General features: G+C 45.1%; 2 protein-coding genes and 2 long non-coding RNA genes across 12 annotated transcripts; all 4 read left to right on the plus strand.

Moving 5' to 3' along the window:
- The first annotated feature begins 25,682 nt into the window (after window positions 1-25,682).
- On the plus strand, window positions 25,683-30,213 carry LOC148387489 (uncharacterized). 2 transcript variants are annotated; one of them, XR_015862413.1, is made up of 5 exons: window positions 25,683-25,842; window positions 26,010-26,183; window positions 26,340-26,409; window positions 26,581-26,703; window positions 29,625-30,213. It is a non-coding gene; the product is annotated as an uncharacterized LOC148387489 (long non-coding RNA). The 2 variants fall into 2 exon arrangements; XR_015862412.1 differs by lacking the exon at window positions 29,625-30,213 and adding an exon at window positions 29,474-29,558.
- A 73,769-nt stretch (window positions 30,214-103,982) lies between these two features.
- On the plus strand, window positions 103,983-218,208 carry LOC148387490 (receptor-type tyrosine-protein phosphatase F-like). 8 transcript variants are annotated; one of them, XM_088395465.1, is made up of 34 exons: window positions 134,008-134,304; window positions 147,979-148,154; window positions 156,074-156,219; window positions 156,870-157,011; window positions 171,372-171,560; window positions 172,547-172,564; window positions 175,209-175,319; window positions 181,091-181,360; window positions 181,451-182,032; window positions 182,100-182,233; window positions 182,402-182,546; window positions 184,941-185,246; window positions 185,898-186,091; window positions 190,033-190,059; window positions 192,047-192,164; window positions 192,277-192,849; window positions 193,500-193,600; window positions 193,769-194,022; window positions 194,574-194,667; window positions 195,627-195,851; window positions 201,504-201,661; window positions 205,033-205,145; window positions 206,700-206,732; window positions 208,267-208,364; window positions 210,035-210,158; window positions 210,227-210,402; window positions 212,502-212,621; window positions 212,933-213,087; window positions 213,162-213,447; window positions 214,269-214,447; window positions 215,909-216,035; window positions 216,224-216,504; window positions 216,580-216,715; window positions 216,977-218,208. In XM_088395465.1, exons 2-34 carry the CDS (start codon window positions 148,073-148,075, stop codon window positions 217,043-217,045), a joined length of 5,766 nt encoding a protein of 1,921 aa, XP_088251591.1. In that variant the 5' UTR covers window positions 134,008-134,304; window positions 147,979-148,072; the 3' UTR covers window positions 217,046-218,208. The 8 variants fall into 8 exon arrangements, with proteins under 8 accessions (XP_088251593.1, XP_088251592.1, XP_088251594.1 ...); XM_088395467.1 differs by lacking the exons at window positions 134,008-134,304; window positions 190,033-190,059 and adding an exon at window positions 103,983-104,217; XM_088395466.1 differs by lacking the exons at window positions 134,008-134,304; window positions 172,547-172,564 and adding an exon at window positions 103,983-104,217.
- A 140-nt stretch (window positions 218,209-218,348) lies between these two features.
- On the plus strand, window positions 218,349-230,149 carry LOC148387491 (uncharacterized). The gene is made up of 7 exons (XM_088395473.1): window positions 218,349-220,280; window positions 220,361-220,455; window positions 220,545-220,640; window positions 220,761-220,870; window positions 220,940-221,486; window positions 225,995-226,286; window positions 226,836-230,149. Exons 6-7 carry the CDS (start codon window positions 226,022-226,024, stop codon window positions 227,264-227,266), a joined length of 696 nt encoding a protein of 231 aa, XP_088251599.1. The 5' UTR covers window positions 218,349-220,280; window positions 220,361-220,455; window positions 220,545-220,640; window positions 220,761-220,870; window positions 220,940-221,486; window positions 225,995-226,021; the 3' UTR covers window positions 227,267-230,149.
- A 7,714-nt stretch (window positions 230,150-237,863) lies between these two features.
- LOC148387492 (uncharacterized) lies at window positions 237,864-243,439 on the plus strand. Its single transcript, XR_015862746.1, has 8 exons — window positions 237,864-238,150; window positions 238,264-238,321; window positions 238,386-238,856; window positions 239,149-239,260; window positions 239,361-240,589; window positions 240,655-241,889; window positions 241,964-242,362; window positions 242,616-243,439. It is a non-coding gene; the product is annotated as an uncharacterized LOC148387492 (long non-coding RNA).
- Window positions 243,440-244,713: the final 1,274 nt, after the last annotated feature.

The following is a 244,713-nucleotide window of genomic DNA, read 5'->3' on the forward strand; positions in this document are numbered from 1 at the left end:
AAGGCAAGGCAAGGCAAGACAAGGCAAGGCAAGGCAAGGCAAGGCAAGGCAAGGCAAGGCAAGGCAAGTACAACCCAAGGCAAGGCAAGTCAAGGCAAGGCAAGGCAAGGCAAAGCAAGGCAAAGCAAGGCAAGGCGAGGTGAGACAAGTGCGAGGCGAGGCGAGGCGAGGCGGGGCGAGGCGAGGCGAGGCGAGGCGAGGCAAGGCAAGTACAAGGCGAGGCGAGGCGAGGCAAGGCGAGTAGAAGGCAAGGCAAGGCAAGGCAAGGCAAGGCAAGGCAAGGCAAGGCACGGCACGGCAAGGCAAGGCAAGGCAAGGCAAGGCAAGTGCAAGGCGAGGCGAGGCGAGGCGAGGCGAGGCAAGGCGAGGCGAGGCAAGGCAAGGCAAGGCAAGGCAAGGCGAGGCGAGGCGAGGCGAGGCAAGTACAAGGCAAGGCAAGGCAAGGCAAGTGCGAGGCGAGGCGAGGCAAGTACAAGGCGAGGCGAGGCAAGGCAAGTACAAGGCAAGGCAAGGCAAGGCAAGGCAAGGCAAGGCAAGTACAAGGCAAGTACAAGGCAAGGCAAGGCAAGGCAAGGCAAGGCAAGGCTAGTACAAGGCAAGGCAAGGCAAGGCAAGTACAAGGCAAGTACAAGGCAAGTATAAGGCACGCCAAGTTCAAGGCAAGTACAAGACAAGTACAAGGCAAGTACAAGGCAAGGCAAGTACACGTACGAGGCGAGGCGAGGCGAGACAAGGCGAGGCGAGGCAAGTACAAGGCAAGGCGAGGCAAGTACAAGGCAAGGCAAGGCAAGGCAAGGCAAGGCAAGGCAAGGCAAGGCAAGGCAAGGCAAGGCAAGGCGAGGCAAGGCAAGGCAAGGCAAGGCGAGGCGAGGCGAGGCGAGGCGAGGCGAGGCGAGGCGAGGCAAGTACAAGGCAGGGCAAGGCAAGGCAAGGCAAGGTAAGGCAAGTACAAGTCAAGGCAAGGCAAGGCAAGTACAAGGCAAGGCAAGGCAAGGCAAGGCAAGGCAAGGCAAGGCAAGGCAAGGCAAGTGCAAGGCGAGGCGAGGCGAGGCGAGGCGAGGCGAGGCGAGGCGAGGCGAGGCGAGGTGAAGCGAGGCGAGGCGAGGCGGGGCGAGGCGAGGCGAGGCGAGGCGAGGCAAGGCAAGTACAAGGCGAGGCGAGGCGAGGCGAGGCAAGGCGAGTACAAAGCAAGGCAAGGCAAGGCAAGGCAAGGCGAGGCGAGGCAAGGCGAGGCGAGGCGAGGCGAGGCGAGGCGAGGCGAGGCGAGGCAAGGCAAGGCAAGGCAAGGCAAGGCAAGGCAAGGCAAGGCAAGTGCGAGGCGAGGCGAGGCAAGGCAAGGCAAGGCAAGGCAAGGCAAGGCGAGGCGAGGCGAGGCGAGGCAAGGCAAGGCAAGGCAAGGCAAGGAGAGGAGAGGCAAGGCAAGTACAAGACAAGTACAAGGCAAGGCAAGGCAAGGCAAGTACAAGGCAAGTACAAGAAGAGGCAACGCAAGGCAAAGCAAGGCAAGGCAAGGCAAGGCAAGGCAAGGCAAGGCAAGGATATGGCAAGGCAAGTACAAGTCGAGGCGAGGCCAGTACAAGGCGAGGCGAGGCAAGTACAAGGCAAGTACAAGGCAAGTACAAGGCCAAGGCCAAGGCCAAGTGCGAGGCAAGGCGAGGCAAGGCAAGGCAAGTACAAGGCGAGGCGAGGCGAGGCAAGGCAAGGCAAGGCAAGGCAAGGCAAGGCAAGGCAAGGCGAGGCGAGGCAAGGCAAGGCAAGGCGAGGCGAGGCGAGGCGAGGCGAGGCGAAGCAAGGCAAGTACAAGGCAAGGCAAGGCAAGGTAAGCCAAGTACAAGACCAGGCAAGGCAAGGCAAGGCAAGGCAAGTACAAGGCAAGGCAAGGCAAGGCAAGGCAAGGCAAGTACAAGGCAAGGCAAGGCAAGGCAAGTACAAGGCAAGGCGAGGCAAGGCAAGGCAAGGCAAGGCAAGGCAAGGCAAAGCAAGGCAAAGCAAGGCAAAGCAAGGCAAGTACAACCCAAGGCAAGGCAAGGCAAGGCAAGGCAAGGCGAGGTGAGACAAGTGCGAGGCGAGGCGAGGCGAGGCGAGGCGGGGCGAGGCGAGGCGAGGCGAGGCAAGGCAAGTACAAGGCGAGGCGAGGCAAGGCGAGTACAAGGCAAGGCAAGGCAAGGCAAGGCAAGGCAAGGCACGGCAAGGCAAGGCAAGGCAAGGCAAGGCAAGGCAATTGCAAGGCGAGGCGAGGCGAGGCAAAGCGAGGCGAGGCGAGGCGAGGCAAGGCAAGGCAAGGCAAGGCAAGGAGAGGAGAGGCAAGGCAAGTACAAGACAAGTACAAGGCAAGGCAAGGCAAGACAAGTACAAGGCAAGTACAAGGCAAGTACAAGAAGAGGCAAAGCAAGGCAAAGCAAGGCAAGGCAAGGCAAGGCAAGGCAAGGCAAGGATATGGCAAGGCAAGTACAAGTCGAGGCGAGGCCAGTACAAGGCGAGGCGAGGCAAGTACAAGGCAAGTACAAGGCAAGTACAAGGCCAAGGACAAGGCCAAGGCCAAGTGCGAGGCAAGGCGAGGCAAGGCAAGGCAAGTACAAGGCGAGGCGAGGCGAGGCAAGGCAAGGCAAGGCAAGGCAAGGCGAGGCGAGGCAAGGCAAGGCAAGGCGAGGCGAGGCGAGGCGAGGCGAGGCGAGGCAAGTACAAGGCAAGGCAAGGCAAGGCAAGGCAAGGCAAGGCAAGGCAAGTACAAGGCAAGGCAAGGCAAGGCAAGGCAAGGCAAGGCAAGGCAAGGCAAGGCAAGGCAAGTACAACCCAAGGCAAGGCAAGGCAAGGCAAGGCAAGGCAAGGCACGGCAAGGCAAGGCAAGGCAATTGCAAGGCGAGGCGAGGCGAGGCGAGGCAAAGCGAGGCGAGGCGAGGCGAGGCGAGGCGAGGCAAGGCAAGGCAAGGCAAGGCAAGGCAAGGCAAGGCAAGGCAAGGCAAGGCAAGGCAAGGCAAGGCAAGTACAAGGCAAGTACAAGGCAAGTACAAGAAGAGGCAAGGCAAGGCAAGGCAAGGCAAGGCAAGGCAAGGCAAGGCAAGGCAAGGCAAGGCAAGGCAAGGCAAGGCAAGGCAAGGCAAGGCAAGGCAAGGCAAGGATATGCCAAGGCAAGTACAAGTCGAGGCGAGGCCAGTACAAGGCGAGGCGAGGCAAGTACAAGGCAAGTACAAGGCCAAGGCCAAGTGCGAGGCGAGGCGAGGCGCGGCAAGGCAAGTACAAGGCGAGGCGAGACAAGGCAAGGCAAGGCGAGGCGAGGCAAGGCAAGGCAAGGCAAGGCGAGGCGAGGCGAGGCGAGGCGAGGCGAGGTAAGTACAAGGCAAGGCAAGGCAAGGCAAGGCAAGTACAAGGCAAGGCAAGTACAAGGCGAGGCGAGGCGAGGCAAGGCGAGTACAAGAAAAGGCAAGGCAAGGCAAGGCAAGGCAAGGCAAGGCAAGGCAAGGCAAGGCAAGGCAAGGCAAGGCACGGCACGGCAAGGCAAGGCAAGGCAAGGCAATTGCAAGGCGAGGCGAGGCGAGGCGAGGCGAGGCAAAGCGAGGCGAGGCGAGGCGAGGCGAGGCAAGGCAAGGCAAGGCAAGGCAAGGCAAGGCAAGGCAAGGCAAGGCAAGGCAAGGCAAGTACAAGGCAAGTACAAGGCAAGTACAAGAAGAGGCAAGGCAAGGCAAGGCAAGGCAAGGCAAGGCAAGGCAAGGCAAGGCAAGGCAAGGCAAGGCAAGGCAAGGCAAGGCAAGGCAAGGCAAGGCAAGGCAAGGCAAGGCAAGGCAAGGCAAGGCAAGGCAAGGATATGCCAAGGCAAGTACAAGTCGAGGCGAGGCCAGTACAAGGCGAGGCGAGGCAAGTACAAGGCAAGTACAAGGCCAAGGCCAAGGCCAAGTGCGAGGCGAGGCGAGGCGCGGCAAGGCAAGTACAAGGCGAGGCGAGGCAAGGCAAGGCAAGGCGAGGCGAGGCAAGGCAAGGCAAGGCGAGGCGAGGCGAGGCGAGGCGAGGCGAGGTAAGGCAAGGCAAGGCAAGGCAAGGCAAGGCAAGGCAAGGCAAGGCAAGGCAAGGCAAGTACAACCCAAGGCAAGGCAAGGCAAGGCAAGGCAAGGCAAGGCAAGGCAAGGCAAGGCAAGGCAAGGCAAGGCAAGGCAAGGCAAGGCAAGGCAAGGCAAGGCAAGGCAAGGCAAGGCAAGGCAAGGCAAGGCAAGGCAAGGCAAGGCAAGGCAAGGCAAGGCAAGGCAAGGCAAGGCAGTACAAGGCGAGGCGAGGTGAGACAAGTGCGAGGCGAGGCGAGGCGAGGCGAGGCGGGGCAAGGCGAGGCGAGGCAAGGCAAGTACAAGGCGAGGCGAGGCGAGGCGAGGCAGGGCGAGTAGAAGGCAAGGCAAGGCAAGGCAAGGCAAGGCAAGGCACGGCACGGCACGGCAAGGCAAGGCAAGGCAAGGCAAGGCAAGGCAAGGCAAGGCAAGGCAAGGCAAGTGCAAGGCGAGGCGAGGCGAGGCGAGGCGAGGCGAGGCGAGGCAAGTACAAGGCGAGGCAAGGCGAGGCGAGGCGAGGCGAGGCGAGGCGAGGCGAGAAGAGGCGAGGCGAGGCAAGTACAAGGCAAGGCGAGGCGAGGCGAGGCAAGGCAAGTACAAGGCGAGGCGAGGCGAGGCGAGGCAAGGCGAGTAGAAGGCAAGGCAAGGCAAGGCAAGGCAAGGCACGGCACGGCACGGCACGGCACGGCACGGCAAGGCAAGGCAAGGCAAGGCAAGGCAAGGCAAGGCAAGGCAAGGCAAGGCAAGGCAAGGCAAGGCCAAGTACAAGTACAAGTACAAGTGCAACTGCAAGGGCAAGTGCAAATGCAAGGGCGAGGGCAAGGGCAAGGCAAGGCAAGGCAGTGCAAGGCAGTGCAAGGCAGTGCAAGGCAAGTACAAGGCAAGGCAAGTACAAGGCAAGGCAAGGCAAGGCAAGGCAAGGCATGGCATGGCAAGGCAAGGCAAGGCAAGGCAAGGCAAGGCAGTACAAGGCGAGGTGAGGCGAGGCGAGGCGAGGCAAGGCAAGTGCAAGGCGAGGCGAGGCAAGGCGGGCGAGGCGAGGCAAGGCAAGTACAAGACAAGTAAAAGGCAAGGCAAGGCAAGTACAAGGCAAGTACAAGGCAAGTACAAGAAGAGGCAAGGCAAGGCAAGGCAAGGCAAGGCAAGGCAAGGCAAGGCAAGGCAAGGCAAGGCAAGGCAAGGCAAGGCAAGGCAAGGCAAGGCAAGGCAAGGCAAGGCAAGGCAAGGCAAGGCAACTTAAGGCAAGGAAATGGCAAGGCAAGTACAAGTCGAGGCGAGGCAAGTACAAGGCGAGGCGAGGCAAGTACAAGGCGAGGTGAGGCAAGGCAAGGCAAGGCAAGGCAAGGAGAGGCAAGTTAAGTACAAGACAAGTACAAGGCAAGGCAAGGCAAGGCAAGTACAAGGTAAGTACAAGGCAAGTACAAGAAGAGGCAACGCAAGGCAAGGCAAGGCAAGGCAAGGCAAGGCAAGGAAATTGCAAGGCAGGTACAAGTCGAGGCAAGGCAAGTACAAGGCGAGGCGAGGCAAGTACAAGGCAAGTACAAGGCCAAGGCAAAGCAAGGCAAGTACAACCCAAGGCAAGGCAAGGCAAGGCAAAGCAAGGCAAGGCGAGTCGAGGTGAGACAAGTGCGAGGCGAGGCGAGGCGATGCGAGGCGGGGCGAGGCGAGGCGAGGTAAGGCAAGTACAAGGCGAGGCGAGGCGAGGCAACGCGAGTACAAGGCAAGGCAAGGCAAGGCAAGGCAAGGCAAGGCACGGCAAGGCACGGCAAGGCAAGGCAAGGCAAGGCAAGGCAAGGCAAGGCAATTGCAAGGCGAGGCGAGGCGAGGCGAGGCGAGGCGAGGCGAGGCGAGGCAAAGCGAGGCGAGGCGAGGCGAGGCGAGGCGAGGCAAGGCAAGGCAAGGCAAGGCAAGGCAAGGCAAGGCAAGTACAAGGCAAGTACAAGGCAAGTACAAGAAGAGGCAACGCAAGGCAAGGCAAGGCAAGGCAAGGCAAGGCAAGGCAAGGCAAGGCAAGGCAAGGCAAGGCAAGGATATGGCAAGGCAAGTACAAGTCGAGGCGAGGCCAGTACAAGGCGAGGCGAGGCAAGTACAAGGCAAGTACAAGGCAAGTACTAGGCCAAGGCCAAGGCCAAGTGCGAGGCGAGGCGAGGCGCGGCAAGGCAAGTACAAGGCGAGGCAAGGCAAGGCAAGGCGAGGCGAGGCAAGGCAAGGCGAGGCGAGGCGAGGCGAGGCGAGGCGAGGTGAGGTAAGTACAAGGCAAGGCAAGGCAAGGCAAGGCAAGTACAAGGCAAGGCAAGGCAAGGCAAGGCAAGGCAAGGCAAGGCAAGGCAAGGCAAGACAAGGCAAGACAAGGCAAGGCAAGGCAAGGCAAGGCAAGTACAACCCAAGGCAAGGCAAGTCAAGGCAAGGCAAGGCAAGGCAAAGCAAGGCAAAGCAAGGCAAGGCGAGGTGAGACAAGTGCGAGGCGAGGCGAGGCGAGGCGGGGCGAGGCGAGGCGAGGCGAGGCGAGGCAAGGCAAGTACAAGGCGAGGCGAGGCGAGGCAAGGCGAGTAGAAGGCAAGGCAAGGCAAGGCAAGGCACGGCACGGCAAGGCAAGGCAAGGCAAGGCAAGGCAAGTGCAAGGCGAGGCGAGGCGAGGCGAGGCAAGGCGAGGCGAGGCGAGGCAAGGCAAGGCAAGGCAAGGCGAGGCGAGGCGAGGCGAGGCGAGGCAAGTACAAGGCAAGGCAAGGCAAGGCAAGTGCGAGGCGAGGCGAGGCAAGTACAAGGCGAGGCGAGGCAAGGCAAGTACAAGGCAAGGCAAGGCAAGGCAAGGCAAGGCAAGGCAAGTACAAGGCAAGTACAAGGCAAGGCAAGGCAAGGCAAGGCAAGGCAAGGCAAGTACAAGGCAAGGCAAGGCAAGGCAAGTACAAGGCAAGTACAAGGCAAGTATAAGGCACGGCAAGTTCAAGGCAAGTACAAGACAAGTACAAGGCAAGTACAAGGCAAGGCAAGTACACGTACGAGGCGAGGCGAGGCGAGACAAGGCGAGGCGAGGCAAGTACAAGGCAAGGCGAGGCAAGTACAAGGCAAGGCAAGGCAAGGCAAGGCAAGGCAAGGCAAGGCAAGGCAAGGCAAGGCAAGGCGAGGCAAGGCAAGGCAAGGCAAGGCGAGGCGAGGCGAGGCGAGGCGAGGCGAGGCGAGGCGAGGCGAGGCAAGTACAAGGCAGGGCAAGGCAAGGCAAGGCAAGGTAAGGCAAGTACAAGTCAAGGCAAGGCAAGGCAAGTACAAGGCAAGGCAAGGCAAGGCAAGGCAAGGCAAGGCAAGGCAAGGCAAGTGCAAGGCGAGGCGAGGCGAGGCGAGGCGAGGCGAGGCGAGGCGAGGCGAGGCGAGGCGAGGCGAGGCGGGGCGAGGCGAGGCGAGGCGAGGCGAGGCAAGGCAAGTACAAGGCGAGGCGAGGCGAGGCGAGGCAAGGCGAGTACAAAGCAAGGCAAGGCAAGGCAAGGCAAGGCAAGGCGAGGCGAGGCAAGGCGAGGCGAGGCGAGGCGAGGCGAGGCGAGGCGAGGCGAGGCAAGGCAAGGCAAGGCAAGGCAAGGCAAGGCAAGGCAAGGCAAGGCAAGGCAAGGCAAGGCAAGTGCGAGGCGAGGCGAGGCAAGGCAAGGCAAGGCAAGGCAAGGCGAGGCGAGGCGAGGCGAGGCAAGGCAAGGCAAGGCAAGGCAAGGCAAGGAGAGGAGAGGCAAGGCAAGTACAAGACAAGTACAAGGCAAGGCAAGGCAAGGCAAGTACAAGGCAAGTACAAGAAGAGGCAACGCAAGGCAAAGCAAGGCAAGGCAAGGCAAGGCAAGGCAAGGCAAGGCAAGGCAAGGATATGGCAAGGCAAGTACAAGTCGAGGCGAGGCCAGTACAAGGCGAGGCGAGGCAAGTACAAGGCAAGTACAAGGCAAGTACAAGGCCAAGGCCAAGGCCAAGTGCGAGGCAAGGCGAGGCAAGGCAAGGCAAGTACAAGGCGAGGCGAGGCGAGGCAAGGCAAGGCAAGGCAAGGCAAGGCAAGGCGAGGCGAGGCAAGGCAAGGCAAGGCGAGGCGAGGCGAGGCGAGGCGAGGCGAAGCAAGGCAAGTACAAGGCAAGGCAAGGCAAGGTAAGCCAAGTACAAGACCAGGCAAGGCAAGGCAAGGCAAGGCAAGGCAAGTACAAGGCAAGGCAAGGCAAGGCAAGGCAAGTACAAGGCAAGGCAAGGCAAGGCAAGGCAAGTACAAGGCAAGGCGAGGCAAGGCAAGGCAAGGCAAGGCAAGGCAAGGCAAAGCAAGGCAAAGCAAGGCAAAGCAAGGCAAGTACAACCCAAGGCAAGGCAAGGCAAGGCAAGGCAAGGCGAGGTGAGACAAGTGCGAGGCGAGGCGAGGCGAGGCGAGGCGAGGCGGGGCGAGGCGAGGCGAGGCAAGGCAAGTACAAGGCGAGGCGAGGCAAGGCGAGTACAAGGCAAGGCAAGGCAAGGCAAGGCAAGGCAAGGCACGGCAAGGCAAGGCAAGGCAAGGCAAGGCAAGGCAATTGCAAGGCGAGGCGAGGCGAGGCAAAGCGAGGCGAGGCGAGGCGAGGCAAGGCAAGGCAAGGCAAGGCAAGGAGAGGAGAGGCAAGGCAAGTACAAGACAAGTACAAGGCAAGGCAAGGCAAGACAAGTACAAGGCAAGTACAAGGCAAGTACAAGAAGAGGCAAAGCAAGGCAAAGCAAGGCAAGGCAAGGCAAGGCAAGGCAAGGCAAGGCAAGGATATGGCAAGGCAAGTACAAGTCGAGGCGAGGCCAGTACAAGGCGAGGCGAGGCAAGTACAAGGCAAGTACAAGGCAAGTACAAGGCCAAGGACAAGGCCAAGGCCAAGTGCGAGGCAAGGCGAGGCAAGGCAAGGCAAGTACAAGGCGAGGCGAGGCGAGGCAAGGCAAGGCAAGGCAAGGCAAGGCAAGGCGAGGCGAGGCAAGGCAAGGCAAGGCGAGGCGAGGCGAGGCGAGGCGAGGCGAGGCAAGTACAAGGCAAGGCAAGGCAAGGCAAGGCAAGGCAAGTACAAGGCAAGGCAAGGCAAGGCAAGGCAAGGCAAGGCAAGGCAAGGCAAGGCAAGGCAAGTACAACCCAAGGCAAGGCAAGGCAAGGCAAGTACAAGGCAAGGCAAGGCAAGGCAAGGCAAGGCAAGGCAAGGCAAGGCAAGGCAAGGCAAGGCGAGGCGAGGCGAGGCGAGGCGAGGCGAGGCAAGGCAAGGCAAGGCAAGGCAAGGCAAGGTTAGTACAAGGCAAGGCAAGGCAAGGCAAGTACAAGGCAAGGCAAGGCAAGGCAAGGCAAGGCAAGGCAAAGCAAGGCAAGGCAAGGCAAGAAAGTACAAGGCGAGGCGAGGCAAGTGTGAGGTAAGTGCGAGGCAAGTGCGAGGCGAGGCGAGGCGCGGCAAGGCAAGTACAAGGCGAGGCGAGGCAAGGCAAGGCAAGGCAAGGCAAGGCAAGGCAAGGCAAGGCAAGGCAAGTCAAGTACAAGGCAAGTACAAGGCAAGGCAAGGCAAGGCAAGGCAAGGCAAGGCAAGGCAAGGCAAGGCAAGGCAAGGCAAGGCAAGGCAAGGCAAGGCAAGGCAAGGCAAGGCAAGGCAAGTACAAGGCAAGTACAAGGCAAGTACAAGAAGAGGCAAGGCAAGGCAAGGCAAGGCAAGGCAAGTGCAAGGCGAGGCGAGGCGAGGCGAGGCGAGGCAAGGCGAGGCGAGGCGAGTCGAGGCAAGTACAAGGCAAGGCAAGGCAAGGCAAGTACAAGGCAAGTGCGAGGCGAGGCGAGGCGAGGCAAGTACAAGGCGAGGCGAGGCAAGGCAAGTACAAGGCAAGGCAAGGCAAGTACAAGGCAAGTACTAGGCAAGGCCAAGGCCAAGGCCAAGGCAAGGCAAGGCAAGGCAAGGCAAGGCAAGGCAAGGCAAGGCAAGGCAAGGCAAGGCAAGGCAAGGCCAAGTACAAGTACAAGTACAAGTGCAACTGCAAGGGCAAGTGCAAATGCAAGGGCGAGGGCAAGGGCAAGGCAAGGCAAGGCAAGGCAAGGCAGTGCAAGGCAGTGCAAGGCAGTGCAAGGCAAGTACAAGGCAAGGCAAGTACAAGGCAAGGCAAGGCAAGGCAAGGCAAGGCATGGCATGGCAAGGCAAGGCAAGGCAAGGCAAGGCAAGGCAGTACAAGGCGAGGTGAGGCGAGGCAAGGCAAGTGCAAGGCGAGGCGAGGCAAGGCAAGGTGGGCGAGGCGAGGCAAGGCAAGTACAAGACAAGTAAAAGGCAAGGCAAGTACAAGGTGCGGCAAGGCAAGTACAAGGTGAGGCGAGGCAAGGCAAGGCAAGGCAAGGCAAGGCGAGGCGAGGCGAGGCGAGGCGAGGCGAGGTGAGGCAAGTACAAGGCAAGGCAACGCAAGGCAAGGCAAGGCAAGGTAAGCCAAGTACAAGGCAAGGCAAGGCAAGGCAAGGCAAGGCAAGGCAAGGCAAGTACAAGGCAAGGCAAGGCAAGGCAAGTACAAGGCAAGGCAAGGCAAGGCAAGGCAAGGCAAGGCAAGGCAAGGCAAGGCAAGTACAAGGCAAGGCAAGGCGAGGCAAGGCAAGGCAAGGCAAGGCAACGCAAGGCAAAGCAAGGCAAAGCAAGGCAAGTACAACCCAAGGCAAGGCAAGGCAAGGCAAGGCAAGGCGAGGTGAGACAAGTGCGAGGCGAGGCGAGGCGAGGCGGGGCGAGGCGAGGCGAGGCAAGGCAAGTACAAGGCGAGGCGAGGCAAGGCGAGTACAAGGCAAGGCAAGGCAAGGCAAGGCACGGCAAGGCAAGGCAAGGCAAGGCAAGGCAAGGCAAGGCAAGGCAAGGCAAGGCAAGGCAGTTGCAAGGCGATGCGAGGCGAGGCGAGGCGAGGCAAAGCGAGGCGAGCCGAGGCGAGGCGAGGCGAGGCAAGGCAAGGCAAGGCGAGGCAAGGCAAGGCAAGGCAAGGCAAGGCAAGGCAAGGAGAGGAGAGGCAAGGCAAGTACAAGACAAGTACAAGGCAAGGCAAGTACAAGGCATGTACAAGGCAAGTACAAGAAGAGGCAACGCAAGGCAAAGCAAGGCAAGGCAAGGCAAGGCAAGGCAAGGATATGGCAAGGCAAGTACAAGTCGAGGCGAGGCCAGTAAAGGCGAGGCGAGGCAAGTACAAGGCAAGTACAAGGCAAGTACAAGGCCAAGGCCAAGGCCAAGTGCGAGGCAAGGCGAGGCGTGGCAAGGCAAGTACAAGGCGAGGCGAGGCAAGGCAAGGCAAGGCAAGGCAAGGCGAGGCAAGGCAAGGCAAGGCAAGGCAAGGCAAGGCGAGGCGAGGCAAGTACAAGGCAAGGCAAGGCAAGGCAAGGCAAGGCAAGTACAAGGCAAGGCAAGGCAAGGCAAGGCAAGGCAAGGCAAGGCAAGGCAAGGCAAGGCAAGGCAAGGCAAGTACAACCCAAGGCAAGGCAAGGCAAGGCAAGGTAAGGCAAGGCAAGGCAAGGCAAGGCAAGTACAAGGCGAGGCGAGGCGAGGCGAGGCGAGGCGAGGCAAGGCGAGTAGAAGGCAAGGCAAGGCAAGGCACGGCACGGCAAGGCAAGGCAAGGCAAGGCAAGGCAAGGCAAGGCAAGGCAAGGCAAGGCAAGGCAAGTGAAAGGCGAGGCGAGGCGAGGCAAGGCGAGGCGAGGCGAGGCGAGGCGAGGCGAGGCAAGGCAAGGCAAGGCGAGGCGAGGCGAGGCGAGGCGAGGCGAGGCGAGGCAAGTACAAGGCAAGGCAAGGCAAGGCAAGGCAAGTAAAAGGCAAATGCGAGGCGAGGCGAGGCAAGTACAAGGCGAGGCGAGGCAAGGCAAGTACAAGGCAAGGCAAGTATAAGGCAAGTACAAGGCAAGTACAAGACAAAGCCAAGGCCAAGGCCAAGGCAAGGCAAGGCAAGGCAAGGCAAGGCAAGGCAAGGCAAGGCAAGGCAAGGCAAGGCAAGGCAAGGCAAGGCAAGGCAAGGCCAAGTACAACTGCAAGTGCAAGTGCAAGGGCAAGGGCAAGGGCGAGGGCAAGGTTAAGGCAAGGCAAGGCAGTGCAAGGCAGTGCAAGGCAGTGCAAGGCAAGTACAAGGCAAGGCAAGTACAAGGCAAGGCAAGGCAAGGCAAGGCAAGGCAAGGCAAGGCAAGGCAAGGCATGGCATGGCAAGGCAAGGCAAGGCAGTACAAGGCGAGGTGAGGCGAGGCGAGGCAAGGCAAGGCAAGGCAGTACAAGGCGAGGCAAGGTGAGACAAGTGCGAGGCGAGGCGAGGCGAGGCGAGGCGAGGCGAGGCGAGGCGGGGCGGGGCGAGGCGAGGCGAGGCGAGGCAAGTACAAGGCGAGGCGAGGCGAGGCAAGGCGAGTACAAGGCAAGGCAAGGCAAGGCAAGGCAAGGCAAGGCGAGGCAAGGCAAGGCAAGGCACGGCAAGGCAAGGCAAGGCAAGGCAAGGCAAGGCAAGGCACGGCAAGGCAAGGCAAGGCAAGGCAAGGCAAGGCAGGTGCAAGGCGAGGCGAGGCGAGGCGAGGCAAGGCAAGGCGAGGCGAGGCGAGGCAAGGCAAGGCAAGGCAAGGCAAGGCAAGGAGAGGCAAGGCACGTACAAGAACAAGGCAAGGCAAGGCAAGGCAAGGCAAGGCAAGGCAAGTACAAGGCAAGGCAAGGCAAGGCAAGGCAAGGCAAGTACAAGGCAAGGCGAGGCAAGGCAAGGCAAGGCAAGGCAAGGCAAGGCAAGGCAAGGCAAAGCAAGGCAAGTACAACCCAAGGCAAGGCAAGGCAGGGCAAGGCAAGGCGAGGTGAGACAAGTGCGAGGCGGGGCGAGGCGAGGCAAGGCAAGTACAAGGCGAGGCAAGGCGAGGCAAGGCGAGGCAAGGCGAGTACAAGGCAAGGCAAGGCAAGGCAAGGCAAGGCAAGGCAAGGCAAGGCAAGGCACGGCAAGGCAAGGCAAGGCAAGGCAAGGCAATTGCAAGGCGAGGCGAGGCGAGGCAAGGCGAGGCGAGGCGAGGCGAGGCAAGGCAAGGCAAGGCAAGGAGAGGAGAGGCGAGGCAAGTACAAGACAAGTACAAGGCAAGGCAAGGCAAGGCAAGTACAAGGCAAGTACAAGGCAAGTACAAGAAGAGGCAACGCAAGGCAAGGCAAGGCAAGGCAAGGCAAGGCAAGGCAAGGCAAGGCAAGGAAATTGCAAGGCAGGTACAAGTCGAGGCAAGGCAAGTACAAGGTGAGGCGAGGCAAGTACAAGGCAAGTACAAGGCCAAGGCAAAGCAAGGCAAGTACAACCCAAGGCAAGGCAAGGCAAGGCAAGGCAAGGCGAGTCGAGGTGAGACAAGTGCGAGGCGAGGCGAGGCGAGGCGGGGCGAGGCGAGGCGAGGTAAGGCAAGTACAAGGCGAGGCGAGGTGAGGCAACGCGAGTACAAGGCAAGGCAAGGCAAGGCAAGGCAAGGCAAGGCACGGCAAGGCAAGGCAAGGCAAGGCAAGGCAATTGCAAGGCGAGGCGAGGCGAGGCGAGGCGAGGCGAGGCAAAGCGAGGCGAGGCGAGGCGAGGCAAGGCAAGGCAAGGCAAGGCAAGGCAAGGCAAGTATAAGGCAAGTACAAGGCAAGTACAAGAAGAGGCAACGCAAGGCAAGGCAAGGCAAGGCAAGGCAAGGCAAGGCAAGGCAAGGCAAGGATATGGCAAGGCAAGTACAAGTCGAGGCGAGGCCAGTACAAGGCGAGGCGAGGCAAGTACAAGGCAAGTACAAGGCAAGTACTAGGCCAAGGCCAAGGCCAAGTGCGAGGCGAGGCGAGGCGCGGCAAGGCAAGTACAAGGCGAGGCAAGGCAAGGCAAGGCGAGGCGAGGCAAGGCAAGGCGAGGCGAGGCGAGGCGAGGCGAGGCGAGGCGAGGCGAGGCGAGGCGAGGCGAGGCGAGGCGAGGTAAGTACAAGGCAAGGCAAGGCAAGGCAAGGCAAGGCAAGTACAAGGCAAGGCAAGGCAAGGCAAGGCAAGGCAAGGCAAGACAAGGCAAGGCAAGGCAAGGCAAGGCAAGGCAAGGCAAGTACAACCCAAGGCAAGGCAAGGCAAGGCAAGGCAAGGCAAGGCAAGGCAAAGCAAGGCAAAGCAAGGCAAGGCAAGGCGAGGTGAGACAAGTGCGAGGCGAGGCGAGGCGAGGCGAGGCGGGGCGAGGCGAGGCGAGGCGAGGCAAGGCAAGTACAAGGCGAGGCGAGGCGAGGCGAGGCAAGGCGAGTAGAAGGCAAGGCAAGGCAAGGCAAGGCAAGGCAAGGCAAGTACAACCCAAGGCAAGGCAAGGCAAGGCAAGGCAAGGCAAGGCAAGGCAAAGCAAGGCAAAGCAAGGCAAGGCAAGGCGAGGTGAGACAAGTGCGAGGCGAGGCGAGGCGAGGCGAGGCGAGGCGAGGCGAGGCGAGGCGAGGCGAGGCAAGGCGAGGCGAGGCGAGGCGAGGCGAGGCAAGGCAAGGCAAGGCAAGGCAAGGCAAGGCAAGGCAAGGCGAGGCGAGGCGAGGCGAGGCGAGGCGAGGCAAGTACAAGGCAAGGCAAGGCAAGGCAAGTGCGAGGCGAGGCGAGGCAAGTACAAGGCGAGGCAAGGCAAGTACAAGGCAAGGCAAGGCAAGTACAAGGCAAGTACAAGGCAAGGCAAGGCAAGGCAAGGCAAGGCAAGGCAAGTACAAGGCAAGGCAAGGCAAGGCAAGTACAAGGCAAGTACAAGGCAAGTATAAGGCACGGCAAGTTCAAGGCAAGTACAAGACAAGTACAAGGCAAGTACAAGGCAAGGCAAGTACACGTACAAGTCAAGTCAAGTCAAGTCAAGTCAAGGCAAAGCAAGGCAAAGCAAGGCAAAGCAAGGCAAGTACGAGGCGAGGCGAGGCGAGACAAGGCGAGGCGAGGCAAGTACAAGGCAAGGCGAGGCAAGTACAAGGCAAGGCAAGGCAAGGCAAGGCAAGGCAAGGCAAGGCAAGGCAAGGCAAGGCAAGGGCAAGGCAAGCGCAAGCGCAAGCGCAAGGCAAGCGCAAGCGCAAGCGCAAGGCAAGCGCAAGGCAAGCGCAAGGCAAGCGCAAGGCAAGGCAAGCGCAAGTCAAGCGCAAGGCAAGGCAAGCGCAAGACAAGCGCAAGGCAAGCGCAAGACAAGCGCAAGGCAAGCGCAAGGCAAGCGCAAGGCAAAGCAAAGCAAGGCAAGGCAAGGCAAGGCAAGGCAAGGGCAAGGCAAGCGCAAGGCAAGCGCAAGGCAAGCGCAAGGCAAGCGCAAGGCAAGCGCAAGGCAAGGCAAGCGCAAGGCAAGCGCAAGGCAAGGCAAGCGCAAGGCAAGCGCAAGGCAAGCAAGGCAAGGCAAAGCAAAGCAAGGCAAGTACATCAAAAGAACATTCCAGTCCAGAACGGATGTGTTATTCGTCTTAGTTATACTGCATCCATTGCAGCCTGGTCATCCTAGAAGAGGGACCCTCCCATCTGTGGTCTCTTAAGGTTTCTCATTTCCCCTAGCTGGAGTTTTGAGTTTTACCCTTGCCCTCTTGGGAGTTTAAGACCAGGGGATGTTTGAGAATATTTACCATTTTTCACATGTCATGAGTGTTGTTGTTAGTCACCTCAATGTTGAACAGAGGCTGTGATTTACCGAAGTCGAATTCCTTGTTTGGCAGCCTCAGACATGGCAAATAAAAACCCTTGAATCTTGAACATTGTTACATAATGGAAACTGCTAGCACCGTTAGCAAAGCGTGGAGTAGCACACTAGTTCTCATTTGTGTCTGCATGTTTGAATTTGTTTTAGGATTGCCCCAGCGAGCTAACACATCATGGAATCCGCCACTGAGGGGCTAACGCCGTTAGCAAAGCGTGGAGTAGCACACCAGTTCTCATTTGTGTCTGCATGTTTGAATTTGTTTTAGGATTGCCCCAGCGAGCTAACACATCATGGAATCCGCCACTGAGGGGCTAACACCGTTAGCAAAGCGTGGAGTAACACGTCGACAGACGATCTAAATAAGTCACAGTTGTTGTTCAACTATTCCTCTTTTTTTTTCATGACTGTAATGTAGCGTTGGCCATCGCCTGAACGCCGACGGCAGCTGCGCCTCCGTGCGTCAACTGATAAGGCACATTGAACGGGATGACGCCGTCGCCGCGCGGCGTATCCCCCAATAAATAGAATAAAGCCTTTGCCGCGTTCAGGCTTCAGATGCATTTGCTGTCCACCGTCCGTAGAGACGGCAGGCGGGCGGAGAATCGATTAAATCCCCGCGATCATTATAATCCAAGGTAAACGCTGACATTTCAGGCAGCCTGTTATTTTGACTGAGGGGTGTAACGCGGGCCGAGCAAATATATACTATATGGGCAGGGGAGCGCGGGAAGATCAGTGGCCGAAATGCATTAACGTCACATGACCGGGCGGCTATTATTATTTGGCGCCAAAAAGCCTCGTCCGCTGGCTGCCACTAGACTCGTGAGGATGGGGGCCTGGGTGGGTGGGTGTCGTGAGGCCGAAATGCATTAACGTCACATGTCCGGGCGGCCATTATTATTTGGCGCCAAAAAGCCTCGTCCGCTGGCTGCCACTAGACTCGTGAGGATGGCGGCCTGTCGTGAGTGATTATTTCGTCCAGTTGGACCAAGAAAGCCGCAAGACATACATCGAAAAGTTGAAAAAATATTAAAAAATCAAAATATAATCCGCTGTGGAAATCAAGTAAGAACGCCACCAGCTCAAGCATAGCAGGAGCGTTTGCTCCTCTAATAAGGCGACTTTTCCGCCAGTCACATATCCAGACATTTACTGTCAGGAAGGAGTTGAGCCAGGGCGACCAAATGCAGCTTGAACCAGGATTTATTGCAGGGAAAAGGAGTTGGAAGGGAGGCAGGTGGGGAACCGACGACACAGACGGGAGGAAGACTCACGGCCAGCAAAACAGACAGACTGACCGACATGAAGTCCCCTTGGACAAGGTTAAAATTCTGACCGTGAGCCTTCAGACAGACCGAGGGAAAACCAGATGACACAAACAGGAACACTGGGCACGGACAGGAATGGACACAACAGTAGACACCGACAGGGAGAAACACACGGGCAGGGCTTAAATACACAGGGTAACAAGAGGAAGCAGGTGACAGACATTACGATAACGAAAGGGGTGTGGCCGAGTGAAGTGCAGGCCGAGCGCGCTGTGGCACGGGCGTGACAATTTACAACTATTTGATAGATTGTTCAAATCCATATACCAAGGAAGACCTCAGAGGCTACAAGAGTTTGCAACGATATCGCTACCTGACTGCTGGTTATGTCCATTCCGTTGAGTCACAGCCAGTGGAGCAAAATGGAGAAGATGCCAGCCATGGTAGCGCATAATATAATCATATTATAATTGTAGATATGTGAACAATCTAATTATTAGAAACGAGCAATTGGACAAACATACTGTCATGAAGCTGTGTAATGATGCATTACACAGCTTAGGTCACGGCAGAGTCGCAGGAAGAAAAAGGGAATATCGAGTCCGAGTCCACAGCCCTGATTGTAATAGACAATGATTGTAATACTCATGTTTAAAATTTATCTTCTCTTCTTCAGGCCCTTTCCAGCTGTCGGATGACATGATACTGATGTTTTATAGTTACTACAAGCAAGCCACCATGGGGTCTTGCAGCTTTACCAGACCAACAGGTTTCTGAGAGTCACATGAAAAAAACAAATGGTAAGCAGTTCTTAAAAGTGCCGTTTCTATTTGCATGGCAAATATGTACTGTGTATGATTGTGCTAATTTTGCATCAATTTGCTTTTAATTTGAACTCGAAATTCTGAAAAATTGTCATTCCTTCGGCCACTATATGGCCTGTAAGAAAGATATTATATGTACTACTCTCACCTCTAGTGTCCGCCCTGAGATTGAAAGGTTGTGGGTTCAAACCCCGGCCGGCCGGCCAAAGACTATGACAATGGGGCCCATTGCCATCCTGCTTGGCACTTAGCATCAAGGGTTGGAATTGGGGGGTTTGATCACCAAATGATTCCTGATTCGCTGCCCACTGCTCCCCTCTCCCCCAGGGGATGGATCAAAACTTGGACAAATTTCATCACACCCAGATGTGTGTGTGACGATGATCATTGGGACTTTAACTTTAACTTTAACACCAATACACGATAAATACAGTAAAATAATCACAGTAAGAAATATGACTATTTTCCTACTTATGAAGCTCCGCTGCAGCAGTTTATTTTGAAGAAAGACAAACAACTATAACTTGAATGTTAATTGATTGCTCACGCGACGACAACGACGCTACAGTCAAGCGTGCTCCACTAAAACATGGAACACGGGAAGAGAGTCCTCCAGCGCGGTTTTGAGTGGCACCCGCCGGCGTGACTCACGATGCGGCATCATGATGTGTCACAAGATGATCTCTGCATGAATATTCACACGCGTATGTTCAAGTAATTGGACGCTTACATTTTTTTTTTTGGGTGGGCTTTGCAGTAATAAGGAATGCTTATTTGCATATTGGCAAGAGTATGCTAACTTGCTAATACAGTGATCCCTCGCTACTTCGCGTTTCGTTTATCGCGGCTTCACTACATCGCAGATCTTTTTTTCAAATTAAAAAGAACATTTAGATTAGACTTAGATTAGACTCAATTTTATTAATCCCTTGGGATTACTCCTTCAGGGAAATTCTGTCTCTGCATTTAACCCATCCCCATGTGATTTTAATCCATCCCCTGGGGGAGAGGGGAGCAGTGAGCAGCAGCGGTGCCGCGCTCGGGAATCATTTGGTGATCTAACCCCCCAATTCCAACCCTTTATTTAAAAGTCAAAATAAAACTTCTAAATGGAGGAAACATGTCTAACCTTTAGGACAATGTAGTATTGCTCCAAATATTCGTTTACATTCCTTCAGAAATCAGTTTTCGCGTGTTAGCACGATCACAAATTAGCATCTTTCCGCTAACTCGTTAGCCTGCCAGTACTTCTTGTTGGTGACCATACTTCGGGGATTTCACTTATCACGGGTGGTTTTTGGAACCAATTAGCCACGATAAACGAGGGATTACTGTACTTTCATTTTCTCCTGTACAACGGTATCCATTAAAATAAAATCTTAAATTGTATGTGAATGTGTATTGTGTATCCATTTTACTTTACTTGACAGTCCTTACTTTATTTTAAATTGAACCATAACTCCTTTTTACATGACGTTTGAGTCTGCACAGTTCATAAAGTTTTCACTAATATATTCACTTCCCATGATTTCCCGTGGGCGTCAATATGCTTGGCACTTCCCAATAGATGGGAAGCCACCATGCTGCATATATACACTGTCCACATACATCACCAATTATTGCACTTCCATACTGTGTATATAAATATATATAAATATGTGTGTACGTCTGTATAAATACATAAGAAATCACCACCAGAGGCGAATATGCATGATTCGTGCTGGTGCTTCTCTGGTAATCTGACCAAAACGTACTGCACCCAAATACGAGACAAGCCGTATTATTGAGTGACATTTCCTGGCTCATTAGACTAGGCTTTGCAGCAGTAATCCAGCAGATATTTTCCTGTGAAAACAAAACACGTGTTTGTACATTGAGACTGTACAAAAGCAAAACTAATCCACCTGCCTGCCTGCATGCTGCGTGAAGAAACAGCTGGGAGATCATCAAACCCTATGGGAAATATTAGCAGGCGTTATGTAAGGTAAACAATGCGACGGAACCACTTCTTAATTATGAATCTAAAAGCAATTTCAATTTTTTTTGGGGGGGGGGTGAATTTGTGGCTATGGCAAAATCACAAAAAATGTATCTAAACACCTTTGGTCAAGGATTACCCCCAAAGTGTCAAAGAAAAAGACACCAAAAGCGGTAAGCGCGCATGTGTGTGGGAAGCTAGGATTCAAACGGCTGTCACTTTAAATCTCACTCAACCTCGATCTCCACCGTCCAAAATCCCACACGTTAGAAAAAAAAATCCTCAAGACAAGAAGAAAAAAAGACTCAAACCTTTGCAAGCATATCTATTTATTTAATTATAAAAACAAAATGGACAGTTTGGAAAAGTGTTTCCAAGATGGAAAGTTTGTTATTATTTGATCTCTTCCTATTCATTTAATGACCCTTGTCCCATTTCTTCTTCAGAGCCGATGGTCCGTAACCGGGCCTCGGGAGATGACCTCATTTATTTTTTTGGTCAGCATCCACATATCCACTATGTGTTGCATTCTAGGTCCGATATCAAGCTGGGGTGTACATTTGCCCGGAAAAAGTAGATCGTCTCCATAGGATGCCCAGTGAAGCAGGAAATTGGAAAAAAAAAAAAAACTTACATCACCTTCCTTATTAAGTCTTGTTGGCATGGACACGAACATTGCGGATGTTCATTTCACGCTTAAAAGTGAAACATGTCAGCTCAGTTGTCGACACCTCCTCGGCTTTTTGTCATCAGTCTTTTAACCCGAGTGTCGGATCACGGAGAATAAGCCGTGCACACCTGGCTGGAACCGGAATTCACGCTCATGGAAACTACCTTGTGACTTTGATGAATTGTGCACAGATGTGGAAATGAGTAGAAAATGGTTAGTAGCAATTAGATGGTTGATTTTGAGTAATGTACATCCATCAGTGAAAAACGATGACAGGTGTTATATATATTATATATACCATATACAAGGTCTCTTGAATCTCGTGACCCCACAAGCTTCAATAATAATAAGCCGGTGCTCTGCTAAGAATGAGCTGTTTAGGATTCATGTATGGTGATGATGAAGAGAAGCTACTTGAGTTCGGAAAAGAAGAAAAATGTAGGTCATGTGGGAACGTCTTGAGGGAAAGTCATTTACTGGGAAATGAATTTCTAATGGCGCTAAATGAAATTGAAACCGCCAACGCCACGTTCTGACGGAGGATACAGCGCTCTAGGACATGTGAAATTCCATATATTATTGCAATTTAAGACTATTATTAAGAACTCCGTGACCGGTTAATAAATAACGTCACCCTTAGGATGGAAGTACCTTCATGTGGTCTTTTGGGTGAGGAAGTAAAAGTTTGGTGCTAGGTGGTCCCAAATGCTAATTAACTAGCTAAAAAGGCCGCCGGCATGGTTGCCAACGCCAACAGATTGGAATGTTCAACAGGCCAGCTGCTTTGTGGTGGGTGGCTGCAGTTCCATTAATGCCGGGCACATAGCAGATTTTTTTTTTTTACAGGCTAAGAGCTTTATACGCATCCTGGCACATATTTTTTAAGCATATACTAAGTCACTAGTTTTCCCTCTCTCTTCCATTTCTAACAATAAATAAGACAGACACATTAATTAATACGAGAGCCTCTTCATCTTTGGTTTCTGTAAAGGTGCCTTGGAGATGGAAAACGAAGTCGATCAATCGTCTTTGCGCTCTAATGTTGATTAATGTGCAGTGTCCGTGACACGTAAATAAAATGAAGAGACGCCTTTTACGTCCACCGGAATGAAACATTTTGCAGCTCATCTCCTGGTTGATAAAGGTCCAAAAAAGATAAATGTGTTGCATTAGCACGTTTTCAAGCGTGTCTCATTTGACATTTCCTTTAGCGAGTCTAACTCGAATGTTGTTTTATTGGGTGAACAAACAAATTACATGAAGCCTTCCATTTTTGAGTCACTCTGAAACAAAATAATGCAATACAAAGAAATATATTCTGTGTTTTCAGTTGCAAGTTGATGTTTCACTTTGTAGCTGAAAAAGAAGGGAAGTAAAGTCAAATGTAAATTTGCTGAAAATCCTTCTTTGACATGTCCCCTAAAGAAACGTTGGGGAAAATGTTTTGCCCTTGAACGTGTCGCGCCCTCGACTGAGCATGTGCAAACGCGCTAAGATAAACAGGATCTTTAGTACAGCAAATGTCCCGCAGGAATACTAATTAAGTCGGGTATTTATTTACTCCCGACGCTTGCTCCGAGCTGCGTCTTATCTATACTGCTTACGTGACACAAACAGAAATAAAAAGTCACCAGGCGATGTGGAAGATGAATAATTAACCTTCTTTCCCGAGCACTTTCAAATGTTTACACGTCAGGGAGGTGTGAGGTATGGCATTTAGCACCTGCGAGCGCGATGGGATGTGACAGAACGTTCAAGTCGGCCAAAGTCATCAGCACCCACGCACGCGCCTTGAATAGACGCATCTTTCTGCTTGTCAGCTGAGTTTTTGTCTGGATATTTTAGTGTTGTTGGTGCCAAAAGGCAAAAAGAAGGGAATGTGGGACCGCTGGAGGGATGCCTGTTGTTTCAAAAGCAATACTGAAAAAATAGGATTTTTTTTTCTCCCATAAATTGGCCCAATCTATTACAGGCGAGGTAAGGGAGCGGTTTATTTATTTATTTATCTATTTATTTATCTATGTATTTATTTATTTATTTATTTATTTATTTATTTATTTATCCAGCCAACATATTTATTTATTTATTTATTTATCTATCTATCTATCTATCTATCTATCTATCTATCTATCTATCTATCTATCTATCTATCTATCTATCTATCTATCTATCTATCTATCTATCTATCTATCTATCTATCTATCTATCTATCTATCTATCTATCTGTCCAGCTTATTTATTTATATATTTATTTATTTATTTATCTATCTATCCAGCTTATTTATGTATTTATGTATTTATTTATCTATTTATTTATTTATCTATCCATCTTATTTATTTATTTATTTATTTATTTATTTATTTATTTATTTATTTATTTATTTATTTATTTATTTACATTATTAGAGTGTGGCGTTTCTGTTTTTCTGGATGTATCAATGACTTTTTTTTTGCAGCAAGACTCGGTCTCCGTCCCGATTACTTCTCTGCGACGACAACAAATTGAACATGCTTCAGAGAGTGGGTATCATTACACGCTGCTTGGAGTGTGACTGTTCACATGTGACGCCATCACCACCCGCGGCCCACCTTGGGTTTTATCGCACCGTTGCCGATATTCATCTTTTAATCAGCCCGGCCGCCTGTGGATTAGCATACGCGTGTGGCTGCCATGTCAGGCGGTAGCGCTCTGCTTCCTGTTCACCGGCGGTGGGCGAGATAAGGTCAGCTGTTAAATATTATCACCAGCGAGAGAGAGGCCGGGTCGGCCTTGGATTGGATAGCGGCCGGTGGGCAAGGTGGTGCCTGCCATGTGTAAATGCATTCATAAAGAGGCTTATCAATGAGGAGGCGCCTCGGGAAAACACTTCTTCAAGCTTTAATGTGATCCAGCAGTGGCCAAGTGTGACATTGAACCCCGTTCAGTTCATCATCAAACACAACAAGGTTCTTATTTGAACAGTTATGGATGTATTTCATAGCTTCATCAGTTCATGCAACAAGACTTGGTTAAGACTTCATTTAAACCAGAGGTGCTAATGTGGATATAATATGGCATAAAATTGCTGAATATATTCTGGATTCTTCTTGCAAAAGAAATTGTGCAGCCCCATCCATTGTTGCTTGTAGCTTGAATTGTTTGCTTTTTTTTTATGTGTGTGTCATTTTCATTCACCAAAGCAATTTCCTCCCAGCTCCTCAACCATGAATACTGAACACAAAGTGGAGCAACACAATATCAGCTCAAAACATTGGGGACTATTTTGGCACGTTTCCTTTGCTTGCGCTGCAGGTAAAACTTTATCATGGGAGCATTCTGCCACGTGAGGCTCATCTCCTTCCAGCCCGCAAGGTCCCACGTTTCGTTGTGACTCGAGGGGCCTTTATGGCATCTCCGTGAAACGTCTGCCTGCGTTGCCTCGGGTTCAAGTGAAGGCTTCAAAGGCGCTTGTGAGCTCATTTGAAATTTCCTTGAAAGGTGTTCATGGGATATTCATGAAAACGATTCCTATTTTAATATTTGAGGGGGATATCATTGGAAAATGGTACGTGGCTCAGTTATTAAAACGATTTGGCTTAAGTGACATTTCTCTCTCTCTCTCTCTGTAACTCTCTCTCTCGTTTGCAACAACATGAATGTGATTCATGGCTCCTAATTGAACTTAAATACTAGCAGTCAAGTGTGTTTATGAAAGTGGAGTGCTCGGAGTGCACTGAAGAGATTAAATTGGCTATTAAACAGGTAAGTCCCCTGCCAGAATATCTTGTGAGGACTGAAGATAACTGCACACAAAGTGGAAAAGAAATAATACAAGGCAGGAAGTTGAAATTTCTGAGAGTGCAGGGAAAAATTAGACCTGAAGGCTCTTAGTGCCAAAAATTAATCAGACTCGACCAATTATTCCTGACGTATTATACACATAATTATATCTGGTGATATAGTAATTAATTTGAAAAAATGGAGTGGATTTGAAGACACGACACATTTGGGACACATCCTTCTACTAGTGTGCACTAAATTGTGCCTAGCAACACATAATAACAAAAATGTCTGACATGTCCAAGAATAATGAAAAAAAAATGCCTTTAAAGTTCTACAACCGCCCACCACCCCTCTGTTCAAATACATAGAGGAGACATTTTAATACAGTTCCAATCATTTCTGTCCGGGTCGTCCTCAAAGGGAAATGACAAACATAAAACGTGGGAGTGAAGACGCTGATTTGCGACTTTGCCTTCGGCTGGCCGCGAAAGCGCCTTTTAGGAGGCCGCTATTAATCATAGTGGCTGGGAGTCAGTCTAATAGCGGGGAAGAAGACATCAGTCACACTTTGTTCAAATCTGTGAGATGGCTAGCTGCCTTTGCTCCACTACACTCTGCAGCTTCTTTCATGTGCAAAACACAAATAAAAGGACTATGAACTCACACAGGAAATAAATAGCATTCAACCCTAATTAGCAAGAAGTGACCACCAAAGTTAGGGAGCTCATTAACATAAAAAGAGAGTTTCTCAACAAAAGACTGGGCGAAGATCCAGAGCGAAAGAATGTACTGCCAAGTCAAAACCAAAGGGGTAAGCAGAGCTGCATCGTTTGCACAAATTTGTGTTAGCAGACACTCTTACCAATATTTGTTAGTATTGTTTGGCAGAAACAGATCTGCCACGAAAATGAGCCAATTTCACCTAAGCAAGAAATATGCTGTGCATCATTATTGTCCTTCTTTTTTGTTCTTTTTATAAAAATGCTGTGTTATTTCCTATGGGGACAGTTGGTGAGAACACAAGCCTTAAATTTTAATATGGTGAGCACATTTGAGTAAGGAAGACATAACATGGTGCTAATCTGAAAAGGGCCCAATTAGCATAGAAAGCACCTTTGCATAACTCTGCATGGTGATGTAATGTCTTTTCACTCACTCATTAGACACATACAATGAGAGGTAATAAGAATTCCATAATACATCCAACCCCAAGGGAGACAATTTGCATAGTGAGCAGCCGCCTATTTTACATGAAGTATAGTTTGCGTGTGCACTCACAGCCGTGTCATAATTTCACCCCGCTGACACTGAATCGTGATGCATTGTGGGAACACATTGTGAAGCATCTGTTGAGTTATATTATGCAAATATTATGGCTGGCCTTTAAAGGCATGGCAAAAAGGACAAAGTGGTCCTCAACCAATGCGGACCCCTACAAAATAAATAAACTTCCGGTTCATTTTGTACTTCCGGTTACAGCGGCAAAAAAATATTTTATTTTGAAACGTGACCGGATTCTTTCTATTGCATCCAGGTTTATAACTATTTATCCGTCACGTCGCTGTCAGGTGAGTCCACTATTGAATCCCAAAGCTTTTAAAATTAAAATAAACAGATACACGGTATTTGGAAATGTTTTTTTTGGTAATGGAGAAAGCCACAGTGAACATTTAACACAAGAAACTATGACCAAGAAGAAAAAGCCAGGTGCATTTCACAGGTTCGTCTAATTAGGTAAGTGCATTCAGAACGAACTGCTAACTACTAATCTTAAAACGTTATTTAATATTAGTGTACAACAAAAAATGGTAGATAAGTTGGCCACAAACACACACATCGCCCGTGGACACAGATGAACTCAGACGTTTCAACGTGAAAGTTCTGAAACTTTCCCTACAAAGTGCAAAAGTTGGAGTGGCGGGATAATGGCAGCGGTTGGAGAGACAAGATGGACGAATAATGGACTTCTTCTCAGGTCAACGCTGAGCTGCTGACCTCCCGCCGTGGCCTACCCGTCCTCAGCTCATCTGCCGCCGTGTCCATCAAACCCCCGTCGGGCTTTGAGAGAGAAAATGGTGAAGAATACGTTTTCTTCTTCCCTTTTGAAGCATCAATCAATGTTGTATTTTGTAAGTGCTGTTCATGACAAACAGTAATCTGGATTAAAGGTCCAAAAATGAAAAACAAAATGCTTTACACACATTCTTCTTCCTCTGTTTCTTCCCCCAAAGGTGGAAAGATAACCCAGTTAACTTTCTCTCCATCCTTTTGAGCTATTGTGAAAGGATTTTACACATACAAGTAAGTTATGATAATTACTACCCCTAAAAGTGCAATATACCCTGATTGACTTTTTACCCCCAGTTGTTTCCGTTCACCCCACGCAAGAACCTGTAAAAAGTTGTACAATTGCTGTAAATTATTTTTAAAGCCAACGTAAAACAACAGGAGTGGTTCTGGCTGTTTTGGCAGTGTTATGACCTCCAAAGGTGGGAAATTGCCCGGTCGACTCTACTTTATACCCGTATTGGTGCCATTTAACAACACGGAAAATGATGGCTTTGCAGACAGCGTGAAAGGGGTTCTCATCTTCTGGTGAGTGTCTCTCTGTTGTATCTCTCAAGACATCCTCCATGTGATCAACACAACAAACCATTTGTGTCGTTAGAAAAATGGCTCTCTCGCTTTCACACATGCACACACATAAACACGCCCGCAAAAGGTTAATTGGCTCCACTGTCGCTGTTTTGAGTCAAAAGCGTCCCTTTTGGAGGCACAAATGCCGGATTGTTGAGCAGATGAAAGTGTAGCGGTACTGCGGGGGTGGAGAGTGGGGAGGGTGTTGTTGTGGCTGTACTGACGGAGCGAGAGTGTTGTCCTTCAAAGATGCTTAGAAGTGCGCCTGCCATTACACAAAAATGACGCCACGGGAGCCAAAGCAGCACTTGTGGCAGTGCTGTTGTTTTTTTTGACGGCGGCGTGCTCTCCAATTAAGACCGCCGTCAAGATGGAGGCCGCAGAGGTGGCCGCCGTTAACGAGTCGTCAGCGCGAGAGACTGCCAGGCAATTATGAGACATGAGGCTCGCCGGTCGCCGGGCGCAGTCCCAATTACCGGTTGATCGTCAAAGGGAGATATGAAGGAGAAGGGGTCGCCGGTAATTTGCCCGCGGCCGTTGTGATGAGGGGCGTAACCTAGTAACCAAAAATGATGGGGCGATGCAAAATGTTGCTGATGAGGTTGTCTGTGGTGGGACAAACGAGTTAGAACGCAGCTTTGTATCGCAGTCCGAAATGATCGCTAAATTGTAACCTAAAAAGATTAATGTATTATGATACCTAGTTGTATGTCTTGTTTAAAAAAAAAAGAAGACAACAATTAATGTCACATTTTTACGACTTGCATTTTCAAAATGTCAATACTCGCATAATTGTCATACACTTTACGCAAATCATGAAGTGGCATTTCAAATCATTTGCATCCAAGACTGCCCTTTTTTTGAGCTCTAAATGCTGCAAATGAATAAAAGTGGCGACATGAATATTAATAATAGACGTTTCATTAGGTACACCACTGAATCCTTGACACTGTCAAACCAAAGTTATAATTTATAATTTTTACCGTGTGCTTTTCCAGTAAATTTGAAGCAAGATCTGTTTATGTCTATTATTCATGAAAAGTCCTTTTCCACACTCTTAAACATCAGTGAAAGGATGATTTGGTCCTTTACATAACGCTCTGTGGCCTCAGGGCAATAATCACAGATTACGTACTAAGCATGTGCCTATAGGGAGCGTTCGGGGACGTGCATGTGGCTCAAAATTCATGAGGCCTAATTTGGCTAAACACAGAAGCTTCTTGTTACATATTAAATGAAGATGCTGGCTCCTCGAATCGGGGCTCATTGAAGAGGCCACCAGGGGGCAGTGGCTTACTTGCAGTGCCGAGAATACTGGAGTCTATTTTGAGGATGGGGGAGTGGAAGACCAGTCTGAGGTCGGTCTGCATTGCCCAGTTCAGCCCCCCCACCACCGCATACTCACAGAGTACACACGGCCTACTTTAAATGACTCCTTTCGGATACAACCTTATCTTGGGGCTACAGTGAGAAAATTAAGTTTAAAAGAAAGAAAGAAATAAGAAAAAACAATGACAGGCGTGCAATTATTATTCTCCGAGCTAAGCAGGTATTGTGCATCAGTGGGTTCTTTCCTAAATCACAATGTGGTTTATCTTCTTTTCTCACACAGTTGTTTATTTTGGTAAATCTGCCAATAAATGTGGAGAGCTCACAAATTGCTGGATTAATCTAAAGCTTTTCCAAGAGACTTTTTAGTTTACTTGTTTTATTTTAACTGGTAACAGTTATGATTAAGGGTTAGGAAAAGGGGTTAAGCAGAGGGTAAGGTTTTGGGGTTTTAAGATTTGAAGTTTAGGGCTTAATGGTTTGTATTCAGAGCACAATGTTGTGACCTACATGTCATCCGCTCTTGACGACATCAACTATGGCTAACTGTTGCTAACAAAAACAGTAGTCCTACTTTAAACACCTTAAACTGTATCTCAGTTGATTCAGTATTGATTCTTCCTGTGCTGTATCGAATTTTATATTACAAAAAGACTGGATTTGTGCACCAGTTGCTACTTGAAACTAAATATAATAATAGAACAGAACTGCAAAGACAAAAGGGGCGAGACATCTTAAAAAAAAAAAAAAAGCTTCATCGCGTTCATGTTTAATGCGCAGTTGCCCTTGTAAAAGAATCTATACGAGACTCTTTAACATTAATTCTTCATTCGGCTGCCAATCAATGATGTCAGCTGAGGTTAGCCGGGGGAAGATTAGCCTGCCAGGGTTCTCGATTACAGTTTTCCCCATAATCTCTGCAGCTGGCGGGGTGTTGCTAGCGCTCAGCGTTGGCCAGAGCTGCCTGATCAATAGCTCGTCTAGGAGCATATAAATGAAAATAAAAACTTTCTTCCCTATCGTATCTAGATAGATAGCTATCTAAATTTTCCAATTTCCACTTCCAATTTCTGCTTTGGAAAAGTTGGAACTGATGAGCTGGAAGTCGGACAAAATTGACCAAACGGCCACCTCCAACGTTGACGTGTCCATGTGACGCCAAAAAACAAAATGATGGAGAGGCTTGTGAAGCTGTCTGCTTGCACCTTGAGGGGATTAGCAGCATTTTTGTTGGGAGGCGGTAGTGAGTACTTACCTCCTGCTGAGAAACAAGCTTCCTGCGCAAGTCTGATAATGTCACCACGACTGACGGCGCGCTGACACCTCTCCATATCACTCCCACTTTTTTATTCCCTTTAAAAGTAAAATACTACCTCTCTGTGACTTTTCCACTTATTAGAAAGTGGGTAGACAAAGTGTGAGAGGGACAACGAGGGGAAACTATTGTCATGTTCCCTTGGCTTTGACAAGCTGCCGGCTGCAGGGGACATTTTCCAGCATCCCGGACGAGCAGATTCGTGTACCACGGGACGGATTTCTTTGTATTCCAGGACGTGTCAAACATGATGGGAGACAGGATCCCTTCGGAAGTACGCTGCTGCCAGTAAGCGGGCCTTGTTATTGTCAAGCTTGCTGCCAAGCGGTTGTGAGTGGAGCCTTTCAGATTAAATTTGACAAAACGGACATGTTTCAAAACAGATCAGCTTCCTTGACAAAAAAAAATCTCAGCGGGAACCCAAAAATGACATCAACACAAGTTGGATACATTTGAAATCACTTTTTTAGTTGCAGCTATCATGTTTTCAGACCCAGAAGACAGTTTGACTTGGCAAAAGGAATTTGTCCTGTGTGAACAGATTCACAAAAATGTCTCAAGAAGCTATTGTAGAAAAAGTGACAGGAAGTATTTTGGTTTGAAGCTGCAGTTGAAGTTTTGAATTCAAACTTGTGTTTGGTAGCATCCCCCTCAATGTTTAGAAAAAGAATCACCCCTCCGGTTAGACTTGACGAAATTTAGTAGGCATTTTTATCACCCACAAAAAAGTCTGAAGAAGGCATGCTTGAAAAGACATAAAAGATCATCCTTGTGGTTTGAAATGACCATTTTAAGGAATCTCAATAAAATAAATAAATCAACAACTTTGAAACCAGTTACACTTAGCACTTAAGATTTTGTAGGATGAGCCATCAGGAGTAAACCCACAAAAAGTGCCAAGCACCTATCCAAGAAGTCTGTCTTTTTGCTTTGAAGCCTTTGAAACCATTTGGGTCCAAAATAACCCAAGTTGGATCAAACAAAGACCAACCCAACTTTTTAGGCTCCTTTTTTAACCCAAGAACTCAGGTCATTTCTCCTTACGGCATCTAATGTGGGTGTCACTGTTAAAACAGGATTCCGAGGGCCCATTCATCGCCACTCGTACATCCCCGAATTAAGAATATTCAGTGTCTTGGTCTACTCAAATCCCCTCGAAAGATGCCCGCGGGTTGGTGGCAGTGTGGATTAGTCTGCTGCTGAACACTGCAGCTTTCTCGCAGTAAAGCTGACAGAGAACAAGCTGTAAGTTTGGGCTGCTGCAGCGTGTGATTCATTGGAATGCTGACCTTCCTTTAAAGGGGGGGGTGATGATGAACAACCCACTACTAGACCTCAGGCCTGGGGGCCAAACTCCGCTCTCAGCTGTCTGCAGCCTCACCTTCAGCTCACATTCAATCACCATGGCAGCCGAGCCGCTTGATAAATACTGACCATATGGCTACCTTCGTCAATCGGCGTGGAAAACGGGAGAAAATGTCATGGTGCCATCTTGTCCGCTTACAAGTGCAATATCCACTCCACTTTGTGCGCCCCCCCCCCCTCCCACGACGATAATAGCTTGCATTAGTGCAGCAACTAATGGACAAGATGACAGGCAAATTGATGTTTGCGTTAGTGGGGAAAAAAAATCTTTTATAGTACATATAATATGTACAAAGTAAGCAGGATTCCAAGTATCTGCAAAATATTATGAGATAAATATCAAATATAGCCAAAAGAATTGAACCCACCACTTATAATTTGGTGCGTCGGTTCGGAAGTCGAAAAATGGTTCGTAAGTCGATGCGGAAAATCGTGACGCTGCGGTTCGTATCTCGAGAAGGTTCCTAAGTTTGTAAGTAGAGGTACCACTGTACCTGCAACAAGCGCGAGAAATTAGAGTAGCAAGACGTGACGAATCAATAAATAAAGTCACGAATGAGTCATTAATCGCCCGGCTTCTTATTTATCGCATTCTCACGAATCCAACTTAAGTGTCGCCGCTTGTGGTCAAGCAGCCGCTGCGGCCATAATGAGACCACCCACCAGCAATTAGACTTCCCCCTCTTGAAAACAGCCATTAATTAGCCAGCTGTGGCGTGATCGAGCGGGCTATTTGCTAATACCGTGTCACGCCTTAATGCCGCAATTTATATGCAAATGTTGACTTCAAGACCCCCCCCCTCCCCATTGCGTTTGCTATGACTTGTTGCCGCTTCTGTTTTGTGACTTTGGAATGATGGAAATCCAAAAGAAGTGTTACGAAAGCACTTCATTTTGTCAATCACATGATAGATCCGTACAGTGACTATTTATGATAAAGAAAAAGTTAAAGAAAAAGCATTCAGGACGCTATGAACGTAGCGCCTCCGTTTTATTCCACGTCCCTTTGTCGGAGTTCGAGGAGGGCCGTAATTTGGCTAAATCAATCACTTGCTGCAAATGAATCTTTGAGGAAGTGATGTCAAAGACAAAAGAGAGCGGGCCCAAGCGCCTCCCCATTCCATAAAGTCGCCATCCCACACACTAATAGAGATGCATAACTAGGGTAATTAATGCCACTGTCAACATGGGCAACACATATATGCAGTATAGCTCCCTAAGTGCCATCTTGAAATAATCACATTATAATGACGCCACATGCTGTCTTTTATACGAAAGGAGTATGAGCCACGCTGAGAAGAAATAACTAGAGTTAGCATTTTAGTAGATGACGCTTTTTTTTCTAAACTGCAAACCCAGTGGAAAAAAAATAATGTTTGAGAATTAGAATACTCAAATGGAAAATAATTTCTAGAAATATTTTTTTTTTTCATAATCTTTACATTCAGGCTCCGCCTCCCCTGCCTGCCCTCTCCGCAAACTAGGGAAAATATAAGGGAAAATAGAACTGGTTATTATTGACACAGTCAGTTTCTGGATACAATTTTTGTATTTCCCCTCATAATTGTGTGTTTGAACCTAATTTATATTGTAGCTTATAAAAATGAACCTAAAGTATGTGAAGCATGTTGTTTACGTTCCCTCCCGAGTTCTGTTCCTCCACCAATTAATATGAGGCATATCACCGAGTATTTCTTTAGAGCCGCCAAACACTTTATTTTTCTTTGAGAACCCGTGCTGGGAGCAGAGATGAAGGTTTCAAACAACACACAAGCTTTGCGCTATGGATCTCACGGAACAAAAGGAAAGAAATACAACTCGGCTTCTGGCACCGCTACGCTTCGATAGAAGGAATCAGGGGAACGCGCACAGACCAGCAAGTGTTCTCTGCATGATGCAATTATAATTCATACAGAGTAAAAACAAATTGTGGGTCAGATCTTTGGCAGCTCGCTGTAAGATTGTTACGCTCAGACTGGGCCTGTCAGAAACAGCCGCAAACGAATCTACTAACACGAGCCGATCACCAATTTATGCCCAGATGCCAGTCACGTGTGAAACAAATAAACATGCTGTCTGATTCCAAATCATACTTAACGCCGTGTGCCAACTTATCTATTGTAATGAATAAAATAAAGGAAAACTAATCACAGTCATGGAGAAAGAAGAAGGTGATTGTTGACCTTCCTGTGGTGGAATCGGTCACCCAAACAAAACAACGAAAAACCAAAATTAGGCCAAAGTTGTATTTGAGACGTTGTGCCGTGCCTTGGCCCTCAGGGGGTAGTATAACACATGTTAACAAAAATAACGTAAATGAAGAAGATGGTCACAATTGCTCAGTAATATGACTTGTTCTTCGCAGAGGATAAAGAATATACGCCTGAGTATCGTCGTATACTTTGTGTCCTGAGCATGTGCTGTGCCATTAAATGTGCTCAAATAGCCGTTGTTTAAAGGGTTATAAGACCGCAACACCAATCGTATTTGTACGCCTGTCTATGGCAAAGGTCCCTTTTGACATCGGGGACCCGGGCAACTGTCATAGACGGACGAAGAACCAATTAAAAATAACGAGCCGCTCTCCTTGTCTAGAAACTTCTTTGCCGTGACAAGGTGATGACTAACCTGTAGGTTTTTGAGGGGGGAATGTTTGTTGGCTTGGCGACTTGTGTGACTTTTTTGTTTTGTTTTTCATGTTGATTATTTATGGCGGCGGCGCAAAGTAGTTGGCGAAAATGATGTACCTTTTTCAGAGGTGACGCCTGTAGGTCAGCTTGGCGCAATTAAGATTCAGCGAATTCTTCACTCGTCGCTTGTTTAATGAGGTCCCTCACTTTTTATATTACAGATTTAAATATGGATTCAAACTCGCATGTTTGGTTCATGACTATCCTGGGATGAAGAATTGAATCGCGACCATTTTAAAATATCAAGTGAAATAAAATTAACAAATAATTAAGCAAATTTACTTCATATCATTAGAATCATAATCTCATTATTTTTGTTCTAAATGTTAGTCTTATTTTTGATATTCGTATTAAAAATAGACAGTAAAAACTTTAATTATATTCTTAATAAATGTAAAAAAGTGAGAATCCGCTTTACAACTGAACTGCATAAGAGAGTGATACTTTCTTTTACCACTAGAGGGAGCGTGTAAACTATTCCTGCGATATATTAGCGGTGTTTCGGGACAATTTACACATTTCTGATGTGCTTAACTTTTTTTGCACTTTTGTATAACAGCTCGAAATGTTTGAATGCAAAATTAAGAGCTACTAATTAAGATTTTTAAGGGCAACTAACAACTCAAATTATTTCCGATGGGAAAGATTGATATGATACCTCTCTCGGTCTCTCATAGAAGATTCTCATCATGTGTAAAACGGCGGGGTCGTAATGAGCTAAAGCTAATTGGTGGAGTATCACGTCCCTGAAAATCATGCGCTCCGTGCTTGTTAGTATTCGACGGCAGGGTATGGAGCGACGTAGCCGTTCTAATGAGATGCGCGACGCTGTCGGATTTATGATCAGCTGCACTTGTAATACGTGCAGAATTTCGCCCTAATGCGGCGCCATGGGGGCTCTTCGTACAAACAAACAAACAAACGGCGGCTTCGGATGCATTGATCACTTTGCGTTGTGTTTGCAGTGTTGACGCAAGGTTGATTGACAGCCGTTCCTCTGAGAGGCTCCTGATTGCTTGGCTCCAGGCTTGCTCTGTATGAATTATAAGGCGCTCACGGCTTCATTGTTGTGTGCGGGTTTAAACTGAGTTTGTCGTGTGTAAGTGAGGTGGGAGTATTTTATTACTAATAGTGATAAATGCCTGGGACATTTAACGATATCAATAAAAAAAACGACATACAAAATACATTATATATATATATATATATATATATATATATATATATATATATATATATATATATATATACGAATGCTCGAGTAGGAGGAAGCATAGCTTTTTAGATTCCTACCCCTTTCTCACTTTTTCCATTAAACCAATATATATATATACTTATGTATTATTATTATTATTTATTTATTTTTTCTGTTTGTTGGTTTGTTTTTTTCTTGGTTGTATGGACTTATATGTGGCACTTTAGAGTGTTATTTGTTTTGTTTTTTTTCTTTTTTGTTTTGGATGTTCGAAATAAAGATATCAATCAATCAATCAATAAATATATGTGTATATATATATATATATATATATATATATATATATATATATACACATATACACACACACACATATATATACATAAAAGGCATAAAAGGCATATATACATATGCATATATTATTACAGTACGGTTTGATTAATTTTGTTATTTTATGGGGAAATGACAACTTGGAAGTCAATTTTGGCTGCGCAGTGCAGATCAATAGACTCACATTGCCATCTTGATCTTCAAAATGAATAATGATGTGGCTTTCATATAAAGCGGAGTTTTCCCAAACAAACATCTCATTCTCACTTCCATTTCAGATATGTTTTGCATTGTGGCATCTGAAAAATGTTCCCCGCTTCCATACCTCCACACTGTTGATATGACAAGAATCAAATTATGCACAGATGCGCCCCGCTCAATCTGCTTCACCCACTTTATTTTTTGCGCGGATACTCCAAAACAATTCCACCCCCACCACACACACAAAAAAAACAAAACAAAAAACAGACTTGTGAATTTTAATCAGCTGGGCAAAAGGAAAATGTCCGTTTTAATTTTGTCGTTCTGGTGCACTCGCAATCATCACGAAGACGGGAAATGGGGAGCCATCCACTTAACATGGAAATGCTCCTTTCATCCTCCCGAACGAGTGACAAGGCGACCAGTCATCAGGGAACAATCTGTGAAACCAAAGACAGGCATTAGACATCTTCTATTTGGACCCTTGTTGGAGTTTGAATGTTTTGCCCTGTCTCATGCAAATGACCCGGTCGGTGCTCACCCCAAATATGATATTCGGAGACTCTCACGGAATTAAGAAAAATGACACCAAATTGAGTAGCTATGTCATTCATGAATAAACCCACAAAAAATCCGATCTCTGGACGTCCTTGGGTTTTTGAAAATACCAACCATTCAATCGGCGATAAGATGGTAGTGCAGCGTAAAATATACTGTAGACGCCGGCACTCCCAACCCGCGTTTCGCCCCAGCGACTGCTCAATTGACCTTAAAGGCCACTTAAGGAACCAAGTGCGAACAATTTCACTTAATGGAATTTGCATGAAACACCTTCATTTATTCATATCAGCAGTAGAAAAGGGAGCAAATCCTGAATAATAACACGGATTCGAACCTGATTCGTCCTAATTCTCGGTCAGTCCCGAGACTTTTTTTTCCCTTTTCCCCAGCCGTCCACACGCTCTGATCATGTCATACGTGTGGAAAAAGACAGTATTAACATTAATCTGTATTAAGACGTCTTTAAGGAGACGGGGGGGGGGGGGAGGTAATTGGGTGTTAGTGCAGATCTAAGAGCACTGTCAGAAAGTGGATCACCAGGGCCACTTGAAAGGCAAACGGTGAGCCGAGACCTTCTCCATAGGACTGGTCACTTAAAAATCAACATTTAAAAAAAAACATTTTCTTTCACTGAAGATTCTAACTATTTTCCTTTTATGCCTAAATGTTCAGGACTTATTTTTTTTCTTGTAATATTACAATTTAATGGTGTTTGAATTTTTTTCTGTGAATGAGGATATTTTTGGAAATTCCGGGAAAATCATCACTTTTTTTTGGACATATATTCCAAAATTACCGACATTTGGAGAGAACATTACTGAATCACTCAAAACACAAAGTTTTTTTAAATAATACATTTAGGATATATTTTTGCAAGATTTATTGTCTTTGTTTTATGCCTTTTTTTCTTATAATATACTCCCAATTTTTTTGTAACATAACATCTATATTATGGTGATATTATGCCCCACCCCCGAACGATGACATCATTTTCTTGAACGAACAGATGTCGCCCGGCTGACTCTGCGTTAGCACTTAGGAGTCGGAATAAAACGAAATATAGCATCGTTGAGTCTCTTAATGCGGGACATCCGAGAGCCCGGCGGCCGGGCGGAATCTAATTAGGCTCCGAGGAAAACCGCATTTTTGCCTCATTACCGTTAATTGACCTCTCCGAGACCTGTTACTGGAATGCCAGAAAGGATGCCTGTATACAGACATAAACATTAAGGTTTGGAAATGGACAGAAAAGCTTGTTAGCCATTAGCGAGTGCATTGTTTTGCAAGTATTTGATCAAATAGTCTCTGCGAGGAAGACTTGAATTGGGTGTTAAAGAGGAGCAGGAGGAGCTCATTTTCCTTTGATCGGATTCATTTTGCTTCAGGCGTTCTGAGATGAGTCGCGGTATCCGGCGGAATGATGCTAACGCATTCTATTAACGGACAAAGACATTGTACTGGTAGATTACTTTTGACTTTAAAACACACACAGAGTGAGTGCAAAGGTTTATTATGAGAGGGAGGATTGAAATTTTCAGACTTCACCCCACCTTGCTAAGTTTCTCTTGAATCAGATGGAGTTCCAAGGTGCAATGCTAACACGTCGCTTTTACCAGACAAAGGCAACGTATTGGTAGATCATCGTTAACTACGACATGAAACGGTTCGCGTCAGGGTCAGATCCGTGCCAAGCCATCATGAATTATGATTCACAACACAAAAAACACGCATTCCGACAGCACAATGCCATAAAAAGGAATCATAAAAGGCGCCGAGCGGGAGGGATTCCCCCCCCCCACGACTCCCTCCTAGCTTCAGGCTGGCTCCCATCTTGCCTCATTAAATTCTCACGCAGCCGTCATCAAAACACATCTTTCATGGAGCCGATGGACGCTCACTGCCAGCGCAGTGGGGAGAAGACGTTTTGTGTTTTTTCTCTTTCTTTTTTTTTTTTTTTTATAAAGACGAGCGCCTCGAAAGCGGGTGATGTTCCCCAACAGCTGGCGTCAGCGCAGAAACGTCAGCCGTGGGATAATATCGTAGTCATCATAAAACAAACTGGAAAGTAACTTTTTAGCCAGCTCTTCTGCAAAGAACATCATCATTTGTTGCTGAACACATGAAACAACGCTTTTCAAACTAAATAAGCTTCCCGGTTGATTCGTTCATCAAAAGCTTCACGCTGTGTGAATTTCACTTGAGAAATTTTCGCTGTGTTCAATTAGACATCACACGGAGAGAAATGGAACTCACTTTCAAGATACAATAATGAAAATGGTAAAAAAAAAAAAAAGGGTCACACTAAAAACTTATGCTCAGATTGTTAGTATGTCAAAATTGATACTTTTAAAACTGCACCGATACTACACACACCGACACCATGTCACCAGCTACTTTTATGGCTTACTTTTCTAATAACAGACTTTTCTAATAACAGACTTCCCGTCAGTTGAATTGCACTGGATACCACCCGAGTGCGCACACACATTAGCCACACGCGTGCACTCGCACACTAAAGTAACATCCAGTCGGTACAGTGACTACTTGATTCGCTTGCTTATAATTGGCTCTCTCCAGTGCGTCCCAGAGGTCTATTACTCGGAGCTTTTCATGTCGCGGGGCACAAAAGTGCAAGAGACTTTAACAAGAGGAAAACGCAGAGATGAAGTCTGGCTTAGTAACCGTATCTCATCTGAGGCAATTTTTATCCACAAAATCTGGGGGAAAAAAAAAATTTGAGAAGGAATTGACTCACGCTCACAAACTAAATCGGGATTAAAAGACTCCAATTGTATTTATGTGTCATTTAATAGAATATCTGACATCAAAATGATTTGGGCACCCCATGGTGAAAATGACCTTTATAGCAGAACATTTATGGCACTAGCACAAACAGTGCAAAATATTTTATTTTAGCGGGGGGTGGTGGTAGCGGTGTGTGTTAAACAGGTGTTTGTTTGGAAGCAGAGCTGGGGGCTGAAGCGATTTGAAAAGCTGGAGCGCCCAGGGGGGACACGTACTGTATGAAAACAACATTTTATCAGTGTCAGCCAACAATAATAAGTCAACGCTGGCCAGTGTGCACAGCAGAGCGACACGGTGGCTGCAGGCCACAAAGTGCTCTACTCGCCCCCCTCCCTCCCCTCCTGCCGTTCCAGCCAGGCACAAGGTCGTTATGGAGTGCGCAGATGACGGTAAATCTCCTAAAGCACAAAAGCACGTGGCTATTAGAGTTAATTAGCAGATCATTACTTTGTTGTTATTGTAAATTAGTCATAATATGCCTCATCTTTTCTCAGAATTGAGCAAAAACAAGATAGCTGTGTTAACCGGGGGACACTTCATTAGGTACACCTGAACAATCAAACGGAATTACTTTTTTTCTGCTTTTCTGATATTTGAAACATTCAGATTTTTTTTATTTTTATTAATATTATTCTCCTTACTGTGCGTCTTTTTTGGAATATTCAGACTTTTGCTTGGAACACATCAATTCACTTGTAATACTTGGTAAGGTTTTTTTTTAGCAACCGCACCCACGTGCATCATACAAGAAGCAAGCTTCACACCTGCTCTGCAGTGTCTACAAGGTCATGTTTTTTTCAGCACTTGGCACTTTCAGCCACATGCCCGGTCGATAATATTTTTTCAAAAAACATCATGGCCACATATCCCCCCCCCCAGTCCCTCGAGACGGCCGGCTGCACGCGGAAGAAAATAGAAGCGGGGCAATGACGTTATCGCATCTCAAGGCAGATAAAGCAAAGAGTTTTCTTGTTCTTTTGCGTGTCGATATGCCAGATACAAACAAAGCGCTGATGAAGTCCTCGTCATGGCCGTGTATTGTCTAGTTTAAGGAGCTTCTTGCGAGGAAGTAATCAAACACTACTCGACGGGCATTCCGGTCCCGGAGACAATGGCGGCAGATGGGTGATTAACTGGAGTGGTCGGGCAGGCCGCGTTCACTCGCGAGGACATCTGCAATCAGCGACCCTTCACAAAGAAGATGAGACGAGGCTAACAAATGGCATCTTGTGAGTCGTCATTCTTAATTAACAAATGCTTCCGATTGAAATCGAATACGCCAAGGTTGCTCCGACGTGATATGAAGTGTCTTATTCGAGACTCAAAGACCTGTAGAACTTTATCTTACTTCATAAAGATTATCGCCAAAATATAGTAAAAAAAAAACATTGAACTCAAATGTAAACGTTTGCATCGCAATTAATTCATTGCGACTCCTTCTGGTATCTGTTACTTGGCCACCGGGGGCAATTATTTTAGAATCTGTTAAAATGTTGCTTTTGTTAAGTTCACTGCCATCAGTCTCAAATGATCGCTCACAAGTCAAAGCAAAAAAAATAAAATAATCGTATGCCGAGAAACACCCAAGTCGGGTTACTTGAATTTCAAGGCTCCATTGTATGTGTCGCTGAAAACAATTTTCAGGAAAAGCCAGATAACACAAGATTTATTTGCTTGTGTAATTTCACACTTGATGGGTGGGCAGACCCTGGAGAGTACAGCCTATTTGTATACAAGCAATTAAAAAGTCTTTTTTCCCCCATAATAAGTCCCCTTTAATGAGCCCCTCATCTCCTTTCTGTGCTAATGAATATAGAGTACAAAGACAAGCTGGATCAGGTACCATAAAAAAAGGAAAAGAACATGCTTCAAGCGGGTTCATATTTGTGAGCAGTATTAATGGCTTTGAGAAGGGCCAGATGACAGGCCTCGCCGGGTTGCAAAGCAAGCATTAATCATACATTTCCATTCCGTGTGTCGGACGAAAAAAAAAGCCAAAACACTCGCGGAGAAGCCTGCAGAGGTCACTAATTGAAATGAGATGGTGGTCGGCGGACACCCTTGGATGCAGGAATGACTCGTCCCGTTGACGTGTTTAAAAAGTCAACAGTCACGTAAGATCTTCTTCATGCGCGGCGCGGTGCGTTCGAGCGTCTCGTAAAAAGGATTGCCCGGTGGCTGTAAATCCAAAGGAATTAACATTCCTCGGCGAGTAGAAGCAGAAAGCCAGCTTGTTTTTAGTTGAGGGTTAAAGCTATCATATTGTCAGTTTTGAAACCACTCCCACTGCAATTATTTCACGGTCAATTTAGCAAGTTTCTTCAATAAGTCGTTTTTTTTTTCAACCCTAGTAAAAAAACGGAAATCTAGAAATTGAACAAAATGAAAGAAGGAGGGCGTCTATCCGTCGACCATGAAAGCAGACAATTAGCAGCCTGCCGTCCCCATTGAGCACTTTCTCGTTGCTAGGACTTTTACATCGAGGCGCAAAAGCACCTTGCGCCATCACGGCTCATCGTCCCATGGAGACAATAGCTAATCACGCTGACATTCTGTCATTATCTGGGCTTTGCTGCCATTTAAATGAAAGCCGTCTGACACAACACGGGGGAGATAGCTGTCCATTGTCACCCCGTCTACCACACACAAAATCTTTTTCAACCTTCACAAATGTCAAAGCAGGAGCACCATTGATTGCTGAGCAGAAATCGGAAAATTGTTCAAAATATTGTCGTAGGCTTTGAATGGCGTAAACTGCAGTGGTTCTCAACTGTTGTCACCCTCGTGACCCCCATTTTTAAAATTTTTTTTTAGTATCGCAATGTCATGACCCGCATGTGTCAAAGCAGAATTTTCCGTTGGGGTGGCCAAGGATATTTCACGTGGTCCACAAAACAACCACCCCCGCAATTCTTTAAAAAACACAAGAAACATTCACTATGTTTGGTCATGTGACAATCACAATTTGAGCTGTGATTGGGTTTTAGCTGAGCCCTCAGCACGTGATGCAAGTGGCAAAATGTCATTTTAAATATATTAAAGGTACCGGCTTTTCCGGACTATGAGGCGCACCTAAATTTTCTCAAAAGCCGACAGTGCGCCTTATAGTCCGGTACGCCTTATATATGGACCAAATTCCTAAATTTAAACTGGCCCGAAGCATTGTGTCATGAAATCAATCATAAGTGGCCCGCTGAAGACATTGAATCATGAATCAAAAAGACGATGGATCATTATTTTGTGACTATAAAGTCATTTGTTGCGTCTGAAGTTGAAATAAAAAAGATAAAATGGAGAATGATTTGATTTGGATTTAAAATCTGACATGATGCATTAATGGTGCGCCTTATAGCCCGGTGCGCCTTATAGTCCGGAAAATATGGTATATGAAAAATAATTACGTGACCAATTTCTTTTTTAACTTTTACCGCTGAAATCGGCTAAATATGTTGAAATCGGTGCAATATCACTTCAAGAGATTTTTTTTACAATTATCCTCAGACGATCTAATGGAAAAACTTGCAGTGGCCAAATTTTTTAAAGCTTGTTTTTTAACATAGGCCAGCGTTCTCTTTCGCATTGAGCATAAACAGCCAATCGGCTTAACGAGGGGGATTTTCTTCGGGAAAGCGGCGTTAAGACGATGAAAGCGAGTCCGAGGCATGCTTTCAGAGCATCCCTGGAGGCACATGGTGACCTTGAACAACCTTTCCAAAGTTTCCTCCCAGTTAATATAGATTAATTCTCTCCTCTCTTGTCAGGACATGCCAATTAAATTAGGCATTAACTTTATTTATTTTCCGTCGGCCAGAATTTATTGCCAACCGGGTCTTGATCCTTGGATTGGTCCCATAACAAAAGAACAAAAAAAACCCAAAACAATGAGCGAGTATTTTCTAATTTGCGGAAGAATAATTATGGATTATCCAGCGAGACTGAGATAATTATGTCACTAAGTCATGATGACGATGGACAATGGCAAATGGCCAGTCAAATTTTATACGTTCACCAGGAGGCAGTTTAAAGTTTGAATAATATTTTTCCCTGTAATAATTTTCTTTAGTGCTTGTCTTTAATAGGCTAGCAAACGAGTTGGAGCTTTTGCCAGATGAATTTGGCCAAGACTTGGGATACACCCGATTGCTGAAGGCAACCACTTGCCTTACCCATGGACAATATTTCCGCTGAAATTTTCGGCGGAACTTTTTTTTTTTTTTACAATTACACAGCTGTATGAAGCGGATGGGGATGCCTTTTTTAACTTCCCGTGCGAACAACCTGCTCGAATCTCACGACGTTGGCTGAACTTTTCCTCATATTTCCGAGTTAAAAAAAAAAAAAAAAGCTTTTCTAGCTTTGTAATCGCACCGGAGAAAAAAGCGACTGGGAGAGAGCCAAATGAATATTTGATAGCGTGAGATGGATAGGTTCTCCTCGGCGGGAAGCCGGCCCAATTTTGTGCTGTATTAGCCGGAATGTGATGTCCTGGGAGCACGAGTGCAAGCTAGTCTTTTCTGCTGCTTTTTAATCCAGGTCGTGTCCTATTTCTTCTGACACTGTGATTGTGATACTACACGGGTTCGCACTAACCTGACTATTGTTTCATTCAGTGCCCTTTACAACCTTGTACAATCTACTTTAGCATTCGTTGTCGAATTAGCCCAACCACCGCTAGTGGTGTGTTGCAATTTTTTTTTACTTTTGTCAGACTGTTTAAACATTTAGTTAGTTTTAGCTTCCGATTTTTAGCACCAGTCCACTCACCCGTAGAATGAAAATATGGAATAGGCCGTTTTATGTAATCGTCTGTGAACCAGGAAGTAGCTTGTTGGCTAGCATACAGAGACAAACACAAATATGCCGATCATTGAGTTTTTTTCACTTTTGTTAGAGGAGTTTGTTACTCTTGTCATTTGAGTTACCTAGACACAGAAGTAAAAATAGTACAATCTTGTTATTTCGCGTTATTATCCGTTATTTTGACTTTGGTAAACGCGGTTGAGTCGGTACCTCAAATTTTTTGGGGAATCTGTATTTCTTTAGTACTGGGTGAGAATACCTCTGCCACCACTAATTGTTTGTCAGCACATCTGGTTCTGACTGATGGCAGGTTTTCATGTTTTTCCGCCCCTAATGAAGTGGTGCAATCCAAACCGAGATGTAATTTTGGCAGAAGTTGCGACACGGAGGGGTGTAGTGTTTTGTTCCATCGCAAAACTTGACATTGAACGTGGGTGAGAACGCTTAAGTGAAATGCCACATTGCGGCGTTCCTCCAGATGAGACCGATTGAACCCGAGGTCAGAGCGAGGTGACGGAACAAGCGTAAGAGCGTGAAAACGAGGTATTGGAAAACGTTATTTTACGCTTTTTTCCCCTAGCTCGTATGTGAATAATGCATGAAAAGCCAAAGAAAATGTCCGTCACTCTGCAAACTTTGGTTCACCGACTGAAGACGAGAGGAGAATAGTTAAAATATTTTTCTCCTGCACTGAGCAAAGCCTTTGGGTCAGCAAAAAATACGTATTTGCCATTTTTCTCCCTGAATCATGTCAGTTCTCGCTCTTTATTGCAGCGGTCTTGGCTTCTCGCTTCTGTCGTAGAAGTGCTGAAGTCAGTAAACTCTCTCGGATTTGTTTCTTTGGAGTGTAAGCACTTGTGTGAAATCTTACCACCCTGTTAGATTAACTAGCCAATGACAGAGGATTTTCATGGCCCCAGCTTCCATCACCGAGGAGTGATGCGCTCCACCTGGAATTCTTTTATTTCACTGCAGGGAATTATCGTAGGAAGAGAGAGCCTGTTGATCATGCTCTCTGCCACTTATCCAATCACAAGCAAACCAAGCGAGGATTCCTGCAGAAATTGGAGATAGTTATCAGTCATTTAAACCCGACACGGAGCGATAGTCGCCCATGAGAGGAATGTCAAGGAGGGATTTACGCTACGAGGACTTGTGAAATAGGTGGCCGTTTATGCATTTAGTGGAGCGGGAATGGGATTGCAACCAACAGGTTTGCAGATCAAGACGATTAGTCACCGGAAAATGTTAGCTGGCCTGCTTGTTGATATAACACTGTAATCGCGGACGATGCTTCCCGTTCCAAAACCAGCCCTAAAAGACTTTAAAAATTCATTTGAGGATTTTAAACTTCTGCAGACACTCTAATAAAAATCATCATTTTGAATAAACTCACCCTGCTGAGAGCCTGAGGATGATGGACCTGACTGGGAAGCAAGCCTTTTGTCTCGAAGGCTCTTATCTGCACCAAAACCAGCAGTGGCACATTTGCAATCACATTCAGATAATGAGACTGAGGGGTGTTTGCGGGCGGCGGGGTTGGGCTCTCCCCACTGCTTCCAAAAAAGCCACTGGCAAACTTTCAGGATCGGGGAATCGGGACGTGACCTTACTGGACTGCTGCAAGCAGGGAAATTGGAAATTTGATGTGCACGGGAAACGTCTTTAATTGCAAAAGCGGAAAGCAGTAAAAGGCTATCGGCAACATCAGCACAAAAAAAAAAAAAAAAAAAAGGGAGGAGGCGGGGAGAAAAGTCCATCAAACAGCCCAGCTTTCAGGAAGTTCTGTAAGTGAGGCAAGATAAAAGGAATATTCCCAAAAGAGAACAAGATGAGTATCAGAAACCATTTTGGAAGCATACATATTTTGTACCTTAAGTCATTTTTGGTATTGAAGTATTAAGAATATAACATTTAAAATCTAAATCCTGTTTTCTGGATGAATCCTATTTTATCCTTTGTGCATGCAGCTAATTTAAAATGCTGTGGTGTCGTCAGATCCAATCTAATAAAGTCTAATTGCCTTGAGTCGCGACACGCAAAGCTACATTTAACATTCATGCTAGCGGTGCCAAAACAGCCCAACCGCCCGAATAAAAAAAATCACATAACACGTCATGGCAGCAAAGCCAGTTGATGCGCGACTTGGTAAGAGCTTCGCCACCATGCTTCAAGGTTTCATCGGTCCTTATTAAGAGCAACAGCTTCGGCACCGGTTGTATCCCCATCCCACCCCTGCCGCCGCTCAACCTCCCGCTCCCCTTGATCCCGACGATCCTTTGATCCTTCCGACCCGCCTCGGCACTCGACTGTCTTGTTTGCTCCTTGTCAGGCATTTTGCCAGGGAACAAGTGCAGCCTGCTTTGAATGCGGGATGATTCCTCCGGCTGGTGGGCCGGCGCGGCGGGGTAATTATCGGTCAAAGTCATCAATGGCGTCATCTTTTCAGGGCTCGTCTGCTAATGTCCCACTGGGGAGCTCTGTCAGACTAATCAGGATGTTACCCATGAGTAGAGAAAACAAAAAAACAACAACAATGGCTGTTTATGCGTTTGAAACCTGACATGGACTTGAAGGGCTTATTCACGCTGACAGGATATGACAAAGTAAATAAAGTCGCTCGATGGCCCCTGCAGGTATTTTTAATTCCCTGTGATTTTTTATTTTGTTTTTTTTTAAAAAAGGAAACCAAACAAAATCCTTAAGTAGGTTTCATTTTAGAACAATGAAGCGATTCTGAGGGAATGACTCGACAACATTTAGGAAACATTACATACTTTGGTACTTTACATATCAGGAGAATGTCTCCTTTTTTTTTTGGTACCTGTGGAAAATCACCATATTGCCAGCATGACCGATTCAAGACGCTCGAGGGCATCGCAGGGACCAACCGCTTTTGTACGATACAGTTCCGTCGTCAGCTCTCTTGTATTAGCACATCTAAACCCGTCGAATCCGAATTTTTCTTTTAAGGTGATAATGGTTACGTAGCAGACAGCTGGCACGTTGTTTTTCTAAAGGCTTTTCAAACTTGATGCTTTAATGGCATCGAACTGTGAGCCCTTGCCACAATTAACATCAGTCTTCGCCCGGTTTCTCTAAGAATGTGACAAGAAAATGAGTCGGGCGCAAAACGTTCAGTCCCGCCATCCCATCAAACAGCTGTAGCCTTTTGCTACAAAACAAAACAGATGTCGGACTAATGACCCGCTCACCGACTTAAATGACAGTCCAAATAGGTTTAGAAGCAATGCGGGATCAGATAAATGGACCTAATCTCGTTGCGCCGGGGTCCCCGGCCGGGAAATGGCCACTGACACCTGAGTCCCTGCAATGCGTCAAGGCTGCATCGCAGAAGCACATACATCTCCATTTTACATGACAAGTCCCGCGTGTGAATTCTTTACTGAGAAGCAAGTGTGAAAGGCAGGAGAGGCTCAGCGTGAGATTAGAGGAAGGAGACCAACACAGACGTAATGAGTTTGTTTTAGACGATAAAACAAAAAAAAGCTGCTGCGGAGATTGTTTAGGCCTCATTAAATCAAGGTGCACTTTAAATCTCAAAGACAACACCAAGTGAAGCAATTAGAGAAATGTGGTGCTGGACATTTTTAATTGTAGCTCTTAAAATAGAGAAGCTTTCAGCATGCTCTCAGGCTATTGCCTTATGTTCTTAGCTACAGGCCTGCAGGAATTGTCCATTCTTCAGGTGGATTCGTCCATCTCATTCGTCAGTGACACAAATGTGATGATAGAGGCATGTCAGGATGTGATGTTCCCGCCGCCGCCCGCAACCGATCATCTCCGTGCCGCGAAAAGCCGCATAGCAACCATCAAGGGTCGAAAATAAATGTTAGAGCACATTTCGGGGTGGCAAGAAGGACACAAGATGAATAGACCTGTATCTTGGAAAGATCATACCCGTTCCGTATTTATTAAGGAAATAAGGAATGCGACTATATTTGATAACCTTTTGATATTTAAATAAAATATCAGAAAAGGAATCTCAATACATCACCCAACAAATAGAAGTTTGCCGAGCTCGGACATTCATGAAGCCATTCGACAAAAGTTAACCTTGACAATAAGAAATACGTCAAATACCAACCTTTGAATTCTCCTTGCAATGTCCGACTTCTTCAAAAAAGGCAGCGGCTTTCGACACTATTTACACAGCTGCGGCGAGTTTACCGAGACCTGATTAAATTTGTCTTGTTCAACGGGCAGGATGTAGATTTGGTGAACTTTCATTTGCCTTGTTGGTTAATGAAAGGCAAATTCCGGTGGTGACATGCGGATATTATGATTTATTCCCTTAATTAAGTTGCACAATGTGACAGATTAGTCACAGCAATTACATGCTGATCAAAAGCGCACATTACTCATAGACATCCGTGTTTTCCGACGGGCCCACACGTGTGGACATTACTCAAAACATGCCTAATTGTAAACAAAACATTTTATTGAGCTCGTGATCTTTGCGTCATTTATAATGCTAACCCTTCAGAATCTCCCAAGGATGTCATTTGTGTTCAACCTGGTTGGTTTATCAAGAACAACATTTGGTACCATATCTTTGTACCATTAGCATTAGCATCATTAGCACTCCCGTTGTACTCTTGTGCCATGTTTTTATCATGTGTGAGTTCTCAGCTTCCAAGTGAGTATCACGTCGCAAAAAACAATCACATCTGTTCCAGTCAGTCATTAGACTCCAACAACAGCGCCACGAGCTAATCGCAGTGGAACAGCGAGAGAGAAAATGTCCGCCTTTTGACTGGCATCGTTCGTCCCCCGTGTTACGTTCCGCCAATTTCACGGCCGTGACTTTTGCATAAAGTTTGAGGCGACAGTGTATACACACACATCGCCATCAATGTCACCCCCCCCCCCCTTCCACTGTAATTAATCGTATATCTCCAGGGCGTGGAGATAGCAAGGCGGTGGAGTAAAAGCTGGGCGGGATAGTGTAATCTGACATTGATGTTCCAGCAAGCAAAGAAAAAAAAAAAATTGGACGTCCTGCTTCACCTTCTCTTTGTTCCCAGGGATGGGAAGTGGTGTGTGAAAGGGGTGTAATTAATGGCCCTACAAATCGCTTCGGTTAGGTTTAATGACAATCTACGTGTTGCGGGGCAGCAGCCTTTGTTACTCTGGCAACGGTGAGCCCCCCTGACAGGTGATGCTGTAGTTTCTGAAATGCTAATGAAGCGCAGCGCTTCACCAGAGGGCCTAAAGTGTCGGGCATCTTTCGGGAGTTAGGGACGGTGGTGCAGGGGAGGGGGTTAGGGAGAGTGACGCTCTTAATCATTGACGAGGCTGTAGGCAGGTGTGAAGGTCAAGAAAATGCATCGGCTTGACTTCCCTGAGAGCCTCACCGCCCATGCTGCCAATTTCTAATTGATGCTTTAAATGAGCCAAATGAAGCGAGCGTGACGAACGGCGTCAAAACAAAGTCGGCAAATGGTCGGGAGGTGCTCGGTGCTGGGAAGAACTCTGAAGCGTGATCAGGTTACCAGGTAGGTTGGTTCGCAGCCAGCAAGACCAAACCAGCGGGGTTTGACAACTAGGCCACAGGTTTTGTGCCAATTCAAAATTGGAATTTGAATCAACCAACCCCAAATTAACATGAGCATGTACACACACAATACTTTTTCTTGTAATATTACAGCTTCATTTTCGCTTTTTTAAAAAATTCTTAATATTATGACTTTTCCCACTGCGACTGAAAAACGTCGATAAGGGATCGCATTAACATCTTAAATGACATGATTGATTCTTCAGAGGCATCGTACTTCATTTTTCTATTCATACCATTTCGAAGAGCATATCTGCGTCTCTCATCAATCAGTCAGTCAGTCAGTCAGTCAGTCCGAGTGAGGCGCCATCTATTTTCACCATATGCTTATCTCGGTCCCTCAAAGATTGTCAAGGCTGCTGCTAATCCTCGAAATCTGCAGCCGGAGTCAAAACGCAACTCCAAACTCTCTGGTGTGTCAGAGAGTCCCAGTCTGTATTGTGTTCTAAAATGCCACACCTGTGAGTTTTAATCATTTTGGTGAGTCAAAGGAGCCATGAGGCGCTTGAACGGTCCGCTCGCGTATTAATGAGGCGCTCTTGTTTTGCCTTCATTTTTTTTCTCACCAATCTGATACCGAAGCATACCGCTTTGTCTGCTTATTATCTCCCTCTTTGCTGGCACAATAATGGCGAGTGAATGCATGTGAGGATTGCTGAATTCCTGAGGACCAAGAAAAAAAAAATAGAGGAAATGGAGTTGATTAAAGTGCTTTGTTGACAGTGTCTATGCATGTTATTGAAAGCGGGACATTAGCACTCTTTATGCCAATTGAGATCGCCGCAGTGGACAACATTGTATGCCGTAATGCACAATTTCCATTTCGGACCAAATGATCATTTTTGCGATAGCTCCTCTTGGCAGTTACTCATGATAACAAGAGAAATAGAGAAAATGAAATAACTAGGAAAATAGATTAGAAATGAAAGAACAAGAATTTGAAGGCATGCTTAGAGGCTCACAAATGCCTCTGCTGTGGTGACCAGACATTGCATACTGTCTCGTACTCTACTGCCTGCCCTTTAATTACCGTCTCAAAAATCGTTGATTAAAGGTTCCACATTCCTCTGGGAGCCTTATGTATGTCTTCTGCACGCCTGGGTGGCCATTTGTATGACGGGCCAGAACTTGGGTTCGCAACCCCTGACCGACCTTGAACCATCTCCCAAAGCTCCATGGCACCACCTCGGGGAGCAACCATCAGCACCTCGAGGCAATCTCGTGGCGTCAGGCTGCTCTTACAAGTTCATGCGAGGGGGAGGGCGATTGATTTGATTCACTGTTGAATTTGTCGACTGCCAAAAGAATTCTATTCTTTCAATTTCTGAACACACAGCAGTGTGTGATTCTCGGAAATGGGTCTTGCTGTATAGATTACAAGGGTAAGAAATGGATTCCTAGCACAGATGTGTTTTATACGCCCAAGATGAGATCAGGACTATTGGAAATTGGTTAATTGTGTGTGTGGTCTATTTGCCACATGGGCCCTGTCTGTGAGCCAAAATTCTGGCACAGTTATTTAAGATCAAATCCTTATTTCACTCGATGAAATTCAACAAACTCAATTGGTAGATAGAAACACCCAAGAAGGTGAAAGTCGTCTGTCCTCAGGGGGCTCAAGTTCTAGGACGTTCTCAAACCGAGATTAGGCAGCTGCGAGGGACTCTTATCTAAAAGTTGAATAATGTTTGCGCTGAGGTAAAGCCTTGCAATCTTTTACCAGGAAAAAGTGCCCAAAGTACTTCTACTTTTTCTAACTGTGGGGTGAAAACACACAGTAGTATTTCTTCATCTTCTACAGTTTTGTTTTTTATGTGGTCAAACAAGCCATAGTTTGTGATCATTTTCCTAAGAGCTAAAATAATCAGTGGAAAATATCCAAGTAATGCACAAAAACAGCCATTTTCATGGAAATGGATCTTGACATGTAATTTTTCTATAAAGGGCTACTATTTAAACCTAACAACCATCTTATGTAAGCGTCAGTAAACATATATCATACTTAGAATGTTTAGCTCAACGTCACACCCAAGGTCTTCTAAGTGAAGCTATCGCGAGCCAAAATGGACGATTGATGCGGCAATGACAATTAACCAAATTTAACAGCCATTAATATGCTTAATTAATATCAGCCTAATGATATTATTTTTTACATTTCAAAACCTCCCACATCTTACTAACATAGACAAGAAATTGTTTAAATGGAAGTCATACGACAACAATGCTCGATTTGAGCCCAAACCTCCTTGCCGCCAGGCAGCCGTGCTCACCCCCCACCCCACCAAACATGATTACATAAATCAGCTTATAGCCTCTCGTGTCACTGGAACGCAATCCTTTCAGACAGGCTAATAAATTACGGCCAACTAACTTAGCCGTCCACTTGCGGTAATTGGGTTTGCTGTCTGTTGCCGCACATTCCTATCTGCGGGACTTTGTTATGCCTAATCATAAAATTCAACGGGCGGACATAATGTTGTTTTGGCGATAAGGCGGGCGAGATGAGGGCGGGCACGCCGGCCTATTTGAATACGCTTTAGCCGGGATTTAGCGTCTCCGCCTGCAGCATTGTGACCGCCCGTCATTTTTCATTCAGCGTTTATTAAACGCGCAGAGTCACCGGCGCAACACGCGGCCACAGGGAGACATATTGTTGAATACCGACGTGGCGAGCCGAGCGCTTATCACAGATGCCGTCTCGCACCATTGAGCAGGAGACGGGATACTGATGACTAAAGGAGAAGGAGGAAGCAGAAGCATAAAATGCAAATGCTTACAATAACAGACGGCGATGCAGCAGGCAAGCCAAGCTGATGATAAAGAAAAAACACAACGGGAGGGGCTTCGGATGGTTTCATTACAAGAGGCAGCACATCAAGACATGTTATCGCGGCACAGTATGCAGATATATACCACCGCTGAATTATTTAACACCAGCTCGAGGGAAAACGCTCACTATTGATTAGGCCTGTTACACGTGTCGGATGACCCACGTGTTATCACATGATCCGCACAGATTGAAGCCCCCCTCCTTTTCCCTTTCCACCAACTGGATATCGAGGACTAATCTGTGCACCGAAAACCTCTTTTGACCTTCAAGTGTTTTTGTCAGCACGCAGTGATTCGGTCACGCTTCGGCAAGCATTAACTTGCATGGAGCCATTTTGTTTTCTTTCTCAGAATGGACATGTATCATTTAAATGGGCGTTTTAATGTGCTGTCAAAGATTGCTAATTGGTGACCATGCGCAGGTAGCCCTTTATCATCATTTATCCATATATGGGAACTTAAAGATTGATTTTACGCAGGATGTACGTAGTCGCACTGTGGGCAGGATTTTTCCGCTGCTAATTGTTGATGTCCAGATGGAGTAAACTGTTTTTTTTCCATTTTTGTGAACATCATTAAGCGTCGGTGCTTCAAAAGCACCCTCACCAAGTAAGAACCAATGTGGAAAATCATTCGAAACAATCTCTGACCATGTCATGAAAGCCTTCTGGCTCTAACGCCATTACTAAGCGTTTGCGATGCGACAGTTGTGTGGCTTTTTTATTCAGAATGATGCTGGAAGGCAAATGCGGTTAGAGCGCCAGCTGTTGCTGATGCATCATGATATGTCACATGACGCGTCATGGCGCCGCACGCAGCTGGTGACAATAACCGAATCGCGATATGCCAAACAGCCATCGATTAAATGCGGGTGCTTAATCAAGACAGCGGGAAACGAGAAATTATTCGTGGGAATTAGCCTGCAAACAGAAGCAGAGGCGGCGCTACATTATAAACAAGGGCACGCGAGGAACCCCTTTGTCTCAGCGAGTTTGAATTATCCGTCGTGACTCGTTGGCTCATTTCGACATGTGGCGACTCCTCTTCCATCTGTTAACGTCGAGTAAAAAGATATCATCAGCCCTGTGCTTTCATTACCGCTTCCATTACTTCCACCGTGCTGAGAAAGCTTCTGTAGTGTATACTGTAGCAGAGACCTCCTGGCATTTATTACCCAATCAATACCCAACTTAATCTAATTTAGTGGGAAGTGGTGAACTCTTTTACTTTAACCCCCCCCCCTCTACCTTTTCCGCCTCCGCCCCTCCCACGGGTAAAAGGGCCTCTCTCATCGCTCCATTCTTTTCACGCGGCAGACAGATACAATGTTCTTCGAGCAGCCGCCGTGACTGTTCTCACGCTTTCCCGTCTTTCAGCGCCGTGACAGGAGGAAGCGGCGAGGCTCCTGGCCAGCGCTTCTTCTCCCCCTCTGCCAAATTGAAAAAGCTTTTCCCAAACTTTTTAAACAACCCGTGCTCCTAAACACTCTCGGAAGCATTGGACTAAAGTAATATCACTGGGATCGAGGGTGAGTTGGAGCCTAGCCTGGTGGACTCCAGTCAGGAGGCGGGGTACACCCTGAACTGGTCGCTAGCCAATTACAGGAAAACATTTCGACAAACAACCATTCACACTGACGTCCACACTTAGACAAGTGTGACAAAATGTTATCTTTTACTGTCAGCGTGAAAAGGAACTCGAGACAAATTCCCGTACAGAAACATAACTACGTGGTTGTTTTTGTAAAAAGTACAAGATATCTGTGGCTAGGTGTGAAATGTGAACTGTGGGGCGTCGTCTTTAACCAAAACACCGAACGCAGGTGGTCGCAACTTCAACATTCTGTCGGCGAAACAGTTCCACCCGTCATTATTTGGAAAAATAGGCAATTGAGATGCTTCTTTTTTTTTTTTTTTTTTTTTTTTACAGCGGGGGGCAGAGAGTCTGAAGACCATCTATTGGCCCACGGTGGCTTATTTTGCTTATTTTTAGACTCCGACTGTGGCTGATTTTGATCCCAAGCGCGTTTAGTGGCAGTTGATTGCGGCTGAAATGAATTCTACATTTGTGGAGAAATACATCACACTGTAGGGCAAATTGCGTCTTGTGTTGGCACGCAATCAGAGGCCGAGCCTGATTGCGTGAGAGCTGGCCGGTCAGGTTGTAGCCGCCCAGCGGGCAAATTAACGCACTGACGTCTGACGTGGTTTGTTGCATTTCATTTCAACACAAAAACATGTTCACGTCTTTTCAATGTATATTTCAACATTGATTTGTATGGACATAATTCATTAATTCATCTTCTAAACCGCTTATCCTCATGGGTTTTTGGATACGTAAAATTATTTAGCACGAGATATGTTTAACAGGAGTTTGAATGTATCACAACTTTCAGAGGGTGCCTACACTTTTTCAACCACATTATATCAGTTTACTTCCATTTTCCGTCTTGAAAAGATTTATTTCAAAACATTCAACTGAGGTCACAAGCTTAATGATGGGAAAAGTTTATTTTTTAGTGTTTTTTTTTTCTTACCTTGTTCTCATTTGGATCTATCACCAAAAGATAGCATTTGAACTGGGGTGTTTAGACTTTGCTATAAGCAACAACACAGACACACACACACACAAACACACACACCCTGCGGCATGCTGACTCACGCAGACTATCAAAGTCGCGCTGACGTCGAGCCCGACAAAGAGACCCAAATAAAACTTGTATGTAGAGGAACTCTAGTAAAACAGCTTTGTATTGAAAGCATTGCACGGGGGTGGCGTGTTAAAGCATCCATATCAAAACACAGCGGAGATAAAGAGCGTCCGCATTAATATGCAAACATCTGCTTGCTTCTCATCCCTGCCTGCACTTTTTTAGCATCTGCGAGGCAGCGGCGACGACGCTTAGGTGGAACTCGTGGCTTGCTAAACGCTCGCCAGCTGGTGAACCCCGCCACCCTCCCTCCTCCCGTAAGGAGACATCATGTTGCACTGCACCTTCAGACAACAGTTAGCACTCTGCGCTCCCAAGTCGCTCATGCTGCGCAGAGGATTACCAGCATGCTCGCGTTTCATAAAGCAAAGTGATGGCTCGGTCCTGCCAGGTCCGATAGACTGCCTTGGCCACCGCGTGGCAATGTTGTTTGCCGTATTAGTAGATGATGTAACATCCTAATGCTTTTTTTAAAAAAAAAAAAAAAGAAGAAAGAAAGAATTGGAACAAGGGAAGAATGATGGAAGGTAGGAATTAGAAATACGAAGGAAGGAAGGAAGGCAGCTAAGTTGGAAGAAATAAAAGAAAGGGAAAGCAATGTTGGATGTGTGGAAATACTAAGGAAGGAAGGAAGGAAGGAAGGAAGGAAGGAAGGAAGGAAGGAAGGAAGGAAGGAAGGAAGGAAGGAAGGAAGGAAGGAAGGAAGGCAGCTAAGTTGTAAGAAATAAAAGAAAGGGAAGGCAATGTTGGATGTGTGGAAATACTAAGGAAGGAATGAAGAAAGAAAGAAAGAAAGAAAGAAAGAAAGAAAGAAAGAAAGAAAGAAAGAAAGAAAGAAAGAAAGAAAGAAAGAGATGGTATCCCTTTCAAACTGTCTGACAAAGTTGCTCGAATGCCATAAGAAGTGGAATTTCTTCATTGTTATGTTTCGTCAGCATGTAAGCAAAGCGAGGTGGATTAATAATGAGAACAATCACCAAAAGGAACGCCAGCGTCTGATGTAGAAAGGTAAATAAAACAAACACAAAAAGGTTTCATCTCTGCAGGGATATTTTTCCAACCTGCTGGCAGACGCAAATAATAACAACAGTCTGCTGTTTTTCGCACATGTCGTTTTTTTGTCCATACTCGCTCCGGGCGATATTGGAATGATCCTGAAGATTTGGGCTTTGTGTCTCTATTAATCATTCGGAAGCCCGCCAGAACAAAAACACAATGTGTCCTTTTAAAGATTGGGCCCAGGTTGCAGGAAAAAGTCCCGTTGTATCGCTATCGTTCCGAGGCTCACCTTTTGACCTTGTTGACGGCGTTATTGATGAAATGGCAGCGATTGAGAAAGAAAGAAAGTCATGGCAAGAAAAAGCGCTTTGTGGCGTCGTCTTTGTCCGCATGTAGAAAGGAGCACAAAGGGCCTTCTACTGGCTGGCCAAAGCGACAAGCTCGTGTTTTCCAGGGGGAAAAAAAAAAAAAAATCGATACAATGTGTCACTTCTAGCTTGCCTTGGAGAGCTTTGTTTGCGCTGCGAATACAGCACTAGCTACACCCAATCACACTCCTGGAGAAAAGGATTGGGCTCCTATCTCTTGATCAAGCCATCAATCAATAAATCTACCTCAAGGGAAACGAGCGCGGCCAACGATGCTGATTGGGAGGTCCTCCGGCGTTGTGGATAGTCCAAGTCCTGAATGGACAACCAAGTCCAATGAGGGATTTTCTTGCTGGTGGATCAACGTCAGCATCTCATTGATTGACGCTCTGTTGAACATCTCAGTTCGTAGAAGTTTTCGACTTCAAGGTTATCAAAGTGAATTAATTCATAAAATGATAAAAAAAAAAATCAATACATTTGTTGGAATGCATAATTCCAGTTGGAAGCATTTTTGATAACGTGAAAAAAAATCAAGTCGATAAGCAGAATTAATAAAAAATGATCACGTGTTTGAAAAATTTCTGTTTAATTTGTCACAATACTCTCACGATAAGTTGCATGCATAAAATACAATTGTAATGGTTATAGATGAACGACTATATACAAAACTGCATTTCGATGAAAAAATGGTGTCACACAAGTTTAATAGCAGTATTTAATCACAATAAAATAAAATACATGCAACAAATCGAATTTCAAATTTATAACTCCTACTACTCCTCGAGGTGTCAAATCCACATGTTCAAGGTTATCAAAGTGAATGAATCCATAAAATAAAAAAATAAAAAATCAATCATAATTCCAGTTGGAAGCATTTTTGATAACATTAAAAAAAATCAAGTCGATAAGCAGAATTAATAAAAAATGATTACATGTTTGAAAAATTTATATTTTTATTTAATTTGTCACAATACTCTCACGATAACTTGCATGCATAAAATACAATTGTAATGGTTATAGATGAACGACTATATACAAAACTGCATTTCGATGAAAAAATGGTGTCACGCAAGTTTAATAGCAGTATTAATCACAATAAAATAAAATACATGCAACAAATCGAATTTCAAATTTATAACTCCTACTACTCCTCGAGGTGTAAAATCCACATGTGCTTCTAATCGACAAAGCAGGCAGATAATTTTCGTTGCGGTGTCCATATAGTAATATGTAGGCAGTGTGTTATAGATTACATGCCATCATACATGCAGCGCCATATTGGCAACAAGATAAATGCCTGTAATTGATCTCCCATCATCCCCTGCATTGATTGACTTCATCGAAGCCCTCGTTGGCCGCTTATGGCGGATCTTCGACCGTGTTCCTAAGCGCGCTTGAATATCGCCCAGAGACACACTGCTTGGTCGTCGTTGCGATTTGCCTCAGCCTTTATACGAGCGGGTGATTAATATTCGGGAGATGACAGGAACTCATGTCCTCTCGCTGACCCGCCACTTTTGCTGCCTTGTAATTGCAACGTTCCCCAAAGGAGGCCCAAGAGCCACACCGGGAGTTTCCCACCCGCCGTTGATCAAAAACAAGAAATTCTTAACCCTAATTACACTCTGGTGAGCTCTGGTTAGCGTTGATTGTGGGTTTGAATTCACCCAAAACGCTGTTTTTAGGCGGAATGGAACAGATGGTCCAAATAAGAGGTTGATGGGTTTACATTTTTGCGACACAGTTGGTTTTGCTATTTTTTTCTCGCCACTTGACCGCTTATTGTGAGACTGAATTCATATCATGACTGCAATATGAGGCAGAAAAAAATACAGATTACGATTAATCGGTTTATGAATAAAAAAAAAAATCATTCCAAGGATAGGTCTACATAATTGCTACATTTAAAAAGTGTCTTAGAAAAATGGTACACGGAGGAATTGAAAATATTTTCACAAGGCAGTCAACAGTAAAAACTCGAACCTAGGCAGAAACACGCTAATTAACATGAGCTCTTGATTATTCAGCCATGTTTTCTGACCCGGAATATTTACATCTGTGTTAATTAAAAAATTTGTACTACTCCAGAGGCTCGCTCATGGTTCCAGTTGTTGCATAAGACAAATCACAGCTACTCTCACTATTAAGCAGATAAAGACTATGTAAACAAGCTGCCCATCGCTACATTAAAAATGCAGATGACTATTTTACAGCAATTCTTAGGATTGCACAGATGACAAAAAAAGGAACCAGTCACTCCATCATTTGTTGTTTGGCAGACTTAGAAATGCCCCATAAGAGAGTAGAAAAGATGCCAGTCACGCTCGCTAGCTTACGACGCTAGCTTGAGCAGCAACAGGAACACAAGCTCAGGCACAGTAAGGACAAGCGCTTAGTACGGAGAAGACAAATCCTAATCGATCACGATTCAAAGTCGACGGCTTGGAATGCCTTAGTATCCGTCTGTTTCCATCTAAAGGGTGGTATTATTGCTCTTTTGGTGCTCACATTTAAACATTTAAATACTTTGCGGGGAGCCATAACATGTAAAGACTCTCCGAAGGACAATGATGTTGATTAGTGCGTCCGTTTCCTATTTGGAGCCTTAGATGAAACAAACGAGCTCCCATTCAAATTCTCTACTTGCGCATTAGCGTTTTACTTGATTGTCACTCCCTTGAATACACTATTTCTGAGCAAGAAACTGATCGGTCAGCGTTAGCGCTTAATGAGCTTCCCGCGGGCTTTGTCTGTGAAGCACTTTCGTACACTTGAAAACAATCCAGCGCTTCAATTTCAAATCAAGAAAACTAACCACCAAGCCATTTTTGTGGACTGTATAAAGATTAGCGGGGATGCTAGCATGATGTAGATGCTAACAGAAACCATAATTTTTTGGATGGATGGATGGATGGATGGATCCACTTGTTGCTCGACAGACTTCATGAGGTGCATAACTACTGTATTTTCTGGACTATAAGGCGCACCGGACTATAAAGCGCACCTTCAATCAATGGCCCATTTTAAAACGTTGTCCTTATATAAGGTGCACCGGACTATAAGGCGCACCATTCATGCATCATGTCAGATTTTGAATCCAAATCTAATCATTCTCCATTTTATCTTTTTTATTTCAACTTCAGACGCAACAAATGACTTTATAATCACAAAATAATGATCCATAGTCTTTTTGATTCATGATTCATAGTCTTCGCAGGGCCACTTATGATTGATTATGATTGACACAATGCTTCGGGCCAGTTTGAATTTAGGAATTTGGTCCATATATAAGGCGCACCGGACTATAAGGCGCACTCTCGGCTTTTGAGAAAATTTTAGGTTTTTAGGTGTGCCTCATAGTCCGGAAAATACAATACTTCATGTGGAATAAGAAAAAAACTGTCACATGCCATTCTGCAGGAACGGAAATCCCGGCTAAACATCTTAATAAACTCCACGAGGCAAGCTTATTTATATAATTTGATTTCTTACTTGAATTACGCGTCTTTGTTAAGTGACCCGGCATGGCATTTTGAGTGTAAAGCATTACCAGAGGAGGAGAGAAAACGGAGTTGTCATCAGGGACAAAAGCATTTGAATGACACAAGTGATTTCTTTTTGTCTCCCCGAGATTGAGGGTAAGATGCTTCTCATTTCCACGGATTGACTCTCACAGCATTGATTCATCGACGTGACGACCTGGAAGGTCCAGAGTGAATGTTTGGTGCACCTGTGATTAATCAGCTTCCCGAAGCTTGAGAGATACACACACACACACACACACACACACACACACACACACACACGTAAATAGACACAGACGGGCCCTCAGGGCTCTTTTTTTTTCATAGACATCACACATGCGCTCGGTGTAAAAACCAGCGTATCTTGATTTTTGATCCAGGGCAAGTCTTTAAACTGCAAAGATGCTGTTTAAATCAATAGTGCAGAGTAAACGTGTTTTTCGGATCGTCGTTGAGGAAGTTAAGCATTCCGTCCTGTCGGCGGTGTTAGCTCCAGATAGGAAAATGGTCCTTGCTATTCCTTCTTGTCTTTATTATTGGCATATAAAGACACCCAGAAGCTTAGCTCTCCAAACTCTTTGTTTGCAGGCCGACCGCCACCGTGCTCGGGTCTGATACGGCTTGTGCGCTTTTATTTTCTCCATTGTGATTTCCACAGTCATTATCAATGACAAACACATGTCGGCCTGCCTCTCAACGTCCCACTAGCACACTGACCGAAACGCGCTAATCCACCGCCTCCTCTGAATGGTTCCCGAACAATTGCTTGGCATTCGCAACACTCGATTGTCTTCTTCCGCGGTAGGACATCCAATCCTGAACGGTTTAATCAGATGATCCTGTCGACATTTCGGCGAGAACACACGATTGTTTAACGTAATCAAGGGTCATGGATTTCATTGAGCGCTTATGAATTGTGCATCTGATGCCCCAAGTATGGCATCTGTCCTTCACAATTCAATTGTTTCCCGTTCTCCGTTTACGCATTCGAGGAGCGTGTCGAAATCGAGCCGATTATTACACGAGGAAATCAAGCAGTCCAACACGCCGATCAATGGTTGCTTTGACTGATCGGTCTCCTATCTGGACCAACGACGCCCCAGAGGGATGCCGACTCTGACTCACCGCCGCCGTCTTTGGATGCCAAGGTTGCCCGGCGGCTCCCGAGATGACTCAATGACTCAGACAAACACGAAGGACGCTCGTACCGCAGGTCACGACCACAGAATTAAAGGGGGGGATAAAACACTCGCTCTCCTTTTTTACAGATGACGAAGAGGCCCGCGGAGTCATCCGAGGTCTCGGTTTCTCGACAACAGATTCGAAAACCCTCAAGGACGTGATCCTGCTCGTCGAGTCGCCCTTCAGAGCCGGCCAGATGTCCCTCGAGTGGGCATGAGTCGGCTTTGACATTGAAAGTGGCCTCAAGATGTTGGCCCCGGCATACCGATGATGCTCATGCTGGTCATCAGTTGAACCACGGCAAGGAGGTCACAGTAAGCCACTTTTACTTTTTATCTTGGGGATGGTGGGGAACTTTTACTCTTTGCAACCTTAACACGGATGACGATATTTGGGTGCTGCCGACATGTTACTCTTGACATCTGTCGAGACCACCGATTCCTTTTTCAGTCAGTCAGTCTACTGAAGTGCACTCTTCTTAGTAACCTCAAATACGGCACTTGGAATCCTTTTCGAAATGCTCGCGGAAACCTTCCTTGCGTTCTCTCTCCAGCAGCCCCCTAACAAACACCAGATCAAAGGCGTGCGTCTGAAACCTAATCAAATCATTTCCCAGTCCTACTCGGGCGCCGCCCGGCGCGCTTTGAGCTACTGTCTGAATACCTGCAACAGTAAATAGATGGGCGGGGAGGATGATTTGCATATAAAAAGGCGGAGTGATAAAAGAAAGTACTTAACCTGGACTTTCTCTCCCGTCGACACTGCGGCGCCTTCACCATGACAGAAAGCTGCATTTTATCAAAGGAGGGGGGATCCCATTATAAGATAATTGTATTTATGCTCGGCGCAGAATAAAAGCCGCAACAAATAACGCGGTCGGATGCAAACCAGAGACGCTCAAGTGTCGGCTCGCGTTTGTAACAACGCCTCGCTTTCGCCGAGATTTCCCAGCTTTGAACTCATCGCCAGGTATAATTCATGTCTCGTCAATTACTAAGCAGCAGATGTGAATGAGCAGAGGTGCTGGTATGGAGAAGGGAGGGCTCACAAAGCATAACTCTTCAAAAAGTTTGCCCTGGTAACAGCGCTACCATCAAGAATGCACTCGGATTTTTTTTTTTTTTTCCCGGTCCCGATACAGAAGATTTGTTTGTGCCTCCTCGAGAGGAAGGTGAAGTTCATGGCATCTGCCGGGAAGCCCATTTTTCTTGTTCGCTGAGGAAACAAACCCGAGCCTAATTAGGGTTGGGACCACTTACACATTTTGTTTCTCCAAACCTTGGCCTGTACGAACTTGAGAGTATCACTCACTTTTCATTGGTCTGTCGACGTGTGGGCAAAACCCGCAGCTGCTTGAAGAGCCAACTACTGATATGGACCTGCATGTAGATTGGACCAATTAAAAAGGAAAACCGTCCTTGTCGAGATTTTAAATAATTTTAAAAGTATAATCTGCATTGCCTCACTAAGAGAATTTGTATCCCTGCATTGGCTCACCCTCAGGATTGATTGGAAGGATCTATTACTGTTTTTTAAACAAAAAGGGCGACCTAAATGATTGCTTGAAGAGTTAATACTATAATATTACCGTAATTGCCGGACTATAAGCCGCACCGGATTATAAGCCGCACTAGCTAAAATTCAGGGATATTTCTTTTTTTTTCTTACATAAGCCGCACCGGACTATAAGCCGCACTTGCACACGAGTTTTTTACAAAGAAAGACAGTACATAGAAAGCCTTTTTAACGTTTTAATAACATACTTGAACATGTCTTTCTAAACATTGCCTGTGACGCAGCAGTAGTACCGCAGCAACGCGGAAGTGTGCACGCGAGTTATTAGCAAAGAAAGACTGGACACAGAAAGTTTTTTTTAAAGCTTTAATAACATACCTTAACATTTCTTTCCAAACACTGCCTGCGACGCGGCAGTAATACCACAACAACACGGAATTAACACAGCAAAATCACTGAGACGCGGCGGTAATGGCGGCGGTTACACAGCAGCAACACGGTAGCACAGCACGAACAGGGCTGGTTAAAAAAAACATACCAGTAAAAGTACAAAAAGAGCCGTCTTCATCTTCCTCCTGTGCACTGAAACCAAGTCTTCCTCCTTAGTGTCCGATTGGAATGGCGTTAGATATCCTTCGCCTCACACTTTCTCAGTCTCTTTCGTCGTCGGTTTTATGCATTTTTTCGAGTGTGAAGAGGTTCTGTTCATGCTAATCTTATTCATGCACGAAGTACTACATTATATTAAACTAGCGAGCGACACGTATAGCTTAAAAGCGGCATCATATTCATTTATTTTATCCCCCATAATGACGGTTTATGTATAAAAGCTTCCTGTCTTTGTGTTAACGTGGGTGTGTGCGTGATGCGCGAGACGATCGCGTCTTCTTCGGCGCATTATCTCTTCTTCGTCTGTCTCACTCTTGCTTCCTGCTAGAGCGCCCCCTGGAGAGCGGAGGCCGTAAAAATCCATAAGTACGCTCCAGAGTAGACACAAGATAATGTCATCAACATCGACTGCCTTTGGCTTAAAAGCTGCATCATATGCATTTATTTTGTCCCCCATGATGACGGTTTGTGTATAAAGGCTTCCTTTCAGTAATGTCCGTCTTGATCGCGTGATGCGCGAAATGTAAACAAAAACTAGCGCGTCTTCTTCGGCGCATTATCTCTTCTTCGCCTGTCTCGTTCTTGCTTCTTGCTAGAGCGCCTCCTGGAGGCCGGAGGCCGTAAAAATCCATAAGTACGCCGCGCCGCCGTTTAAGGTTCAAAGTAACCTTCTGAATAAAATGCATTAAAAGTTCACATTCATTACAACCTGTTTTTGGTGAGCAAAATGTCAGAAGAATTGAATTTAAATGCTGATTGATTGGGTTTTAATACAATGCAGATTACTTCACTGGTTTCTTTTATATCAAACAAGTTATTATCAAACAACTTGTTTGATTTAAAAGAAACCAGTGAAGTGATTAAAAAAAGGAAAAACAAGATGAACTTAGTACAATTACAATGCAGATTGTCCAAACAGCGCCACTGCTTTGTGTAATCTCTGAGTGATATGGCAGAGTAAGAGAAAGGGTTTAGAGCACAGGTGTCAAACTCAAGGCCCGGGGGCCAGATACGGCCCACCACATCATTCTATGTGGCCCGCGAAGACAAATTGTGCATCAAATTTGTGTGTCATTACTAGAATTGCAAATTGTCTTCACTTTTAATAATAGCTTTTTTTAGAAATATTTGACCAGTTTTTACTCGTCTGATTTGAAAACGAGTTATTTGTCAGTTTGTTTTGTAGCTTTTACTGTATATAATAGTGTTAAGAGTAAAAGTGATCAAGTCATCACAAAAATCACGAAAAAAATCTTATATAAGCCGCACCTGACTATAAGCCGCAGGGTCCAAAATTTTGGAAAAAAGTCGCGGCTTATAGTCCGGCAATTACGGTAATATAATAATGGACTCTTATCATTTGAAGAAAAACAACAACAAAAAATCCTGTAGATCAGGATCACCCGGATGATGACAAAGCAAACACGATACGTGTAATCCGACAACGCTGACACATCTTTACCTCAAAGATGTTTGCTTTTTATCTTTAATTAAACCACAGCTATCGGCGGGGGGAAAAAAAGACGACATCAGTGACACACAACACTGAGATAAGTCCTCATTTGACTTCCTTTTGCACAGCCGGAGGGCGTGGACAAAAGGTGGCTGCTGTTGTATGTGCCGGAGTCTATTAAAAGACTCAAAAGTCTATGTCGGGCGAGCACGCCGAGATTAGTAGCAGATGGCTGATTTATAATTAAAATGTTGTGCCGTCTTACCCTCTCCGTCACTGCCAAACAAGAGAAGCGTCTCTCTTGTTGAAGAGTAATTGACATCAGTGAGCGAGCAGGAGTCGAATGATTTCCCTCGGATTACAAAATTAAGGCGTGAATATATTTTTAACCCCTGCACAAAAATTGATGATATGGCAACTGTTGACTTATAAAATTTACGCAAGATTATAAATGACATCAAAACTTGACAATAGTCACCGTTCCACCAGATTATATCTGACAACTGTCAATGTGTGAAATTCGGAGGAAATTGACAAGAGCAGGTTACAGTTAGTAATCAAAATCCAGATTACAGTTATTTTTCATTGGATTACAGGTTGAAGGCTGAAATCATTCCTTTTCTCCCTCACTGGATTTTTAGCGGCCCAATGGGTACAGAGCACCCGCAGGCGAAGGTCCGTGGAGGGCTGCCAAAATGGAATGTGCCCGCACCACGTCTAAAGGTTAACCGTCCTACCCCGAGGGGACTTGAAACCGCTTGGCCTCGACCACACGGGTCAGAGGATGGCGGTCATAAATCACACACTCTTGTGATCAACCAGCATAAAACGGGCCAAGAAAAGCACCTTTCGTGTAGGTTTGAATGTTTTTTTTTCTGCACACGGTCACAGACAGGAAATACGTTTATACACGTGTGTACAATTTTTATTTTTTTTACTTCTAGTCTATAACGCAAAATAACAACAATCGAAGAGAATGCTGAGTTAGCTCATCCGAGTCAAGGTCACGAGACAAAGATGAGGTGACTGATATGCTAATGACACCAATGAGCCCGCCGTCGTGTCTGACAGGTTGCATTTTTCCCCTCCATAAAACATTCATGCGGCAAATCGGCGGGAAAATCGATATACGCGGCGAACAACATGCACGGTCACCTAAGTGCTTGTGCAAGTGGGATGAATTCTAATTACAATCACGTCGGGAGAGTTATTAGCATCTCACTTGACTGTATAACAAAAAAGTCGCCATCCAAAGGCCAACCGGTGATAACCTGTAATTGTGCCTTTTTTTTTTGAGGGCCAGAATGCATTCAAAGCATTTGACTTAATGTGCAAAATTGATTTGCTATACAAGTAAATTGAGTTACCAGCTTGGGGGAACAAATTCAACTAGTAAGTCAAGGTATCATTTTAATGAGCTAATAAGCGCTTCAGATGATAAATGAATTTCCAAAGAGAAGTTGTGAGGGATGATGCAGACTGTGCTCATTCCCACATTTGTCAAGGACACTTTTCTGCATCACCCTTCACTGTGAGCAAATCATTTGAAGGTTATGTTGCCTTTTTTTTTTTTGGCTGCGTCCCTAATTTAGCCTCGAGCAAAGGCTCCTAAAGACGGCACGGATGCTCGTACTGACAGCTCCATCTGGACTCGCAACGTGGGCCTCGGATCATGGAGCGCGCTATGCGGGAATCCCTCTAGTGGCATAAAAAAAAAAATGGACTCGCTGCCCACTTGGCTCCGCCTTTTATCCGCCATTTTCCCGCCTTTGATACGAAAGCTTTATCGGTCGAGACCATGAGGGAGATTAATGTTTAACCCGGAGAACACTCCCAAGGAGATTTACAGTTTGATTCGCTTCCCTGTGAAACGCACACAATATGGGATTCGTTTTGATTGAGATATGTGACGCTGCCACAGTTTTACGGCGGAACAGCTATTGCCGTGTCCTTGGGGGAGGTTGCGCCGGCGTCATCGCTCCGGTTCACACCTACCTAGCTAGCAGTGACTCCATCAATCAGACGTGGGCCGGTGCGCAAATCACTCAGTGAAAGAGGCAACAGCAGCCGTCCGCTGACAAAACGGCGAGTCGTCGTCATAAATTCTCAAGTCAAACCTTGAGAAACGCTTCGTAGAACTATCGTTTCAAATTGTAATTAGTTTATACTACATTTAGCATGCAGCGAACGTATGATCTGGAAATCTCACAATTTGGACCTTTGCACGCAAAATCTAGTTTTTCCTCAGTATGAGAGTCACAAAGAGGGAGGGAAACGAAATCGAGGGTGTTTATTCCGAGCGTGACACAGACGTGCGTTTCAGCTCCACTGCCTTCCGTCCTGTGCGTGACCGCCACCGAGGAAAGACTGGGGGGGGGGGCAGCAACGGCAAATGTTCTTGGTCCGACTAAATTTAGAAGCGACGTGCCGTACCATCAATCCTGATTAAACCTCAAACCGTGGCGCCGGTGAGAAGAATATAGTGGTAGGAATGGGTGCAGGAATCGGTCTTATAAGTGTCTTATCCGTATGGTCACGGCGTACCTGTCAGCGTGAAACTCCCTGTGGGACACTGTATAGCTATTTCCAGCCTGTTGGCTACAAGGTGGACAGTCGCCATAGAAACCAGAATTATGGATTCACTTTGAGTGCAAATCCATCATCTATTCACCGGCTGCACTGACAATATCCCACCAACGTGACTCAGCAAATGTGACAATCTAAATTTGAATGTATTTATTGTATTGTGTCTTATTTCATAAAGTCCTTCCCATTTGAATGTCTGCTAGCATAGCGGTAGCACGAATGTTTGTAACATCCCGTGACGTAGCAGATGCTAATATACTATAGCGTAGCCGTAGCAATGCTGAACCTAAATTCTGTTTCGTTAATTGGGATGCAGCCTCTATTTCATGAGAAGAATCAGCCACATATAGTATATTTTTTAAACAAAAGTCATCCATTTGAGGTAGTTTTCTTAAGTGGACAATTCAAGCCTGTTTTGCTACACTGACACTTTAAAACAAGGCTTATGGCAGTACAGGAAAAAGGCAGTGGCGGTGAACATTTTAATGAGCGTTTGCCGTTTTTTTTTCTCGTTTCCCAAAAGTGCGTCTTGTCAAGGTGTGTGTGCGTTTGTGTGTGTGGATGTCGCCAAGGTCCCTCCACTTAGACGTGATAGCTGCTCTTTGCTTGTCCACTTGTGTCGTACCCTGTAATGGTCGCCAATAGCTTGAAATGACACAAAGCCAAAACATATAGTACGTTCAAAAAAATAATAGCCAAGCTCTAATGTCGTCAGCATTTCTGTATGGCAACATTTTTTTGTCAAGTTTAGTCCACAATGTTTACTGCAAATGGCGTATTATAATGTCTCATAGCACAGCAAATTCTTTATTTGGTAGTAAAAAAATGTTTTTAATATGCATTAGCAAAGCTGGTTGTAATTTCCGCTACCTGAGATAATTCTGATATCCAGTAGAATAACTCATTCTCAGACTAGCATCACTTTGTCATGTAAATAAAAGAATGTTTTGAAACACTCAGCACATGCGCCAGCAGACAAACACCTAGTGCTCCCCTTGAAAAAATAAAAAACCTTTTTGTTTTCACGGTGGGCCTGACATTTTAACGGTCATCACCTTATGCATTATGGATGAAGTCGTAAACATAAATAAGCCGATGTATGACAGGCGTTTAAATTTTTTTTCCTCTTTTGACCGTGAATCAAAGTGACTCCAAGTCCCCGTGAAGACTCTGGTGAGATTATTTACTCAAATGTGTCTCGTGCCTGCGGACGTTTGCAGTAAAGTGGAAGCTCAGCTCCTAGGAAGATGTCGAACATGTGATTGCGCGTTCATTCCACCATTTTATTGCACCATCGAGACATGAATTTAATATGGATCGCTTTCATCTCGAATCTTCGGAGTAATTTTAGCACAAATGATTATAGTCGTTCACACCTTAAAGTCTACCTCAACGTGTCTAGGAATTTAAGAAGAAAAGAAATGTATCATAACTGTTTTGAATCTTTTATACACTGTCATTACTGTCAAGTACAATATGAAAGTTAAACGTCTTTTTAAAAAAAGTGCTTGAACGCATTACTGGCGTTTCCATTCATTTTAACAGGGAACTATTATTTGAGATGAATATTTTGAGTTATAAGTGTACTCACAGAATGATTTAAAGTCATACCTCATTGTGCTACATATCATGGTAGTTGAAGAGTATTCATTTTATTTTAAAAATCTTACTAAATTGTTTTGTCAGTGGCCTGGCCCACCATCCAAGGGCCTGTCACATGATGGAACATATGATGTGACATGGAGAGTAAATATCTGCTGGTACGCCTCCCTCATTAACCCAAAAGTTGTGATGGATTCCCCCTGTCAAACATGCGTGTAATGCCATTACATTAAATCAAATATTTATTTAAATGCAACACCTCATGTGTCACTTAGGGGGGGGGCAAATACGGCATTTGCATGCAGCAAAGTGCATCTCGGCTGTGATTCATCATGTAAATCGATGCAGCAGGCTTGTTTTCACGCTGGATATTCATAAAGAACGACTCACGGTGTCACTTTTGGTGTCAAATTAGCTCCGGGTTGTCCACGCATCGTCTAATTACCAGCCCGGCGGCGAGGGGGAGGCAAACCGCATCTTCGCCCCACGCCCCCGATGGCGAGACTTTCCTTCGTCTAATGTTGTGATTGATGGATGCGCAGGTTGTCTGTTTTGTAGCAATTAAAATAATATTGTGGAATCGTTTAGTTGAGTAAAAAGTTTTTGTCGTTTTTCTAGAAATAAAGGACTTTCTTTGACAGTTGTACTATAATGTGCTGGCTCATAATGACTATCGAGCCGGCCATGTTTTTCTTGAACGAGAAGAAAAGGTCGACTTTGGTGATCTCCATCCAAATCAATAACACGTTGTCATGTATGCAGTTGGATTGCTTTATTTTTTTCCAGGCACCTCACATGGAAAGTTCCCTCCATTACACCACACCGCCGGTTATTGATCAGCCCTCACCGTCGTAATTGCATCGCCGCCTATTTAATTTGCCGTTAAGCTTCCTAGTTAATTACTGGGCTTTCCGCACGGGCAGGGCTATCCATCTGGGATCGGTCTAATAAGCCTCACATCCGATTCACTGTCATAAACGTGGGAAGCAGAGTTGTCTTTCTCGACAGAATGAAGCTAGTCGCCTTTACTTTATTGAGTTTTTCAATGACATGATGGAACCTGCCGCCATGACTTTGTTGTGATGGACCGAGTCTTTGGACTCGTTTGGGTCTTAACGTTATCGTTGTCAATAGCAAAATATTGCAATAGAATTTCCCTCCATCCTTACATTTCAGGAGTCGGCCATTTCCATCCGAATTCTTTCGCTTGTGCTTTGCCGGGAACTAACGTGTCATAAATAAAAGCACACAAGCATAAAATTCATTGGAAACTGAGATGTTTCACACTCGAAGGAGGACGACACAAGCACGAGTTCCAAAAATGAGCTTGGTCACCATCCAAGCCTTGCAGAGCGTCAAAACACCTGAAAATAATTCCCTCCTGCCAAGTCCCCAACCCCCACCATCCCGAAAAAGCCAATCTTCATCTACGGGGAGGACTTCCTCTCAAACTCAATTTTGTTGACAATCAATCTTCACCTGGCACCTTGAGTCTGTCCAATGTGAAACCTCCAAAGGAGCATTTCAATTTCACTCTTCAGGTCCTTAGTGGCAGCCAGCATATGTTAGCTTTAACACTGGCCTGAACCATTTTGAAAGCCAGATGGGCTAGCGGGGGTGGTTTAAACATACTGCCGCTCGCGTATCATTTGTTTTCTTCCAACGAATGACTCACTTTTTGGACACTTCAACGATCCCAAAAATGTCATTTTCACAAACGTGTTAGGGGTCCCCAACATGACAACACAAGACACACTTACTGTATGTTGCCGGACGCCGACAAGGCAATTAACCCAATTAAGGCATTTCAAGGTCAAACGATGTTGTTGTTCAAAGACATGTGAGCAGTCCTTCTGTGATGGCTGCCTTTCTCTGATTGTCCCTTGCGTCTCAAATGAGATCAGTGGTCGGAGATGCTTATCAGACTCCTTGTTAATAATTCATTTGCGACCGATGGCAGGTGTATAATTGATCAGGCTCTCTTAGAAGTTATGCTGATAAATATTTCAGGGGTCACCGAGAATGAAAGCAGGAGCTTGCCCACCACCACCGACCGACCATAAGCACCCACCCCGTGTACCCGCTCTTGCTAGCTCATGCTTGGATTGCGCAGTAATCTTTTTTCACAGAATGACTCATTAAGACATAGAAGGCTCTTTTATCGATCGATTGGGCGGGAGGAAGGTTGCTTGGAATTGCTTGTGCTAGAAGAATGCAGGGTGTGACATTGTTCCTCATAGTCGGTTTAGCCATTAGCTAATGTTAGCATGATTAGCATTAGCTGATCTAACATTACATTTCCAATGACATCTTATCAACCAAAGATTTCCTCCTCCAAATTCATTGTTGAGTTTGAAAGACACCATGCAGTATTTAATGTACTGTAAGATAACTGAAAACGAGATAGCATCATCTTTTATTAGTTCCACAGCAGCGTTTTAAATTAGCATATCTCACAGGGGCGGGGGGTGAGGGGCGTTTTGACAGTGCGCTTACTTGAGGGATTATTGTGACATTTTCAAAACTGTACCGATGGCCCATTGTAATCATTGACAGATGAAATATTGAATTTTGTCAGCACTCCGAGTGATAAATGGCATTGTCATCCGGGTTGGAAAAAGGAGCGCACAAAAGAAAAAAAAAAGAGATATTTTACACCTTCAGTAGGAGTTTTCAGTTTAGAAGTCACACAATAGAAAACCATTGTGGTAAATTGTTGCTGCAAAACATGATCGTGATATCTAAATTCATGAAGCTACCCCCCTCGTCAACTTAATGACTCATCCCTCATGAATGAAGTAAACATAAAACAAGCGCTGCTAATTAGCCACCTGAATAACCACGGATTGAAGCTGAACGTCGACTCGATTTGTTTCTGCTTTGTTTTTTTTCCCCCCCGATTTCATTAGCATATACAGTATTAGCCATTTGTTTAGTATGATTTTTTTCAGAAGCAGGGGTGGGGGTAGTGAAGTAGCACTGAGGGGATTCGTTTTCATTTCAGCAAGGAAGACATTACACTTGCAGTTTTGCTAATATTAGAAAGAAAATAATATTTAGTCAGAGAACGAGTCGTTGCCAGTTTGGAGTCAAAGGAGGTAAGTTGCCACAAGATCCCCTTCCATCAGACCTCTTCTTTGACACTCTGCAGTGTTTTGGCTTTAAATCAAAATGTGATAGCGGCCGATTTGAAAAAAGATAAAGTTGCCAGGCCAAATTGATAAATCACCACTGCACATTCACTGCTTTCAAAGTCCTTGGCGGTAGAAGAGAAATTCAGCACCGCTGTCGGATTAATTTCATCTTCTAATCTGTGGAGGCGAAGACTACGAACGGACGACCCCACTGCCGACACCCTGCCGCAAGGGGCGGGCGGCGGGATTAAACTGCCAATTTAAATCCTTTTATTCTCTTTTTTTACTCAGTACGATTCAATGGAGCAGCCTACCTGGCTAAAACTTTTATGTGCTCTTATAATTGAGAGATCATATTTTCAAGATGACCTTACTGTAAGTGAAGCCCGTTGGCACACAGTGCTCCACGCGACACTCAATTAGTTTCTCGGTCCTGACATCCCATTCCATGAAGCCGTACGGTGGTAATGGAGGTCTAATGGTAGCCGCAATAGCTATGTACATAGATTTCCTGTTTTATGGTTATTAGCACTCCTTTGCCCTCTCTGGTGCCCTGCTGTGGTGACATCACCAAAGCAAATTATGCTCATGAAGATTTTTGGACTCGTTTTTTTCCCCCCCCCAGAATTTTTTTATTTGAATTCCAAATTGTTCAACTTTAGCTGTAATCAGCCAGAAGCAGAGTCCTTGCTTTGGAGATGATACCTTAACCCAGGGAGTATCCATGCGGGAATGCGGATCAATATCCATCCAATGAGGACGCGTAACACAATCATACAGGCAAATTATCAGCGCGGGGCTATGATGGCTATCATCACCACTCACCTCTAAGATTTCACCCCGAGAAAAGTCGAATATCTCGTTGAACAATGCAAGAGAAGGCCCCAGAAACGCTGACTGTTGCCAATTGTGGAAAATAGTATTGACGTGACCTGAGAAAAGGGTGAATCCCGTTTTTCTGTCCAATCACTGTCATGAGCCAACTTTGAAACTTGAAGGACAGTATATTTATTTATTTTTGCTGGATTGCTTGAACGAATGTGACTAAAATATAGTACATAAAACAAATGCAAGCCACCACAAGCCCAAATTGTTCACCCCCAATGAAAGCCCCCCCAATAAACGTCCTCATCGCCGGGGTTATTACATATTTATTGAGTGTTACGTTGACAGCGAGGCTAAAGTGTGGGTGAGGCGCTACTGTAAATCTTGAAATTGGAGCTGGCCAACATGGCTGAGAGCCTGCCACGTGCTCGCATTAGTTTCTATCAACATATACAATAAAATATAATGGCTTTGCAGTCTGTTATGTCGGCTTGTAAATTTCAACTAAGGCCGAAGCAATGCGGACTTTAATGTTGAGGCTTTGTGTAATGGGACAGTGACTTTAGTTTTTAAATATATTTATGGCTTCTCTCGCTACGGGACAATTTTGGCTGTCCGATGAAAATCGTTGTATCTCGGTACAGGACGTCCAAAATAACTTTGGGCTAATCGATCGCTGTTTTTGAGAATTTTTGACTTTGTCCGGGTTGATTTTCTTCAGTTTTTGAGACGGTAAAGTGTCACCGCTGTTTGCGCCCCTTTCAGGAAGCTCGCCTGCCCTTGTAATAAGGACGTTGGTCCCAATTGGAAGGTTAATGGCTACCTACATAGAGGAACCCCGACGGATCACGAGAACCACATGACTCCTCGGGCAATTTCACATAGAATCTCCACTTTTGGTGGCCATTCTCTGTGTGAATGAGTTAGAGAAAAATCCAATTCCAAAAAGGCAATGGGATTTGAGATGGGGCGGGGTTGTGTGTCGCGGGGCAAATTGCACCAAGGTGATGGCGGACCGGTCAAGAGAACCTCGAGGAAGAAAGAGGAAGAAAAAAAACATTCCAACACAATAGAGGACATTGCTGTTATCTTTGCTGTTGGTCGTGTTTTTATAATTGATTTGGCCCTGCGGCACAATGGCTGGAAAATCCTGTCACTCCTGTTCTTTTGTGCTCTACACTGATGAGGTCATGAGCTCAAGGTGGCCCGAGTTACTCGTCGCTCGGGCCACACAGGAGACGTCCAAAAAGAAATGTCGGATCGAATCTAACCGTTTTGCTTCTTCGGTTACATGGCGAGAGTGATTTATTTTGCTTGGAAAAAAAACCACCAAATCTTATATTCTGATTTCAAGTGGCCATTTTAGGGTCACCTGTCCAATTTTGTTCAACGCCAAATTTGAAGCGCAGACGTTTGGCGTCCAATTGCAAAGTTTTCATCGTTGTGTGTAGGCAAAGCTAGGTGGCAAAGTTTCTTGACTCCTATCAGTCGAACCCTGTATCTAAAATGTATGAATTCAACAACTCCATTGCTTGGAATTCCTTCAAATGAGTCAAAAAAAAGGATATCGAAAAACACACCAGTGTGAGCGAGACGCAGTTGTACGATGTTGTAACTTCGAGAGCAGCAACTTAGTCGGTAAAAAGCATCCGTGAGAGTCCTTGCAGGCTTCATTAGCAGCAGCTGGAGAACAAGGTCCTCACCTGTTACGGCGGACCTCCTCTCACAGCTCCAGCATCCATCTTAACGCGTCTAGTGCGTGTAATTAGCGCAAATGAAAAGTGGGGCGGTGAAGAGATTGAACAAGGTTCCGCCATGCATAAAAAGACTCCCCAATGAATCGTGGCGCATTTACATACACAAACATTCAATTAGCGTCAAAATTGACGCAATTTTGTCTCGGTGCGGTCGACTCGGAGCATAACCAAACCGGGAGAGGAGAAAAAAAAAAAAATCCCGTTGATGAAGATTGCATTTCTCATTAGTTTACATTAGAAATAACAAAGCATACAAGAAGGCAAACAAGCTCAGGTGCGCAACAAGTCCCTCCTCCAATCAGCTCCTGATCTCGTACGCATGATTGACCGGTGAACTAAACAATACAGAGCAGAGAGAACAGCGGGGGAACCACACAATGACACCAACTTTGTTTGCGCTGGACGGACAGGAACGATTTCCCAGATGACGGACGGCTCAATCGTGTGCGTTTGTTTGTGTGTTTGTGTGTGTTAATAAGCAAACCTGCCCGAAGGCACAGCTGGCTTCTCGGCTTACCTTGTTAGCCTGTCAATGGGGAATCAAAAGGAAGAGCCGCAACACAATCAAGTGCGTCTCTATGCACTCCTCGTAACACAAACTCCGGGACCATAATGTAGTTACACTTCATTATGTACAAAAATAAAGACATCTGGTTAAAAAACTGTTCGAGCAGACCAAACCAAGCACGTTTCTTTGAATTTTGGCATCGGCGTGATCATATGATGCGAATCCCGTTAGTGTTTATGGTGCACCATTTTCACTGAAGGTTTTGTCAGACTTCGAAAATGGAGTGTAACTTTGCTTGTACAGTTAATAAAGGTGTTAAGGACGATGATTTCACAGCTTAGATGGCGCGTTGAGAGGCCGCGCTAAGTAGCGGCGTTGAGCTAAATGCTTGGTGACAAGCCGCTAACACGCTAAGACGTACCCAAGCTGTAAAAGCTTCGGTGGCCGCATGCTTTTATTTTACAGCTGTAATTACTGGCCCCAGAAAGTCACAGTGATGCTCTTAAAGGATTGCCGTATGGTTAATGAAGGTTGGATGGAGGAGACACTCTGACACTTGAATGCCTTATTATTTCTACATTATCCTCAATGGCGACTGTAGTTCCATAATGCTTTAGCGCCATGCGATGTACGCAATTTCCACAAAAGTTCATGCCACTGAATAAAACTGCCTTTGGGAGCTGATTATTTTTTTATCATAAATTTCAGTGGGACAGGTTTTGCACATTCCCAGAATTTTAAAAAAGAGGGCTTTCAAAATATTTATCTCTTTATCTGTGTTTTCAGTTTGGACTGTGGTCATATCTCAAAACACTCGCATCTAAAATCAAATTTCTGCTTTAAAATGAAATCCAGAAGAGTTTCACATCTATCGTAAGGGGCTTACTCAACTACAGTAGTCTTAACCGTTCTTCTCAGAGGATAAAGAAAATATCAGTGTGACGATTGTTTTTGTCAACGTGTGTTCCTGTTTGTTTTTAGATAAACGTAATCCGTTCTATCGCTGCCACTGCCACTTTATTAAAATATCCTAGCTATCAGAAAAAAATAATCACCTCATTTCTTTCTCCCGCCATTACTCCTTCTCAAGTGGTTGCTAGGCAACGCCAAAAGTAATCAGCTGGGAAATATCTTGCCGACCATATTTCCACCTCTTGTGATGAGACTGCGTGGAATATATTTTGTCAATGTGCCCTGACAAAAATATGAATAACCCACCTTTGGACGCTCTGAAAAGTGTTTGACTTTTAGAATGAATAGCTTTTAAAAATATATATATTTGTGCAGCTGAAATTCTAATGTTTTGAAATGTGAAATATTTATTTTTACACATTCAGCGGAGAAGTAGTTTTACTTATTTCAAATTTTATTACTCAGTGGCTATCTTTCCGTCTCCAAAAGGTATTTCTCAAGTTTGGATTTATGTATACAGTCATTTGCAAATTTCTCTAATCGTACATTTTTGAGGGCGAAGCTAGTCACCGTTATTTTTTTGTGATGCGACTCTCTTCTGGACAGTCAGCAATAGATATAAATAGTTAAATTGCACAGCTTGAAAAGTGTGCGACAGGGGTGGCGGGATGCTCGCACATGCTGCCCATCCAGCTGAGCCTGTTATAGTGCCACTGTCATCAGCGCGTTCTTTCTGTTATCGATGATGGTGCACTGCTGGGCCATCACTGTTGAAAAAAACAAAACAACAAAAACAATGCGACAAGGGAATTGTACTTGCTGCTGCCATGAAGTTTAGACTCAGGTGGTCATTAATTTTGACACGGGCCTGGAGAAATATGCCCCCCCAAAAAACTAAGCGCAGTCATTCTTAGATTGTCAGCACTTTTGACGGGCAATGACGAAATATATCGCTATTTGGCGTCAGAGTCTGCGGTTCGAATTTAGATGCAAAATCTCTAGAAGGAACGCTGGAAATGGCTAAAATGGCCGCCTCAAAGCAAAATGGCAGGCTTCCTGTTTCTTTTCAGGTATGAGACTTTTTTGTGATAGACAAGTGTATTCAATGTAATCTTGGCAAACAGATGGCTAGATTAGATAGAAGTGTTTTTTGAGTCGGAGAAAATGTCAATTCATTAATCTTCAGATAAGTGACAAAGAAATAACGAGAAAGAAAGCAAATCAATTTCAAGAGGGGCCTTCGTGCAGCATGCTCAGACCCTAATTAAATCGAGTCCTTTTGCAAATGCCGTAAAGCATCTCGAGAAGGAATGCGCTATGCAGACACAAGCAGCGCTAATTGCTTTTTGGATTTTAATCCGTTAAGGGGCTCGTGTACGAGACGACGCGAATTGCGCTCGCTGATTTTGCCGACGGGAATTCGACTATGAGAATGTCACCGACGGATATGAGAAGCTCAGCAAATGCGAATGAACGAACCAGGAGAAGTGTAACCCGCCCCCTTTTATGCCAGCTCTTTTTTTTTTTAACGGTCTGCGGACAAATTGCGCAGACTTTTGGTTGGCTGAGGATGTTAGAGCGCCGAATCCGTTTCCATGTCCTGACGTCAGTGGCAATAACATTTGCCATTACTCCCCCCCCCTTTGTGAGATTGAATCAGCAACACACAAAGCCATGCCTCACACCAACACACACAATGAGCAGCTTTTTATTTTTTTGCCATTCACAGCAGAGTGACTCGCATATGGAGTGAATGTGAGATAGCATTGTTTCAGGAGGGAAAAAAAAAAAAAAAGCAAATCTAATCTTCATAATCTTCCTCGCTCGGAGGTGGCGGCGATGGGAAAGATTTCGTCAAACCGCAAGGCCCCCACTCGCCTGCTTGGCAAGTGTGCGGATGTAGGAAATTGCCGGCGGCACAGGATATTAAACTTCAATTTGAGAACACTCACAGGCACGGAATCGGTGATTTATTTAGGCGCGTTTGTCAACTAAATCACTGCTAAGCATTGGTCGCCACTATATTTAGAAAAACATAAAGCTCCTGTGTGCGTTGCAGCTGTGTACTCGCGTTATGATTTTTTTTTTTTTGCCTTTTCTGATTCTAGACTTACTCTGGCTTCAATGAGCGCTTATCATGAAATAAACACCATCAAATGCAGAGACGCCCGCGGCTGCCGTGCGTCTGGTACCTGGGCCAAATCACAACATAAAAAAACCCATCAATAATATACACAATAGCCACCTGAGATTCTGATTATTAAATGGCAGCCTCAATGGCAAGTACGAATGTCATTACGACGGCTCGAGATTCAACAAAGCAATTTATGCTTCCAGTTGTGTGGAAAGAATGCAGCGCAATAAAAGCATTTTCATCCAGCGGCCATATTGTCAAGCGCTATGCTAACTATGCTAAATACAACGGGAAATGCCACTGACATCAGAGCGCATGACGCTAAAACGCTTAATAATTGCACAAATTTTATTTCAAAACAAAATGCTCCACTTCCAATTCAGTTTTGGCTCTTTCAGGCTTTTTCATGTGTTCTGTTACGGTCCAAACAAATTTTGAGATCGCTAAAAACGGGTGTCAGGGGCTATTTTTCTTCTCTGTTGGAATGACTCCCCCAAAAGGTGATTTATTCTTTGGAAGAATAATCAAGAAGGATTCCAAGAGGCCATCAAAAAGTGCAGTTCCAAGCTGTTCACTGGACATCTGTTCAACTTCAGCGACTTGAGTTAGTGAGAACAAGTTCACCAACAGAGCGTTACAGCGCCAGCTCGTAAAAGTCATTGTCTTGAGCCCGCAAGCTTGCGATTATTATTCCCTAAATCCGGAGAGTTCATTACTTCAAAGCGGAAAACCTCATTAGCTAAGTTGCCTTTCGACTTTGCTCTCGCTCTCATGGAGCCCAGACTTTAAAAAGCATTAATTACTCTTTCAATTAATTACAAGGAATGTTACCTCAGAGGCAGGTGCTGATACGCCGTCAAAACGATCAGCCTGTTTCTGTCATCCGGAGTAGCGCCGCCTCCTTGGAAGGAGAAAATAAGGGCCATCCAATATTCTCTTAGCATTCCCGCTGTTTGATGTAAAGCTTGATTAAACATCACAGTTATTAATTTTCAAGCCAGACTTCAATTAAGCGCGCTCTGGCAGTTAATCACAGAGCGGGACGTTTAACAACAATTCCAAATTCTTGACCGACGTTGAGGCGGGATTTAATTAGTTGGGAATGGCCAAGAGGCTACATTAAAGCAAGAGCTCCCGGCAAATGTGCATTCAGACATTTTCTATAGGGTCGCGGGTGAGTTAGAGTCCAACTTTGGACAAAAATTTGTTGCCTGAGAATAAAAAACTAAACAAAAAACACTCATATACGCCTTGGGGTCAGTTACAGTCGTTTTTATGAGTTTCCGGCAATCTCCCGCGAGAAGATTTGCAGATTCCGACAGATGGGAGGTGAACACAAGTTCAGCTTCAGTATTTTTATTTTAGTCTTTAAAAATGTGTGTCCTCACCCGCGCCGTGTCACACTTGATGCGTCAGGTTTGATCAAACGTCGACGGGGTGTGATTAAATCGGAAGCCGAGAGAAGTTCGAACAGCTCTTACTTCCACACACTTCAATTTGTCAAGACATCTTACGAGGAAAAATCTCAAATTTGATTTCCAAGTGCCTCTTTTGTAACATTGTAAAGTTAATTTTTTTTACCTTCAGACCTTGTTGCTGGAGGCAGTCAGACATTAAAATATGTGGCAAGTATTTTCAGTCATCAAGCAAATATGTAAACAACAATTCTTCACACAACATCGGAGTTTGGCGGGCTTATTTTTTAAACAAATATCAAGTCGAAACCGAGCGAGAAAACTGACAGGAACGCTCTTTGTTCACTTGTCATTATCTCTTCCCTCCCGTTGCACGGATTGGGAAAAAATAATAATTTTCTCAAACGATTCCACTCAGCCGACACCTTTCAGACAAATCCCCCATTAGTCTCATTTGCGCAGACACATTAAAACAACGCGTCTTATTTAAATGTGTTTTTTTCCGACTGCACTCCTATGGCAGGCTTTCATCTGATTGATTCGCATTCAACGCGCAATTACGCTCTCCAGAACAAAACGACTAAAAGTTACAAAACCTTTTAACGGCGATGACGAAGGCAGGGCCACTTTTCAGTGTGGGGCTCGATTATTATATCCCCATCAGCCGTATTACTTGTGAATTCCTTTTGAGGTCAGGCTTTTAACGCTGCCATTTAAGGATATGACAAATTAAATTCACATTATATTAGCTTGAATCAACTGAATGTGAGCTACTTCTTTTCATGTAAAAAAAAAAGTAAGATGTCATTCCTCAAATGATGATTCAATGATTTACGGCCTCTTGTGTCTGTCTCTGCGCACACACTCACAAGTATAGCTCAGTGGAATTGCTCCTTTTTTACTTGCAAGACAAAATTTCAGATTTCAAGCCCGACCCAACTCCACATAAATCAAAGAGAATTACGCATTGTATTTTTAAATATAACGTTATCTTATAGTCGGCTTACTGAACGCTAACACGTCGCGAGAAAGACGGGCTAACGAATGACAGCATCAATCCAAACTCTGGATTATCTCTGTAACGGCAAGTCAAACCCCCCCCGGTCCCCCTCGCGGTCCTAATGACCACTGGAGATGCGACAGTGTGGAAAGGCGGTCATGTGACTCCGCTTCTCCTTCTTAAAGGGATCCGTCTCGGTTTCCCTCGGCGTGCCGGGGGCGCTCGGCGGTCTGCCCCGGTTTGAATACAAAGTGTCAAGAAGCACGGCAGCGCTGAGCGGTGACCATCAACTCGGAGTGACAGCGTGTCATCTTTCCTCTTTCAGCTTCAGCAAACAAACGCAACGCTGCCCGCCGCCCTCTCCATGCTGCCCCCTTTTACCAAGCCTCTTCGTAATGATCATAACGCGGCACATCCTCATCTGCACAAACCAAAGCGGAGATACCCATGCTGGTTGACCTGCCAGGCATTTTTGCCGAGTAACTTGTAGATTCCGATATAAAAAGGAATCTCGCTCCCACACGCTAGCATGTTAGCCTTATTAATCTTGCAATCTTCCCAAGAGAATCCTTTTTTTTCTCGCTCAATAAAAGCATCCGATTCTCAGGGGACTCACATCTGTATGGAGACGACAAATGCCAACCCCCCCCATCAACCCAAGAGGTTTAATAGAGGTTTATTTTAGACTGCTGCATAAAATAAAACATACTTAGAAGGCCTTTGTTCTGAACATGCGGTCTTCAGGGAGGTCAACGCGACCAACAAGAAAATTGTAGCGGAAAGTCAGAATAAAAATTGTTTTGGCCGTAGTGAAATCAGTTCTACTTCTTTCTAGACACATAACCTCCAGGTCCGCATGACTGACAACATTTGTAAAAATATAAATATGTTGATGGCATAGTCATCTGGGCAGTATTTTTTTTCTTTTTCTCCATCTGGACTTTTTTTTTTCCTCCACCTCCGTGTTGCATATTTCACTCATGCTAACAAGCAAGAATGCACAGATGATTCCGCATTTCCAAGCTTGTTTTTTTTCCCATTTTTAACCTCAGGGGCTTTTATTGTGCTGGGGAGGATGCATAAACTTTGCAGTTTGAATCTGGTAGAAACTTCCACTGTTATCGTGGGCTGCAAGGGAGAAGACACAACAGTCGAGTGAGGAATTAAAAGCAATGGTTTATTTTCCAGGTATGTCATTTCCCCCCTGCGGAGAACAAAGTCGTGTGCTACTAATGAACTCATCCAGGCAATTCCTTCCAGAGTATTATCGTCAATAGGAATTCGTGTTGTTTTCGTTTAGACCCTTCCATTTTTTTTTTTTTTTTGCTAAAAACACTCCTGCCACCAAGACATTAAAAACGCTTGTCTTTTATTCTCCCAACAATACAGCAATTTGTGGTTTTGTACCGTGATTGAACACTTGAAGACAGCTATTGTCAGAAATTGGATACAAAGAAATTCTCAATGCCCTCTCACCAAAGCCATATTTTCTTATTGACACACAAGTAGCCCCAGAATTGACATCAATTCTACATTCAGCCAGCACACGACGGACAATCAATACCTTTATCGTTTCGTCCACATCTTTTGGCCTGCGCCAATCTCTCTCCTTGTTTCATTTTTGCTACCCACGGTCGAGTGCTCCAATTTGAATTTTTTAATAACGCCGACCAAGACGGACGAGCGCTCCCTTTTGAAAAGGGCCTATTGGAGGATTTATAAGGCATTTACATTCCCGGGGAGAATGGACGCGGCCGTGCTCTCCTTTGAGAGGGAAGGACGACGGCTGGTTGAAATTGCGCGTAAATGAATGGCGGGGGTCACACGCCTCGGCGTAATGTTAATGAGGAGCAGTTGTGGAGAATCCGAGAGGATTGGAGGGGATTCTAAATGAGGCGCGATCCGCCAGCCGAGAGAATTCCTGTTGACTTGCTCCAGTACAATGCGCTGCTGACTTTTCTCACTGCTTTTTGTTCCTATTCATTCACTTTGATGATTTTTTTTTTCTCAACCCGAGCACATATAGTATCCGTTTATTCATGGATTGTTTTACATTCACAGCAGCATGTGTAAAATATTTATTATTAATGTCCTGATTCCACATACATTGCCGCTGACTCGTCTCACTGCCGAATAGCCGACCTTTCGATTTAAGACTCAGGTGTGTGTGTTTGTGCGTGTGTTTGTGTCAAAGCTTCGCACTTTATCTGTCATTGTTAGCGTCAAAATGGAGCGAGCATCCCAGATAATGGTGGCCCTATTTCAGATGTTAATCTCCAAAAGCGCACCCACCGTGCGAGCTGACACGACGTACACGGGGCCTCGGAGGCAGGTTGTTTACTCTGAAGGACAACCTGGTCCAAAATGTCACGTCGCATCTCACTCACGAGCGGCGGGAGGTAGCCACATGTCACGGCGAGTCGTTTGATCAGAGCTTGACGAACGCGCGGTAGGACCGCCGTGACCTTCTCTTCAGCTTCTTGTGGCTATCAGCACTCGGTGCCTGCCCCCTTATACCCTGGTATGTCACTTTGCAAATATTGAATGTATATGAGGATCCAAAAAGTCTTTTCTGACTCCACTCAGGTGAAGCCGTGGTCGATGAATACACAATACACTTAATAATGAATTTGCCCTTAGAGTCAGTCACTCTTCTGCATTCGTTGTTTGTTAGCAAAGTGAGCCATAGAGCTGGCAAATATCGTCAAACATCATCTGCTGACCCGTTTTATTAAATCCATCCAAGTAATAAGGACGAAGGAAATCGGAGAATCAAGTGTGGTGGGTCAATGAATCTCACCTTTCTATAAGTTTATCTTTGAAGGACCCCTGGTAATATCTCACGTTGCCCTGTTCTCACCAAAGTACAAACAAAATGATTTCATTTGAGTCTCAACTCGTGGCAGATATGCCTACCAAGTTTCTTGTTGTTCAGTGAAATTAGCGACCTGGTTTTCAAAGAACTGCTGGGGCAGACAATATTTTCATCAGTGGTCACTATCTATGGCGTTAATCGAGGAAAAGCGTGAGCTAATTAAATGCCGTTCATGAACAGAAGGAAGCGTAGCTCAAAGACAATTATGGCTCACAGTGCCGCCCACTCCTTCCTCTTCTTGAGAAAATGCAGATTAGGATGAGTAACTGGCGTGCTTGTAGGTTGACCCATGAGTCAAACTCGCACATACGCTCGACGACTAAACAGGCCGGCAGCTGTGAAGAGAATCTCGAGGAAGAAAAGTCAGGCAAAAAAAACCCCAACTCCAAACGCAGCGGCGGAAACAGCAGCCATTGGCTCGTTGCCTTGGTTACAAACGTCTGGACACCTCCGGGGAGTTCACCTCAGACACAGGAAGATGTGTAGCAAAAGCAAACCGCTCCGTGATACGAAACTCCATCGTTCAAATGCCGAGAGAAAAAAAACTGCGAGAAAACCGATCATTTTGCCCAAAATGAGTTAGTCGCATGTCTAATATCTTTCTATCATCATTAACGACCACACAAGCACAGTGGAGATCGACTGTCACGTCGACACTGATGATGTTGCAATGTAGCATAAGAAATGAACACAATGCCGAGAAATAATCCCCCGCCACGGATATTTATTTTAACCCCGCTGACGTTAAATGGAATCCACGCACGTCAAACGTCTTTCTACTCTTGCCCGGCATATCTTTCTAACAAACGAACTACAATCGTCTCGCTTGGCCTAGAGACGAATGCGTCTGAAGTCGACGACGTACGCCAAACAGTCTCGCAGGCGAGCGAGCCTTTATCCGCCTTTCGATTGTCGGCTGAAGATTTCACAGGAGCAGATGGCGGAACGAGGGAAGAACGTAGAAGAGAAAGAAAATGAGCCAGGGAAGATGCCTCGCACTGCACTGATTGTCTTAACCAACTTTGTTTTGATATTTGCAGATCAGTGTGCTAATAATGTGCCCCAAATATTTTTTCTCCATCATGCTCACTAAAGATGCAGATTTTTTTAATGTCGATGTCAAGCACTTGCTTCACAAATTATCTTTCCTCATTGAAATGAATGGAAATACTTTTAACCCGTTCCGGAGGAAACTTTGTTGTAAATAATGTAGAAAAATGGATGAAATCGTGAACATGACCATGCCAACAAGCTCTTACAGCTTTACCCTGAATTTATCCCAAAAAAAAGGAACGAAAGAAGAAAAAAGAACCTTTTTCTGAGCACAAAAGTTTGAGCGACTGTGCTTTCCCCTCAAGGGAATACATGTAACACAGGTCCATTCAGGTGTGTGTTCCTGCACACAGACACAGACACATGCTCATGCAGAGTGCTGGAGGCTCGATCATACTTTCGCTGACCTTTCATCTGCACTAGCAACACACACACACACGCATGCGCAAAGTTTTAATTGCTCAGTCACACGTAAGTCTGCATTGTGTGCGTGTTCACAGCCTTCATATTGTCACTCGCTATAACTCAGCAGCGTGTGCGTCGGTGCTGTCATGAGTAATATCGGCGAGGCCACGGGCACGCGAGGCCAAATGACGCGGGGCATTCAAACGACGGCTTGTGAAACGGAGCTAATTACTGTTGTCTAAAGTGGCGGGTCGGCCTGGTGGCGAGGGAGGAAAAGGTCAGCAGACCTCGAAGATGACAGCATCGTTGCATGAAGCGTGCAAGCAATAAGGACTCGAAGAGTTCGGAAGAATCTCTATGGTCTGCAATTCCCTACCGGAAACGTTAATAGATTCCAACTGTGGCCATTATAAAATCACTTATTACACTTTGCACAAAATAAATAAATGCAAATAAGGCCCATAGGACAAAAAAATAATCCACGACATGCTTGGTCACACACACAAGCATATTACCGTATTTTCCGGACTATAAGGCGCACTTAAAAACCTAAAATTTTCTCAAAAGCCGACAGTGCGCCTTATAGTCCGGTGCGCCATATATATGGACCAAATTCCTAAATTTAAACTGGCCCGAAGCATTGTGTCATGAAATCAATCATAAGTGGCCCGCTGAAGACTATGAATCATGAATCAAAAAGACTATGGATCATTATTTTGTGATTATAAAGTAATTTGTTGCGTCTGAAGTTGAAATAAAAAAGATAAAATGGAGAATGATTTGATTTGGATTAAAAATCTGACATGATGCATTAACGATGCGCCTTATAGTCCGGTGCGCCTTATATAAGGACAAAGTTTTAAAATGGGCCCTTATAGTCGGGTGCGCCTTATAGTCCGGAAAATACGATACGCTATAATTTGCAAGACTAGCGATGGCATGACAACCTTGTACGATAGCAACAAAGGAAAAACTAATAATAAGCCTCACAGTCAGATAGACAGATATAAAATAGTCTATCGGCAGGGTTGGCTTCTATGTTGTTACCTGTCCATCAATACCTCACGTCTGATTATCAGCTTTGTTCTTCACTCTCGGCGCAGTGAAGCTATCAAGGCTATAATGGCAAACTCAACACGGAGCCACCGGGAGAAATAGCCACAGCAACCGGCTAGAGAATTGGAAGTCTATAGTGGAGCAAATTACCCCTGCGGCGATGGCAAGTAATTGATGTTGCTGGGCAGCTGCCAGAAGAGGTTGCAGCCATGTAGACCAGACCCCCCCCTCGCCTCCTAATAGACCCTGCCAGGGGGTCACAGCCCACACTCAGACCTGATCGGCACTTCATTGTCTCCCGCCGCACACTTTGGAAGTGGACATTAACCTCTGGACTCACCTGTAGAGCAGGATTGGTCGTCCTCTTTCAGGGCTTTGTGGTGGGCAGGATGTTGGTTGAAGATGATTTTCTTTGTAACGCATGTCAAAGGGGAAGAAAAATTGTTACCGTGCTGAACTGTACTGGTCGGTTAAGAGAGGCATTTCGTCACTCGCTCGAGGCCATTTGAACGGTGCCGGACTTGAGCATTATTTGGATTTTATTCTTTCTCTGTGGATAATTTCCAGTAATTATGATCTGCTGGCACTTGTACTTTTCCCAGAATTTGCTGTCTACAAAAATGGCACTCATGTGTTTATTTTTCGGTTGTTACCCTGAATAACTGGCAGAAGGAGCGATAGAATAATTATTTGATTGTAAAGCGTGCACGCGTTGAGCTTTTGGCTAAATCCGAGCCAGCCAATAACGAAATAGTATTTGGACGTCTGACTGGGAACGTGTAGGCGACTTCACAGTGGCCAAGACACGAGCAAGGTTTTTCTTGTTAGAAACTGTTTAGCGATTCCTTTGGATTCATTTGGGTGTGAGAAAGTCAGGCTACGAGCCAACAAAGTCCAGACTGCAAATGGTGTACGAGTGTTGGTCAGATTTTTTGAGTCGCAGAGGGCCTGGATTGATTATATTTCAGCTCATTGGCTATTTGTGCACAATTAAGTAGCTAGTGTGTGGCGTCCGTTCGGACATGCTAATGCTAGCACGAACAAGGCAGCGAGGCTTGTTCCAGGGGCATGACAACTGAATGAAATAGAGATTGACCTGGAAGTTTCTGTTATCATCGACAGGTTACTGAGCGATCGCCCCCAGGTTCCGGGTGACGAATGGGAGCAAACGAGACTTGTTCGGCCTCCTTGTGGCGGGTTCCGTTTTAAATAATCACTGTCACCGGGTCAATGGTAATTTGCTTATTTTCACACGGAGGGGTGTGGGTCGCAGCGGAATGACTCCATCAAGCGATTTCTGGCAGGCTCCCAGGTAGACTTGAGACAGGCCACCATCCCCACCTCGCCTCCATGAAAATAACAATCTTCTCGGAGGGGGACACGTTTGGGAAAAGGAGAGAATGAGGCGGCCGTGCCAAGATGCAAAAACCTGGAGCGTGGCAGTGCCAAAGCAAACCGGGAAGGATCTCGGTCGAGAGTCCCGCCGAGGACAGAGAGACTGTGTCCAGATGGTCAGCTCAGTGGCTCTCCATAAATTATGGATTGACTTAGTCCATTTTTATGGCACCCGAGGCGTAAAACTTTTATTCATGAGAACAACATGTGAGGGAGGGAAGTATTCTTCAGGAACACTTTGTTTTGGACAAAATTGTCATCCCATTATTGTAAATTACACACGAGGATGCCATGAGTCCCTCCAGCTCGTGAAGAGCCTTGAAGGGTGAGATTGACAGGGGGAGGGGGGGGGGGGGGGGCTGCTAATAATAATGCAGAACATTAAAGTGGGGCAATAGAGGACATTTTTTTTGATGGAGAAAATTTTACAAACAAGTGCTGATAAGAAAAAGACCTTGAAGATCCACGCTATTGCTAAAAGGTTTTTTTTTTTTAAGTAAATAAAAACAGATTGCTCTTTTACTTTCTTTTGATTCAAGATTCAAGAATTTTTATTCTGTCGTACAACCATGTACTAAAAACTGATTGAAAAACAGCAATTCCTTCAGGTGTAACAAACGCTGGGATTGTGTGATGGAGTGTGAAAGACCCAAATTTAGGGAAGCAAGAATTTCTTCTTTAAAAAAAGAAAAAGTGTAATCATCCAGTATTTTAATGAAATAAGTCCCATAGCCAAGATTTAAAGTAACAATAAAAAATTGGCAATAACCTCACCACAGTAGGAAGCAAGACATAACTCTGGGAAAACATGAGTGATGACAACAACACAGCAATGATCCAACACAGAGCCAAAAAAGCTCCGCCACTAAACAGAAGCAAATTGATGAGAGCACACCTGGACAAGAGACAAATGGCAAGCGGGAGCTGATTAGTTGACACAAGAGACCTGGCTGACAAAAACAGTTGGAAACAAAAACCAAATGAGCAAGGCAAGATGAAAAAGGGGAGAAAATATCACAAAACATGAAAGAAAACCAAATGTAATCAAAACAAACTGGACTTAAAAAAATGTAAACAAACTGGACTCTTGGAATCAGAAGACCCTCAGGAAAGCCCTTGAAGGACACACAAGCAGTCGTCTGTTTTTCCAATCACGCTAATGACTTCACCTCACCAACAAAGTCCTAATTACAAACGAAACAAACTCACCAGGCGAGGGAGCACAAGTTGAAGAAAAGTAATAACCATATCCAAACTTTCCCAAGCCTAATTGAAAGCGTTGCAAATTGTTTGCCCTTTCAGTGCTCTACTCCAACTTATTTCCCCTCCACGTAATTCAACTTTTACCGCCGACTTTAAGGGTTTCTTAATATTCTACCAGTGCCAACCAGTTCCTGGATCAGCATTTAAGAGCTGCAAAGTGACGACGGCTCGCTCCTCTGATAAAGTCGGCGCTCGCGTCCAAGTCGGAAGCCTTTGCCAAAAAGCTCAGCAAGCGCCTCCTCGCCATTTCGCTGTCCGATGCCAGCGTTTAACATCCCTCTAATTACTGCTCTTCCTCTTATTGCAAGCCAAACGTTTCTCCAGTTTTTCTTCCTCCCGCATTCTTTTTGTTTGAACTGGTTGGAATTTTATGACAGGATTATGTCATCCAGCCATTTTCTATGCCACTCATCCCAATCGGGGTCACGGGGAAGGCGGAGCTTGTCAGGCCTTGACAGATGAGCCGTCAGTCTCGAGATCGCCCTGTAAAGACGACCAGGTCTCGGCATTTCAATTGTTTCAAACACCAAAATACTCTCTTAGCATTCTGCACGAACAAGACATCCTCTTTAACCCAAGTGAAATGACCGAGGATGCCAAGCTTTTGCTTCTCTCCTCAAATCATCATTATCGTGGATGATTCCCCCCTCATGGTGTAGCAAACCACATTGGTGATAACCCCCCCCCCCCCCCCCCCCCCCCCCTCCGGACACCCCCCGTCGCTTTTGGCCGCCTTCCGTAGAGGCGAGCGATGGGTTTCCATGGAAACAGACCTGTCGGGGCCCAGTCGTCGGAACCAGAACCAGGCTGGCCGGAGAGGAAACAGCTGGTGACCCAGCTGATCTTGCATCAGTTTGACACGGTGTGTGATCACTCTCCGAAGAGAAAGAAAAATTTGCTTTCATGAGGAAAAAGTAAACTCTTTAATTGTTAATTCCCTCCTCAAATGGCAATTTAGAGGCTCTGAAGGAAAATAGCATTGCCTCAAGAAGGAAGGATGTACAAATGTAAACACAAACCACAGTGCGGTAATGATACTTTTATTTGCGAAGCTCCCAACTGAGGTTTCCATTTGATTATTTAATGAAAGCGCTCACCTACATTGTTGCAGACACAACATAAGCACAAAGTCTGCGGCCGCCTCGCTTTCCAAAGACTGCACGCAGTGTTTGAGTAGCGCAACATTGTACGGCGCACGCAAGCCCGCGCCGATCGATGCCGATTGTTTGCAGACGTTCGCGGCTTCATCGGTGTTCCCGCGAGCTTTGTCTTCATCACAAATAGCAGGCAAGAAATAGCCAGCTTGATGCCGACATCACATCCGTTGCCTCAGAAACGGAGTCAAGACAGACGTCTGTGTAGAGTATGTACAGTCAAACACAATCTGCTCCAGGATGTTGGTCAAAACTCAAAATTGAAAAGCATTTTTGCCCACAAGACTTGCCATACATTAAAATGATGAGAACTTTGTAGAAAAAAAAATCATCAATAGTTGGAACCACACCAACGGCCTTAGCAAGTTTTCTGGAGGAAACCCACAATAGATCAAAATCATAGATGTTACGTGAATTTAAAATTTTAAATTGTCTTTTGGTTCATTAGGCTTGTCAATGACTTACTTTGAAGTATACAACATGTTAGCATTATTGTTATTGTTAGCTAAATTTGCATTATTGTTATTGTTAGCTAAATTCATCTTTTTTTTAGAAAACACAAGTAATCTGTAGACTAAACTGTCTGTTATTTACAAAAACATTTGGTAGGTTCGATGAAGACTTCTCAGAACTTGTGTGATATGTTAATGTGGTAAGAATTGTCAAAATGATCAAAAACAAAATTGAACATTTACATAAAAAAAATTTATTCATCAAAACTTAAAATTTTCTTTGTTGTTTCCAGATGTATTCATAGCAGCTATCAAAAACATGTATAGCTCCACTTTTCGAAATCAGTTTTAACTTTAGTGACAGCTAAACAGCGTGTTTACAAAACATGTTACATTAGCAGACAGCTAAGTTGTCTTTGATGTTGACAAACACCTATGCTAGCTCCACCAAACTCATACCAACAGTATCTGACAAATGTTGTGCACTTTCAAATTAACGCGCCCGTCAACTACACACAATCGCATCCGAAACAAAACCGCCAATGTTCTGAACGCGAGCGACGAAAGTTCAAGCGTCAGGCGTATTCAATAATGCATGGGCTGTAAGCGCCTTGCATCCGTGCGGCTCCTGCCTCATAATGAACTGATTAGCAATAGTCAAACTGAATTATTAATGTGACACGCACGTCCGACAAGTCAGAATATTTGAGAGGCCGTAAAACAAGAGCTCAGACGTACAAACGAGTGTAAATAAGCCTTCTCGGAAAGAGAACATTGACTTAATCAGTATTCGTTTTCATACATTCATGCATATATGTTTGGTCTTTGTGTTTACTAAAGACCTTTGTGAAAATTTTATAGGATCTTTGAAGTGTCCAAACACGTTTAATTTGTCTGTGCGGCGAACAAAAAGAGTATGTTAGCATCATTGAAGATTTTGTTTACAGAAACAAAATTGTCCCTGAACGTTCCTGGAGAAGAATGTGTTCAATTGTCAAGGGTGACCCGTTTGCCAAGGACTTCAAGATATGTGATATATTTTAGTTTGGGTTCTGCATCCCCTGCGAGCGGATGGCATCTGGCGCCAGGCGACACTTAGCGACATACAAAAACAACAGAGCCAAATGATGGAGGATCCGCAACGGAGAAACACGTCACTTTGCTTAACGACCGGTGACGATGGCAGAGATTTGTGATCTTTGAGGGTTGCGCCTGAGCCTTCCGACCAAAGGAGCAATGGGGACGACCCCATCTGAAAGCGGCGACCGCAGAATTGTCGCCATTCATCTATGTCTCGCCGACCACGCTAAGGCTGCCGGGCAGTGTGACACATTCCTCGCTGGCCACTTGTCAGCCGCAGACACCAGCCATGTGCTGCAATGTGGACGTGCGTGTGTGGTCCATGTGGAGACACGCAGGCCTTCGGATGGTGCCGTCTAAATTTAAAATGCATGGCTAGTCACAATTTGAACCCTCGACATTCATTTCCTTTTCAACAACAAAGCATTTTCGTCTTTTTTTTTCCAGCTCTTTCTTTCGAAGCAAAATATCAGCAGATGTGTTCTGTAGCAGGCCAATCAAAAATCCAGAAGGGAAACATAGCGCGGATTCGGGGTCGCTGTTGGGAGATAACCATGTCAACCACTCATAACGCTCGTGCGTCATGATTCATGGTCATGTTTGGCGGAATGAACCATTTAAAAGCAGCGTCTCTTGTGTGCTTTGTCTTCATTAACCCAAAGCTCAATATGTCATTGGCTCAATTACATTAGACACTGATGACATTGAGCCCCCGCGTCCTATTTGTTCTGCGTCGCTTCATCTTGGAGCCTCAAAAGCCTGGCTGGCCCTCAACTCCCCCAGTTGGCGTGTACAAACTCACATAGCGACCCCACTGGCCGTTTTCATCAGCGTGCTCGCAGAGTAAACAGCCTCCAGTGATGATGTGTGCAAAAGCCATGCCCTCTGGGAAGTAAAGGCTAATACAAAATATTAGAACTGCTCAAGGAATTATCCAATGGAGAAGCTATACTGGAGAGGTTGTTATAGATAGAGGTTGCTGGGTAAAATAACTGTTAACTGGCTTATGCCGGGTTAAGCTGAGCTTTTACCCCTTCGAGGCACTTTCATGATGCAGTGTAAAGTTATTTAATGTATTTATTTAACTGATGTCATCCAGTTTTTTTTAAATATTTTTTTTTATTAAACAATGTATGGTTAGATACTTCTCATATACTTCCAATTTGTTAATTTCAAATAAAAAAATATATAAATAATAGTTCCTAGAAGAATAAATAGCCTTTAAATTGTCCTCATTGTTTCCAATAACATGCGTTAGCATCACTGAAGACTTTACCTAGCTTAGCTGTTTAAAAAAAACCTGCGTTAGTTTTATAAACTGTAAATCATCTTTGTTTTAGATTTATTAAAGACTTGAAATGTTCTTACAAAATATATGTCTAGTTCACTAAAAAGATTTTCACAAAAGCATGTTGTTAGCCGAACAAATATTTTGTTTACATTAGATTACACACAGTCAATTCTAAAAAAGTGCTTTAGCTTCGATTATGCCTCAAATGTGTTGGAAGCTGCTCTTCCTCTGCAATATGAAGTGAAATCGTTGGAAAATTGTGTGACAAAGATGCAGGTCAGCAAGAGCCAAGAGGAGCAGGTGTCACCAAGGCGCATTTAATAGGATCTCCTCAAGCCTCTTACACTCATTGCATGACTCGTGAAGCGGTGGCCCACTTTTCCAGCCGCCTTGATTCTTCTATCTTTGCAGCGTATGGCTTCCTCTAACAAGCAAATAGTAATCATAAAGAATTCTATTTTGTTCCCTACAGAGGAAGCTCCTAATTGGCAGGCTGAGAAATGAAAGAAGTATATTTGGAACGGAGAGGTCATTTGTCTCCAGCAGTTAAATGTTTCACACTCATTCTGATGCTATCATCAAGAGTGTTTATTGTGTTTACAAAAATATGTATGGGAAGGTTATGCAAGATGGCATATTGTCTTTGAGCCTTACATAAACAATTCCGATGAATTAAACATTTAAAATATCTTGAATGTATGACAAAATGTGTATGTCAGAAACCTTAAAGACTTTAAATGATCTTGGAAAAAAAATGCCCATCCGAGGTCTACTGAAGACTAAAAATGGTCTGGGACGTTTACAAAAACGCGTACTAATAAGCCGGCTTTATTTGGAACCGAGAGGTCATGTGTCGGCAGCAATTAACAACCTTTTCCACCAGCTCCGATTATGCAGTCATGTTGCGCGTTGCATATTTTTTAATTAAAGGTCAAGCACATCGCCTGCTACCGCTTTGCGTGGCGGCGTCATTTCGGGAGCCCACCGTCAACGCGGATGAGTCTAGCCGCCTCGTGACCCTTCGCGGCGGGCCGTCTGCCCGCTGTATGCTCAGCTGCTCATCGCAAAGCCTCTTGACAGCTTTTGTCTTTATTTAGTTCCGTCACTTAGCAGGCCCGCGCTCAGCCTGGGTTTGCAAGCGGGCTTTATTTCCGTACAGCCAACGTTCCCCCCCGGAGAGACAAAAGGCTGTCAGTGGACTTTGTGTCTTCATCAACTCGGCGTGGCGCCTGCTGCTGCTGCTGCGGTTTTGGTTGCTTTAAATTGTCCTTGATGTAGCAAAACATTTGTTTTACATAGGGACTAAATTTGCTTTGATTCTTATCAAACTAAAGGGTTACTTAAAAAATACATTTTACTTGGCTGTCACAAGAATTTTGTAACTGCAAATGACATCACAGTTGCATCTCAGGTCACAACCAATCATGGCTCACCAGTTTTCTGAAGCTGAGCTGTCATTGGTTGTGACCCGAGACTCTTTTCTTTTTAAATAAAATAAAAATATTATTTTTTTTAATCTGTTGAGATCTTGCGGAAAAAGGGCATTATATATAAAAAGTATTTTTGTTTTTATTTCACTATACATGGCGGATCTTAGACCATAACCCCAAAAATACTAAAAGTTCACAATATATTGAAAAGAAAATCCGCCACGAATATATTAAAATGCTACACTTTTCATCTGATTTCCAACTAAATTCCAGTGACAAAACAATCAACATCCTTGCCGTCTTCCACCTGCAAAAGTGCACTTTTACCGTCTTTCCCCCGAACGTACAATTAGCAGTGCAGTCTCGTCACGCTTGACTACAGACACCGCGTTACTGTTTGACTCTAATAAAACCGACGGGCCAGACCTTGCTTCTCAATACCTGAGACAGATTGGAAACTTTTGTTGTTCTACTTCGCTCATCACCTTCGCCGTGTCGGGAGTGTCAGATGAGAAGATTGATTGCCCCGCGCATTCATTATGACAGCAGCGGTGTGAGGCGAATATGAATGACGCACATAGACGTGAGATGGTCCCGCAGGCGGTAGATTGATAGAAAGAAAATAAAGCCTTTATTGCTGTCTTCTATTGATTTTCATCAACATGAAAGGATTTTTGTTTGTTTAACTCTCCGACATCTTTAAAGAGAGACAGCGGACGTGGCTCACTCCAAACTTTTGCTATTACCAAGCATGGGTGACATCAGTACAAACAAGTTTCTGGAACCTTAGATGGAAATACAACAAGATGGGGTCAGGGGTCACCAACCTTTTGAAAATTTGAGAGCTCCATCTTGGGCAATGATCACTACCAGTTTGATACATACAGATCCGTGTTTCATTTTCTCGGACTAGGAAAACTAAATGTGGTGCGCAGCAATGAAGTGGACATATAGACTATACACAATAATCACATAACCTAATAGTTGCAGAAAGCCCCGGCGGCTCCACAGTGCACTCACTGTAGAGGCGGCCTGACCTCTACATTAACCCCCCCCCCTCCCCTCCCTGCTCTGCTGCCACTGGCAAACACAATTAAACCTGTGGGTTGAAACGCACTAGAGATGATGCACGCAATCTGGAGCCTGATTTCTGTCTCCTCTCACATAATGCTACACATTTATCAGCCACCACTCCCGCCCAAGTCACCCACACCCACCAGCACATGTTGCCGCCGACGCGAGGGGGTCTTTTACAGAGGTCAGGTGATGCGGGGCGGATGCGCTCGCTTGCAAACACATTTATTATTCAATAAATATTCCAGTCAGTTATTAGTGTGAAATTGTGACCAGCAATTTTGGTAACTTACCTCAAAGGTGTTGCCCTTTGATAAGTACGTCTCCTAAGAAATCATTACCATGATCAGTGACTTGACTTAAATGAATATCATGAGTTATAAACAATCAGAATATGATGCTAATAACTTTATTAAAGATAATATGCACAAATTTCAGAAGTCGTGAATAATATAATGGTTATGCCAAAAAAAAAAACACTTTTGTAATGTCACTGAGTGGGAAGGGAATTCATATATTTTAGTTTATATATAATTATATATATTAATATTAATTATATTAATAATTATATATAATATATTTATATATTTCATATATATATATAGTAATATATTATATATAAATATATATATTAATATATATTATTTATAATTTTCTTAAACTTCTATCGCTAAGTAGCAACAACATTGTCCATTTGTGTGTTTTTGTGTTTTGGAGTCTCGTGTCATGCATTGAGTAGATAATGCTGTTTTTGGTGCCAGTCTTGCCAAAAACACTATACAGATAATCTGATTTGTTAGTCACCTTCCGAATATCGGGGACACGGATGACAAATATGTTCCTGGGAGGCCATGGCCACATACTACTAAAAGAGTCACCTTCAAAACAGCTTTCAGTCGCTTCTCACTGCGGACAAGTCCATACTTCATCCTGCCAGACTGTATTTCTTAGCCTCTCGCAATAGAAATAGTAGAAAAAGTGACAAGCTCGAATCGTGTTTCGACATGCTGATAAATCGTTGTTGTGCAGAAAAATAGAAACACGCATGTGGGTAAATGCAAGGAGCCAGTCATACAAACAGACATGCAAAGATTTAGTAGCGATGCGTCACAGAAACATAGCCCGTGGTCGAAAACAAGCATCTGGCATCCATTACGGTAAACACAAAAGACACTTTGCCTCAAATGAGGAGAACACGCCTGCCGGTCACAAGTGTATTTTGCAGCAACTTTAGAGTAAAAACGTGCAATACAAGGGATTAGAGTTGCCGGTTGATAGATTCTGGTAACCTAGCAACAAGTGTCTCCTAGTGCGAAACTCCAAAGTGTAGGGGCTGTGTTCACTGGGCAATGTTGTGTGTTTAAGCCACAATGGCAATCAAACCTCCACCAAGGCTTAAGAGTCAGGATTTGGATCTGAAACATGCTGTACACCCACTGCCTGAATTAATTTTTAGGCATCAGAAGAAAAAAATGGAGAATATTGCTCTGTGTGGCAGAGAATAGTGACAAATGAAATCGTGCAATCCATAGCTACACCAGAATTTAACTCGGATATTTCACGTCTATAGCCGTCAATGGCAGTGAATGAGCTCACCAGATTTATAGTGGAGCATTTTTCTGATGGGAAATAAAATGTTGCTCTTTCCCATCCTCGAACCACGCCGCGTCGTGTTTAGCTCCTGCCCGGAAGACATGTATAAAAATTGGCCGTAAATAGCCACTAGCTTGTCCAACTAGCCTGTAGCCTGAGATGAATGTTGTTGAGTATGTGTCTAATGAGGAGATAAGTTGCCTAATGACTTCAACATTGATCAGCTCTCACCGGAATATGTGCATCCAGTCAGAGCTGTTTATGGGAGTGCGGCATGTTAGTGGACTTGAATTCCAATAGGATGCTTACTCATTATACTTTCGAAGGGGAATAGCTACGTGAGGATTAGAGACGCCACCCTTCGTCTCCAGGAATGGAGTGATAGTCGATACAAGGATGGAAATACTCAAAGTTTAGAAAGTGATAGGTGTTCTTATTTTGTGCAGTGTTGTCACCCTGACACCGATCAATTCCCCTCCCGCTGGAGAAGCCATGACTTGTGTTTTTCGTACCACTGTCCACTGCGCCTCCCTCCTTTTTAGAATTTCATTAGCATTCAGTTGGTCAAAAACGTCTCGGACTCGGGATGTCATCGTCACTACCACCTGTGTGTGGCGGCACGGTCGCCTGTGGTGGCCGATGGAGAAATATTGTCACGGCACGGTGATTAGAGGTCCTGTTTATAATCTCCCCCCGCTCCGTCATTTTTCCACACATCATTACAATAATACGACAGGCTCTATTACCCCCTCAGCAGCCTTTCAGTCGCCGCGCTTCCTGCGGCGGACTGATGAGGATGCTTGGCTTGAGTCGGGGCCGAGGGCCTTCTTGCTGCAGCGCGGCGGCTTTAATTTCACGCTTTGTTAATGCCCCCCCTCCTTGCAAGCGCTTGCCCTGTCCAAAGCCCTCCAACGCCACCCATAGGTCACGCCCCTCCCGGTCTTCCTTCTTCCCTCCGCCATCTGTTTCTATCTCCGCCCCCTCCTGCATGTATCCTACGTACTTTGTCAATGCCTATTTCACTCTCCCTCGGCTTTCTCGCGATCCCCCATCACCCTTACGATTATCTGCTTTCTCTATTCTTCATCGCTTCCCTCTCGCCAGTAAACGGTTCTTTCCCCCATCGCGCTCCCTGGCTACCACCTTGATTACTGCTGTCCATCTCTTTCCAGCCCGTCCTCCCTTTTAATTCCGATGTTTCATTGCATCTACCCACCCCCGACTCCTCCGTTTACACACTGCGCCGTCTGTGTTTGCTAAGCAGCAATAGAGGCTGGAAATCATCATTCTGTCAGCCGGCTTTTCCTGCATGAGTCGGCACGCGGTCTGAAAAATGGCACAGTCGGCAGAAAGTTTTTAAAATGCACTTTTCTTTTTAAGACGCAGTAAGAGTGTATTTGTACCCAAGGACAAATGTACTGACCGATGTGCCTTACCTGTTCCTGCCATCTGTCTGTCTGTCCGTCCATCCTTCTATCTGTACTTATTGTCACAGCAATGTAGGTGTTGGCTGAATAGCATCCATCTACATTTTCTCCAGTGTAGCCGTGGCTTTAACATCTGTCAACCTATTGACGTCCTCTGTAGACACAGAAGGATGAATGCTCTGTGCTTATACAAACATCTGTCTGTCCACCTTATTTACTGCCCCTCCATCTGTGTCCATCCCTGTATCAGGATTTTTATTCCTGCTGTGATATTCTGGAGGAACCCCAAAATGATGTTTACAGTTTGAAGCATCGCCCTGTTGCTTTGACTTGGATTTGACAGCCAGTGATTTTTATGGATTTCCTCTGGTAAGCCTGCTGATTTTTCCCCACTTCGTTATGGGTGGCCTTAACTGCTGACAAAGCATGTATTCCCCTTATATTTGTTGTACTTGAATTTGTTAAGAGTAGCTTTTAGGAGAAAAAAAAAAAAAGCTCAAACTCACACGATTGGATTGCGTTGATGTCTTTCTCATGTCTGCCGTCGCTGTCAGTAAAGGAAACTCAAAACGGTGCCGCCTCCCCTTCAATTCCTCAGATCTCATTTAATTTCCTCTCTCGCCTACTCTCGGCGAGACGGAGTGAAGAGATGGAGGATGGCGTTATATTCGCTCGGCGCATGTGTCACTGTCACGGGGAAACGGCGGCGGCGGCGTCCGGGTAGCCAGTTAATAACGCTGCGTGAGGTCTGGTGATGGGGCATCATCAGGCGGCTCCGTGCTGCTGTCACGAGCCATTTACGAGCAAGGAGTTGCTCACCTTAATGGAATATTGGAGTCAATAACAAACAATCATGGCTGCCAATCTCACTGAGAGCACGGGAAGGTTTTTTTCTCCGTACGTTCGTTTTGAAAGGGGTCAGCATTCATGAGGGACGCACCTAAAATACAAATTCTTGGCTCAAACCGAAATATAAAACCGAGGGGGTTGAAAACCCAACCCACCCCAAAAAACAATTACGATACATTTGGCCGTGTTGTTGTGGTGACACGATTCTTTCAAAAATGCGGAAAATATTTCACGGTCTAAATCTGCACGGATCTAGGCGGATCTCAAAGCGTCGATGATTCTTTTTTTAGGTGGGAATGCACGTCTGCCTCGGCTGCACGGGATACGGAGCCTTATCGTGTGTTTTCTCTCAGCACGACTGTTCTCGGTATCCACTCAATATCTTTTCAGCCCAGACCTTCCATTGTGCCTCCAAAAAGGGTCAATAGTTGGACAGTGCGACTTTGAGAGGCTTTCTGCCTCACTCCAGGACTCGACGGCGTTCAATAGAGAAAGCGGCACAAAACAATCCCCGGGGGCCGTTCCCAGATATCCGCCCATGATACCTAATCCGAGGGCCCATTAGCGCTCCTCCCAACCATGAAAGAGCGTGGGCTCCTTCGCATTTCAGGAATTAAAAATTAACCAGCTAATATCCATTTGTCTGATGGGAGGCGGCGCGGTTGAAACGGCAGATTCCCCCGTGAGGAATGACTGCTGGAACCCAATCTGCTGGAGAGGGCCAGAGAGAGAGAGAGAAATGCTGACAGGGAGAAACAAGAAGGATCATGCCTGTCCGTCACATCCATCACTTTCGCCGCCAACGACTCGTGCCTTTACTGAGAGATGACCTCCTTGATAAAGCCGGTCTATTCCCGAGGCGTCACCTAGCGGCGTCAACACCTCACGGGTCTTACGCTCGCCGCATTCGCAAGCAGACAGACGTGACACGCACTCCACGCGGTGAAGTACCGGTCGGCAAGTCAATGGCAGGATCTTCACACCAGTGGGAATGTTTTGAGCAGATGATTGACAATAAATGGACAGGATATTTTGACAATATTATTCGCTGATGTGGAGGGTGGAGATAGCCGGTCCATGTCTGCCTCCTCCTGATCACGTCTCGGATTCTGGTACTGAAGGTCTAACCAGCCTGCTGTTTCTGCAAGGCCAGTGCTGGTAGTAGAGAAGAGAAATACTCAGAAGAGAGGGACAGCCTTCTATCCTTGCCCTTCATCCGGGCAGGAATTTTCCTGCCTTTGATTTCTTGCTTTTTTTTAATTTTCATTCAATAACTGAGGGTTCTTTTCACTGCTGCCAACTCAATAGCCGCTGCTTATATGTCCTTCATCCAAATCCCATCCCACTTCTGCTCCTTTCTGTCTTTGTTTTCCTCAATCGGCCCCTTTTTAAAAATAGATCCTGCATTTATGGTTTGGAGTGATTGTTCCGTTTCACCGCTTGGTGTCTGTTTGAGCTTAAGCGCTTGCGTCACATCACGTCGTATTTATTAAAAGTATTATGTGAGATGTGAATGGCTCATTAAGCTGAAGAAGATGAGCTGAATTGTTGCCAAGAGACAAATCAGTACCTGAGCAGACCTTTCTAATGGATCTTGAGTTTTATTACTCGTGTCAATTGCAAAAATGCGAGGATCAGAGAAAGCCTTGAACCCTGATTGCCGAGAAACGTTGATGAAGTCATTCTGCATTGTCAGTTCAATCGTCTTTTGTTGGAGGCACCATTGTTGTTAGGATTTATCATTTTTTTCCTCATTTTCCATCATGGTGTTCCTATTGCCCACCTAATTTTGTATTTTTTTTCTTACTCTTGATTTCTCTCGCCTTTATAACGTGGTCGCAATCTCAACCACTTTTTGCATAACTTTGCGCTGCATCTCGAGCTTAGCGTCACTGAGGAATTTATCTAATGCTAACAGAAATGTCTTTTTGTTGCGCAAGCTATTTAAAATCCAGCAAACTGAGATTGATGCCGCTGACCTAATTCTATTCTTTCATCTGTGTGACAACAATTTAACAGAAATGTACGCTTGCTAGCATTTTCCTGCCTTTGATACACACTGATACATTAGCATAATCTGTTCAACGTGTCCAAGCACTGGCGGAAGGCATAATCGCAATCATTAACATATTTGGCCGCGTCTTGGTTAATGATACAGAGCACTCCTTCATGTGTTCTGGTCATTAACTTCCATTAACTGCCTTTTCCTGCCTCATTGAATCATCCGTTCATTTTTTCTTAAAAGTCTTGATTAAAGCTCTGCTCAAGACTTTTTGGTTATATATGTGTTATCCAAGTGCACAGAGGCTTTAAAGTTACAATCGCAGATCTTAATCTGAAATACATTTGAGTGCAAAATTTGTTCAGCGTCCAAGAACAGATTGTAATTGAAATTTTAAGCTGTGACGGACGAGCCTTTTTTTATAGCATCTGAACTCTGGGCCGTAGGGGTCGTCGGGAATTTCCTGGGCCGGTCGAGCTGTCATAAATACAAAACAATTGATTATGGCAGTAAATGAGTGTGACCAAACTCTAACATACCCAAACTGTCAATCAATTAATGAGGTAGGGAAAACTAAACTGTACAGTGAACATGATCATGATGAGGATTTAATTACAGTGCCAATTAATCTCATTACTAAAACCAAATCTATCTACATAAGTGTTTGTAATTACCAGATCAAAAAAAAAAAGAGTTGAGAGACGAGAACGTACCCCTTATCTCCAAAAGAGGCAATGGGGAATTGGAAGTGACAGATTCTTCCAGATGGAGACTTTAATGGGCTTTTTTGTTTTCTCTGTGGAGTGCGAAGGGAAAAACTAATTTGCAAGTGTTCCATGAGATAACAGTCTTGTGTTTTAAACGCCAAGCGATGATGAATTCAGAGGAACGTGATTCCACTTTTCCAGAGGTGATCAAAAGCAATTACGCCGCCTGACAGAAAATGGATTCGAGTTGCGGCTCGACAACGCAGCGGGCCACCAGTCTCATATCGCCAAAATTATCACTCATCATTACACGTTGTATGGAAACCAGCCTGAAACCAGTAATTGTGCACTGGCATGTATTCCAGGCAAGTCAATAATTTAGTTTTCACTGTCAAAGTTAGCATGTGATTATATCTGAGACCATGTGGTTTCTGTGTTAACTTGCAGTCATTTCCTCCACTTGGATTTTCCGTAATTTTGTCAGCCAAATCCAAAATACGGGTTGATGACTGTTGTCGTCTGGCTAATATGCTAACATGAGCAAATTCAGCGGAGAAATTCAGGAGTTACAGGAGCAAAATCATAATTCTACTTTTTTTCCCTGCTCTGAAAAAGTAGATTTTCCTTTTTAAATAAATCATCATTTGTTGTTTTAGGATCAGGGCGAGAAAACCACAACAAGTTAACGGCTGGTAGATGACTGAATGATAACAATATTGCTGTTTGATATTTTTTGGACGCTTCTAGCGACTAATTATGATAAAATGTGATATTGTTACCCTCAAATTTTATATATATATTTTTTGACATCTTGTGGCACGGCAAAGTAACTGCAAAGTAACCCTGATAAATTAGCTTTCCAGCCGTCACTTATCAAGTGAGAAGGCTCCGGGACCAAAATGAATCTATTTACATTAATTTCCCCCTTTCTCTTATTTCCCCACAGAGATCAATAAAATATTAATAAAGCACGTGCAGCCAATAAAAGGGATCCCAAGTTTCTTTCCCAAGATGTTACGCTCGCAAGCCAGTTTGCTAGGTCCGACGTCAATGCAGGAAATGAGAACCCAGTGAATGGACGACCGACGATGTCGTGGACGAAAGGAAGAGAGATCAACTTAGGTTGAAGGTCTACGTAAGAGTGATATGATAGCGCTGGTGTTGTCAATCAGAAAGGCTAAACATCTTCTGCAAGGAATGTTTTTTTTTCTTTTTGGCAAATACACTGCATAATGGCTTGGCCTTATCAATAATGCTCTTAATTGTCTGAGAGGAACACTGTGTGCTGGCCAAGGTTATCATTTGTGCACTTAAGAGGAGATAAAGTCCCTCTTAGCAGCTAACTGCAGGGTTCACCGTAACCGCCATATAGATGAGACTCATTTGGGATTGTTCATGGACAATTAGGTCTAAACGTATTTGGACAATCAGAGTATTTTCTCTTCTTCCAGATTTCAATTAAGCGGCACCACAACACAATACTGTTTATTATTTAGCAATTGGAGCCATTCGATGGAGTCTTTCAATTTTCCAGGAGCTCAACTATGTTTGGATGCTTGTATTTATGATTAATTGTAGTTATATTGTGAGATTTTCCTTGTGATACTCTGATACACAAACCTATTTAGTGTATGTAGAACAGATTTGGTAGAAATTGGATGAGTATTTTTTTTTTGAGGGGGCGGATTAAAGGGACAATGCACATTAAGTCAATATTATATTTCGTAAACGTGCTCAAGTTCGCTAAATTAAGCTGATTTTCAGAGGCAGATGGAAAAGGCTGCGGTTCAGTGAAAGGTCCACTGAGTTAATGATTGATCATGCTGAGGTGAAGAAAGGTGGGTGTAGGTGAGGTGTTAGAATTCTTAAGACATTCAAGTTCCTCATTAGGGGAGGCGTCACCTGCATGGTGAAACGCTTGAGTGGGTACGCACTTACAAGGCAAGTCTGTGTCGCTGTTGACCGCGTCCATGCTTTCTTGCCAGATGGTTTGATGGCATTATGGATTTTGCAATGCTGATATCGCCCCGGTACTTTAAAGATGAAAGATTTTTTAACGACACAAATGCTTTGCTTTTTGATTTTTTTTTTGTGAAGTAAAATGTAAAGTAAAAAGCAGATGTCTCCGCCTCCGCCATCTTTTAAAAAAACTATTTTCAGCAAAAGAGGGAGGAAAAAGTTGGCCTGCTTGTGCGTATAAATTATAAATTACAGCGTTGCCCTGAGCCTTCACAAGGTGAGAGCAAGGATGACAAATGGGATTTTAGTGGGGAAAGATGGGTTGGGGAAGGGCATTCTATTTGCGGGAAGTAATGTAATGGGCATTTTATGCTCTGAAGGAATCTTCTATTTAATTTGCTCCGGAACCCCTCATTGTTCTGTGTTGTATTGTTATTTCAATGCTCTTGTTTAAGTGGCTTCTTATGTTTATGGGACAGTTTGACACACTTATACTTTATTCCAATTTGAAATAAAAATTGATGTCTGTTTTTAATGTTAACACTTAATCAATAAATGAATCATTTGTCTATGAAGCATAACATGAGAAACAGTGCCTTTGGAAACAGCGAGCTGTTATTTTTCCCAGGATTTCGCGAATAGTGCCGAAGATTGCCGAAGATTGCCGAGTGGAGCCGAAGCCCCTGCCGGTCGACCGACCGAAGCAAGTCGTCTCTCCTCCGAGGCGGCGGGAAGGGTGACTGAGTAGAGGCTGGGAGACGTATCCGACTCTCTCCCTCTTCTCGACTTAACTATTGAGGGAAGCGGGTGCGTATGTTTTAAATGTCCACCTGAGCAATAACAGAATACTTTTGTGTTTTTCGGGAGGTTTTTTCTTTTGGGGGGGGTGGGGGGGGATTTTCGTGCCCATGCGCATGTGCGGGCACCTAATAGATCTGCTCACTTGTCTCCACGACCGGGTTGGGGTAGGACCTTGTCTTTCTTTTCTCCTTCTTACATGCTCTCAATTCATCGCAAACCCTTTGGACTGTTTTTACTCTTTCAATTTTGGTCCCCGTGACGTGGATTTCCCCTCGCTGGCTCCGAAGTGGAAGACGCGGAACGCCAAAGGTGGTGGTGGTGGTGGAGGGGGGGAAGACATGCCAACGTCGGCGGCGTCAACGAGGAGACTCCGTAAGTGCTCCGCAACCAATTTGTTTCTTTAACTTAACTTGTGCTGGCGGTTGTTGCTGTGTGGGTCTCGGGTTTGGTTTGGGGGTGTCACGGAACAGTTTGGAGCGAGAGAGGGGGCTCGGAGGGGTGTAACATTTAGCGAAGGTCAGCCCCGGTGTTACTGACCTCCCGAAGCCGCAACAGCTAATGGCGTTCCTGTCGTCGAGTTAATTTTCTCGAACTTTCCGCACACTTGTCATCATTATTGCGATTAAATTTTTCCCTCTTGGTGAGTTTCGACAACTACACCGCGATACTAGTGCGGAAAAAAATAAAACGGATTATTCGCCTAATGAGTTTAATAAGCAAGCCGTCAATGACGTAGCCTGCTCAGGATTTAAAATAGATAAATAGATAAATATATAAGGAGCCACAATGGTTTAGCCAACGTTGTGAAACGTGTCGTCGTCTTGTTCATTAAAAGTGTGTGATTGTGGATGTGAGTGCGCGTGCATGCCCGCAGTCGTGACGTCACATGCATCAAGAAGAAGCTGTGAATGTTGCTGACACCTGTCAATCACCACCACAATGCCTTCACTTGCTTTTTGTCTATAATTGTGCTGATGCATAGATAGAAGCTCAGTAGTGATAGCCCACAGCGATCCTCAAGGCTGGATCCAATCTGGGAAAAGAAGAGGATGGAGGAGGAGGAGGAGGAGAAGGGGGAGGATGAAGAGGAAGGGGGGTGTTTTTCGATGCACACGGGAAGGTTTTAGAGCGATGCCCGCGGTGTGCTGCATGGCAATCTTGCAGGTTGCATGCGGAATCATCCCCATAGTCGAAAGCCGGATGGTCTCGCCAACATCATGCAGACATCAATAGAGGAGAGTGCAGCTTTATAGTTTCTTGAAATTGCGTCAGATGCATCTAAAAAGAAGAAGAAGAAAAAACAAAGCAAGGCCTCGGCTGCTTGTGTGGGATTCTGAAAGCTGGGCTTAGCCCGTTTCAAATGGGTGACCAAACGTCTGCTGTCCGCAAAAGGCATGGCGTGTTGATTCCACTTGGGGCATGATTCACACTCTTTGGATCATGTGATGCAATTTGGATGTGCATCATGATAGCCTCAAGGGAAAAAGAAAACCTAATAAATTGGATCTCTTCAGAGCTCTGTGGTGAAATTAAAAAGAAGTACATTTCTACTTCTGTTAGCACTGTTTTTAGCATTAGCATTCAAAGCCCACAGACGACCAATACGCTGTCTGCTCGAATCATTTTGAAACCAGTTTGAAACACTTCAGAATGTCGGATTTAAAGACCAAGCGCACTTCGCGTGCCCCGCTTAACCTTGAGTTCCTGCGAGACAAAATGGTGCATTGTCATTTAGATTCATGGTGGCACTTTGTTATCAAGCTGTCCTACCGCTGTGTTCTGCTGACTATATTACAAGCGCCATACGAGGCCTCCGTCTACTGTAAAACATTGCGCAGGCAGCTGGTGCTATTTGGATATTGTCATACGGTGGCCAAATATTCCACCATGTAATCCTCCAGTGCGCTATGCCGCAGAAATTTAATTTTTTTTCCCCCCTCGTGATCGTTTTGCTTTTTATTACGGCACGCTGTGTTGATGCAGACGTTTTGTGGGATGTTGGTAGTTGCTAATGGCTCAAAGTAGGCGTTGTGGCTCAAGCTTTCGAGTTGCTGTCGAGGAATCGGGAGGTTATTATTTGTTTGCTTGGCAGCCTGCTGAGGACTTGCTGAATGCACGAATGATTGTTGTTGGCTGACACTTAAAAGGAAACAGTTGAATTTTCAGCTAATGCATGCTTACAGTACATTGCAGTACTCATTTGGCCACTTTATTTACTTGAGAATGCATTTATATTTAGAGGTGTCAAAATGAATCGACGAATCGACAACTAATCGAGGTTCATCAAGTTCGAGCTGTTGTTTATCTTAAAATTACCCTCTGATTTTAGCCTCTTAACATGAATCACTCTGTAGTCCTTCATGAAAGCAGAGTGATTATCTTCAGCCTTAACCTTTTGTCTCCATCCCAGTCAGACTTTGAACCCGTTGCTTCCCAAATGCATCTGTTGCTCGTTGACCTGAATACGCGCACGCCACTTGTGAGCCGCTTGCGAAGGGTTATTTCCTAGAAGGCTCGGCCCGGGCCGCCCGCCAGAGCATCTGCCTCGGCCTCCTCATCCGGGCTTGGCGATATCAGGCCGGGGTGTGGGGGAGTAGGTCAATCTACTCAGCGGGCCACACGGTGAGAAACTGTCGGGCATGACCAACATCCATTTGTTCCCTACTGTTAAATTCTTGGTCATTTCAAGGCCCCCGGCTCTCTCTAATGAGAGGTTTTGTTGGTTTGTGGTGGGTGGGATCAGCGAGTCTTTGGGTGGGGCGTTGGCACGGACAACCCAAGGCCTCTTTTTAACCAGAACTGGAGCTATGAAGGGATTCACGCTTGGTAGCAAGCCACAAGCTCTAGTTGAGTCCACTTGTGATTCCGACCCACATAATAGATTACCGCATGAAATATTCCGATTTAGACATCTGATAAGACATCTGTTTAGGATCCCTGTATAGGGAGAGGGTTCTGGTTGGTGGGGCTCGCTCGCTCCTTGACGTCAGTGGCATGGAGGCAGTGATTTACTGCTTTTGTCGAGTGTAATGCGGGAGCAATTTGACTGCTGATTGAAACCAGCTCTCATTCAAGACTCCACTGGTGGCATTATCAACCAGTGGTTTTTATAGGGCACCCCTGCAATGAGGCATAAAGTGGAAACAGACCTAAAACGTATCTTGTTTTCCTCCGAGCTTGACTCGTGTTGTTTCTGCTGAGTGAGGAGGCGAGCGTGGACGACGACATTGCGAGGTTAAGTGTTAATCAATTCTGTCTGTTTCTCATTAAAGAAGAGTTGTCCGTCGGCAAGGTGGCGATTAGGCATACGGAGGAAACGGCTTGAGGAAAAACACGATATTATCGAGGGCCAGTCGAAGGCCTCGGTTCTCCTCCAACGCCAACTTTTCACCAACACAATTTCTCCTTGATGATGAATCCGTGAACGGTGGACGTTTGTTCCACCTGTAATCAAGTTTGTAAGCGACTCTAACAAATCGCCTGCAAAATCCAATCATTTATGAATTAATGTGCTGATGATCCATATGTCATAGTGGATTAGGAAAAGGGTGATTCATTTCAGCGGTATTAGGAGAGGAATTAACCTCGTGCCGAGCAAGGCTTCCCTGAACTCGCTGACTCGTTTTTATTTTATTTTATTTTTTTACTGCTTGAATCATAAATATATGATGTAGGCAACAGCATGCATGCAAGCAAGCTTTGATGGAGTAAGTATGAGCAGCATGTTTTATGGCAAAACAGTTGTTCGGTGAAAATGCTAATGTTTAAAAACGGGAGGCAACGATAGCATAAACTCAAAACTTGACGTTTCGCAAAAATGTCTGTCAAAATGCTAGTCATGTTAGAACGGCCACTTCAAAAATTTCCAGAGAACTTGATTTTTAAAAAAAAATAAGAGTACCGTTCATTATCTTTTAACAAAGTTTGAGTAAAAAAATCTTTAGCGATGGCGTTGTAGCTTAACGTGTTTAGCTGTCAAACTAGAAATGTTTTTTTTTTAACTGCCATCTTAAATCCTGGCATTGCCCCAAAATGCTAAAGTTTGACAAAAGAAAAGTGACAGCGTTGTACGGCTAACAATGTCTAAGGCATCCTTCTGCTCCGCTTGCTTGAGCTAATAACGCAAACGTTCTGTGCGTCTATTTACCCGAATGGCATTTGGAGAATACGTCGGTGTGCTTGTTTAGCTCAAGTGATCCCTCTCGTTTTTGACACTGTGGCATAATTGCTTGTTTTCGCCGCATTGTGGAAATTCGAGGGTGCTTTTGTTTGGCGCTATCCCACAAAGAAACCGCTTCAGATGAGACGTGACGTGCTATGTTCTCCTTTTTTGTTTTTTGTTTTAGAAAGTTGAGGGTTTGAGTAAAATTGATCATGATACTGGCTCTCCGCCAGCCGTGTAAAATAATGATTACGGAATGAAATAATGATGATGCACAGTAATGCATAAGTGAGGTTTTTATGACTCATTAAAGGCCAAACATTCTCGTGTCTACCGTAATTGCCAAGTCAGCAATTGTGCGCGCTCATTTTTCATACACACTCGCTGGCCTCTTTGGTTTTGTTTTGGTCCTCGCCCAGCGGCTCCTTTCAAGTTAGCGCCTGATTAAATTTGCACGCAAATAAACAGACTCTACCTGGACGGATGCTGAATATCACATAAGGTCAAACAGTCCGCTGTCTTTATGAGGCCCAACTTAAATGTCACGCGTACAGCCTTCATCAAATATGCAAGTGCGAATGTGACACACACAAACACGCACGGACAGACACAAGCGATGCAGATTAACCGTTGTCGGCGATGAGCAATGAGCCGATTGTCACAGCGAGCTCAGCCACCGATTCTCCATTTTCATTAGCAGCACGCTACATTAGCCGCAGCGCATAGCAAATCGATGCGTGCAGACACTTCTTTCCGGCGTCTCCCTTCATCACTCACAGCTTCGTGACATTTAAAATGACCCCCAAACTCCCATAATCACCGTGGCTACATTTGTGGCGGCACAGACGTCCAATTTCCCCTCTCAGAGATTGGTAGGGCTTTTGCAGATAAATGGGATTTCATGTTTTGACGCCGCCAGGAACGGCCACGGTAATCGATTAATTGGTTGTTAAGGATTTGCTCAATTGTGTGGAATTAATTGTTGATGAATGTGACTTGAGGCATACGCTACTCGGCTGCCACCAGCAAGGCGTCGGTTCTGCGGGTTGGCCGGCTACGGAATGTTAAGATAACAGCAATTTCTCACGGCAGAATTAATTGCAGAGGTGGCTGACCTTTTTGAAATTGAGGCCTCCTTGGGTATTGATTATTGCAAAGGGCCACGAGTTTGATATGCACTTCTGAATTAACAAAGTTATTTATGATTAGGGATGGGCGCGAATACCGATACTACGTATTGGTACCGATACCAGCCTTATTTCAATGTATTGGCTGCCTTTGGTTCAAGATGGCGGCGCGTGCACACGCAGCGGCCACTCTCTGTCCCGTTCGGTGTTTTGTGAGTGTTTACTGAGTGTTTGTCCGGCAGTTTTGTGTGTGTTCGTTTCGTGTGATACGTCGTGCTACTAGTGCGGCGGGCATGTTCTGCTCAACATCGGCGGAAGTGGGTTTTATGGCGTTCTGGACTTTGGTGCGGAGAGATTAAGGGCGCTCGGACTGCTTCGTCATGGAGCGGCGCCGGACTGGCCTGCTCTTCCTCCCCCGGTTGGACTGCGTCGTGAGCTCGGACTGCTCCGTCCTGGAGCATTGTTGGGATGTGTCGGCAGCGGGTCTGCGAGGCAGCGGAAGAGGGGCCAGCGCGAAGACGTCGGGCCAGGCTTACGGCCAACCCAGCTCGCCCAGCCGTGCCTTCCATTCTCCTGGCGTACGTTCGTTCGCGGGACGACAAGATGGGTTGCGTTCGCCTGATAGGATCCACGAACCGGACAGTGCGTGCCTGCTGTGTGCTCGTGTTCGCAGTGGCCTGGTTGACTGTCATCTTTCCGGACTCTGCTGTGCATCGGGAGCGGCTAGCGTGCTATCACTCTTATATGTTCATCTTCTTGTTTTATTTTTCCTGTGTTGTTTACTTGTATGTGCGTTGTGAACTCTGTCTTGTCACTCTGGGATAGTGAGAAACGTAATTTCGATCTCTTTGTGTGTCTTGACATGCGGAGGAATTGACAATAAAGGAGACTTTGACTTTGACTTTGGTGGTCATTTTACAATCATGAATTAAAAATGAAAAGAATAGAAAATTGTCATTAATTTTATACACTTTGAAGGAAAATGTGGAATATATTGGTGTTTGGTTTTAAAAAACCTGTCATTGTTTTTGGGGGTGGAATTTAACTGACAAAAATGACACTTTTTCTCAAAACAGATCACCATAAATATGCAACATGACCTATTTAGCATTAATGACTTGTTTGAACCGAGGACGCCTTGGTAATTGATTGCATGTTTCATTTTATTATTTAAATGAAAGGAAGCCAGCTTTCTTTTTTCCCCGTACACTACCGTCTGTGATTAGTGGTTTTTTTTTTGCACACCCGTAATAAGCACAAAATTCCACACATACAGAGAAAAAAATCTCCCATTTTGTGTCTTCACTATTTCTAGTTCTGGCTCGAATATTAAGTCGATAAATAATGGGAGACTAATATTGTAGTGCTCCGTCAAGTGTGCAAATCACGCTGACAGTGAAGAATTGGAGTGAAGTATCGAGGAACTTTGTCAGGACGTATACTGACTGACAGCCCAAGCGAACGTCGCCTCGCTACACTTGGCAACGGACCGCCTTCTCATCACCTCATTTGGCGTACGAGCAAAAACATTTCACGTCGGTGATCAGCCAATAGCGGCGTAGCTGACGACGAGAAAGTGCGCGCCTTGCAGTCTGCGCTGATGCGGCGGATAAAAAGGAGTTTAAAGGAGTGGGAGCGTTTGGCGGCGAGGAAGCGAGATGACAGGTCCCTCACAACCGGGGGCCTTGGCTTTGAGTGCCGACTGTGTCCTCCTGACAGCGCCGTAATGCCGTCAGAGATCATTAGCGCTGACAGCGTCGCATCATGTCACACGACAGCTCATGGTCAGGCAATGCATCACGCCGATAAAGACAGGCTTGTTTATTTCGATCCCGCCCTGTTTACATGCGCCTCTTCCATATCCTCGCTGTACGATGACAATCTTATTTTCACCGTTGACTGGCAGAAATGTTCTTTTAGCACCAATCACCCATATTTTGTCTCGGTAAAGCAGTAAGCGTTCATTTTGAACAATATTAAAATAGTTCACCCAACTAAAGTCTCAATGTTTAAACGCGGGTCACAACGAAGCGGATAAATTAGCCGTTAGTCTTTGAATGACGCCGACGTGTGACAACAAGCGGACCATAAAAGGGTGATTGCGTCTCTAAAGTATCCATTTGTCATTGGAAGCCATAATTACTTTCATGCGTCCTCGCACTGATGCTATGATTATCCATTTAAATACTATACATTAACCCGATGTAGCTCAAGCTAACAAAAGCCAAAGAAGAAACCGTTTGGAAATTTGCCTGTCAACGACTCGTATCGGATGGGAGGATAGTTCACAAAATTTGTGTTTTTCATTCCAGTGTCTTATTGATCAGGTGTTGTTTGACCTTGGCGAAGATCTGTACACGCTAGTACTCTCGCAACTATGAAAATATCTTTGACAAGACAGAGTTGTATGCTGTAAGTCGGCCTTGTTTTCTGGTAGAGGAATTAATCACAGCTATTGCGATAAGACTAAATCCGCAATACTTTACACGTCAATGACCTGGCTTTATACCGTTCCATTCTTATCGCCGCGTAACATAAATAGCAAAACATCAAATGAACTGGCTTTGAATGCGGTGTCGGCATGTTGACTTGTTCTGGCGGCGGCTAAATACCGCCTTTCATATTATAAATGACCGTCCCGCACGCCTTTGCACATTATCAGCATATCCTTTGTGATGAATACATTTCAAGGTGACAAAAGAAGTGTGGAGCTGAAATATGGTGGAAACGTCCCTGACTGCACGTGGAAAGTTAATGGAATATCGTAGCGTGAGGTCACAGGGCTGTTTGGGCAAATACTTTGGACTTTTTCAAAGTTAAATTGAATTTATAGGATATTTATTGTCGTCGAGCACGGGCGGGATTTGAGATATTTCGTGCATTTGTTTTAAACTCTACTTGGAAAGGCCATTTGCAGCTAAAGCTGATGTTGTTGTGGTTACTGAATAAGCCAAATATTTGACAGTGAGATTCAATTTGTCCACCAGCAGTAACATTTCACTTTTTTATTTTTTCCCCCCCTCTTATCTGCAAACGTGCCTCGCTACTGAATTGATAAAATAAGCTGCTATTCATCTTGGTATGTGTGTATTTTCGATTTGAACCCTTTCAAGTCCAGCTTTCAAATTGCTGCCACACTTTTGGATGTGAACTTAATTCATCAATACTTAAACTCACCGACATATATTTCTATGGTAATTTATTCGGCCTGAAACATAAACTAAGTCCAAAGTTTGCGCCTTCATTACATGTACGAAACTATTTTTTCTCATTAAATTCCAGACGGCCTTTGGTCAGTGTCACGCTCACAGACGACATTCCCTCGCGCTGGAATGTCATCGTACTCATAAATATGGTGATTGGTGTCAAACATCTCTGCCTGCCGTGCTAATGTGCACTTTCATGCTTTGAACATAGACTCTTGATTTTCAAGGCTGGGGTTTAAAAAGCATGAAATTTGATTTGAGAACGCGCGTAGGTACCTCGCTTCATTTTTATTGAGAGACATTTATTCATGACGTTCCTATTATCGGAACGGGAAGGGAGCATTACGGCGGAATGACATTTTTGCCAACGTCTCGACTCGATGTTGTTTGCATCATTCCGACGAGCGATGGGATTAATTCATTTACAATTTACAGGCGCACTTTACTCCGTGGAGTATTTAATTAAGTACGAACCCACTCGAAGTGTATCGAGCGTGAACTTTGAAGTAAAACGCCCAATTTTACTAGCACTGCGGTCGGACCTGTTATGCCTTTAAAGGACGCTCGTTTTCAACTCGAGTGGGGAAGCTTATTACTTTGCAGTCTCTTTAAGTGGTAGTTGGGTAACAATGTGCATCTCACATCAAGGTAAGGACATTACAAGACTGAGTGTTCCAAGAGTCTTAGTCTCGCTTGGGTCCCGGTATTCACAAGGCCTAGCTAATGTCTCTTTTTGCATTGTCTTGACTACAACGCGAGTAAAAAAAAAAATTGTCGCTTCAGACGTATTGTACTAAGCACCGAGACAGAAATGAATGCAGCTCCATTTTATTCAACAATGTTATAAGACACAAAAAAAAACCCTAGTACAGCTACCGTATTTTCCGGACTATAAGGCGCACCTAAAAACATAAGATTTTCTCAAAAGCCGACAGTGCTCCTTATAGTCCGGTACGCCTTATATATGGACCTAATTCCTAAATTTAAACTGGCCCGAAGCATTGTGTCATGAAATTAATCATAAGTGGCCCGCTGAAGACTATGGATCATGAATCAAAAAAACTATGGCTCATTATTTTGTGATTATAAAGTCATTTGTTGCGTCTGAAGTTGAAATAAAAAGATGAAATGGAGAATGATTTGATTTGGATTAAAAATCTGACATGATCATTAATGGTGTGCCTTATAGTCCGGTGCGCCTTATATAAGAATAAAGTTTTAAAATGGGCCATTCATTGAAGGTGCGCCTTATAGTCTGGTGCGCCTTATAGTCCGGAAAATATGGTACTCACCTTTTCTAAATCTGTCAAGAACATAATAGATGTTAGTAAGTTTTAGTGTAGAATTTGGAGCACATTTCTCTAAAAATATTTGTTTTCCAGTTTGTCTAACATTGTTAATATTTATAAATATATTTTTAAAAAAAACAACTCAAGAAGTCACCGATTGACACTAATTGACTAATTCCTCTACCCTTTTCTGTGTGCAAATAGATAAAAAAGGTGGGGGGGAATCTATTGAGCGCGCCAGTGTCTCTTGGCTTGCTCTTTTTCTTTCTTGGCTGCTTAATGTGTAAATGTACAGCCTTGCTCTACTTTTCGCTTTGTTTGCCGAAGCAGGACAGTATTTTGCTCTTTCATGTCGATGTGGCCCTCACTTGGTATGCTTTTTTCCTTCTGGGAAGAATCAGAAGGGACCTTATGGACAGCTAAGGTGAGATCTATGCCGCGGCGCTTCTAAAAGGCTAATGATTCATGAGACTGGCTCCCTCCCTACACAGCCCCCCCCACCCCACATCGTCCCTGAGGCTGAAAGGAATAGCTGGCATTATCGTCTGCAAATGGGTTTGAAAATGCTCTCGGCCACGTTGACCAAGGCATTGATTTATGGCCGAGATGGGCTGATCACTTTGCTTTTCTTCACATATTGGGTCGAGTCGTCCCTGTTGCCCACCCCCCCGTACGTACACAAACTCACATCAGGTGTGTACTTAGAAACCCCCCGCCATGGCGCAACATAGCTGGCAATCTATGTATCTTCAATTTAAGCTTCCTTCTGTGAGGTATTTGGAAAAGCCAGAGATAAAAAGAACCTGATTTATGATGCCCAAGTCGTTGGGTGATAGAAGTAGCCTGTTTTTCTTAACATATGAAGCCGAGGACCAAGCGCCCCCCTCCCTTGTGCTTTTGTAGACACTGTCTATATATAGATGTGTGAGCCTTTATCCTTTGTTGCTTTCCGTTTTATCTCAAGTCAAAAGAGAGTACAATTTGCTCGAAATAGTGAAATAGTCAGGATGTTTCGACAAGAACACAGAGTTCTTGTTCCTCTGCAGTTTTAAAAGGGTTGGTGAAGATAACATAGCTCGTCTCATTTTTATCATAACCGCAATGGGCGTGCTCTTCAATATTATTGCGTTCGAGCTAAAAGTAAAAAAAAACAACAACCGTAATACAGAATCTTAGTTTTCAAGTTCTGCCTACACTCTTTGTGACCGCATACCTACTTTTGGCAGAAGATCTAATGAATTATTAATGAAAGTTTTGATCACTCACCAAAACTCTGCTAATTGCATTCCTTATGAGCTAGCCGCTTTGTAACTTAACATGCAGCCAATGTGTTCTGACGGCAATATTTGATTATTAATTGATGGTGTAAAACTGACACGTTTGAACAAGGCTGACTTTTCCTGAAGTGCGTTTAATGTCTTTTGTCACACACACGGGGCAAACTAATCCACTGAGCTTCCATCAAGAGTGTTTTTTTTCTTCTTCTTCTCATCTTTCCAGTCAGACTTAGTGAGCATTGTCTATGGAAATAGCAAAACAAGGAACAATCAATACACAGAAACTACTGTAAACAACAAAAAACAGCTCGTGTTGTATTTAATGTTTATTTGGCATCCATCGATGTGTTTTTGCAGCATCAGGTTAAATCGAGTAAATCCTGGGTAGATTCAAGAAAAATAAAAAGAAATGTTTTTTTTTTGGGGGGGGGGGACTTCAGAGCCCTGCTGCACCCTGACATGTTCTAATGATTTTAATATTGGCCAAGGCTCACACGATTTCCTCGACCTGCCCTGTGAGACATTTTTATTGCTTTACCCGCCGAACCCTTTGCAGACATAAAGCAAAAACTAGCCCAAGGCCACTGGCCGGTTAACTCGCATGTTTGCGTTGTTTCACACGGGCCCCTCTGGGTCGCGTCCACGTGCGGAAGCAACTTACGGTTTTGCGTCCCGTCACGGTTCCGCCCTTTCCCCACCAAGACCGCAGAGGTCCTTGCACAGCCGGCGGGGCGGCAAAGTCCAACAAACGGAATTTGACTGAATTCGTCAAGCGTTTAAAATGCGAGGCGACAGTGTTTCAGACAACATCACCTGTTTCTAGTGCCAAAGTCCCCCAAACAGCCCCCCCCCCCCCCGCCCTTTATTTTTGCTTTCAAACATTCCGATTGTCTTGTCTAACAATTGTTGCATGAGCTCACTCTTCCATCGAGCCGCCGGAAACCTCTGGAGGTTCCGTCAGCGGTTGCTTTGGGTTTTAATAAGCGAGTGAGTGAGTGAATGATCTAAAGTATGCATGCCTCTGACGTTTCTGCGTGCTACCTTCGAACGGCTACCATCTGTTGTCCAATATTGCCTCCCTGCCCATCGCCATCTGAAAATCTCCCTTTCATAGATGGATGTTAATTTGTCGTTAAACTATTTACAAGCGGATTATTGCAACGCTTACACAACAGACAGATCTTTATCTGACAGCTCGACTCGACTCGGTGGGCTTCCCGTTTGAGAAATTAATGACTTGTTCAGACACTAAATTTTTTTTTTTTTTTTAGTCAGTAGGTCTAATTTGCGATAAAAGATGTTTAAAGCAATTCAGGCTGTAGCTGAGCGTGTTTTACCTCGAGTCAAATATTGTCAGAACTGTATCTGATGGTGGAAATAAAAGTATCGTCTCAAGAAGATGCAATCAGCACTGTGAAGAAACCATTCATCGCAAACTTCTGAAGTAGTTGTCAAAACAAAAAAGACAAAAAATGTGGCTGACAAAAAAAGATGAGTTTAGCATTCTACCATTCAACCAGTGTAGTGCTGCTACGGCAAAGTATTGTTGGCAACACTGTGCTTAAAACGCTGTCACTCGGGCAAAACACGTTTTGGCATCCCGGAGAGAAGATTTTCCGAGCAATTGGAATTCCGCATCAGTGGAGTTCATTTATCTTTTCATACTGTATGCTGAGTATTGAATTCAAATGTTTGATGGAAAAGAAAGAAGTCAGTACTTGCCCATCCATAAAAAATAAAAAAACGCAAGAGATTGCTTTTGAAGTGAAGCAAAGCAAAAGGACCTGCTGTGAATCTGACCCAAAGGCATTTAATAAAAACGAAACGTGTTTTTGCCACTGCTTGCAGGTTGAAAAAGATCACCCGTTTTCTCAAAGTCCCAAGTTGCAAGTGTTGTATATCAACACACACAATTTTTATTCAATTCATTCATTCAAGAGCTCGTACGATTCTTTATTTGGACTGTTTTGGCTGTTTCAATTCATAAAAAAAGAAGAAAAAATCTTCACATTTACACAGGAAAAGGGATGAATTGTGCCAAAAATGTAGACTCAACACAAAGGACATAACTCGTGGCTCACAGAATGAAGATCTCCGGTCTCTAAATCAATAATCCAGTCCCTCAGTCAGTAATCCCGAGTACTCCAAAATTCCTGAGAGCGCACCATTAATTATTAGATAAGCAAAGTTAATTTGTCCGGGTATGCATATTCATGGAAGCCTTATCCCGGAACACTGAGGCTCATTTACATTTGAAGCGGCGCGTCGCGGTCAAGGACTGTGTGTACCACGAGGCTTTGGAGCATTCCAATGAGTTCTCGTTGTGAGTGGAGGAATACAATTTGGACCCGCACTCCGAGCATAGACAAAAAAAAAAGTGCTGCAATGCGTTAAACCTGTTGTTACTCTTGTTAAAACCCAACACAGATTTGAATTTAATGATGCGTGGCAAACATCTGGAATGCGCTTGCTACGACTGCTTCCTCCCAAACCACCTGTTGCGTTGCCCATTTATTTGTTAAATATACACGTATGCTTTTTTCCACAATTAAATAATCGCCAGGTGTCTTTTTGATGTTGATAGTTGGCCTAACTTTTGAATTTGCGCTGCGTATCACAAGTTAATGCTGTTAGCTAATGCTACACTGTGCTTGTAGATTAGCTGAGTGGTGACATCGCCATTCATCGTTTGTATAAAAGCAACAAAAAGTGAAATCCCCTCAAGATGTCACCTTTAATCGCAAACATCGGCCTGAATCTGGAAGTCATCCACAATAACGGCAAATATTGCCTCTTGCGGCGACACGTTTATCAGGAACAGCTTGCCAGTTGTCTTGCACCACAAACATTCTTGTCACAAATGTTTGCCTCTAGTAAATATTTGTCAAATATATGTCAGCGTTAAACATCCAGCTTGTGATTTGTTGTTGGACGCGAGTCAAGCTAAATGTTTGTTACTGCCAAAGCAACACGTGTTTGATGACTGCAGCCTTCCCTTGGTAGTCATTTTAATATCACTCAAATATTCTCCGAAACACCACAGGGGCATCCTTCTGCTTTGACCTCAGCTACAGGTTATTACATTATTATTATTATTTCTCCCTAACCTGACCCGTTAATGACATTTCAGTGCTGATATAATTAGATTTTCGATTAATGGAAGATTTGAATACATTTTAGGGTCCTGCCGACATTGCGCGCAAGCATCCTCGGATGTCTGGCCGTTGTCATCGCCGGTGTTTCCAAACACCCTGGGCTACAGAATGTTCAATTCTTGCGTTACTTCCGTGCGGCTCCTGCATCTTTCATAAGCGCGGTGGCCACACTGCTACGTGCGCTGTGTACTGCAGTGGTTAACGTCATTGGCCGGCGTGACTGCGTGCCGACACTTGGTGCAGCGTGCCGTGCCCTTGTGGACACTCGGAAAACCCCTACGTGTTTTACTGTACTGTCGCTTGGCAGGAGAGGTTAAAGGTGAGAGCGTGGTTGAAAGATTGAAGACCTTTAGGTGCATCCCCTTTTCTTCAACTGCTTCAAGATGTGATTGAGCAACAATTTTCATTCTTCTGTCACCGTGTAAAGAGGACAGTTGGAATGGAGACATCACAGTTCTTTCCTAATGTGATGAATTATTAATTCCACACAATGAAAACTTTAATCCATTACTTCCCATAGTTGAGCCATATCAGCCCAAATTGTAGTGGATCTGTTCGAACCGCCACTGACCCTAATTTAATACCTACCTGACAAAATGTGTATTTTTATATGTAAGCCTACCTGGGGATGTTGGATTAATTTTTCTTCAGACAGAAAAGTCGTTGAAACTGAATCGACGGCACTAATGCGGTTTGCAGCCAAGTATTTTTTCATGACATGATTAACTGGATTTCGTGCAATCAACACAATTCTGAACAGTTAAGGGATTATTACTTCCCATAGCTGACATGCTGTTCATGGAAAACAAACTAGCTGAGTGAACCAACCGCACCGCCGGATGCATCCAATTTGGCCTCAATTGCTCCAAGACAGAATGAATGAATAATTCTGCACAATCGAAGGAATTCGTGACACTGAGTTGATTATTACTTTGTCTCGCTGACATCGTGTTGGTACTCTTTAGACAACAAGCTAGTTGAGGCTAAATGAATGTTGTGGTTGCAGCCAAGTAAAATCAATGGCACACAAAAGTCAGGATTCTGAAACCCAAGTGTCGGGGTTCTGTATTGGCATTTTTCTGAAGAGAAAGGAATAAAACGCAGTAGGGTTCTGTTTTCAGGTGCTTCTCCCTCCTTTTCGGCGCACTGCTACAATGCACTCATGCGCCTCTTGGCATCAACAACAAGCAGCAGCCAGTCCGACGTGCAATGCAGGTGGCGGCTGCTGTTTTGTGTAACACGCCGAGAGGCGGGAGCGAGCCGCTGCACCGGACTTGAGCCCCCCCCCCTTCTGTGCGTGTCAATAAAACTGACAGCAAGGATGAGGATTATTCGTGTTCTTGGCAGTTTGGCCTGTAAACGACTTCCTCGAGTGTACTTTACATTATAGATTAGCGCCACCAGTCGTGGCTCACTGTCAGCTGACATTTAACCTACTGAAATGATGTGCGGTAGATACACTTTTTTATCGTAATAAGATTTCAGCCATACATTCCTTCCTGTGGCTGGCTCATCTCGTTCAGGGTCACGGTGGAGGTGGGATGGAAGCCGTGTTGATTCATTTATCTCAGCTTTTTTATGTCGTATCAGGGCTTGCAATATGATTTTAGCCCTGTTTGTTAAAATTGTTGTAGCCAGCTCGCTTGATCCATCTGATCGCTCCCAAAGAGAATCTCAGAATATTTTAATCCACATCTTATGGTTCAAGCAAACATATTCACCGATTGACTTTGCAAAAATCGCCTCAGTCATGACATTCCGCTATCGAGCACTTTTCCCGATAAATAAATAATCATGGTATTTGTGTTGAGCCAAAAATCTAATGAAAGGTTCTAAACCAGGTTTGCTTGAGCTGTGTCCGGCAAGAATGTGACTAACACAGATGGTAAATTGTTTCATCAAAACTTGGCCCAGCAGTACAAAGAAAACAAAAAAGAAGGAGCCCCCCCCTCCTCGAACCGCATCCCTTCCTAAATCATGTCCCGGCAAAGCGGAGGTAGAGCCTAACAAAGCTCATGAATAGCCTTCCTCTGTCAGTTTTGATGTTGCCGTTGATTACATTTGCCGAGAGATGTTACAGGATTTACTCATGAATACAAATTGAGCTGCAAGGCCATTTTAATATTAGTTGAAAATATTTTTTTCCCCCCAATTTTTAGCTGAATTATTCATCCCGTTAAAGGGCCACGGAGGGATTTCCCAGGGAGTTTCCCTGAAAGGCTTTCTTCACTGTTTCCCCTTGTATAAAAATAAATATATGAGCTCAAAACAGCAAAATAACTAAGGAACCCAGTTTTTGTTCGTTCCGTTTGAAAACAGATGTAAGGCTGGCGGTGTTACTTTTGATGCTATTATATGGAAAAAATAAAACTAGCTCTTTTTAAATAACCTTTCAAATGGGATTAGCATGGCGGACTAGTGGTCAGAACGTCTGGTTCTTCTTCTAGGTTCAGTTCCCTCTGTGTAAAACAAAGCATGACCAACAGGCGCATGAGATTTCGTTTTGCTTTATGCTCCACTCATCTCGATACGCGATACCTAGTGAAGCGCTCTCGGATTCATGCCATCAATCTCCGAAACAAGCGCACGGGCCGGTTGCTTCACAGCCTGTCGGCCATCCTTTCATTCTGGCCCTGTTGGGGAACGCTGATTGGATCCCAGTCAACCTGCAAAAGATGGATAGGCCCTCACGCCGCCCGTGATTGAGTGACTGCGCCCAGCCGGCCGGGCCCTGGCCACGCACATGCGGTGTACGGCATTGTCGCGGGCGGCGTTACCTTCTGCACAGTGACACGTCAGTTTTACCCCATCTCCCCTCATTTGAATATGGAATTCTCTCCGGTCATCCGTCTGTTGTCGGATGGTCATTCCCGTGAAGAAGTCTGCTCAACTTGCCAACGGAACGGAACGGAACATTCCACCGACACCGATGTGGAAAGAGTGTGAAACAAAGATTGATTACACAAATCGGCTCGGTTTTTTCCCCCCCCATTCACAATGCTCGTCACTCTCGCTTGCGTGTGTTGTTTGATTGTGTTGTTATTCTTTACTTTTATTTTTTTTCCCCAGTGATTAGTAATTGCTGGGCGTCACGTTATTGAGATGACTGCCATGCGCTATTACGCGAGTTTAATGACGCGAAACAATTGCTCTTAACAGAGCCATCAATTATGGCCGTTGCTGTGGTAACTGTTGGCCATGATGCGGTCAAAATTATGCCAAACTATTTTGAGGTCATGCATTTGTCATGTATATACGTATATCGTCAGAAAGTGAGTTCACGTACCATATTTGTGGTTTTTGCAAGGAAACCTAGCCTCGGTTATTTGCTGAAAAACTTGCCTATTCGCTGTTAATGTGCTCCTCCTAAAACGCAGTGAGAGACCACTAGATGGCGCCAAGGCTTTTTCGAAATAGGAATTCGAAGGTCTCAGTATCTTACTTGTTTGCCGAAGTCGTTTCAATACCAGACATTGTAAGTTTGTTTTTTATGAAGTGGGATTTTGAGGTATGGCTTTATTTATTTGCCGTGTGAGGTCTTCATTCTTTTGGGGTTGTATTTGTTGTTAAATTTGAATGCGGGGCGACACGCTTTTTTGTCTGGAGCTATACAAAGAATCATGTATAGCCGACAGCACACAATTCAGCCGTCATTCATTGAAAATTCAATCGTTTGTTTTTGTGTTGCAAGGTCACATTGTTATGATCAGAGCCGCATCGACCCCGCCGCTTCTCATTTCCTGCTACAGCCGTTTTAAACAATTTCACACTCAAATTCTGTTCGGCAGCAAAGCCTGCGTAGCTTATTTTGCCCTCCGAGCTCAGAGAATAGGATCCGTTTGTGAAGTGTCGTTGTCAATCCCTCCAAAATATTCGTCATCAAGTGTTGAACTAAATCCAACATACAACTGGGAAAAAAACTGAAATATGTTTCAGATTCTCTACTGTTGGCAGGTGGCCAATCACGATTCAGTCAGTCAGCTTTAAGGTATTTACTCAACGGCGACATGAAAAAAATCTAACGTGGTTTCTACTTCCATAAAGACGCCGTGGCTTAAAGAATTTTCAACCGGCACTTCATATACAGAATCCTCTGACCTTTAACAGATAGGTTGAAAAGTGGCTACATTCATCAAAATTCCAGTAAATCCAACTTTTGATTGTCGAGTTGCCGAAATGTCACAGAGTGACAACCTTGCTTTGAGTTTTGTGATGTGCTGTCTGCGCACTTGTACAAGGACGCGCCATCCATCAGCAGGCAAATCACAGTGTTTGTCACATAAGCAGAGTGACTGCCACATGCATTCCTGCTTTAAATGGACGCTTGCCACGACTGGACTCTGGAATTTCTCCTCCCCGGGTCTTCATTCGAGACTTGTCACATTTTTGTATATTGGGGCTGGGGGGGGGTTCAGCCCCGGTTCAGCCCCCGGAGCCAGTTTCACTTAGCAACACGGTCTTAGGTAGGAATGTCAATCACAAAGGAATCTCAAGAAGCCACAACTGAACAAACACTGCAAGTCATTTCGATTTGAAGTGGCCATTTTGTTCACTTTCAAATGCGACTCTCGTGAGATGTGTGGTTTTAGTTTAAGACACATATTAAGGGACGTATTTGACTAACTATATCTTTGTCCTTTTTTTGTACTCCTGTTCATGGCCGATCGTAATTACTGTATTACCGCCCACTCGTGTTTATCGAAAGTCCTTCACACATTTCTGTTTATTCTATCGCTGTCTTATTAGAACGAGACACTTCCACCGTTGCACAGTTGAAACGAGAGTTTTCATTGAATTTTGTTTGTTAGAGGTCTTCCCTTTTTTTCCTCCCTCAGTTTCTATAAAATCCCGGATTGCTTCACCCCCCCCTTCCCTCCAATCAGGTGTCGTAACTTTAGTGGCACGTTACCAAATGAGGCTTATGCTTATTGTTAGATGAGAAGGGTTCTCTGATAGAGTGTTGGCAACCCCCCACCCCCACCCCTTCCTCTCCATGCAGCTCATTTTGTACACGGCAAGCTGACAGTTGTGAAGGAACAAGCCTAAGGGAATGCAGCGCACGCGTCTGATGTTGTATCTTCTCGGTCCAGCACTTGTTCCTTTGGAGCTGAGCTCCAACCAATCCCGCTCCCCCGTTGCTCAGAGGACCCTCAGGGCCCACTTTGATCTCCCTGAGCAGGACAGCAGTTCAAGCATCTTGTAATATTTCACTGTTTAATCCATCAGTTGTGTTTGTCTCAGCAATAGGTTAATGAATAAGTCTATCCGGGCCCTCGCTTCGCTTTTGATGGGAAGGAAAAATAGATTGGGTTGGATTGTCAAGTCATTCCTGCTGGCAATAAACTTGAAAGTTTTACAGGATGTTGTACCAGGTTTAAACTGGTTGGCGTAATGCAACTTTTATTGGATGTACAGGCAATGTAAAGGATTAAAGTTATTGGGTTATTTTCTGGCAGTGGATTGGCTAGCTTTACCGTCCACACAAATCTGTTGGGTTAGGGTTGTTAATGCTAACATCTTGTTTGACACAGCAGGTGGACAGAAGAGGTTCTCCCAATATTTGGGCTTTTATTGTACTGTATTGTACATTTTTTCTTGTTTGGGCAAAAAGGATGTAGCTTCTTGATTCAGCAGATTTGAGGTTGTATCCTTTGGCAGGCCACGTCCTGCCTAATCCACTGCAGCCCCTTCAAATCCCCCTGTGGCTAAAATGCTAAGCCATCTAAGCAAAATGTCGGGACTAATTAGGGGCTTTGGAGCAAAGCTGTAGAAACGGATCATATGACTCGCTTTTTTGTCTTTCTGCCTTTTGTCTTAGCTTGAAATGAATTCAGCATCTTATTACTAAAAAAACAAGGGTGCGAAAAATGGACTCAATTGATACCCTTTTCAATGACGTGTTTGTGGTTGCGCCCTTTGCTGTCTGTTTTAGCTGCAAAACAAAGCCGTGCAAATCCGTAGGGGCCTACAAGGACGGATCTCAGACTATCCTGAGGATTGTCAGCTCTCATCTGTTTGTTTCACGGCGAGCACACTGGCCGACACGAACCGACTGTTTCTCCTTGAAAGTATCTTGTGAACGTCAGTCCGTATTATTGATGCAGGCAAGCATGTTCGAAGGGCCTCGAGGATGTCTGTCCATCTTGAAGCGCAAGGGGGAAATAATACTGAACAAAAGAGAGACAAACGGGTCTGCTGCTCCAACGTTTGACTTTTTCTTGGTGGCCGCCACTTCATCAGACATGTCGAGCCACCAATGGAGATCCCATTTTGCTTCATCTGATTCTGATGTCCTCTATGATACAGCGGGCCGTGCAAATGCCAAACGCTGATCAATGGAAAGCCTAAACCAAGTATTTGCCCTTATTTTTAACGCTTGACATAATGACATCCCATATTGTGCTTAAAGGTTTCACCTTCCTTCCCAACATTAAAAGGAAGAGTTATTAAACATTATTTTCCTCTGATTTAAATCGGTTTTATTAGTAGCTATTAATTCCCAAGTGTTTTCGGTGACATTATTTGGTCAGAATAAAACATGGAGGCCCTGTAGTGCATAATTGCAAGTTATATCAAGCTAATGCTAATTTGGGCATGTAATAATGCTCCAGCTCTGTTTGGCTTTGACATTTCAGTGCGTCTGTCTGTATCCTCCTCAAATGAAAATGATGGTGGCCACTTAGAAAGTGTGTGATGGGCTTGTTATTTAAAATAGCTCAGCTGTTACATCACTATTTGAGCAGCCTGCTTAAAACACAATTTCTGATATAGGTAGGCTTAAGAAAAATTGCACATTGCGATGTAATTTCACACTGAACGACGCCAAGGTACTTTTGTGTGATGTGCGTGCATGCAACCTTGCCTCTGAGTCCTATTTTGTGCCAGAATCATATCACAATCCAATATTTCACCGAAAATGAAACGCGATTGCTTTTTTATCCAAGTCCATGAGCTCGGGTGTCCTGACTTCTGCAAACCCTCAAATGAAGTCATGGCGATATTTGCTGGATCATTCCCCTCCTTTGCTTGATCAACATGACGCCGGCGGATGGATTTCTCCGCCGACTCTTTTGTTTGCAAGTAATGGGAATCCAGAGCATAACAAAATGGCGGCATCCGTGTAGAACTGGATCTGTGGGGGATGAGGGGCTGGAGGTGGTCTTAAGCCCCGTTTGAAACGTGCGCAGTGTTGTTTTTGTGTCTGTGCCGGAGGTCAGATGATGGCAGCAGGTCTTCAACCATGCAGTACTCGTTGGAGGTCACACTTTTTTTTTTTTTTTCCAACAACTGTCCCCGCACGTTTTGTAACAGTATCTGCCCCCCTTTTACATTTAAAAGGTCAATGCGTGTCTTAGCTGTTTACTCGTCCGCTCTGATGATTGTCAACACAAGTGGAAAGCTGAAGTCATTTAACGCTACTATCACTTGGAAATTAAAGCACCATCACAAATTAAGATGATTGAACCAGGTAAGCATTAATGAATAAAAAGGTTAGGATTGAATTTTCAAGATAAATGTGAGTTCACATAACCACAGAAGGGGAAATGCGTTTTAGCAAGATGATGCTAACGTTGATTTTTAGGCTAACAACTAGAGCATAAAAAACGGCCTCCTTTTTTCTTTCCATTTCATAACTTTTTCGGAATTTTATAATGTGAGCAGTTTTACTTGTGTTTAGTTCTATTGTTCAACCGTAAATATAAATCTTCAAATAATTATTTTTATTACGGTAAAGATTTTGTACATATGTACAAATGCTGATTACATACATGATAATAATTAGTAATGTTGTGTCCTGGCAATGGGCTGACAGAGAGGCTGGAAATTAGTTTACTTAAGGATTAAATTAATATGACAACTTAGTCACTTTTAATAACCGCAGTCTCGGCCAACTCGCACTTTTTTTTTTTTTGTCATGTTTTGCCCCAAGAGAGTTTTTCCGTCATTCCTCCACTTGTATTATTTAGTTTGCGCTTTTTAAATTTTTTTTACTACATTTAAATTGCCAATTAAGCTGGGAGTGTGTGACATGTAGGCTAATTTGCATAGTCACTCAAAGGGGGGACGGGGTGGGTTTTATTTCAGTGTTGGACATATTTCATGCCTTAAATCGCCCATGTGGCGTCACAATTTCAAAATGTATTTGCAAATGTGCCGCTACACCGGTGGAATTAATCATTAGACTACCTAACTGGCGTGGAAAACCTACTTTAAATAATGAGTTTTTACGTCGTGCTTTTTCATTCTGATTGTGTACACAGTACAACATTTATAGCACAATAAGAGCGCAGTTTTGCTAAGACCTCCGGCGATAAACGTGGCCTAGATACAGCCCCTTATTTCCTATCATAAATCAACAGTGTCAAAACAAATGCGACAAAGTAGCAAGTTTTTATTTAATGCTTTCCTCATAGCTCATTCAACCTTGGATGCCAGTTCCCCTGTGGGTTGTAAATCTTTTGCAATGTAGGTCTAAAATATGGGAAAACAACTGGGACGAAAATTAGTGGTTAGGGTTTTGATTCGAGGCGCTGCTGTTTTGCTTAGCGTATTTGATCAAGAGCCAGTGTAAGATACAAAACGTCGTCTACGATATACAGTGGAAAGATGAAACGTGCTTGCTTGGTTCCCACTCTGCAGTTCATATGCCAACCCCCCCCCCCCCCCCCCTCGGCTTTTATCCACATCTCAAAGAGCTCTCTCCTTCAAGATACATTGTAAGGTTCACCTGTGATGAGCCACAGCGGGCTTTCAATGTTCCTCTCGGCTCTCGTAAGCCGAGATCTGTGCACTACCTTGTTCATTTACCCCCCTGGTGGATCTTCCTTTTCTCAAGATCCAAAGCTTCCAATGTGGATTTAATGCATCAGAAACTCTACAGATAAGAATTGAACGCTACGCCTCGAAAATTAAGCAACAAAGCCAGAAGTGTCTTTTTGCCGACCATTAGCGAGCTCGTGAAGCCACTCGTCCTTCGTCTATGAACGTATGAGGCAGCAGTGCTATAATAAGAATCTTTGTGTTCAATTTTTCATTCCCGTAATTATTTTGGGCTTCACTTGAAGTCCATTTGTCACCCCCCCTGCCCTGCCCCCCCTCCCACTGCGCCTGGTTAATGGAGAGAAGAGTAGTCGATAGTTCTTGCGAGGCTCCTGCCAGTATATGTAGAAAACATTATGAATATCTGTCATTATTATTTTGAAACGGCCGTGCTTCTGAGTAGCATTTGCTGCCTAGGCCTCGTTCCTTTCTTCTTCCTCCGTCGCCACCATTTTCTTTGGCCAACACCGGGCTATTATCTGGCAGTTTGTCAAAGCGTCGTCAAAGAAAAGCACCCCATGTTGAAGCGAAATGGCATGAGTGATGGATTACCCCCTTCACTAGGCAGGCTTTTCATCTCTCACGTGAATGTCCACCACCGTGTGAGGATTACTTGGGCATTAGAAATGTGTTTTTACTTGTTTATTGCTTCTTACAGAGTTCAATAGTTCAGGCTGAAGAAAGATGGGAAAAAAAAAAAAGCCCTAATATTGCTCGCTTTGACATGCCCCAACAGGATTGAGCTTGCTTTATTTTTTTCAGGCATATAATAATTTCTGTTTGGGGGTTTAAGGTCATGGTAGGATTCACCCTGGCACATTACGGCAGTCTTTCCTAACTTTTATTGGGTCGAAGCACATATTTACATTTGGAAAAGAAATCACACACCAAACCGCCAAACAAAAAGATTTAGTCTCAGTTTACTCACAAATGCCCTCGGTCCTTGTGACCTCTGGCTTTGTTTGGTAAGGCAGAAAGACACACATGAGCTTAACTTCTTTTTACTGTCCTATAACCGTTAAGAATGTTGAAATGTGACTTAAAACATTGCCTCAGTGAGTAATACAAGTTTTGTTATAGACTGTAAGCTTTACATTATTTCCTATGGGAAAATTTGTTTTGACGTGAATGCAGCCGTTTAGGGAATCATTTTAAGCTCGAGACGTGTTGTAATGCAAGACTTGCTAACGTGTCTCCGGTGCTGCCTGTAAGTTTTCCTACGTGCTAATGAAACAAAATTGGAAAAATGCAAGGCGTCATCAGAAGGCAGCCTACATCGGAAAAGTCCCTTGTGAGAGTTTTTTGGGGATGTGCTGGATTTGTGCTAGGCGGAATTTGTAAGTGACAGGGAGAAGGCGTGATGTTAAAGCAGCAGTTGACACTTTCCACTGTAGCCAGTCGAGCAACTTGTCGTTTTGAGTGCCGGCGTCTTATCGTCAGCGCGAGGCAGAAATATATCGAGGGGGAAGCATCCGGAAGGCATGCTTGTCAGAGATCGTGAAAGCGTCGACGTTTGACTGTGCCGGCACCGTTCCCTGGGGCTCGAACCTACCGCTAAAAGCCTTTCTCGTTTCTCAACTCTGTTTGCTTTTGATCAGAATGCCTTGCTGCTGCTTTTGTTTTCACGGTGCCGTCAAAAGCTTAATTTGTCAACTCGGTGGTGTGCTTGCGTTTGAGGTAACATAGAAGACACCATCAAACTGTTCAGCCTGCTTTGACTACACCAGTGTTTCCCAACATTTATTCAGCCAAGCCAGCCATTTTAGATTAGAACAAACTCACAGCATACACAGTCATATAAATATGGCGCCGAAAGTATGACTTGACGAAGCCAAGAGAACTGTATCATCGGCAAAAAACAGAGATGTAATTCTGAAGCCACCAAATGGAACCTTTGGAGTGGCAGTGTATGGCAAGCCTTGTCAATTTTGTGAGAAATGCGGTGAACTGGTTGATGAAGGCTAACGTGTAGCAGCAGCTAATGCTAGTGGCTATCAGTGGTATTTTGTGCTCTAACCGTATATATTCCGTTTTTTTGGGGGGGGTAGAAGTAGTTATAGAAATAGAAATAGTTTCAACACTGAATATATTGGCATAAAGACGGCAATTGTAAATACGTTGCGCTCTCGCCAAACATCTCACTCAATAAAGAAACGTAGTGCAACTTGGCTTCTGGCTCATGGACATCATCACTAGCAATATTTGCTTTTGGCAGTACATCCAACTTGTTTGAAACTGTTTCAAAGTTGCACAAGGCAAGTGCAAACTTCCAGTGGAATTTAAACTGCCTCTCTTGGGCTTTGCAGATGGAGCCAAAGCAATAACAAATGCCATTGGTGTTTTTTATAGCCTAATAATTCAACACATTTAAACAGTTACTGTTGCACTTATCTGCACCTTTCATTTCCTATACACTAGACAAACTTGATGTTTCACTTCTCGAATAAGATTTTACATGTTGTATGCATATATAGTATTTTTTTTATTTTATAGTCTAATTGTTGTTTTGTATTTTTCATTTATTTGAGAATTTAACAATGTTTTGTGGTTACGAATATCAAGCAATATAGTACTGTATTTTCCGGACTATAAGGCGCACATAAAAACCTAAAATTTTCTCAAAAGCCGACAGTGCTCCTTATAGTCCGGTACGCCTTGTATATGGACCAAATTCCTAAATTTAAACTAGCCCGAAGCATTGTGTCATGAAATCAATCAAAAGTGGCCCGCTGAAGACTATGAATCATGAATCAAAAAGACTATGGATCCTTATTTTGCGATTATAAAGTAATTTGTTGCGTCTGAATTTGAAATAAAAAAGATAAAATGGAGAATGATTTGATTTGGATTAAAAATCTGACAAGATGCATTAATGGTGCGCCTTATAGTCCAGTGCGCCTTATATAAGGACAAAGTTTTAAAATGGGCCATTCATTAAATGTGCGCCTTATAGTCCGGTGCGCCTTATAATCCAGAAAATATGCTAATAATAATAGTAACAATAATAAGTGATAAGTGTTGTCACACAGCACAAGATTCAGCAAACCGGTGTGAAAGCAAAAAGGTGATTGAGCCCCTGCTTGGTTTTGGGAGTCGGTGTATGCCGAGGAAGGTCACCCGCTGAGATGCGTTTGGATAAATGGGAACCAACATCCATATCATCGATCGCTAACTTAGCCTTTGAAGTTGTATAGAGTGGCCCCTTTGTCTCGCATGCTGGCCGTATGCCTCGGCGCCCGTTGGGAGTATCCTCAAAGCGGTAGCAGCCATTATCTCAGGAATACAGCTGTGCAAACAAGAGGTGCGTGGTGCAAAATGATGTTACGCCACTCTTGTCACCATCTGTAAGACGTTGTTCGCCTCCAAAAGTGCGGATCGCCTTGAACAGCGTGCGTCGGATGCGGGCCATCCAGTCCCCGCGGGGAGCAGAGGGGTGACAGAGGGCGAAGGAGGGAGGCCGGTGCCTCGGTGCCTCGGCGGTGCTTCATTTCCTCGTTTTAATTGGGCTATCTAAATGCATCCCCAGTTTGTCAATACCCGCTGGGGTGCCTGATAAAAATGATTTGTCGCGTGCACTCGACGGCATACTCTCCGCCGGTCCCCCGGAGAGCGCTCGCCCCGATGGCTGTCGGTGGCAGAGTGTAATTTGGAGTGCTTGTTGCTCTTGATTTTCCATGAGTCGGAGTAGGAGATCCGCACGGCTCCGTCCCATCCCCGTTATTCTCGCTTTCTCGTCTTGTTTCCCTTCCCCGTAACTCTTTAACCTGGAACCAGCGAGTCAATATAGGCAAACGAGGCACGCTCACCTGGATATCTTCTGGCTCATGGATAAAAAAAAAAAAAGTTTCATCAATAGCAATTTATTTCATTGAAGAGCTTGAAATAAGCATTTTGGCAGGCAGAATTCGTCTATTGGCCCAAGCGCCTGTTCTCGTGTCGGAACCCCTGTGGTTAGTGATCTATCTTAATATGTACATCCGTCCGGGTAGTTAATCTCATTGTCAATCGTGGCCTGACTCTGACCCCTTATCTGTAGGAGCTTCATGCTTTTTTTTGGTGGCAGCCTTGAGGGAAATTAGCTAACAAGTTGACAAGAGCAGTAGCCAAGTGTCGGTAAATAGCAAAGGGGGGGAAGAAGGGGGGGTAACAGGTGTTGCCCAGCTGTGTCTTTGGCCGTGACGACATCGCATTCATGTTCGGAGGCCATCAGCAGGAGCAAGCAGCAGCACACCAACTTTCACAACTTGCCGTTTATGACACAGGTCAGCATTTTTCTCCCTGGCACGCAGCCACAATTGCAGAGGAAGAAACGAAACCAAAAAGCTCTTTGGAATCGTGTTCACGTCGGGAGTTTTAATGTTACGCCTCGAACGCAGAGGTGATGAATGAAGCGCAGATTGTTTTGTTATTTTTAAGTGGAATAATTGAACGACATGAAGTTTTTTTCCTCCTGTCAGCCGCTCGCCAACGTCCAATCCGAGCCTGACTATCTGGAAGGCTTTATTCCCTGAACCGTGAGAGAGTGTTTTGGCAGACTGGACTTGTTAGGCTTGCGCAGACAGCGATATTGATAAAGATTCACCCCTGTCCTGCCGCCTCCGGCGCACTCTCTTCCCATCAGACGTTGACCGGGGCCCTCCACTGCCGGGCAGAGCTGTCTGGCTCGATCCAGGTGTTCATCAGCCTCGGCGAGCTCTCGAGCATTGTTTCCCCACCGGCTTGAATCGTACCGCTGAGGCCGCCAGGCTCCCTTCAGATTGAAAAGGTTGTCACCCCTTTTTCAGTGTTGTGGAATGAGCGGGGGGATGGGTGCTTGTCACTATGTTATAAATTCATTCTTTGTAGAGGGGGTTGGCGGCGGTGTCGGTGGTGGTCTATGCAAGCCCATTCAAATGTGGGGGTGGGGAAAGTAGTAAAAGAGTCTCACCCCAGGCAACGGTTCTCGTCTAGCGTTCTCGCAATGATTACGGGGGTCCCCTCTGTGTTGTGTGTTCAAATTCCCACAGGCGTCATCTTGTTCGGGGCGAGTGGAACAACCTCCACACAACAAACCATTTTTTCCCCAAAATCGACTTTAAAATAATGCCCAGAACTGAATAAAGCTAACGCAACGCTATCTGACAACACGATGTCCATAAATCATTTGACGTCATTTTGAAATCTACGGATTGTATGTGAACACCAGTCGACATAATCTTCCCCTTTATCGTGGCGGTGAGATTTGTTCGTCACTTTGATTGTAAGCGAACGTGCTGTTTTATTTCACCGGAGACACCTACGCTGTTTACATCTGCGGCAAATGTGTTCCTTTTCTTCTCCTTCTCTCAAGGGGTGCGTGGGTGCTAATTGTTCTCCAGAAGTTCCCCCAGCACAGTCGCATCTTTGATAATGCAATGACAGGGTTCCCAAAATTCTGCACCGGTTGTCTTTTTCTCCTTCCCGTTTTTAGCAGATATTTGTGTTGTACAATTTGAGGACTTTTAATGAGCGTGATTATATTGTCGTGCTGGGATTATAGTTTAATCAGATGACCCATATCCGCTTTTGTTCAAAGCCAGAATAAAAAGTTGGAGATAAAACAATCGCCGCTCTTGCTGCATGCGCACATCTGCAGCCTCCAGTGAAATTAAGCTGTCGCTCATTGTTAGCGACGCGGAGAAATGTAGAACACATTGCGCTTCGCCATTTTCCGCCGTGGAGTTTGAGCCTAGGAGACAGTCAACATTACCGCTTTGCGGAAGCCCATCATAAGCCGTTTGAATCTTTGAGTTGACTTCTTAAAAAATGCCGCTGTACTTTTGCTATGAGTGAATGGCTGTTACGATGAACAAAACGAAAAATAGCTAGCTTTTGACCATTGGTAGTGGTGAGAATCTGGTACTGGAATCTGGTGATGATTTGAGTCTTTAATGCGTTATTAAATCTCTAATACTACATGAGATTACAAATGGCATCCTCTGCAAGCATTTGTCTTCACTGTGACTTGCAGTGTCAGCAATGTCACTGATTAAAAAAAAAAATCATTACATGGACGGGGGAACATGGCCCAAGCATTGCCGGATGAGCCAAGTTACAGTCCACACAGTATTACCGGGATAAATGAGCAAACTTTCCTCAAGGTCCCGAGGCCGGGTGATCTATTAAAGCGCCGTCGTCGTCTCGGATGGCGAATCTCACAGAGCGAGGGAATTTTGGGAGGGGAGAATGGTTGTGCTGACAACCTCCTCTTGGTGCCATCCCTCGTCCTTGTAGGACAGAGGAGAGAGGGGAATAAAGAGCGCCCGGAGGCTGACTTGGCTGTTCCTTTGAGCTCTGTCATAAATCCCGCTGAACATTTTTGAACATCTGTTGTGGATGATTAGCTCTGTGGCTAGCGGAGTTTGACCACGGGGAGTTGGTGCGAGTGTGTTTGGGGACTGAATGTGCTTGTACGCAGACTCCAAACCCTGATGAATTTACATTTTGCATAATTTGTCTCTTTCAAACACTGTTAATGCAAATCTGATGGTCGGGTAGCTAAATTATTGCATCTGTACGTTTCTGCCAGTAGGGGGCACCGAATAATCTTTTCAAATGGGATCTTCAATGGGGCTTAGCATTTTGGTTTTCTAATCACCTTGCAGGCTGAGCATGACGATGAAGAAATTCCTTGGTAGCCCTTTCTGGTTGAAATGGAAGTGTTCAATCGAGATACTCTGAAGTCTTGTGAGATTTGATAGACTGTTTTTATTGCAAGATGTCAGATTGGCACATTCCCCCGGGAATGTGTCAAGGTCGCACTTTGTGAGTTTCTGCAGAAATGACGCAGGGCGCCGAAGGTATTTTTATGGTTCGCTTTATCATGTCAAGCTTGCGTACCGGCTAGATTTCATCAACTCACTTCACATAGAAGTAAGGTAACAGATAACAAAAGGCAAACAAGTTACTTCAAGTTAAAAAACAAAACAAAAACATCACGTGCGGTCATACCTTAGCTTGGAATTTAGTTTTACATGAAGGTGCTCCGCAGATTGGTCTCCCATTGGCCACGACGCAGCAAGGTAAGGCCCCGGCTCTCCTCCCCTTGCTGCTCACTGAAATCCGACACCGGTGACATCACTCGGTGGGTTTGGCTTCTCCCGTGCCATTGCCGAGCACCCGCCGCTCAGTGTGCGAACCAGCTCTGCTCTCTTAAGGATCGTTCCCAAACAAGACGCGGCTATCGAGCTGGAGTTGTAACACGGCAAAGAAGACTTTAATTTTCCCCTGTTTTATGGAATAATACAAGAAGAGCACCTTGAAGAATGTTCTGAGGGATAATCGGGGTTTTTTTTGGGATACCATTGGATTGCCTTTCCGCGGATTAGAGCACACTTCCCTCTGGAATAAGTGGCTGAAAGTGAGAGGGAGTAAAACAAGATTTATTTGGAGTTGACATGAATGGGTAAGTGGAACGTTAACAGTGACTTTCTGTCCGAGTGAAATCTTGGTGTGAAGGAGATCTGGCGCAGGTGCATTATTGGAGAACTATTGCCGAGTGGCTCAATCGGACAATGGCAAAAGTTGCTTCTTTTAATCTACGTGGTGAAAGTAACAAACTAAGTTGATGTGTCACACTCGAGCAGTCAGGTATTTTCTTCCTTCACTCTTTTTGTGGGCTTCCCTTTTGTCCTTGCTCACTCTTGCTTGTTGAGCCAAAACAATAGTTTAACCCTCGTCTTGTCTTTGCTCTATTGGCTGGCTCTCTGGCAAATTGCCCCGTCTGTCGCGAGCCCTCCCCGGACTTATTCAAGAAGACTTTGAATAGACCAGGGCCATAGAATGTCCCCCTAGCTACTGCTGCTAAGGTGAGGGCACCCTGCCAGCTCCGCCGCATTAGGGCCCACGCCAGGGCCAAACAACCTGCTTTTCCAGTTGCCTTTATCTCCCCAGGCAATCCGCAGGCTAGAATTTCAACGACACAAATTCCAGTCTGAGGGGGACACGGAGAGACTTTGAAATCCCAGATAATTGCAGGAGGGGGCAACATTCAAAAGCCACACAGTTTTGCTTTGGTGAGCTTTAGGGGCCTCCGCGTAAAGGCTTCACGCAAAGCCTTACGCCTCTTATTGTTATATTTTAAGCAAATGTAAACACGTGAGTGTTTTGCACACTTGTGGCTTTTTTTATTTGCAGGGGCGGGGGTGCTCGAAAGCCACAAATTTTGCTTTCACGAGCTGTCCAACCTCCAAAGTTGAACTATCACTCAAGACTTTAACACTGTTCGCCTTTTCTATTTGCAAACAAGGGGATTTCTCGAAAGCCACAAATGTTGCTTAATGTTGCATAACCTTATTATGCCTCATATTGTTTCATTTAAAGTAACAGGCTTTATTTCATAACCACAAGTCAATATGACGGACGTATGGACAGTGTTAGCCTTTTTTATGTGATGATGAGGGGATTGCTCCGAAGCCACAAATTTAGCTTTTGGGAAGTAAAACCTTCACTTAATACCCTATTTAAGTTGTAAACATTGTTAGCTCTGTTGCAAGTAACTTTCTACGATTCTCAAGACCACTTTGCACAAGACATAATCGCTGGATTTGTCAGCTGCAGGACCAAAAAGAGAATAAAACGCGTCTTGTGTTGACACATGGTTAAACTATGACCTTGAGGCAAAAAGAAAAACCCAACCATGGCCGTTAGAAGGTCTGTTGAGCTGCTTAAACAAAGAAGACAAAAAGCCTCGGTCATTTATTTAAACAAAGCCAATTCCTGTCCACCCCGGGGTGACCCACGGGTCACCTCCCCATCCCCTTTCACCTCCGCCATGCCGGTCAGTGACACTTCACACCGCTTTTTCCAACTAAACCTCAAGTCAGTCAGTAATGTTGCGGGGAACCACCAGAGACATCCAGGACAGGATCCGGGGAAGTGGCTCCTTATCTTTATTAGATCTTGTGCAAACAAATATCACTTTTCTGAATTGGAGGCCTTCCTTTGGAATGAATCACACTCTGTCTCACAGGCAATCTGTCGACTTTCCTCCCAGTAGGATTCCTCAAAAGTAATTATGGATGGGAGCCCATGGATTTTTCTATTCAACTTGATTTCTCATCACATGTGACGGGTAGATATTTAATGGCCTATTAATGTGTGATGGATTTACCTAATTGCTCTCCTCCCAGTTGGGACACGAGGGGGTTGCTTTTGAATCACAGATCGAAGTCTAGGAAGGCCAAAGAAAATGTCAATTTAGCATTGTTTTGATACACGGGCATATGATATTGATATTGTTGCTGGAAACTCAAACACAGAAAATATCTATTCAAAATGTTTAACTGGCTTTGCTTAGTGGCAAAAAATACACTTCTGAGGAAATATTTGTATAAACAAAGCCACGATAATACAACCAAAATATTTAAATAATACATTTGGTGATCAAATATTTGAATATTTAAAAATGTACTTGCCAGAACCACACACATTGAGGAAAGCATTAGAACCAAAATGTTTTAAATAAATATTGAACAAAAATATTTAAGTTACATGTAGTGACACACTTGAAATTGTTTTTTTTTCCTTGACTGTTGAGTGCCTTACCGAATAGAATTTTGAAAAATGTTATTAATATGTTTCGATTGGATTAACATGCAATTATAATGTCAGAGGTTGTAATTCATTTGACATTTTCTTTTTAATCAAATCCCGCCACTGTGCGTTCTTCTACCATCCCCAAGCCTAATTTGCAGTGTTAAAATAAGTCCGACACTTTGATGCAGAACAGCTATGTTTGTGATCCGCCTCAAAGAAGTCAAAGTTGTTTGGTTTTTGCGCCAAGAATTAAACCGCCTGCCGGCGACAAGGTCAAAGTATCTGCTTTGTGATGACGAGGCCTAATTACCAGTCCCGCGCGATGCAGTGGAGAGGGGGCTGAACGCGCCAGATAGTCACGCATCATGCCCAACTTCAATCAGCCGCCACCAACCGCGCCGATGTCTTAGTTGTGCTGATAGTCACTTTCCGGGCATGGTTGTGACATTTTGCTCCTAGCGCGAAGCCTCATTTGTTCTGACGGCTGCTGGGATGAGATGTATAAAAGGGGGAGGGTGCAAATTCTGCTTTACCACTAAGATCCCTCGAAGGAATAGCAGGGAGAGCTCATAGAGGGCAAGAGCACAGTCCAAAAGACGTCTCTGCTCTATAGGTTGACATTTCGACAGAGTTGCTGAAGAGGACAGAAATGCTTTTGGACAAGAGAATAATGAGACAGGCAGGCAGTGGTATAGATGAATATTTTTCACAGTAGGACTGCAGTATAAACATTTGAACAAATAAAGGGTGAGAGACTGTAACACGTAGAGTACATGTGACATTCTTATGGGGATCATCACTTCACTGTGTACATTATTTTGTGTATCTTAAGCTAACATTACATTTCAAATGCATTTTTTGTTCATATTTTGTCTGTCTGCATTGCATATATTATCTCCAATTGAATATATTGCTTTGGTTTTACATTTGATTTGGCTTCACTCGCACATCTTGAAACTGATTCATCATGAAAATCGAGGGTCCACTGTACTCAATAGTAACACAAATCTACTTAATCAGTAGACAAAATAAAAGCAGTGTGCCATTTTTGGAATTCCTGCAATATCCTGACATGTTAAAACAGCTGGGGGGGGGGGGGTCTCTCCCTTTAGGCTGCTGTGTTGCTAAACCAAATAAAAATGGAAAAAGCGTCTTGATTTATGCGCCGCTTGGTTCTGGCAGCATAGTCTCTTTTGGCAGATTTATGCGGCCGCTTCCCGACACCCCTCGTTTGTGCCCGGGCCCTCCCAATTTCTCCAAATGTCGGGTGTCGACTCCGCGTTCTGCTTGATTACTTTATCAGCTCCCGCTGTCGCCGCTTCAACGAGTTATGACCTCATTTTCGGCGGCCCGGCATAGCGTGACAAAACATGACAGAGTCTGACTATCATTAAAATGTTACTGTGTATAATAGCAAGCCATTTCTAGCCTTGCATTTTGAGACATTTTGCTTTTCCCTATTCCATTTCTGCTTGACTTCCAAGTCCTTGGCTCGTTTTAGGAAGATGGATGGACGTTGGTTTCATTAGTACGCCTGACTTATTTATAGACTGCGCACTGCTTTTTTGGGCCGTTCTGGGCCCTGTAAAGGATGCTGGAGGCTGATGAGACATTCCTGCGTCTGGGAGGTATTGTCCACGGAGGCAAGGGCGACAAAGAGAGTGACTACTAGTGAATACAAAAGTCTTCACACCCCTCGTCAAAGGGTAGGTTATTGTGTCTGAAAGATGTGAGACCAATACAAATCAGTTAAAGAACAAGTCCATGATCTTTAAGCTCTACAAGTCAAAACTTTTGACCAGTTTTAATCACTGACGTACACATTTTTGATATTTTTAAGAATAGAAATAGATAGCACTGTGTTTTCTATCAAATATTCCTCTGTCATCCAGTCGTCATTGTTCTTAGCAAAAATATTTTATAAGAAAAGCACCATGTGCTCAAGTAGCAACACTTGTGAAGTTTTTCAAGCCTCCCCCCATCTCCCCTTTTTAGCAGTCCAGACCTAGCACCAAATCTTTATCGGGATCTCCCCCTTCTAGCTCTAGAGATTATCGCTTTGCAACCCTGCAGCGGGGATGCTGTCTGCCTGGCAATTTGACGGCTAATCCCCTGCCTCTTCCCCTACAAATCTCTCGCCTGATAAAGGCATTGCTCCAACATTAGTAAACACGACAGACTCTGCTTGCCCTACTCGTCCTAACAAGCGCTGCTAGGAAATGGAGGGATCACCAGCATTTGGGTCGTGGCTGTGTTCATGCAAATGGCGCACCAGGGAACTCATCTGAAGGGTCAAGACGACAGACATGAACATGGGAGCGTGACATTTGACCTGAATGTGTTATCCTAATGATCATGGCACCACTGCTGGCTGCTGCAGGATGTGGATGACTCGCACAAAAGGAATTCCTCGCCTCAGCTCTTACTTCACAAGCTGCCTATATGACCCACGGACGGAAGGTGTCCTCACAGGGCTTTAACTGGAAGTGTTACCCTCTGGCCTGTTACCTGATGTCTGTCTCCTGTATTGTTTTTCGGCCTCGGGGATCAAAAGCGACGCCTTCGGTCTAAACAACGCTTGACTGGGAGGACGTTTAACCAGTCGACAGAATGACTTGGGCTTGATCACCGTGATGGCTTATCGTTTGCTGACCCGACAGCAGGCACTTTGGGTGTCAGGGTGGATCTTGGCAAGAGGGTGAGTGACGTGTCCTTTTCCCATGCGGCGGCCGCAGTGTTCGGCCCAATAATTGTCAAGAGAACGAGATGACCTGTCAGGAAGAATTTGGAGAGATATCTGGGTCCGGCATATCTGCGTAGCACATCTGCCTCACAGTTCTCAGGTTCTGGGTTCAAATTCTCTGCAACATTTTTGAGATAATTATTTTGGGCCTGTGAGTGAGTGAGCTCCATTGAGAGTGAGCTCCGGTCAGTAAAAAATTTACTGAGAAGCCACAACAAATCCGAGGATGGAAATATCCGGGAGTTGCCCGCCCATCTTGACCATGTAGGTTTCTTGTTCGGCACGCAGGAGAACAGTGATTCTACAACTGGTAACGGCGGTAATTGATAGTCTGGAGGTTGTTAGGACGGCAGGTAAATCCTATCTGCAGCTGCACTGCTGAGCGAGCGAGCTGGTGCGGGTAGGGCGAGGGTATAAATAAGTCTTCCAAGGTCTGAGGATTTGAAAATAACTAGTTGAACAGTGGGTGTGAGGGTAAGTGGAGCAGATAGCGTATCTGTTGATAGACAGGTTGAGGGGTGGCCAATATTTCACTTCGCGGCTGTTTCCTTATCGCAGCCGATACCGCGCCCATCTAAATCTGAAACGTTTTGCCACGTCAACTCGAATATTGTGCGGTTCTGCCGCTTTTAAGTGACTTCCATTAACTCAGAGCGTCAAGTCCAGTCCAACGATTTGTAAAGGGAGATGATATTGAGAGGGAGAAAAAAAACGGCAAGAGAAACAGAACGGGAGGGCGAACAAGAGAGATTGGTCCCAGTGAGACATCCGTAGCTAGTAATGAGGCCATCGGTGGAGTGCGGGTCATTGCGCCAAGGCTCCGGCTTGTCGTTATAATGGACCTCGCTAGTCGGCTGGCGATCGATCGGAGCGCTCGCATGTTGTTCCTCACTCTTTCCACCTGTCAGGGCTGCCACCTCGAGAGAGGCAGGATGAAGCATGATCTTTTCCCCGATGACAGATTCCATGTCCAGATACGACCTCATTACCTGCAAGGTGCTCTAAGGTGAAAGTCTGACGTCTGACTTCCCGGTACGGGATCCGCAATCGGCTCTAAGCTAGTAGCTTCATTCAACATGAAGATGAGGTCATGAAGTTAGCACAAGACCCTCCTTCATATTTCTGACTCAGTAATGCGGCCACATTGCAAGTTATCTGAAATTAAATAAAGTCCTTTGGTTGGTTGGTTGTTTGCCCCTGCAATTGACCAGAAGTCCTCTGGCATCCAATCCAGTTTGGAGACTGTACATACAGTGTCAAACTACATCAATTAGGATCAGGTATAAGGACATCCTCCTCGAAGTTAATTGCTCCGTACCACATTAATCGTGATTTAAGTTAGACTGAACTAGATCTCGTTTGAGTAGACTGGAATACGTAGAAAGTCTGAACGATTCCCATACTCGTCTCGTTTACATTTTAAATCCCCCAGGCCCTGGAGAGCCGTGGAAGATATACGGTCCCATCTGCTCCAGCAGACCGGCTCAGACAGACACAAAAAGACAGAGAGGGAGTAATTGACCCACAGGAGCAGAGAAACAACCAAAGACAGAAAGACTTGTTAGGGGAAGAGCTAATGTTAAAAATGGTTTTGCTTTGCTGATAGCCGTCACAGCACACAAATTCACCTCTATAAACACAACCAAGTTTTTTGCCCTACAATTCATCGCATACGAGTGTCCGTTTCTCTTGCAACCTTGGAGTTAAGACACATTTCCACCACTCGATGCAGTTCATTTCGCCAAGGTACATGTACTGCGGTCGGGTCTGGTAAACCTCGATCAGAATGCAATATGGGGGGGGGAAATCTGTCAGCTATATAAATAGCATTCCTTTTATGCTACCTACATTTTCCGTCTTATTTCCCGTCGCTTTATATATAGTTTTCCAGCGGTCGAGACAGTTCACTTCCTCAGGGTACGATAAACTTTGACCACGTTTTGTAGGGATGGCCCCTTTTGTCATTTTCCCACCTTTTCCCCCGTATGAATTACACCAGTATAGACCCAGCGGTACAAACTTAACCTGTCAATTCTTCTGAGGGAGAATCAAAGCTAGGATAGCGCCTTTTTGTGAAACAATTCCACAACGCAGTGTCTGGGTGTCAAGTTAACGCCCGACACTTCTCCTGCAATGTTGTGATGTTGTTTTATGTGTGAAAGTGCACAATTGCTGTAATATCACATCAAACTCCGCCACAATGTTGCGTTCAGTCAACCTTGAACCACATACGCGATTCTTCCCATTGTGTTTCGACATCGTTTCTTGTTAATCGTGAAAGAATGTGGGCATACAAAGCTACAATTGCATGCCCTCGTCGTACAATAGTCACTGGTTGTGTGTTTTAACAAATCTAACTTTGGATTACTATTGTGTTTGAAATAGATCAAGGTTTTTCTTTTGTCCTCTTCATGTATACACAAAAATATCTTGTCATTCTTTTGTGCCAAATGAACCCATTTGATGAGTCTCAAGTGGTAACCCATAAGTGAGTTAGCGACGGACAACTACATTTAGCGTGCGTCCAGCTACCAATGCAGTGTGCACTGAAATATATGTTTTTACTTAAGTTCATTTTGTGGCAACATTTAGTTTGAGAAAATCCAAATTTCAAAGCACAAACGATCCCGGAAGAATCAGAATGTTCGTCCCGGTTCCATTCGATTCTCAGGACCGGTTAACAACACATGCCACCCACTCCAATATTTCCCCTCAGCAATCCCTTTCATTGATCCCACATTTTTCCTGCAGTCCTCTGACATTTTAAAGGTATAGAAACTGTATTGGAAAAAGAGCAAAAGTAACAGCTTGCACTCTGCAGGGTTCTGGCGTTCCTTATTTATCGCGTCGCTGCGACGCTCCGAGCCGAGCCCCTCTTAAAAAAAAGATACGATCGTTATCTGTCTCTCCATCTCTTATTTCATTTGAAAGTATCGCCAAACAATTACAACCGGTGGGGGGGCATGGTTACTGTCACACATACCTCGGAATTGGGTCCCTGCTGGCCAAAGAGCTCTACTCCACGGGCCGTTACAGTCCCTAATCTGGCTTGACACCAAGCTGATTTACAATACCCCAAATCTAAGCACTGGCTGACTGGTGGTAATTGATTTCGAACAGTGGAGACACCTGCTGAATAGTATCAGACCCTCAAATTCCCCCCCATCTATGCGCTTGCATAATATTGGGGGTTTAATGCCCTCACCTCTGTGCCACTTTTTGAATAGCAATAGCAGTACCATACCAGTAAACATTCAGTCATTTAAATAAACCCCCTCTTTTCAGTTCAATCAAAATACGCGTCATGAAAAAAGAGTGATTTAAAAATGACGTCATTAAAACAACAAAAGCAGAAGCATAAGGCCCCAATCCATTTCTTTTGTTACGCTAAATATTTTTCTCCATGGACGGTGAGTCAGTCCGAGCCGCAAAATAGCAGCTGGGTTAAAGCAGCTACGAGCTTCTCCCCTTTGGGTTAATGTCGACTGCAGCATGTTAAGTCATTTGCCACAAAAGTCGTCCGGAGCCAAGATTCGAACCCCGAACTTCGGAACTTAGAGGCAGACGTGCTAACCGCTAAGCGCTAAACATAAGTCTCCATTGCTTCCAGTCACCATAAACCATCCATTCTTACCAGTAAAAATGACAGCCCAGCCCTCGTTTTGACTTGTTTTAGAACCGGCGTCATGTAATCAAAAAGCCAAAGCTGACAGAGTTTTTCCTCCATTTTCACTTGTCTAGTCTAAAGGGCCCCTTGAGATACACGGGGCTAACAGTGCGGCTAGCTAATGACGGTCTTTTGCGGGGGTGATAAGAGGTTTGTGTTGTGCTTCACAAACAAGCAGAATTTCAACATGGCTCTCGTGTTTGTTTTTCATGCCCTTGAAGGCTCTTTTTTTTTTTTTTGCTCTCAAAAAAGGACCTCGGGGAGAATAACAGCCAGACGCTCGGCCCCGCGTGGTGAAATTAAAGCGTAACATGACCACGTTATTTTCTTTCCCTTTTGCTGTAAGCGCAAACTTGACGGTGCGTGTCTTTTATACGTCGTTGCCGCGACAAGGTTTCGCATTGAAATCGGAGCCAACAAAGGCTAACATCCTGTGACCTATCGAGTTTTACAGCGGGTCTGTTTACAAGCCGATTGCGGGGGGTTAATTGTTAACGCCTTACTGCCAAGAAGACAGCTGAAAGACTGCAGCGGAAGACTGGATGTCTTTGAGCTGAGTCAGGATGTACTGTCCTTCTGTTAATGTACAGTAACTACTACTAACTGGTTATCCAATCTGGGTGTTGAGTGACTTGGTGTGAGTTGTGGCCTGCTGCAGTTCTTTGCTCCAATTGGTGAGCGACAATGGCCTCGCAAAAACTGTATGACATGCCTCCAGGCGTATTGAATCGTTGGTGTCGAGTGGGCTCGAGCACCGATCACGCATGACCTAGTGTGAAACATTAAGTAAACTTGACCTACAATTCCATCCAAGCCCGGCTGTAATAAATCACAGGTGTAAAGTGCGTGTCCACGCCGGTGACGCAACCCGGCCTCATTTGCTACGTGAGAAATGACACATGGTGCACCTTTCGTGACGCACAAGGGGGCGGGGTTTCAACGCGCTTGATTAAACGAGGACGCTTGCAGGTTGCTTCACTCGTATGATGCACTGTCGACGCGGCGTTTATTATGGCTGAGTGAAGATTTAACTAAACTTAAGCGCATCTATAAATTCCCTCCGATTGTGGGGGTGGGGGATTTACACCTCCAGGGGCAGGGGATGCGCAAATCAATCCAGCAATGAGAGGTGATGGGCATTATGCTGATACGTATTACACGTTGGAGATGATGCACACTTTCAATTGGATTTATTGGAGGGCGATTATCGGTGTTGTCGCGAGGGAAAATGGCTTGCGCGGCAAAGCGCTGTGAAAAGGACGGCTAATAAATCAAGAGGCAGGCTGCGATGTAAAACACATTCATCAACGAAAAAAAGCTAAAGGTGTGAATACTTGGACACGTTTGGTGTGAAGAAAGTAAAGTATTGACAACCTGAGGTATAATGAGCTATTGTCCAAACAGGAATAATAACAGCTTTAGGATTAGAATGTCATTCAGAAAATTAAACTGTGTATTTTGCAATAAGTGGAATAGAAGGCTCGACCGCCGCTGCATGAACAAGCATACATAATTTAATTGCTCTTGAGCGAGTGTCTGTTGTCAGTACAATGGTCGAATTAAACGGACCCTCACGCCCCCTTTGTGATAGGAAACCCTTAAATTTGGACGGCATGCAATTTGGGCTCCCTGGGATTCACCTAAGATGGCCGCTTCAAACCGAAACGGTCAACGTTCTATTCAATTCTGAGTGTCCCTGGGTAATTTTTACTTCTGAGTTTGGGGTGAGAAGACCTTTAAAATCACAGTCGGGCATTTTGTAGCCCTCCAAAAAGCCGATGTAAATGAATACGAACGATTTTATAGAATGGGTCGATTTGACACGCGCTTGAAGGCAAAGCTTGTACTACTTGCGCTCTGTTGATTCACTCTTAAGCAGTTAGCCGTCTATAGAAGGCAACCTGACAACAGCTACATATTTAAGCACAGGAATTGTATTCAAGCAGATGTGCACGTGTACATCAATGAAAAATACGCCCCGGTGAGCAAAAAACGGCCTAAGGCGGCACCACTTGACGCTTTGCTTGAGGACAGATGGCACTGTAAAATGACTAAGCAGGCAGGCGCAGAAGGCAAAGACTCCCACAGTCTCACCCGCCAGCCCTCCCTCAATCTCACACAAACACACACTTGAGTTCCGACAACCCCGCGCCGCCCGCTGACCCGCAAGCCTCGTCTCCACCAGTACAAGACAAACACTGCGAAGGCATTCGAGCACAGGCATCGGCGAACGCGGAGCAGCACGGTCGATCGATAATTATTCAGCCTGAGCTCAAACATACATGACCCTGCTCCTGTATAAAGGCCCACTGCTGGATGGAAGCGGGATTTTTTTTTTTTCTTTCAATCTCTGAATATTCTCCCTTAATTTTAATCAGAATTCCAGTAGCCAAAGTAGTTTTGAAGAGCTCATTTGCCAGCCTGTCGCTTCATATTATTCACAGCGGAATTGGTGGATGAAAATCACCTGCAGTGATTAAGACCCATATTTTTAGTTTTCAACACTAAGGATTGTTTTTTGCATGGTGGCCCCGTCAAAGCCCTCCTGCGGCATGTTCAGAAAATGTAACTTGTGTCGGGGTTTTTTTTCGTGTCATGTTTTGTTTTTGTATTGTAAAATCCAACTGAATATTTTTTTAACATTTGACATTTTCTGAATTACGACTGGTTGGGCTGTTCATGTGAAAAGCCTGAAATACGACGGCTGATAATTGTAATCTTTTTCTCGTAAGTTGTTAACTCTTTTACGTCTTTTGGCTTTTTCCCCTTTTTCCAGACAAGCTCCCTAAAGACATTTTACCCATTTCCTTACTTTCTTGGGATTGTTTGATTTTGTTTTTGTTCCGTTTCTCTGTGTGGCCTAACACCAATAATGTGTAGACCAGTACCAGTTTCCTTCCTAAACATTTTGTTCTCTACGTAGACCATTAGCCGTCCATTTGTTGCCTGTCTAATTACTTGCCTAAACCTCTTAGTCTTTCGTCTGCCGAGCTCTTTACTTATATAGCACATATGTCATGCTAGTTGCATTATCGGTGGGGGGACTCCCTCGACTCCTAAAAGCTTCTTCCTAAATGACTATGTTTGAGTCCCTGATACGGGCAGCATGTCAATATAATTCCTTCCAGCGTCATGTTACAACCACGGCCTCTTTACTGCGAAGACAGCGCGGGGCGTAAATAAGTGTCTTGATAAATAAAGAATGAAACATCGCTCTAGGAATTTGTCTCATTGAAGATGAAGAGCATCTGCCCGTTGCCGGCATCTGCTGCGGAAGATATCTGGCGACAACAGCCAAGGGTTCGGAAGCCGCGGCGGCGAGCCAACTCCATCAGCCGAGCCGCCGCACGCGAAATGCGCATGAAAACAGGCGTCAAAACTAATTTGTCAGCCAACAAACTTGACACAAGCTACATTGCTCTTTTTTTGGGGTGGGAGAGAGTGCCCACTCGGGGCATTAACTGGAAATAAAATTTTAGCTTCCAATATGTTTCATTTGGATTGCAGAAGATGGTGAGCCATTACTGTTGGCACCCTGAGCAACGTATTAGCATCTGGTGCTAGCTGTTGAATGCACAAACGGAATTGTTTACCTCAAAATGTTGTACAGAGTGTCGTTTTAGCCTTCAAACAATTTAAGGAACCAAACAGGCACTTTTGCGGAACTTGAGCAGAATTTATTTCGAATTGACATTGTAAAGAACATAAATGTCTACCCAAGGCTTCAAACTCAGGTGAGGCTTCAGGTTTCAGGTGACTCACAACATTCCTTTGAGTCATTCCACTCAGTCGTGCTCTCAGGAGAAAAAAACAAATCTTGACACTTGGGCTTTTGTCTCCCCCAGTCTCGATGGCCCCGCAGGGTGGTCGGAGAAGGTGTCCGGAAAATATTGTGAAACCGCTTCGTGAGTAACACGCAGCTTAACATCTCCCGACGCTCAAGAATGGAACGCTATTCCCACCGCAAACACCGGACCCTTTGTCTCCCTCACACGCCAACATCTCCATCTGAAATGAATGAACAAAAGCTGACTGGCCACCCCAGCGTGTGTAAAAATATGCAAACGATTTATTCTCCAAAAGCCCTTCAAGACTTTTTACAAAACTTTTCTCATACAATTTTTTTTTTTCTTTTGGTTTAACCCCAAAAGTCCTCTGGAGATACTGCTTTAATTCCACGAACAGACGAGATTTCTATCCGTACCATATTGTGGGTCTGCTTTACAGCGTTACAATTGCTCATCAAAGATGCCCCGCGGGCGAGAGGATAAGAAATTTTGTTAGTGCAATTTATGAGCACGCACAGTTACTTTGTAATAGCATTAGGCAGAAACTGCAGGCTATAAGGGGAAAAAGTTTAGGTCATATATCTTGATCCTATTATTTCCAACACTAAATCTAATTCCTAAAAAGACAAAAAAGAAGCCCCGCATGCTTTGGAAGGGGTTTTTATTTTTTATTTTTGCTTGTAGCACATTTCTTCCGACTGTTTTAACAGCAACGCTCTCGCCTTTACGGCCTGTTTAATTGCGCTTCATTTGTGGCGCACATGCTGCTAGCGGTGTCCCCGGGGGGCCGCGGGCTGAGAGGTGGCGGGGTCTCGCTACGCATACATGTTGCATTTCGGCAGCACGCCGGTACTCTTGCTAATTTGAACCCATCTGGGGTGGCAATATCGCTAATGGAGAGCGTCAAGTGGATGCTGTTCCTTTGGGAGAGCCTCTTGATTTTAAACATCTTCATAGCGGCCATCTTGCTTTTTCTTACTTTCTTCCAATTCTTGTAACTGCAATGCTGTAGCGCATTTGCTATCTACACCGGAGTTACTGGTTTTACTTGCTTCACCTGCCCCGAGCACAATTTTGTTGTTTGCGGCGTTGGAGCAGAATATCGATTTTTGAGATTCCATGTTCTTTTGTCTTACAGGATCTTTGGTAGAGATAGTGTAACTCCCATGGCAAATTGCGGACTTTGCTTCTGGTTTACTTCCTGAAACCCTCAAACACCATTCGTTATACAAAATACCAATAATAATAATGAGTTCAAGCGGGTTAAGGTCTAAAATGGCAAAAGAGAACGCTGTGTCACTGAGAAGGTGCGCTCATTAATTTTGTTCACGTTTTCCTTTACAGGTTTTAGCCTTTGATCGTGTCAGAGCGGGACACGTCTAAGCAGGGGGACGACGACCAAGGGTGGGAGCAGCAGCAGCAGTGTCGACCTTGAGACATGGCGCCCCCCACACGCAGAGGGGCGTGTCTCGTCCTGCCCCTGCTCTTCAGCTGCACCGTGATCTCCTCTGTGGCAGAATGTAAGTCACTTTTGCCCGAAACAGTCACTACATCCGCACTGCATACACTCCAAAGTTCCGTTTTCTTTCGTTGGACAGTCCACTTGGGTCAATGTTGAGGCTCCTCTGTGTTATAATAAAGAGCCATCTGTGTCTATCCGTCTGCTGTCACTATGAATGACAGCTCAGGCCGAAGCAAGATGAAGAGTGGGATGTGGCACTGTTGCTGCACCTTTGGGGGCCCGAGAAGCTCTGCCGCGGCCAAGACAAGGTTAGGGACAGATTTAATTCAACACATGACCTCAGCCATAGCGCTGTCAAAGGGACACGGTAATTCAATTACAAGCACACCCACAACGGAGCCATGCCAAGTGGCTCTTCCTTTCACGTCTTGCTCTCTGACGAGATTTGACCCCTTGACCTCTTCTTTGAACTCTTTGTGCAATGTCGTCTTGAGGTGGTGTATCTTGTTAAGATTTTTTTTTTCTGTGAATTTCATCTACCTTGTATGCCTGTATTTTTTTATTTTGGCATTTATTAGCTTATCATTACTTATTTACTTTGATATGTATCGTTCGTATGGATCCATTGCACTCAAGGGTTTGCAGTCTTGCGTAATCATAGGTTCAGCGTACGATGCACGGCGACCGATCACTGGCCTCCTACGGAGCAATATTTCCCTTGTCTCTCATTTTACAGATAAAGCCACACGGTTGCGCTTGGAAATGAGTAAGCGATACGGACACCGGCATGAATTCCCATCGAAAAACGGGAAGATAAACCCCATAAGAACCCAATGAAGCCCGCCTTTGGTCTGAGGTTAAGCTACGCTTGTATTTTAGTGTGCATGCATGCGAAGAAAAAAAACGGGCAGAGAAGACCTGTTATTACCGCTGGCGTAGAGCAGACGTGGAATTAAAATAAGACCGTTGGGGGGCGAAAATAACACCTACCACTAATAGCAGGCTTGCATAAATGTGGTGCCTGTAATTTCTCTGCAACTCAAGTTATGTGAACTTGATAGTGCTGGTTTTGGATTTCCTGTGTTATAGTACAGACAGCAGACAGATATTATGGCTGAGGGTGCATGACAGGTTTATAATTACACAGCTTCAGTCTGTCCCTTTTCAAGAAGAAGAAAAAGTGATTAAGGTCAGGGGTTCGGCAAGAACTGTTAAGACCCAACCGTTTTGAGTTGCAGGGCAAATCATCAAAGGTTGATGGTCTCAGTTGGATTCTAACCAGTTTGGATTCCTACTTTATCAATTCGATTGTCAACGGTGAAAACGAATGTTCCCAAAACTCCCTTTTATCTCATTGGATTTGAAATAAATCTCGAGTTTTCCTCAAAAGTCAATGACCTGTCACGCAGTTTGCGTGTGGGCAGAAAAAGACGCAAAAGAAAAATATGCGGGACATGTTTGTGTGTGGGCTTGGCCAAGAATAGTCACGCTTTGTCGGTGCTCTGAAGCAGCCGGCTTGGAAACGAGTGGCGTGCGAAGGGTCCTCGGCGACGGAGCCGAGCGACCGCAAGATGCTAGCGTTTGCTCGGTGCCTCAAAACGCTCCTTCATTCTGCACCGCTGCACAATTAAAGCGTCGTCGTGGTTCGGCAGCACAAAAAAAGTCCTCGGGCGCCACTATCAGCTCGGTGACATTGTTGGTCTTGCATTGTCATTGAGTTCACACAATGCAATGTTATTACAGTGAGTGCTGATCGCAGACATCCCCATCGATCCTCCCCTGGGAGCTAAGCCTAATCAAGGGGGGGGGGGGTCTCACCACCAATCCTACTTGTACACACAATAGGCCTCGGTCGGCAAGGTCGGACTCAAAGTCGGACTGCCAGCTTGTTGGAGCGACCTATCGTTGTGTAGCGCCGCCGTTGCGAGTTATTTCGCCGCCGTTAATAAGCTTTTGATGTATGTGTCGCCTCGGCGCGCCTTTGGTAATCTGGACGGGCTTTTCATGCGAAGGGGACCGCAAAGGACTCCTTCGTGAGGATTACCATGCCACCGTAATTAATTTATTACCTTTTTAGGTGACTTTAGAATATCGAACCGTTTGAGGCGCATGGCCGCTATTAGCAGGCTGGATACAAATAAGGGGATCTGATCAATGTGTCGCTCCGATTTTTTTTTTTTTTCCCCAAATAAATAGGAAATGCTGATCTCAGAATAAATAACATAGAACCAGGACGAGATGCACATTTCAAACAAAATATTGGTATCTTGGGTTTTGTTCCCCAATTCTCAACCCTTTTACAAAGGTCAAATGTCAAAACCAACTTGAAGTAATAGAATTACAAAATAGCCTATTATAATTTATAATATTGTGACCCAAACAGCAGCTGCCCAAATTGTGCCGTGTAAAACAAGCTTTTAGATTAAATTGGCAATCTCGAAAAGCTCTTACAATGTGCTGATGTAACGCACGTGCCAAAACGGTTTGCGGACGGACGGGGTGCGAGCAGACGGGCAGCTGAAAATTGGATTGTTTTTCTTTTTTTTTTAACGGTCCATATGGTCTCCTGGTTCAAAATCAAACGGGGGACAGAGAAATTGATTATCTTTTAATTAAAGGTAACCATATCCACCTTGGAGAGCCACTCGGAGAGAGTAATGCATTTAGCACACAGCTGCGGACTATGGGGACCGCGGCGGCAGGAAAATGATCCGGAAAAAGCAATACGCCTGATTTGTAGAATAATAGCGTCAACAAAATAAAAGAAATGGAGTTGTTTTCATAAGCCAAAGTGCAGCAGTGTCACAAAGTAGCTGGTAGACGGCGGTCTGTGGAGGTTAATGATGCGAGATTAATAGTTTAATTAGGGAGCTTGATAGCGGGGCTCGAGGCAGTCACCCAAACCCTTCCGCTGTGTCCTAGATTCATCAGTTCCGCACAACGAGGAAGGCATTTCAATTGGTGTTGATACAAAATAGCTTTATTGACAGTCGATACTCAGCCGCCCACCTGCCGCTGTCTTCCGGACTTCTTCGCACTCAAGATGAAAGCTACGACACGCTTGGATGTCTGGCGGGAAGTCCTCATCTGAGGCTAGTAGGAAGTCGTAAAATGAATTACAGGGGTGTACACCTGGATAATGTTTGGTCTTAAGCAAATATGCTGCGGACGTGATGCGACCGGTTTGAAATTGAAATCTTCAGTCCCCATGCTAACAAGGCTAAGGCTCGAAATGGCTAAATCCTCACTGTCTTTATACTTGCATGGTCAAATCATGTGATCGCCCCTCGTTCAATCCTTCGGCACGGTTGAACTTTTACAGTCAGGAGGCCTCGTACGCTAATTAATGCCATGCTAGCCGAGAGTTGAGTGAGCTAAGACGAAAGGGGAGGCTCGCTCGAGACGACGGGAACAATGGTCGGTCTCCGGGGGGCTAATCCAAGGGAGGCAAATTAATTAGGTGAGTGGGGTTATGAGAGGGGCTTAGGGTGGACTCGCACAGTGATGGATGATGAGCTCACCCCCACGCCCCCAAAAGTCGCTCGCATTTCTTGCCAGCTGAGCCCTTGCGCCTCTTGGGATCATTTAATACACTTAACATTTAGCCTGCATTGATCTATTAATTGCAGTGTAGGTGACCACGGGAACTCGACGGGCTGCATTAACAAAGCCCCCTCCCTCTCTCTGTGTCTACTTGGCAGAGTAGTTCGGATTTTCATAACAATGGTGTTCAAAATGCACTTGCAAGTATTCCTGATGCAGAGCCTGTTTGATTATTGTGCTTTCGGATAATGATGAGTCAGTGTGTACTGTTTCCTTTATTAATAGCAGCAAACAACAGTAGCAACAAAAAGGTCACAAAACAATCTTGTTTTTTTTTTTTTTAACAAGTCCGTCGCTGCGTGACGCATAGGTACGTTCATAATTGACCTATGACTGATTGGTTCATGTGACTTGCCTTTTATTTATGTCCGTCCAGACACGCTTATTCCAGTAATTGAATACATTAAGTTTATTATTTAAGGTATTTTATTTATTAAAACAAAGTATCCAAGGTCCTCGAGTCCTTGTTCAAAACAGATGTACGTGCTGGAAGGACTATTTTGACGGTGCATGGAGATACTCACCCAAAATATTATGTTTATTGTCCAAGGTTGTCTGTAGGTTTATTAAAACAAAAGTCATGAGCATACTGTGCGTCCTGGCCCGTGTTCTAAATGGAAGTACGCAAGGATGGTTATGGTGGTGAATGTAGCACGAACCAAAACATTTGTTATCCAAGGCTGTTGAGACAAAGTATGACGAAAATCAACAGCTGACTGTTTGCTGAGGGTTTGCCATGTGTGAGTTACGTTGGACAAAATATACGTTGGACCCGTATCTGAATTCTCCCTCTAAAATCAAATTAACAGGGACACCCACATTTTAAATGAAGCGGGTCGACCCTGAAATCACAACGTGTGTTTTTCCTCCTTGGTCACGTGGCGCTTATTGGGTCGTCTAAAAAGCGGCAGAGCGAGTGTGTAGATTTTTTGCGGTGCCTGCCGAAGTCATAATCGGGTTGGGGAAGATGAAAGCCATTACATAACGGCGACTCACACTGAGAAGAGAGGGGCGAAGGGTAATTGCACTTAGAGTTCTTGTTCTTTCGCTGCTGTCTTGAATAATTCACCGAAAGCTGTGAGGCCTGATAGAAAGTCGCCCTCCCCCCACGCCCCCGACTGCCTCTTCATGGTACGCTGGAGTATTGAAAGTTTGATGTTTTTCTCTTTGCCTCTCGCTGCTTTGGGTTTCGACAGATAGGCAGGCATCTCCGCGGCGGTGAGTCATGTCGCCCGTCCAATTTGAGTCGGGTGAAACGGAAATCTCCGACTCGCACGCCACGACATGGAAAAGACGATTGTTATTTTGGTGTCATGAATCAGTTCTGCATGCTTTGACTGCAGGGGGGGAGGCAGTGAGATGAAAAGATAAGGGGTCGCCGTTTGACTCGATTTCCTTGAGAGTTAAAAATATCGTTAGCAATAGCAACTCCAAATGTGTTTGTTTTGGTATTGTGCTTTAGGTGTGACGCACTAAAATTGTCTCAGTAGCATTGTCTGGTATTAAAAAAAATGTAGCCTCAAAGCAATTTTCACTTTAATGAGAATTTTTTTCCCCCCCTCCAGTGGATTATGGCAGCCAAGGTTGATGAGTTTCATAAATGCAAAACTGTTATAAGTCATAGACGACAATACAAATGGAAACATAACGTTTATTGGTTTAAACAGCCTGAAGTGCCTCAATCTCATTGGGGTAAATAACTTACAGGGGCTGAAGCGGCTTTTTCCGGAATTAATTGCAAACAAGTTGCCCGCTAATGGCTTGCAAAAAAGCCTAAATGGAAGTGTTCCATTAAAGCCAGCTACTCTGATGGCATCGGACATATTCCCGCTAAGTGTCGCCTTGTGAAAATTGATAACTTGCTAATTTATTATTAATAAGAATGAATGGTTTTCACTTTGCCCGCGTGCAAATCGATTCGTGTTACTCTACACCGCAGAAGGGGGCTCTCAAGCAAGGCGGGGTTGGGAATTCCTCGTCCGCCAGAGGAAAAAAATAAAATAAAATAGTTTGCCGCTATCATTAAAATACATCGACTTCAGCCATTTGATTTTATAATGTGATTTCTTTGATCGTGACAAAGACATCCCAACCTTATACTACCTGACTTCAAAGTTATTTCCACGAAACCCCAACCTGGGAGACGAGCACGTGTTAGAAGACACACTGCGTCAAGAAAGGAGTTTGGAACCTTTAGGGGGGGAAAAAAAAAAAAAAGCCTTAAAGAAAGCAGCGAGTGTGTGCGAGGGGGAGGATTTGCTTAGGTAGGCTTATGTGTTCTTCACCTCATCCTTGCCTTTGTTTCCGCGTGACAACTGCCTGACAGCCTAGAAAATGGGACACGGGCTATGGAAAAGGGGTTTAAGAAAAGAAGTGACAAAACCAAAACAGTTTGATAACCTCAAGCGCTGTCGCAGGAACACACAGTCCAAAATGTGAAATTAATCGAAATATTTGTATTGCTTAGAAGAGTCGAGCGACTTTTTCCTCTAATATCCGTATATAGAGAGTTGTTTTTTGTTTTCTGCCTGTGTGGCTTTTGGAAAGTTTTTTTTCAAAGAAGTCTCTTTCACAGCCACCAGCACGCCTTCAAGTTGCCATAACTGGATCGCGTGTGTTTCCAACAACACTGAACTCTCGCTGTCCTCCGCTTACCTCACCGAGCGCCACACCCGACGCGATCGCGTGTCGATGCGACAATGGGGCACTTTATTTACCGCCACATTAATATGAGCCTGGCTTTTGACCAGCGCCACTTTGAGTCACTTCTTCTTTTCAGCTCGCGTTACACCTCTGCTGTCACGATAGAGGCGGGATGGGAAACACCTAAACCGTTGAGGCAATCACACACACACACACACTCCCAACTGTCACGGTAGAGGCGGCTGGGGAAGCACCTAAACCATTCAGGCAGTGACACACACGCACACACACGGGTTGGAATCATTATGTCCACAAAGGAGACAGCAGAATTCCCTATGGTGAAAATCCACTGGGAAAACTCCAGGAATGGCTGCCCCCACTTTGTTCAATAATCTCTATTGGCAAGGAAGTAAATAGGTAATTAGTCAGATTTGTTTCGATTGGATTGGTGCACCGTGTGTCCTCAAATAGTTGGATGTGGTATGCCATCAGGTTTTATATATATATATATATATATATATATATATATATATATATATATATAGATAGATATATATACACTGTCCTATTAATCGAGATGAGATGTCTCAACTCTTCTAATCTTATCAGTACAGCACTAATATTCGTTGTTTTTGGGAAAGTATCAAGAATATTTGTTGTGCTATTACACCTTTTGTTAGAATCCATTTCTTAAAGCGTTATAGCACTGCAAAATAGATGCTAATTAGCGTGATCGTCAAGCGAGCAGACCGAAAGCGTTTTGGTTGTTTTAAACACGCAAAGTGGAATTATCTTTGTTTAATTTTGACAGTCAATTTAAAGTGGTTAGTGGCACTAAAAAGCTGAAGCTATATTTTTTGAAGGTTTGTTCACGATTTACCAAAGTACTGCTAATTTTGAAGTGAGTCGAGGTCTCTTTTTTTCTATATATATATATACTTTGGGGATTGTAATATAGATGTGAGGTTAGCCAACGTGCATTTGAATTAAACATGGTCATTCCCCATAACACTTTACATTTTAATAACATTAAGGCACTCAAGTGTGTGGAGTCTTATGCCAGTCACACTAATAATCAAACGCACACGCATGCACACGTATGCACTTGCACAAGTATTCCCATTGTTCCTCAACCCGGCTGACATTTGGCTGATATTTTGGTCCTGCTTGTTGCACTGGAAATATTTAGAGTGCAAATCTTTTTTTTTTTTTTTTCTTTCCCCGCGGGCGCCGAGCTGCACTAATGATGGCAACCTGATAAGCTCTTGTGCCCGAGCATTCATTGTTGCGTGCTAAGGGGAGATTGCGTTTTGCTTCTGTGTCGGCATGCTGAAGACCCGATTAGCATCGTTCTGATTTTCAGAGTCGCTGCCGTAACATCTGTCTTGTGACACTTCCTATATAAAAATTATGTGAGGGGGGGGTTCACTCCTGGATCAGATATCATTAAAACAGAATGTGTGGCCTCAAAACATTTAGCATCTTTGAAGTCATGAGATTTGAAGAATAATTAGTGGAGTTTGAATTTTTCTTTCCTGTTTGAACCATTTAATAAGACAAGCTTGAAAAAATGCGATAGTTGCTTTATAATTTGTTTTACAACACCACACAAAAATAATGACATTTAACCCCTCTGTTGTAAAGTTAAACAGCCAGGAAAGAACAAAGTACTGTAATTTACTGTTGTTTGTTTATTTATTTAAATTGTGGTTTTCTGTCACCCACTTTCAGACATGCCAAGCTTCATCAAATCCCCCGAAGACCAAACAGGCATCTCGGGCGGCGTTGCGTCCTTTGTGTGCCAGGCGGTCGGCGAGCCCAAACCCAGAATCACCTGGATGAAAAAAGGCAAGAAAGTCAGCTCGCAGCGCTTTGAGGTGAGCACACACGCACACACACACACACACACAAACACACACACACACCCCGTGCCTTATTTGCGCAAACGAGCGTAACGTGTCGGCCGGCCTCCCCATTACTATTGATCCTCAAACAAAGCACAGCCGGCTTCTTCTCTCCGAGCAAGACCAGGCAAGCCTCCCTCCTTTGGCTTTAATCTTCTTCTCTCTCAGTTTATAGCGTAGCCCACTTCATCTTCGCGCATACGTGCACCCGCACGACTCGACTACATCTTCTCCGCTCACCATCGCTTCTTTCAGCACGTCTGAACACTAAAAGATATCCTCACATCGCTTTGCTGACCTTCTGTAACCGAATATGTAGTACATGGCGTGGCTTCTTTTGTCCATAATGTTTCCTAATCTCTCCAGTCCAAGTCAAACTCAATTATTTGTTTATTAGATAAGTCGCTCACAAACCTTTTAAACCAAGTACCACGGAAAAATAATCACTCAGCACATCCTCGTGACTATCATTCGCGTAGTAGGTCTAAGTCAGGAGTTCCCAACCATTTTTTTTTTTCTTGAGTACATGTCAAAAGGTCGATTCTATGCTGCAGCAGCGTGAAATGTTGAGAAGTAAAACAAATAAACCAAAGCCATTTCTGACCTCTCTTCCCGTCTCCCAGGTGATTGAATTTGACGACGGCTCGGGGTCTGTGCTACGCATACAGCCGCTGCGCACGCACCGCGACGAGGCCATTTATGAGTGCACGGCGGCCAACAGCGTCGGCGAGATCAATACCAGCGCCAAGCTGACCGTGTTTGAAGGTAAGACCAGTGGGGGCCTTTGTGTCAATTATGCATTCATTCGCTTTGAGGGTTCCTTGCATTTGTCAGTGTCGTTGTGGAGCAATTCATGTGACATTAACATTGATAGCGATAAGCACAATGATAAGTTCATTGATTGTGGAAGCGGTTATTGTGGTTGCAACCACTAGAGGCAGCAGGGATCCGGCCCCACAATTAGTTTGCTGTATAAAGTAGGACAAAGTGACACCACCAAGATGTTATATCCATCTGATGGTCTAGATTGAGTTATTTATGGGTATGGAACGTAAACATAGCGACTCATAAAATATCAAGGAAATTGAGTCATCCCTTATTTTAATCAATGATTCACAAATACCAATAAAGATCAGATCAGTGTAGTATTGCCAGGGTGTGCGTTAAAGAAATATTTATGATTTATTTTTTTGTATTTTTTACATGGTAAATGTATGTGTATGATTTATTTTTTCTTCATTTTATTTATTTATTTATTTTTATTCCGCATTTTGGGTTTGATCCAAATGGGTATTGTTCAGCCTCGGGGGAGGTCGCCACCTCTACCTGACACAACATATCCACAAAATGGCCGCCAATGTAAAATAGTCAGCGAGCCACGTGCCGAATAATCCGACAAACAGCTTTTGGAGTGTTTTGCACAGATCTGTCTCGCCCCGGCCCGCTCGCCCTCTCCGCACTCCTCCTCGCTGGCGTTAATATACGAGATGTATGTGGACAGAGGTTCCGCACGCCGGCCCCCGCTCAGCCTTCCATATCAGCGGCTCGTGAGCGTGCATTTCCTCCCTAATTGATTGTAATTTTGTCATGTAGATGCGAGTCACTGGGGGGCTTTGATTCCATTAGAAATAATAATCATAAAAAAAGCCTGCGAGCGAGCCAGTGGGAGGATGAAGGTCGTCCGCCGCATCACGCCGGACTTAGAGAAGATCCCCCTCCTTGCCTTTTCTCTCCGCCCTCATTTGGTATCATTTGGTCGGGCCTTGTGTAATCTTCCCAAAGGGACTTTTTGCTTTACCCCCCACCCCGCTCTTACTCATCCTCGTCTTGTGCATCGTGAGGAATTGTGTGGCACGAGGTGAACACGAGTCACATAGCATTAGGCCCAAATACAAGTACACAGTCCTCCTAGTTATTGTGGGAGTTATCAGGAAGAATAGCTTCTGCTCTCCTGGGGAAAAAAAACAAAATCCGGAATATGTCCGTAAGATTTTTTTTAGTCACTCATGTTGGGCCCTGGGAGAGACCAGAGCTCGCTGTATTTTTTGCAGTTCATCCCAGAGGTGTTTGATGGGTCACGCATTTGGGCTGAGACTTCCGTCAAATGTTCCCACAAAGTATACAAATATCTTCAAATCCCCTTTAAATGAACAGAAACCGTTAGTTGGTAGTGATCTACTATTTAGCTAAAAATGTGCCCTCTCACAAGTACACAAAAAAGGCAAACGCAGTTTTGATTGCACTGTCCTCAAAAAGGAAAATTGATTGAAAAAATGTCTTCAAAGAAAAGATAGCGCCTTTGTTTTCTTCCAAATTTTTTGCACAGCTTTCCCCTCGATGAGCGATGAGGAACATTTCTTGCTGTCCACAGAATTTATCACAATAAGTTTCAGAAATCATCTTGACATTCCTTGCAGTTTTCTGTCAACGGTTTCAGGGGAAGAAAAAAAAAAGACTTGCGGTGATGAATAAGCCTCGACTGTTTTGAGCTGACAAAAACAAAACAATGTGAGCTCATATATCTTATGTGGAAAAGCCGCTCTTGGTCTACAAGCTCGGGCAAGCCGCTGCTGCCTGCCTGCGCTTACCTGCCCGGATAGGAACAGGCAGGCGGCCAAAGCAAGCGGGCGCCCGCTGAAGGTGAAGGCTTCATTCAGCGTCTGAGACAAGAGAGACAGATGTTCACCACACTGCTGTTGCTCAATTGCCGACGTCGTTTTGCCCCCGCGCTAAGTATGTTAAAGCGAGCCCGATTTGTCCACTTGGCGGAGGAAACAGAAGGAAATATGTTTCAGATGCATTGTATTCTTCACTTATAGTTTTTTTTGTATATCATTTTCCATTTTAGTTACCGTATTTTCTGGACTATAAGACGCACCTAAAAACCTAAAATTTTCTCAAAAGCCGACAGTACGCCTTATAGTCCGGTGCGCCTTATCTATGGACCAAATTCCTAAATTTAAACTGGCCCGAAGCTTTGTGTCATGAAATCAATCATAAGTGGCCCGCTGAAGACTATGAATCATGAATCAAAAAGATGATGGATAATTATTTTGTGATTATAAAGTCATTCATTGCGTGTGAAGTTGAAATAAAAAAGCTAAAATGGAGAATGATTTGATTTGGATTAAAAATCTGACATGATGCATGAATGGTGCGCCTTATAGTCCGGTGCGCCTTATATAAGGACAAAGTTTTAAAATGGGCCATTCATTGAAGGTGCGCCTTATAGCCCAGAAAATACGGTATATGTACTTATATTCAAATATTTTGTTTTGTTTTATTTCATTTTTTAATTTATTTTTAATATGAATTGAATATTTATATTAATATTTTTTATCTAAAGGGTGTTTCATAATAAATTGAAATAATCCAATAATACCAACAAAGATGACTTGCTGGGCGGACTGGAGCTCCCTCAATACTGCACTTTTTATAGATTGGCCTTTTATTGTGAGCAGCCTCAGGCACACTTGTGCAGTAAATGTGTTGCATTACATAAGATAAACAGCGGTGATACCAACACTGACTGATTTTGACCCCTCCGGATCCTCGTAACGTAGTAAAGCCGCCCATTATAGAGTGGCCAGCCTAAGGCACACCTGTGCAGTAATAATGTCGTCTAATCGCCACGGTGATACGCCACACGTATATAATAGAATGATTATCGCTGCAAAGGAGAACAAATTTAGATTGATTTGTGAGTAGCGTTTGAGAGGAATAGGCCCCGACAGAAAAGCTTTGTTCCTTGGGTTCAGCTCATGAGAGATGGAAACAAAAATACAAGTGTTGTATTTCTGTTGAGTAAATAAACATGAAAATATCGAGCATGCTCGTTCCGCAACACAAACCCTCTCTCAAGAGCAACGTCACCATCCCGGCCCGACTATATTTAGGCTATTGTTTGCGGCCCCGGCAATGCATCAAGTTCACAGCGGCGGAACTTGGTGCGAAAAACACGGGGGCGGCTCGCAAGCAGACGGAGATTAATGGGCGGCCAACCTTAATGGACCGCGCTAGCCCGGAGCTTTGAGAAGTTCTACAGCAGCTCTGATGAAAACGAATGGCGGGGGGGGGCGGGCAGTGGGAGGAGGAAGGGTGCTGCCTTTTGGTAACAAAGTCTCACCGCCATGGTGAAAAAAAAAATTATATAAATGTGCTCACACGAAAAAATCAAAAAGTAATATTTGTATATAAGTGGACAAAGACCTTCACAACTTTTGAAATGAAATATTGAAAAATGTGGAAAAGTACCATTTATAATATAGAGGCATAAAATGTCATACTTCTTCAATCCAGGTTCGAGGTTACTCAAAGAATGCGCTGAAATAAAAAGAACAGCACGATAGAGCCGCTAAAGCCTGTTTATCGACCCTCTGCCAAGTTGGACTTTAGCACTTTGGCACGTCACGAGTTTCCAGTCACTCTGTAATTCATTCTGTCACGCTGTTAGGAGTCCCGCTCTTTTGTTTCGCCGCTGTTCTCACGCCATCCAGAGGTCATCCAGACTTTTAGACGGGGCCCCAAAGTCATCGTTGTTTTCGCCTATAACAAAATAATTATCGGCGTCATAGCCCGCTTATTCCGTCGCCGCTATATTCTTTTATCGCTGCGCCGAGTATACCGGACGCTCGGCAATGACCGCGGGGAACGATGACTCGTTGCACGGCTAACGACGCCTGCGCCCTGACCTCGCAGCACCCCCACTCGAATTGAAGCGCCTCAGTAAATGTCCTGCTAAATGGCGCTTGTCCGGCCAATGTGTGAAATAGCACTCCCGCCGTCCGAGAAGACATCAGAAGCGACACGGGCGTCGCAATTGCAAAAATTGAACGTGGCACTCGTGGACGGAGACGCCTTAGCTTCCGTGTTTGTATTTATGGTTTCTCAATCAAACAGTTGGAACAGTGCCTGATAGTGCCGATGTAAAAAAAAAAAAGGCGTTAATGGGTAAGTCTCGCCGCAGAAATGTTGAAGAGCACACGCTTGTTCGTCCTCGGGAGGGAAACTGCGGACGTGTCTCCAGACACGAGAATGTTATCTAATGGCAACAGATCAAACGAGCACCATCATTACCAAAGTCCTCCCCTGTCAGAGTGTAAATGAGAAATGTTCTTTTTTGAAGAAGTTATCCCCGTCAACTCCCTTTGAACTCGCAAAGTTTTCATGTGGAAAAAGGTCAAGCGAGAAATAAGCAAGCTTGGAAGAAAATAATAAGTTGTCTACCTGTTGGCAAAAAGAAAACTGCAAAGTGCCTCAGAATATCAATGGCCCCATCATCTGAATTCAATTTGCGCTCCAAAAGGAGACAAAACCTCATCGAGTTTTGGCCCTCAGTTGATGGACCACAACGCAGCTTGACTGTATTTAGCGGCGCTGCCTTTGGTGCGCCGTAAACAAATTACGGCCTGGCCGCCTCGCAGAAGGCCTTTATTTGCTCGTCCGGCTTCGGCGGGTCCCCGGCGCAGAGGCGGGAAATGACTACGACACAATAGCCCGTAATAAATATCTCGGCGGCCCAGGCGAGTGCGGACAAACGGAGCGGACGGGATAAATAGTGGGGAAATCTCATTGCGCGATGAATGCCTACGTGAGCCGTATTGGAATGATTTAACACGGAGCACAGCGCCTCCGACAACTTAATCCCATCCTTTGCTTGCCTTTATTCAAATTGTCCACAATGACCAAAAGGTGTGTTGTATAACAGATATTCTCCCACATTCTCCCTTCCCGCTCCCCCACGTGTTTATGTAATGTCCACGCATATCCTGAATGGTGAGCTCGGCGTGCCGTTAAACGTTTCTGTCCGTATTGTGTTTGTTGTCACAACATGCTGGAGATGAAGCGCTTTACTGATATGGCTGTGATGGCGTTTTGCGACAGCGCCTGTTGCAGTTTTGAATCGGTAGAATGGTTAATAGCGTATTTACTGTCGCGTCTCTGGGAGAAGTGCTTAACTTTCAGATTTTCCCATCGAGGGAAACGGCAAACAGACGGCGGATTTGTGATACTTTGAAAACGTGATGGCCTTTTTTTTTTCATTTGTTTTACGTTGTATTTTGATCAAATATTTCGATTATTATAACTTTTCCTAATATTTTGTATTTTGCTTTATTTGTGCATTATTTTAGTATTGCCACTTTGATGCTCACGAGTGTCGACCTAATATTTTGACTTTTGCCACTCCAATTAGAAAATGACTTATTTTAGCAATATGAAAATGAATCTTTTTTTTATTGTGTCAAGCACAAAATGGCGCTTTGACCTCCTCAGGTGTACACTCCTCCTGTATATATTTTGCCAGCTCCACTGTGGCGATTCGATTTAATATCTCCCACCATCTGCTGGCTGGAAGCCTGGCGTCGTAGATCATATCCAGGCTGACAGTTACAAACTGCATCTGTCTCTGCACGCCTCTCCCAAGGACTTGGACAATATGGCGAGGGTGGTCGTAGCGATCTGCGACCTTCCATCCTTGCTTTCAAGGACTTGGAGGGCAAAGGAAGGAGCGACACCTTTTCAGCTTTGGTCCAGACTGGGCCGCATCTTACTGCTGTGATGACTCCACAGGGAATATTATATATTATAATATTATATATGAGAAGCGTTAATTGTATGGAATTTAGAATTGGCTGTTGGTATTTGGCGTACCACAATACCAGAAGCAACCTTGCGGTGACCTTCAACAAGACACAATTCCTGCCAGAATGCATTTTATTTCCGTACAAGCCTTTCCTCCCGTCGAGAAATGACACTTGGGTCCATTTAAAGTGATTGATAAACGCTTTGGAAAGGCAAATTTGCTGGAATATTTCCGCAGCGTTGGACGGAGTCGTCCGTGCTTTCGGGCGACGTTTTATCATCTCCCCTTGTCCATCAATTGCCGTTTGCTTTTGGCAAGCTGTATCTGCAAAAGAGCAAATGCTGCACTGTCAGTGGCGATCATGTCTATGGCCTCGGGGAGCCGAGGAAGCGAGAGAAGCTTGGGAAGGAGAAAGTGGGCAGAAAAAAGGAGAGGAAGAAGAGGAAACCTCAATCAATGACTAAAAATACCCCAAAAAGTTGGGGAGTGCGGACGAGGAAAACCAAGAGGCACACATGCAATTTTCAGTGTTTGTAGTGAGATTATAGAGCTCTAAAAATGGACACTTTGCTAAAATGTCGGAAACGTGTAATTTGGTATTAGATTAGAACCAACTGCATCTGCAGCTTGGAGAAGAGATTTACGGCAAAAGGCGAATGTTTAGATGTTCATGGGGGTTTCAAGTGGGTACATGAAAAGTCTCACATGGTAGCCTTCTCCCTCTCTTCACACACTCGAGTGTGTTATTTCGGGGAGGTATTAAATGGCTTTTTCATGCTGAATGTCTACGCAGCTGTGGACAGCCACTTAGTCTCTTCTGTAGCCTCTGATGCCTTTGTCGTTTTCATCTGACACAACTGCATTCTGATGTGTTCGATTCTTTTAAATATTTATTTTCATCGTAATATTTTTGGATTGACGAATCAGTCATGGAGAAAGAAGCCTGTGCACTGTTTTCCTTCTAGTACTGCTCTAATACTGTTCTTATTTTTATTTTTTATTAACATTTTTAAGTATTTTGTCTTTTGTAATGTCATTTTTTAAATATTTCCTTGAACTTTCTGTGTATATTTAATATTTTTTAACAATATTCCAGCATTTTTAATGAACACACTCAAGTGTGTTATTCCGTGTTGTGGTATGTTTTTGTCGTCATTCTTAGGTTGCTATTTGAAGAACATGTTCACAGTTAAATGTTCTTATCTTCAGCGATCTAGTGCTGTTTCGTCTTGCATGGTGAAGACGTCATGTATTGGCTTAGTGTCGGGGCTCAATCTCGGGATGTATTGAATTCATCTCTGGCCCCGCGGGAAGATATTAAAGATGTGACATGACACACTCCTCCGTTTACATCTGACAATTGTCAAAAGCAGACAGTGACGTCTCGGAATTGACGTGCGGCTGTTAAATATCCGCAAGCAAGCAGATTGTTATTAAAAGATTTTTCCTCAGAAGGCTTGTGAGTGATCACTACTGATGTGATTATCAGTAGTGTGTCATGTCTGTGTAGCTATCACTTTTGAAAAAGCTAACCTCGGACTGTTGTGATCCCAAACACGACCATTTTTCCCCCCCAGATATCCGAATAGACAAATCTGATTCCATAAGATGGTTCGACCAAATGTGGGCTGAGTTTGGCTTGTTCTGCCATTTGAAAGTGAAATTTAACACATTGATCATTATTAGCTTGTTACAGTAGAAACACGTCGCACATGTAACAAAATTAGCCTTAATTGCATGGCAATTAAATCATTTCCGCTAAACGATGCCGTTTATTTTGCCTCAGATCACCGATTAGTCCTTATTTCCACTGCTTTTTGGCTAATATCGACTACAGCTATGTAAGTAGCCCAACTTCAAAGCGTATAAGAAAGGCGCTTTGATTTTTCTAATTTGTTAATAACGCCGCCACGAGCTGGTAACCCTGCCATGAAAGAGCAAGGTCCATGACTTGGTGGGCTAATGAGTCAACGGCTCCTCGGGGCATGACTAGCTATGGATGGATGGACCTTAGCAGAGGTCAGCGGGGGAGTCCTCAATGACCTGGCTAATGAGAGGCTTCTCTCCCTGACCCTTTCTTCTTCTTACACACCAATCACTCCAGGAGCGCCCCTAAGCTTGAGCTTGTGCGTCACCATGGACCACCGACAGCTTGGCTTTTTCTCAGAGGTGCAGGTTTTACCCGAGATAAAATCGCAGTTGTTTGTGCTTGCATTGCGTCGATACTTGCTTGGCTGGCTGACTAAACAAATACTGTATGATCTCATCGCAGTTTGACCTGCTTTCTAATACCTGTGGTGTCACGCCTAATGCTTCTCTGTTTACTTATTTAGAAGATAAGGATGGTATTTTAAACACTGTCACTCATGACTGAACCTGCCCTCCCTCCCATTTTTGTTTCTCATGTCATCTGTTAATATTGAGTCATATCAGGGAATCAAAATAGACAGTTGAAATCATTTTAAGATCCCCTGGTTTATACCCAAGTATGAAGAAGTATAAAAGTGAATTTATAATAATGCTATTGTCAATATACGAGAATAATGAACTCATTTTGGACATGCATTTGAACGCAGCCATGATAAGGCCCTGCCCAATGTAGAAAAGAGAAGAAAAAAAATGGATGGGAATCTGTGCACGGCAGACATGTGCTGTCACAACTTGCCAAAGCTGTTATCATTCTTCTGTAGCCTGGATAGCCTTCCAATCACAGAAATGTGGGTGCATCTGACATATGTCAGAAAAAAAGAGCAGAAGACCAATAAAACCATCAGAATAAATGCATGTTTACGTTTGGTGCAAAAAACATGTCCAGGTCTGCCCGTAAGCCAGTTTCACCAAGAGACATGACATTTGGCAAGCCACTTATGATAGAGTGGACCCACCAAAAAGTTTTTCAAAGACCTTTCCATTCTATTCCATTTCTACCAAATATACTAGGCACTGCTAAATTTTGAAAAATGTGAGTGTTTGTCAAAGCATGTGGGCAGAGATTGGCAGCAAGTTCAGTTAGCACGCTGTAAAACATTAAACTAACTGAATAATCACTCCCCCGTTGGAAAACATTTGAGCATCAGGCTCGCAAAACGCTGGGAGCACATAAAAATGCGGACGTGATCCGAGATCAAGATCAGGATTATTTCGTGCAGCAATCGCTAGAGCTACAGGAACCAGATCTTTTTGTGGCGTTTGAGACTAAAGGCCATGTTTTCACTTTCCCTCTTAGCCACCTGAGCCGTTGCTGTTGCCGTGACCTCATACGGGGAACAGTTTGCAGGTTGTTTTTGAACCCTTCTGCTATAATAAAAGTTGACACCCTTGACATAGACTGCATATTATTCATTATGTCCGACCGAGGGAATCAATAAAGCCTGTCACAGGAACCGAACATTTTAATTAAGTCAACCCACCGCCATCCGCGCTCCCATACTCGTAAAAGTCACTCCTATCGGCCCATAATTGCACTTAGCGTGTCACGGCGGAGCTCCGCCGATGATTAATTTGAGACGTGAAGATGATTGATTCATTTGTTTGTTTACCGACTTGTTGCTCTGCTCCAGCAGACCGTCACACTCTCCTAGTTTTTAGACCCTTGTCCTTCTTATCCAGCGACTCCAGGAGTGACAATCAAGTCTCATTTGCCACACTGCGGTTTGTTTATTTCCCGTCTGCAAGGTGTAAATCATAATAACATCTCAATGGTCTTGAATTCAACAAACACCTGGAACAGGCTCAAATTTAGTCAGATGTTGTTCCATTTTGATCATTCTTACACGAATGTAAAAAAAAAAGGGGGGTAATGATATAGTTTCATTTTATGTATACGATGGGAGAAGGGTGTAAATATGGGAAACAAATCAAAAAATACCTTTGGTCTACTTTTTAGGAAAATCAGTTTTCTATCTCGGGGGGGCCTGCAAAAAAGGGAAAACATTTTTTTTTTTAAAATATAAAAAAATGCTGATAACGTTTCATTTTATGTCCACTATGGGAGAAAGGTGTAAATATGAGAAACAAATCAAAAAATACTTCTGGCCTGTCGCCTAGGGTGGGTCCAAGTATATTATGGGGGGGATTAGTGCCCCCTCGGCTCCCCCTCTAGCTCCGCCAGTGTCTCTGACCAAAGATAACCAACATTTGTTATACAAGACTGACCAATTATTAGCAAGCAAAATTTAAAAGTGCCTCAGGCAGCTGTGCTATTAGGCTGATAGTATAAAAGACCCCCTCCCTGCCAGTGAGACGAACCACACAGAACTAGAATAATCCTGTGAAGGAATACAAGCAAGTGGATGCATCGTGTTTGTCAACACAAGACAAGGTGACTCGGCCGACAGAAGCCAGCACATTTCGGAGAACCTCCCGTGGGCGCGTCGTGCAGGGTCGTAGGTCAGGGTTATGCGCAAAAAGAGTGCGCCCCGGCATAAATAAGAGACGCGTGCTTTCTGGCAGAGCCGTAGATCACGCTGATGGCAGTGCAAGTATGATATCAGATCGCCCGGAAGAGAGAAATAGAAAAGTGGAAAAGATGAAGATGATAAAACGAAAACTGTGGGTTGGCTTGGTGGGGGAATTAGATGACTGTTATTGATTATGTGCTCGCAAGCGGGGAAATAAGAGCAAATGTTCTGCTCAGCCAGACAAAAAAGTATTTTGTTTCAAAGGTCACACAAATGCATTACAGTCATTTTACTCCGGATAAACAAGCTAGTCATCGCCGGCGAGTTAAAAGGCAGCAGCAGCGGTGTTGTGTATTCTTTTAGCCGTGACTTTGTTTTTGTGACGCTCCGTCGAATGGTGTGTCATGGCGTGGACTGAGTGTTTGTTTTATGCACCATAGCAACTCGCTCAACACCTGAAGATATCGTGCGAGGCTCCACGAAATGTGCACGTCGTCTCTCCGTCTTGCGTTACATTCACTGACCCTCCTCCCTCCGCCACGGTTGATCCCGAGCGTCGTAAACACGCTTATCTGCTTTGTGGAAAGTGCTTGTGAAAGCTTTCAAGCCAGGCCCTGCAAAGAATTTGTGCATTTTAAAAAAAAGAAAAAATTATTCAGGTCGCCTTTCTTCACAGATACTCACCATTTCACAAGCGTCTTACATCAGGAGACCTTGGGTGTTTCCTGAAATCCAATGAGGGGCTTGTTCACATGGTCATAACAGCAGTGCAGAGACCTGGGCGGATATGCTAACCAATTAACTTCAACGACTTTGTTTCTTCGCCATTTTGAGAGCTGTTACATGTCAGGACTGGTGTGCGAGAGGTATAGTTAATTTGGTTTCAAATAGATTCAAGGTACCTGTATCTTGGCGTCGGGGTCCAACATCAAAACGGAAAATTCCATTTTGATGAGCGACTAATCAGCCAAGCAGCTTGTTCAGTCGAACTCGCTGAACTTTTTATTTGCATCCTCGTCCCCCACCTTCCCTGTTGATACCTCGCATGCAAATGCTTTTGCCTCTGCGAGCTCCCGTCGGAAAACAGCCGCGGGCCTTTCACTTTATTTTTCTTCCCCCTCGAGATGACTCGTGTGCCTTTCACTGCCATATTGACTCAAGACCAATTGGAGCACAGACAACACCTTTAGTGCTATTTAGTTTTCTTTTTTTTCCTTTGCAGATGAATAATAAAAGGCTTTAGTGCGAGACCTGGTATTGATTAAAAAAAAAGAAAAAGAGTGGGGCTAATACAACACATCAGACGTGAGGAAGTGCCTCTTTATTCTCAAGAGCTTGAAAGCTTTTTATCCTAATCGAACGTGGCACTGATGAATGTTTACTATTCACCATGCAGCTGGCGCTTTCACTGTTTTTCTTAATCTCCTCTGTAAATGTCAGATGTACAGATGCCCCTTCTTCTTTGGAAGTCAAAGTTGCCGTTTTGTTACGCATTTACTTTGACAGTAAACGTCAATAAGCTGACAGAAAAATCCCGAGGCGAATGACCATCATTCGGCTCTTCGGTCGAAGCCAAAAACGAAGCAAAGTTTCTACTATCCATTTCTTCACTTTTAATCGTGACTCCGAATCATGTTCAGGATGTTTCATACACCTGGGAATGGTTTTAATTGGGGTGGGGGGGGGGGGGAGCTGCCATGTTAAGTCTCCTTTAACTACAGTATTGATGCACAATGTGTTTCCTCATGAATATTTGCGTGCATATGCTTGCTCCCCTTCCATGTTTCACAAGGATGTATTCTCCATAAGAGGCGTCTGTTCTTCTGCCCACACGTTAAACATTCATAGCAGCGCATTTGTCTGCCGTCAGCACTGCGGATTGAAAAGAGTCATGAGAAAGCACAGCCACGTGAAAAGGAGACCATGTCTGGCCTACCTAGTTAACAGTTTTTCCCCCGACGAGATGTTTGGGGTTGGCGGAGGTTATCGGGGGAGACGGGCCCGGCTGACATTAGCGCTGCATCGCCATCCAGCGGGCCTCCCAGTGGGGCAGTAGGACGAGGACGGTTCTATTTCAGCGGGGCTCTGATTAGAGTCGTCGCCCTCGTCGCCACGCTCCGCTCGCACTGGTAATTGGAGCTGGCAGGAGGTTGGCATGCAAAGCCTCCCCAGTGCCCGCCCCCTTTTCTCCTTGCTCTCCTTCTTACTTATTTCCTCTTCCTTGCACCTGCATTACACCTCTTTGCCACGCTAGTTTAGGACCACGTTAATTGGACTAATTACCGGATTAGGACTGTCATTGGCGACATCCCCCACCAGCCGTACCGTACTTGACATCGCCCGCTTGCGTCACGTTTCGATATTCACGGCTGTTTGTCGTTAATAAGCATCTGCTCTGCTTTGTTGGATCAATACCAATAACGTGACTTTTTAATACTCTTTTTGTTCTGTCAGGCAAAATGCCTGATAAAATGTCCTTTTCATTTCAAGGAAACACAAAAATCCCAACTAAAAATGTCTTGTGCATGTTTTCATCAAATAAATGGTTGAGTGGAACACCCCTAGTGCCCTTTTATGAATAATTAAAAAAAATCAGTCGTGGATTAAAATGGTTTCCTTTTTAACTAAGGATAAAGAACCAAAAGAAAGACGGAAACATGTTAGAACACATATTTAAGAGTTTATAATTACGATTCAAAGAGGTTCAAAATTTAGGAGAATAAGGATTTGAGTTTCGGTGTTTATATCTTAAGGTTTTGAATTAGGGGTTCAAACTAGGGTTAGCATTTCAAAGTCAGGATTTAAACAAGGGCGAGCATTTCAAATTAAGATTCCAAGGTTTCAAGTCTGAATTCGGGTTACAAGTCAGCGTCTCAAGCAAAGGTCAGGGTTTCAAGTCCGGGTTTTTGCTTAAAAGGTCGGCTTATCTTGAGAACCATCAAGCTGCGTGTTTGATTTGATTTACTGGCTTCCTTCCAAGCATCGCCTGCCTTCTCTGGCGTCTCAGGCAATAAAAGAGGATGTGCACAAAGGCTCGTCTTTGTCTTACCCGGAATGACAAGTTGCCAGCGCAGACCAGCTGCAGGAGTTGCTTGAGAAAACAGACAGGCCTCCACAATAGCTTGTCAACTACTCAAACTTTTTTTTTTTTTTTTATCAACCAAATGAGTGGGCTATGCAAATTGCTTCAGCTTCTAGTGACAAAATGTGCATGATTTTCTATTGCAAATTTTGTAAATACTACAGCTTCCTCAAAATTGGGTTTCAAGGCTCGGGCTAGAGTTTTATATTGGGATTTCAACGCACACATTGGATTTCACAGCCCACCTGCCAAGCAAAACGGGGTGAAAAAGCGTCCGGTTCATGTATAAGCCTTGATGATTTATTCCCTCCCTGTTTGCGCTCTCTTGATACCGCCTCGTGTAATATCTCCCTTTGCATTTTTCACCGGCCGGAAACATTCGCCAATAATCTTAATCATAAATATTATATGGGCGGCGGGTACAACATTGTTTGCTTTAAAATATCCCCTGTTGACGTCGAGAGCGAAAAGGGCTTAGCTCGCCAAAACATTGCAGTGTGAATACAAATATTTCCATGTGTAAAGCAGATGCCAGGGCCCAGCACGTTGGAATCATTTCAATGGAGGAGGGAATGTTCGTGTCCCTGCCATAATGTGTCAATATGTGCCACAACTACAAAGGTGTCCTCGACCGCCATCACAAAATCAAATGTCACCTCCTGATGGTCTCTGAAAAGCGCCACTATGCACATCAGAACTAAGGAGGATTCAAAATAATCCACAAGGTTGATGCCTATTGGATGAAAGGCATGAGCACATATGAATAGACTCCAAATACTTTTTCAACTTTTTAGTTTCAAAATAGTTGAAATAATCCCCAAATTCCAAAACGTTGGTGGTGTATTCTGAAGCCATGCTTTTGTTGGCATCTCAATGCGAATGCAGCTTTTTTTTTTTGTATGCTCAAGATCTCTTCATCCTGCACTGAATACTTGCTAAGTTCTCGCGAGCCGGCATCCTTAAAGCTGTCGAAGCTTCTGAGAGGCCTCCCAACTTCAACATTTTATGTTTTTTTCTCTGCCTCTTCTAACAAAATCCCCTGGCGTATGTTCATCTGCAGAGAACCAGATCCCCCACGGCTTCCCCACCATCGACTTGGGCCCCCAGCTGAAGGTGGTGGAGCGGACCAGGACGGCCACCATGTTGTGCGCGGCCAGCGGAAACCCCGACCCGGAGATCACCTGGTTCAAGGACATGCTGCCTGTGGATATCGGCAGCACCAACGGTCGCATCAAACAGTTCCAATCAGGTACACACACATTTAATTATACGTGTTGATGTTTGCTTTTACCTGTTTGTGAATTTTTGACATAACGTCAGAGCAGAAATTAACCTTCGCCATGCAAATTGGCCAGTTAGCTGTCTCATCGTATTAATTGGGCAATTTTAGACACGGTGACTCGTAGCTGATTGCAAAAAAATAAAAGCTCTGTTTTTTAATTTAAATATCCATTGGAAATTGGACCAGACTGTAACACAATGAATGTCTAGTGAAAGAAAGGACAGTTAATTAAGAGTAAACATTGGACTATTGTTATTGACGATTGAGTCGAGGCAGAGTGGTAAAACAAGCAAATATATGCAATACAGTCGAATACAATAAGTGTAATGCACATTGTGCCATAAGCAAAGGACACGTGAAACATTCCAGGAAATATAGTCACTAACTTATATTAAAAACCAATCAGTCGGCCTCTTTTTTCTTCCTTCTCAAATAAACGCACCAGCATGCGAGCCCAAGTCAAGGTTAAAAACAACTGTCATATCATACGTTACTCCATTTAGTCTTGCAGCAAACTTTTAATTGCTTTTCTTTCTCTTGTGAGACAGTGAGGGGCCGCCTGGAAATACGCTGATATGCCCTCGGCCTAACAGCTCTTTTTATCCCCCCCCCCCTCCCCTCTTCCTATTACTATGACCCAGACATCTGCTGACACATCAGGATTTACTGCTAGCCATACGACGAGATGTATAACAAAATCGGGAGACAAAGACAAAGCGACGCGCGAGGTTTCTGGCTGTTTATTAGCCCAAGCGCGACGTGTTTCACCGCACGGGTGTTTGGCGGCGGCGCACTTTATCACCTTGTTTCTAATCTGTTTATTTCTTATCTCTGGCCTGCCAGAAAGCCATGTGTTTTATTTGGTTGTTGTTTTCTTCTCTCCCACTGATGATTAAGTGGATCACTAACTAAATTTCTCAACCCCTGTTTGCCTCAATATGACTCCCACCTAGGCGGTACGCCAATTAGAGGTAAGGATGATGATATGAAAAACAAAACAAAAATGTGTACCATCACATCTCATGCAAACAGACCCTTTGCATCAGTCTCCCCAACCCTACCCGACGTCACCGCCACTCCGGGTTCATCGACACCTCTTCCACTTTTCCCCCCTTCGTCTGACAAGCACATGGTCTGTCCGCTGTGGTTGCGTCTTACACACAATGTTCACCAGCCTTGCTGTCGGCACGTTTCAAGGTGTTACCAAATCGAACCCAAAGCAATCCGTTTCAGGATGCTGGTAGACCTTGCTCATACTCCCACAAGAAATGCGTATACCGAGTGTTTTCATATTATTATTATTAATATTATTTTATCATAGTTGTCCCAAGCTATATTGCAGTTCAGTTCTTGCAACTTCACTGGATGTCCGTTTTTTTGAAATTACACCCATGTTCTTAATATTTATCTATCCATATCTTCTATCTATCTATCTATCTATCTATCTATCTATCTATCTATCTATCTATCTATCTATCTATCTATCTATCTATCTATCTATCTATCCGTCTATCTATGTGGGAACTTGGTAGCCTACTCTGAAAAGTCTGAAGGCAACCCACTTTTGGGTCCTGACCCACCACTGCGTCACAGTCAAAAGGTTTTGCCAGTTAGCAGCCGGCCATCTTTGCATTCTCTTTTGCTGACTTCCTCAGCCTTCAGCAGGCTTGACCAGCTTTTCAAAGAAACACACAACCTCGACTTGAGCGATGTTGCTGTAAACGCCGACTTTGAGCCGACCACATCTTGACCTGCTGGCATTGGGGCCAAGCGGCGAGGAGTTGCATTCTAAACTGAAGGTCGCTTTCGCTAAGCGAGCTCGCCGCTGCCGCTACACGTCTTGAAATGTAAATTGACGCCGCATTAGCATACACATGCACTCTGCAAAGACTGTTGATTTAAACACCAAGCTGTCTGTACTGTTAATTTCATTCTACAAACTTTATAGAGTTCCTAACAAGGAGCTGAATGGCAAAATGATCAACAGGTTTTTGTCTCATAACTCAACCAACAAATGTACTCGAGTGCCCCCAGAGCCGAGTTTGGGACCCACTGTTTTGAAGAGTTAGAAATAACCCGACCGGAGGGTGGGGTGGGAAAGTTAGGGGGGGTAAGTGTCGCAGGTCTGACAACTTAAGCGCCTCGGTTCCCGCAGGCGGCCGGCGCTATTTCCTCCCCAATGCGAGATTGACAGTTTGGTGACAGCGTGATTAGTATGCAGGTGCATGTCAGCAACGAGTCGCACGGCGGCAAGTTCACCACCTCGGAATAGAGGATGTGCTGTCGTGAGATCTGAGCGCACTGAGAAGCTTCACCTTGGTAGTCAGTTTGCCGAGTGGTGAGCCTTGTTTGTCGCATCCATCTCATGCTGCATGGTGTGGGGGGGGAGGGAAAAAAAAATTCCGACATCATCTGACACCGACGTTTCTGTCTTGTTCCTAAGCGCGCGACTGGCTGGCTGACTTTCACGCTAGTTCTATGTTGTCATATTTGTTGTCACAAACACGTGTTCCGCACATTGACAGATTTTACATGTATGTTGTCAGTCACCAGAGAGGTAAGTTTGCTGTTGTTTGTGAGCACCGGTGCATTTGGATACTCCGATAACAAATTTGTTCACATTTTTTTTAATCAGTTGTGCACCTCAGGTTTTCATAATAATACAAATATAAATAAAATAATAGTTTGTAATATTTATGAATGAAGAGTTAGGTTCAGCAACAGATGAATTTATTTAACTAGAGAAAAAAAATAGGAGACGTTTTTTAAATCAGCGTTTAAAATATGTTTAGGGACAGATAAAGCCATCTCTAATTAAAATTTGATGTTAACCAGTATAATTGCATAGTTTCGTGAGTCTCAAGTGTTTTACACGATGACCTCAAAGGACCATTTCCAAGCCCGTCTTTTTATCGTCACACCTAAATGTTTCGATGTCAACAATTGCTTTCAACCCAAAGGGGATATGGGCAGCGACTCTCGAGTGTTAGACATAACAGCGTTGGCAAAGTAGCTTACGCGCAGGTCAGCGATCCAGGAAAAAGCCGGCTTATATGTCCTGTGCGAAAGCTATGCGGCTCGTGTATGTCCGGATGACCGCGGCGAGTCTCTTCTTAGGCTTTGATGCCTTTGCAACATTTCGGAGCTGCTGGTAAAAGCCATCTGGCAGTGTCAGCGTCACCCTGTGGGGGAGCCATGTTGACACATGGTCAACACACCCAAAAAAAAGATCATTAAATATTTTAGACTCACGGTAAAGAACGTTAATGCTTACATGTGGCTTGGGATGGGTGTTGCTCGTTTTTCATTTTCAATTTTGAAGTCCTACACGACAGTCGACTATTCTACTATACTATTGCGCCCATCCCTTACTTGCGTCGTTATATTAATTGCGGATGCTCACGTCAACAAAAGGCAGCTCTGAGAGACGCATACATAGAATACCTAATTCATTTCCTTTGGCCCTTTTATTCCCACTAGTTATTTAACCTCACCTGAATGCTTTGCAGGCATATCCACTTTTTACCTGACTAGATTGTCGCTGAGCTTTTATGCCAAGGTACATTTGCAGCTCCATTTTTTTTTTTTCTTCATCCTTCTTCTTCCAACCCGCAGGAGCTCTGCAAATTGAGAACAGCGACGAGTCCGACCAGGGCAAATACGAATGCATCGCCACCAACAGTGCCGGCACCCGTTACTCAGCTCCCGCCAACCTCTACGTACGAGGTAAAGTCAACCGAGTCCGCCCTTCCACCCCCCTGACTCACTTTCCATCTGCCTCGCTGTCTAATATTCGTGCCGCTATTTTCTGTCTTTGCGGCTTGTTTGTGCTTTCCTATCAGCCAACCTCCACCTGGAAGCAAACAACTGCATTAAAATCTGAATCCCCACACAGAAAGTACACACAGAGGCCCTGTCTCAATTTTTTTTTTTTTTTTGACAGCATTCCAAGGTTCTCCAAACAGGACCGGCGGGTTTTGTTTTGGCGCTTCCGTCGGCAGACATGGCGGGTTAAGGGCAGCACTTGCAGCCCTGCTGCAGTAGGAGGGGAGAAAAAGACAACAAAGCCTCCCGTAAAAAACAAGCCGGTTAAAGTCGAGGGAGTAGCATACGGGTCAGCCCCGATGGATAACCCAGCGTGTGTGAAGTACATGAAACGGCATAGCGGCTTCACTTGTTAGTATGCGCGGCCAAAGAGGGATGAAGGGGAAGTGTGAGGCCAAAAAAAAGACACACACACTTTTGATATTTCATAACTTTGTAGCGAGCAAATATAGAAGTAGACTCTAATAGTACATACATTTCATATGACCAAGAAAATAGCATGCTGTTAGGAGGTCATTTCAGCCCCCATCTGTTTTATATTTCTCGTGTTTTTTTTTTTTTGCATCGCAATGGGAGGTATGCTAAGAATCACACAACCGATGCCATTTAAAATGCGACTATAAATGATCCAATTAAGGAAAGAATATCACAGGACAATTTACTCTTACTAAATGTCTAAAGATTTTTATTTTTTTTTTATTGAGACTTCTTTCATAATGGCTTCTGAAAAAAATGAAACGGTGACAACAAAATGTCGGCCCAGTAAGGGTTATCATTTCAAGGGCAACCGTGCCCATCAAAGTTGCTGGATGGAGTAGCGCAAGCTCCGACATGTTCTGCTCTTAAATCTTAACTCCGATGTGGAGGCGGGAAGGGGATACGTTGGTCTCATCTATTAATCAACTGTCACGGGTGCAGGTTCGGCCTTTGCCTCTTCTCGCAGGTAATTACAGTGATTGTGCGGCGTGGCGCCAGCGGAGCCCACCCTTCTGGCTCCGGGAGGTCTCAAACACCACCTATGTAGCCCCCTCCTCCTTACATAAAGATCGAAATCAAAGCGAGCGTAACCTTTTAAAAACTGCCGTTGTCTGCGGTGGCGGAAACGGGGCTTGTTTTTCACTCCGTCATCGTTACCGCGGCGATGAGGAGCGGCAGACCCCCGGGCTGTGCTGTCGGTAGGTTTTGATTGGGTCCAAAACATGAGCGACGACACCAATCTCGTCTGTACTTTTATCCGGCGCACCAAAGGGGAGATTTAGCGGATTAGCATATCGAGCTTCCAAAGTGTCAACATTACAAGCTTTGGGATGTAAAACGGAGAGTTAAAAAGTGGAGCATGAGACCAGTAGTGATTGTGCTGAAATATGACTGATAAAATATAAATAATATATAAAAATAATTTATAAAATAAAAAAATAGATATAAAAACTTGTTTCCCCTCCACCCCAAAGAAAATCACGGCGATACTAAATTTTGCTGCATGATTTGAATGTGGACGTAAAGTAGCGTCACCTGGTGGAATATAAAAGCAAATTATGTGAAATGAAAGTAGTGCCTGCCATCTTAATTATGCTTGGGATAAAAAAAAAAAGAACATTTTCTGTTTTTTGCTATTTTAGACTTAATTGAGGAACAAACAATTATAAATGAACTCGTTCTATTCTTTCATCCTTGCCAAAATGGCTTGGGAAAAAAAAATCAATGAATGACACAAAGTCTCTCTTGAATGTCTGCACACGTTTTTTCTCACCATCACTCAACAAACATAACCTGATCCTATTCCTGGCTGAGGGTTTCTGCTACCCGTACCAGTCGAGACATTTTATAGCTACTCCAGAATCATGTCTTCATGTTTCAGCACGATGATGGGAGGAAGGGGAGGGGGTGGGCGTCTTGTTTTTCCTGGCCGCCCTTGCACACCTCTGTCCATTACGAACGTTCCGTAGGTGTTACAGGTGCAGGTCGCTCCCGGTGCCTGGAAAAGGGAGGACTCGATCAGCGTGGGCGGAATGACAAGCGTCCTCATTTATCAAGCGCTTTGTCCGGCGCGTAAAATAGCTCCTGTCTGCAGCTGCCCCTTTTTCATATATCCATGTGACATGTCCATATGTCACGTGGATAAAGCGCCGCGCTCTCGCTTTGTATGCCTTTTGACCAAAACGTCTTCATTCCGTGTCTCGCGAAGGGAGCCGTTTTTACAAAAATGAGACCCTGAACACATTTTCAAAGGCACCAGCCGTTTTTGAATTATTTAAGAGCGGCAGTCAAAGAGATGGAAGTGTGCTCAAGGGAAATGAATGCAAACAATATCACAAGGACGTGTAAGCAAGTCTTAGTTGCAAGGATCAAGTCAGAGTCTGATCTATGCGTGGACGGACAGACGGATGGACGGAACAAACAAACTGAAGGAATTTATATTTGAACCACACTTGTGCGTTTGGAGCGAAGGGAAGTTTATCATGGCTGAACGAAGACCCCGCCGGTCTCGGGAGTTCGGGGAACCTTTGGGGTGAGCTCCACAGGGCTGCGACTTTTTATTCCAGGCGGCATATGAACCAAATGTTTCCTGTATTTTAAAAATTCCAATTCCTCTATGTACCTCCTGTGCATGACAGAATTCATCCATAATTCAAAACCGAAGCGTCCATATATGGGGGAGCCTTTCCCTCGCCTGTGTGCATTAACATCTTTGCCATGTGACTTGTTCTCCATAACACTGTTGTCCTTCACCTGTGTGTTGTCTTGCTCTCCACTTTTCATTCCCATTGCTCACCTCCATCCAAATCACTTCATCCGTGCACAGATCAACGCGAAGGTTGGTTCACTTTAACTTTTCAACCCCGCCCCGCCGCCCTCCTCTTTAATTTGACACACATTTTAGGTCACCTCGATGAGGAATCCCATCCATCCGTTCCCCAGAATTGCGACTCTCTTAATTTCCTCACTTTTTCAATAGTGCCCCTCTCCTCCTCGCATGCTGTCCAATGTCACTCCCTTGCAAAGCAGGTTCTGTCAATATTGCCAAAACACACACGGAGCTCTTGTGTAGTTTGCTTAAGGCATTATTAGATCTGTGCTGTATTGTTCCTCCTCAGCGGCCAATATACCTTCCATTCCTGCCTGTTAGCTCATCATGTGTGTTCCACCAACTGGTCAGTCAGGCTTTCCGGCAACGAGACCCAACGCCGCGACGCTGCCGGTTTGATCGTCTCGACAGGTCGGATTGACGGAACACATTTGTCAATCCTCAGGTGCTTTAAAAGGCCGTTAAATTTATAGCTACTCAGAGCTGAGTGGAGACAGGGCTTTATTTTGCGGTTTTGATAGAGTCCCGCTGCCCATCTAGACACGCGGCTCTCGTCGGAGACTAGGCGGGGGAATCGATAACAATTACCTGCCCTCCAGTCGTTTAGTTCCGCAGCGCCTCTCCAAACTTAACCGCACGCCATGAATTATTCACGGCATTAAGTGTTCAAAATACGCAGGGTCCATTGACTGTCTCCTCTTAGCGCTGTTAAGTCTGCGCTATCATGACACTTTGAACGTAATGGTCTTGCATTAGGCCCACTTCTCCGCAGGCCTTCTTATTGGCGATTGCGTGTTGTGCATTCAGGGAATGTGAACGGGAATGACACCAGTGGTCACGGGGCGACCAGTGGCCAAGAACCGGTTCGTCGTATATTTGTCATCCCGCAAATCACTTGCGATGAGAAGCGAAAATCGGACCGAGGCGCTTCTTCATCCTCCTCCTCCTGCCCAGCGTACTTGTGAATCCTTCCCCCCTATCTATCTTTGCGCAGCTCCCATGCATGCCTTGCTTGAGAATGTCATCCTTGTCCTTTTCCCAGACTAGCAACGTTTCTTTATCTTTGCATGTCCAAATCAGCTTTGTACCAAGGTTTTTTTTTTTTTTAAAACCTTTACCAACCCCTTTATTGTTTTTGAATTTGTTGTATTTGAAAACTGTTATGGGTATTTCCATGAGGTGCCATTGTTGATAGTATTTATATATTTAAAAACAAAAAAAAGTAAACAGTTCGTTAGAGTTTGGGTCATTTTTAGGGGCTAGGGAACAAAGCTATAATTCAACCGACATTTCACCACAGGTAAGTCTATTAATCATAAAAAAAAATGTCATGAAAATAAAATATGTGGTTGTAAGAAGCTGTACCTTTCCAGAGTAGAATCTCAAAAGGTGCCTGTGATTTTTCAATTCCAGCTGATAAAATACAAAGCATGCGCGGTAATAACGTTCCAGTTGGAATTCGATCCGGCGGGAAGGAGTGCGCGACAGGTTTGGAAAAGGCAAGCTTCAGGCAGGACTCAAATTAGAAAATTGTATTTTGATGGAGACTTGTGCATACAAGAGTAAAGCAATTACGGTCAAGGTCTTTTTTTTTTTCACGGAGCAAAACAGATTCTCCCGCATAGTAAAAATCTGCAGGGATAGCTTAATGCCGTATTGTTTTGAATCCATTCCACCTAGCAGTATTGCTTGGATAGCTTTCATGGTATCCCGCTGGGGAGCGAAATGTTTGACTTAGCTTCCTTTTCTCCATAATCAAAAAAAGTCACAGCTCCTCTTCCCTTCATGCTGCGCTTGATTATCATCGATTGAAAAGTTTGATTTTTGCTACCGTGTCTGTTGTTTACCCGCAAGTTACCAAGAGTGTTGAAAACGCCAGGCAGCTCTTGTCCGTCTGGATTCAAACGGTGGCGTCGAGTCGTATGTAAATGCCGTTTGTTTATCCTCGGCTTGGCTTCTCAGAATGCTACATGGGAGCCTCGGCATCAGTGTTTGCCTTGTCCCTGGGCGACGTCAGCGGGCCTTCTCGTCTCCATGGGAACCCCTTTTTAATGTCAGCCCATCTGCATATCACCACTGCACAAAGAGCGAACCAGCCAGCCAGCCAAAGTGGGCAGTGAGAGAAAAGGCGAGAGGGAAGATAAATGAAACAATGCAATCACTGCAGGGTACCTCGGCGATGCAACTCTCACCAGTCCTTTTTTTTTTTTTAGTCCCTTTTAGAAGATCAGCCCCCAAACCCAACCAATTTGGCTTTGTGGTGTCCCAGAGCATTTTTAAAAAAATTGCCTCAAGCCAGTTTGAATTTACAATTTGAACCGTAGTACTGTAGGCAGGAGCAGCCCTCACAAAAAAATCTCAGAAAAGCCACAGGTGGACATTTATTGACATTTTCAGGGCTAATTGGAAATGAACCTCCATGGAGATTTTTTTTTCTCAATTGCTACCAAATTCAAACCACGTACACAAAACAGATTGGACCATTTGAATGTTCGCCGATGCGCGTGGGCAGAGCATGGCAGGCCAAGCTTGACGACTTGCCATAAAGCGGGCTGATCATGGACATTTGGTAGCTGCCATCAAAACATGTCTCTATTGAGTTCTACCAAAATTGACGCAAGTGTGGGCGACACCAAACTACGCTGACTTTGAGCTTTCATGATGTAATGTGCGTTTGTTTTTAAGTTTGAACTTTGTACTACTCCTTTTCTGGCCCGAAATACAATGTTGTAGTATATTTATGATATTGCAGCTCCATCAATCAGGTTTTAAGACTCTCCAAATAACAAGAAACCCAAGGTCAAAGCATCATCGCACTTATCATATCCTAACTCCTCCCATCCTTTGTCCCGTCGTTTCTCTTCAGTACGCAGAGTCCCGCCCAGGTTCTCCATCCCGCCCACCAACCAGGAAGTGATGCCGGGCGGTAGCGTCAACCTAACGTGCGTAGCGGTGGGCTCGCCTATGCCTTACGTCAAGTGGATGATGGGCTTGAAGGAGCTGACTCGTGAGGAGGAGATGCCCTTGGGACGAAACGTGTACGAGGTCACCAACATCCGCGAGTCGGGGAACTACACCTGCGTGGCCATGTCCTCACTGGGGATGATCGAAGCCACGGCGCAGGTCACCGTCAAAGGTTAGTGCTCGCTACTAAAGCTTTTCGCGGGATGATTGCTCAGTTGGGTTCTCCAAACTGACTTTCTTTGGTACCAATGTTTTTCCGTAGCTTTGCCAAAGCCCCCCGTTTCTCTCACGGTGACTGAGAGAACGGCCACCAGCGTGACGCTGACGTGGGACTCGGGAAATCCGGAACCTGTGTCCTACTACATGATCCAGTACCGCGCCAAGGCGTCGACCAATGGCTTCCAGGAGGTGGAAGGCGTCGCCACCACCCGCTACAGCATCGGCGGCCTCAGCCCCTACTCGGAATACGAGTTCCGCATCATGGCGGTCAACAACATCGGCCGCGGGGCGCCTAGCGAGCCGGTGTCGACGCGCACGGGCGAGCAGGCCCCGTCGTCGCCCCCGCTGCGTGTCCAAGCCCGCATGCTGAGCGCCACCACCATGCTTGTCCAGTGGGACCCGCCCGAGGAACCCAACGGGCACATTCGGGGCTTCCGCATCTACTACAGCTCGGACCACACGGCGCCGCTCAGCGCCTGGCACAAGCACAACACGGACGACAGCAGCCTGACCACCATCTCCGGGCTGACGCCAGACATCACCTACAGCCTAAGGGTGCTGGGCTTCACCTCCGTGGGGGACGGCCCGCCCTCCGAGGTCCTTCAGGTCAAAACCCAGCAGGGAGGTGAGTGTCCAAAAATCCTCCCTGGGCTCTTTGGCCACATTTATTTATCATCTCTCTTTCCTCTCAGTCCCGTCCCAGCCGTCGGGCTTCACGGCTGAAACGGAGCTGGACACTTGCGTCGTGCTGTCGTGGTTGTGGCCCCTCCAAGACCCCATCATCAAGTACGAGCTGCAGTACTGGGAGGACGGCACGGACAACAAGGTTAGAAACACCGATGAGCTACTAAGTAGGGGATTTGCTGCTACATAATTCACGCAAGGGCCCTTTGGGTCATGCATATTCTAAATTAAACAGTTCCCATTCAATAAGATGTCACAACCTATTTCTGTTTTCCCGGCATTTCATTTTGTGACTTCCCAAACTCACCAGATACACGTGACCTTCGATCCGGCCGGCTCTTACACCGTGGACGGCCTCAAGCCCGACACGGTCTACCGCTTCTCCCTGGCGGCCCGCTCCGAAATGGGCTTAGGCGTCTACACCCAGGCCATCGAGGCCCGCACAGCCCAGTCCAGTAAGTCTCATCTTGATTTTGTTTTATCATCTCGCTCTTGCCGCTAACCAAATAAAAGTCGCCCGCCCGCCGGTTCGAGGTCACCGCTTGCTTTCAACGAGCAAAGTTGAGTTAGTCGAGTGGCAGACAGCGTGGGTTACCCCAATGTCAAAGTCAATTTCAGCACAGCATCAAATGTTGTGTGTGCGTCCGCCGTCCGTGTCCCCCAACACTAACGTCGTCCGCTTGTCGGAAGGCCGGGCTCTGTTGTTCGACGTCAAAGGTAGGTTTTATGTGTCCCCGCCACGTATCATCCCATCCCCGTCGTAAGATTCCCACCATGCATGTAGCGCATGAATCCCTTTATGTTTCGTACAAAACTCGCCCCAAAGAAGTCCTTGAATAATGCGCGTGGTTAAACGTGGGAAAAATGTATTAGGCCTTTTTCCATTTGAAAGAGAACTACTTCATCTTTAATTTGATCTTGTTTTCATGCGTGGTCTTTTTCCAACACTTGCTTTTTTACGCCCCGGAGGCACGTGTATTTTCCGTGTTTTCTGATTCAACCTTTGTCAAGAGAATAATACGAGATGGATTTGAACGCCTAAATGTTCTACAGAAGTTATTTCTGTTATGCTCAATTGACTTTAACACTTGAGAGGTACCAAAATTACTTTGCCAACATATGGTTAGCTTTAAGAAGTATTTGCTTATTACTATTACGTGGCAGCATTCAATTTAAGCATTCCTTTTTGGTTGTGGTAGATTTAATACAAAAGACAATTGACATGCAAAAAAAGATGGTGACATTTACATATCAAATGTGAATTAGGTTTTGGTTGAACTAACACGGAGTGCACGCTTGGTGTCTTTCATGTGCGGCATCAAAGATTTAAAATCCCCAAAAAGACAATTCATATTTGATGGATATTGAGAAAAGCTGACATTTGTACACGCTGTTTTCAAACTTCAGTGGTGACACGCTTTTGAGTTGAGTTGCAAGACGGAACAAAGCGTGACATGTCGCCGCACGTTTGAATGAGGTCAAAGTAGCAACATCGGGGCAAGTGAGATACGTTTTAAAAACATCAATGACGATGCAGCCTTGCTGAAAACAGGTGTGAAAATTTGACTGAGGCTAAATTAGATCAGGGCCAATTTAAGAGTGCAAAATTGAATCAACATGCCCAATTGCAGAGGTGGAAAATGTCAATCAAAAAGCGCATTTATTCATTGGACCGTATTTTCCTCACGAGGACGGAACGTGCTTTCCGTCACGTTGCCATTTTAGGCTAATTTGAGGCACAAAAGACAAGCAAAATTTGATTCTGAAAGAATTTCCATGGGCCTATTCAACCAGTTCTCATTCAACAGGGCCAAAATAGCTTGCCAAAAAAGGTGAACGGCACAACATGTCCCTCGGGGTTAATTAGTGTATCAGCTTCTCATTTGGAGCTCACTGTTCAGCGCGCCGCATCTTACCAAGGACATTTCATAGGCATGCTCGCTTTATATCCCATTTTATTTCCCCTTTGTGGTGTTGAACACGTGTTGCGATGAAGATAGAGATAGATGCATGCCGTTGTGTTACTATGCATACCTCTGGACTTGGGACTATTGGCACCGTCTCACTCTGTTGCTGTTAATTAGCCTAAAAGACTGATGAGTTGCGGCTGGAAAAAAAAATCCCCACCACCGCGACGCCGCTTCTCGGGCGACGACGTGCAAACATCGCTTGACACTTGTTCGCACCCCGGCGCGGTTGTTTGCTCACGTCGCCGTGGGAGCAGCGGGAGGGAGATAGCAATTCAGGGCAAATTACATCTTTATGAAAACACTGACCTGTAAAAATCTCTGGGATATTTTATATTCAGTTGTCATTGTTTCATGCTCCCGCGTGTTTTATGAAGTGCCGCCACACACACACCCGTTGGGAGAGTAGAGCAAAATTCTCAGTCCAGAGGTTGCATCTTGGTGTCAGAGGAAGCTCTTTGTATTTGCATTGCTTAAATTGCTCGGCGAACAATGGACAAATGTATTGGGACAGATCAGTTTCCTGATGTTTCAGGTCACCATTTTGGGGAAGGTTTCCTTCTCTTCCCAATGCTCCAGACAAAGTCCGATAAAAGGGATGCGGCATGAGCTTGGTGCCGACGGGCCAGCAAAACAACATGACACTGATTGTGTTGAATTATTGATTTATTGACTCGTACCCCCTTTCGGACTTGGTTGAGGCTCAATATTTTCCCAGAAGTGTCCCAATACTTTTGTCAATTTCCAACTCAGATAACAAAAAGCTTCCATTTTTTTGCCTTCAGTTTGCTTGTCTTTTAGTTTTTATTTTACGTCTGCTTGATCCACCCCTACCCCCCCATCCCCCTCCCTTGTGGTTGTGCTCCCCCCCACCCCACACAGCCCCCTCGGCTCCCCCCCAGGACGTGCACCTGGTCAGCCTCAGCTCCACCACCCTCAAGGTGAGTTGGGCGGCCCCGCCGGCCGGCCGCCGCCACGGCGTCATCGTGAGCTACACGGTCAGCTACCAAGCGCTGAGCGGCGAGGACACGGAGCGCCACGAGGTGAGCGGCATTGGCGCCGCCGCCTCAATCTACGTCATCCAGGACCTGGAGCGCTGGACTGAGTATCAGGTGTGGGTGCGCGCTCACACCAAAGCGGGGCCGGGCCCCGAGAGCGCCCCGGTGAGGATGAAAACCCAACCGGATGGTAGGTTGACGCCAGAGATGGCAAACGTACTCACACTCTGCGCTGTATATAGTCCATTTAAAAATAGAAATGTTTTGTCCGCCTTAGTATAAGAAACCCCAAAATCTAAATACTCAAGTACAGAGAAATCTACTGTGACAAAATTACGAGCGGTTGATGCAAATAAAATGCAAGACATGTCTTCTGCTCTCCCTTTCTTCTGCTTTGTGTCTTGTTTGTTGATTAATAACAAATGAATGCTTCTTTTTCTCTCTCTCCTTTTTCTTCCTTGTTTCAACTTTTTAGAATATATTGCAGGTTATGTCTCAGACATCACCTCGGGGCTTGCCTCTTTGTCACTTCCCTCTCTCACTGTTTGCACACCCCATCCAGGTTCTTAAGTGGAGCACGGCACTCCCTTGCTCCCTCTTCTTCTTCGTTTGTTTGCTACTCCTCAGAGAAATCAGCCTGTAATGAATCTTTTTTGAAGTTCAGCTCCTTTTCACGCCGTCACCGCACCCACACACTGGCCCACATTCTTGCTGGTCCAAAGTTGATCTTGATCCACCGCCAACGCTGCTCTTTTTTTTTTTTTAATCAGTCGTTTCTTTCATCAAAGCTCCGTGCAAATCACCGACTCAGCATTTTCTCCACTTTGTTTTTGTTTCCCAGTGCCAGGAGCGCCGCCCCGGAAGATGGAGGCCGAGGCGGTCAACTCCACCGCCATCCGCGTGACCTGGAAACCGCCGCTGCAGAGCAAGCAGCACGGCCAGATCCGAGGCTACCAGGTGGCCTACACGCTGGTGGAGAACGGCGAGCCGCGCGGGCAACCCAACATCCTTGACGTGGTCTTGGCGGAGGAGCAGGTAGCTTATGTGTCATGTCTACTTTTTTCATGGTTAATTCTCTGCCTCTTTCACTCTCTACGACTGAAGATGCCTTTTTTTCCCCCCTTCGTATCACATCTTACACCACGATCTTCCCTATTCACAGTGTGATGATTATCTCAAGAAGCCAATAAAATATCAACTCTGTTTGTCCTGCCGGCCACAAACATTAATGGGAACACGCATTGGCGCGCCGCCCTCGCCCGCCTCTGAAAAAACATCTCATTTTTCACACTGTCTCTCGCTGGCCCGCGTTTCGGGTTAGCGGTCTGCTTGGGCGGCAAATACACACTGGCGCGCCCTTGAGCGAGGGGTCTATTAACCCTCATTAACAATCGTAAATATCCCGCCGTCTTCACCCCATCGCGCGGCGCCAAGGTCAGCCGAGTAGGTCGGATCCTTTTTCACCATAGGACATCCTTTTGTCAAAGGCGGAATGAAAATTGTTGGTGTGGACAGATGTCGGCATAAAATTAGCATCATTAGTTGCAGGGCAGCTGGGGGTTAAGTGCAAAGGCTTTGTTTTCTGGATAAATTGCAGGCTTAGGGAATCAGATAGGGACTTAATATTCTTCGCAGTCACCTACAGTGAAGGTTTTATCATTTTTAGTTATGCAATACGTAATTTCAATCTTTTTTTTATGGTGATATTTGAATACTGTAAGAGAAAAGACCTCACAATATCAATGTTTATACGTGCATCGTTACTGTCACATTAAATGATTAATAATAATCGTTCCATTCCATCAAACATGGTTTTTTTTTTTATCATATCAATTCTCTATCGGTATTTTTTACACACAGAGAATACGATGATGACATTCAACTCGTACCATTTTTAATTTGATTAATTTGTCTTCTTGCCTTTGCGTGAACTTGCCCGGTTGAACTCGACGTGACCTCGAGCTTTCGTGCCTGACAGCCGGGCTTTGTGCCAGCTCCGCACAATTAACACATCTCACAAATTGCCACTGGAGTCAGTCTTGACGACGCCTGTCTTAGTTACTTTCTCGCTCTCTCTAAAAACCTGTTGTTCCCGCCTCGGGCATTTCTCTATCTTGCCTTCTGTGTCCTTTTTTCTTTTGCGTCATTCCTTTGCGTGCAAGTCGGTTCCCCTCGATTTAGTCATTCAGAGCAGGCGACCTGCACGGGCCTGCCCCAGACGTCAATGGAAGGAAGGACCACACAGTCAGCCAAAAACTCCAACGGCCGTTTTCTCGCCCAAGCGTCTCGCCCCCACGTAGTTATTGCCCTCCCTAACTGCAACTGTGTTGACACATCACACAAGTAATCGTCTAGGACTAATTAAAAAAACACCCTTTACAGGTCAAAGTGACTCATTTTATTGAGCATAATTAGTTTTTTATTTTGTCACAAAAAATATTGTTTCAATTGACACAATTTGCATGTTATATTTTGCATTCTTAAAATTCGGGTACTTATCTTTCTTTTTATAATATATTTTCTGAGTAAATTGAAAATAATCATATAATTACTTCACCTTCAATAATTTACATGTATATTAATTTAAAGTATACAGTAATGTTCCATGTATACACTTGAGCCCAGGTCACATTGACCCGAGAACAGTTTTGGTGTACCAAAGAACCAAACATAAGAGACAAAACATTCTTCCAAACCTTATTGTGATCGGATGGGCAATTCCGTCTGCGTCGCTATCACCTCTCCCTCTGCTCTTATCTTTGGCTGCCGCTCGCCTCTTCACGCTTAGCCGCAATGCTACAAGGACCGCTGTGTGCGTGTGTGGGTGCTGCAAGCACCTCTTTTCAATCCGCAACCCACACGGCACCCTGATTTTCCGTGCTAATTTTAAACTAAGAGCCTAGCGCTTACCGCGCCGTGCTATCGACCTCTTTTTTCCCACCGTGACAGACATCTCCTTTGCACTTCTCGTGACCTTTAGGCAATTATTACCTGTGATAAAAGTCCCTTTTCCACCGTGCAGTGCCTACTTGGTTCTTCTCGCTAGCACTTTTTTTATGAGCGGAAAGGCCAGGTCGTGTTCCGAGCGTGATAAAGCTAGAAATAAAAATACATGCTATCGTCAAGTGACCCTGTGATTCAAGTCTGGAGGCACTATGTACTATGTTCCACAGTCTCCACTTTGCTTGAGCTGGCCCACAACAAATGATAAAAATTAATGTGCTAATGTTAATGTCATTTTTTGTAGCGGCTGAAGAATTACATATTTGTGATTATTGTCTGTCTACATGTGTTGCGCCACCATTCATTTCAACTGTTCCTAACAAAAAATTACATTTTGCATTGTAGTTAGCATTAAGCTAACAAACTCATAAGTCGGGTCACGCAAACTATCTCAAGACTTTAAAGCAAAATACGGACGGACAAACACAATCTTGGAGGCAGAGTTTATCAAAGTGCTCTCAACCCGGGCGGTAAACTAAATTAGAATTGGCAGGCGCAGCATTACGCTTTATCATACGTTTATCAGTGACAGCCATCGGAAAGTGGCGCACTTTGTGGATGAATGCGTCAGCCCGTCTGTTTCTCCACACTTACTGCCCGTGTTTGCCTACATTCCGCGCCCGCCTTTTCAGCTCCATTTTGCTTGACCATTCATGCGTTTTTGCGCACTTCACGCGTGTTTGTGCTGGCTCTTGCCCGTGTGCGCGCGATTGTGAGAGTGTGTTTCGCTTCACTGCCTCAGATAGGAGTTGAATAGAAATAGAAGAGAAAAAAAAAAGAGCACCTCAGCCCGTTTCACTCCATCACTCATGACAGCTCCTTCTCTTCCACCTCACTCGTCACGCCGCCGCCACCTCGTTCTCATTTTGATAGCCACGAATCTCAGCCCGTGTCATCACATTTGCATTCGTCCGCGACATTGACACTTATCGGCTCGCCGTGGTGTTGGAAATAGAAATGTGTGCTGGGGTAATTTATACGTCTTGCAAAGAGTTTAAGCAAGAAAAGATTCAAACACGTGACGGGAAGCTAAAAAGAAAAAAAATGAAGCAACTTAGAGTTGATATTTTGATTGCTTAAAATGGGTACAGTAAATAGTATGAGTCACTTTGGGTTTGACAGTTAATACGCCAGCTTACATTCTGTTAATATTTCAATGACATCTCATTTAGTCAGCTAACCGGTTGGGTCGGTAATCTTTGGCTTCATCTTATTCTTTAGTCAGTTTTAGTCAAAATCGCACTACTCCGCCATTTTACTCAGCAGCACTTTTGCTCTCGTTATATCACGCCAACCCTCCCACAAGAACTCTTAATCCTTCGCCAAGTCCTTACCATGACCTACCCGACGGCGCCCATCAGTGAACTTGGCCCACGAGTTGTTGAACTACGCAGCCAGTTGCCGGTAAATGGCAAGCGTTTGCATTCCGCACGGAGGAGTTTTGATGTCGGGGCACAAGTACAGTGGCGCCGGTAATAAGATTTCACGCTCAGCGTCGGAGCCGGCGGCAGGAAATGGGCTTTCGCGTCCCCCCGGGAACCTCCCGGGGTGAACAAAGGGGAACATTTGGGAAACGTATTGAAATGTAATGAATAAAAAAAAGGGTGTGAGGGAAACACTTTCCTCTATGAAACGTCCACTGTGGTTCCGGTTAATGGAGATGTGTGGGAAAATGTTTTCTTAAGATTGATAGGCAGATGGCGAAACAAGGCAGTGCATCATAACACCAGAAAGTTTCACAATCATTCCCGACCTTGACGACACACATTCAACTTTTTTTTACTGCCTCTCCTCCATCACGCTCTCTCTCTCTCCGTGACGCTTCCTCTGCACAACACCTACATTCATCTGTCTTGTGACGGAAAAAAAGTCCAAGTGCTTTTTTTCCTGTGTCTGTTGTGTTGCCTCTTGACTCATTCTCCTCCCCCTCCGTGCACCCCACCCCATGTCCTGTGTGTCTTCTCTCCCATCAGTTCAATATTACGGAGTTCACCGAGCATGTGAGTAAGCCTCATGTGTGCTGCTGGGTTTTTTCTTTTTTTTTTAACAGGGTCCCAATCTGCAGTTTGGGGGTGTTTATTGTGTGTTTGGGTTAAATGTGTGATGGTGTGCGTGCCATGCCTTAAATGCATTTGATTTGTGCTCTCACTTTATGTATTACAACCACAGCGAGAGATTTAGAACAGGCGCTTTCGGGAATTTGAGAGGAAATGAGTTTTCGGATGGCGGAAACTACTAAATGTTATTCAAAATGTCGTTCCCAAAAAGTACCTGACTTATTTAGACAAAAGCACAGAAGTAATCAAAATAGCCTATTGACAATTAGTGCGGGCCCAACTCGTTTGCTGCCTAAAAGGGCTGTCATTGATGTCAAAACATCATTATTCAGTTCAGCCATTTAAATTGAAGCAAAACATAAATTGCTCTATTACTTTATTTCGAGTTCAAAGGGAAACTATTTATGTTCATATACAATGACTGTAGTTCAGGCCCGTCCAGTTATCTACATGACTAGACTGGCAATGAAATTCAAGTCAATCAGTGCAACTATTGCTGTATATACACTTAGGGCCCAAATTTAATTCATTCAGGCCCAGCTGGTTTGCATTCTGTCCATTCAGGCAGCAAACTAGTTGGGCTGTTTTTGCAATTGGAAAAGAAGGCAAATGAGTGTCAATGTTATTATATGTTCAGGATAACCCCCAAAATCTAATGTTTTGATTCCAAAGACAGCACGTCCAGGCAGTTGGGTCCAAACCTGTATGCATAATTTTAGCCTTGAATATTTTGGTGGGAATATTTAGACCCACGGAGCATCCGTTTTGATTTCAAAGCCGGCCGCCCACGCCGAATGCAAACTAGCATCTTCCTCCATTGCTCGCTAACTTCAATTGATTCCCAAGACGACGTCGCCGTGACATAACAAACCCAGCTTAATAAAAGCGTCAGATGATTTATTACTGTCAAATTGGATTTCTCACGCCTGTCATTGACGAGCCCCTCCCTCTCGTCTATATTTAGCGCAAGCTCAGATGCTCACTGATGTCTGAACGGCCGTCTAATCACCATTTCATGTCACGTTTGGCATGTGCTATTTTCCCGCCGTCGGAACACGTCACTAAAAAGCTAACCCGTTGTCCATCCGTGCGTTTTATCATCTCCGAAATCAGCAGCGGCCTTTCATGTCGATGACAGCTCGCTGTTCCATGCTGCTGTCACATGTCGACCTTTTCATGCCGTTAAATTACCTCGGCTCCATGCGTACCGTTCCCGTGTCGGAGAATTCATCGGAGCGCTGTGGCAATAACAAACAGCCGTCAAAGATGTTGTTTTGCAAGACATCACCAAGGACTTGTTAAAAGCCCTTATAATGCAAATGTATTTTGTGTGTTGTTGTTTTTTTGGAGTGTAATTTTCCCGCCTGTTTGCTGTTCCACTGTTTTATACAAGCATGTCCGTGTTCTTGTGTACTCGTATAGGAAGACCACCACCGGCATTACCGTCATCAAAACGTCCAAATTTCCACTTCCAATTTTTTTGTCGGGCTGCGCATTTAACTACTGCTGTCAAGTCATTTTGATTACAAAAGCCGCAAGGACGTGAGACGCTTTACCAAGTGCTCACACCATGTCAATGCGTTGCCAAATTCTTAACATCAATGGACTGCCCGGTCCGTCCCTGTGTCTTAAATGAGTTCAGACTCTTGTGGTCTTCCTTGCAGCCGGCATGAACACGGACAAGCTGGTTGATGGGGTTTGGAGTGTGCCTTGTAATTGGACATGGGAGTTTTTCTTGCCCAAGAAAAGTTCCTAGTCCAACTTGTGTGCCTTTTGAAAGATTCCAAATGTTTTTTTGGACTTGGTTTGGTAACAGATCGGACCAGAACACCCAGTGGATGTCGATTTGTTTTTCTGGCCGAGCGTCTGAGAAGGCCTGTGTGTGCGTTTGTTTGTAATATGGGCTTTTGTAAATGTCGCCGCATTGCAGGAGGCCGTCATTACCGGACTGAAATCTGAGACCACCTACTCGATCGCTGTGGCGGCGTACACCACCAGGGGAGACGGACCTCGTTGCAAACCCAAATTGGTCACCACCACTGGAGCAGGTGTGAGAGTGTTCCTCACGGATCGATTCTGATGTTATTTTAGGATACTCACTTGAATACCGCTTTAAGCAGTTCTAGCTAATAACGTAGCACTGTGCGTTGATGATTCCAGTGCCCGGCAAGCCCACCATGATGATCAGTGCCACCATGGGCAACACGGCGCTTATCCAATGGCAGCCCCCTAAAGAGATGGTGGGCGAGCTGATGGGTTACCAGCTGCAGTATAAGCGCACCGACGACGACACGTACACGTCACGCGAGCTGCGCAGCGCCGACGACCACTACACGGTGACGGGGCTGCACAAGGGCGCCACCTACATCTTCCGCCTCAGTGCCCGCAATCGCGCCGGCGTTGGCGAAGCCTACACCAAGGAGATCGGCACCCCCGAGGACGTGCCCTCGGGCTTCCCGTTGAACCTGCAGGTGACGGGCCTGACCCAGTCCAGCACCCAGCTGACGTGGGACCCGCCGCTGTTGGCCGAGAGGAACGGCAAGATCGTTTACTACGTGGTGGTTTACCGGGACATCAACAGCCAGCAGAACAGCACCAATCGCACAGCCGACACGCGCATGACCATCGGGGGCCTGAACCCGGACACCACCTACGACATCCGTGTGCAGGCGTTCACCAGCAAGGGTGCGGGGCCCTTGAGCCCCAGCATCCAGAGCAGGACCATGTCCAACGGTAAGAATCCGAGCACTCAAAAGTCAACTTTGCAAACGTCACATGACCAAACCCAGGAAACGAGTGAAAGTTTAAATAAATATAGTCGACCCTCCGACAGGTCTTTGATCAAAAGTTTAGCTGAATGTAAGCTGGGTTTGATCTTTCCCCGGAATACATACATTACATTAATTGAACACGGTATGGTCTTTGATGTTCACCAAAACACAAGCTTGGAAAAATCAAAGCCTTAAACGAACGATCATTAGTGACAAAAAACCCGAGGTTCAGTATTCGCATGCACAACGTGTGAACATCACGTCCTCTGCTTGTCAGCTTGACGTTCCTTTTTTTCCCCCTGCCCGTCTTTTTTTTTTCCCTCCCACATCAGTAGCGTGCCTTCCTCATCGAGACCGGTGTGTGTGTGTCTGTGTGTGTGTCTGTTTTTATTGATTTATGGCCTACTAATCTCATTACACGCTGCAGTCACACCATCCTCCCTGCTGTCACATACGCAGTACATCGTCATGCTTTTTATCGTTATATAAAGTCATGCTAGACATTCTTATTTGGGCACTACGCTCACGTGACTTTGCCCATCGAGAAGATTCTTCTTTTACATTGCGACTGGTGGACCAAACGTGTTAATCAAAGGGTTTCGTTGCCCGTAGATTTTCCCACCTTGAACTTCGGCGTCAAAGCAGTCATGAAGACGTCAGTGCTCCTCACCTGGGATTTGCCACCCAACTACAAGTCCCAAGTGCCTTTTAAGGTGAGTGTCCACCAGGTCAACGATTTTTGACCGCTAATTGATGGCGCAATGAATTTTATTTTTGAAATTTGTGGATCATTACACTTATTTCAATTATATAAAAGTGACTGCTGTCACTAGCAGTCTTTAGCATTAGCGCTGTTTGCTAACTCTGCGTCCCCGCTTCAGATCCTGTACAACCAGCAGAGTGTGGAGGTGCAGGGCAACCTGAAGCGCAAGTTGATCACACAGCTGCAGCCCGACACCAACTACTCATTTGTGCTAATCAGCCGCGGCAACATTGCCGGTGGTCTGCAGCAGCAGGTGTCCATCCGCACCGCTCCCGACCTTATCAAGACCAAGCCCTTGTACACCGCCCGTCAGGCGCAGGATGGCAAAATGGCCATTAACTTGCCCAAAGTGCAGACCACCACGCGTGTCAGGTCAGTGGAATGAATGGATTGGCAAAGCTTGTCTTTCAAGACGAGTTCCTTTTTTTATTGTCTGATTGCAAGGTGCTATGTGGAAGCACTATGAAGGCACCCAGGAGCAGTGTTTGGTGGAAAAACGTTCTCATTCATCCAGCTCATTTCATTCTCAAGGCACTGAATCGATTTCAACTGCACCGTCCTCGTTGTCTTCTGTTTTTTAGCGTCTGCGTGTAACAGAGGCTGTAGATATCGTAATGCATGGAAGATGTCTTCCTCCCCCAAAATATTGATTGATTGCAATTCCCAACTGTACCAAAAGCCTCACTTATGTCTCAGTTTGAGGGCTTGCTAATGACAGCAATTAGAGCTTACTCACACGGGGCGTCCGATTAACCTCTGGAGTCCTGTGGGCGTTCCGAAGCTCCAGGCTCGTCTGGCTGTGTGGGTGTTTTGTTTACTTGGGGCAGATTTTTAAGAAAATTCTAATCTGCTGATGTTCTACTCTTTTCCGGCCTTCAAGTTTGTTCGGAATGTGAATTTTCTTCTTTTTTTTTTTTTGCCAGATGGTACTACATTGTCGTTCTGCCCGTGTCCCAGTCAGGCCGGCGCTGGAAGAATCCGGATGAGATGGACCTGGTTGAGGTGAACCTGGATGAGGTGAGTATCAGCCAGCCGGTGAGCGATTGGCACGTTACGTGGCGGGACAAAGGTCACCATTAACTCCGACTGGGCGGGAAGTGTCCGCTTGTTACCAATTATCCCCATTGCTCTCCTGGGCTTGGGCACGGTGGAGGTGGTCCAGCGTTGGGGGGGCGTGACTAATTATTGCATGCCAGGTCTGCAGACAGTGCCCATCTGCTCAGTACACCTTAGAAACACAATAAAGAAAAGAAATATCGCAAAATGAATGATGAAATTAATTTGGATGAATGGATGGATAAATAGATTAAATAAGTCAATAAATAAATGCATCCACACATTTTAAGATATATTGTCATATAATTTTGAGCCAATCAGAAGTCTTAGATTTGATCAAAAGTGCTTGTAAAAAGGCTCGGTCGCCTTAAACCCACAGATATAGACTTCATGACTTCTTTATCATTTCTTTTAATAAAGGTTTTCCCGTCCCACGTGGGAACTGAAGCCTAACAACAGCGAGAATATTAATAGCAGCGTATTTAAATAAAGCACAAGGCTGGTGGAGAAAGAGAGCTGGCTCCTTGAGTCATTAAACAGAGAGCGAGCAGGCCCATTGTCTCCTCTCTGCGACATCATCATTTAATAACGTCGCATCTGGAGCAGCGCTTGACACTAAACAAAATGCCGCCGCAGTGCTCTGCAGCTGGCTCACTCACCAAATGAGTGAGACAGCTTTTGAGGTTCATCTTCTAAAGCACTAACAACCACAACCATAAAACACAATGATTAAAATTCCAATAATAATAGCCCTACTATGAAAATATTACTACTAGTCATTTTACAGGTCAATAAATACCAGATTTAAAAAAAAAAAAAAAAAAAAAATGCCACTCTTAACAGTTTGAAGAAGACTAATCAAACCCATCAGTCTATGGCCCGTTTTTTTTTCCCACTGAACAATACCGTTTTTTCCGCAGCTACTGAAATCGAGCGAAGGCCCCGCACTGAGGCGGCGGCGTCACCTGGACTCGTCCAAGCCGTACATTGCCGCCAAGCTGGCCGCGCTGCCGCCCACCTTCACGCTGGGTGACGAGAAGCGCTACAACGGCTTCTACAACAAACCGCTGACCAGCGGGCAGGAATATGTTTGCTTCGTGCTGGCCGTCCTGCGATATGAAGGCACTGACAGCGCCTCCAATTACGTAAGTCGCAGCCACACACACAATTAATGTATAATCCTAGCAGATTTAAAGTTTACCATAGACTATTTGTGCATTCAAATGACTGCTTCGATCAATACCCCGACAATAAATTTTAGATTCCAAAGACAACTTGTTGATGGCATTGTAAGTAGAAATTGTTTTTTTTTTTTTTCTTCAATTTCAGACCGAAAGCCCTCCTCCTCATATCGCCAAATTAAAAAGGAGTCGACCCCGCTCGCGCTCGCCACATCTCGCGTCTGACAAACTATTTAAGTTTATCGCCCATCCCCAGGCTCTAAGTACGCCGCCACTAAAGCGTGTCCAGAATAGGCAGCAATGGAGAGCCAAATCGCGCTTGTTTTTATTGCCACTTAGCCTTTAATACAGCCGCCTCTAAAAGTCATTGCGGCTTGTCCCTCTAAGTCCGCCCCGCCCCACCCCGCCGTGGAGCCCAGCCCCATCTGGCCCCTTCCAGCCCTGAGAGATGTGGCTTTTCGCAAAGCTTCTTACAATACTGAGAAACAAGACGCTTTGGCTTTTTAAGTGGACACATCAAAAAGAGCGCCGGCGATTGCTTTGGGCTGCCGCTCGACTCCACGCATGCATATTTAGTAGTCGCCGCCGCTCCTCTAAGGCAGTGAGTGCAAATCAGGGCTTGTTGCTGCATTTTCAACCCGTGTAAAAAGTATTGTACGGCTGTCACGGAAAGCCAAAAGTCACGGTTCGGTACATAAAAGAACAAGCTGCGTTGTAGTTTGTCCGACTTTGCACACTTTGAGCTGCAAAGGCGATGAGAAAGCCAACAGAGCCCTGCAAATCGGCACGTCTTCACCTCCATCTCCACTCTGCCTTTTCCGCGGGTCTCTTTCACCACCGTGACGAGAGCAGAAGAGATTGATTAGCACAGCTGGAGTTAAGAGGCAGATGAGGGCCCGGTCACAGGGGGCCTAAGGAGCCTGTAAAGCAGCCCAGATTCCCTTGAAACGCTGCTTTAAATATGCCCCCCCCTCCCAGTCCGCCTCCACTGTGAAAAGGGGAAAAAAAGTGTATGGAAGACTCAGTGTAGTGGGCAAGGAGATGCTAGGCCGCTGAATTTTCTCACCTTGAAGACACACCGTTGAAGATAGAGCAGGAGAATGTTGATTGAAATGTTAAATGGGAGGAATAAAAGCCTCCCTTGGTTCCTGTGTAGGAATAAAGGAAGAGCCAAGAAGGAAAAGCGAAAGGTGCGAGCGAGGCTGTGGCGCGATCCGCTTGACTTAAAGCGGCACGCCGGCCAGCTGTCCCCCACGCCGCTCGACGCCTGTCGGACACGCTCGGCCGCGTTTAATGGGATTCGATATTTGTGTCTTTCTCTGCCAACCGCCCTCAAGCGTGCGGCGTGCCTCCACCTTTAATGGCCCGCTTCAGTCGCAGACATTTAGCTACGAAGCGCAGCGTGCTTATTGACAGCTCGGCTAATGTCTTCAACACACCCGGACGCGCGTTTTGTCACCTACGAATTCCATTTACGCTCAGTGTGAATGTGAATTTGATCAGCCTGTTGTTATTTTGTTCTAATTAACTCAACACAAATAATTCCTCAGTCCCATCCACATAAGACATTTTCATGCACTTACGCTTAATATGCAAGAAAAGTACCACAAAACTCACCCTTAAGTTCCCACGTGTGTTTACGTGCGTCACGCGGTTTGGGATTAGCAGAAGTCATTACTCATAGTGGATCTACACTTAATTATATTTGGAGTCGGACCGGAACTGGCATTGAAAATGAGATTATTTTTTCCCCGGCAGAACAGAAGCACAACTACAGAGCTTGTCCCCTCACTGAACCGTCAGTCCAAATCTTTGACAAAAAAAAACAACAAATCTGTGGGTTGCGGCATACTGCGTCAAAACTCAGCCGGAATTTGTTTTTCATCGCCTTGAAAAGAATTTAATAACGGTATACGCACAGTTACTTATTGCGCTGGTCCTGGTGGTGATTACGAGGCGGCTCTCGCTGATTGCATCACAGAAGCCCCTCTGCGAGCGACTCAGCGGGAATTTGTTGACTGTAAAAACAATTCTTTACTGGACTACAATCGACGTCGCCGTTTTTTCCCCTGGATCAAAGGCCAGCGCCCAACTTTTAAGAAGCCTTCATCCATTTGCGGGTGCGAGCGGCCGAGCTCAGAGGCGACGGGAATGTAGGGAAGGAAGGAAGAGGGAGTAGCGTGTCGCCGCTGCCGCCTTAACGTCGCTCCAGAACCTGCGGCGGATAAACAAGCCTGGGGAAGTGTGAAATAGGATGATAGATGCTGCTGTGTATAAACAGTATCATTTAATACGAGAGGCGCGCGAGGGAGGGGAGCTAGCATGAAATACTGTGTGATGTGCCGCGGAGAAGGCGGGAAAGAAGAGGGAGGACGCTCGTCCTAAGCAGCCTGTGATGAGCGCCGCGGGCACACCAGGCTGGAGTCAAATGTCTTGTACGTTTGTGTATTATATCAAAAATAGTAGAATGAATAATAAAGAACGAGAAAAAAAATCGTTTAAACCGTACGTATAGCACATGCTAGGAACATTAAAACTCATCTTAGAACATTAGAAATAAAAGGCTTTAAGATTACAGAATATGCTTGCAAGAAGATTGATTTTTTTTTTTTTTGTGTGTTGGAAGCAAGCCATGCAACAAATTGTCCGAATGCGTTGAGCCGCAACTGCCGCGCGAAGGCGCACTCGGACGTTCGCCGCCTCTGATGTTTGGTTTGAAAGAGGCACACTATCATTCCCCAACTTCCATTTTGTGTCTCTTCAGCAACTTCCCCTCGCCTCTCTGGCGGCTGTCACGCTCTGCTGAGGAGCAGAGCGTGGGCTTTCCTTGGGGGAGGCAGCAAGAGACACATAATGGCCGTCTTTGCATGCATGTTTGTTTTCACCCCCCCTTGTCCTCCCCCCTTCGGCTTATTTAAGCCACTTTGGGAAAGACAAGAGGCTCGCGGGGTCAACAGCAAGTCGAAACAAATGTGTTGGTATTTTTCCCTGCGCACTGCGGATTGGGAGCTCCAGGGATGGCGGCGGTGGTGGAGAGGGGGGCGAGTGCGGGGTGGTTATGTAGCCCACGGGCCAGATCACAGACTGGATATAGTGCAAGTAGCAGAACATCTCTTACTCTCGATGTCTCCTTGCTCGCTGCCAGCTTTCGTCAGCTGCTAGTTCGGTGTAGGAGTTACTACTCGCCCGATGTTTCATGCATGCACATCCATAAATCACCAACAAGCTGCGTTTGCAGTTCTTCGAGTTCCTCTGAATAGACTCAGACACTTTGGTAGCGTCCACTCTGATAAAAACATTTTACCCAGGTTATGGGTAGAATGCTAATGCACCGTTTATTAGTTAAAATCCTAATAACACAGTTTGTCATGTCAGGCTCCTTTCACGCGTCCCGTGCAAATGACCTTTTTCTCCCAATGTTGCTGTTCCGTGTGAAAAGTACCGGCACGATATGACTGAACGTCAAAGGCGACCCTCCAATTTGCCACCTTTTTGAAATACTACCTGGCCAGATGACATGTGCGAAGTAGAAACAGGACTATTCGTCTTTGTTCCGCCACAAACAAAATCTTCCATACTCTTGAAGATAACTTGTCACAAGTCCAGTAAAGCATGTTCCTTTTGAAGACCATTAGTCTTTGGCCTGATGTGAACAAATGCTTTCACGCGGGAAGATAACTTATCAAGTTCCAGATACGACGAAGCTTTACAAAGTCTCTGGCGTGCAGCAAACAAGATTCAAACTGTTGAAAATTGTTTGTCAAGGTTCAGTTAAGCGATGATTGGCCTGTCACAGATGAAACTCAGTCTCATCATAAATACCAGAAGAGCTAGACCTTTCGCATTCCGAGTGGTGTCCGGAGCTTCAGATTATCTCCACAAACGGGGAAGACAACTGAGGGCTTCCTGTTTCTACCGTAGGGCAGAATAATGTGGTCCTGGCAAAAAAAAAAAAAATACCCCGTGGCGTAACAAATGACTGCAGCTGTGTTTTTTTGTTTTTTTTTGGGCATCTGACACAGCAGTGGACGATCCAATTGAACGGCGCTAAAATCTGATAAACACAGCACCTCACAATGAAATGACCATTGTGGAGTCAGTCAAGTTCCGATTCTTGGATTCTTGGAACTGACTGCCATAAAGACTTTTTCTGTTTCAGCTTATTGATGTGTAGCTTGTAAACAAGAAGGCCATGGCGGCTCTGGTAAACCTTTCTGTGCGACTCCGTCATATAAATCCAATCAACGTTTCACAGCATTAAGTGTTGTGATCTAAGTCCCACTTTATGGTTCAACTTGCAAATGCCTCGCAGTAATTACGCTGCCACTCAAAAGCCTTAAAGCGCCTTCTCAGTCCAAAGCCACTGAATGTCTTCGTATAAAATTGCACTTGCCCAACAAGGTACAGCAATTCTGCCGTTTAGGATTATTTTTCCCTTTAAAATAAAAGTAGGCTTTTTATTTATTTTTTTAATTTAGGCCTTAAGAACCTAAGAACTCAGTGGAAGTTTTGGTTTGAAACCGCCTTTTTACTTCAGCGACTTTGATGACTTGGTCCCACCCTGGAAAGATTTTTTGGCACCCTCTATTGGCAGAAATATGTTATTACAATAAGCGTTTTATAATTCAGCTGCATCCTTGCAGTGTTTTTGTCACCTTTTCACTTTCACACTCGACTTCTCGTGTGTGTGTGTGTCCACATTCTCCCTCACGCAGCTCACGCACCCGCTGCGCACATTTTCCTCCCTCAAGTTGCGATAACAGAAGTGTATATACGACTTTGAGCCCATTTCAGTTTATCTTTCCAATTAATATCTGCCTTTGTGCCGCAGAGCGGGCCGCTGTGCCACTAATGATGCGGATTACCGCCGCCTGCCGGTGCTACCGCACGCTGGGAGCGCCACTTCCCCCCGCCAGGGCCCGCGATCTGTCACCCGCGGCCTTCCTCCCTTCCCAAACGGCGTCCCCGCGTCGCCGTTCAATGAGCAGCACGCTGAGCTCTAATGATGAGAAGCTTTGCCGCGCTCTCGTCTGTCGCGTCGCTCTCCCGCTGTACCTGCGGCTCACACCTTCGCCCCTCTGCCTCATCTTCCTTCTCCTTGCCGCCATTTGAAGACAAAGGACCGGGGAGTTGTCTCATTTACACCCCCCCCCGTCAGCATCTCCCCCCACACACACAATTTTTTCGCTCAAGCGTCACACCGCGCACACTAATGAAGGCGGGTTGATGCCCCCCATTTATCCTTAGCGGAACTCAGAGATAGGGGGGACATTTTTCCACCTCCCCTTGCTCGCCCTGCTCGAGTCTCATCAGGCTACCTTGGATCATTCTGACGTGAGACGGCAGAAAAACTTATGCTACCAAGAAAAGCTCCCGTTTGGGGTTACGTTGAAAATTGCAATGTTTTTTTTTAACCACGCTCAATCTGATCGTAACCACAAGTCATGATAAACCTCTCCGCAGTGATGTCACACATTCACAAAGTCACATGACACCACCTGTAAAGACTCTTCCTGAATGTTTCGACTATGATGAGCCATAGAACGGCTTTGCTTCAACCTAGCCAATGTCACATGATCCCTGATTCTCACTGATCTTTTTTCCCCCCTCCGACAGATGACGTTTTCCGCCAGTCCTTATTCGGACCTCATCCAGGTCACCTCGCAGTCGCTGGTTCAGGGGGCGGAGCAGACGGAAATGCTGTGGGTGCTGGGCCCTGTGTTTGCCGTGGTGCTCATCATCAGTATCGTCATAGCCATCCTGCTCTTTAAGAAGTAAGTGGCTCTCTTTATGTTTGTGCATGTGACGTAATCACCACCCAGCGTCATTATTGCGATGCTCAATTCATTGGACAGTTGAAGAGTAACCGAACGCAGTTGCGTGATTTTCTAACAGAACTCAAATGTTTGCCGTTTTTTGCGTCATTCCTAAAAGTCTTTTTGCGACGGGTTCAAGCTTTAAATTTGAGTCACCAGAATGTTTCTATGATGTCACACGCTTTTATTGGACATAAGAATGCAAACCGGAATTGCGCACGAGTGAGTTTAATACAAAACACTACATAGAGTAAAAATCTACTCTAAATCACCTCATCGCTAAGGTAAAAAAATGTCAATTTTGCCAAAAAATGTTCAAATATTAGAGTTTTCTTTCATTTGAAATGAGTCATTCATCTGAACAACTTCAGCCTCAAGATACCCATCACATTTGATTTTATTTACCTTATCTGGTGGACAACTATAAGCCTACAAATGGAAAGCCTATAGTTCAAATTAAAATAATACAAAAAACCGCCTTTATTTGAGATAAGTACGGAAAGTTGTTTTTTGTGTTGTTTGTTTAAAGCCTTTTTTCTGGATTCATTTCACAACTGTTGAACAATAATTCTACCCTGATGAGTCATCATATTTCAAAAGAACCGTATTGAAAACCCAACCTGCTCGCCAGTCAGACCCTGCGCCCCCCCACAGTCCTCTCCGAGACTCGCCAAGGTTTGATATCCGGCCTCGAGATAGCCCACCGCTGCGCCTCCGCCGGAACCCTTTTCTCTTTGCCGACAGATTGACAGGAGGGAGTGTGGGCTGCAAGATGTGAGCCCTTTTTTTCTTGTTTCGGCTGCCAATAAAACACACAAAGCGATAATTGAGTTCTCGCCAGAGCGGTTGTTATTGCTACCTGCTCGTTTGCCAAACACAGAGCCTGCTATGGACTTGTTGGTGGAAAAGTGGCCTGCCGGAACATCTCATGCTTGACATTTTCAAAGAGCTGGATTAAAACAAGAGGATAATAATTGCCTATTAATCCCTTGCCTCCCTCTCCTTCCCCTTTCTTTATGAACGCAGCAAACAGGAGAGGTGGGTACTGTCACTCATCATCAGTGGTGTCTTCCATTCGTGTCGTGCGGTCGTCGCTGTGAGTCTGCTTCCTCTCACGCCCAAAATTATGACAAAATGAAGGGAAAGCAGACTCGAAATTGGTGCGTCGAGTCATATTTGTTGGCTTTTAACTGACGTGAGATGCAACAGACTCCATCTTGGATAATCAGGTCAAAATATGTTTATAACAACAAACTCTTAAGAAACACCGATAGTGACAGAACATAGTAAATAATCCAAAATGTCGCTGGATGCTTTCAATGCCAATATGTTGGAGACAAATATTGATTGTCAGTTATTTTAAAGCAGTTGTTGCTGTGGCGAGCTGGCCAGCACACTGTTGGCTAAAAGCACACCCCGGCTACTTAGTGAGGATGCACATTGTCTGCGAATCACTTATTTCCACCAACTTTGACTATGATTTGAATTTATGTGAAAAATTAAAATGGAGACCTTAAGTTTTGGAGGAATCTCAAAATTGGCATTTTTGATCAAGCGGTGTATTTTTCCTCTACTACTCTCTGTGATTTTCTGAAAACATATCACTTACGTGCCAGAACCAGGTTAAAGTGAGTCATGGGAGGTGTCCGATTTGAGCTTGGTGTGGCTTTACATGTGCATGTTCCACATGTGTTGACCGTGTTCCTCATCACATCTGTCCTGTTCGCCCGTCTTGTGCTTCATTATTCATCCAACGCCGGCATGCGACCCCAGCGGTCCCTCCCGCCCATAGGCGACTACGCCAAGGCAGCACTCGGCTGCAAAATGGCCCATTGTCAAGTAAATGCCAGGCCGGGGGGGGAAGTGCCGCAAAAAGAAATGTTCCCGTCTTTGAAGCTGACATTATCCGCAGAGACCTGGTCTTCCTGGCAGAAGTTTTAACAAAGGGCTTGTTCTGCTCTCATTAAGGAGGCCGCTTACTGCACAAACACTCGCACGTACGCACACACACACATTTAACATACTCCAACTCACAAGTAGATTGCCACACTCGCTTTGAATTATTGAAATGGCTCGAGTCCAGCGTTTAACCACCCTGTTGCATTTCCCTGGATTGGCAGTAATGGTCCAAGGTCACGTAGATACGGCACAGGTGTAATTATCCGAGTTTAAAAAAAAAAAACTAAAAGTTCCAATAGGACGAATCTTTGCTTACCATCTTTCGGATGTGCAAAGGTAAAATATTTAGTTTTATTATATGTGAATGGAAGGTCATGGAAATGAGAATGCGCACACAGTCTGTCTCTCAGGGATGTTTGTCTTAGATTACCCGTCACGCTGCTAGCATTAGCTTAAGACCCCGCCGTTTAACGTAACAGGTGGCGCGGGTTCAGGCAGCTGTACATCTTCTCAGCAGAAGGCCTAAAAACCTGCATTTTATGGGGTGTAGTGAGATGTGAAACTTCCACCGGGTGTCTCCATTTGCAGTCGGCGGGCTTGTGTGTATGTGCGCGCGCTTGTCAACAGATGCTAACCGTCTCAACTTTACAATACATATACACCCGATGGACGAGGTTATGCTCGACTGAGCCGAGCGAAACCGAGCTAAGTTTCACCAGGCGGCACAGGTGCTGCAAAACCGGTCTCAATTATCCGGCGTTGTGCCACCCAGCTGATGAGCTAATTACAGCAACCGCCTGTTTTCCCCTCACTCTGGAAAGACTGTAAACACAACGTGTTGTTGGCACACCCGCACACACATAACTGTGAAAATCTCACATATGCACATGGATGCATTCCCACACAGCAGCTGTCATATATTCAAACCGTGGCTAGGCCACTCCAGGAAAATGATGCTTTTTCTATCTCCTTAACTGCGAGACTAATGAGGACATTATCTTGGTCCTTAGCTCTCTGCTTGGGCACATTGTCTGGCTAAGCTAGCTATGCTAGCAACCTTAGCCAAGCCCAGTTGGCCTTCCAGGAAATTCCGTCATGCCGTCCAAGCAGGAAGTGCAGTTGAGAACAAGATCATACTAGCAAGTTCAGCCAAACCATAACACGTTCAGGAACATCGTCCACAAACATAATACGGGAAGTTCAAGAATCATTGATGAAACTGATGAAACAAACAACCAACAAGAAATAGAACCGTCTTTAAGTTCAGAAGGGGGAAGTTGCCAGACCCAGTTTTCTAGTTCTCATTGCAAAGAGAAATAATCAGTGTCACTCTCAATCATCTCGTCATTTCCACTTAAGTGGATAAATTGCTGCCTCTTGGTGGGGCGTCCCTTTAATGCCTTGTTGTTGTTGTTTGTTTCTCTCTCCAGGAAGCGAGCGTCGCCCCTGCCCAAGGACGAACACTCGGGCGGAGTGAAGGACTCCCTGCTGCCCAACACCTCCGACCCTGTGGAGATGAGACGGCTCAACTACCAGACGCCAGGTAGGAAACAACCCCCACCCCTCGCCGCATGTCGTCGACATATGGTTGCGTTCGCACAGCCCCGCAGGGATGGCTGTGTCAACTCAGTGGTTTTGATCAGTCACTCAGTGGATCCTTGCAAGTAAATGACTAGTCCAGATTTTCAAAAGGACATTTTTAGTCACATTTGCAACATATTCCAAACTATTTTAATGAATGGACCACATCAGAGTGACAGAGTTGCTTCCTCCTGTTAGCTACCAATGCTATCATTAAGATCATTAGCGCTAGAAGACGAGACGTCAGTTTATGGCAAAGTTTCGTTCCTTTGAAATCCGGGATGGTGAGTCAGAATTCTCCGCAGATAATCATAGCCTATGCTAGCTCAGTAGTAAATTTGAGTGAAATCCTAAATATTGGGATGAAACACAATTGCAGTCCATCAACATTAAACAGTCAAAGTTTGATGCTAACCAAATGTGCCTTTTCGTGCTGTGTGGCCTTGAATTTGCTGGGCAAACTAGTTGACTGCCTGCCGTTTATGACCTTGAACGTAAGAACCATTGGGCCCCCGTACAGTAAATATTGACATGCTCATAAATCAACTCGAGTTTGATTCCAAACTAAATTAGCCCGACATTGTGGCGAAGGCTTCAGACAGGGGATAGCCGTCTTTTCGCCATTGCTTTTAGAAACTGACACAATCCCGTCACGGTTGCTGACTGCTGAGCTTTAGGAATGCATTTCAACCGCCAGCCGGTCTTTTTCCTCTTTGTCGCCTTTTTGGAGACGCGAAACTGAGATTTCAGCCGAGCGTTTCCAGCTCTGTCACCGTCACTCGGTGCACACTAGCCCGGTGGGTGGGGGAGGCTTTTGTTGAGGTGTCCGACCTCAGCCTCCTTCCTTTTTCCTCCACCCCCTCATCAGCTGCTTTCATCCCCTCCCAATTGGTAATGAGTTGTGCTGCCTCTGATGTCAAGGTGAGCTAGGTGGAAGGAACAATGGAGCTGAAAGGAAATGTCAACCCAGGAACAGACATGCGTGTGTGTGCATTCATATGTGTACATTCCTTCTCACAGGTTATTAAAGACCACATTGACGCGCACACACACACACACAGCCTCTTTGAGCCCCTGCAGAGGAATTAAGCATGGCTGCCGCTCGCTCTAAAGGATCCCTGTTCTCCCCTCCTCCCACTCCACCTCTCTTTCCCTATTGTCTTCCATTTTCCCTCCTGTTGGATAATCTGCTTTTTTTCATCTGGCGTTCTCTGACGCCCCCTTCCTTTCCCGGGACGTCATCATCTATCTGCGTCTTTTTTTTCGGCGACAGAGGTGTTTCTTATGAAATCTGTGCGAGCCTTCGGCCACCATTTCTTGCTCTCTTTGACTTGATTGTTCCACAGCGGGGGGGGGGGAACATTCCTGCCTTGATTGTAATTGTTGTTAAGTCCTCTAGCAACATGTTGCTTTGTTTAGCATCGTTTTTTGTAACTGACAAATAATCATTTGAAAACATGTACCTCAACTCTTGCGCCTTTGCTTCTTTCCTCCATGACTTTCCTTTTTCTCACAGGTCCCAGCTCTCACCGCAGCCCCAACACGCCAAGTTAGTCTACTATGTCATCCTAAGCGCCCCCCTCCCCTTCCTCCGTCCTCCACCACAGCAGTACAGTTCAGTAATATTTCATAGCCTGCATATTTATTTGATTCTCAATCAAACAATCAACCCTCGGCCTTCCGATGAACGAACCGTACTGCTCAGGTGGTAACAGGTGTCAAGCGTGTTTCTCACTCGCTGCCATTCTATGTTCGCCACATCATAATCCCACCAGTCTCGCGCTCCATGCAAGCGGCGGACTTCACGGCTAGCCGAGCACGCGTGTTCTAAACGAGCTCGTCTATCTTTTGTCCTGACCCTCCATTACATCCGTCAAAGACTGGTCTGGCTGCGGAGAGGTTCATGTTCACGTGCCGCTTTTAATTGGATTCATCACTCAGGTGCCACGCCGTGTAATGAATGCGCTTTGGGCGGCTTGTTGCTTTGAGGACAAAAGCGCTTTCAAAAAGCGTATTACTCGACATGGCACCCGCTAGCCAGAGACATAGCATTTGTTTACCGATTTAACCTGTGGCAAATCGATGCGGGTTTTCAGGTTACGGAAATTTACCACAGCGGGTGTGTAGTCAGAGTACACTGCTTTTAATGAAGCAGCATGTGACTCGTCAACTGAGGTTGTTTTTGCATAAACAACTGCACGCAAACAATTGTTTGAGATTAGTTGCGGCTCGAGGTTTGGTACATCTCGACCAACAGCTACCCACTGTGAGTCTGAAGACCTTGTGGGTGAAGCAGCATGATGTTGCATGAAGCAGATGATTTTGTATGTCTTGTGACTGCAAATACTTGTTTTTTTATCGCAAGGTGACCCCACTGGAAATAATTGCATGTTTTTGATCACTCTTGATAAAATTGGGTCTGCTTCATGCAAACTCGTTTCTTGAGTGTTGTTTTATCTGCTGCTGTTTGCCAGTGTTTATTATTATGAAATCGAACATCTTCAATAGCTATATCTTTTGAGTGGTGGGAAGGTGACACATGAGACGGATGCTGAACTCCGCGCGATCTCGCTAGTTCCCGGCTATGTGTTTTAAGCCAAGATCAAAGGCGCATGGGGGAATTTGTGCTAACAGATTAGCAACAACTCGCCGCAATAACACTAGAAAAGAGGAGGAGATGATGGGGGGGGGGGGGGGGGGGGGCTAATCCAGGCCAAGCTCTCCAGGCTGCGCCAAAGGACACTCTATTGTAAAAGAGATATTTTCAAAGGAATGAGTTCTGGCAGTTGACCAGTCACTTTTTTCCCCCTCTTCCTCCCGTGAAATAAGACTGATCCGCCGAGACTTAACGGAGTTCTCGCTCTCTCCGGAGCCACATTTGTTTCCCATCCCCAAATCTCCAGAAGCATGCCTCTCATCCCCCGTGGGTGGGTCACCCACCTGTGTCGTCACTCGCCATCTGTCGTCACACACACGGACGCATCAACGCCACCTCATGGTCCCACATAGTCTTGTGACGTTCAGCGACATCCTACCCGTTCTTACCGTTTGTTTTTTTTCCCCCCCCTCGGTTCCTCTTTTAGGGATGAGAGAGCACCCGCCCATTCCCGTCGCCAGCCTGGCCGACCACATCGAGCTCCTCAAGGCCAATGACGGCCTGCGCTTCTCCCAGGAGTATGAGGTAAGATCAACACGCCCGAGGAGCCCTGCTGGGGATAGCAAAAATTCAAAACACACATTCAATGACCAACAAAAAAATAGGACATCTTAGACACAGACCAAAAAAACACCGTCAAAGGAGAACAAAATCAAGATGGCATCAAAATAATACTTTTGTTGTTTTGGCCTGTCCCAAGAAGCGCATAACGAAGGATAATTTCCCCACCCAGGACATTTGTACCACTTTAATCCCATCTCGGCACAGCTTAATTACACTAAAAGCCGCTAGTGTTTATTATTTTTTTTGTACACAAACTAGCAGGTGGAAACAACGCAAAAGCAATCAACGCACGTCTCGATATGCACATCTTGTGATGCAACTCGGCGAGGGATTACCTCTCGTCCTCGATAAAAAGAAGCAAGTAAAATTAGCATTTAAAGTGGCGCATTGCTTTGGAGAGCGGCGAGATGTCCTCGTGTAAAGAAAAAAAAAATATTTGTTCAGATATTTCAGTCTGTTTCGGGTTCCAGTGATTGACTGGCTGGATTGATTGAAGGATCATCGGGAGACGCCGTTCCGATTTGGAAACTTTTTTTTTTTTTCCCCTCCAACGGTGTAATGGTAATACAAACAGTTGCAGGGTTGAACTGCAGACATTTGTCAACAGCCACATAATAGACATTATTATCAACTACTTCATAAGTGTGCTTTCACTTTCACTTCCACTTTTATAGCTTCGAGATACTCAAAGTGTTTTTTCTTGTCAATTATCATTGAGAAACAATTTACACATGAATACAAAATAAACAGAATGACGAGTTAATCCAGAGACGTGTGTACGAAACACACCAGTAGGGTTGCCAGTGGTCGCATTAGCTGGAAATAAATAACCATGGCTCTGAAACCGCAATACGTGCGCCTCCAAACCGGCACGTTGCCCTTGCAACGTGTTGGGGCTGGCTAGGAAGCGGTCCGCAACAACGGCGGGCAGGCGGCCCGGCTCCGGCCGTGACTGGCAAACAAGGGATAGGGCGCCTCCGTGGGGCGGCAGATGGTGTGTGACATCGCTCCTGGCACGATGGTCACCTCTAGCCAATTCTGGTGTCGAGTCACATGCAGGACCAATGGCCACCGCCCTCGCTTTCCCAACCCTGACCCTCCCCGACCCCCTCCGTTCTTTTCCTTATTTGTCTCCTGACGGGGTCGGACCGCATACATATTGATCGCCCGGGGATGTGCGACGGCGTCCTATACCGCGCATCGATAATGTTACCCGCTCTCATGTTATTTGCTATCGATCGTCCACCAGCGGCTGTGCTGCAGAAGCGCCTTGGCTAATTTCCCCCACCGGAAGCTCGCACCTGGCAATTCCAACTAAGGGCAGTCTGCAAATGACATGCTCCAAAATGCCCACGCATGGCCTTGTGGTCACAGTTGGTTGATATTGTGAGTGAAAGTGAACCATTATCCTTTAGTCTGAAAATGCATTTTTAAACTACTCTCGTGGGTCAAATTGACCCGTTTAAAAACTTAAAAGATATGAAAAAATGTGTGATTGATGAAGCTTATTTTTTCATTTTTAAATATCTCTCGCTTCAAAATATATGTGTGTAAAGCTGGAACTCATCTTGACTATCTATCATATTGCAATGATGATACTATGCTAATGCTTGCCATTCCTCTCACCCTAGTCCATCGATCCCAGCCAGCAGTTCACCTGGGAGAACTCCAACATGGAAGTGAACAAGCCAAAGAACCGCTACGCCAACGTTATCGCCTACGACCACTCCAGGGTGGTGCTCACGTCTGTTGACGGTAAGAGTCGAAACGTGACGCAAATTCAGCGAAGGGAATGCAAACTGAAACCCGGTTTTACTTTGCAGCAGTCCCAGGTAGCGACTACGTTAACGCCAATTACATCGACGGATACCGGAAGCAGAACGCCTACATTGCCACGCAGGGACCGCTGCCCGAGACGCTCAGCGACTTCTGGAGGATGGTGTGGGAGCAGCGCTCCAGCACCATCGTCATGATGACGCGACTGGAAGAGAAGTCCAGGGTAAGGATGGGCCACCAACTCAGGAAAAACATTTAGGGCGAAGAAAAAAAATCAAAAGAAATACACAAGCATCAGAAAATAATTAATAATGAAATAAAATAAAAATTATTCAAAATATTCATTTAAGGATGTAAAAATATGATATGAAAATATTAGGTGGCACAATTACTTAAGTATAGGATAGAAAAAGAAATGAAAATATTTAGAAATAATACAATAGTACAAAATTTTCTGTCACAGAAATATAAGAAAAAAATACGCAATTATTAGGAAGAATACAACACGTTTGATGGTAGCCCAAAATAAACTGTCATAGTCATTAAAGCAAGAAGAAAAGCCGCCCAGAAAAAAAAGCAACAGAATACTTACAAATGTAACAAAGTTGCTGTTTGCGGCTAATCCTGCTTGATAATAAATGTGTTCCTTGTTCTTTGTAACGTAACCTCGGCAGGCCCTCTTAATGAAAACCTCAATTGTCAGATGATCCCCCAACTATACACTGCACTCGTCGCGTCCGCAGACAGAGCTTCCTTTCTTTGCCGCCTGCTTGCGCTCAGCTGGATTTGTCAGCCTGATCAAAGTCAGTTTGCAGACGCCATCGTTCCCAAAGTTTCTCCAAATCTCCAAACCCTCCGCACCTGTCTGCCGGACGGATTTCCATAATAATGAGAATTACATTCCTCATTCATTACCACGACGCACACATAATACTAATATGTTTTTGCAGCCACCGTCGACTTTGCGGCTGGTGTTTATGCTCCCCGCCTGCGTTTGGCCCTTGAGACGACGGGAGCGGCAGAGGAAAAAAAAAAACTCTTTTAAGTTGAAGTTAAGAGGATTGTCACCCAACATTTGCCCGTGTCTAAAAATATAGCCAAACTATACACACACACACACACAAAAACAATGTTGGGAAAGTTTTTAGAAACATAACCTTCACATAACAATCAGTTTACAAGTTACAAGGAAGCCTTGAAGGAAGGAAAAATAATTACCCGCTGTTCCGTTCCATCCATCAGCATAAATATAAATACGGCGAGTGCCTTTGTCAGGTAAGAGCTCGACGGCAGCATAACATGCTATGTTTTAATTTAGCGGCTCCCCGGGCCATCACTCATCTCGGCAAATTGGCCGACACGCTTATGAAAGCGGAGCCCGCTCCGTCATAGGTAAAAGTGTGTGTTTATCGTGCGTTCAATCACATCTCACCTTGCCCCTCCTGCGTTAAGACCGCCCCGCAGAGGAAGCGGAATGTAAAGTCAATTTGTCGCCGTCGTAAAACCTTTATTAGCAGTGTTTGAAGTGACTAACAAGTTGTTAATCGGAGTCATCATTTTAACATTGTGAGCTGTCGCACAACTTTAAAGGGGAGCTTGGCCACCATTTTCTTGCCCTACATTCCTGTGTAAAATTTTCTTTCACTCTAACCACTGTTTATTTGAAATTTTCAGCCCGCGAAGTTTGTTCGGCTGACCGACCGACCAGTTGCTTCTCTCTCGGGTTAACCCGCTCGATAGCTGGAGTTGTCTCGTTTAGCTGTGTGGCCTCTCGAAGAGTTTATAGATTACGCTCAGATAGACAAAATGAGTTGGTGCCAATCCCAACTGGATTTGCGCATGACTAGACGCCACTAACGAGCATTTCTACTCGTAGTCATGTGACAGGAGCTAACATTTGGGCATGTGCGAGAGGGAGACGCAAAGGCCGCAGTCTCACAACTGTGAAGCGGACATGCTGAGTGGCCCTCAACGACGTCCATGAGACAAATCATGTGGTCTTGAAACGCCCCCCCACCTGTCCTAAGCAGAGCCACCTGACAATTAGCTCATTGCAAATGATCACAGGCTGCTAAAAGACAAAGTGGCCTTTCGAAGTGCACTTCACACACGTATACACACGCACACAAGGTGAGAGAGTGCAGTCATGTTTGGGTGGATGCTGAGTCTTCAGCTTTTAATGAGACAGGCCACGTCGCCTCTGATCCGACCCTTCTAATGTTCTCGCCTTGTTAATCAGCACGGCTCGTCCGGCGCACTCCTCTCGACGCCGCACTCTGTTCTAACCATCCGCCTCCTCTTCCTTCCCTCTCGACCCGCCAGGTGAAGTGTGACCAGTACTGGCCGGCGCGAGGAACCGAGACCTACGGCATGATCCAGGTCACCATGTTGGACACGGTGGAATTGGCCACTTACAGCGTCCGCACTTTTGCACTCTACAAGGTACAGCATTAAACTTTTACATTTTGTCCAGGAAGCAAAATTCCGAGGTGGTCTTTTAGGTTTGAAGCTGTCATTTTAGGGTTCGTTTGAACCAACTCTGGGGCTCGTACAAAGGCAAAGTTCTCCTGTCTGATTGCGCCAAAATTTGAGGCTCGTAAGATTGGACCGGCGGGACGCCAAAAAGCCAATTCAATTAAACAGCGGGTGCTTTTCAAATGAAACTTGCGTAATGTCATTAAAGCGCTTTGACCTTTCACTGGATTCCAGCACGACACGACAAGTTTTTGAACTTCATCCTCCCTTTTTGGCAGAATGGTTCTAATGAGAAGAGAGAGCTGCGGCAGTTTCAGTTCATGGCCTGGCCTGACCACGGCGTGCCCGAGTACCCCACCCCCATCCTGGCCTTCCTGAGACGCGTCAAGGCCTCCAATCCTCTAGACGCGGGACCCATGGTGGTGCACTGCAGGTGCGAATGGCAAGGCGCTAGCGTGCCCGCCAAAGTCAAGTTGGGCGTATTAAAACGGTCCCCATGCCTTGCAGCGCGGGCGTGGGCCGGACCGGCTGCTTCATTGTGATCGACGCCATGCTGGAGCGCATGAAGCACGAGAAGTCGGTGGACATCTACGGCCACGTGACTTGCATGCGGGCCCAGCGCAACTACATGGTGCAGACCGAGGACCAGTACATCTTCATCCATGAGGCGCTGCTGGAGGCGGCCACCTGCGGCAACACCGAGGTGCCGGCGCGCAGCCTTTACATGCACATCCAGAAGCTGACGCAGCCGCCGCCCGGCGAGACGGTCACCGCCATGGAGCTGGAGTTCAAGGTAAGGACAAAATATACCAAAACCAAAAAAATCATTATTGCGCGTTCTATGGTTATCATCACCACACGTAGGTAAGTAATTGAGAAATGAATTCTGTGACTGCATAGACGCACCACATCAACACACAAGGTGACACACACACACCTGCTGTCAAGTGTGATGTCATTAGAGCGTTTTCGCCTCTCGGTTTTGCTGCTCTGCCATTTGCTGACCATGCCGCATTGTATTTGAAGTGATAATAGCATCAACCAATGAGAGACGGCTGGAACCGTCGTGTGGTGTTTGTGTGTTGTGGGGTCGCACAACGCTCACGCACACTGCGCAAGCACCGCCGGCAGAGCGTGACAGTCCGTATACGCTCCTGCTGGTCCATCTGCCGCCTAAAGCGCTGCCAAATTGCTTGTGTCGCACTTCAACGCATGCTCTTTGTTCATATTACATTCCTTAAAATAGCACTTTGAAATGAAGATGCGCCCATTAAAGCATGAGAGCCGTGCTCATGTGCGTTCATTCACTCATAAATTTGGTCACCTTTCTTGTCTAGTCACACTAGCAGCCACTTTTTTGCAGAAATGACACAGAAACAGAAATGATGGTATATTCGACAGAAACTGTTGAATTCTTTTTACAGATGTCAAATTGTGTAATTTTGGCATCATTAGCAAAAACTGAAGTATAAAGTGCTAGTTTTCACATTTAAAAAATTTTTGGGGGAACCGATTATTGGCGTTTCCATTCATTTCAATGAGGAAAGATGATTTGAGTTTTTCACGATGCAATCTTATTAGCGTACGACTAAAGGCCAATTGTTTGTCGCTCAGCGGCTGGCCAACTCCAAGGCGCACACGTCGCGCTTCATCAGCGCCAACCTGCCGTGCAACAAGTTCAAGAACCGCCTGGTGAACATCATGCCTTTCGAGTCCACGCGCGTCTGCCTTCAGCCCATCCGCGGTGTGGAGGGCTCCGACTACATCAACGCCAGCTGCATCGACGGATACAGGTGCGTCATTTGTCTCCTCTCTTGTTCTTTGCTTCTTTCTTACTCCCGCTCTTCTATTTTTTAGCCCTCACCTGTCATCTGTCCTTGTCCTTTTTCCTTCCTTTACTCTTCCTCCTTGTCACTCTTCTCTGTCCTCCGCTGAATTTCTTTCATGCACTTTTCATCCTCTCTCGTCTTTATTCCTCCTCTCATTTTTTCTGTTCCCATTTCCTCATCTCCACCACCATTTCCCCTCGTCTGTCTTCTTTCCTCCCTTTCTTCTGTTAATTCCCTCCCTTATCAATATGTCCTAAAGCAAAGTAGGTAATTGAATTAATGATTTTAATTACATGATTTAACAAAGTACATCATGTTTAAAATGATTAAATAAATTGTCCCAATGCAATATATTTCTTAATCTATTGTTTGCTTTCCAAATGAATTCAAAACAATTATGGTGGGATGTTTTGTCCGTGTTTGTGTAATTAATTGTTTTACACAACTATATTTAATAAATGCCAATGTAATGTGATAAAAAATTTGCATTTTTAACGTTTGGCATACTATTTAAAAACATGTTATTTTTAATTCAATGTCCAGTTTTGCAGGTTGTTGTTTTTTTCTTTAGTTAATTTTGTGTCATTTCCATTTGTCTTAGGGGAATGTTTCATTAAATTATAGATTACAACTGCTGTCGCCTCCTCCTCCTCTCATCTTTTTCTACTGCTCTCCTCCAGTCTGTCCTCTCCATTCATCTCTTCAAATCTCCTCCCTCACCTCCTCCCCTTCAACATTCTCCCTCTCGGCGTCGTCTCTCCTCGCTCGGCTGTTTTCTCCCCTCTTGCGACAATCTGTTGTTTCTGTATTTGTGCAAGGCAAAAAAGGCCCTCAGCACATTCTAATCTCCCGGTTCCACATTAGCGCATCGCCTGCAGTGCCTTCCTCAGCTGCCGTGTGTGTGTGCGTGTGTGTGTTGTCATGTTGCTTGCATGCACACATGCAAGGCAGCATGCACAAACACACACATTTTGCACACGTGCACTGCATGGACATGTGAGCGTGTTAGCGTGCTCAGTCCGCTTGTTTCTTGAGCGGTGCGTTGCTCCCACCTGCTGCTGGCCGAGCAGGACTGCATGCCCGCAGCATGGTGGTCACGTAGCACAGCAGCAAATGAGCTCATCTCCAGCTGTGCCGTCAAGATAGATGAACGGGATTATGTCACTGCTGACAATTGTTTTTTATTTATTTTTTATTTTGTTCTTCTGCCTTCCTTGTGCCTATATTGCGCCACACTGCAACTTCCCTACTTGACTTGACACCCAACATTTGGTGGACAGTGTCTAATTATGCATTAGAAATATATTTAATCATCTGGTTTGCTCATCCAATACAATCTAATTCAAATGAAGCATTTACAATGTTTTTTTTACATGGCTATGTTTGATTTCTCCATGTTCCTTGTGTTTGCGTGCGTATTTGCAGACAGCAGAAGGCCTACCTGGCCACGCAAGGTCCGCTGGCCGAGACCACAGAGGATTTCTGGAGAATGTTGTGGGAGCACAACTCCACCATTGTTGTCATGCTGACCAAGCTACGGGAAATGGGACGGGTGAGGAATAAACGCCACCCTGATCATAATCATATCAGATTGCTATGTTTAATACTGTGGAGTGTTGGAGATGCACGCTGCATTATACTGACAAGCCAAACATTTTTTAATTTTCTATGTACAGTTTCTAATTTGTTTCCTGAATTTGATAAACTAATCAATCTACTGTGTACGGTTTGTGTCAACAGGAAAAGTGCCACCAGTACTGGCCGGCCGAGCGCTCGGCCCGCTACCAGTACTTTGTGGTGGACCCCATGGCCGAGTACAACATGCCGCAGTACATCCTTAGAGAATTCAAGGTGACGGACGCCCGCGACGGACAGTCCCGAACCATCCGCCAGTTCCAGTTCACCGACTGGCCCGAGCAGGGCGTGCCCAAGACCGGGGAGGGCTTCATCGACTTTATCGGGCAAGTGCACAAGACCAAGGAGCAGTTTGGACAGGACGGACCCATCACTGTGCACTGCAGGTAGGACCGGTGCAGCAAAAACAGAGTCCGAAGCGCGGAGAAAGATGACCCAACGCTTGTCCTCGTGATCCTCAGCGCCGGCGTGGGCCGAACCGGAGTCTTCATCACTCTGAGCATCGTGCTGGAGAGGATGCGGTACGAGGGCGTGGTTGACCTTTTCCAGACCGTTAAGACCCTTCGCACCCAGCGGCCCGCCATGGTGCAGACCGAGGTGAGGCCCCTAAGACGGATTCTTTCAATATATGCAAACACTGGCTCTTTTCCTCATGTCTTGTGCTCTCCTCCATTTAAAGAGATGGTAAATTAAAGTAGACCAATTCCTGAAATAAAAAGAGGCCTTTGTTTGATAGGAGACATTTAATCACCCCACTTTTTTTTTTTTTTTATCATTGCTTTTCTTTTTGTCTTGGAAAGGGGACGGGCAAAATGTATTTGTGGTGACCCTGAAAGTGACCCCATGTGTGTGTGACAGGACCAGTACCAGCTGTGCTACCGGGCCGCTCTGGAGTACTTGGGAAGCTTTGACCACTATGCAACGTAACCCCAGGCGCCAAGGTCCAAGTCCCTCAGGAGTCTGCCAAGTGTCCCATCTCAGCCACCAAACGCCCTGGGGGGGGGGGGAAATCAGCACCCAACCCTGTTGCTTTAGGGGGAGGTGCGAAGGACAGAACCTACCATGTGACTTTTTTTTTTGTGCTTCAAAGTCTTGTACAGTCGACAGTGCTACCCGTCCCTCATCTAGCGGTACCGCCACTCATTTTTACATTGATTACATTTATTGTTTAGTCTACTTTTTTAATCATTTTCTTTTCTAACATTGTGTCTTAATGCGGCTCCGGTGCTTTGTTTTCATAATCGCTACTTTTAAAATGTTTTTTTTGTATTGTTTTAAAAAAAAAAAAGAAAAAAAGGGTACGTTATAGCACACCGAGGCTATAGATGCTAATCTTTACCGGGCCAGCTACTTATTTGCGTTGTTGCGCGCTCGGGATTTAGTCGATGACGATAACAAAGAAAACAAGACGACAAAAAAAAAAACTGCCTTTTATCCTGCTGTTTCCTCGAGGACGAGCACAAAGCAGCTGATGCTAAGCTACTGCTAAGCTAAGCCTGCAGACGATGACGACAGAGTGTGTACAGGAAAGCGAAGCACATGACTTTTTTTTGTGTTCTTTTGCAAAAAGGCCTTTGTACAGAATGGACCATTCCACCCGACGTGACAAACACAATTGATCTTATTTTATACAGAAATAGAACTATAAATATAAATATATATATATATATGATTATATATATGTACAATGATGCATAGGTGTACACACAGCTTGTTCTTGAGAGACGCCGTTTGCCGTATGTACTGTACCATTGACCAAAAAAAAAAAAAAAAGACATAACGCAGCACAAACCCTCGCCACCCCCCTTGTTGTCACAGCGCACACACCTTTCCCCAAGATGGCCGGTGCAAGCGCACACGCCTAAAGTGGCGGTGGCAGGTGTATTGACAGGTGGGTGGTAGGGAAGGCGGGGGGGTTACTTTGTTCATTTTAAAATCTTGTGAATGCATCGTGCTGTCGGGGTTCTACCTGTTGTACACACACATACACACAGTTTTTCTATTTGTTGATAATGAACTGGAATTTCAAAAGAAAACCTGTTAACGAATGAACACTCGAGTTGTAAAAAAAAAAAAAAAAGACGGGGGGGGGGGAAAAAAACCTTGATGTTAATAAAGATACATAATTGGGTTTTTTGTACAAAGTCTTCCTGTTTGACTTTATTGCAGAATTTGGGCATCTTTGATTTTTTTGAGGGTAGGGGTTCAGGATAGGGTTTAGGCTTGGGGTTTAAAACTAGGGTCAAGGGTTAGGGATTCAAACTAGGGTTTAAAATTAGGGTCTTAAGATAGGGTTTGGGTTTCAAACTATGGTTAGAGTTTTCAAACGAGTTTCAAACTAGGGTTAAGGATATATGATGTTAAGGGTTGGCGCTAGGTTTAGGTTAAGGGTTATAATGAGGGTGTTGGGATTTTTTAAGGAAGAAAAGCCTTACATGGTCCTTTTTTAATCCATATTAAACATCTTCATTTTCAAAATAACCCAAACCTCACATCCAAGAATAAAAGGCTTTATTGTTCCTACGTGTTATCGCTTCTGTTTGGGCCAAGATGTGGAACTTGCAGAAACAGCGTGCTGGTGCTTTGATTGCAGCCGCTAATGACACCTGGACTCCAGTGTTTATATGCACGCTGATTAAGGGCTTCCTTCAAATCACTACCAAGACCTAAAAAAAGGAACAGAATTCCAATCCTCTCGTTAGCATAATATTGACACGCTTTTCCTTATTGTTCTTTTCTCTCATTTTGTATATGCAGTGTGTCACACAGATGTAATCCAAGCTGCTGCCTCGAGTGTACGCATTTGAGCCTTTCACTCGTATTGTCTCCCTCAACTTGATTTAAGGATTAGGGCAGCTGCTCTTTTTTTTTCTTCTTCTTCTATCTAACAAGCGGAGAAAGCCCTCGGACATCTGTGCGCAATATGGGAGACTCAAGCTCCTTCCCAACAATGTTTCCTTTTCAAGGCCTGAAAAGCAGCAGTTGACGGGCATCGCCGACCCACTGCAAGGAACTGGGCCTCGTGTCAAACATGGCCTTGTAATGTAAAGTTCACTTGTGTTTTGGGAGCTTCTCAGGCTGGTGCTAACTGAGGCTCAGAGCTAAATCTCAACTGTGTCAAATTGAAGTAAATCTAGCCCAGCAAGTGTGGTTGTAAAGCAAATGAGGATGTCATTGTGTTTGGTTTGGAAATGTAAGGAATGCTAACTTGGGCCAACTGGGGAACCTCCCTCTTTGTTTTGTACTACAGTACATGGTTGCCAGATAAACAAAATGAGGGGACCCATCGTTCCATAAAGGCCATTTTGATTCTCGTGATATAGAAAGAAGATTAACTGATTTGCTAACTTTGCAACTGGCTCAGAACTGAATCTCAACTCTGACATAAAAGATTTTTTGAGAGGTTGATTACGGCAAATCATTTGAAAAACACTCAGTGTTGTTATCAATTTAGAGTTTTACTACAGACCATTGTGGCCGAAAACTAGCTGAGTCTGAAAGTACAGCGCCCTCTGTTGGTTGCTACTGAGAGATCAACTCTTCTTTGCTTGTATTTCTTCAAGGTGTTTCTCTAAAGTTGAGTCAGTGAGTCAGTGAGTGAGTGAGAGTTTGACTGTGAGAGTCAGTTCAGTTCAGGTAGCCGTGAGGGCAGGACGATTGATCATGCCCATTTTCCGGCTTCTTTAGAGAGGTCGAACTGGATTATTGCAAATAAGAATATAACAACCTCCCGTAAAGTACCAAATGTTTCTTTGCTAATCAAGTTGGAAATTGACCATTTATGTTGCCAATGCTTCAGACTTCTGAACTTTCCTGTAGTCTTCAAACCGATGTACCAATTGATTTATAAATTGTTGCTTCTTTAGAGAGCGTTGACCTGAATTATTGAGTCTCAACAGATTTATGGCTCTGGCTCTCAGCTGCAGGTTTGAAAGTCAAGACGAGGACCGCCACCGTGCACGCAGTGAAGACGAGTGGGGCCTCTTGTAAACTTTTTGTGTCGGGAGGAATTCCAACACCCCGATGCTGCTTGGCCACAGACGACGCATAGTGACTCATCGAGCAGTCACAAATGTTTAGGCCCGGAGATTGTTGTTTATCACATTTCCTGCCCACTTAGCTCCATGAAAACAACATCCAACCATCTGCACACACACAAAATGTAAAGAGATTCTCTTTGACAATTACAACTACACAATCAACCAGGTGAGTGTTCTTGACTTCTCTGCCCACTTTTTAGAGGTTATAAAGTTGAGTCCATCATAAATGACAGTGCAACCATCACTATGCCCTTGCCTCCTTCTTCAGATGACTTAAAAATAAGTCTCATTGAAGAGGTGATGAAGTTGAATCCATTACAAAAAGTGCTATGTAAAAAAGAGAGCGGCTCCAGACCCGTCGATGCGTTTAACTCTGTTCTCTTCAGGTGCGAGGAAACATTTCTGAAAGGCTTCAGAGGAATTCCGACACCTCCATTCCACCGATCCCTGGAAGTTGATGGCTTGGCTGGAGGCCACGCAAGGTGACTCATCGGGCGGTCTGACGGCACATCACGAATGTTTTAGACGTGAAGATTGTTGTTTATCGGCTTCCCTGCCCACCTGTTTGCGGATCTTCTTTAACACTGTTTATTTTCTTACAGCCCTCGAACAAAACACCGACCATCTGTGCCCCCCCCAAAAAAGTGCGCTTTGAGGCGCTTTCGTTGGCAAATTCCATTATCACAGAATGCCTCCGCTGTGATAATTTCATGTAAGTGGGTTTACTCTTGTCTTAGTGGCGTTAAAACCCATTGTGAACTTTCCTAATTCTCCTTAAAAGATTGCGGCGGACCCTGCAGACCCCTCCTACTCCCGGCCCAACTCTCTCGCCGAGCAGAAGGTGAACGTAAAGCCCTGGTTTGGGCCGGGCCAAAGCATCCTTTAGGAGCCACGGCCCCGAGGGAGATTATCATGTCGGGGGTAATCCGAGGAGGAGGAGGAGGAGCAACAGTTGGAGCGGTCGGGGGGAGGCGAGCTAAGGCAGGCAGAGAGGCTCGCCGCCCCACTTCAACCATCTCACAGCTGCGAAGGAGATGCTGATGCTCACGATCTTCCAAACTTTTCCTTCCCGTGCGAATCTGCTCGGAAAGCTATGAAAGTCCCAGGAATGCGGATTTGGATCTTTCCTGCAAAGGAGCACGAGTGATAAAAAAGAAAGACGCTCAAAGGGCCCAAATCAAGTCCGGACAGCTCCCTCTCCGGAGGGCGCAGCCGAGCCGAGTCGGGATGAGAGTTCCTCACCCGTCAACACGGTGATGGACTTTCCTGGTGGAGGTCAGCCCGAGACAAACGCCACACAGCTAAGTCTGGATTAGCCGGCCCGAACGGTAAGGACGCCGCATCTCCTTTTGTCGGCTTTAAGCCGGCCAAGCTTATGGCCCGGGCGTTTATTAGGTGTCGCACCCCGGCGTGGCAGAGCGCATGCCGGGATTAATTCCAATCGCGGCAGCAAACCTGCATGCTCGGGCCGCCGCTTGTCACGGAATGTCAGTGACGCCATTCTCCCTTTTCTTGCATTCCGCTCGCATTTTCAAGACATTTTTGGCCAATCGTCATCATGATTAGCTTGTTAGCGAGGAACCTTTTTTGGCCTGTGGCACACGTGTGTGCAAGCGGCACAACCGTGTGACAGCCACTCAAGTGGAAGAATATAATTGTAATAATGCATCATTTAAAATGGATTAAAAATATGAAATTACATGTCGGTTTAGTGATAAAATAAAGTTTGTTTTGTGATGAGGGTTAAACAACAACTTATAAAAACAAAAAAAGGAAAATTAAAAAAAGTCTTATGTTGGAATGAATAAAAAAGTAAAGAAAAAGGCAATTATTTTAAACAGTAGTAAATTAATTTATTAAATTAAAATTCAAGCTAAATAAATTTAATTCATGAAAGCCTTTTGCTTTATGCATTTATTTCATAAACACATTAAAATAAGAGTTTTTTCTTTGTGTTATGGCCCACAAACGGAATATATTTAAAATTTGATTAACACAAAAAGATATTCTAAAAACATTTAGCCCACATATATGCAAAAAATATATATACAAGTAAAAAACAAATAACTAACAAATCCGGCTCATGTAAATCAGCTAAATCAGCCAAATTTAAACCATGGAAAAATACAATGACATGAAATAGTATTTCTCCTTCTTGAATGTATATCATTAAATAAGAGCGGTGAAGTGTTCTTGTTTCATTGAGTGTCATCGCACTCATCCACGACTAATTACACGTCATCCTCCCTCCGGTAAATCTCACAGCTGACAAGTTCAAGTGTGAGAAAAAGTGGAGCAAGGCAGCGGCAAGTTGTTTTTTTGGAAGCTAGCATGCAAGCAAAATGTCATCATATTTTCTACACTCACACTTGCCCGTGCTTGCATATGTATTTGCGAACGCTGTTCGGCACGGCAGTCCAATCCGACAGGAATCAGTGTGTGGGACCTGCATTTCCTGAGCAGTTTTCTACGTTGGTTTTGCAATAAAAGCAACGTTTGCCCTCATTTGTGTGAAACTTTCGCTAACAAGCACCAGCCGTGTTCTGTTGATCTCGCTGACTCAAGCGCTCGGCTTAATTTAGAACAGCCAATCTAGCCTCGGAATATCGACTTTATTTGAGCGCCTTTATCTGTGGCTCCAGACACATCCAAGCGCTTGCTTGCTCATTCTCCAGACCTGCAAAGTCTTGAAGGGTTTCCTCGGTTTCCCTAGAACATCAACTTTGACGACTCCGGACCCGTCATTGTGTTGCATCATTGTTTTCCATGCCAACTAGGAAGGTGAGGATTCAACTTGTTGGAAATTTAAAAAGTTGAATTCATCACAAACAGTGACTCGCCAAAGTGAGTTGCTCCAGACCAATCTTGGCGCTTGCTTCTTCATTCTCCTGACTTGAAAAACCTTATAGAAGGTGATTCTTGGGAGGTTCAAAGATTCAATCTGTAACAAATGACGATGCAGCAAAGCCAGTCGCTCCAGACCTGTCAAGGCACCACACCTCTTCATTGGCTAACTCGATTCAACTGTATTTAAAGGAGACTTCAAAACAACCACCATTGCAACCGAGTGCAGTCTATGGAGCAAAACGAAGTCATACAACAAACACAGCCAATCCTGTCTCGGCATGTCCACTATGAGAGCCTCTCCAAACCCACTGAGGCAAGTTCTGAATCGAGGAATGGTCAGTGTTAGGGTCAGGGTTAGGGTTACAGCTAGCATTAGGGCGAGGGGTTTGGGTTAGGGCTAGGCTTAGATTAACACGTACACACACATGCAAAGTGTATTTAGTGTAAAGGAAAGGCCTGCTCCCTGCCTGCAGCCAGGTGTTCACCCACGTGACAGCAGATAAAGCCGACTGCAGGCATTAGTGCTAATCCCGCCCTGATCTTTGGAATATGTCCCTCTTACTTCTGCAAGTACTCCGATCCTGGCCCACCTGCTACTGACTCGGGAGGCCAAAGGCAACACCACGCCTCCTGACGAGCCCCCCCCCCTTCACTTTAAAAAAAAAAATTCACACGACGACACACAGTAGGTGACAATCTCCCGTTTTGTTTGTTTACACCACTATCGCAATCTTCCGCATCTCGATTACAGGTCAAAGTGCACGCGGCGTTCAAAGCCGACACTTCGGCAGGTCTCATTTCGAGAGCCATTATTGTAAAGTGGATTATCAGGTGTTATGCGACGGGGAGCGGGCAACCTTTGACTTTGTGGTCACGTCACATGACCCGAGGAGGTCACCGTCGTGAAATCAAAAAGCGGCCATCTCCTCCGCACAAAGAGACGCTTCATACAAGACCTTAAGAAGCGTTCTCATGTCACATTGGTGCCTCATCTTCCTTCAGGCGCCTCAGCGGTGGCACTGGCCCAATTATTTCTCATTTATTGTACACCCCACAAATAATGGCATCTTTGAGCACCCACAACAAGAGCCCTTTTTTGGCGGTGCCTCAACGCCTCATGCGACAGGAATGGCGGTAAAACGGCAAAAGAAAAGGACGGTCTCGGAAGTCGCGTGTGAGCGCTGACAGATGCTGTCGCTGAGCCAAAATACAGACCAAAGATATGAATTTGCAAGCTCGTTTCACGTTTTGGTGCATTTGTAAGCGACGTCCTCCAAATGGACGCCCACCGTGGGCTGGAGAAAAAAGTTGCTCTGTTACTGTAGTATGTATTTAAAAAAGTCAAAGTGATGTTTTGAAAATATTTTTGTAAATATTTGACATATTATTTCCCACTTCTTTACAATAAAATTATTGCTAAATTATGCTTATTCAAAACAACACAAATTGGGGCAGTTTGTGAGTTGCTAATTTGAACTTTTTGGGTAAAGATGTCTGTCCCTTTTTAACCTAAATGTTTTTTTTAGTTGCGATTGATCTTTGGCAGAAATGCTGCCTACTGCCCCCTGGTGGTTGTGCGCGGCAACAGGGATGAAGCAAACTGATTGGTTTGGCTAAATCAGTGCCTTTATCTTTGTGTGATCGTAGAACGTCATTATTTTAATGTCTACCATTTTACCTTTGAATTCAGTGCGGAAAGAAAAGAACAGAAAGAGACTTGTTTGTTGGTTTGACTAGGATGGTATTAGCATTCTGATAATTCTTGGCTGAGCTTTAACGGTCGGCCTCAAACATGCTAAACGATCCTTGGAGACTGTCGGTGGCTGCACACATGTGCTTCCCAGCTAAACACGCAGACGAAATGAGCTCCTTTCTCCACATTTGTTTTGTTTCGAGGGCCTCGTCGGACTCTTATTTTTATTTGCCGATGACTTTTCCTGCTGCTTCCTCTCCTTCTCCACCCGGGGCCTTCTCCTCTTTCTTTATCCTTCCTCATCCCCCCCTGGCCCGTTGGCGCGCTGGCAAACATCAGCAGCGGCGGTTTTCCGGAAGCCGGGTGCTCATCCGTGTCGTCTGTCAGCTCTCGCTCCGGGGAAAACACTCTTAGGTACACCTGCTCTCGGGTTAGCCGTGTAACTTCCAGCCATGTCCAACTGAATTGCGCAACACTCAGAACTGTTTCTAATATTATGACTTTCAGCATGCTAGCCAGCACTCGATTTCTTTGCCTTGACTTGCGAGCCCAATCTTGATATTTGAGTGTTGTATGCTGGCAGGGAATTCAACTCAACTCATTTCACTCACTTTCTGTTTGGCAAACAGGTCACCAAAAAGGTCATTTGGCCCATTTACTTTGACGCTAAGTTAAAAAATAATACATTCTTTGAATATATTGTTGTATTTTTCTAAAAACGAATTTAATCGTTTAAATCCGATTATGGCTGCTACATTAGCATCAATGCTAATAGGCAACAACAGCAATGCTATTTTCCTCGTAAACAGCAGTGTAGCATTAGCATGATTAGCAAGCTGTCGTATTATTTACATGCTGCTTTAAAGGAGACCCTCCGCATGTACGTATGTGTTAGTGTGCGCTACACAGACATGTGTGAACACAAGCCAATCTGGTAAAACACTTTAAGGACCAGTCTGGATTTGCTGTTAGACACAGACAGACAGTTACTTATTTCCGGCTGGAGGGAAATGATTTTTTTTTCAAGTGACATGATAAGAAAAATGTGAAGCCATAAGTGCATAAAAAGAACAAGCTCGGTGGCAATTGTGAAAGGTGAGCTAAACCAAAATTCTAATGTTTTTAGTTTCAAGCATATTTTTTCTTGCAAAGCGAGTACAAAAGTCTTTTTTGCGTTTTTTACATGTTTATGAGTGTACATATATGACCTCTGGGCTTAATGGTTTTCAAAACATTCAACCAACCCGCCTACACTTTTTTTCTTTACCTCCTCCTCTCTTTTCCTTCTTTTGCCAGAGTCTCAATGCTCCTCCACGCTCTAAGATGAAGTTATGGAAAAGTGCTACTTTTGCCTTCATGCTCTGTGGCGCCGCCCTGTCCATCATCCTCGTTAGAAACATGGCCACCACCGCCGGACACCCGAAAGCAAAAACTAAACACCAAGCCTCATCTTCCTCCTCATCCTCATTCTCCTCGCGACATACGTCATTCTCAGGAACTCCATCCTCATCGCCGACAGATACCTGGACCAGGGCTGGTCATCGGAGGACACGCTCAGCAGACAACATGAACTCCCTACTCTCAGAATGTAAGTTCCACCTTCATCATCATCATCAACAACCATTCATACTCACATTCACCCAGCCTAAACCCCGACACCAAATATAACGCAGTCAACAAGGTGCATTAACATGTAAACGATACGCTACATGACATCACGCTACAAGCAGTCGCCGCAGCACGTTCGAGCAGGTTTTAATGTCTTGCAATAATCTTCAGGCAATTAACGCCTCACATTTCTCGGCGTATGCTCCTTTCATCGAGTTATTTTGAGGAAGAAATCTTCCACACTGCAGGGTGAAAGTCAACGGGGAAAATGCGCTCGGAAGTGGCCCAACTTGTGCCACAGTCTAAAAAGTCCAAATTGAGGCATTCTGTTAGATTCTAAAACCTCGCTAGAAATTCCAAAAACCCAAAAGGTAAGCCAACTTTTAAATGGGATCAAACTCATTTAGAACATGCAGGACAGCAGTCTTGGAGGACCGGGTTTGGACCCCTTCCCCGCCCCCCTTAAATCCAACAAGTTGTTGCAGACCATTCTGACAACTGCGCTTTGCTTCTGGCATCTTCTGTCCAGTGTCAATGATGTTCCAGAGCTTCACAGAAGGTGAGCTTCAGCACGTAGTGGGGACACTACTAGACGGGAAGAGACGGAAAAACCGTGATCAAAGCCAGAGCCGAAGGACTAAAAGAGCCCGGCGGGCCAAGCCGTGCTCGGTGAGGGAACTGGAGCTGACGGTGAGCGAACTGGGTCTGGGCTACGACAGCGACGAGACGGTGATGCTGCGCTACTGCAGCGGCAAGTGCACGGCGCAAAGGCGCAACTACGACATCACCATGGAGCACATGATGAGGACAGGCTTCCGGAAGAAAGGTCGCAAAGACAAGGTGGGCAACGGCCCCTGTTGCCGGCCCACCGCCTTCGAGAAGGATTTCTCTTTCCTGGACAACCGCAGCCGCTACCACACCATACAGAACATTTCGGCCAAGAACTGCGGCTGCGTATGACCCCGCCCGGGCCGAGACTCACTTCTTCATGCTGCTCTAAGCTCTTCCGACATTGGAAAACTATGGAATATAAACTCAAGATCAGGAATCCGTTCAGAAGGATACCGAGACAACGGACAAGTGGGCAGATAGTGACTGCTATCCGCATTTGTTTTTTGTATTCTCTTTTCTATCTGTGTAGTAACACTGTAAGCAATGGTGTCACAGCTATGTAGCGACATTACGTGCGTGCTGTCTTGTCGTAGCACCGTGTGACCAACGCTGAGTCGCAGCCCGAGTAGTTGGACGCCGTCATGGCATTTCACGCTCCGAATAGCTCTTGCAACGTTGGCCCCTCCAAGCAGGCGGGAAACTGCCAGCAAAATTGGACCGTACACGAACATTGGCAGAAAACAGTTGATTGTTAAATGTCACTCACAAAACTAGCAGGGATATTTTGGATGAAGTCATTATCAAACTCAAGATGCCCCATCAAGCTTAATCCTCGCAGCACCTCTAATGTCATCCCTAACCAAACCTAAACTCTCAAAACAGTTTTAGGCAAAGCCCAACACTGAACTTAAACTCACATTTTACATTCACATGACTTCACGTTGTAAACGCTACGTCAACATTTTCTCATCGGACCTCATTTCTCAAGCTAGTTCTTTATCTGAACAATTGAGTCAGTATATGCTGGGTGGATACAAAGCATTTGTTTGCGTTCATCTCTCAAAGTGTTGCAATTATTTAGCCGAGGAAGAAACTACCGACTTTGAGTCATATCCGTTCTCAGGAAAAGTCATCTTTGATCCCGACCATGCTCATTCCGCAAGCTATTGGATTCTCCTCATCTGAACAAGAATCTCTTCATATCGAGTCATATTGTGCTCTGTGTCACTCTTCATAATGAGTCAGAACCTAGTCAGTATACGCTGGGTTCAAAGGTAAAGCCACATAACCACTTGTTAGTCAAACTAATTTATTCCTTTAGCTGAGCAAGAGGCAAGTGATGTTGAGTCAGAGCCATCGAAATTGGGTCGAAAGCAAAATCACGTGTTTACCGCTTGTTCCTCAAACTATTTTGGTTCCTTGCTTCGGAACAATTTCTAATGTATACATACATGTGAAACTCAGCAAATGTTATTTGAATCTTATATACACAAGGAAAGGGAACAACTTGCTGGTACAAGCGAGTTGTGTGTTTTTGACACTTATCATCGAGGGAAAGCGCAAAGAGGATTTTAAAGTACAGATGACATCGAAGGAATGTGCCGCAGAAACAATTAAAACAATTCCAGCCTTCTTGTTACAAGTACGTGACTCACTCGCTTGGCAACAATTAAAAGAATAACACTAAAAAAACAAAAAGGAAGAGTGAAAGAAAGATGCTGTCTAGACACGTCCGTCTCGCCTCCACTGTTTGCTTTATGCTATCCCGGCGTGCCGCGCGTTCTCCCGAGCGCACACGAGCGTTGTCAGAAACTGTTGCGGCTTTTTTGGTTTTATTATTGACAGGAATTTTGTGGATGTTTCATTTGTGTCTGTGTCAGACCCACACAAACCACAGTCCTTCAGATTACGCAATCACAACACGGATGCTAAGTCACCATTTAAGTGTAATTAAAGTTACTAATTAACTATTGAGCTCCCTGTATGATCTTCCGTGGGGAAATTAACGATGATGAATGATTTCTTTGCTTTGGGCATGTTACTGACTGCAGTGTTACAGGAAAGTCTATTATTGATGAATTCTATAGCTATATTCTATTGACTCCAGTTTTATTTATTGTGTTTTGCGTAGATGACTAAGGCTCCGCCTTCCACCTCCACGTTTTGTCTGAAGCAGGGATGGGGAACCTTTATTCATTTTTTCCACCCTTTTCCAATCCTAATCCCAAACCAAATTTAACCTGTAACCCAATCCAAACACAAACCTTAACGACGTTTTTATCCTCAATCCTAACCTTCATCCGAAACCCTGCCAAGTGAGCCTCTCACAAAAATCTTGCCATGACGGGAAAAACTGCACTGTCAGTTGTTGTTACAAGGGCTGAAGCTATGTTATAAAAACACAAAAAGAGAAAATGAAAGAGTGGAATTATTCAGAGTTTTGTTACTCTACCAACAGAGACTCTCCACACTTTGCTTTTTAGTCACAGGGAAAACGTTTGATACAAATTAGCTCGTTATTAGCGAAGAAACAAGACAAGCGCATAACAATAATGAATCGAGTAAAATTTTGCAACAAGATGGTTCAACTTTAACCTCCATCACAAGTTATCCGAGGGCCATCTATGACTACAACAATCAAACAAATATTTGTCATTGTATAATAGCAACATTAGCGAGTTGGATGTTCTTCTGACATTCTGGAAGGTTTTCCCCATCCCTGCGATAGAGTCACACCCAGGAAAAAAAAAAAAAAAAACACCTTCTCCCCTAACCTAACACTTAAATTATCCTTCCGCGCACAATTGCCAAAACACTTGTAATGACAATTTCAAACAAAAACGTCTCAAGTATCCGGCTGATTGCAAACCCTCTGGATGTAATTTGCGGATGTTTACACCAGCGGATCTTTAAGGTAATCCAAACCGTTGGTTAATTGCACTCAACCCTAAAATTACCGCCGCCTTCCAAAAATCCATCACCAGGCCGCTCGGCTTTTTGCGGAAAAAAGAAGCTATTGTCACGAACGATGAAACATCACTTTTGGCAGTCTTGTGTTGGTTTTGTGTTTTGAAATGGGCAGTGCATCATTATTGTAGTTGACATTGTGTATTTATTTGGGAAGTAAATTATGGTTCTGCGTATTTATTTAGTTTACATACAAGCTTATTATCAGGAAGCAACTTTGTGCCAAAACAATGTTTGTGATCATTCTATACTGACTGCTGAATAAACATCATTTCACAGGTAGCCATGCTGTGCCGTGCTCATTTCTCCCAAACGTTACGTTTACAAGTATTATATTAAAATATGATCTTACATCGCAGGTTATTTTTAGTGAGGCCCTGTATGTTGCGACAAAGGCAGTTTTAATCAAAATGCCATGTTTAGATTCTTCAAATAATAACCAAAAATCATTCCCCCCCCCCCCCAATTTTGTTATCAGAACTGAATGAAGTGATTTCATCCATTGCAAGGTCATACAATTTCATCCAAAATGTTGTCATGCGTTTTAGGCTTCATGCGTGAACTTGGGTTGAATTTTTGGGTGTGTTACTAAGCATGAAAATGTTGAGAGACGCTGGAGCGAGCGGCTCAGCAAACGCATCTCCCGTCTTGACTTTTCCTAGACTTGTCATGACAGGAGGATGTAATTGCCATCAACGATTCCTGACACATTCCGAGAAAGCGTCAATGAAAGTGTATCATGATGAGTGACGTGCATGCGGATTGGTTGACGTGGCAACCCAATAGATGCCAGCGGCGGTTGCCTCCGAGCTGTACTTCATGTTGCCGAGGCGACCAAATGACTTGTTTTTGTGTACCGTATTTTCCAGACTATAAGGCGCACCTAAAAACCTAAAATTTTCTCAAAAGCCGACAGTGCGCCTTATAGTCCGGTGCGCCTTATAGTCCGGAAAATACGGTATGTTTAAAACGAGATAGCGATATCAAGTGCATGAATAGGCAACGGCAGCTCACTCATGACCCAAATGATTGATGGTCATGAGTGAGGAAAAGAGAGAAAGCGGAGTCCACCTGTCGTCGCCGCTGCGGGCCACAAACTACGTCAGTCAACTCATGTTCTCACATCCAACATGGAGTCCACGCCCCCCCCTGTCATCACACCTCCGGACTTGCAATAAAATCAACTATGTCAGGAATCTACCCTCCTTCGACTTACAGGAAGTAGAGCGGCAAAGACGTATCAACTACATTTTTTGATGTCATTTCCAGACTGTATGTGGGTCTCAGCACACCCCCTGACAAAAAAAAAAAAAAAACATTAAAATGTTTTTAACAGCTGTGACTTTCTTTTGCCTCGGAGATAAACAGTTATTTCCGCTCACTGCCGACCGGTGCTGTCAGTGGGAAAACAACACGGACGATTTGGAGCCAAAAAAAAAGAGTTGACGTTTTAATATCAAAGCAAGTGTTTTATAATAAAAAAAAAAATGAAGAAAGAAGCTATATGTTTTCATGGGGAAAAACAATACTTACAAATACTCATATTCGTAAGGAAAAAATAACTTTGAGAACCAAAAGTTGGATATTTTAAAGAATTTTTTTTCTTTGAATGTTTTCTCCAAAAAAGTCAGCTTTTGTCAGGAAAAGTAATGCAACTGATATAAAATGATCCATAATACCCTTTTTGTATTGAACACAAAGATCCTTTCCTCTCCACTTTTTAAAGTTTATTTGAGGCCGCAAATTCCGAGAGGAACGTCTACTCACGACAGGAAGCGATGAAGTCAGCATAAGCAAGACATTTGTTATGAACTGCACTGGCAAGATGTACAATAAACACAGCAGGCACTCACACGCACGCACGTGCACACTCATACAACTATTGTGGGGCCTACGCAGGCAGCCTCGAGATGACTTGGAAAAATCTGAAGAGTCAGAACAACAGCAGGTGTTTCTCCTCAGCACGAGTGTTGTAATATTAATAACAATATAGCATAATAATAATAACAAAGTGACTGCTTTACAGCCTTTCTGTGTGATTACATGTGTTGGATTTATAGCCGTGGCTTTTAGGGAGAAGGCGTCAGCGCGCAGACGCATCACTCGCGGGAGACATTTTACACAGATGTGTCGTCCCTCCCTCTCTCGAGCCCAGCACACTTTTACCGCTTTCCTCTTATCAACGACCAGCCGTTAACAACTGTAAGAAATCAGCCTCTGGCTCATAATGCAAAATGGGGGAAAGTTGTAAAGTGCTGTGGAGACAGGAAGAGAAGCCAGTTTTGTTGAGCGTCTTTTTTGGTAGGGGTGTGTAGTCACAAAAAAAAAAAAAGACTCACCTGAAAAGGTCTGCCATTTTGGTTTGAAGGGGCCACTTTTGGTTCATCCTGGAAAAAAAATATATATATATATATTCTCTAATTTTTTTGGATGATTCAGCTTTCAGTTTTCAAACCATTTATTTCACAACACGTCATTTGGAAGGAGTGTCTATTACACACATGAGATTTAGCATTTTGGTTTGAAGTAGCCACTTCAAGTTCATTTTGGCGAGTGGATGTTTAGTAGCATCCTTGGAAGTTTGGGGGAGAAAAAATCCAGTTTTAAGAAAACCATTTTGGTCATACTGTATAAGGAAGAAAATCTATTATAGCTGATAATAGTGATATGAGATTTGAGTTTTAAAGGAAGCTAGCAGCTTTAACTGGCTAGCTTTTCAAATCCGTTTAGCTGCTAAGATGAGGTCTTCGCTAGAGGACATTGTTTAACTTAAAAAGAATGGCGACTATTCTGCGAGAGCATTGCGTGTCTTTGAGGGACAGAGGAAGCTCTGTGTTCTGGTTTTGATGTCTTGTCGTCTTTGAGGTGCTTCCAGCAAAAGACGCACGACTGCATCGACATTTTAAGTTCATGAATCTCGCAGTCAACTTGTATTGTTCCGCTTCATGTCCGCTTCTGCTTCTATTTCCCGTCTGGTTTTGCGCTCCGTTGTGTTTCCAAAAGACCTAAAAAACAACAAATGTTGGTTTCGATGATAATTTGTTCCAGGCCGTCACTAACAATGTGAATGAAGCACAATTGCGAGGTATGTGCGGCACGGCGTGCCTTCACAAGGCGCACACACAAAGTACATTTTCGCATGATGATTATAAAAAACACATGATTGACATTCAAGCCTCCCCAAGGGATCTGGCTTTTTGTCAAGTAATAAGCCTTAAATCACTCTGACATAGACATGGGCGTTATTTGCCACTCAGCAGTGCCCCCTAGTGAATGAGTGGAGTTAAAAATAATTCAACAGTTTTTGTCACACATTAACCCTTAATGCATATCATGCTGCTCATTTAGGTGTCATTGCTAATGCCCCCTGGGGTGGTGGCCATAACATAACTAATAACAGTGTTATTGGTCATTTTTAGCAGAAGACACAAATAAATTCTTGTGAGTATTGATCTGTCTACAAGTCTTGCTGCACCATTGGTGTTAACATAACCATTGCTTAAAGGCTAGCAACACATAGAAGGCAATTGTTAGCATTAAAACTCACTTTTTAAAATTCAGTAGTGCTTTCTTACCTCAAAAAGGAATTGAAACCCCCACTGTACTGATCTGACTTTTGACCTCTGCTGCCTCATGATTATGTCATGTTTAAATGAGGTTTCTCGACTTAATGTAAACCCTGAATCAAGAAGATCGGTCGAGCAGATAACGTTTAGCTAAACTGTTTAATTAGTGACATCATATTAATGATCACAAGTCAAGTGACATCGTATTTAGTTAAAACCATCTAGGAATGTTGAGAACTCTACTTTCTGGGGCTTCTCCAGACAGATGGAACGGGAAGGGCATTTTTTTTGCTCCTTTTAAGGAAGCAAATGACTCCGCGGAGAACCATCACTTAGTCTTTATGGGGGCGATCGAGTTCTCGTTTTCATCATTTTATTTTACTTGAGCTTTGACGTATCACCTGCTCTTAAAAGCGAGCCTGCACGGGAGTGTAACTGACTTGTGCACAAATTCCAACTCCCCCTATCAGTGCTCCTGTAAATCCTCCCTGATTTTTTTTTTTAAGAAAGTAAGTTTGTTTGTTTATTCATTTATTTTTTAAATCAGAGTTCTTGGACTTCTTGTTTTATCTCAGGTGATTACTGAGTCAAAACACGTCACAACTGACTGCACACAAGAGGAAAAGGGGAGTTTGTCGTGGGTAATTGGTTGCAATTTGTACTCAATTTCGAACAAAGCTACAGGTTAAGAATTTTACAAACCGCCCGCCCGTGTGAGACGCTTGTCAGTGTAACATGCTGACACACGTTTTAAGTAGTGTTGGCTCGTGAGTGAACAATTCAAAAGAACGAATTATTTCAGTAAACGAGAGTGAATCACTTCACTTCCAAAGTGATTCGTTCTTTTTCAGTTCATATGACTTCAACCAGTAGGTGTCGGTAATGCGCATTGAAGCCGGTTCCACCTCGCCGTAAAACAAAACGAAGAAGAAAATGACTTCACTTCCCGTTCACGAAGGAGTCTCAGTTGCTTTTCCCGTTCACTAACTCACCGGATATGTGAGTAAACGAGTCAGTGAGTGAGTGATTTGCATTTTCAGTTCATCGCAGGAATGGATCAGCGAGGGAACGAATCCTGACTTCCCCGTTCGCGAACGAGTTAATGAGTGAACTGCCTTCCCGAGATATGACTTTAACCAGTAAGTGTCGGTAATGCACATTGAAGCTGGTGCCACCTCGCCGTAAAACAAAACGAAGAAGAAAACGACGTTACTTCCCGTGCATCAACGGATCAGTCAGTGAACGTCTTGCATCTCCTGACGTGAACTATGTCAGCCACAATCTACATTTACGATTTGCCAAGAAATGCCACTTCTTATATGGATGTTTTCTCCCAGCTAACGGCTAACTTTATTGCATGAAGGGATGCGCCGTTATGCAACAACTTCTCTTTATTTTATAACACTTAAAATAACGTGTATGCATATACACGCCTAAATATTGTTATCCAATATATCTACTTAACCACTCGACCAGAGCTCTTGCTGTGCTTAGGGTTAGGGTTAGGGTTTGTGTTAGGCTTGCTCTCGCTTTTGCTGTGCTTAGGGTTAGGCTTGCTCTTGCTGTGCTTAGGGTTAGGGTTAGGGTTTGTGTTAGGCTTAGGCTCGCTTTTGCTGTGCTGAGGCTTAGGGTTAGGCTTGCTCTTGCTGTGCTTAGGGTTAGGGTTTGTGTTTGTGTTAGGCTTGCTCTCGCTTTTGCTGTGCTTAGGGTTAGACTTGCTCTTGCTGTGCTTAGGGTTAGGGTTAGGGTTTGTGTTAGGCTTGCTCTCGCTTTTGCTGTGCTTAGGGTTAGGCTTGCTCTTGCTGTGCTTAGGGTTAGGGTTAGGGTTTGTGTTAGGCTTAGGCTTGCTTTTGCTGTGCTGAGGCTTAGGGTTAGGCTTGCTCTTGCTGTGCTTAGGGTTAGGGTTTGTGTTAGGCTCAGGCTTGCTTTTGCTGTGCTGAGGCTTAGGGTTAGGCTTGCTCTTGCTGTGGTTAGGGTTAGGGTTAGGGTTTGTGTTAGGCTCAGGCTTGCTTTTGCTGTGCTGAGGCTTAGGGTTAGGCTTGCTCTTGCTGTGGTTAGGGTTAGGGTTAGGGTTAGGGTTTGTGTTAGGCTCAGGCTTGCTTTTGCTGTGCTGAGGCTTAGGGTTAGGCTTGCTCTTGCTGTGCTTAGGGTTAGGGTTAGGGTTTGTGTTAGGCTTAGGCTTGCTTTTGCTGTGCTGAGGCTTAGGGTTAGGCTTGCTCTTGCCGTGCTTAGGGTTAGGGTTAGGGTTTGTGTTAGGCTTAGGCTTGCTTTTGCTGTGCTGAGGCTTAGGGTTAGGCTTGCTCTTGCTGTGCTTAGGGTTAGGGTTAGGGTTTGTGTTAGGCTTAGGCTTGCTTTTGCTGTGCTGAGGCTTAGGGTTAGGCTTGCTCTTGCTGTGCTTAGGGTTAGGGTTAGGGTTTGTGTTAGGCTTAGGCTTGCTTTTGCTGTGCTGAGGCTTAGGGTTAGGCTTGCTCTTGCTGTGCTTAGGGTTAGGGTTAGGGTTTGTGTTAGGCTTAGGCTTGCTTTTGCTGTGCTGAGGCTTAGGGTTAGGCTTGCTCTTGCTGTGCTTAGGGTTAGGGTTAGGGTTTGTGTTAGGCTTAGGCTTGCTTTTGCTGTGCTGAGGCTTAGGGTTAGGCTTGCTCTTGCTGTGCTTAGGGTTAGGGTTAGGGTTTGTGTTAGGCTTAGGCTTGCTTTTGCTGTGCTGAGGCTTAGGGTTAGGCTTGCTCTTGCTGTGCTTAGGGTTAGGGTTAGGGTTTGTGTTAGGCTTAGGCTTGCTTTTGCTGTGCTGAGGCTTAGGGTTAGGCTTGCTCTTGCTGTGCTTAGGGTTAGGGTTAGGGTTTGTGTTAGGCTTAGGCTTGCTTTTGCTGTGCTGAGGCTTAGGGTTAGGCTTGCTCTTGCTGTGCTTAGGGTTAGGGTTAGGGTTTGTGTTAGGCTTGCTCTCGCTTTTGCTGTGCTGAGGCTTAGGGTTAGGCTTGCTCTTGCTGTGCTTAGGGTTAGGGTTAGGGTTTGTGTTAGGCTTAGGCTTGCTTTTGCTGCGCTGAGGCTTAGGGTTAGGCTTGCTCTTGCTGTGCTTAGGGTTAGGGTTAGGGTTTGTGTTAGGCTTGCTCTCGCTTTTGCTGTGCTTAGGGTTAGGCTTGCTCTTGCTGTGCTTAGGGTTAGGGTTAGGGTTTGTGTTAGGCTTAGGCTTGCTTTTGCTGTGCTGAGGCTTAGGGTTAGGCTTGCTCTTGCTGTGCTTAGGGTTAGGGTTAGGGTTTGTGTTAGGCTTAGGCTTGCTTTTGCTGTGCTGAGGCTTAGGGTTAGGCTTGCTCTTGCTGTGCTTAGGGTTAGGGTTAGGGTTAGGGTTTGTGTTAGGCTTAGGCTTGCTTTTGCTGTGCTGAGGCTTAGGGTTAGGCTTGCTCTTGCTGTGCTTAGGGTTAGGGTTAGGGTTAGGGTTTGTGTTAGGCTTAGGCTTGCTTTTGCTGTGCTGAGGCTTAGGGTTAGGCTTGCTCTTGCTGTGCTTAGGGTTAGGGTTAGGGTTTGTGTTAGGCTTAGGCTTGCTTTTGCTGTGCTGAGGCTTAGGGTTAGGCTTGCTCTTGCTGTGCTTAGGGTTAGGGTTAGGGTTTGTGTTAGGCTTAGGCTTGCTTTTGCTGTGCTGAGGCTTAGGGTTAGGCTTGCTCTTGCTGTGCTTAGGGTTAGGGTTAGGGTTTGTGTTAGGCTTAGGCTTGCTTTTGCTGTGCTGAAGCTTAGGGTTAGGCTTGCTCTTGCTGTGCTTAGGGTTAGGGTTAGGGTTTGTGTTAGGCTTAGGCTTGCTTTTGCTGTGCTGAGGCTTAGGGTTAGGCTTGCTCTTGCTGTGCTTAGGGTTAGGGTTAGGGTTTGTGTTAGGCTTGCTCTCGCTTTTGCTGTGCTGAGGCTTAGGGTTAGGCTTGCTCTTGCTGTGCTTAGGGTTAGGGTTAGGGTTTGTGTTAGGCTTGCTCTCGCTTTTGCTGTGCTCAGTTGTTTATCACTTCCTCTGATATTAAGTCGCACCGGAGTATAAGTGAGCAGCAGGGGGGGGCCCCATTTCAACCCCTTCCACTGAGTGCCAAGCAGGGAAGAAATGGGTACCATTGTTATAGTCACTGGTATGACTCGGCAGGGGTTTGAACCCACAACCTCCCAGTCTCAGGGCGGACACTCTCCTCTTAGGCCACTGAGCTGGTAAACACTTGTGTCGTAGTATAACACTTGTAGTCGTTTTTAAATAACGTGTATACCTATATACGCCTAAATATTGTTATCCAATATATCTACTGCAATTTCACATTAGATTGCTGGTTTGAAATTTGCTTTTGATATTATTTTTAATAAACATTTATGTTAAAACGTGTCTGGCGTCTTATTCCTTGTTTTTATATTCGCCAATTAAAACATAAAAATCAGACATTTTATATGACAATATGTGTAGGTACACTACACGAGGTTAAAAAAAAAAACATGTTCGGTGTTGAAAGTTTCAACGGATAGTCCGAAGCAAGCCTTTCCACAGTAGTCACCATGACAGGCGACCACCTGGTGGCGTCAGTGTGCCGAGCGCCGTTGGACGATCAGGAGAAGAAGATTTGAATCGACGGATGTGACGTCAGGGCTTTAGGTCAATTGAAGACAGGTGTGCTCGCTCAAGGGGAGTTATCATATGCAGGTGCCACCGGGCGCGGGCCGGCAGCGGCGGCGGACGGTTTCTCAGGTAAGCGAGCATGCTAGCAAATGTTTGTCGTCTCCTGCCGTTTCTCACGACGGCACGCTTTGTTGCTTTTTCTCACAAGCCTTTTTTTTTTCAATTGATTTTGTTTGTCGCAGGATTGTCGTACTCTCGTGACTCGGCAACGTCACGTCCACCGCGACGGTGGGCCTGGAGGTAAATTGTAGCCCGTGAGCAAATGTTTGCAGTTTCTTACGATGCCATTTATTATTTCTTGCAGGATTTTCGCTGTCTAGGGAGTGCTTGAGGTTTCGGCACGGCACGACACGGCACGCCACAATCCACTTTGCGTCGCGTCGCGTCGTTGCGCGTTTTGGTGGTATTTTAAATGTCTTTCGCGGTTGTTTTTTTTCATGCTGGCCAGCATTTTTTTCATTCGTCTGTCTGTAGACGGTTCGTAAATGACGCCGCCGATAAGCGCGTGTTTGTCTGACTATAGGAAATGTTAGTTTGACTCTAGTCAACTTAACCATTTTATAAATTATTTTATATGATGCGTGTGCCATTTCCGTGTCATGCAAACTGGTGAATGCAAACTGGTGAATGCAACGTATATGTTACGTCATGTCCAAATCGGACCAAATCCATTCAAAGATGGCGCCCGCCCGCTCTCGTTCCGTTACGCAACAAACATTTGCCCGGGTTATTTTCTCCCGTCTTGGACGCCGCCAACCTGGATCATCTGTCCAATGTGAGGGGAGTTCATGAATGATGAAATTAAAATATGAATTATAATCCTGAATAATTATCATAATTTACTACAATGTGATGATTATATATTTTTTTCAAATGTAAAACTCTACTTAGAATGTATCAAATTCAAAGATGAACTATAATTTTGATCAATTATCATAACTTACTACAATATAATATTTTTTTCAAATGTAAAACTCCTAGTATGTATAATTGTTGGTAAGAAATCATGCCATTGGCACTCGACTCAATGTCTATTTTTGTTGCAATCATTTGCTTGTCTTTTGTAGCACTAAAAACTGCCGCCCAGCCAGCATCCTTCTATACAAAGCAAGTAAGAGGCTCTTGAAGGAGCCCTTTCAGTGATGTTGAGGACACTGAGGAAGAGTAGTCCTAAATCAGGTGAAAACCTGTTTTTGTCAAGTTTCAACTTCCCAACACACAATGGTTGTCGAGTTTTAGCTTCCCAGCACACAATTAATGGCTGTCTGTGTTTTTGTAGGCTGCAAGAGGAGCCGAATGGGACAATTCCATATGAAAAGGCACAATGGCCTATCCAAAGGAGCCATGGCCTATCCAAAGGAGCCATGGCCTATCCAAAGGAGCCATGGCCTATCCAAAGGAGCCATGGCCTATCCAAAGGAGCCACGGCCTATCCAAAGGCGCCACGGCCTACCCAAAGGCGCCATGGCCTACCCAAAGGCGCCATGGCCTACCCAAAGGCGCCATGGCCTACCCAAAGGAGCCATGGCCTACCCAAAGGAGCCATGGCCTATCCAAAGGAGCAATGGCCATATGCAAAGGAGCAAAGGAGCAATGGCCATATGCAAAGGAGCAAAGGAGCAATGGCCATATGCAAAGGAGCAATGGCCATGAGCAAAGGAGCAATGGCCATATGCAAAGGAGCAAAGGAGCAAAGGAGCAAAGGAGCAATGGCCATATGCAAAGGAGCAATGGCCACATCGCGCTGCAAAAGTCGACGTGTGCGGATCATGTGCCCAGGAGGGGGCAGTGTGGTTGCCTTTGGTTATGGGTGCACGACGGAAAGGTTGCAGGTGTGGACAGTGTTTAGGGCTCTGATGGTTGGTCTTGCTTTCGAGGTGCGCTGTGGTTGTGGCTGGTCTGGATCCAGCGTTGTCTTGTGCTTGGTTGCCATTGACGGCCCACTTGGGGGAGGACGTGGTTCCGTGGATGGACACAAAACTGAACTTTGACGTGGAGCTGAATGTCCAATTTTGCCATACGACTTGTACCATTGTGTGTCTTTTTCTAACCTGCCACTGTCGTAGTTGCTGCGTTCTTTGTTCTTTCCCCTCGGTGTAGGGTGGCGTCGGAGCGAGCCGATCCCGAATGTCCAATTTTGCAATTTGACTTGTGACATTTTCCTTTTCCAACCTACCACTGTTGCACTTCCTCTAACCCTAACCTACCACTGTGGTACTTGTGTTCTTTGTTCTCCCCTAGGTGTTGGAGCGAGACAGTCACATTGTGTCTTTTTCTAACCTAGCACTGTCGTGCTTGATCGAAGCCTAACGTACCACTGTGCGTCCTTTGGTCTCTAGGTGTAGGGGGCGGTGTTGGGGCGAGCCGGTCCACGGTGAAGACTTAATGATGTGAGCAGCGCCCAACTCATTGCATGTTGTACCTTTTGCAGGCCGGACGCAAAAGGGGGGTGCATGGCCCGATTCGACCCGGTGACCGTCACCAAGAGTACCTAACCGCTGTGATCAAGTAAGCAAGTGACCTACAACTTGGGGTGCTCTTTGAGTTTCTAACATTTGTTTCTGTTTGTGCAGATAGCGACCGGGACGCGACACGATCTGCTCAGAGGTGGACGGACCGCTGTGGCATCGCTCTGAAGTAGCAGAGTTCTGAGGGAGACCCGCTTCCCTGGAGGCGTCGACCTGCGCAGCTTCAGCATGTGAAATGGTTTTTTTCTTTTCTTTTCAGTTCACACCGGCGGTGTCCAAATGTCTGTTTGAGGGCTGCATACTGAATCAAATTGAGAATTCTTTGACACAAATTCATTAAATCAATCACAAAATGTTGCCATTCATATTTTGTGCTACAAAGTAGTGTTGCGTTCATTCGTGTGGTGTGTTGATCAAGTTGGCCCGAGGCTACCATTTGGACACCAATGGTGACGTGTGTGTAGGGCTGCACCTGGATTGGAAAACCGTCATATGGTGGTATAGGTCGTTGACATGCACTTGAGGAAAACAAAGATTTTTTTCTATTCATGTGGCAAATGAAACATGTTTTCTGGCCTCCTAACTATTTGTAATGAGTTTAGAAGATAAGTCATTGATGCAAGTTAAAGTTAACTGGTCTAAGTGATGTCATTGCGATCAAATAGTTCCTCTCCATCCTAGAATTTTGCACAACTTTGCTCAATGCTGTGGTCTGGCCCAATACTGCCATATCGTTGGTATTCCAAAATGTTGTGCAGCCCTCATTGAGTGCCAAACGCGCAGCGACGGCAAGCCCAAGCGACGGCAAGCGACCGCGCAGCGACGGCAAGCGCAAGCGACCGCGCAAGCGACGGCAAGCGCAAGCGACCGCGCAAGCGACGGCAAGCGCAAGCGACCGCGCAAGCGACCGCGCAAGCGACCGCGCAAGCGACCGCGCAAGCGACGGCAAGCGCAAGCGACGGCAAGCGCAAGCGACGGCAAGCGCAAGCGACGGCAAGCGCAAGCGACGGCAAGCGCAAGCGACGGCAAGCGCAAGCGACGGCAAGCGCAAGCGACTGCAAGCGCAAGCGACGGCAAGCGCAAGCGACGGCAAGCGCAAGCGACGGCAAGCGCAAGCGACGGCAAGCGCAAGCGACGGCAAGCGCAAGCGACGGCGCAGCGAGACTTTTGTGCTTGTCTTGCAAGGTGGAAGAGACGATGTATGAAACAAAGAGCCGGTGGACGGAGGCCACCAGACCCGCGATTGGTGAGCGGGGTGCAAAGGAAGGAATCACCCAAAGAAAGCAGTTGCCAAGTGTTGACGAGGAGCCTGATGCATGACTGGCCAAGGCTGGCCAGAGGTGGTGACATGGCAATCCAATATGCAATGCACTTGTTAGTTTTAATTTGATTTCCTTATTTGTCTGCCGTTCAGGGTTGCCGGGGCGGCGGATGGGACGAGCGCCAGCCTGCACCCGGAGGGACTGGGCTGACCCCACAAGACCAGGGAAAGGGCAGGTCATGAGTACGTTGACAGATGTGAGCCGCATGCAACTGAGTGCCGTTTGTCTTTTTGCACTTGTGCGAGGCGGAAGACGAGTCCAACACCGGCCGGAGCAGACCCGGACCTTGGCCCGTGACGAGCGGCCCACACGAGACTGATGGGTGCAGATGCAGCCAGCGTTTTGAGGGAAGTATGACTTTGTTTTTTCTTTTTCTAGTGAGATTTTTCCCCTTGCAAAAACCACCACAATACACTTTCAGGATTGCTGGGGCACTGGATCTGATGAGTGCCTGCACAGAGAGGGACTGGACAGGACCGCGAGACCAGAGGGTAATAATAAAAAACTTTATTTGTAGAGCACCTTTCATACAAGAAATGCAGCTCATAGCACTTTACAACAAAGAAAGAAATTATAAGCATTGAATTCTTCATATAGGAACAGACATAAAAAGAAAACAAAACCATGTGTACATACGCTATTAATAAAGGGAGCTTCAAATAGGAGCACGCTTTAATAGACAGGTAATGAGTACGTCCACAGAAGTGAACCGCATGCAACAGAGTGCCGTTTTTCTTTTTGCAGTGGCACGAGGCGGAAGATGAGTCCAAACGTCGAATACCGGCCGGGGGGGAGCCAACCTTCGCCCGTGATGAGCGGCCGACACGAGACGGACAGGTGCGGATGCGGCGAGGGCAAAGCGCCCAGCCAGCATTTAAGGAGAGTATGACTTTGTTTTTTTCTTTTGTCCTTTCTTTCCTTCCCTCTCTCCCTCCCTCCACTTTTTCACTGGGTGTGCACACTGGCTATCTGCATGATGCCTCTTTCTTTCTCTCTCAGCGCCGCGTCATTTTGCAATATTGTTGTTTTACTGTTGTTTTTTTAATCATGAAATGAACTGTTTGTACTGTAATTGTGTGTGTACCACTGAACTGCAATTAAACTGTGAACTGAATTCAAGTGGTCCATTTTAAACATTGGCATTGGCAGTCTATCGTGCATACAAACTGGAATCATTTGAGACATTCTCAATGACAAGACAATTGTAAAGTTAGGCTGAAACAAAATTGACTTGTTAAATATGCAGTGTCAGGCTTTTTATTTTTTTTAACTACATTAAGAAAAGCTGGATGCATTCTAAATTGTTGACAAAAGCCAAGTAGCCAGACACCCATAGATGCAAACGACAAGTGTACAAACGGTCTCTGTTGCGATCAGTAAGTCATCTTTGGCAACCCTGCTTTAAAATGGCCACCGAACTCAGAATCTTGCAGAATGTTGGTACATTTTTCTGTACGAGTAAAAGCTGTTTTAATGTGGTCAGAGCCATTTTTTGGTTTGTTTTGAATAGTCATGCATCATGTGGGCATTCTTGTGAATAAAATCAACAGTGGCGTGTTTGCTTCCTGTTGGTGGTCTTGTAAATAAAGTCAACTTTGGTGTCAGTCATCATTCGCGATGTGCCTCAATCGATGGTGCATCTCTTGAATGTGAAACTTCTTGCATGTTTTGTTGCAGGGCTTGGCGTACCCATTGGCTGTCTGACTACAAAGAAGGCTGCTGCTGTCCAGTCCAAGTTGCTGCTATAGTCAATTGAATGTATAAACATAGCTTGTAACTTCCAGGACCTTAGCTTTCAATTCAAAGCAGTTGCGTAACTACACGGCCAGCCTCGGTACATGTACTGGGTGGTACTACCCAGTTCAGAGTGAAATAAAGGCCAGAGTGTTCTTATTCATACCGGCATCCTTATGAAATTGACCATATCAGAAAGGCTAGATGAATTCCAAGTGCTGCCACCGAGTAGCAGCGTATTTGCCTCAACCTGTCTGATGCTGGTTCAATGCGATGCACCTTTCGTTGTTTTGCATGTGTGTCAAAAGTACAAAAACTCATTTGCATGATAGACGTCTAAACCACATGCTAGATATTTGCCTCAACCTGTCTGATGCTCTATTTAACTGTATGTGATAATTTTTAACAATTTTAATCATTTAAATTTTTAAGTACATTACAAATGATAGGCGCCCCAATTAGACAGCTGGGTCAATGTGACCCGTCTTTTGCGTGCGGTTTGTTTTGCCCAAAGCAACCTAACAAATACACATAAGTACTGCCGCTATCTCGTCAATGTGTGTGTCTCTAAAATGTACAAAGCAACTTCATTTGCATAATAAACTTCCAAACCACATGCCCAAAAAATATTCATGTGATGCAGAAAGTCGTCTTCTGTAGCTCGCTAAGATTTGCCAATTTGAGCAATGCCGTATCTGAACCCGAGGCTGGGGGTTGCCCGTCCATGTGCCTAATCGCGCGGCCATTGATACATCAGCAATGCTTCTTTCTATGTCTCATGTCCTCAGCACTGCAAACCTTTGTGCCGGTACACCATATGAAGTAAATAACGGAATGTTTTTTTACACCTTCTCTAATGTGTATCAAGCATACCAGATGGTGTTTTAGAACAGCCTAGAATAGTAAATTACAGAAGGTTAAAAAAAAATTAAAAAAAACTTGTAAAGTCCTAAAAAGTTGTCTATTTATAGACATCGCTATGTAGCGAATGTCGCAGCGCAGCGTATGCAGTAGGGGGCGCAGCCGGCATGGGGGGCAGGCGGCGCAGGCAGTATGGGGCGCAGGCGGCGCTGGCGGCGCTGGCGGCGCAGGCGGCGCAGGCAGTATG

This window comes from Syngnathus floridae, chromosome 14, assembly GCF_059516105.1.
Source record: "Syngnathus floridae isolate MCC-2025c chromosome 14, RoL_Sflo_1.0, whole genome shotgun sequence".
NCBI classification, from domain to species: domain Eukaryota; kingdom Metazoa; phylum Chordata; class Actinopteri; order Syngnathiformes; family Syngnathidae; genus Syngnathus; species Syngnathus floridae.

What these genes read in the sequence shown, in the direction of transcription:
- LOC148387490 (XM_088395465.1), top strand. Translation starts at nt 148,073, where the DNA reads ATGGCGCCCCCCACACGCAGAGGGGCGTGTCTCGTCCTGCCCCTGCTC. An exon ending in GATGAAAACCCAACCGGATG is followed by an intron (nt 185,247 to 185,897) that starts GTAGGTTGACGC and finishes TTTGTTTCCCAG; the next exon opens with TGCCAGGAGCGCCGCCCCGG. An exon ending in GCTCAACTACCAGACGCCAG is followed by an intron (nt 205,146 to 206,699) that starts GTAGGAAACAAC and finishes TTTTTCTCACAG; the next exon opens with GTCCCAGCTCTCACCGCAGC.
- LOC148387491 (XM_088395473.1), top strand. Translation starts at nt 226,022, where the DNA reads ATGAAGTTATGGAAAAGTGCTACTTTTGCCTTCATGCTCTGTGGCGCC. An exon ending in GAACTCCCTACTCTCAGAAT is followed by an intron (nt 226,287 to 226,835) that starts GTAAGTTCCACC and finishes TCTTCTGTCCAG; the next exon opens with TGTCAATGATGTTCCAGAGC.